Source organism: Amblyomma maculatum, chromosome 2, assembly GCF_055883805.1.
Source record: "Amblyomma maculatum isolate TAMU_Amacu chromosome 2, ASM5588380v1, whole genome shotgun sequence".
Taxonomy (NCBI): domain Eukaryota; kingdom Metazoa; phylum Arthropoda; class Arachnida; order Ixodida; family Ixodidae; genus Amblyomma; species Amblyomma maculatum.
This window is the reverse complement of record NC_139345.1, coordinates 212,028,338-212,316,695: the sequence shown is the minus strand read 5'-3', so window position 1 is coordinate 212,316,695 and position 288,358 is coordinate 212,028,338. Positions and strand designations below refer to the sequence as shown.

The 288,358-nt window shown below is 48.9% G+C and overlaps 2 protein-coding genes and 3 pseudogenes across 4 annotated transcripts; 3 read left to right on the top strand and 2 right to left on the bottom strand.

Annotated features, from left to right (window-relative positions):
• The first annotated feature begins 54,607 nt into the window (after window positions 1-54,607).
• Window positions 54,608-279,502, top strand: LOC146201233 (uncharacterized protein C15orf61). Of its 3 annotated transcripts, none has more exons than XM_084595701.1 (5): window positions 54,608-54,803; window positions 177,817-178,027; window positions 188,259-188,370; window positions 193,020-193,164; window positions 260,437-260,564. In XM_084595701.1, exons 2-4 carry the CDS (start codon window positions 177,821-177,823, stop codon window positions 193,145-193,147), a joined length of 447 nt encoding a protein of 148 aa, XP_084451827.1. In that variant the 5' UTR covers window positions 54,608-54,803; window positions 177,817-177,820; the 3' UTR covers window positions 193,148-193,164; window positions 260,437-260,564. The 3 variants fall into 3 exon arrangements, with proteins under 3 accessions (XP_084451827.1, XP_084451826.1, XP_084451825.1); XM_084595700.1 differs by lacking the exons at window positions 54,608-54,803; window positions 260,437-260,564 and adding exons at window positions 70,120-70,256; window positions 279,235-279,502; XM_084595699.1 differs by lacking the exon at window positions 54,608-54,803 and adding an exon at window positions 70,120-70,256.
• Window positions 54,803-70,113, top strand: Tasp1 (Taspase 1). The gene is made up of 2 exons (XM_084595698.1): window positions 54,803-56,141; window positions 69,981-70,113. Exon 1 carries the CDS (start codon window positions 54,830-54,832, stop codon window positions 55,898-55,900), a length of 1,071 nt encoding a protein of 356 aa, XP_084451824.1. The 5' UTR covers window positions 54,803-54,829; the 3' UTR covers window positions 55,901-56,141; window positions 69,981-70,113.
• Window positions 76,925-80,879, bottom strand: LOC146201236 (uncharacterized; annotated as a pseudogene).
• LOC146201235 (uncharacterized) lies at window positions 220,836-225,006 on the bottom strand (annotated as a pseudogene).
• Window positions 274,403-275,134, top strand: LOC146201234 (uncharacterized; annotated as a pseudogene).
• Window positions 279,503-288,358: the final 8,856 nt, after the last annotated feature.

Genomic DNA, 288,358 nt, shown 5'->3' with positions numbered 1-288,358 from the left:
AGAAGAAGCCACAGTTCTTGAAAGCTGCACATGTACCCCGTCGGCACTGAAATAAATGTCTTTGGGTTCTTTTATATTGCGTCTTCTATACTGCTGCACCTGAGAAGCAGCACTGTGAAGTGTGTTTCTTGCTGGTGCATTTTTTTGCACATTTGGGGAGGCCACAGCTTGTTCCGCTGGATGCTGCTGAGCACAGCAGCAGCTGGGACCTGGAACCAACACCAGCTGGTCCCAGTTGCAGTTGGTCCCAACAGCAGCAGGTCCCAACACCAGCTGATCCCAACTACAGTTGGGAATTTTCCAAAACACCAGTTGAGTTGGGACCAGCTGATTCCTGTTGTGGGCGCCACTGATGACAGCGCCCCAAGCGGCAAGCTAACCAGGCGGACCGCTGGGAGATCCCGGCATGGGCGACCGCGCCAAGGAGAGCGAAAACGGGCGCCATTTCCTGATATATAAATAAAAAGTTTTGCTTGTTATACTGGCTACGTCTACCAAATGGTGGCAGCGGTGGGATAACCAACGCAGCATGACACCCAGAAGGACAGTGAGCCCAACGTAAGCGGCTGCAGCGTCATGCCAGACATTCGCGTGCCGCCACCGGATCCTAGCTTAAATATAAAGAGGCCATAGCCTGGCGGCGATTACAAGCCAGAAATTTCCTGAGCCCTGTCTGGTTGTTTCACACCCAGATAGATGAGAGAAAAAATGATAAATCTAAAGCCTGCGAAGCGAGGGGGACCCTCGACCATATAATTTGGGAATGCCCTAAGTTTCCGGGCGCTAGGGACAACATTAAAAGTAGAGAAGCCTGGGTAACCCTGCTGCGAAGCGACGTCCCCGCTGACCAGCAGAAAGCCGTCCGCCTGGCGGCCGAGGCCGCGAATAACCAATGTATATTCACCAGTCCTTAGTCGCGGAGGTTCCAGACCCCGTTCCTCAGGCCTGCGTGCCAGGAGCGGGGAGTAGGGGGCCTCCTAAATCGGTGGAAATTAAAGTTTTAATCAATCAATCAATCAGCTGCACTGGCGACAGCAGTGACATTCGTGGTCTAGGCAAAAGCTCCGGTCGTCTGCATTGGATGCGCGTCGCTTGCTGGGTTTTCGGTCATGATTCCTGATATTGCTGCAAGCTGTGATGCGGTTGGTTGCGCCATGAGACACAAAAAAGAAAATGGCACCTAGCTGTTTTCACATGTTTCTTGCGGTAGGATAAGTAAGAGAACGATGGGGAGGGACGTTGAGCGCGACAAGTAGACCCTTCCGCGACGGATTGCCTTCGCGGCTAACGTGCGTTGCACTTTCTGCACTGAAACTTGAATAGCTTGTTTGCAACTCTTAATTTTGTGGTTGCTGTTCGGCCGCACGACGAATAGCGCAATAAAAAACGCCTGCAGCAGACGAACTGATTCGGGACAGGCTCGTGGTCGGCTTGCGAGACGTAAAACTCAGCGAGAGCCTGCAGCTTGACGCAGAACTCACTCTCTGCAAAGCAATCACACCTGCCCGCAATTCAGAGACCGTTAAACTTCAACAAAAGGAAATTTGCTCCATCGAACAGCCAGCTCTCGACATGGGAGAAGTTCGCGGCCAGACAAACGTCTAAACTCGCCGGAGCGAAGCGAAGGTGCCTTTCAAGTCGCGCCCTCAACGTACACACAAGACGGGAGACGAACGCTGCAAGTGGTGTGGTGGTGTGCGTGACCACACGAAGACAGTGTCCCGCGATAGACAAGACGTGCAATCAGTGTGGGAAAAAAGGCCACTACGCCCGCGTCTGTATGTCTAAGCCGAAGGACGAGACCTCGAGTATCCGACAACGACCAAAAGATCTCGGAGAGCTATATCTAGGCAAAATCAAAGTGGGAGTGAACACGCCGTGGAGGATTACTGCTACCGTGAACAACTTGCATTTTACCTTCAAGGTAGACACCGTCGCGGATGTGACTGCAATCGCACACGACCAGTACGACAGAACCGTCATGGGACCCATCAAGTCAACGCAACAGCTGTTGATAGGCCCAGGCCAGACAGCGATAGCCACCGTTGGCTACATCGATGCAGCAGTCACCTGGCGCAACACTGAAGTCCAAGAAGCAGTCTTCCTCATCAAAGTATTAAAAGAACCGCTGCTCAGTCGACCAGCTATAGAATCACTTGGAATTCTACAGCGCCCTCTTGAGCTAGACGAAACCCTCGCACAATCAACTAATGTCCCCAACTTCTTGGCGTCATACCCAAAGCTAACGTCTGGGCTTGGAGTCATGAAGACTGAGTACCGCATCAAAGTCAAAAAGGATGCATAGCCATACGCAGTCAGTTATCCTAGGCGTGTGCTTCTTCCACTGCTTCTACTTGTGAAGAAAGAACTAGAAAGGATGGAAGACTTGGGAGTCATCCAGAAGATCGAGCGATCAACCGAGTGGTGTTTTTCAATGGTTGTCGAACGAAAAAAGAACAATGAGCTGCGCATCTGCATGGACTATGGTAAACTCAACCAACAAAAAATACGCGAACGTGTGCTCATGCCTACGGTGGGCGAGCGTCTTACAAAATGAGCAGGTGCAACAGTTTTCAGCCGCCTAGATGCACGAGCAGGGTACTGGCAGGTGCCACTGCCCAAGGACTCTCGCGAATACACAACCTTCGTCACACCAGTTGGCAGGTTCCAGTTCCTGAGGCTTCCCTTCGGAATCTCCACAGCGCCAGAGTTCTACCAACGAGAAATGATCCGTGTGCTCGAAGGACTAGATGGTGTGAGTTATCTTCAAGATGACATCATTGTCTCAGGGAAGACAACTGAGGAACACGACACCAACCTATTGCTGGTGCTGAGGAAACTGGAAGATGCAGGTGTTACCCTCAACATCGGCAAGTGCTCCTTTCGACAAACTGAAGTAACATTCTTAGGACACGTCGTAAACTCAACATGAGTCAGCGCCGACCCGGAAAAGGTCAGGGCCGTAGACCAGATCGACCCACCATGTGATGTGTCAGAAGTCAGGTCTTTGCTGGGCTCTGCAAACAACCTAGCGAAATTTCTTCCAGAGCTAGCAGACTTTACGAAGTCTATCAGAGACTTGCTCCCCCAAGACGCCGACTGGCACTGGGGCCCAGCTCAGCAGCACAGTTTTGACAAACTCAAGCAAGCTTTAAGCAGGACACCGATTCTCACTCACTACGATGCTCAGTCGCCTCATACTGCGTCTGTGGATGCTTCCTCATACGGTCTTGGGGCTGTACTCCTACAGCAGTCGCACGAAAAGCTCCTACCTGTGGCATATGCATCACGCTCCCTTACGGATACAGAACAAAGATATGCCCAAATCGAAAAGGAGGCACTGGCAATCACATGGGCTTGCGAACATTTCCGCAAATACCTGCTGGGATCAACCCTTCACGTGGAAACGGACCACAAGCCGATAATACCACTGCTGACGTCTAAACGACTAGACGAGCTGAGTCCTCGCCTTCAACGTTTCAGGGTGCGCCTTTTGGAGTACGACTACACCATGTCCCACACTCGCGGCAAAAAGCTGTACACAGCTGACTTTCTGTCCCGGAAGCCATCTGGGAAACCAGCAGGCAAAGAAAGAACTCTCGAGAGTGCAGTGCGCTAGTTTGAAGAATTAGCACTCGAACAGCTCCGTGCTTCAAACCAAATGCTGGACAGAATCAGGGCAAGCATCCAGTCAGACGAAACTTTTTCCGGGGTGGCTACCTTCTGTACTACATCATGACCAACTGTGCATGGGCTGTCATCTGACCTGAAAAGGTACGTCGAGTTGGCTAGTGAGATTTCGCTCGTTGATGGTCTGCTATTCAAAGGCGACAGAATAATCATCTCGCCAGACTTCAGAGTAGAGGTTCTGGAAAAACTCCATGCAGGCCACTTGGGCACAACGATGTGCCGAGCGAGGGCAAGGGAATGCATATCGTGGCCAGGCAAGGCAAGCACATTGAAGACTACGTGGAAAAGTGACCAACTTGCAGAGAGCACAGAAAGCCAGAAACAGAACCCCTACTTCTAAACCCATTGCCAGCACACCCTTGGGACACAGTCGGCATGGATCTCTTCACGCTGGGGGGGGGGGGGGGGGGGGATAGTATGTTGTAGTAGTAGACTACTACTCCCGATTTTTTGAGCTTGAACAGCTGCCGAGGACAGCTACAAAAAGCATAGCCCTAGTTTTGGAGCCAATGTTTGCACGGTAAGGTGTTCCACGGACAATACGCACAGACAACGGACCACAGTTCACTTCCACAGAGTTCAAAGAACTAGTGCATCACTGGGGAGCCTCACACACAACCTCAAGCCCTTACTACCCGCAGAGCAACGGTATGGCTGAGAGAGCTGTGCAGACAGCAGAGCAGCTTTTGAGAAAGTCTTCCAACATGCACGAAGCGCTGCTTGCCTACAGGGCTACACCAAGCGTGGAAGGGTTTTCACCAGGAGAACTTTTAATGGGTCGTCGTCTGAACACCACAGTACCAACCACTTCGAAGCTGCTAGCCCCGAAGTGGGACGACAGCAAATTCAGACAAAGTAATGAAGCCTACAGAGCTCGTGCAAAACGATCATACGACTCCCGGCACAAGGTACGCAGCCGAGAGCGCTTACCACCAGGCACAGCGGTGCGCATCCTCGCTGGAGCTGCATCACACGGCATGGTAACACAGCCAACATCAGAACCGAGGTCCTACGTTGTACAAACCGACAGAGGACAAGCAAGACGTACAGCAAGACACCTGCAACCGTTGCAGGACACGAGCACCACAAGAAGTGGACGTGTTTGTAAGCGACCAGAACGCCTTTACCTGTGAGAGCAAACCTTTCAAGAAAGGGGGGAGTTGTGGGCGCCACTGGCGACAGCGCCCCAAACGGCAAGCTAACCAGGCGGACCGCCGGGAGACCCTGGCATGGGCGACTGCGCCAAGGAGAGCGAAAACGGGCACCATTACCTGATGTATAAATAAACAGTTTTGCTTGTTATACCGGCTACGCCTACCACAATTTCCAACTGGAAATTTTCATCTAGGACGTCTCAAGCAGCCACGATGACCTCCTTCAGCAGCCCCTACCACCGCGGGGACATCGCCTCAACCAATTGTCCTCACGAACATTCGCCACCTCCCATCGTTAATGGCGACGACAACCCAGACGTTGACGATTGGCTAGATGAGTATGAGCGCTCTGCAGCCGGAACAACCACTGGGACGCCACCATCATGCTCGCTAACATCATCTTTTATTTGGCGGGAACAGCTCGAACAAGGTTTTAAAACCACGAACAAGAGCTCGTTACCTGGGGTACCTGCAAGCGAAAGCTTAAGGACCTGTTCGGGAAGCCAATTGGGTACGCGCTCTGGCTGCAAAAACAGAACTTTCTTCTCGTGTACAATCCTTCGCGGAGTCCTATCTCGCCTACATTCAGGTCGTGCCGCAAGATCAACACCTCCATCCCGGAAAATCACAAGGTAGGGCATATATCCTCAAGGGTATCGCGGATGATGCGTTCCACGTCCTATTCTGCATGGATTGCTCTACCGTCGACTCGGTGCATGCTTCAGGGCTGCCGAAAATTCTAGCAGGCTGAACAAAGACGTCTCGTACATCGCTTTGAGCGTCTTCCGAACACGGCGGCTACCTCATCTGCGATGACCTGGCCCCTTTGCACCAACCCAGGCTCCCATATCCCACGACCGTGACTCGGATCGTCCGCAGAGAACTCGAGGCCCTAACTCCTGCACTACTCTCGTCTCCGCTGCCCGACACCGTGGCCATGATACAGGCCGTTGTCCTCCAGGAACTTGCAAACGTACGTCGGCCTCTCCTCTCGCCCCCGCCACCATCGCACCCTGTTCCTTTAGTGGCTGCTAAGACCACCAGCACAGCCTCCCCACGGCGCTACCTTGGTCACAATCCTGCAGAGTGGCGCACCTCAGACGACAGGCCAATCTGCTTCATATTGCTGTCGAGCCGGCCACACTTCGCGGTATTGACTAGCCGTACCTTCCCCGCCCCTCGCTCCTATTACAACGCTGACCGTCGGTATTATTATGGACCTCGACGCTTTGCTGCCCCACCAGAGGAGCCCCGCCCCACCCATGATCGACCTGCACACTGATCCTCCTCAACCAAATGAACCTCGCACCGTAACCGTCCCAACTGCTCGTCGCTGCAGCCGATCTCCATCTCCCCGGGCTCGTCGATCCCGTTCACCGGTACCTTGTCGCAGCTCCTCCCCATCATATACGCCGGCACCTACTCGGGAAACGAGCGAATGCAGCGCCCTGGAGTGATGCTGCATTACCGACCCGGACTACCAATTCGGTTCTGAACCCGGCACCTAGACGTAATCTCATTGATATTCTTGTGGATGGAGTCCCAATTTCTGCACTTATTGACACTAGCGCCCACATTTCTGTCCTCAATTCCTCGCTCCGCCGACGCCTCAAGAAAGTCCTCACACCCGCCACCTCATCTACCGTTGGTGTTGCGGATGGCAGCACAGCTACTGTGATTGGTATGTGTACTGCACACATTAGCATTGCCGGCCGCAACATCCCTTTGTTATTTACAGTCCTCACCAGTTGCCCTCAAGACGTTACATTAGGCCTCGACTTTTTAACTGCACACTCCGCTCTCATTGACTGTTCTTCTGGGCTTCTTCACATAGACCTACCGTTTTGTCCCGATGAACAAGCTCATGCAACTCAACGCTCCGTCTTCGCTTTGCTGAATTTACTCGCCTGCCACCTGAAGCCGCTGTGTATGTGCTGATGACGCTTTTTCCCTCCATTCCTGATGGCGACTACGTTGTTTTCCCCTTAACCGATGTGATTCTGTAGCGTAGCATAGCCCTTCCTCACAATATTGTGCATGTAGTGAATAACCACACTTATCTTCCAGTCCTGAACTTCAGCTTCTGTGTACAAGTTCTTCCTGAAGCCATTTTTCTCGCCGAACTGACCCCGTTCTCTGACTTTATTGTGTGTGCACTTTTACCTGACCCTACAGCTGGAGTATCGACACAGCATGCGCCATTCCCGCCTACGGAGGCCCGCATATCAGGAATGGTAGCTCCAGACTTGTGTCCTGATCGTGCTCAAGCACTTACCAGCCTTCTGACTCGTACATGCAGTGACATTTTCGATTTTGGTAACCGACCCTTGGGACAAACGTCCCTCGTTACTCACCGTATCGGTATACCTGAGACGCCAGCCCAATTCACAGAAGACCTTACCGAGTCGCCATTTCTGAACGCCGCGTCATAGAAGACGGTGGACAAGATGATGGCAAGAAACATTATAGAGCCCTCGAGCAGCCTCTGGGCGTCACCAGTCGTGCTTGTTAAAAAGGACAATACTTGGAGGTTCTGCGTTGATTACCGACACCTCAACAAAGTTATAAAGAAAGACGTTTACCCACATCCCAGGATAGATGATGCCCTCGACTGCTTGCAAGGTGCCAGTTATTTCTCTTCGATTGATCGTCGTTCCGGTTATTGGCAGATCGCGGTTGACGAACGGGACCGAGAGAAAACCACCTTCATTACTCCTGATGGCCTGTACCAATTCAAGGTGATGCCTTTTGGCCTGTGTAATGAGCCCGCTACATTCGAACGTATGATGGACTCTCTTCTACGTGGTTTTAAATGGACGACGTGCTTATGTTATCTCGATGACGTCATAATTGTCTTTTCTTGGACCTTTGAGAGCCATCTTCACCGCCTTGATGCCATTCTTGGAGTCTTCCGAAGAGCTGGCCTTCAGCTGAATTCAAAGAAGTGTAACTTCGGCCGACGTCAACTTAAGGTACTCACACTTGGTCGATGCCCGCGGCGTTACACCCGACCCCAACAAAATTCGGGCTGTAAGTGAATTTCCTACACCCCGCTGTACCAGTGACGTTTACAGTTTTCTTGTTATTTGCTCGTATTTTCGGCGGTTTGTCCCCAACTTTGCGGAGATGGCTTGTCCACTCACCCTTCTTCTTAAGAACGACATTCTATTTTGCTGGGGCCCAGAACCATCTCAAGCCTTTTCTGCGCTAATTGTAGCCCTCACCAACCCGCCCGCACACTTGAATCCCTCAGCACCAACGCAGGTACGCACCGACGCCAGTGGTCACGGTATGGTGCCATTCTCGCCCAGCAGCAGACGGGTCGCACTCGCGTCATTGCTTATGCCAGATCGCCTCCTTTCAGCGGCTGAGCAAAATTATTCGATCACAGAGCGTGAGTGTTTAGCCCTTTTTGGGCCATTACAAAGTTTCGCCCTGACTTGTTTGGCCGCCCGTTCTCCGTCATCACCGACCACCACGCCTTATGTTGGCTTTCTTCGCTGAAAGACCCTACTGGTCGTCTCGGGCGTTGGGCGCTGCGTCTTCAGGAATACACTTTTATTGCGAAAGCAATACTACTTTCACTTTTTAGCCCTTCGCGTAGCGAGGGTGGTAGCTACCATTGACCTTTAGCGTGACCTTTGGCGCGTCGCCAAGCACAGCTGCGCAGAAAAAGGGGCCCCAACTCGCGCCGTCAACTTGCGAGGCGGTAGCTACCAACCGCGCTCTAACTCCCGTTTCCTCCGTGAGGGAGCGCTACAGCCGGAGTGTAGTCATGCCATCTGCCTCAAAAACAGGGCCCCCAACTCGCGCCGTCAACTCGCGAGGCGGTATACTACCAACCGGGGCCTAACTCCCGCTCCTACCGCAGCTACCGCCGGTGGTGCAACTATAGGAGGTGGCCTAGCGGCAGGTGGAACCAATGCAGTCTCCAGGGGTGCTTATATTTCTGCTGGCGTAAAGAATACCGTTGCAGCCGGTGTCGGAGCGGCAGTTGTACAATTCTGCCTTAACCTCACCCACAACCAAGTATATCGTTGCAGCCACGACACTCCTTGCCTCGCTACTAGTTATACATATTGTAACGTACACGGTGACTAAGGATACCAATGATAGCAGGGGGTAGCCCAGACACAACACAGCAGCACAGACGCAAACGCGCAAGCGACACTTTGTCGTCCTTTTCAACTTCGTCTTCCTTTCACACCTCAGTTATGCGCCACCTGGCAACGCTAAGTGCCATTACCACCCCCTTCCGAAATAAAAAAAATGAGGACGGCCGGTAAAAACGGTCTGAAAAGCAAGAGAGTGGTCACAGCGGGTGGCCATACGCTATCGGTGGTAGTACGGCTTCAGTCGCACAATGTGCACAATGCCCGAGCTGTGCTTTCGACGTTTTGGCTGCGTGGCACCGTCTGGGATAACTTCATAACTGAGGTCACTCACACGGCGCAACACTTTGTACGGCCCGAAGTAGCGGGAAAGGAGTTTCTCTGACAAGCCTGGACGGCGAACTGGTGTCCATGCCCAGACTTGGTCTCCAGGGTTGTAGTCAACCTGGCGGTGCCGGAGGTTGTAACGGTGCGCGTCAGTGGTCTGCTGCCGCCCAATGTGCACACGGGCGAGCTGGCGGGCTTCCTCAGCGCGGATGGCATATTGCTGGGCATCTGAGGATAGCTGGTCATCATATGGGCTCGGGAGCATGGAATCGAGCATGCTCTGAACTTCGCGTCCGTAAACAAGTCCAAATGGTGTGAAGCGCGTTGTCTCTTGTAAGGCTGTATTATACGCAAATGTGACGTAGGGCAGCACCTCGTCCCAGGTCTTGTGCTGCACATCGACGTACATTGACAACATATCCGCAATCGTCTTATTCAATCTTTCTGTAAGACCATTGCTTTGTGGATGGTACGCTGTGGTCTTGCGATGGGTCGTGCAACTCGATCAGCTCAAATATGCTGTCGATCAGCTGTGAAGTGAAAGCTGTCCCTCTGTCAGTAATGACGTAGGAAGGGGCGCCATGCCGCAAGCCTATGTTGTGCATGAAAAACTCTGCTACTTCGGAAGCTTTGGCATGAGGGATTGCCTTTGTCTCAGCGTATCGAGTCAGGTAGTCAGTAGCGACTACTATCCATTTGTTTCCCGCCTGCGACAAAGGGAAAGGGCCTAGGAGATCCATTCCAATTTGGTCGAACGGAATGCGGGGTGCTTTAACGGGCTTGAGAAATCCGGCAGGCTTCTCGGGCGGTGTTTTACGGCGCTGGCAGTCGCGACAGCTTCGTACATAGCGTTTCACAGCTGCGAAGAGTCCTGGCCAGTAATACATGTTGCGCACTCGAGCACAAGTCCGTGAGCAACCCAAATGACCAGACGTCGGTTCATCGTGGCAAGCAAATAGAATATCCTCACGGAGCTCGCATGGCACTACCAGAAGGTAAGTTCTGTCTTGGCCCTGGGAGTTTCTTTTATACAAGACGCCTTGCTGTAGAACCAAGGTGCCGAGATAGGTGTCGAGGCAAGGTCGTATCACGCCCTTCCAGATAATCGATGAGTGGAAGGATGTCTGGATCAGCTCTTTGTCGATCCCTGAGCTCAGATGCACTGAGGGCTCCTAGAAAACCGCTATCGTCATCGGCTGTAGTATCGCCAGTGTCAACGAGTGCTCGTGACAGCGTGTCGGCGTCTTCGTGTTTGCGGACGGACTTGTAAACAATAGTTATGTCAAACTCCTGAAGCCGTAAACTCCAGCGTGCAAGTCGTCCAGATGGGTCTCGCATATTTGCCAGCCAGCACAAACAATGATGGTCCGTGACGACTTTAAATGGTCGGCCGTAAAGATAGGGGCGAAACTTCATAGTAGCCCACACGACCGCCAGGCATTCCTTTTCTGAGGTGGAGTAGTTCATTTCGGCACGAGAGGGAGTGCGGCTAGCATAGGCTATTACTCGCTCAAACCCGTCTTGATGCTGAACAAAGACAGCGCCAAGACCAATACTACTGGCGTCAGTGTGCACCTCAGTGTCAGCCGCTTCATCGAAGTGCGCCAGAACAGGGAATGTTTGGAGGCGCTCACGAAGCAAAGAGAAGGCCATCGGCTGCTCAGAGTTCCACACAAAGGAGGTGTCCTTCCTTGCAAGGCGCGTCAGAGGTTCTGCGATCTGAGAAAAGTCCGCAATGAAACGCCGATAATATGCGGACAGGCCGAGGAAGCGCTGAACAGCCCTCTTAATAGCTGGAACGGGAAATCGTGCGACGGCAGCAGTCTTATCGGGATCCGGGCGCACCCCATCAGCGCTTACAACATGGCCGAGGAGCTTGAGTTCTGTATACTTGAAGTGGCATTTCTGGGGCTTCAGCGTGAGATCAGCAGAACGGAGGGCTTCCAGGACAGCTCGAAGGCGGTCGAAGTGTTGGTCAAATGTTTCGGAAAAAACAACTACGTCGTCCAAGTACACAAGACAGATCTGCCACTTGAGGCCAGTGAGGACGGTGTCCATCATCCTTTGGAATGTAGCTGGGGCAGAGCACAATCCAAATGGGAGTACTTTGAATTCATATAGCCCATCTGGAGTGACAAATGCGGTTTTTTCTCGGTCTCTTTCGTCTACTTCGATTTGCCAATAGCCGCTTTTTAAATCAATATATGAAAAATACTTAGCACGTCGCAATCTGTCCAGTGAGTCATCGATGCACGGGAACGGGTATACATCTTTCTTTGTCACATTATCCAATTTTCGATAGCCGACTCAAAATCGGAGAGTGCCGTCTTTCTTCTTGACCAGGACTACTGGCGAAGACCATGGACTTTGCGAAGGCTGCACAACACCATCATCCAGCATCTCCTGAACTTGCGTCTGGATCATTTCCCGTTCTTTGGCAGACACACGATAAGGCTGCTGTCGTATAGGGCGAGCGTCGTCATAAGTAATGATGCGATGTTGTGTGATGGGCGTTTGACGAACATTCGAGGAAGAAGCAAAACAGTGCTTGAAGTCCAGCAGCAGTTGCTCTAAGGCCCGCCGTTTCTCCTTTGACAAGTGGCAGTTAATGTCGATGTTGTCAAGAGATGGCTCGTAGTTTCTACTGCCGTGGATACAAAACAGACCGGATCGTGCGTAACAAGGTCAGCGAAAGCGATAGCAGTCCCCGGAAACAAGTGCCGGTTCTCATTAGAAAAATTTGTGACAAGGAGTGCAGCCCGGCCACTGTGAAGCGACAATAAACTTCGAGCAGCGCAAATGCCTTGAGCAACCAGGAGTGAATGGTTCGCCTCCGCTACAGCATCACCGGTACGGAAATCGTCACAGGTAACGTCCACAAGAGCACTGCTTCGCGGCCGCAGCGAGAGGCTCTCGGCGGAAACACGAAGTGCGGCATTACAAAAACTGCTACTATCTTGTTCGGTAGATTGTCCCATCGAAAACGTGACGAGTCTATTTCGCAGGTCGATAACTGCTCCGTAATCCCGCAGAAAGTCAATGCCGAGGATAAGGTCACTGGAGCAGTCACTGAAAACAACGACGACGAACGTACGTCCGTTAATCTGGAATCCGTTTACAGTCGACGGTGGGTTTCGCACAAGGCCTGCGAACAGCTGCTCTTTTAAACCCTGCATCAAGTGCCTGACCTTTTTGTCCTCGGACATGGCGGGATCGGCTCGCCTGAAGAGGCGCGCGTCATGTCCTCGATGTACGCTTGGACACTCTCATTCGGCATTTGGATGCGAGAGTGAATGGCACGTTCTGCATGCTCGCGACGATCCGCGCTAGTGTAAGCCTCGAGCAGTTGACGACGGAATTCCCACCACGAAGTTAACGCTTGCTCTCGGTTCTCGAACCAGATACGGGCGCCGTCCTCAATGCTGAAGTAGACGTTCCTTAGTTTGGCAGCATCGTCCCACTGGTTGAAAGCAGCGACACGTTCAAACTGAAGGAACCAGTCCTCCACATCCTCAAAGAGGTCCCCATGGAAAGACTTCGGTACCCGAGGGGCCTGCAAGGTGTAGTTACAGGCCGGTGAGACGCCCGTTACGTGCTGAGCAGAAGCACTGGATGTCATGGCGGCTGCTAATGGCTGAAGCTCCGGAGATCTCCGGAGCTTCAGCCATTAGCAGCCGCCATGACATCCAGTGCTTCTGCTCAGCACCAAGCTAAGCAGTCCCTGAAGCCGTCGACTGTCGCGATGCACTGGGGTGTCCAATGGCACAGGGCTTGCGCGACGTCTTGCAGATGGAGACTCTTGCATAGGCGATCGTTTTACCCAGCAGCTCGACCAGAATGTCACGTACACGGTGACTAAGGATACCAATGATAGCAGGGGGTAGCCCAGACACAACAACACAGCAGCACAGACGCAAACGCGCAAGCGACAGTTTGTCGTCCTTTTCAACTTCGTCTTCCTTTCACACCTCAGTCATGCACCACCTGGCAACGCTAGGTGGCAATATAATAACCAGGTAGCACCCCGCAATAAACAATAATTGAACCATATGCTGTGGCCAGAGTGAATCACTGCATAGCCATAAGCATAACCACAAGCACCACAACCAGCTACACCACCAGCTGAACCTAGGCGTAGCCAGAAGCTATTGCTTTCGCAATTACCAGGCTTAACCAAGCTAAGCAACTGCCAATATTTTTTCTGTCGTCCACAGGTCCGGCCGGCTACACACTGATGCCGATTTCCTGTCCCACAACCCGGTAGATCCGCCGTCTGAAAGCGAGTGTGACGATGACCCCCGTGTGTTGTCGATTTCTGCCCTTTCAAACATTCGTCATGAGCAGCTCTTTGACCCCAAGCTTTCCGGCATTATCAACCGCCTCAGCACTGATCACCCTGACGCTACCCTTGCTTTGTATGTGTTCCACAACGGCACTTTATATAGGCTTCCAAAGCACCGTCGAGCGGCGCTGCTGCTCCTGACAGGGAGCGCCATCTCTGACAGAAAAGTAGAAACTGGGGATAAACGCGGCGGAACCACCTAGGCATCCCGTACAAGTTTTCTCCTTTCGCTCGCTCGCTTCCGCGCACGAGCAGACGTCTCGCGCTGCTTTTGTCGCGCGGACAGAAAAGCACGCACTGGACGCCGCCGGCTCAGCTCGCTGCCTTCACGGCGTGCGCCGTGCGCTTTCTCTCGCACGAGCACGCGCCTTGACGGGCCCCTGCAGGCGCACCGCGACATGCCACCTGCATTCCGGTTTTATTGGGCAACCTGACGCGTACTTTCATGAAGGATACTTAATTATAGGCGGGAAACTTTTTATTCACATCTGCACTGTAGAGCAGACAACAGACGGGGATGAGTAAATATTGATTGTGAATGCGTTTCCCACGTTAGCATAAACGTAGGAAGTGCATCTCGAGGTAAGTCCGCTATGTAATTATATTGTCGTGTATATTACGTTTAAAAACTGCTAAAGTACCATCAGTACTGTGAAATAAAGTGGCCCGTTCATTGACCATCGTTTTGGCCTGTAGCATGCGATCTATATACGGATTTCTTTTTTTATTATTACGACGTTACCAAAGGAAATCTTGCAGTAGAAGAATAAGTATGTAGTTCGAAGAAGGTGTTTCTTCAAAGACAAGCAATCTCATAAGCGCATGCGTGCTCCGTGCGCTGCACGCGACATAACCGGCTCGCTGGCTCGGAAGGCAGGTGAAATCCAAGCTTGTACTACATAGTGTTTTATTTCGGTTCTTATTAAATGGTTGTGCTTCATTTATAATATTTGGTTTGCACTCACGAACCCTGTGACGCGAATGGGGTGCTCCGTGCAAGTAGTGTCAGTCGAGCCATAGCTAGGATCACTTTTGTACTGCACTTCCGACATATCTTCGTTATTATTATAATTAATAATAATAATAATAATAATATTGGTTCACTTATTGGCCAATTTGCGAAAATCTGTAAAAGCGTCTCAGCAGGGCATGTTTTCCAACGCCATCCCCACACCCGAAAAAAAAAAAGGCCTCGTTCCTAGATATTTTCTTGGTCAATCTAAAAATGAAAAGGCAGCTGTGGACACTTAGAGCACATTCACACATCAATCTCGATCGCGGACGTCGCCTCAGTTGATTTGGTTGCTTTCAGAGCACCCACAAAGCAGGGAGAGAGCACAGAAAATCGCCGAAACTAGACACGCGGGGAGCGAAGAGCAGGATAATCTCCCACCCTCTTCACTTTTTATGCATGGTGTTAAACCACTGTACTTTTTTGATACCTCTACAAGCCGTCTTTGTCAACTGTCAACATTTCCGGGTTTACAAAGAAAGGGGAAATTGGCTCTTTTCGTTTCCACAAAGAACGCGAGACTTCCAGAACGCTGTCATGCGTCGGAAAACAGGTCTCGCGGACACGCGTCCAAAGGAATCTGCAAAGTTTCACACGTGAGCCTCGTCTTTTGGTGCTTCGCCTACTATTGGGGCTTCCCATGACATAATCACGACCTACTGTATAATGGGCGACCTGCGCGTGCGCCGCCTCCCCAGCGCCGGAGGTTTGCTTTTGCTTGTGCGGTTTTTTTTTTAGTTCTCTAAAGCGTCACTGTCGAGAGTGGCGCTGTAACTCACCCCCACGACGAGACGCGTCGACCGGCTACGGAGCGCGAAGATTGAACACGTGTGGGCCGTCAATATACGGGCTGGAGCGGCCGCAAAGCTCGGTGCCTGCGAGTTCATTTTAAGTAGGCACTAAATAGCCTAACCGGAGGCAGTTTTGACGTGCCCTGTGCCTGTGGGTGGCGGCGGATGCCTACGCGTTTGCGGCATCATTACGCGCACTATGGTCTACTGTTGCGTGCCGCTCTGCAAGTCGAGCGGGCGAACATCGACAGGGACCTAACAGAGGTACGAAATCAGTGGCTCAAGAACATCTCGCGGCAAGCCAAACTTAAGCTATGAAGCTGCACCAGCTTTTAAACATGCTTATAAGATCGCCTTACTCGAGCATTCCGGGCGACGGCGTCCGTTGTGATAGCGAGATCATTTTAGAAGGAAAGAGTTGCGATCATCAGCTGATGAGTTTCCGTTGCCTTCAGTGATGTCCGGAAAATACATTTCTGTTATGGCACTACTTGCCTTTCAGTGTCAGGGAAACAGCCCCGGATTCCAAGCGACAGGAGCACAGTGTGTAGCCTGCATTTTAAGCAGGAGGACCAACAATTTTGCGAACGGAAAAATGGCATATTTATACGTGCAGCTCATTAAGCATGACACTTATCGCCAAATAACCGCTGCGAACCCAACACGAGGAAGCCAGGCGGCAAAATCAGGATACCAGACAAGATATTTTAACCCAAGCAGATAAACTAATAGTACCAGACAAGATATTTTAACCCAAGCAGATAAACTAATAGAAACGGGAAAAGAAATCGAAACGGAAGGCAGGCCAACTCTTAGCAAAAGCAGTGTGGACCATTCGATCGTAGCAACAGCAGAGCAAGACATGAGAAGCAAACCAGTCCAGACCATAAAAAACGAAAAAAAAACAAACAAACGAGAAAGCAACTGTAGCAAAAGCAGTCAGAAATCTAAAACAACCTAAACCAACAACAAAAGACGAACGTAGCAAAAGCAGAGTCAAGCAAAAGAAGCAAAAGCAGTCAGAAACCTAAAACAACCTAAACCAACAACAAAAGATCGAACGTAGCAAAAGCAGTCAGGAACCTAAACCAATAACAAAAGATGATCTTAGCAAAAGCAGAGTCAAAAAGACGCAAAATCGGTCAAACCTAAAACAACAACAGCAAAAGACGCTCGTAGCAAAGGCAGAGTGAAACGACGCCTAACCAAACAACAGAAGGCCGCTAAAAAATTCAGGGCTTAAAAGTCGTACAGTACACAATTAACGTGACGTTATGTGGTTAGGTGTGCTGTTAATTCATTTCTTCGTTCGTTTGACTCTGCCTTTGCTACGATCATTTTTGTTGTTGTCTTTAGGTTTCTGACTGCTTTTGCTTCCCTTTTTGACGATGTATATATATTGCTCTTGCAACGATTTTTTTTTAAAGTTAATTCTGACTGCTTTGCTTCATTTGTTTGACTGCTTGAGCTACGAGTGTTCTTGTTGGTTTAGGTTTCTGACTGAAATTTTTGCTTCTTTTGTTTGACTTGCTACGATCGATCGTCCTTTTTTGGGGGTTTTTCGTTATTTAAGTTTTTGTCTGCATTCTTTTGCTTCTTTTTTGTTTGACTCTGCTTTTGCTACGATCGTCTTTAGTTGGTGGTGGTTTAGGTTTCTGACTGCTTTTGCTATGTTCGTCTTTTGTTGTCGGTTTAGGGTTTTTTAGGCTTCTGACTGCTTTTGTTTCAACTTTTTGACTCAGCTTTTGCTACGATTGTTCTCTAGTTTTTTTTTTCGTTTTTTAGGGTCCGGACTGCTTTAATTGCTTCTCATGTCTTACTCTGCTGTTGCTACGAGTGGTCCACACTGCTTTTGCTAAAAGTTGGCCTGCCTTCCGTTTCGAATTTTTTTCCGTTTCTGTTAGTTTATCTGCGGGGGTACAGATATCTGTTTGGTATCCTGACGTTGCCACCTGGCTTTCACGTGTGTTGGGTTCGCAGCGATTATTAGGCGATGAGTCTCATGCTTGAGCTGTACGTATATGCCACTTTTCCGTTCAATAAATTGTTGGTAGTGTGCGGATGTGGTGTCCCTTTCTTGTCTGTGTGTTGCGCCGCCGTTCATTTTCACTACAGTTTGTGTTCACAAGCTTATTATGCGCATGACGAGAAACGGAAGGGGGAAACGCCGAGCACGCATATTCGGCAAATATTTAATTGCGCTGGACGCAGCCTGCCTGCGCAGATATCAAATACGGAGGAACGAACGTGCACGGGAGGGAGACTGGCAGTCTGCTCCAACTACGCACACCAACTGAAGAAACGCAACCGCGTCCGTCGAAAGGACGCTGCTTCGAAGATGTTTCCGGGGCTCTTACTCCCAATATTGCCACTCTCATTTCACTGGCCCATGTCTTTATCTTGCCGCAGCTATCGCTCATGAGAAATAATGGTTCCACAAATCCTCCCGCGGAACTCTCCGCCGCTCGCTTGCAGGCACAGCCGGAGCGCGTGAAACGCTGCTCTGGGGGTGAGCTTTGGCGGCATCTACCGGCTGTTTCGGTCCCTACTCAGCGGTCACGTGGTATTTCTTCGGCCGCGCGCTCCCGTAGAGAGTGGCGCGATGCGCAGGTCGCCCATTATACAGTAGGTCGTGGACATAATGCTACTTAGTACATCCGTTTCACATCAGCGGAAGTGTTTTTGTATCGCCAAATAACCACCAGGCGCAACGCGATCGCCGCACGTGCAAAGGAAGCTAGCGGAGCGTCTGCTCCGGCGAAGCCCCATCGTTTCACATTTCGCCACCACGCCAGGAATGCGGCGCTGCCGTCGCGCGGCGAAACTTGAGCTTGGGCTCCCTATAGGGGGTATTCACATGACGTCACAGCTGACGTCAGTATGCAGCCGACGCCATCTTTGCGTCCTGTTTTGACTAGTACTAGTACGGGGCGGTGGTTAGGTTAGCTCTTCGTGCGTGTCCGTTTGCTCTGTCACTCTGCCTCATGCCAGCACCGTTGTTATGAAAACTCAATCGGTATCATGAGTGACAGTTCGATTTATCAGCGAAGTGGGCGCGATGCGGACAGAGACCTGTACGAAACAAAAATTTGGTACCAACCCGTGTGCAGTCGATATGCGCAACTGCACGGTAAGTGTCGGCCTGTGCCCACGCATAAATATGTGCGACATTCATGAATACTTGTCCTATAGACGAGCTTCATCACAAGGAACCAATCGCAAGCCTACTAACCACTCGAAGAACGGAACTACGTTACAAGCGACTGGGTTAAGAGCCGCGGTTGAAGCAGACGAACTCTCTCTTTGTGCGTGCCGTCCATCGTTTTTACCAACTAAACCGCTGAGTTTTTGTAGCTGATATTCTGCATAGAAATGGCGTTTAGTAGTCAGCATCTTTTATACAAAACTTGTTTGGTGTACTTGCCTCAATCGATCAGAAGTCGGATGTTTGCATCGTCTGTGGCGGTAAGCAAGCAAAAGAAACCGCTGCCACACGCCACAGCGATGACACCGGTAGCGCCACCTCGTTGCCTTGCGGGCTCGAAATAACTTTTTGCAGCAAAACTCTTGAAATACAGCGCAGTTTTGGCCAAGCTAAACTTTATTTGTTATTAGAGATAAATTTGTTTCTAAAGTTAACCTTCTGCAAAACAACTCTGCCCGCATACGTTCCTTCGCCGAATCTGCATGCGGTCTGCTTTGATTAGCAGCCGACATAGACGATGCGAACATCCGACTTCTTCTGATCGAATGAGGCAAGTACGGCAACACAAAGTTTAGCGAGTTCTCTTCGAAGGATTTTATTGCAACAAAACACGACGAGGAGGTGTTGGCGGCGCGCTGAATGCATGCGCATGACTGCAAGCGACACATTGCCGCGCTGCTCTTTTACTGGGAATGTGTCTTAGTGCGTGAAGAACAGTCGTGCACAGAAAGTGACAAGAGCTGGCTGCTAGGGCACATCCGGAAGATTCCAGTCCAGCCCATTTTGACATACATATCTCATATTCCATGAAAATTATGCGGTTGTGCCGTGCCAGCCATACGTGGCGTCGCATCTCGGTGAAGTGTCTCGTTCGGGTGGAGTTGTTCGTGTGTATACTTCCGGAACCTTAAAATGCCGAGGTCTTTCACGCAGCTCTTCAGCTTCCGTTGTTTGTTTACACTGTGCACGCGTCTATTACAGTCTACGATAGCTCAATAAACAACATATAGCTGCGGGTGCCACGGAATTGTGGAACCGCACGACAGCACTTGATACGTACGTTCGCCCTGTTCGTTCCGTGGACACAAAAATGGTTGACTGCGCCTCACTTACCCACAATGCACCACGCACAGCGCGTCAGTGAATACCCCCTATAGGCGCAATATGCGACCAGATGGCGCTGAGCTTCTGCTCGCTTCTGAGCTTCTGATGTCATGTTTGTGCATCTAGCGTAAAGCTACGCCCGCATCACCACCTACGCGGCAACTGCGCCGAAGCCTGTGATGACAACAAGCGGACAACGGTGACCACAAGCGCGGGGTACGTACTGCATCTTCTCGCCTCGATAGTGCCCGCAGGCGTAGGCCTAAGCTATAGTGCCTAGAATATACTGGCTAGTGTGACGAGCGCTCGCGCTTCCCTATAGACCTCCTTCACTCCGGCTACGTCACGAAAATGCGGTGGCGCTGTCGTCGTTAGTGACTTTCACGTGGTAGGCAAAAACACGCTTCAGTCGCTTTGCCTACCGTGATTGTGCGATGGCTTGCTGCTGCCGGGGAATGCAGAGCACCATGCCGACTAATCGCGTCGCTATGACATGTGTTGAAAGACACACAAGAGGAAGTTTAGTAAGCTTGCATAGGTTTCTTGCCGACAATGGTCGCCGTAAACAGTGGTGGGCCGCCGCGGTGAAGCGCCAAGGCTGGATACCGACGCCTGCTCATCGAATATGTGGCAAATACTTCGTCATGGCTAAGCTGAAACTTATTCACCTTTACGCCAGAGCGGTCTACCGGATCAAAGGTCGCGAATATCTCGAGTTTGGCTTTTTTACGACGCGTGATGGGATCTTGGTACTGTTTTAGTGCTGGTGCGGGCGCGGGTGCGCAGGTAACATATGTACCTGCGCGTTTCTTTGTTGCAGCATGCGTAGATGTTTTACCTTTGTAAACTGTTCCTCAAGCCCGTTTTTTTGCTGTGTATGTAAGCGCAGTGAGCTGCTACGCAAGTGATCTGTGTAGCACTCCTCGATCCGTGATGTACCATATTGCATGGCTAAACTTCGCCGCGTTCACTCCAAATTATTTTAATCTACTTCCTGATGAAGATTGCCACTTCACGTTGACAGCTACTGATTTGGATTGGAGCTGCATTTTGTATTTATGCCGAGCGCTTTTATTTGTATTCACAGCGGCTGATTGTGAATGCGAGTTGTGGGGTTTATCCTACATTGAAAGGCGGTCACAGTGGCCGAGACCGAACTGGGCCGCCCTAACTACGGAATCACGGGTGAAGGTAAAAACGGCCCCAGAAAAGAGTTCCTCAGAAGATACAGTCCCGAAAAAAAGGTCCCTGAAATATATAGCCCCGGAATAATCGTCCAGAAAGGTCCTATCAGGAAGCGGCCCCTAGGAAAAAATGTCACCGAAGAAATTGGCTGAAAATCTGCCCGGAACTCACTCCGCGAAAAATTGAACATCTTATTGGACGCCCTTTTTTATTTTTAGAATAGATGCAACTATTGTTTGGGCAGTATGCCCTCTGGGTGTTTTACAGGTTTACAGAAACTGGAGAAGGCTTGGCGAGAAAGCATTGCAAAAAGAAAAAAAAAACGAAAGAAAAAAAAAAACCCACCACTATAACATCCAGCGAGTATTATACAGTGCATAGTTCCCAGTTTCCAAACTGGGAAATATCGCTCTTTAATATAGGTCTAATCACCCGGCTAATATTACACATTCGAGAGACGTGTTTGCCCTCGACAGCACAAATTTCGGCGCCATAACGTTTTTTTTTTTCTTTGCGAACACACGGCATCAGTGCCATGTTTTGCAAATTTCAAGCGGACGGGTAGAAAAAAGCACTGTAGCATACATTATGACGGCTAGGCACAAGGAAACTCAGTCTACGTTTTTAGTAAACAGAACTACAGAACGTAAAAAAAAAAAAAATAAATAAAACGGCGAGGTTCAAAATATACATATATGTTCGCTAAAACAATAAACACAATGTAAGATAAAAACAGTGAAAGTTGATTACAATGAGCGTAATTCACCGCTGACAAGCCAAGCACCAGGCAAGGGGAAAGCTCGGCTTTGCAGTACGTTTCATTGCATCTGTTTGGAGAGGTTTTATCCGGGGCCATTTGTTCCTGGGACGTTTTTACCGGAACCCACGGAACCACAGTGGCCGCTGCAGCTCGTAATTGTAATGCAAGCTAACAGCGCGACTACCCGTAGTAAAATTGCTACCTTTAACGACGACAGCCGCCCACGAACAAAGCAAATATAACAGATGCGCAGCGTTGTGATCTCAACCAATAACGCAATGATGCGCAAACCGTGCGGTGTCAAGGCTACCGTTGCCACGCTGACCTAAATCATCTTAACCATACAGCCGCACGACGCTAGCGAGGTGCTTCGTGCTTACCAAGAACGCTCATTTGCCGCTCGGTGTGAAGAATCCTCCGATTATGCTATGATGCTTCGAGCGGACTATTCGTACGCGGTTTGCGAGCGCTATTTATGAGCGAGAAAAATCGCCGTCAGCTTACTCGACTCAAAGTAGTTGTAAGCATCCGAAGCTTTGTAATTCTCGATGCGTTCCATGCATAATTTTCTGGGAGAAAACAGAAAATAGATGCCAACGTCGCTCATTTTCCTCGGCTGGCAGCAACGCTTCTCTTGTGCGCCTTGAACCCAATCCCCATCGGTACGGCGTGCGGGTCCGTACGCTGCACGCCGTGTACGTAGAGTTTTTCAGTGTATCGCTTCTCTTCTCATCGCTGAGGCTCACGAAATACTAGCACATGGTCACTTCGTCTGCCTAGAAGGCGCCTGCAAATCACAATAACACTGCCTTGCGGCCACAGTGCCCCGGCTAGCCACTGTACACCGGCCGCGGTCGTGCGTTTTGCCTACCGTGGGATCGCTGACGAGAGCAGCGCCACCTCGATCGCCTTGTTTGTTTACAAACATGAAGGAGGTCTATGGGCGAGGATGGCGCTATTTGCAATGAAAGCCAATCGTTAGCGGCAGAGGGCGCTGCTTGTCGGGAGGGTGCCACCTGAGCAGACGACGCAGTTTTCTCTCTTCAGAATACGGCAATCTGTTGGTGTTGTGCGTGCGTGTTAAACCTGCTTCTGCGCGTCTTTTGCTTTCACGAAGGTGCAGTAGTTTATTTACGGTGTAGGTGTTTGCTCATGCGAGTCGTTCCGCACTTCTACCTGCTCGGCGACGATTGCATCGGCTTTTTTTTTTTTTCTCGTTTTGTGCGCGCGTTCTGTGCTCGCCTGTATCCCTTCTTTTTTTACTGTGTCGCCAGTGGTGAAGCGCGGTTCACGATTGTTGTTTCCCCAGTGCCTCTCACTAGACTGCAGAGAAAAATGCCAAAGAGAAAGCGGTGGTGCACAGAGAAGACTTGCTTTTTTGGCAAACGGGGCTACCGCTAGAACAAGGAGCGTACGTATTACTGCGCTATCTGATGCTACGTAAGCACGCATTCTGTACAATGGGAACGAAGCATCGATAGAAATGACGGAAGGTAAACGGCAACTGCGTTTGTTGGCGAGAAACAGTTTTAGAGCATGCAGTTATATTCACAAGGATGCAAACCTGGGCGAGTCGGTAACGGTGCTGTGTGTAGCACAAAGAGTGTACACAGGCGCTACAGACAGCACCTGTGTTGTGTACCTTTTCTGTGTCCCTCGACTGTTCCTTTGCGCTACACATATGCCATATGGATGCAGTTATATATAAGGCGCATGTTTCACCGTAAGCGTGGCATTACCAACGAGCTTCATCGCGATTAACCGCCCGTGTCTCGTGCATATTGTGTATCTGAGAAAAAAAAAAAAAAAAAACTTCGTCAGCTTCTTCATTCAAAAGATGGTGACTTCGGCAAAACCTTGTGCAATCGCAGGCCGCGATGTACAATTAGCCGCTGTAAGTAAAGGTTCCTCGTTTGTGTTCTGCTGTTTTTTTTATTTATTTTTTTATTCAAATACCTCACGGGCTCCGATTGGAGTATTATGTGAGGGGGGTTACATAACTGGGGTGCGAAACAGAAGTATGTAGAAGATGGTTATTTTAACATCGTTATTTTCAAAACGTTAACATTATACCCTCCACACCTTGTGCCCAAGACGGCACCAAAAAGGAAGGAAAGAAACATATGCGAGCAGCAACCAGCTCGTAAACGCCATAAGCGGGACGCAGGGACTGGACCCGGCGATTCGGGCTCGGAAATCAGCGAGGGCTCCTGTTTTCTCGAAGCTGGCTTTCAAGACTGCAACGACTCCTCCGGCTCCAGTGAAGCGGGCATTGCGGGTGAACAGAGAGGCAGCCAGGCTACACTGCAGACACCTAACCACCACGGAGGCCATCATCCGTTTGAGGACATTCTCATTCCGGTTACATGGATGCGGATACCTTCCGTGGATGACAGCCTAGCTTATGCTTAAGACCCAATAACTTTGAAAAGATGAAGGTTGACCTTGCATTCCAACTTTTTGGAGATGAGGTTATTAAAGGACTTTTTTTTGCACCGGCGGCATGTGGAGATACACTCGGGTGCAACCAACAGAAGACTTCGTCAAGCTAATCAATCGCCTGATACAAGTAATGACCTCCAGGATAACCAAGCGTGCACTTAAGCCGGGTAGCCCAGACATGCGTTTCTTGGAAGACTTTTTAGGATATCTGGACAAGTGGGAAGAACATGCCAGCATTGCCTTCCACTCGCATTGTCACCTTTGATTAAACATGCTGCCTTCGTTCTATTAAACCGAATCTGCGTTTCGTGACTTGTATTCTTTGAGTTTGAATTCCTCCAAACGCGAAAGCTCTCATGTGCGTTTACCGGGTTAGCGTGTGGCTCACGTACCGATTGAGCTTTCAAATTCGAGCAATCTGCACAAAGCAATTCGATATTAACATTAGCATGTTAAAACGTTATATCAATCCTAAGCTCCTGAAAGAGCTCTAAAACAAAGTGTTAAACGTGAGCCAAAGCAACGCGCAGCTCCCTTTCCAACTCTCAGCATGTGCGCGAGAAACCGGCTCGCACCCTCTCGCACCACAGCGCCGCTATGCGGCCGCCGGCGGCTTTCATTGCTATTCGAGCCATCCGAGCCGGCGCGCTCGACACACTAGTCAGTATATTCTAGCCACTATAGCCTAAGCTCACTAAGCAGATGAAGGGTGTAATTGCCGTTCACGATCACAGAGGGCGCCAGCCGACCGAATGACCGCGCCGTAAGCCGCGCACTTCGCATCTCCCATCTCGTCTCTCCCGGGCTTTTTTCGCTGCCGGTCCCGTCCCATGCGCGACATGGCGAAGGGAGCGAAGCGACGTCATCTTACAGATGAAGAGCAGGTGCAATGTGACGGTTGCGGCAGGTGGGCTTACCTTGAGGAGACGGGGTTCGACGATCTGAAGGCGGCGGTGGCGGGTCTCTTCGAGTGTAGGCTCTGTAGCGCGCTGGAGGAGACGAAAAGAAAGTCGCAGGCTACGGACGCAGAGGTTGAGGCACTGCGGGGAGTGATTGACGAGCTACGGGATCAACTCCAGGCTCTTCGGAGCAGATATGCTCAGGGAGACTTCTCCGACACAGAGGCGGCCTCTGAGAACCAAGCGGCTACCCTCATGCGCGGCGCAGGGCCGCCTAACAGCCCAGAGATAGAAGAACAGGCACGGCCCCCGGCCGCGATTGAGAGCCAAGGGGAAGAAAACTCGCGATCTCGGCAATCGAACGCAGACCAGTCACTGCCCCCAGTAGACGAGCTCGACAAAGCCATGTCCGCCACCAATGGGAACGACAGTGCAGGGAGGGTCGTAAGGATGGCCAACGCTCAGCCCGTCGGTGCCAGCCAGTCGGGCCAGCTGCAAGGGGCCCACCTGGAGGCAGACAGCCAGAATGAGGGAAGAAAGGGAGGTCCATCACCGGGCACTGATGAAGCTAAAATGCGATCGCCGCCTGATAGCAAACCATCCGGCAAGAGGCAGTCTGGAGAAGCTCGTCAAGGGACGCGCCCGTCTTGCGCAATGCTGATAATCGGAGATGACAATGCGCAGCGAGTTGCTGGAGGACTCCGGCGTCAGCTGGGTAGGAGGGCAGAGGTGAAGTTCATCCTGGAGCGGCGCATGTCAGTGGCCAATGTGCACAGGGTATTGAACAAACATCAAGGCGCTTCAGGAAATACCAGTCATCTGCTAGTATTGCACATGGGGATAGCCGACATATTAAAGGGCGTCCAGCCGGAAGTGATTGTGCAGGAGATCCGGGAGTTCATGGCCTCGTATAAGCAGCGCCTGGTAGTTTGCTCTGTCCCGGAGGTAGCGACACGCGGAAAGGAGATACAGGCAAGAGCAATGCTCCTTAACGCTCAGCTAAAAAAGCTGTGCATGGAGCAGGCCGCGTTTGTTGATGGATCACGGTTACTCGAGGGTGACAAACGACTGGCGAGGGACGGGTTGCACTACTTGGCTGCCACAGCAAGGCAAGTAGCGAAAGAGGTGGCATCCGTGGCTCGGCCTTTTTTAGGACTACAGCAGCTACCGCGGAGAGAGTCTCGCAGTCCCACACTGACGAAAGTGCAGGCTCTAAAGGGTGCTGGAGGTACCCGAGGAAAGTATGGCTCACCTCAAAACAAAAAGAGCCCGGCCGACAGGAAGGGTGGTACGCAAGAAAGACTTGTGTCCGAGGAACTGGAGCAGATAGGAATACTGGGCAGTCATGTGGGAGTGGGCAAAGCGGGCTTCCCAGTAACACAGTCTTGCTCAAGCACAGCCCAACTCAACTCAGTCACAACGGTAGGACCTGCCACCCCCCGTAACGCAGACCATGGCACAGATACCTATTGCGTGGCCCCCGGGACCGGAGCGGTTACCTGTGACGCCGCCACACAGGGCCCCTACCTCCCTCCGGACGGCCCAACCACTCCCAAGTCGGCAGCAGCTTCAACAGTTCACGGGGCCCTTGTGGGAAACTCAGAGCAGCTCGGAACTCTACAGAATGGTAGCCGAGTTGGTCGGCCACCACTTATCTCAACAGTGGCCCCTGTTGACCCAGTAGTGGGAGCACACCCTACGCAGCAAGCGCAAGATAACTCTGCACCACGTTTAGTACAGGAAGGTGGAATAGAGGCAGCAGATGAGAGATGGGGGCAACAGCCTCACTTGGAAACCCATAAGCGTCACTGTAACCTTCGAAAACCAAAGCATCGGCGTGCTCGCCGCCGCGGCCAAGGCGGACGGAGTAGTTTCAGAATTGGGTTTTTGAATATGCACGTGGCTCGTCGCGCCCAAAAGTGGGCAGAACTATATCGTGTGCTGGAACTTGAACACATCGAGTTGTATGGCGTTGCTGAAACCCACCTCCGGGATATGGAGGAGCCTCCAATTCACCCTGAATGGTGCTGGATAGGGCGGAACAGAGTATGCCGGGAGCGTGGTGGTGGGGGTATTGGATTCCTTTGGCGGCGGGGCCTTGAATGGTGTCGCCTGGAGGGAGAATGTATGGACCACCTGTGGATTGAAGGCACCATCTTGGGAGTGCCGACAGCAGTGTGCGTGGTGTACCTTGGCGTGCATCACACACAGCAATCCGAAAATGCACAGCTGCTGGAGTGTGTGCGGGCCGACGCCCACAAGTGGGCTACTGGCAGGCAGATAATCATCCTCGGCGATTTCAACGCCCACATAAGTGCCTTGGATGGATACACCGACGTCAATGGCCGATTGCTTCTAGGGCTGGTGGAACAACTTGATCTGTCGGTGATGAATCTGGACCCACAGTGCAAAGGACAATTTACGTGGTGCGCCCGCGGTAGTGCCACATGCATTGATTATGTGTTGGTTTCTGCCCATCTCCATGCCCTTTCCCCAAAGCTTCACATTGATGAAGATGGGGCGGCCAGTATTGGGAGTGACCACAACCGCCTTCTACTACAGCTTTCGCGCCCAGGAACACATAATTCTCGCACACATCATCAACGAGCGAAGTGCCTATACCTGCCGAATCGGGCGCTGGAGGCGGTTTCCGAAGGGTTTGAACTCAGCTCGCAGCGTATGCAGGCCACAACCTATGAAGAGTATGTGGCTGTTTTGCGGGGTGTTATGGAGAGTCACATGGTGAAAGCAAGACAGCCGGCGCGGGGTACACGGAATGCGTGGTGGGACGCGGAAGTAGAGGCAGCATGGCGAGCACGCCGTCAGGCTAACAGAGTACACCGCCAAGCCGTCAAGTCACAAGACCCCAAGGCCTCTGAGGCGTGGACGCAATACATTGTACTCAAACAAAGAGTACAAGCTCTGGTGCAGGTGAAAGTGGCCGACCATAACTTGCGCCTGACGAAATCTTTGCGCCAAGACGGCAGGTCAGCGACGCAGAAGTTTTGGAGGTACATCAGCTCCTTGGACAGAAGCACCCAGCCCTCAGCTCAGCTCACGGACTCTGCAACGGGATTGCCAGTGACGAACATGACGGAATGCCTCACCGCCCATTTTGCCAATCTGTACGGACGTACAACTACTCTGGAAGACAAAGCCTTGAGTGGGCCGTCACCGTCGTGTATTGGCCCTATCGCAGACCTACCGGAAACAAGGGAGCCGGAGTGGACCATCTCAGGGCGTACGCTAGATCGGGCCTTGACGCGTCTGAGTGCCAGCACTGCTACGGGGCCAGACGGACTGCCAGCACGGGTGGTCAAGATCCTCGGTCCTGAGGCTAAGGAACAACTAGCCGAGCTGCTGACGAGTGTCATTGCAGGGGCGCAAATTCCTGATGACTGGCGGGCAGGGAATGTCATCCTTATCCCAAAACGAGGTGGGGAAGCGGATCAATTGAAATCGTACAGGCCCCTTACAGTCACCAGCGTTATGTACAGAGTGTTTGCGCGCATCCTGAAGGATTGGCTGAGTGGCTGGGTAGAATCGGCTGGCCTCCTGACCGAGCTCCAAAACGGTTTTCGCCCCGGTCGCCGCTTGGATGACAATCTGTTCATAATAACGGAGTGCGCGGAGATAGCGAGGAAGGAGGGGCGATCGCTGTGGTGTTGCTTTCTGGATGTTGAGCAGGCTTACGACAACGTGCCTCATGAGGAGCTGTTCAGCCGCTTAGGGGGACTGAAGCTTCCGGAGCGGCTGGTGCAGACCATCCTACGCCTCTACGAGGACAATAGGGTCGTCGTTCAGTTCAGTCCTGCTGTATCGGAGCCCATCACCGTGATGAGGGGCTTGAGGCAGGGGTGTCCCCTATCACCCCTCCTGTACATCCTGTACGCAGCAATCATCGAGCAAGAACTGCTCAGGTCAGGCATCGGTTTCCGGCTGAGGTACTCTCCCCTTGGCATGGACGACACTCGCCGACTACCGGGCTTGGCCTTCGCGGACGACCTTGTCTTGATGGCGGAGACACCCCAGGATCTGCAGAGTCTTCTGGATATCTGCCAAAATGAGATCGGTCGCCTGGGCTTGCGGTTCAACGCTAGAAAGACCACGGTTGTCCAGCTGGCAGGACTTGACGGTGCGGAGACTGAGCTGACGCTTGGAGGAGAGCTCCTTATCCGAAGCTCGGGCACCAAATACTTGGGAGTGGAGCTCTGCGACTCTGCAGCCATGTATTCCCGGCACGAGGCCAAGTTGCGACAGACTGCACTGCGAGCCCAATGCGTCCTGCGTCGTCGGTGCCTCTGGGGCTGCAACCGGTTCGTGATGGTACGCGACCTGTGGAAGATGGTCCATCTCCCAGGTCTAACGTTTGCGAACGCAGTTGTGTGCCTGGCAGCGGATACCCGTGAATGGCTGGAGCGACAACAGCGAGAGGTTGGCCGCACGGCGCTTGGATGTCATGGCCAGGTGGCAAACGAGGCAGTACAGGGAGACGTAGGTTGGTCCACCTTCGAGGCTCGAGAGGCGTACAGCAAGCTGGCGTTCTACGGGCGTCTTCGCTGCATGCCTCGTGCGCGTTGGGCTCGTCAGGTGTTTGACTACCTGGCTGCCACCTGTCTCCGCACGCAGTGGACTAAGCGCCTGTACCAGCTGGAAAAGAAGTACGGCTCTTTCCAGAACCATATTGACACCGATTCCGCAACAAAATGGGCAGCGGAGGTCCGTCGGCGTGTCGGGGCAGCTGAGAGCGAAATGTGGCGGGACGCAATGAGCAAGAAGACCACGCTCGCGTTGTACAGCCGCCATAAATTAGCTCCCAAGCCCGCAACACTGTATGACAACAGTGTCGGGAGCAGCCTCCTATTCGAGGCAAGAGCGGGGGCTTTGCGGACCCTGGTGTACAAAAGCCGGTTCGACACAACTATACACGACACGGCGTGCAGAGTGTGTGGTGCGGCGGACGAAAGCGCAGAGCACTTGGTTATGCACTGCCAGGGCCTCCAGCCGCCACAACAAGAGGGAGCCACGTTCCTGAAAGCGCTTGGCTTCTCGACCCCATCTACCAAGCAGCCGCAGGAAGAGGACGCGGGCGGCAGCGTCAGAGGGGGAGCTGTGGAGACCACCAAGAAGCGCCTAGCCGAGTGGTGGAAGACTGTGCGCCGCCGATAGGAGGTGTTTGGTGGCAGCTACTGCTTGTGTGTGTGCTTGTGTGAGTGACCGATGTGCGCGTGTGTGTGTAACTCCGCAACTCAGTGTGTAACTTTTTCTTTTTTCTCTCTTTTTTTTTCACTCTGGCCGGATACTGTGTGAGTGTCCACCCGCTTCAAAGGGGATGGCCACCAGTTCATCATCATCATCATCATAGTCCCCGACCACCTGCGTGCCACCGTTCTTCAGCAGCTGCACAACGCGCCCACTGCGGGTCATCTTGGCATATCTCGTACGTACGACGGCGTTCGGCGGCGCTTTTTTTGGCCAGGCCTCTACCGCTCTGTTCGTCGTACGTGGCTTCTTTTGACAGGTGTCAGCGACAGAAGCCCTCGGTTGTGTCTGTTGGATCCCTACAGCCTATCGACATCCCAATAGACCCATTTTCCCGAGTTGGCCTTGATCTCCTCGGGCCTTTTCCTATGTCTGCTTCGGGGAATAAATGAATTGCGGTGGCTACGGACTATACTACGTGCTACGCCGTTACACGAGCGATACCCACCAGCTGTGCAACTGACGTGGCGGCGTTTCTCCTCTAGGACGTTATCCTCTCCTCGGTGCACCACGCCAGCTGCTCCCTGACCGTGGTCGCTGCTTTCTTGCTCGAGTAGTCGAAGAAATTCTCCGATACTGCTCCATTAAGCACTCCTTCACCACCGCTTACCATCCACAAACGAACGGCCTCATCGAACGCCTCAGTCGCACTCTCGCGGACATGCTGTCAATGTATGTATCGGCATGATCACCGTGACTGGGATATTACCTTACCGTTTGTGACTTTTGCGTATAATTCATTCCGTCACGATACAATGGGCTGCTGGCCCTTCTATCTTCTGTTCGGCCGTGACCCTTCTCTTCCATTTGACCGCTAGCGTACTGCCTCCCACCGCTAATGCAAGTTCCTATGTTCGTGACGCCATATCCCGAGCTGACGACGCCCGTGTTATTGCTCTCCGCCGACTGGCTTCCTCCCCAAACTCTAAAAAACGCCGCACTACTCTCCGGACTCTCTTGTATTTGTGGTAGAAGTAGCCGGCATAACAAGCAAACCTGTTTATTTATACATCAGGTAATGGTGCCCGTTTTCACTCTGCTTGGCGCAGTCGCCAATGCCGGGGTCTCCCGGCGGTCTGCCTGGTTAGCTTGCCGCTTGGGGCGCTGTCGTCAGTGGCGCCAAAAACACCCCCCTTTCTTGAAAGGTTTGCTCTCACAGGTCCAGGCGTTCTGGTCGCCTACAAACACGTCCACTTCTTGTGGTGCTCGTGTCCTGCAACGGTTGCAGGTGTCTTGCTGTACGTCTTGCTTGTCCTCTGTCGGTTTGTACAACGTAGGACCTCGGTTCTGATGTTGGCTGTGTTACCACGCCGTGTGATGCAGCTCCAGCGACGATGCGCACCGTTGTGCCTGGTGGTAAGCGCTCTCGGCTGCGTACCTTGTGCCGGGTGTCGTGTGATCGTTTTGCACGAGCTCTATAGGCTTCATTATTTTGTCTGAATTCGCTGTCGTCCCACTTCGGGGCTAGCAGCTTCGAAGTGGTTGGTACTGTGGTGTTCAGACGACGACCCATTAACAGTTCTAGTGAAAACCCTTCCAAGATGGGTGTGGCCCTGTAGGCAAGCAGCGCTTCGTGTATGTTGGAAGACTTCCTCAAAAGCTGCTTTGCTGTCTGCACAGCCCTATCAGCCAAACCGTTGCTCTGCGAGTAGTAAGGGCGTGAGGTTGTGTGTTAGGCTCCCCAGTGATGCACTATAGTTCTTTGAACTCTTAGAAGTGAACTCCGGCCCGTTATCTGTGCGTATTGTCCGTGGAACATCGTACCGTGCAAACATTGGCTCCAAGACTAGGGCTATGTTTTTTGTAGCTGTCCTCGGCAGCTGTTATAGCTCGAAAATTCGGAAGTAGTGGTCTACTACTACAACATACTCTTTCCCCTCCAGCGTGAAGGGATCCATGCCGCCTGTGTGCCAAGGGAGTGCTGGCAATGGGGTTTGAAGCAGGGGTTCTGTTTCTGGCTTTGTGTGCTCTCTGCAAGTTGGACACTTTTCCACTTAGTCTTCAATGTGCTTGCCTATGCCTGGCCACCATATGCATTCTCTTGCCCTCGCTCGGCACCTCGTTGTGCCCAAGTGGCCTGCATGGAGTTTTTCCAGAACCTCTACTCTGATGTCTGGCGGGATGATTATTCTGTCGCCTTTGAATAGCAGACCATCAACGAGCGAAATCTCACTAGCTACCTCGACGTACCTTTTCAGGTCAGGTGACAGCCCATGCACAGAATTGGCCATGATGTAGTGCAGAAGGTAGCCACCCTGGAAAAAAGTTTCGTCTGACTGGATGCTTGCGCTGATTCTGTCCAGCATTTGGTTTGAAGCAGGGAGCTGTTCAAGTGCTAATTCTTCAAACTCGCGCACTGCACTCTCGAGAGTTCTTTCTTTGTCTACTGGTTTCCCAGATGGTTTTCGGGACAGAAGGTCAGCTGTGTACAGCTTTTTGCCGCGAGCGTGGGACATGGCGTTATCGTACCCGAAAGGCGCATCCTGAAACGTTGAAGTCGAGGACTCAGCTCGTCAAGTCGTTTAGTCGTCAGCAGCAGTATTAACGGCTTCTGGTCCGTTTCCACATGAAAGGTTGATCCCAGCAGGTATTTGCGGAAATGTTCGCAAGCCCATGTGATTGCCAGTGCCTCCTTTTCGATTTGGGCATATATTTGTTCTGTATCCGTAAGGGAGCGTGATGCATGTGCCAGAGGTAGGAGCTTTTCGTGCGACTGCTGTAGAAGTACAGCCCCAAGACCGTATGAGGAAGCATCCACAGACACTGTGTGAGGCGACTGAGCATCGTAGTGAGTGAGAATCGGCGTCCTGCTTAAAGTTTGCTTGAGTTTGTTAAAACTGTGCCGCTAAGCTGGGCCCCAGTGCCAGTCGGCGTCTTGGGGGAGCAAGTCTCTGAGAGGCTTCGTACAAAGTCTGCTAGCTCTGGAAGAAATTTCGCTAGGTGGTTTGCCGAGCCCACCAAAGACCTGACCTCTGACACATCACAAGGTGGGTCGAGCTGGACTATGGCCCTGACCTTTTCTGGGTCGGCGCTGACTCCTGTTGAGTTTACGACATGTCCTAAGAATGTTACATCTGTTTGTCGAAAGGGGCACTTGTAACATCTGCATCTTCCAGCTTCCTCGGCACCAGCAGTAGGTTGGTGTCGTGTTCCTCAGTTGTCTTCCCTGAGACAATGATGTCATCTTGTAGACAACTCACACCATCTAGTCCTTCGAGCACACGGATCATTTCTATGTTGGTAGAACTCTGGCGCTGTGGAGTTTCCTAAGGGAAGCCTCAGGAACTGGAACCTGCCAACTGGTGTGATGAAGGTTGTGTATTCGCGAGAGTCCTTCGACAGTGGCACCTGCCAGTACCCTGCTCGTGCATCTAGGCGGCTGAAAACTGTTACACCTGCTAATTTTGCAAGACACTCGTCCACCGTAGGCATGAGCACACGTTCGCGTATTATTAGTTGGTTGAGTGGACCATAGTCCACGCAGATGCGCAGCTCAATGTTCTTTTTTCGTCTGACAACCATTGGAAAACACCACTCGGTTGCTCGCTCGATGTTCTGGATGACTCCCAAGGCTTCCATCCTTTCTAGTTCTTTCTTCACAAGTGGAAGCAGTGGAAGAGGCACGCGCCTAGGATAACTGACTGTGTATGGCTCGGCATCCTTTTTGACTTTAATGCGGTACTCAGTCTTCATGACTCCAAGCCCAGACATTAGTTTTAGGTATGACGCCAAGAAGTTGGGGACATCAGTTGATTGTGCGTGGGTTTCGTCTAGCTCAAGAGGGCGCTGTAGAATTCCGAGTGATTATGTAGCTGGTCGGCTGAGTAGCGGTTCTTTTAATCCTTCGATGATGAAGACTGCTTCTTGGACTTCAGTGTTGAGCCAGGTGACTGTTGCATCAATGTAGCCAACAGTGGCTATCGCTGTCTGGCCTGGGCCTTTTAACAGTTCTTGCGTTGACGTGATGGGTCCTATGACGGTTCTGTCGTACTGGTCGTGTGCGATTGCAGTCACATCCGCGCCGGTGTCGACCTTGAAGGTAAAAGGCAAGTGGTTCACGGTAGCAGTAATCCTCCATGGCGTGTTCACTCTCACTTTGAATTCGCCTAGATATAGCTCTCCGAGATCTTTTGGTCGTTGTCGGATACTCGAGGTCTCGTCCTTCGGCTTAGACATGCAGACGCGGGCGTAGTGGCCTTTTTTCCCCCACTAGTTGCACGTCTTGTCTATCGCGGAACACTGTCTTCGTGTGGTCACGCACACCACCACACCACTTGCAGCGTTCGTCTCCCGTCTTGTGTGTACGTTGAGGGCGCGACTTGAAAGGCACTTTCGCTTTGTTTCGGCGAGTTTTGACTTTTTTCTGGCCGCGAACTTTTCCCAATGGGTTGAAGTTTCACACACTCTGAATTGCGGGCAGCTGTGATTGCTTTTTCGAGAGTGAGTTCTGCGTCAAGCTGCAGGCTCTCGCTGAGTTTTACGTCTCGTAAGCCGACCACGAGCCTGTCCCAAATCAGTTCATCTTTGAGAGTTCCGTTATCGCATCTTTCGGCCATCTTGAACAGTTCAGTCGCAAATGTGTCGACGTTTTCATGCTGCTCTTGTTTCCGAGAGTTAAATCGTGCTCTCTCATAGATGACATTCTTTCGAGGTAGGAAATGTTTTTCAAAAGCACTCACCACGGCAGAGTATGATGCCATCTGTTCGTCTGTCAGTTTTAAAGCAGCGAGCTTGTCCTCCGCTTCTTCGCCCATGGTGTAGAGTAATGTGTTGGTTTGCGTCGGCTCGTCCTGTACTGTCAGACCGGAGATGAGTCGGTAGCGTTCCCACCTGCGGTGCCATCGTGTCCAATCTTCGGGCTTGCGGAAATCGAGCTTTGTCGGCAGTTCCACGGCGAGCGGGTTGAACGTCATTCTCTGAGTGCCGCTCGAGCGCTCTTCGTTCGCGCCGCGAGTGTCGGATGAATGGATGGAATATAGGAGCGTCTCCTTTGAAACGGGGTGGTAGCAGTAGCTATCATGCTCATTTTTCTCCATATATCTTAATTATTGATTTAGAATGGTTCACTAAACCATCATTCTATTTATTAAATTTTGCTCCTACATTACTAACACATTATGTCACTTCTCTGCTTGTAACGTGGCGCACGCCACCTGGGAGTCGTGGAGAGAAATAAAGAAACGCGCTTGCTGCTCATCCCGACAGAGGGGGCAAGGACAGTCGAAAGGGAAGCAAAAGTATAGAAAGGACGAAAGGTTACGCAAGGAAGCAGCGTCCCTCGCTTTGCAGGGAGTACCCCTCCCCAAGCCCTCGGCACTGAAGGGGGTATAAAGAGAACCAGAAAACCAGGCCAGAGCAACCTCGTCCGGGAGCGTTCGAGAGCGACAGTCTTGGTTTGACCCTGACCTCCTCCCGAAGGACGGCGCTATACCATCGCTGGGCTTCTCCCGCGAACGCAAATATGATATTATCCGCCTTCTGTGCCTCCGACCAACCGAGCGCCTTCGCGTACCGTTCGTACAGGCGGATCCAATCCTCCACGTCCTCGTCTGCTTTACCCTGGAAGCAGGGGGGTGGGCCGTAGGGTCGCGCCCCGCTTTCTGGTGTGCTATGAGAGTTCATTGTCAGAACTGTTCGGCTCCTTAATATCCTCTCCGTGCTCATTGATTCACTGGTGAAAAGTTTTTGGACGCAATCCGCCTTTTGCGCGAGTTTTCTGCGCATGCGCGAAGCCGTAGCGGCGACCGATGGAAACACATTAGACGGCCGTATGTTTCTCTATGAGACGCGTCGTCGACGGCGTTTCTCGGCGCCGTCAGTGCACGGGGGCTGGCGGCGCCGGGCGGCACGGTGACCGTCACAGGCTTGCAAAACGATGCCAACCACATCTGCCGCGTACGGTTGCGTGCCGAGATTCAAGACGCGGTTTTTCAAGTTTCCTTCGGCGAGCCGCGACCAACAACGACGTGAAGCTTGAATTGGGGCCACCAAGCGTCAAGATGTGAATGGCCGAGCTTAGCAACCGACTGCGTACTCTCGACTATGCGAAAAACATTTCTTTACAGGTACGTATGCATCTAAAGGACATGTGCATGATGAAAAGTATCTACCGGAGTTTGCACCAAGCCTGTAACCCACCAGTGATAGCCGCAATGAGCATTTGTTCGGCGCGTCTGACGGCGATGTATTTTGTCGTTTGTTTTCTTTATGTGCGAAGGGGCCGGGTAGCGCAGATATCACAGGTGGCTGTGTGTGCTACACCGTAATATTTAGCATGTTTTATCGCGACTGCCGACTGAAAAGAAAAAAAAATTGGGCGTTTGTTGTGATGCACCGCCGTTCGCGAGCCGATTGGTTGAGGTGGCATGAGGCTCGCGAACGGCAGTGCATTAAAACGCCGTATTTTTTTTCCTTGTTAGTCAGGTGGCAGTCACGATAAAACATGCTAAATATTACGGCCTAGCGCACACAGCCGCCTGTTATAAGCTACCTAGCCCTTTCGCACATAAAGAAACGACAAAATACATCGCCTTCAGGCCCCGGCACAACTAAAGCAATCACGCACCGAAGAAATCCGCATTGCAGCTATCACTGGTGCGTTACAGGCTGGGTGCAAACTCCAGTAGGTACTTTTCATCATGCATATTTCCTTTAGATGCATACATATACCTATAGTATCTGTGTTTTTGCCGCTCGGAGCATATGATGCACTTGACACTCTTGCACGACGCACAGTATTTTTTTTTTTTAACCTAAAGGCTCGCCTTCGTGCACGCCGAAGCATTCAGATTTTGCTCCTTGTGTGTACGCAATCAGATGCACTTCGTTAGGAAGCTATCGTCGACTTCGTCCAACCGTTTGCAATGGCAGGAAACCGCCCGGCACAAAGTCTCCTGGAGGGTTCATGCTCGTTCACTTGCAGAGTCGATCGCTCTGGACGTAGAATTAACAGGGTTGGTTCCTGACTGAGATGCGCATCCGATAAGTAGGAGATGCACATGTGTCACCAAGTCGTTGATTCCGCACAAATCGCGGCGGAGGCAGAAAGGTTGTGGTTCCTTTCACAACAGAATGACCATTCTCTGTGCACTGAGAACCTTTTCACCACTGCGACCACATCCATTCTGACTCCTGAGGGCAGAAACCGGCTACAGCGCTGAATCATCCGTTGCCAGAAAAATGCCGCGCGTTTCCTGCAGGTGTGCATTCCGGCCGGGACAATGCCCTTTTCAGGGGGTGTGTATAAGTGCCTCTCTGCCGAGCTTCGTAGATGAAATCCTATAGCTTCACGATTGTAGATGACGCAAGGAGGAAGCGACGCCCATTGCTCCATGCCAGCGCCGCGGTGACCGCTGTCGTGACGCTGGGGCTACGTCGACCCGGCCTTCACTTGGTAGCGTGCAGAGACTCGGGGTTGAAGTAGGATTGAATCTTCGAAGTTGGTGGAATATGTACAAGCAGGTTTAATGGCACTTTGAGAAACTTATTTACAAGATTATTTACACGAAAAAGAAGGGTACATCAGCAAAATGGCAAGCGTTAAGAGTTCATAGCGAGAAGCGACTGGATGAGCCGTTTACCCAGGGCCCAGAGCGACATTTCGTGCTCTGCAGCGTCCTTAAAAACCCCCTATGTCCAGCCCCTCTCTGAAGATGCTGACCAACCAAATCCAGGGCACGCCCCTCAGGTATCGGCATCCAATCGAACACATCACTGCACTGATGGTCTGAAGCACTGACTGGTCCGGCATTCATTCGTTGGGCGTGATCACTTGTTGGCGGGAAAAGCTTGGGAACGGCGAGGAGAGGAGGTACATTTCTATTCTTCAGCAAAGAAACCACAGGCTGGTTCTGACAAGGGGTTTTACTTCTCAGAAACCCGAGTGCACGTGGCGCCGCATAGGGCTCCCAACATGGTCCCTTTTCGACAATTGCAAATCTTTCCTGCATTCCCGGGAAATCACTTAATGGCCGTATGAGTCATGCTCCTTTCTTGTCCTGCACGTCAGCGGACATGTCACTCTGTCGTCTCCTTTGGATAGGAGGCATTCATCACTGGAGGATAGCACTTCTCGACTGGAAGGGTGAACAAAAGAAAGAAAGCACTTCCTGCTATTTCCCTCAGGGGGACGTTTCTTTGTGTTTTTCCAGACGTTCTCTTGACAGGGTCAATTTGGCATTTGCAGGTTGTCCACAAAGCAAAACATGCTTACAAAACAGGATTCCTGGAAACAGGCTCACTTAGAGCCATTGGACCATCACCACATATTCACAAAACTTATCCATGCCCACAGGCGAACAATAGAGCGCGCAATTGCGGATGCTTGGTCGTAACAGCCTCCTCCCCCGCCAGAAGAGACTCGGAGGGCAGCAGCCCCAGCTGCTGCATGAAGAGACGACTTAATGGCCTGCACGTGAACGCTTGAAGCTCGCTGTTGCTTGTCGCGTTGTCTTGATTGTTGTAGGCCAAATTGCTCGAGCTGTCTGAAACTCAACCACATGTCGAAGCAAGCACTCGGCTCCCGTCTGAAGAGACCAGGTCAAAAGAAAACTGCCATTGTTGTTCGAGAAAAGCCCACTCTCAAGACGTTCAGGACCCACGTATTCCTAGAAAACCAAACGTGCTGCTTTACATAGTCACACATATACAAGCGCACGAAAAAAAAAAAAAAAAAACCTGATTATCAATTTCGATACATGGTGAGGAACATCTCGGACCGCTTAGAAAGAGCGGCTAAGCGCGTCCGCATTCCCATTTAACTTCCCCTTTTTGTATCTTATTTCAAAATTGTACTGCTGTAAAATCAAGCTCCACCTAAGAAGGCGACTGTTCTTCGATGTCGCAGTTTGCAGCCAAGCCAGGGGACAATGGTCCGTCTCTACGGTGAATTTGGTCCCTCCAAGATAGCACTGCAATTTTTGAATGGCCCATACAATGCAAGCGCACTCTTTCTCTGACGCGCAATAAGCCCTCTCTCTAGAACTCAGTTTTCTGCTCAGGTAGAGCACGGGGTGCTCATTACCGTCGTCATCTCTCTGGCAGAGAACAGCACCTAACCCTCGATCACTGGCATCACACTGGACCGTGAATTCTCGGGCATAGTCTGGAGCTCGCAATACCGGTCGGCTAATCAGCACAGCCTTCAGGTTTACGAAGGAGGCTTCCTTTTGTTCGTCCCAGACTACATTTGTCGGTTCTGTCTTGCGGAGAGCGTCGGTCAGAGGGCTAGCCAAAGCTGAATAGTTAGGGATGTAGTGATTGTAGTACCCAGTCAGACCCAGGAATGCTCGAATTTCCGTCTTCGTGCTCGGCCGCGGGTAGTCTGCTACCGCAGAAATCTTAATCTCGCTGGGTTTCCTGAAACCTTGACCTACATTGTGACCCAAGTAGTCCACGGTCGCCCTTGCCAGGCAACATTTCTCGGCCTTTACGGTTAGTCCAGCTTGACGCAAAAGGCTAAGTACAGCTCTTAGATGTACCATATGGTCCGCCCATGAGTCGGAAAAAACCGCAATGTCATCTAAATAAGGCACCGCGAATGTTTCACACCCATTTAAAACCCTATCCATGAGTCGGGAAAAACAAAATGGAGCATTTTTGAGCCCGAAACTCATCATTGTTGGCTGGTAGCTGCCCGTCGGAGTGACGAAAGCCGCGTATCTGCTGGCGCGTTCAGTGAGCGGTACTTGCCAATATCCTCGAGTAAGGTCCAGCGTAGTCACATATGCCGCTCTACTGACCTGTTCTACTCTCTCCTCAATATTCGGAATAGGATACACTTGATCCCTGGTGAGAGAATTTAGCTTTCGGTAGTCTACCACAGGCCTAGGGTCTTTACCTGGAGCTTCTACTAAGATCATAGGCGAAGCATAATCGCTTTCCGAGGGTTTTATTACTCCCAATTCCAGCATGCGAGTTACTTCCCTATCCAGAATTTCTCTTTGCCTTGGAGAAAATCGGTAGCACCTTGATCGCACTGGCACGTCTGAAGTCAGCTCAATATCGTGCTCAGTCAAATCAGTTCTGCCTGGCCTGTCCACGAAGCAGGCCTCAAACTCTGTTATTATCTCGCCCAGATCGGACAGCTGGGATTTCTTTAGTTCTCCTCTCTGCTCCGTCTTTTTGAGAAGCTCCTGAGCGTTGCTTCCCTTTCCGCTGAGGCAAATCAAGTTGTCCCCCATCTCCTCGGGAAGGTTTAACGTTAGATTTACCACGGCTTCCCTCTGCACATAAGGCTTCATAAGATTGCAATGATAAATGCGCACTTCTTTACGCCTACCGGGAATTTTCACTGCGTAGTTAGTGTTAGAAAGCTTTGCAACGACTTCAGCAGGTCCTTCCCACTGTACTTCGAGCTTATTCTTGGGATCATTGGCTTGCTCCATAGTTAAGTCCTCTCGGGTTCCACTTAAAAGTCTCGTGAGATTACTAGACACTGGCGGCAAGAGGCTATTCTCAAGAACGTCCTCATTCCGCGTCTCATCAAATTCACTTTCAAGTTGACTTATTTGAGATGCCTCGCTCTCAAAGTTTTCTGACCCGCTATCTTCCACATAGACCACTGTTTTAACTGTCGTTTCCTCCGCTGTGGATTTTTCTGGTATGAGCAGTGTAGCTAGTTCTCGCGCCTTTGAACGTGTTAATGCTTGCACAACACTGTCTCCGAAAAGGATGCCCCTCTTTCGCAGTAGCATGTCCGATTTGTTGGAAAACAAATACGGATAGCACTTAGGCAGCTTTTCTGAAACGGCAGCCTCGGTTGTTAACTCGCCGAAAGGGCCCTCGATGACCACGTTCGCGATTGGCAAGCACACACTCTGTTCCTCCACTACCTGGCGGATCCACGCACACTGTCCTGTATAGTCGGAAGGCGACACATACGCCGGATGGACAACATCCATCGTTGCGGCCGAATCGCGCAGTACCTTGCAAGGCTTCCCGTTGACTACTAGGTCATGCAGGTAGGGTTCTAAAAGCTGCATATTTTCATCGCAGTCACTGACATACGAGAAAGCAATCTTTTCTTTCCGGCAGTTGACGGCAATGTGACCCTGCTCATTACACCTAAAGCATGTGAGCGGCTTCCTAGCCTCAAGCTTATTCTTTGTGTTCTGCACGTTGGTCACTTCCCCACTTTTCTCACTGCCGTCCTTTCTAGGGAATTTGCCTGAAGAAACCTTCATTTCTTCGTTTCCAACTCTAGCAAAGTGCCTTTCCTGACGGTTTTTCACACTGAACTTGGGATTGCGGGGCCTATCCACTGCTGGGTTGCTTAATTGTCGGCGCGAAGCATACTCCTCAATAAGTTCGGCAGCTTCAGTTGCCGACTTGATTTCGCCTCGGTCCTGTAACCAATTTCTTTCTTTTTCTGGGAGGCAGTTATAAAACTGCTCCAAAAGAATTCGCTCGACTACAGCGTCCCTATCACTGTAGGAATCTGTGCTCTTTAGCCACTCGCCCAAATTTACTCTTAAATTGTACAGGAATTCAGGGTAACTCTCGTCCCTGGACTTAGTAGCGTTCCGAAAACGTTGTCTGAACGCCTCGGCGCTAAGCCTATACTTTCTCAGAAGGCAAGCTTTGACCTTCTCGTAGTTGTCCGCGTCCTCCTTGCTTAGCCGCGCGACAACCTCCGCTGCCTCGCAGGGCAGAACCGTCAATAATCTCTGAGACCAAGTGTCTCGCTGGAAGGACAGTTTTTCGCAGGTTCGCTCAAAGTTAGCCAGATACAGACCGATATCCCCTGATATCACATATGGCTGCATGTACTTTGACATCTTGAAATCTGCCTCCTTGTTGAGACGAGGTACCGCTAGCTGGGGACAATCGCCCGACCTCTTGCTCAACTCTAGTTCTAATTTCCGGAGCTCAATGTCTAGCTTCTTTTCCTCTCTTTCCCTCTCACGTTCGCGCTCCTTTTCCTCTTTTTCCCGCTCCTTTTCCTCTTTTTCCCGCTCTTTCTGCTGTCTGAGCTGCTCCTTTTTTTGACCGATGAGGTTCCATGCTTCACTGAGCTCCTCATCATCGGTTCCCAGATCAGTGATTGCCTTTATAATCAAGGGTTTTCGTGCCAAACCACTTGTATCAATTCCCAATTCCTCACACAATTGCAACAGTTCCGGTTTCTGCAGCTTTTGTAGGTCCATGATCGCTCCGAGTGTCGGCTACTTCCAAAACAACAGTGCAAACTACCAAACCTAAAGGCGTTTCAACACTTTTTACCAGTTCTAAAATCTAACCCTGTTCTAGAACCTGGTCCACATCAGAAGAAAAGCCAAGCACTCACCCACACATGCGATCGATGTTCCGAGCTGCTCTCTTGTTGGCCGATTGTTGCGCCTGCTTGTTGCTTGAGATGCCACCTCCGATCACCAGATGTTGTGGCTTGTAGCTTCAGATCCACCTCCAATCACCAGATGTTGTGGCTTGTAGATTCAGATCCCAACGCTGGTCACCAGTTGTCGTGACGCTGGGGCTACGTCGACCCGGCCTTCACTTGGTAGCGTGCAGAGACTCGGGGTTGAAGTAGGATTGAATCTTCGAAGTTGGTGGAATATGTACAAGCAGGTTTAATGGCACTTTGAGAAACTTATTTACAAGATTATTTACACGAAAAAGAAGGGTACATCAGCAAAATGGCAAGCGTTAAGAGTTCATAGCGAGAAGCGACTGGATGAGCCGTTTACCCAGGGCCCAGAGCGACATTTCGTGCTCTGCAGCGTCCTTAAAAACCCCCTATGTCCAGCCCCTCTCTGAAGATGCTGACCAACTAAATCCAGGGCACGCCCCTCAGGTATCGGCATCCAATCGAACACATCACTGCACTGATGGTCTGAAGCACTGACTGGTCCGGCATTCATTCGTTGGGCGTGATCACTTGTTGGCGGGAAAAGCTTGGGAACGGCGAGGAGAGGAGGTACATTTCTATTCTTCAGCAAAGAAACCACAGGCTGGTTCTGACAAGGGGTTTTACTTCTCAGAAACCCGAGTGCACGTGGCGCCGCATAGGGCTCCCAACATGGTCCCTTTTCGACAATTGCAAATCTTTCCTGCATTCCCGGGAAATCACTTAATGGCCGTATGAGTCATGCTCCTTTCTTGTCCTGCACGTCAGCGGACATGTCACTCTGTCGTCTCCTTTGGATAGGAGGCATTCATCACTGGAGGATAGCACTTCTCGACTGGAAGGGTGAACAAAAGAAAGAAAGCACTTCCTGCTATTTCCCTCAGGGGGACGTTTCTTTGTGTTTTTCCAGACGTTCTCTTGACAGGGTCAATTTGGCATTTGCAGGTTGTCCACAAAGCAAAACATGCTTACAAAACAGGATTCCTGGAAACAGGCTCACTTAGAGCCATTGGACCATCACCACATATTCACAAAACTTATCCATGCCCACAGGCGAACAATAGAGCGCGCAATTGCGGATGCTTGGTCGTAACACCGCATTGTGCTCGGTAACTCAAGACACCCCGCATATGCGTCACTCGAAGTCACAGGAGACGATTCCACCTAGCTCTGCAGCATAAACAAACCCTTGGCTGCTTTGCCCTTTGAGATCCCTCTCTCTGTCTCTCTGCCTCCGCGCTCTCCTGTCTGCCGAAAACCTGCACGCTGAGAGCGTCTCATTTTGTCACGTCGAACACGGCCCGCGCTGAAAACAGTGTACATTCCCCCATACTGCGTGAACATAATATACTTCAATCACTGTCGCTACTTTCTGCCCCGAAGCCAAAAAATGAGGGAAGCTTTCGCTTTCTACCTGCGTTGGCGTGGCCTTTTCGTATGGTGCGCTTTCGCGTCGTCTGCTACCCTGCCGTCCAATGTGTTTCTCGCCTGCTCCCGCATGATGGCGCCACATCCTCCCGCAAAAGGCGGATTCTGAAAATGTCAGCAAAGCGGTCATTAATGCTCCGGGGCGTTTCTTCAGAATCTCTGTCGCACCATTTCTCTGCCGGGTCGATTCGTTCATCGTGAGTTCTAGCGCGTGCGCGTCGGGCGCGACGTTTCTGTCCGGAAGATAGCCGGTCCATGTGTGTATTGTAGGTGCATGATTCTCTACCCAGCACCTCCACCACTTGTCGCGAGTACGGGTACCCGCGGAGATGTCAGAGGAAAGTTTACGACTCAGTAGACTGCGTTTTGTAGCGCAAGCTGCTCCCGATCCCGACAAAGCTACTGGTCGATGTCGTGGCTAGGGCTACGAGACTTAGGACAGCGAGGAGCTGTCACTGGCTTCTGCAGCAGCGACTCCGACGACGAGACTTGACAGCGGGGAGCTGTCGCTGGCGTCTTCGCCGACGGCTCGTTCGGGCGCTTCGGGAGGAGGTCAGGGTCAAACCAAGACTCTAGCTCTCGAACGCTCCCGGACGAGGTTGCTCTGGCCTCGTTTTCTGGTTCTCTTTATACCCCCTTCAGTGCCGAGGGCGTGGGGAGGGGTACTCCCTGCAAAGCGAGGGACGCTGCCTACTTGCGTAACCTTTCGTCCTTTCCTTGCCCCCTCTGTCGGGATGAGCAGCAAGCGCGTTTCTTTATTTCTCTCCACGACTCCCAGGTGGCGTGCGCCACGTTACAGTCTGGCATGACGCTGCGGCCGCTTACGCTGGGCTCGCTGTCCTTCTGGGTGTCACGCTGCGTTGGGTATCCCGCCGCTGCCGCCATGTGGTAGACGTAGCCGGCATAACAAGCAAAACTGTTTATTTACACATGAGGTGATGGCGCCTGTTTTCACTCTGCTTGGCGCGATCGCCTATGCCGGTGTCTCCCGGCGGTCCGCCTGGTTAGCGTGCCGCTTGGGGCGCTGTCGTCAGTGGCGCCCACAGCATCAGTGGCGCCCACAACTAGGGACCCTACTCGTACAGAAATCGTTCATGTCGCTCGCATGAAGCCGTACCACTCCAGCTGTAGCTCCTCGACGTAGTACGCACCGGGACTGTGCTTTTCGTGCCGGGGTAATGTTACGTATATGCCACTAAAGAGGACGACGATGGACAATTAACACAGTGATAAACGACGAAGCTGAAGAAACGATCAATTGGTGCTTGCCTGAACACCTACATGGGTAGCAAAGAATTTTTTTTTAATATACTTGCATAAAAAGAAATATATATATATATATATATATATATATATATATATATATATATATATATATATATATATATAATAATAATTTGAGGGGTAGAGGAAACGAAACAAAATGGGAAATAAGTGAAATATAATATGAAAAGTGGTAACACTCACGGGAGATTGACACTCTATTTGTAGGACAAGTGATGTTTAAATATTTAGCAAGGAAAACGATTTGAGTGCAGTAAAAAATTTTGCATGGCGGTAAAAATAGACCTGTGACTGTGCCCAAGGATGGTGGCGCCAAATGATAACAATGTCGGGCTGCTTAAACTAAGGCCAAGCTGTTGCAACGGCCTTTCCATCAACTGTTTTCTCAGCGTAGTAAAGCGGCGGCAAAACAATAAAAAGTGATCTAATGTTTCTTGTTCACCGCAAAATGCGCAGACGGGAGACATTGCCAAACCAGACCTGTGAAGATAGAAATTTAAAGGTGGGATGCGGCATCGCAGCCTTGTTAGTGAAATCTCAAGTTGCCGTGAATGACATAATTTTCTATTCCAAGAATAATTTAGATGCAGGTAGTCCTCAGATCTTAAAAGATGTCCGTTTTTCATATTTAATAGAACGTTTCTTCGAAACCTCGCTGCGGTGATGTACGCGGTCGCCGGAAGGATAGATAATACGGGGTCATTAAGGGACTCTTTTGCTAAATTGTCAGCATATTCATTTAAATCCACATTGCTGTGGCCTGGTACCCATACCATATGTACAATTTTCAAATGTTTTGGGATCAGGGAGACAAAGGTTTTTACTATTGCAGAATCCACCGACGAAGAGAGAGATGAACACAAGGATAGAGAGTCGGAAATTACTGCCACTTTAGAAAAAGAAGAGTCTAATTTACGTAGAGCGAGTACCACCGCCAGAAACTCCGATCCCCCTCTGTGGGTATATGTGCCATAAGTTATTTGGACAACAACAACAACAACAACACCTACATCTCTCATCCCCTGTTGTGGTACTTGCCTTCTGCCACGTATCATTGGGTGTAGGCAAATCGTACACAGCTTACCTACACTGCGCCAAGCGACGCTGCCTTCGAAACCAGTTCGCGCGTGCGAATATTCTAAAGCGTAAGCGATACTTGTGCATGGAAATGGTTTTGTTTATGCCTGGAGAGTAGTTCAGCACTTTATCAGCCGATTAGTTCAGGAAATACTTGGCGAAGAGCGCTGCATTGGCTTCCTTCTCCGTGGCCTTAGCAGCGAGACTGATTAAGTTAAATGAAAAGTAAAAAGTACAATGTACATGAAAAACTAACAGCCAACATTGTTCAACTCCCTTCCGTATTGCTAGCTTATGCAAGGACGACGAATGAATGAGTGGAAGTGTGTTTTCCATATGACGAGCTCCTTTGATCTTTCGAAGTGTCTAAAGGTACGTCCGACGAACCTATTCGATTCTGGTAAAGATACGGCGAACGTCGATATACAGGCAATACAGGCTCATGGCTATATGCTTATCCGTTAATGACTGCGACATTGCAACTAGCGCGAAAAAAAAACAAAGGACAGCGACATAAGGTACCGACTGGACAGCACACTAGGCTTCAACTGACGTTTAATCTACACGTAACAAAACTTATACACTCTATACACTCGCCCGACCTTTTGGCCCGACGTGACCGACCACCTGCCGCACGTGGGCCGGCCATTTGCCAGCGTTACTGAATGGTCGGCCGCTCGTCTGCCCTAGCTATTTGCTGACGAAAGACCGTACGTCGGCCGGTTGCTTCCCGACGCCGGTTAGTGGCCGGCATCGCCCCTCGTGTAGGTATTCATGCCATGCATTTAATATATCGTGGCCCATGCATATATAACGGGGTAGCACATACAAATGCATCAAGAGATGCCATGAAGAAACAAAAGCTGCAGTATTTGGTGAAAAATTTATTTGTCAACAGCATTCAGAAAAAGCTCGCGATTTGCTTTTTAATAAGCATGGATATATGACTGACCATAGAACACGCGTGTTCCACATATGGAAGATGGGCTTGAGGCTTGGTCTTCTTTTGGCAGCCTGTCGATCACTAGATGTCTGCGACTGGTCGGATCTGCGGCAGGTTCCATCTTGGTCAGCTGTACGAAGACAAGTATTTTAATAAATATTTCATTTTCGCCTAGACTTTTACATTGCATGACCAAGTCATCTGCGAAGGCCAGCCCCGGTAGACGGCGATTTTCGTCGATTCCACAGGTGGTTAACCGCTCCATCCTGGACACATATAGGGTGTTGCACAATTAGAGGCGCGATGTAGAATGCTTCTTCCAGCTAAACCGCGGAATCCTCGCCGTTCAAATTTTTGCCCAGAAAGGGCATTTTGTGGCTAGTATTTTTTAATACCAAATTTGTTCGGGGAACTTGCCTGATTCGATCAAAAGAAGTCAGATGTTTCCATCTTACGCGGCGGCGACGACGCCAGACGAGCCACTGCCCCAGCGATGGTACTTGATGGCGCCACCTCATGCTGCTTACAACAACTCAAACCTTCTGCCAAAACATTCGCCTGCTCTTTTCTGCCACAGAGTTGTAAGCAGCATGAGGTGGCGCCACCAGTACCATCGCTGGGGCAGTGGCTCGTCTGGCGTCGTCACCGCCGCATAAGATGGAAACATCTCACTTCTTTTGATCGAATCAGGCAAGTTCCCTGAACAAATTTGGTATTAAAAAATACTAGCCACAAAATGCCCTTTCTGTGCAAAATTTGAACGGCGAGGATTCCACGGTTTAGCTGGGAGAAGCATTCTACATCGCGCCTCTAATTGTGCAACGCACTGCAGAGCAGGTATAGCAGTGATGACATAGGGCAGCCTTGGCGGAGACCCTTGGTGACGGAAAGCGGCGCAGACACTGCATCTCCGAAGTGGACGGTCACTATATTGTTCGCATATACCCGAGCGATCGTGGATAGGAGCTCTCCTGGCACATCGAGACTGTCAAACAGCTGAGCAGGGACGCGTGGATGGATGGATGGATGGATGGAATATAGGAGCGTCCCCTTTGAAACGGGGTGGTAGCAGTAGCTATCATGCTCATTTTTCTCCATATATCTTAATTATTGATTTAGAATGGTTAACTAAACCATCATTCTATTTATTAATTTTGCTCCTACATTACTAACATTATGTCACTTCTCTGCTTTTAAGCCACCAATCTTCCAGCCGTTTTTTGCTAGTTTCCACCGCCGGTTTATTCACCCGGCCACTGTTATCTCTAAACCCCAGAGCTTCAGGAACAGTGATTGCGCCTGCATCAACTTCCGGATGGATACCATATTGCATTCGAGTATAATATGGTCAATTGTTTCACTGGAGTTTCCACATACAGCACATGCGTCATCTCCATTGTTAAACTTCTTTTTGTAGCTGCGTGTTCTAAGGCACCCTGATCTAGCTTCAAAAAGTAGGGCACTGCCTCTTGAGTTATCAAAGTAATCTTCCTTCCTGATCTGCATTTTCCACTTTCGGTATAATTCCACACTCTGTTTTTTTTTCCATCGAATTTATCCAATTTTTACCTTCTGTGTTTTTCACCTGTTGCTTAATGCTCTTTATTTCTCCGTCCTTGTTACTAGCATAGGAAGCAGCACAACAGCGACCTCCCCTCTCTCTGCGCTATTGTCGTCCAGTCGGCGCCCGGGGCGGAAGCCGTTCTGAAGATCGGTGAGAACGCCTCTCGTCTCCGCCCATCCACTCAGCCAGTCCCTAACTACACGAGCGAAAAGGCGGTATATCACGCTGGTCACCGTGATGGGGCGGTAATCCTTGATGTTGCTTGGGTCCCCGCCCCGCTTCGGGAGAAGCGTAACCCCTACCATGCGTCCAGTCCAGCCTGTAGGGTGCCTCGATGCGCGCGCCCCCGCTTAGGGTGAGGTCACCCTTTGAACCACTCGACGCCGCCTCAAACTGTTTTCGCGCGCTCCCTCCGCCATTGTGTTGCCCGCGCCGACCTCGCCGCTCTGCTGTCGTGCGGGCGTCACTGCTAAGTGCCTGCGTTCGCGCGGCTTTCATCGCCGTGCAATGCCTGGATGTTGTGTTCCTCAATGCTCCAACCATGCGAGAAATGGTTGGAGGATGTTTCATTTTCCCAGGGACCCGAAAAGAAGGCTTCTGTGGCTGGTCCGGATCAAGCGTGACAAGTGGCAACCGACGAGCTCCTCATGTGTCTGTAGTGTAAGTGCCGCATGTTGGTTCAGTGCTGTTTTTGTTGCGATTTACCGCTTTTGCGTTTAGCCAGCTAAGTGTAGTACAAGATTTGTATTGGTCAGATGTCATTTTCGCACTATTCGTCTTGCTCGGCGTAAATAAAAAGGCACGCTTCCGCGCCGAACCGGTCATTGTCTGCTGCTTGCCTGTTTGCATCCGAAATTGCATGACACAATGTTTAAGCTCGTGAATGCGTACCAAACGTGCTTTCGCCGCTTCTGTTCATTAAAAAATAATTGCCTTTACGAGGCGCTTGTCAGAGAACCGCGGCCGGCACGAATCAAGGCACAGAGCACGACCACAAGCGAGGGCACATAAGCTGTGGCAATTACTCTGCATCTGGGTCGTCTAGGAGCCAACATGAATTCATTTACTTACGATTTTTTGAGTTTTTGACACGTATGCTGCGTTGGGTAGCTTGCGCTGCCTGTTAGCCCTATGCTTAGCCCAACGACACCGCACTAATTCAGTGAATGAGATAAACAGTATATGTTGTTATGTGCAGATTAAGGAGCTCATTCGATTGATTCGACTGATATATTTGGACTACGCTGTTGTCTTGCGTGCTGTTGTTTTCATTCTCGAGCAGGCAATGTGGGGCTAATTCCAATAACACATTCATCTGCAGGCTCATTTCGAAGACAAGAGCTTCGAACAAAACCGCGCGGACGGTTGGAAAAAACTCAAGCCCAATGCTGTCCCAACGGTGTTCCCATTCAAAGGTCAGATACCTCCTAACCTTGGTGTTTGCTACCATGTTGCTTATCGCCTCGTCGTCTACATTTGAAAATTTTACGTGATGAAGTGGTTGATTTGCATACGTGTTAAATTTTCTGCCGCGTCTTCTATGGACCCTTTTCAAAACTTTGGAGGTCAGCTTCTTGGCACAGCAAAATTCCTTCACCTTGGCCGCCAAACCAGCTTTGGAGTCAGAAAAATGTAGAATGCTGCAAACATATATAGTCCGAACAATGCGGCGTTCCTTTCCTTCACACGATACGCTGTCGGGATAAAGGGATTAGAACCAGTTTTGCCTAGCCACTCCTTTTTTTGAAGGAGGGTGAAAAACAGCTGCACCTGACGTTTAGGATGGGCCGCCATGGTGAAGATTCCTTTGCAATGCAGAAAAGCTTACTTCGGAGTTTTGCAAAAGGACCACTATTTTAAATATGTAATGTGCTATTTTTCCTTATTTATATGCTTCCAGAACTTCCTAAAGAGCGAAGACCACCGAGGGACCGAAGTGTGCACATGCCTGCATTATTTAGTGATGACGCTGCCGCACAAGGTTCTTCACCAGAAGTGACAAACGTCCTTCCCTTAAATACGCAAGAAGATCCTCCAGCAGATTCATCGTCAGACGGAGTGATAAATGGGACATTGGTGGCTACAGAAAAAAGCAATGCTAGTGAGCAATTTACTTCGACCACCACGGATGTACGGCCTCAAGAAACTGCAGTGGCTCGTGCGACCCAACCCTTTGATTCTGGGGCAGCAGAGCTTTGGAAGAAGATAGCAGATCTCACAGCAGCCAATAATAAGCTGAAACAACACCACAGAGAATCTAAGAACACTGTAAAAAAACTACAGAAGCAGAATCGTAAGCTGCAGAAAGAGGCAGCTAATTTCTCACGAAATACGAAGTTTTTAAATGAAGACCAAATTCGTGCCCTTTCTCGGAACAACAATCGTGGCAATTCATGGTCAGCGCAAACAGTAAAGCAAGGCCTAAAAATTAAATTTGCGTGTGGAACCACTGGGTATGAAACGCTCAGAAAGATTGGCTACCCTCTCCCATCAAGCAGAACGTTAGCAAGAATTGAGATCCTGAAGTTTCTGCCAGGTATCCTGCATGAAGTGATCGACGTAATGAGGTCCAAAGCAGAGGGAATGGAGGATGTGGAAAAAGACTGCGTTCTCTTTCTAGATGAAATGGAGATAGCACCCGGATTTGAACTCGACCGTGGAGAAGACGTGCTTTTGGGAGGAACGACCTTGCCCTCGAAGCCTGAAGAGGCAGCCAACCATGCTTTGGTCTTTATGCTAGGTGGGGTAAACCAAAGATGGAAGCAAGTGATAGCCTATGAATTTACTGGTAGGCACGTGGACGGCTCTGTACTCAAGACATATGTCCTGGAAATAGTTCAGATATGCAGCCAGATTTCTCTAAGAGTACGGGTAGTCACCTGTGACATAGGTGCAGCAAACCGCGCTATGTGGAGAGAATTTGGCTTTTCGAGTCACCGCCATTCAACAACTTCGTGCTCAATACCCCACCCAACCCTAGATGGGAAGGAACTTTTTTTCATCTCTGACCCAGCACATGTCCTTAAGAACCTGAAAGGACAGCTTCTAAGCTCTAAAGTTTTCACACTGAGTGATGATACAGTAAGCGAGAACGGATTGCCTTCCTCGAAGGTGAAACTAGAGCATGTACAGGCCGTCTTGGATTATGATGCTGCCAATGAACTTAAGGTAGCACCAAATTTATCAGAAAACCACATTAGTGGTGGACACTTCACCAAGATGAAAGTTGGAGTCGCTGTCCAGCTCTTCCGCGAAGCCCCGTCAGCTATTCGGTTCCTAATAAAAGAAGGAGTGATTGAGCCAGAGGCCGAAACAACAGCGTGGTTTATGGACCTCGTTTCTAGGTGGTACGCCCTTATGTCAGCGCGTCATCCCACCATGGCGCTAAGCCGCAGAAACATGACTAAATATCATGCCGCCTTAGACACACTGCGTATGGCAATAGACACGATCAGAGAACTCAAAATGGGCACTGGATCTCAGTGGAAGCCATCGCAAGAAGGGGTCCTAATTGCAACAACGGCTGTCCTTCGCCTTCAAGATGTGCTTCTTGGCAGTGAAGGGTATGAATTCCTTCTCACGAGCAGGCTGTTGCAAGACTGCCTAGAAAACCTTTTTTCTGTGGTGCGGCTCATGAAGCCAGTGCCCACTGCGTACGACTTGAAGTGCGCACTTCGACTCATCAGCGTCAGCCACTTTCTTCACACTCCTAGGTCGACAAGTTACGAGCTTGACGACCGGGAATACCTTGTCGATCTGCTTGCACACGCCAAGAAGGAAGGTACAGAAAACGAAATCGATGAAATCAATGATTCGGAAATCCTGTTCATTGAAGAGCTCACGTCAACCGAGTGCCGTATCTTGTTTTACCTTGGCGGTTTTATTTTGAAAGGAATTCTAAAATGCATAACTTGTGCGCAGTGCAAGGCTGCTCTCCTTGGCAACCCTGACGATGAGTATGCTTCCCTCACTGCACTCAAGGAGTACGTCAGGGATGGACAAAACCTCGTATATCCTAGCAGGGATGTAATGAAAACATTGAAAAACTATGAAGAGCATTTTACCGCCGTCAATTCATGGTGTACCGGCACATTTTTCACCATGAAGTCGCCACTTCGTTCTTTGATCGCATATCTTGAACAGATAGACAAGCCCCTTGTGAAGACTTGCATGGCTCACAAAGAGCGAATAAGAAAAATGTTGACTGCTGCGTATGCCAGAGTGAGGCTCCGAATTCATCTTCGCCAAATTCCGAGCCCTCATTCTAGTGGCCACGGAAGCAAAACTTGTGCTGGAGTCAGCCTTGCGTAACCAAGCCGGAATATGAAGTTCCGCGAAAGTTTTGCTTCGAAACCTGAATTCTGCATCTATGTATATATGCAATCACAACTGTTTCGTCAATTACAGTCATCTATTTAACATAGATGTCTACTTTGAAAAAGTGCAATAATGGTCGCGTTCCCATAAGCAGAAATATTGGTAACTTTATTGTGTGTTTTCATAACCACTGAATAAACGATTTCATGTTTGCTTGGGTAACAGTTTTTGTTTTCATCCAGGTATACCAAGACGAACAGGCGAGTGCTTATATTTTATTACCGTTGCTGATAATCGTATTTTTTTTTTCAGAACGTGCGAAACCAAGACGCTGTGTCATTGACCGCGTCTGCTCAGTTTTCTTACCCATCCATTGCAGTCACCTGTATTGGGACATTCATAGCTACAAATTTAATAAAGAACGCCAAAGAAGCTTGGGCAGAAATCACCCGATGTGTTCCAGCAGTTCTAATAAACTTAGTAGTTTGAACTTAACTACAAAACAAGTGAACCGAATTAAATGCTTTCAATTGAGGGAGATGTGATCTAAAATAAATGTTCAACCCCCCCCCCCCCCCCCCTCCTCCACGCAGTGGATTGTGACATTTTTCAAGCGTTTTGTTCTCGACATTAAACATGCGCAGGAATGATAACACCAACAGGGCTGCCAATGCCCGTGGTGGTATGCAGAATACGCCTTGTCATAACCGTCATCGAGATTTAACTGAAAAGCGACTCAAAACTTTTTATTTCATGATCCTCTGCTTAGTAACGGTTCCTTTCATCGGAATCTATCGCAAACCTCGGTAAATAAACGTTTTCAGGATTTTTTTTCCTTTGCTTCTCTAGGAGTATGGTCGCTTCACTCGAGTAAGCGACCTGACGACGCAAATTTATGTTGGGACGGGTTGCTGTTTCCACGCACCAAAGGGTTCAGTGCATAAGAGATAGGTTTTGAACTCTAGCGATAGATTCTAGGAGAGCTTCACTGACATATTTGGCGCATATCTTGCATACCCGCTTTCATTGTTACTGTCGACGCCTTGATGTTGGCTGCTTGTCCTGTTTTTAAAAGCACAAGGCAGGCTCTCCAACAAAATTAAGTATTATATTCTCATGTAATTCAAAAGCGCACCAGAATATTCCTTATTTTTCTTACTTTAAGCGCCCGCGGCAAGCCAGAAGCGAGCAGACCTCCCCCCACGAGAACGAAACCTGTATGCCGCGGGCGCGAGAATGGCGGCCGCCGTAGCAGACGACGCAATACGACGCAGCTGTCCTCACCCTGAGCGGAGGCGCGGGCATCGAGGCACCCTACCAGCCTGGCGATAGAAGCGCCACCGCATCGTGATTACGTCACAGATCGGTGTTAGTCTCTAGGCGGCAAAGTTGGTTTCATTTTCCTTGTCATTTCTACGTAGAGGTAGAGGTGGTAGAGTCGGTAGATTGGTAAAGTAGTAAAGTAGCAGAGCGCCGCTGTGCTGCTGTTGTGACCGAAGTCTGTGCGCGCGGTACGTGGGTGCATCGACGCACATCAGGCCATCAGACGACGAAACGAGGTTAGCACCTGTCTTTTACTCTCTCGATGGAGGCTGTGGTAGCCGTGCACGTGGGCGCTGGCTTTCACGCGCCCGAGAAGCTGCCCGACTATCGGCGGCTATGTGCGGCTGCGTGCCGCCGTGCCGTGGGGCTGCTCGAACGTTCGGACGGCAGCGCTCTGGAGGCTGCTGCTGGAGCCGTGGCCGTGCTCGAGGACGACCCGCTGACGAACGCGGGGTTCGGCTCCAACCTGACATCGTGCGGCCGTGTCGAATGCGACGCTTCGGTGATGGACGGGCGTACGCTGGGCTTTGGCGCCGTGGGCGCCGTGCCTTGTGTCGCCAACCCCGTGTTAGTGGCCGAAGCGCTCTGCCGCGCGCAACAGGCTGGACCGCTGCCTCTGGGCCTTACGCCGCCCTGCTTCCTGGTAGGCGAAGGGGCGCTGCGTTGGGCGCGCAAACACGTGCGCGCAGACGTAGAGCGCGAGCCCCGGGCGCTGGTATCGCCGCGGGCGCGCAGGCGCTACGCCAAACTGCGGCGACGGCTGGAGCGCTGCGCCCAGGACCCCCTAGACACAGTGGGCGCAGTGTGCATAGACCGTGGAGGCAACGTGGCGGCCGCAGTGTCAAGCGGCGGCATTTGGCTTAAGCACACAGGCCGCGTCGGCCAAGCGGCCGTTCATGGCTGTGGCTGCTGGGCAGAGAACGCGGCCGGCGGCTGCGCGGTAGCAGTGACCAGCTCGGGCTCCGGCGAGCAGCTCATCCAAAGCGGCCTGGTGCGCCAGTGCGCGCAGGCGCTCAAGCGCTCCGAGGACGACAAGCCCGTTGTGACGCTAGACGACTGCTTCCAGCAGGGATTCCTGCGATCGCCTTTCTTGAACGGTGTGGCCGATAGGCAGGCGGGAGTTCTAGCGCTCCGTTGGGACCCGCAGTGCACTACTGGTGACCTTCTCTGGGCACACACAACACATTCCATGTGCTATGGATTTATGCTCACAGGTGGGAGCGGACCTAAGTTTGGCTGTTCACAGATGCCGGACAGTGCGTCTGCTGGCTCCAAGGTTGTGCTCGGTGGTGTTCCGCTTGGAATACGCCGGGCGGATGACGAAGAGCTGTGATCGTGTTCTGTTATACTTCTTGTCCCTAATGCACAGGACTGTGCATGGCTGCTCAAGATGATGGATGCTTTTTGCACTGTTTGGAGCAGTGATATCAGGTTAGAGTTACAAAGTTCACATTTTTGTTCTAATGAAACTCTTGTGAGCATGTGCTGAACTGAAGGATCTAAGGAAGGAGAGACACAAGGGCCCTGGCAGCATGTGTGTGCTTCCGATACATCTGAAATCTACTTTTTAATCTGTGAGTTCCTTTGAACTCTTTTAATACAACCCTTCCTGAATCCTTGCATGCTGCTTTGTCAGTTGAGAACTGGTGCATAAATCATTGCTTATACCTCTGGTGCATGAACGTTTTCGATCCTCATTGAACTCTATCTGCATTCAACTCGATGCAGATCAAGGTTGTCACACAGCAACTTTCAAATGCAATCGATCCCGAGCCTGCTTGGCTCGAATCCACTTCTGCAAGCGCTCTCGAGTTTTCAAGCACATTCCAGAGTGGGCGTTGCCACTCTGAATGCCATCTACTACCCTGTCACACGGACAGTTTCGATCCTCATTGAACTCTATCTGCATTCAACTCAATGCAGATCGAGATCGTCACACGGCAACTTTCTAGTGCAATCGAGCTCGATACTGCTTGACTTCAAGCTGCTTCTTCAAGCGCTCTTGAGATTTCAAGCACACTCGAAAGTGGTTGTCGACACCTTCGTCATCAGTGAGCTGTAAAGTGCACACGAGAAAAATTTCTCAATGCTCATTGAAGCCCGTGTAGCACGGGATGCTTCAATCTTTCTTGAAAACCTCAATGCAGATTGAGTTCAACGAGGATCGAAAGTGGCCGTGTGACAGAGGTATAACACACATAAAGGAAACTTCTCAATGGTCATTCAAAACAGCCGTGTAGCACCAGTTACTTCAATCCTTGAAAAACCTCAATGCAGATCGAGCTTAATGAGGGTCGTAAGTGTTCATGTGCCAATGGTATTAGGTTGAGTGCACAAACATATTGAGCAGCATTTGGCAGAGCTGCACAGCAGTGCCACCATTCAGTTGATGTGCATTGGCAAAGAATAACGCAAGCACTGTACTGACCAATACCCCAGATGGCATATTGCTGCACTTCAGCATGTGCTGACAGGAATTTCATAGTGACGATGATAACCCGTGCTGTTTATGGGCATATTTGTGCATAATTATGTGAGCTAGCTGGTCATCTTGCTTGTATTACAGACCCTGTGATACATTTTATTGCTGCTTCTATTCCGATAGGCCTGTGTACTAGCAGAGAGCAGGCTGTACCGGCAAGCTTGAAATCTCCTATTCTCGTTGGTTGCTACTGAATAAAACTGTCATTGTTTTATTTTAGAGAGTTGTTTTGGATTGTTGTTCTCTTTTGTTAAATAGATCAAAAGTTTTAAGGCGTAAGCCTTAAACCTATATGTTTAAAGGTCGCATTTATAGGTGTCCACCACAAAGTGCAATAGTTTCAAGATTTGACAGTTTGTAAACTGTAAATTGGTTTATAGGAAATGAAATGCTCAGTATCTGTCACAATTCTTGCTGGACCGCACTGTAAGGGAAGGGAGGAAGGTGGGACTAAAATAAGAAAAGAAGTGTGAGTATCTCTAACTCATAGCACACAGCATGCTGACATCTTTTGTGTCCGCCAAAGTGCATCCACTTCGGCCAGGCTCAAACCCAGGAACTCCGGCTCAGTAGCCACACTGCGTCAGGCTTCTGCAAGACTTTGTGTAGGTTTGCCTTTGTATTGCCTGCGAGTTTGGGATGTACACCATACACTTGTATACATTGCAGCGTAAGCTCAGAGCTTCACTCCACATTGCTATGGGTAACGACGCACCAAGGTCTGGTCGCTGACAGGAAGACCCAGATAGTGGGCCATGGCAGAAGAGACTAAAGCAGCTCGAGATACCGCTTGTTGTAACCGCCGTCTCGGGAAGTGGCTGGGTATGAACGAAATTTGAATCAAAAGTGATTATAAGACAAGCAGAACATTCAACACCACATGAGCAGAAAGTTTTACAGAAAGTTTGAAACTATATCAGCAGGCCGTTCAGTTTATAGGTCAACTTAGCGTATCAGCTGAGCTTTCGTGACGAAATTCAAAAACTGATCACCAGAAGGTGAACAACTTTAGCAGTAGATCAGCTGAGCATCCAACTAGGCTTTCGGCTTCATATCCTTAGAAAGTGCTAAGCATTCCTCATCAATTTTTAGTTTCCTTTCTGACTTGAAGCATTCATTAGTTCAATGGCTAAAAAAATAATTATGCAGCCCTGCTCACAACTAGCACAGAACTGTCACACCTTTCAAAAATAATTTGCACAATGGAGATAAGATTTTATTCATTCAGAAATCAGAATGAGCTACCATTTAAAGTTGCTAGCCGATTTGCAGATAAAATGTATCTGAAACTCCTGGATGCTCTCTGCCCACAGCAGAGCAAATACAAAATTTTAATATGCAAATAAAAAAAGCAATACGAGGTCACCGTAAGCACATGAATGCTGCCATTCATCATGCTAATGGTAATGGCCATTTCTTGGTTTATGAAAGATCGTAGGAGCAGAGGTTAGACGGTGACGTTTCTCTACCTTCAGCAGTGGTGTCATTTTCTCCGATTACAGCAATGGTGTTTCCAGTCATCCTTAGCCACATCATGTCAAGAGTTTGTCTTTTATCTCTACAAGAGCTTCCCTATGTTAGTGATGTGCAATCTCAATGCCCACAAAGCACACTCTGGACCACACTGGGGAACTCGTTTGGCACTCCACGAGAAGGAATTTGAGCAACTCATGGATTTTTATTTCCAAAAGCCCTGAGCCTGGCTTGTGCCTTTGATATGTGCAGGTCGGTACATGAAAAAACCTACCACTTGTAGCTGTGGGCTTGCTTTTTTTTTTTACCTCAGAAAGAGAGTGTAGCAGTGGCATAGAGTTCGAACATTCGTCTCACTTGCAAGAAGGCTGTGGTTCGAATCCCGGTGCTGTACAATTCCCCAACAGATTAAAAAAATATATATTCGCGTGTCGATGGATTTGTGTAAGCAGGCTTGGGGTGCGAACTGTTGCTGTTTAACACCTTTGGAAATGCACTCCCTCACCAGAACAAGATTTGGCCACACTGGTGTAGTAATTGGCCGCCACCTCCTATAAATATCCCGACAAACCCATGGCCCTCACTCCCCAGCGGCTGCGGAGCGATTGACCACGGCGGCTGTTTTGATGAGGTTAGGAGGCCAAATGAGGCATATACTGTACTGAAGGACGGGCATGTACTGTGTTATCGAGGTTTACCAAAGAGTCTATAACTAGGAGTAGGTTTCCTTGTCAATAAGGTCATAGCTGTTATTATAGATGAATTTTGTAGCATTAATGAGACGATGAGGCATTATATTTAAGCTTAATAAGCGGTATAAACTGAAGGTTCTACAAGCATATGTGCCTACATGTCATGATGACCAGGCAGTGGAAAGCTTCTACGAAGATGTAGAATTGGCAATGGCAAATGTAGAGACTCAATAACTACTAATAGGCGACTTCAATGCCAAGGTTGAGAAAAAAGACGCTGGCGACCAAGCAGTGGGTGACTATGGAATTGGTTCTAGAAATAGTGTGACGTGCGCGCACAACAAGCTGGCCTATTGTGCTCGCCCCCTGCAAGACGATGACCCATCGTCGCTACCCGGAAGTAGCGCTACAAAGAGCCGGACCTTGGTTAGTCGCCACGCTGATACCCGACTGCCTAGTTCTGAGAATTTAGACAACGCAAGTGGCAACAAGCAGAAGTTCTGGAGAAAAAACTCATTTCCCAGGATTGCCAACGACGTGAAGGTGCCAAAAATCATAATCGAGGACGGGCAAGTTCGGAAAGGCTGGTTGGCTGCACGCTATTGGGCCAGCGACCTTGAGGCAGGAGCCCCCACGTGAACCACAGGCCTGACCCAATGGTACAGCTGGGTGAGGACGTTTGCGGCGAAGGGATTGGCTGCAGTATCGTACATCATCAGACCTCTGAAGAAAAACTGGGGGACAGAAAGCAGCAGAGCTGCCTGAACCAGAGAAGTTCCAAGTCTCGAATTAGTGGAAGGATAATGAAGTGGTTCTTTCGAGCCGTTTAGGATGTTTTTCCGACCACCGACGTTTAGGACGTTTTTCCTGCCTGCGGTGGTAGAGGAGCCATGGACCTGCTTCAGCCTGGATGGAGAGAACCCGATTCTGCTTACACGGTGAAGATGATGTCGCCTTTCCAGCCTGCAGCCTCCCTGACGTCCAGGACCTGAGCCATCGCCCATGATCACGACAGAGCGCCGACGCTACCAGGATGGTAAGAGAACCGTCTACCTCCTCCAGGCAACCGCTTCAGTAGAATAAATGCTTTTAACTAAATGGCCAGTTGTAGATGTTGATCCATTCCTTCCTCACCTCAGCACAAACCCGAGTTCGGCAATTTAACCGGTTGCAATTTGTGACCGCAGATTAGGGACTTCACAATAGCAGGAGGGAGTTACTAGTTGACTTTGCAGAGCACAGTAACTTAAGAATTATGAATACCTTTTTCAGCAAATGGAAGAACTGGAAGTGGACATGGAAAAGCCTTAACAAGGAGACCAAAAATTAAATTGGCTTCATACTGTGCTCTAACCCTAGCATTATGCAGGATGCAGAGGTAATCAAAACGGTGAGATGCAGTGACCACAGTATGGTAAGGTCTCGCATGTTTGAAGAGGGAACGAAACAGATTAAGAAGGAAGAAGTCCAACGAATTAGCGGTGAGTTGGAAGGCAGAATTTAGAATCTCCTTGCAGAATAGATGTTCAGCTTTCGCCGAAGATGACAACCTTAGTATAGAAACGATGAGCAATACCTTCAGAGATATCGTTACTGAGTGCACAGTAGAAGTAGGCGGTAGGATAGTTAGAAAGGATACTGGCAAACTATCTAAGCAGACAAAAGATTTGCTTAAGGAATGCCAAAGCATGAAAGCCTCCAATGCAACAGAGAGAACTGGCAGAGCTATCAAGGGTTATCAATAGGTGCAAAATGTCTGACATAAGGAAGTATATCGTGAAGAAAATTGAGCATGCTCTAAACAACGGGGGCAGCCTTAAAGCGATGAAAATGAAATTAGGCATAGGCAAAATTCATATCTATGCTCTAAAGGACAAGGCAGGCAATGTTATCACGAATATGGACATGATAGTCAAAGTAGCTGAGGAGTTTTATACTCTCCTATTCTGTAGTAGTCAGGACAATAATGAGATTGGTGGTGGTGAAGAGCAGTCAGGTGTTCCGCCTGTGACAGAGGACAAGGTTAAGAAAGCTTTAGAAACTATGAAAAGAAGGAAAGCAGCTGGCCAGGATCAGGTGAACTACTCATTTGTTGAAGGATGGGGGGATATTGTGCAAGGAAAACTGGCCATCCTGTATATGCAGTGCCTGGTGTCATCAACGGTACCGGAATCATGGAATAAAGCTGAAATTATCCTAATTCATATGAAAAGGAACGCTAAGGACTTCATTAATTACAGACCAATCAGTTTACTATCCGTTATATACAAGGTAATCGCTAGACAACCTTAGACTTCAGTCAAGCAAAGAATCAAGCAGGTTTTGGGAAAGGGTACTCTAGTATCGATCATATTCATACTATCAACCAGATGATGGAAAAATGCTCGGAATATAACCAGCCCTTATACATTGCATTCATTAATTATGAAAAAGTATTTGACTTAGTGAAAAAGGCTGACCGCCGAAGAATTGACGCGTTTGAATTGTGGTGCTGGCGAAGACTCTTGAGAGTTCCTTGGACTGCCAGAAGATCAAATCAGTCGATATTGTCGACCATAAACCCTGATTGCTCATTGGAGGGTCAAATTTTAAAGTTAAAGCTCAGCTACTTTGGTCATCTGATGAGAAGAGAGGAGTCGCTGGAGAAGGAATTGATGTTGGGAAGGGTTGAGGGTCGCCGGAGAAGGGGTAGGCAGCGAACGCGATGGTTAGATGGCATCCTCGAGGCACTGCAGATGAAGTTATGTGATGTTAGGAAGATAGTGAGAGACCGGAAAGCGTGGCGTGACATGGTCCATAGGGTCACGAAGAGTCGGACACGACTGAACGACTGAACTGAACTGAATTTGACTTAGCAGAAACGTCAGCAGTCATGCAGGCATTGCAAAATAAGGGTGTACATGAGCTGCATGTGAAAATACTGGAAAATATATATTCTTGCTACACAGTAACCATAGTTTGGCATGAAGAATAAAAATTCCCATAAAGAAAGGGGTTAGGCACGGAGATACAATATCCCCAGTACTATTCACAGCTTGTTTAGAGGAAATATTCAGATACCTGGAATGGGAGTAAATAGGGATAAGGGTGGGTGGAGGATACCTCAGTAATCTGCAATTCGCTGATGACATTGCCTTGCTAAGTAACTCAGGGAATGAACTGCAAATAATGATTGATGATCTATACTGCAAAGGCAGAAAGGTAGGCCTACAAATTAATATGCAGAAGACTAAGATAATGTTCAACAGCCTCGGGAAGAAACAGCAGCTTGCAATAGGTAGCGAAGCACTGGAAGTGGTAGGCGAATATGTCTTCTTAGGGCAGGTAGTAACCGCATATCCGGATCATGAAAGGGAAATAACTAGGAGAATAAGATTGGGATGGAGCGCATTTGGCAAGTAAGATTTAATGTCTGTGATGCTTGAGTATTCGCGATTCCAGCAATCCATGCGGCACCTGGCGGACAAACCATGCAAGCGCACCAAAGAGGTCTAGTAGCAGACGCCCCTTGCTCGCGCTATGGAAACCCGCTAGCAAAGCGCTCGTAGCACGTGAAAAAGGACAAAACCAATGGCAAACCGATTCTGCAGCCGTTCCGCAGCACAGTGGCACATTGTTTCATGTATTTACTTCGTGATCCAGCGATCAGCGCAGAGAATCGATGCATTTTCAGACTCCGCGAGACGCATTGAAAGTGCCGTCTACATATAGTCTCGTCAGTTTTTGTCGCACGATTTCTTTCCTGGTATCAACTGCCTTCTACTAACCTTCCCAAGGGACGGAACACCTACGGATAAGTACGAGTGCACGAACAACAATACATACTACTCAGCTCGACTTCTCGCGTCACATACAAGATTCGATCGGCGCACATATAAACAACTCCTATGAGACAGCTTGATCATAGCGCTTTTTAAGCTAGTTCTGCTAAGAATGTCATCATCAAATGCGCGTAAGGGAGCACTCTGCGACGATCAGCTTAATTCTTCGCCGCGTCAGGCAGTCGTCTCGAGATCTGCAGGCAACGCAGCGCGTGACTGCCCTCGATCTTGTACCGCACGTGTTATGGAAACTGGGTTCGTTGTGTAATCGCGCTCGCCTATGCGGCCGTTCACTTTTAGCGTTGCAGCTCGTCACCCTTGAATAATATCACAGAATCGGTATAGTTTTGTCGGCGACAGGTCTCTGACAACTGCGCGGTGAACTGATCAAGCTGGCACCTTTCTTTTTTTTTTTTTTTTCAATATATTCTCAATTAAAGCTGTAATTCCCTGGCGGCAAAGCTCACTTGCAGGGTGCTCATTTGATGAAAGGCGTGAATGTGTATCACACCTCGCTAATTATCAGAGCAGCATGCATTGATCAACAGTCCTGAAGCCTTATGATCATCGTCTCAGCCGCAAAATGAACCCGTCACGCCATCAAGGTCTAAAGGCATTTAAAATGCTTCGAAATGATTTATTGCCACAGTCAGAAACGGTCTGATAGCATTTCATGGCAATTCATTCTTTAATGACACCGTACGGCTTCATTTTGCGGCTGAGACAAAAATCATTTGGCTTCAGGACTTCTGACCATGACTGTACATAACACGTCAAAACCAAAATTAGCTTAATTACTAATATATTAATCAAAGAATGAAGGGGTCGTTCAATTAACTCAAGAATATACTGAAATCAAAGCTTATCTATGCCAGTGCTCACAATGAAACTTAGATGAGCTCGCACGGTCTTTTGAAAAGTTCTTGATGGCCCTACGTATACACACGCGCCTTTCACCCATCTTGTCCCAGTCAAGTTTAGTTCTAGAATACTTAAAACATGTGATATATGCTGAAGTAAAAGTGGAGTAAACATTTCACAGTAAGAAAAGGATATCAGTAAAACAAATGAATGGTTTTACAGATATATCCAAACATCACCTTGTCAACTGCAGCATAAATGACCCCCGTGAATAAGTGAGTGAATGCAGATTGGCCGTACAGAACTGATGCACACAAGTTTCCTTGCACATGCGTAAAGTGTGCTTTCTTGGACACCTGGCGATTAATTGCAAGAAATTATTTGCGGCTGCTCTAAAGGTCAAGACTCATAAGACAGCTGTCAACTGGAGCTTGATAGGATGAGGCCCATCAGCTGTACGAGAAAGCCAACATAATAATAAGTTTTTCGTGTTCGACGACACACTACTAAAGGTAATGGCTTTCTGCATAGCAGCTAATATTTATTTAATTCCACAGCTTCTTGAGAATTTTTTCTACATATGCAAGGCACGGGAGCATTGTGAATGTGCATAAGCACTCACTACATAGCCGGTTTAGAATAAGGGGAACATTTACACCCAGAATCAAAGAAAACCAGGGAAGGGTTGCAATGAGCATTCAATTCAATCTTTATTCAGCATTTTTACAGAAAAATGCAGGGAGCGGGGACAAAAAGATGCTCTGCGGCAAGATTGACTGAGTTTGCAGTTAACTCGGCCTCAGTTTGCAAGCAAACATTTCAACAAGAAGATATGTCTTCACCTGGGCTGAAATGTTTGCTTCCGATCTAGGCTGCCCCTCAACCCTTGTTTGTTTTTCTTTGATACTAGATGACCAAGACTTCCATTTGTCACTTTTCCAACGCTCTATTTTCACACTGCTGGATGCAAGGTTAAAGGCACATCATCTGGCACAAGCATTAACTGCCGTGTGCCTCCTGCACTTGATATCAGATTTCTTGTTCTCTTTGCAGCAGAGCATTTCTAACGTTTACACCCAGCCGCACATGCTCTTGCATCCTCCTAAACGTTAATTAAGCCACTCAGTCTAGGCAACAAGTTAACTCAGGCAAGTGTCACAAACATTTTTCAGTAAACTGCACGCTTGTGTTAACAAAGCACTAATGCATCAATGTCTAAATACTAGCGACATACTGTGCCTGAATATGTGCTTGCGCTCAACATATAGAGTTCTCTTGAAAAGTATTGTTTTCTGCACCTTTCTCACTTTTCCAGTTTACACCTTCTGAAGCCAAGTAGGCAACAGTAACAAGTGTGGCATTGTTCGAGTTAAGTGGAACTATAAATGGGTATCAGGCAAAGAAAGAACATAAGATATGGCAGCCATGTAACATAAAGCATAAGTATGCATTATCAGCTGCTCTGCAGTGCAGCTTACATGAAAGGCAAAACTACTTACAACATACAGACAAGGTAATCAGCACAGCCTTTGCCTGGAACATAGTGTTTCCGCAGTCACTGAGGCCACACCTTATGCTTTCACTTGGGGTTGACACATTAGTATCGTCTATTAATGTTTAATTTTTAGAGCAGTGTTTTCCTGCTACAACTTCAGCATTGATGGGATCAGCTTGCCGTGAGCAGGAACTGTGTTGTTTTCTGATGAGAACGCACAGTCAGACATTATACATGAATTATTTTTATTAAAAACTAGTGAATTATACACTAGTTTTCTCCCTAACAGCTTTGCACTGTACTTCTGTGTCCTAATCTTTTAACAGCTGTAACAAACACATAAAGTGGCCATGTCCTCATTTATAGAAGAATACAGGAAGAGGAAGGAATGGAGGAAGAAGTCAGAGAGGAAGTTGCTTAGGCAGGTGCTGGAGGCATCCATCTGTTTGTGAGTGCCAGACCTGCAGAATCCCTACTGCACAACAATAATATACATATTAACTGACAAAATATTACTGCACTTACCGAAGTATTGTTTTACAAATGAACACCAATCTCCATCAACAGTAGCCATGCAACACTCGTGAAAATCCAAGCACAAAGAAATCTCAAGAGAATGAAATACAGTGTAAGAATTTCGATCAAGCGAACCAAAAGCAAAAAGATTGAAGAAATTTAGCTAATTATCTGAACGATATATGAAATGTGGAAGAGGTTGGCAATAAACTGATGGGCTTGTATAAAGACGCATGAAGCCTGCTCGTCACCATAAATCATTTTTAAGTTAAGAAGCCAAGCTTAAAACTATCAGCTACAACGTGTGGGGTACATGAGGTACTAGAAAGTGTTTAACTGAAAAATTGTCACTGTATGTCCTACAGATTTAAACCTTATGTGGAGTGGGGCTTTAATGTACAAAATTATGAAGTATTTACAATCACAGATAAGCAGAATACTGAGCATTAGAGAGGCTAGTTTGGCAGTCTAACAGTTGGCGAACTACTTTACCGAAGATCCGATGCCCGAATAAATATTTTTACCTCCTCCCAGTGTCGACTAAGAATGCCTGACAGCTTTTGTAAATTAACTGTGATGATTTGTGCTTAGTACACTTTTACAAACGCGTCTTTAGGTGTCTAGAATGCAGCACCGTCATAGAATATATTCACACAAGATACAATAATCATCACTACAAAAGACAAAGCTGACTCTTTTAGATGGCGTTCAGGTGAGTTATGTCACCTACCTACCATTCAAGTGCTCCATAATTTAATTTAATTTACCAGTTCATGGGTACAGCACGCAGAGATAGGAAACTGGAGTAACCTGATGCCTATCTTGTGTATCTCAATTCAGTGTTCTTATCTGTAGCTATTTTTGCATGAGAATAATACAAAAGTTTCTTTTGGTGTTCAAGCAATCCTGGCTAGATTACAGATAGGTTTACTTTTAATTTTCGAGTAAGCAATGGATGTCTGATGAGAATTTTGCATGAATTGTGTTTGCACAGACTGTAGATGCATAGTTTGTAAAATAGATAAAGCATCAAAGTTTATTTCTTAGTCATGCAATACAGCACCATGCTGCCTCCAAGCTCTAAACTTCTACAAGGTAAAGAGCATCCTTTTCCTCAAATTATAAGATGTTCTAGTCTTTAGGGGTATTATTTGGATACACTAGGAGGCTGAGAAGCAAGCCTTGTTGTCTGGTAAAGATGGTATGCACAATAATTGCAGTGAAGCAATTCTTTTGATATCTGAGCACTCAAGAGAATGTTCAGTGTCATAGACTCGACTTTTTCCTGTAGCCCTCCGTGCCGCATGTTCCACACACACATGCATCCGCCGGTCCTCTCGCCGCTTTCTGCAGAAGCTCTTTAGCCTTGGAGGCTTCAGCGAAGTAAGTTGATGTGGACGGTAGGCCTTTTCAGCTGCATTGCCAAAAAACACAATCAGAAGAATGAAAAATACTAGCAGTAAATAAAAGAGCACTGTGGTTCATAGAAATTGTATAAAGATAAAATTATGGTGAAGAAAGCCTCTGCAAATAGCGTACAAATAGAATAATTCACAAGGAAGTTAGCAACTGAAATTTAAGAAACAAAATGATGCAATTCTTTCTCCAAAGTTATGTAACATCTTAAGAAACGTGTTTAAAACAACACAATAAAAATAACAATCATATGCTGTTCCACAGTCTAGTAAAAAAGGTCTACGACCATTAAGAAAGGGCAAGTGGCTCTTCTTGTACCATGCTCGAGTTATTAGCCCCGAAAATATGCAGAAGCATATTCTTCCTCAAACAAAATTTCTTTATCTCCTGAAATATCTTCCTAGTGGTACTTTGCAGTCTATAGAGAGCAGTATATATATCATGTAACCAGAAAAGTTTCAAACTCAGAAGCTGGTGCCAAAAAAATGAAAAATAAAAATAAAGAACTCTCTTGCCACCCATCCTACAACAGCGGTGCCATGCTCCCTTGAAACCTGGCCAGTTAAAAACTAATGGGTGAGATACCATTTACTTTTCTGTCTGGCTTTTTATCAATTTTCTTTGCGCCTTTTCTTTTTTTTTTTTTTCAACCCTGTAACTGGGTTGGAAGTACTTCGTCGAAAGGTAGACAGAAGCCAGACGGGTGAGCAGCGTGTGAATACGACACAATATGTTATTTATACTAACAAGTTTCTCGGTCACAGACTGCCTGCTGGAGCGAAAATTCCTGAGGACCTCGCTAGAGAACGAGTTTATGGTATCCGATAGCGTAGACATAGATACACACGTGAAAGAGGCGACGCAGAGCGCAGGCTTTTCGAATGCATCACTAATCACGCTCGCACTCTCGAGGAAAACAAATGCATACTTGCACGACACAGACAGTCGGCGTAGCGACATAACACGTAAACGCAAGACATCTGCGTACTGAAATTGACACCGAGCAATGCAAGCGGCACCATCAATCATGAAAGAATTGGTTTACTAGTTCTGTGAAATGCGCTGTTAATTTAAACGCACTATCGCACACACGGCAAATATAATCAAAAAGCATATTTAAAAAAAAATAATCGTGATGACCCTTCTCGCCACGAATAGCTTCATATTATCCTCGGAAACGGGAAAAAAAAATAACTGTAAACGAAAAAAAAAAAAGGAAGGGTTTTACAGCTGAGCGCTTCAAACAGCGGCAACAAGCGCGACCACCGGAGGCTCGCACGATGAGTGCGGCGCCTTTCCATTCACGCTGAATAATGGTGAAATCGTTGAAGTCCTTACCGGTAGCAATGAGTACACACACTGCAGTGCCAATGTGCTTTCGTCTCTCAGAAGCATCGGTGACAAACATCGCTTTTCTCCACGGTAGATTTCATAAACACGTTCATCAGCTGATCACAATTTTTTCAGGATCTTCAGCAACGCCGGTGCCTGAACTTCGGTCTGATAGTCCCTGGTACACTTGGATCATGTCAGAATGAAGGGTGAACCGTGACAAACGTGACCACATTTCACAAAACACTACAAATTTTGTCACAAACAAGGAACAGCAATACATTTTCAAGGGACGAGTTACCCCACATATTTCCGCCATCTTGCCCTGTGTGGCCAGACTTCGCAGCGCCCCCAGTCGTTCATTAGAGTTGCAAATCGAGCGTATTACCTTGTGGTATACCTAGCTGCCTTATTTTGGAGTGGTTCCAGTTTCTCTGCAAGATAGGCTTGATGTAGGTTCCAGATGAAACCGGCATATTCTAGTAGCGATCTTGCTAAAGTTGTGTATGCTAACAAATTGGTTGCCTGATTTGCAAAGTACAAGTGACCTAACGAAACAGAGGGTTCTGGATGCTCTAGTGGTTATGTAATCAATATGTTTGTGCCATGTCAAATCTAAAGAAATGTGAACACTTAGATATTTGACTGTAGGAACTTGTTCAATGGCTATGTTATCGTAACATAGAATAAGAGTTTGGCTTAGTGGTTCTAGTTGTCATAAATGTTGCAGCTTTCATTTTTGAGGTGTTTATTTCCATATGCTATTGTTTGCACCACTTAGCGATTTCGTCAAGATGCGATTGCAAAGCATTAGTATCATAAAAAATAAGTAATCGTTCTGTAAAATAACACAGTCATTGACAAAAAATCTAATTTGAGAAGTTATGTCGTTAATGCAAATGGGAAAGAGGATAGGCCCAAGCACCGAACCTTGACGAACAGCAGACTTTACTTAGATTAGTGTGGAGCAAAATTAATTGGTAGACACAAACTGCTGTTGGTTAGTTAAAAAGTTAACAATCCAATTTAACCTAGCTGTTTATGCAAGATTTGCAAGCTTAAATATAAGGCGATTGTGAACAACTTTGTCGAACGCTTTTGCAAAGTCAATGAATATGGTATCGATTCTCATTGTACCGCGTTGGGCTGGTCGGCTATAAGTTTGAATAACTGTGAGCCACAGGAACGGTCACGCTAGAATCCGTGTTGGTTTTGGAAAAAAAAAGTGTTGATTGAGGTACTTCTTCATTGTTGTTGATATGATGTTGGCAGCAGGGGCAGCTCATGTGACGCACCTCGCCTAATGCTCTTCTGTGATTTTCCAGTTCGTGTTGCTGCCGTTTTCCTGGCCTCTGCATCTGTGTTCCCCTTGGACGTGCGCTGTCCTGGAGGCTGCTACTTCGGGACTGCTGTTTTGAAGTTGGCGCCTTTCTTCACGCAACAAGAAGCTTCTCTACCATTCGTGGCATTCCTGGCGACAGCGGTGACACATCTGTGCCTTATCGACTTCGTCTACTGTGGGCGTTTTTTGCTCGCATTTGGCAGCAGCGGCGGCAGCTCGTGTGACGCACCTCGCCTAACACTCTTCTGTGATTTTCCAGGTTGGTCACTTTCCTTATACCCTCAGTCCAAACCTGCCGCTGCTGCCAAAAAAAAAAAAAAAATTCTTGTTGATGCATTTCTGCGTTTATCGGTCTAGCTCTTGATGTGTCCCGTTGCTGCGCGTGTAGAGGAGTGCTGTCTGAAGAGCACTCACAACTGACATGCTGCGTGTGCGACTTTTCCTTCCACTCGGGCGCTTGCTTGGGTGTGACTGATGAAACCTTCAAGGGGAAGCGAGAATCGTTTAGAAAAACATGGAAATGCTGGTCTTGCAGACCGAATACAAGTAATGGCGCTATCACAGGGAAAGCCGACCAGGCAGAAGTTAATATCCCTACAATTCTGTTAGACATAAACAGAAAGCTTAGCTCTCTCTCCTTTGCCTCCCTGAAAAAGTGGACAGAATCGAAAAGGGAATTGACTTGCTTTCGGATGAGTTCAACAAGTTCAAAGAACGACTCGGTGCCCAAGAGAAGGAAACAAAAGAGCTCAAAGTTCGAGTTGCAGTGCTAGAAAGCAACTCTGCTGGGTCTGATTTGACCGAGATCAAGTCTAGTGTCAATGACCTGGAATGGCGTAGTCGGCGTTTAAACCTAGAATTTCATGGTGCTATTCAGAGTGAACAGGAAGACCTACTGGAAGATTAATGAAGTGGGTGCCGAGGTTTCTCTTGAACCACTACTGCAACAGGATGTCATGACCATGCATAGACTGCCCGCGAAAAAGGACAGAACTCCCATCATTCTTGTCCGATTTTCTCGTCAGCAGCTGAGGGACAAATGGTTTGCCAAAAGGAGCGCCTTCCATGATGTAGACAGCTCTGTCTTTGTCAGAGAGAACATGAGCAAGTATTCACGAGACCTCCTTGGAATCGTGAAAGAACAGGCGAAACGATTCGGCTTCAAATTTGCTTGCATGTCAATGGCAAAATATTGGTTAGAAGGAAAGAAGGGGACTCTGCCTTTGCCATTCGATCAGAGAGTGACCTTGGTCTGCTAGCTCAATAACTCGCCGTAAAATGAAAACTAAAAATGGAGTATCACGAATTACTACTTCCCCATAAAGTAAACGGTTGCTTGTACCTAAATAATTTCTCGGCCTTACATATTAATGTCCGGTCTCTGCGTAACAAGTTTGATGACTTCTCATATTTTGTTGGCACTCTGCAGCACAATTTTGATGCAATTCTGCTGTGAAATGCTCGCGCTGAAGACTGCGGACAAAATGGTTTCTTTCGTTTACAGGCCGCCGTCTGGTGACCCAGAAAAGTTCTTAACGCATCTCGACAAATTTCTCAATTTTGCCGCTGAAGTCCAATACTCTACTATTATTGATGGTGACCTCAACAATAATACACTTGAACCTTCTAGTATAAATCGCCATTTGAATCACACAATTGCTTTCAATGGTTTTACAAATCTTATCACTACACCCACAAGGATAACACCGACGTCAATCAGTACAATTGACCTTTTTATAATAGACATTGTCTCCCCCGTCATTTCTGCTGGTACTATTGCTTGTGACCTTGGTGACCACTGTGCCATTTTCGTATCTGCGCCACATGGCTGCTCACAAAGTTACGCACAACCAAATAGTTTTGCTTATCAATGTATAACTGATGTGACACTTGCCCGATTTCGCGAATCTGTACGCGTTGCAGATTGGAACTGTGTTTTTGCGTGTTCTTCCATTGATGAATCTTATGAGCTCTTTTTAAGTACTTTGAAAGACATTTACAATAAGTGTTTTTCCTGGAAAAGAAAGAAATCAAACACGAAACTCCATAAATCTTGGGTGACTCCAACACACGTCAAAATGATGAATCATAAGTCTAGGCTCTTCAAACGCTTTATGTCCACTCAGAACCCTGAGCACCTTACAGCTTTCAAATAATACCGCAACAAGTTACCTATCAATCGCGCATCCTCACTAGCAGGGAAGGTCCAAAAGCATTTTGGAAACTTTTAAATGAATCGTTTCTAAACAAGAATAAAAATACGCACTTAGGTCAGCTTGTGATCGATGGCTTGCCCTATTCCCGCTCTTTGCTGGCAGAAAAATTCAATGACTTCTTCACAAGCTTTAGACCGAGCGGTTCCGCGATCGAAGCACTTTGCTTTCTCCAAAATACAGGTTTAGAGACTTTTGCTTTTCATTTAACGACCAGCGAGGAAGTTTTTAGCATTATAATGAACCTAAAAGCTACAAGTTGCACCGATTTCGATGGCTTCCAAATTAAACCAGTTAAATTTGTTGCGGATCTCTTAGCACCATAGCTACATCTTTAACTTGTTGCTCACATCAGGAATATTTCCTGCCCGAATGAAATATGCAAACTTAACTGTTATTTTCAAAGGAGGCGATAGAAACAAGATGACAAACTATAGGCCAATTTCTATTCTCCCTTTTTTTTTTCGAAGGCTCTTGAAAAAATAATGCTCAAGAGAATCGATGGGTTCTTTTTAAGCATGCCTTAATACATTCCAGTCATTTTGGATTTCAGAAAGGCAAGTCCACGGAATCTGCGTTACTCTTGCAAAAGGAAATTATTTTAAATAATATCGAAGCTAAAAGTTTGACCCTTGGTATTTTCATCGACCTTACAAAAGCTTTCGACATTCTTAATCATGAAATACTACTCTGTAAACTTGAAAGCTATGGTGTCCGTGGTCTTTCCCTCTAACTCTTTCGTTCTTATTTAAACATGCGCCAGCAGGTCGTTTCGGTCGATAATCACAAGTCTAGCTCCCTTTTCATTGAATGTGATGTCCCGCAAGGTAGCCTTCTTGGCCCGTTCCTCTTTAATGTCTATGCTAACGACCTTGCGAGCATAGCCTATCATACAAGTTGTATTCAGTACGCTGACGGCACAAGCTTTTTCTTAAGGGATCATCTCCCGATGAACTAATCAATAGTGCAAATCTGGTTCTTTGTGCTCTCCACAAATGGTCCACAGCTAATGGTTTGGTAGTTAACTCCAACAAGACCAAAGCATTCTTTTTTTCGTCTCCTTAGCCTGGACATTATAGTAAACAATACTCTGCATCTAGAAAATAACATTATTGAAATTGTAGACAAGTTCAAATCACTCGGTGTTGTATTCGACTCTTGCATGAGGTGGTCTGACCATATAATGTATATTGAAAGAAAGCTTACTAGATCTGTTGGTTTCCTCTCGAGACTGCGTAATGAATTTTCCCAAAAGCATAAGCTCCGTATTTATCACACTATAATTCAGTCGCACAAACTACTGTCACCTCGTTTGGGGTACAACATCCAAAACAAATCTAAACATCATACTCGGTCACCAAAAGAAGGCAATTAGACTGATCGCTGGTGCATGCTACACTGCCCACACAGAAACATTATTTCCGAAGTATAGGATTCATCGTGTGCATACCATGTTTGAGTATCGTCTACTTCACTGCCTTAAATTGTCACCTCAATGCTTAACTGAACTCTTGAAGAATATATCTGGACTTAAGCCTTATAAAAAACCCTTACACACCAGAAGTAAACAAATATGGGACGTTCTTCGAACGAGGACGTTACACCGTAACCAGAGCCTTCGTTTTACTTTAAGCATACACAACCCAAACATCTTTACCGCCTCAATTAAGGACTTTAAGCTATATTTTATCAATTCTACACTGTCTCTCTGTACTTTCCGTTCTTTGCCTTAAACATTATTACAAGAATAGTCACTTCATTTTCATTATGTTTTGCCATGTTTCGTGCATACTGTTACATTATTGTGGGCCGTTAATTTTCTGTGCTGGTTTTTAACTTGCTGTTTCATTTGTGTATATGTGCTCTTTTTGTGCTTCATAATTTTCATGTTATATATGTATATCTTCGCCTTAATGTCACACGTCCTGTTGCTCTGCCATTACTGGGCCTCGGGCATCTCTCAAGCTATCATTGTAGCTTTTCGCCCGAGGCCCATTTCCTGTATATTACTGGAAATAAATTTTTTTTTTCAATTTTTTCAATGTGTTCCAAAATTTTGCACAGTGCACTCGTTAATGAGATGGGGCTGTAATTTGAGAGGGCAGAAGGATCTCCAGATCTAAATATAGGTATAATGCGCGGGATTTTCCAAGCATTAGGCACAATTCCTGTATCAATAGATTGCTGAAAGATTGAAGTGAACATGCGAGCTGTCGTTAGTTTAGCTTGAGCAGTTTGGGCATATGTCATCGAGTCCGAGGGATAGATTACTTGGCAAACGATCAATAGCTTGCTCAATTCCTTCTTGTGTAATTAAGATGTCATTTATGTCCACATTTTTAATTGAAGCATTAAGACCTATTGCAATTGATATTTCATTATAAACACAGAGCTAAAAAATAGTTTCATTTCGGTACTAGCCTAACATGACTGGATAAGATCACCGTCTTTTACTAATGTTATCAGTCTAGATGCAGGAGGCTTAGGATTGACTACTTTTCAAAACTTTTGAGTATTGGTTTTAAGAAAGTGGATATGTTATGATTAAAAGGTTTATTTTTGGCTCTCTCAACCTCTGCTTGACATATCCTTGAGTGTGTTCGGTAGTTATTCCAATCGACCTCAGATGCCTAACATTTTGCATTAGTATAAAGGCACTTTTCCTCCGGATGCATCACTTAACGTTGGAAGTGAACCACATACTCGGTTCTGACATCGTGACTGTGAATTTTGGAATGTGTCTTTCTTTTAGTTCTTTCAGCTTAGTGCTTAGTAGTTCCCAGTTATCATTTGAACAGCAGCTTGGTAATGATTCCAGGAACTGCTCATTGAACAATGACAGTTCAATAACCAATTGTTCAACGTTTGTTCATGCATAGTTGCAAATAGTTTTCCTAAAAATTTGCGGTTTCTTTATGTCTGCTGTATATTCGCAGTGAGGAGCATTATGATCACTGACACATTCCATGATACATACTGTCATTTTTCCAGATCGCATTGTCAGTACAAGGTTTAGGATCGACTCGCCACGTGTCGGGACAGAACAATTGGCGACAAACTGAACTGAGAAATCAGAGAAAGGAATTCTTTACATTCATTTTTCCTAGCAGTGCCTTCGTCCGTGTATGTCCATCAATTTATACCTGGGTGTTTGAAGTCTCGAGCTAGGATTGTTTCTGAGGTTGGGTACTTGTCATGTATAATGTTCAGTGATTCATTCAGATCCCTAATGAATTCAGCAGGCGAATTCAGTGGACGGTAAGAAACATTGATGATGCAAGTAACAAAATCATGCAGTCGCAATGGAAGCCTCAAAATTTCAATATGTGAGGGCTGTCTAGCAAGGTGGCTCGGAAATTGGATTTCACAGTAATTAAAATCCTCTCACCACGTGACATGCACCTCTTTTTCTTAAAGACAGAGAAGTTTCAAAACAAAGTTCACGATTGTCGATATCAGGGTGCAACCAAGTTTCTATTCCCAGGTATATACCACCTCACAGCATTCATCGAGTGTGCTGAGGGTGTCTTGCTTGCTATGGAAACTCTGAAAGTTGTATACAATGAATGAAAGTTTTTATCTGCACCATGATTTTTCGCCAATCCAAACTAGTGGCTGCCTTGTGTACTGCAAGAAAAACAATTTACTGACTTGCAGCATCGAATGCATACATTTTTTTTACTGAAAAAAAGTTTGCATTTTTCGTCATTGGACTGTCACTCACTGAGGTTTTTTTTTCTAATCATTTGAATTCGAGGCGAGCAGTCTTCCTCAATCCAGACATGAAGCGAATCCAGATATCCAGATTTTTTAATTTAAAACCATTTTTCAAAATGTTGTTATCCTTAAAGTTTAGAAACTTCACAACAAAAGGGCACACATAGTCCGTTTTTTTTCTGGCCCACTCAGTGAGCGCGTTCGATTTCACCTGTTTGGACACCAAGGTTCTTTTCCACAAACTCACCAATTTCTCTCTGCCTTTTCATTTCTTTGTGCCTTGCTCAGGGATGGCCTTGGAAATTATATTATTCGCCGCATTCGGTTATTCAAATAATCAATGTCTATACTTGCATGCTCGGCCTGTTTCTTTTCAATAGTTTTAAGTTGAGCATGCGATTTCTGTGGTGACATTGTCATGCAAGTTGTCCATGACTTCTTCTGTTTTGGACAGCTGTCTTTTGATCTCCTATCTGAATATCTTTAATCTAACTAGACATGTCTTTTTAGAATGTTTGATTTGCCAGTGACAGTTCCTTAACGAGAGTAATGATTTGGTCAGATTTGTCCAGGCCAAGGTTTTTCTCGACATCACCAGCAGAGCAGATGTACGACACAGAGAAGCACCAGAAGTAGTTGCCCTGCCCAATGCCAGCGTCCAGCAAATGTCGTTGGTTGCATCCGCCAAATTTGGTTTACTATGTGCAACAAGATGACTGATTCTGGCACGGTATGTGCACAAATCAGTGCCCATATTAGAACTTAAATACTACTTGAATAAAAACTCTACTTAGGATTTGCAGCCAAAGACAGTATCAGCGATAAAACCAAATGTCTACTCTCGTTTTATATACACTCATCTACAAAACACAACACGTTCCATGACCACCAAGTACTTGGCTGCAATTCCCACAAGATTATGACTGCAGTGACTATTTGTAGGCATTTCAGAGGGCGCTGCAGTAGATGATGTGCCGCTGTTCATTAATTGCGCCAGTCACTGGAAAGGTGGCGGATCAAGGCATGAGGTCTCTAAATCCGCTGGCTGGTGACTTGCAATCATGCTTGTCTTTGCCAGGCTGATCAGTGCGGCCGGAGATGCCTTGACGTTGGTGTCTCGAGATTGCATACAAAACACAACAAGCTTCGTGATCAAGTACTGGGCTGCAAATCCCAAATCTAGAAATGGAAATCAAGAAGAAATGGGCATAGAGGACAACCGGGGTTCACTCAGGGTAACAAATTGGATTGATTCCAAGGGAAGGAAACCATAGCAGGGGGTGACATAAAGTTAGGGGTGGGGGGGATGCAGCTAGCACAGGGCCGGGTTAATTGGAGGAATATGGGAGAGGCCTTCACTCTGCATTGGGTATAGCCGGGCTGATGACCTCAGAGGCAGAGTGAGCCACTGTCATCTTTGGGGGGCATTTGACAATTTCACATATGCAACATGTGTATCGTACACATGCTGCATGTATACTAAGAGAAAGGGTTACATGTGTTCCTTCATTAACAGTGCTGAGAAAAAGCCAGGCCTTACTGACGCTTCTTTAAGGTCATGGCACCAGGTTGAAATTGAAAGTTATTAATAGCAAAAACAAATTGCAGTGAAATATATAGGGAGAGGTCCCATGGTTTAAGTGGCAGACAGGACTTCCCATGCTACTGCAGTCAAATTTGGTAGGCAGGTAATTAGTGGGTGTAATGCAGGGAACTAAGAGAGTGCAATATATAGAACCCATGAAAAAATAGTAGGATACAAGAATAGGTCCCCTCCTAAACTGGTATACTGCACTTCCTATATCTTCTATAAGTATCAAGTTTGCTCTATTAAACATATAACTCACTAAACATCACTTTCTAAACCTGCATATCAAAATATGCTGTTTTTCTTTTATGAAAAGTAGAAAAGTGAGTGCATGGTAGGTTTTTGAAAAAAGAACACTTAAATAAAAAAATTGGTTCATAGGAAAGGAAAGGCACAGTATCTCACACTTGTCCTGTGGACACCTGAACCGCGCCGTAAGGCAAGGGAGGAAGGTGAGAGTGAAAGTGGAAAGACAGTAGTAGTAGTAAAAACATTTATTTTAACAGAGGAGTTCGGGGCGCTCAGGCCCCTGGGCCCCCGCACGGCCCCACTACATTCAAACGTTCATGTTCCTACGGTTCATGACTTCGGCAGCTCGGTCTGTGGCGGTCTTTTGCCGGACCGGGTCCTTAGAGCGTAGCAGGGTCTCCCATTCCTCCCAGGTGGTGAAGTGCTCCAGACCCCGCGGGGGAGGATCCGCCGGGCATTGGAATAGAATGTGGGCGAGGGTGGCAGTGAGGTGGTTGAAAAGGGTGCAGGAGGGGTCGGTAAGAGTGGGGTGGTAACGGGACCTAATGTAAGGGGATGGGAGGGTTCGCGTCTGGAGGCGGCGCCATAGTGTTTGGTGGTGATTGCTGAGGGAGGAGTGAGGTGGGGGGTAGATCTGTCTCTCGACCCGGTAGGCCTGAGTCATCTCTTTAAACGTGTGCATGCGCTCCCGGGAGAACTCCGACGTGGGGACCGCCCGTGCCCGGCGTATTAGACCTCGGGCTAAGCTGTTGGCGGCCTCGTTGCCAGGGTTCCCCGAGTGCGCAGGCACCCAGATAAGCTCCACGTGGCGGGGCGGGTTGGCAGTGGGCGAGGTCAGTATGCAAAAAGCAGAAACATGAACTCGCCCACGTGCGTGGCGGGGCGGGTTGGCAGTGGGCGAGGTCAGTATGCAAAAAGCAGAAACATGAACTCGCCCACGTGCGAAATTTAGTAGTGCAGCTTTTGAGTCTGTGAGTATATATTTAGCTTCCGTGTGGGCAATTGCAAGGGCGATCGCTGCCTCCTCGGCCACTTCTGAGGAGGTAACAGAGGGGAGGGGGAGAGTTGCAATGAACTGAAGGGTATTGTTCACCGCGGCTGCCGCCGCCTCATCGCCCGAGCATGCGTCGTCCACCCATACGGCATCCGTCTCGGAGCCGTAATATTTGTGGAGCGCCTTTGCCCGGGCTCGCCGGCGGGGCTCGTGGTGTTGTGGATCGGAGTTTCGGGGAAGGGGTTTGACAAGAAGGTTAGAGTAGATAGGGCGTGCGATGGAGAGGAGTGTGGGGTCGTTAGCTGGGATGTGAACATCGAGAGTTCTGAGGATGTGACGTCCGGTGCCAGTCTGTGTCAGTCGGATATACTGGGTCTGTCTGTGGGCCTCCACAAGCTCCCCAACAGTATTGTCGAGACCCAGCTGAAGTAATTTCTCTGTTGAAGTGTTGAGGGGTAGGTGGAGGGCAGTTTTGAACGCGGTACGAAGCATCGCGTCCAAGGTGGAGATCTCTTCACCTCTAAGTCTGAGGTAAGGGAGCGTGTATAAGAATCGGCTGAGGATAAAGGCATGAATGAGACGACATAGATCGTGCTCCCTCATGCCCCTATGTTGGCCCGAAACTCTGCGGATGAGGTGCGATATCGCACCTGTCACCCGCTTGAGTTCCTTTATTGTGAGGCTGTTTCTACCGTTGCTTTGGATATGAAGCCCCAGAACGCGGAGAGTGTCCACCTCCGTAATGTGCCGATCATCCAAAGCAACGGTTATGGGGGCGCTGGGAGGGTTACGGGTGGCGGGGCGAAGGATGAGGAGCTCGGACTTCTCTGGGGAGCATGAGGGTCCGATGCTTCGTGCGTGTTCTTTTGTTAATGTTGCAGCACTTTGTAGTGTGCCTTCTATGTCGCCATCACTGCCGTGGGTGGTCCACAACGTTATGTCGTCGGCATAGAGGGTGTGCTGGATGTGTGGTATCGTGGTAAGTTTGCGGGCGAGTGAGATCATTGTCGCGTTGAACAGGAAAGGGGAGAGGACAGAGCCCTGGGGAGTACCGACCCCTTTAAGGGAGTAAGGAGGTGATGTGTGTGGGCCAAAGTGGACCTCAGCCGTGCGGTTGTTAAGGAAAGCTCCGATATAGGTGTGCGTACGCACACCCACATCAAGACAGGAGAGGGCTGTCATGATCGCGGTGTGATCAACTCGATCAAATGCTTTAGATAAATCCAAAGCCAGGACGGCCTTTGTGTGGCCCGGGATAGCCGGGTCAAAAATGTCGGTGGTGAGCTGCAGCATGGCATTCTGCGCGGACAAACGGGGGCGGAAGCCGACCATGCTGTGGGGGTAGAGGTCATTGTCCGTCATGTGCTGAGTGAGTCTCGCCAGCACAACACGTTCGAAAAGTTTTTCCAGGCACGAAGTGAGGGAGATGGGTCGGAGGTTTGCTAGTGTGAGTGGTTTATTTGTTTTAGGAATAAATATAACTTTGGCATGACGCCAAGACTGGGGGAGGGTACCTTCCGCCCAGCATTTGTTAAAGTAGTCCGCAATCTGGGTGATCGATTGATCATCCAGGTTGCGAAGCATGGAGTTGGAGATTTTGTCAATACCAGGAGCGGAAGAGGTGCGGAGAGTTAGGAGGGCCGCTCAGACCTCAGCTTCCGTAATCTCAACATCGAGAGTAGAATTTGGTTGGCCTGTATAGGGAGGAAGGGGATCGGATGTGCCGGGTGATGTATGTGTTTGTTTTAGGTTGTCCAAAAGGACGTTCGGGGTTAAGTCCGTGTTGTGTATGAGCCGAGTGGCGTGATGTTGCACAGCTGTTTTGGACTGTGTAGAGTTGATGAGATGTCGAAGGAGTTGCCAGGATCGCTTGGTGGACAGATTGCCGGCCATGCTGTCACAAACCTGTCCCCAGTTGGACCGGCAGAGCTCCTCTGCATGTTGGGTGATCTGTGACTGCAGTGCGGCCAGCCTCTTTTTCAGCTTGCGGTTAAGTTTGTTCTTTTTCCAGCTCTCTAGGAGGCTGTGATAAGCCTCCAAGAGGTGGGCGAGTCTAGAGTCTAATGTAGGAGTGTCCTGTGTTGTTTCGATGTGTTGGGTGTGTGTGGAGACATCGGTCATGAGTGAGTTCACCCATTGGTCGATGGAAAGACAGAAAGAGAAGCCATAGTGAAGGGCTGTGGAGTAATTTCGACTTAATGTGCGCTGACATTGCATAGCACACGAACACTTCTTCTTTTCGCCTCCATGAAAACACGGCCGGCGGCGGTCAGTATCGAACCTGGGTACTCCGGAGCCGGGTTGGCCGGGTTCGATACAGTCACCAGTCCAGGGCCAAGTTTCGAGACCGGTCCAGCCGCAGAGGCACATCGAGCAGCGGCGACCGACTGACCCAACAGACCCAGTCCAGCAGCAGCAACTCAGAACCACACGGCTCACGGTCATCAAGCAAAGGACCTGGCACTACTGACAAGGCGCCGCACCTCACCGGCAGTCGTCCAGCTGAGAAGACAACAGGACCCCATTACGAGGAGCAGCGCAACGACGGCAGGGTGAGCTGGGAAGATGTAGCTGCCTCCTTCCCTGAAGCGTTGGCTTATAAACAACTTAAAGCAGAGATCGAGCAACTAAAGTCAGAAAATAAGAAACTAAACAAGCAATTAGGCATCGCAGCCAATCCGAACAACACATTACTCCAATTGACGCAACAGGCACGTCAGATGGAGGAGGATAAGGTAGAGGTACACCCTCCGTACCCACAGCAGCTAAATACTAGCACCGTCGACAGGCAAACTGCACTCGAGATGCCACAGCAGGCACCAATGCCACAGGCAGCAGCACCGCAGGCACCCATGTCGCAATATACCGAGAACACCCAAACGAAAGACCGCATTACCCGCTTGGAAAACACAGTCCAAGATCTCATGGAGAATAAATTGCAAATTATGATCGAGACAACAATCAAAAGCATGTTAGAATCAGTCATATCAAGCCCATGATGGAAACACATGAACCAGTTATAATCAGGATGCAAGTGCAGGAGATTATAACTGACCGACAAATTCAGGAAGTTTCGGATGTTTCTCACAACAAGGGCACGAAACTACAGAGTGACATGGGAAATTGGGAACTCTTCGCCTAGTCATCCCTGAACTTGATAAAGAACCTGAAGATGCACCACAGGATCAGACACACCTTTCTAATCCTCCACATGGCACCACAATAAACCAAGACCTAAACTCACCATTCTACAATGGAACTGCAGAGGACTAAAGCGTAAGAGGGAAACATTACAACAATACATAGACTCTTATTCTCATGCGCCGCAAATAATAGCCCTTCAAGAAGTGAATATGGAGGCTAAGATCAGAGGATGCTCAACACATCAAACAAACCCCTCGACATGCATTTTGTTCCACAAATCATGCACAGCAACTACTGTAGACCTTGATCTACACAGCGACATTGAATATACCTTCATAAAGTTGCTACCACAACACCGAAACAGCAAGGGCACCTATGTACTCAATATATATATAGTCGTCCCAAACAGCGCCGCATAGCCTTTGACGCTATCTTTCTCAAAACGCCAAGAGAAGCTCAAACAGCTCCCCTAGTTATAGTCGGCGACTTTAACGCTTCTAGCCCCTTATGGGGATATCCAAAGGAAGACACTAAAGGCAGGAAACTAGCTTCCGTCATCGCTGACATGGCACTTACCTTACTGACCTGTAGAACCCGACTCGAGTCGGTACCAGCATAACTCGGGATACCTCCACCGACATCACGCTCGTCTGCAAAGCCTGAGTGGCTTAATACAGGAGAGACCTTAGGCAGTGATCACTACGTGCTGCAGACCATCTTTGAAAGCAACAATCATAGCGAACCACATGGGCAAGCCAGAGTGACAGACCAGAGAAATTCAGAAAGGACACTAAACTAGTTACTTCGGAACAAATATCTAGTTGGGCGGCATTTGTACTCGACCTTAAAGAAAACCTCACAAAAACCCTTGCCACCACAGAGGACCACCTAGCTGTTGACAACCATCTCCTACACCTTTGGGAAGCTAGACGTAGTCTCATAAAACGGTAGAAGAAACAAAGGCACAATCGAAAACTCAAAATTCGAATAGCGAAGCTAACTACTCAAGTAGACCAATGCGCATGGGACCTCGCTCGCACCAATTGGCTAAAAAGGTACGAATCCCTCAAGGGTCGCCTAGACAGCAAGACTACGTGGAACCTTCTCCGATGCCTAATTGATCCACCGAAATCAAAGAATGAACATCGTAGAAATTTGTGTCGAGCCATACACAACATTTAAGGCACGGATGGCGAACTCGTGGATGAACTCACGCGTCGCTATATCTTATCTGCACTTCGAGAGACGCAGAACCCTCGAATCCAGAATACAGCGGGAAACCGAACGAAGACCTAGATAAAGACTCCACTTTAGAAGAAATCATAGCAGCACTAGCAGATATGCGCCGAGGTGCAGCCCTGTGACAAGACAAAATTACGGTTGGGCTTTTAACCAACTTGGCACGGAGGCACTGCAGCTACTTACGGATTATGTTAACGAATGTTGGTGCATCGCCACCATTCCACAGGCATAGAAAACAGCCAAAGTACACTTTCTCCCCAAAACCGGTAAGAAAATCAGCATTGAAAACCTACGCCCCATATCCCTCACATTGTGCGCAGGCAAACTCATGGAAAAGGCAGTCCACGCGCGTCTCTCCAACTATCTAGAGAACGAACTACTGCCACACACGATGTTTGGATTCAGAGCACATCTGTCCACCCATGATGTGCTTCTGCAACTCAAACGCGAAGTCATTGATCCAACACGCAGAAACAGTGACCGAGTACTTCTATCCCTCGACCTCAAAGGAGCGTTTGACAATGTCAAACACTCACACAATCCTCCAGAACCTCCAGACCACAAACTATGGCCAGCGAGGCTACTCATACATCTATGATTTTCTTAAAGACGGAACGGTCAACATCAGCACTGGCACGAAACAAACAACGCAAGTGCAGGTGTGCATGAGAGGCACTCCGCAAGGGGCAGTATTATCCCCACTTCTGTTCAACATTGCACTCCGGAATCTTCCACCCCTTCTAAATGAAATACAGGTATACGAAATGCCCTGTATGCTGACAATATAACCATCTGGACAACCACGGGTAGTATGGGAATGATTAAAGAAAAACTACAAACAGCGGCAACGACAGTACAGAATTATGCACGAGCATGTGGACTCGTGTGGATCGACATCCATGTTGACAACTCACCCATCAAGGAAGTTCAGGCCATCAAGATGCTGGGTCTTTATATGAATAAGAAGGGCAACAACCACCTCGCCATCCAGAAACTTCGCCTCTTGAGCGAGCAAGTCGCCAGGATGATTGCCAGAATAACGACGCGGAAATCAGGGATACGCGAAGAAGATACTCTCAAACTGGTGCAGGCTTTCGTCATGAGCCGCATCCTCTATGCAGCACCCTACCTCCGTCTCAACAAGTTTGACATCAAGAACCTTTATCTGTAGGTCATGGCAGCTGAGCATGCGCCGCCTCCCAGGCCTCCCTAGAAGGGCGGGTAATGAAGGATTGGGAACGGTGGGGATTGGATGGACAGGCCCAGACGGCCTCCCTAGAAGGGCAGGTAATGAAGGATTGGGGACGGTGGGGATTGGATGGACAGGCCCAGACCATGTGGAAAACGTCCGAGAAGGTCGCTCCACACAGGCTGCAGCCCCCATCAAAGTCTGCATTAAAGTGCTTCAAGACTGCCGGGCACAGCATTGTGTTTGTAAAAATTTTGAGAAGGAGCCTTTCGTCCGCTCTTCGGAGACCTTTACAAGGTTCCGGAAAGCGGCGATGGCTGTCCTTATAGTATGTGGTAATTTCTTTGAATGTGATAAGAGGTTGAGTGGGCTTGGAGTAGACTTCCCGAGCGAGTTTGAGTGCCCGGGGAGAGAGCGCGGGCCGCCTGATTGGCTAACTCATTGCCCAGGAGTCCCTGATGGCCGGGAGCCCAGATGAGATTGCAATCTTGAGGGTCGCTGGACCGACAACAATTTTGTAGGATGCGCTTGGCTAGAGGAGGTATCCAACCCAGCCCATAATTCCAGGCCCCCTTGGAGTCGGTAATGATGTGTTTTACTTGTGGGAGGGAGAGGGCGAGCGCAATCGCGATTTCCTCCGCGTATGTTGTGTTGTGGGCCTGGAACGTGAGTCCTGTCACTGTGTTGGTGTTGTGGACCACTGCTGCGATGAACCACCTCTCACGGTAGGGACCTGCAATGTCCACGTAGTATACATGTCTACCATAATACCGCTCCAGTGCTTCCGCACGCGCCTGGCGACGGCCATTGTGATCAGAGTGACATGTTGCGGGACCGCTGGCGGCTGCGTTTCAATGGAGGCAAAACTGAGAGGCGACCGTGTGTTGTGCTATGCGATGTTAGTGTACGTATAAAGATCCCAGGTGGTCAAAATTACTCTATAGCCTTCCACTAGGGTTTCTCTTTCTCTCTATTTTCACTCCTATCTCCCTCCTTTCCCTTACTGTGCGGTTCAGGCGTCCACAGAATCAAGTATAACAAATACTGCCCCGCCGGGGTGGTGCAGTGGTAAGACGCCCGACTACTGTGCCGGAGTTCCCGGGTTCGAACCCGACCGCGGCGGCTGCGCTTCGATGGAGGCGAAACGAAGAGGCGTCGTGTGCTGTGCGATGTCAGCGCACGTTAAAGATCCCCAGGTGGTCGAAATTACTCCGTAGCCCTCCACTACGGCTCCTCTTTCTCTCTTTCCACTTTCATTCCCACCCTCCTCCCTTCCCTTACGGCGCGGTTCGGGTGTCCACAGAGCAAGTGTGACAGTTACTGCGCCTTTCCCTTCCTGTGAACCAATTTAACTTAACTTTAACTTTAGCTCCTTTCGCCTTTCCCTTCCTGTGAACCAATTATGGTGCGGGACAGATAGCGCGCCTTTCCTTTTCTATAAACCATTTAAGTTTTCATTTCATAAAACTAAGAAGACTCTTCCCTTCAGTAAGGACAGCGAGTCATGGTTATAACCCGTTTTTGCATCCGTATGCCTGTCTGCCTCGATGCTCTCTTGCACCATCTTACATTTGTCTCCACACCGAGCGCTCACACATCTGCCTCGCCGAAGAAGTCCGTAGGCTCGCCTCGCTACGCACCCTGGCATCGCAGTACTGTTCGAAGTATCGCTACGACCGATGATGTATGTATATCTGCTATGTGCCCAGCAGCTTTGGCTGCGCGCACCTGCCTGCAGTGTGATTTTTATCTCGAGAGCTGAGGTGCCAATATGGTGGCCCATTCTTTGTTCTTACCAACTACGGAGATCTGTTACGTAACATCTTGTCATACTACAGAAGGTGACCGCTCTAGAAAACACCCGTAATGCGTGCCTCGTAGCTGAAGCCCTTCCATGCTCGGGACCTCTCTGGACTAGCCCAGAAGTCCTCGTCTGTAATGGGGTGAACTGCTAGAAGAAACACATGATGGCGCACGCATGGCGCTCACAACGAGGTTCTTACGCTGTCGCACTGTCAAAGTTAAGGTGTACATCCTCGCAAGTTTTCGAACTTCGATCCACGGACATATTAGCCGAGTTGTGGTAAAAAACTTTTATTCGTATGAAGGTGAAAAGTAAACAAAATGACATAGCATCACTGCGGGTGGCCTTCGGGATGCCGGTTGTGGCGTCCAGGCCGTGCGTAGTCTCAACTCCCTCTGCTCAGGTCGCCAGCCGATGTTGGAGATCCGGCTCGGTTCTGGACAAAGCAGACATCGGCTGCGGCAGACTGGTAAGGTACCAAGAGGCAGGGATCAAGTGTGCCGGGCAGGAATACGGGATATGAGCGTAGACAGCGCGGCAGCAGTCACATAAGCGGCTGCCCGGCGACTACGTCCCGGAGTGAAGGTGGAGGACAAAACATCTTTATTAGCGGGGTGGGTGGACCCTCAGTCCAAGGTCCCTTGGCCGTGGCTGCAAGGAAGGCAAGACATGCTGGAGGAAGATAGGTGTGAGCCTGAAGGTGGCGCCATAAGTGGTACTGATGGGAGATATTTGTGCGGAGGGTTAAAAGACGACAAAGGCTGTAGTGCAAGGTGATTTTTTTGGTGCGTGGGGTGGTGAAGAAAAGCCTTTATTGAAGGCCAAAATTAAAGAAAAATTCATAGTGGCTTAGCTGTAGATAAACCTAAAAGATTGCGAAAGCAAGAGAGGCGAAGTTATTGTGCTCTAGGGCACTATAGCGAAGTGTCTCCGATGGAAGACGACACCACCTGTTGGGGGCCTCGATGTGCGCGCCCTCGCGTCTTCGAAAGGTGGAGACAATTTCGCCATATTTTGACCCACCCTTCTCATAGTGCTTCAGGAGCGTTCCTGTTATCTGATCCCAATCTTGAACGCCCGCCAAGGAACGCCACGCCACAGGAGCGATGGCATACCATCCAAATGCACACTTCTCGGAGAAAGTGTGAGATACTGCGCATTTCCTCCTTGTCTAGCGTTCCTGCCATCTGCAATCCAAAACTTGAACGCGCGCCAAGGAACGCCACGCGACAGGGCTCAAATATGGAGGCGTTGTGGGTGTAGGAAGAAGGAAAAGAAAACATTGCCCATGATTACGTTACTGTGCGATGTCAATGCACGTTAAAGAGCCCCAGGTGGTCGAAATTTCCGGAGTCCTCCACTACGGCGTCTCTCATACCGAGTCGCTTTGGGACGTTAAACACCACAAACCAAACTTCCTAATGCGAAATTTGAGCGCAGCTCATCAGCTGTTTCACCTTTTCGATAGATTGATGCAAAGATTTCGAGCAAGACACGTATGTACAATTACAGACAACTTTTTTAATTTTTCACACGTATTCCTTCAAGAAACACTCCACTAACAGTTCTTGGCTGTCATGAAAGAAGCTTCGTGGTCGGATAATTGAAGAGAGCAGTTGAGTTATCGGAAGGTTGCGGGAGGCAGCGCGTGGGCCCATAGGAACGTTACGCGACGAACAGATAGCAGCAACTAACTGATCCCGCTAGCGAGTGAAGCGACAGAACTGCATGCACGCAACGTGATCCGCTGATAGCGAGCCGGCGTTTCGGCAACCGGAGGGCACCTTCGCCGCCACGCAGGAAGAGTTGGGACCCCCTCCTCTTTCTGCATGGCGGCGACGGTGTTCTACGCAGTCACTGTCTTGACTCGTTAGCGGTGTCAGCGCCATCAGTCCGTCGCTGCTATCTCTCCGCCGCGCAGGCAGCGACCCCGGCCCCCCTCCTTTCCTCGTGTTCTCCGGTTGCTGTGCGCGCTCCTGCCCCCATCATTCGCCGCTGAGTGTGCCCCTCCCCCCCGCCCCCTCTTTCTGCGAGGCTTCGGTTGCCAAAGCGCCGGTTCGAACTGGGGGGCTGAAAGGGGGCGGAGCTGGTTACGAGGTCGACGCCGACGACGCGCAACCCAGGAACGGGCGCCAAAGAGCTGGGCTCTAAAATGCACGGGCCTGGTACTGGCTTTGTAGCTGAGCCACCTCCGCTGCCTCGTGCGTGCAGAAGAGGATGCAGAGAAGAAAAAAAGAGGGAGAGAAAGACGCGCGCCGCAACAGCCGTCGTCCACCGCCTAAGCGGTGGCAGGTGCAATGATGGCCTGCAACAGATAAAAATTTGATGGCTGGTTAGCCCCCGCCGCAAGCTGCGTTGACCTACCGTCCCAGCCCCGTAGGGCCAGGAACAACCATCCTTCTTCACCTCCTCTCTCATGGAGGCATAGAGGCGGCACTGACCCCTTCTAAGAATATCCCCACCCTTCAGAGTGGCGGAGTGGGCGGGCGCATCGAGGCACTCTACCACCTGTTAGAGTCACAAGTGGTAGGGTGCCTCCCACCTGTTAGACCACACCGCACCTAGTGGGAGAAGTGCGAAACGCCCGGCGTGGCTACGATCGACACACGCTACGCTGAAGAGCCAACTTGGTAGCCCAGCTGTTGTTGTTGTTATGAACTTTATTTTTCCACCGATGTAGGAGGCCCCCTACTCCCCGCCCCCGGCACGCAGGCCTATGGGACGGAGGCCGGGGCCTCCGCGACTAAAAACAGGCGAAGTGACAGTGTTTCTTCGCGGCTTCAGCCGCCAGGCGGACAGCTTGCTGGTGGTTGGCGGGGGACTCGCTCCGCAGTAGCAGTTCCCAGGCTTCTCTACTGTTTATGTTTTTCTTGGCGCCATGGGAATCAAGGCATTGCCAGATTATGTGATCCAGAGTACCCCTTACTCCGCAGGTTTCGCACTTATCGTCCGCCTTTTCCTCCACTAGCGTGTGGAAAAGCCAGACGGGACTTGGGAAATTCCCAGCTTGCAGGCGCCGCCAAGCGACGGCCTCCTTGTTAGTTAGCGTTCGGTCCGGTGGTGGCAGGGACCTTCTGCTAAGTCTGTAGTGTTCTAAAATTTCCTTATAAGTTTGCAGCCTCTCGTCCATCCCATCGCAATCAGGCGGCTCTACGGCTGCCCGGAAGTAGAGAGCTCGTGCGCCGCCTCGTTGCCGGGGACGGACTCGTGCGCGGGGGTCCAAATAATTCGAATCTTTCTTTCAAGTTTTCCTTTCTCTAAAATTTTGGCTGCCTCCGTCGAGACCCTCCCTTTTCCAAAGTTCCAGACACCTGTTTTGCTGTCACTAATAACTAGGCTGGCTTCCGTTCCAACGCAAGCGAGCGCTATTGCAACTTCTTCAGCCGTGTCTACATTTCGGCTTCTAACGGACGCGGCGGCGGCGGGCACGCCGCGGCCGTTGACGACCACAGCCACCGCCGCCCCCGACTTCCCGCTAGCCGCGTCCACGTAGGCGACCTCCCCCGGCTTCATTTTCCCCGCTTTCTTTGCGAGCGTCTCGGCCCTCTTTTGTCTCCTCTCCTTGTTGTACGTAGGGTGCATGTTTTTAGGTAGGGGGGGGGGGGGGGCACTATTATATATTCGCGACACTCTCGTGGAATGTCTACTTCGTGGCTTGTTCCTCTATCTGACTGCAGTCCCACCCAGCAGAGGATGGTTCTGCCCGTGGTGGTTCTGCTTAATCTTTCTAGTTGCGCCATGCGCACAGCCTCCGCTAGTTCCATCCAATTGTTGTGCACCCCCATTTCGAGGAGGCGTTCAGTCGAGGTCGAGATGGGTAGTCCCAGAGCCCTCTTCGCGCATCGTCTGATGAGTGCGTCTATTCTCTGCTTTTCGTCTGATCTAATGTTTAGGAATGGTGTGGCGTAACATATGCGGCTAGTGATTTAAGCCTGCATTAGTTTCAGGAGCCTTCGTTCCTTAAGGCCCCGACCCTTTAGTGCGATTCTCCTGAACAGACCCGTGACTTGCGTGGCGTACGCGTTCAGCTTCTTCACCGTTGTATCGTTGTACCCATCTGCTTGTAGAAACAGCCCCAAGATCCTAATTTGTTCGACTTTTGGCACTATTTGGCCGTCTACTGTTACGCTGATGTTTATCTGGCGTTTACACCTGAGCGCCTTCGGGTTGTAGATAAACAGTTCCGATTTTTGTGGAGAGCACGAGAGGCCCCTTTCGGCCGCGTAGGACGCCACGCGCTGGTATGACGTCAGTAGTCACGTGGTGTAAAGCGTAACTACCGGACCATGCTACGCTGAAGGCTCGAAACCTGGCTTTAGTGTTGCTTTCGCAATAAAACTACATAGCAGCGTTGCGGGTGGCCTTCCTGAGAAGCGCATCGCGCATATCTATTCCTGGCAGTGGCAGGCTTGCTCGGTCAGTGACTGTGCCGGAGTACCCGGGTTCGATCCCGACCGCCGGCGGCTGCGTTTCGATGGAGGCGAAACGAAGTGGCGTCCGTGTGCTGGGGGTTGCTGCGTTTGCCTTCGAGCCATGCGGACGCGCTTCACATGGGCTCCGTCAACGTTTGCTCGTCGCGGCGAAATATCAACCTGAACTGACCTGGGCTCCATCGGACACAGTCAGTGAAGGTGTTGTGCACCTCTACGAACCATTTTTCGGACATTTCCATCCACTGGAAGCGAGTTTAAAAGCTTTGCCTGTGCGCCAGATGCGGCACCGCCGCCGCCGCCGGTTAGGCTTAACGTCGCCGGCTGTTCATCCACTCATTCGTCTTCGAGTCTACATCATCCATGATGGAGTACCTCGTCGATGGCGAAGACGTTTCCCACAAGAATTCGAAAATGATCCACGGTGGTCCCGTGCCGTCCGGGCCCGCAACCAACTATATATCCCACCACGAAGCATTCGTCGTCAAAACACGCATCAGAAGAGTCCAGCTCCCGGGCAGGTTCAGGTAAGCCAGCCCAATCGCTGCAAGGCGTATCTACTCCACCCAAAATCAAGAAGCACGCTCCACTTCCCCGTTTACCAACTTTAGATTTCAAGATCGTATTTCGCCCGGGTGGTCGCCTCGACCTGCGTCTCATGAACGGCGGTGCTCTGCTCCTTCTCTGCACTGGCACAGAAATTGACTACCATGGAGGTTCCAAAACAGCTCGTTTTTTTACGGCAACCTGTACGCATGTTACCCTTTCAAGGCGAAAGTTGAAGCATGCACCAACTGCCCCAAGCCAGGCCACCGTGCTGATGTGTGTCTCAAAGAATGCACCGGCATTTGCCCGCGTTGCGGTGCGTCTCATCCCATCAAATTGCACTCTCAAGTGTATCCTCTGCAGCGGAACGCACTTCACAGGAGCGCGCAAGTGCAAAGTGCGTTTCGAACGCTCCGGCAACAAAACGCCGGTCTCCAATACTGGAACAACGCCTCCGGCAGGTCTACTGCCATCTCCGCCATCCAAAACTTAGAGTCGCGAAGCCGCCGACGCTCCTCCTCCCGCTCAAGGACTGGTCGCAGTAGGAGCCATAGTGTCCTTCCCGCCACTTCCAGGCCAAAAAGCCCAGGATCCCTCGAAAAACCAGGTGAGCTGGCGGCTGCAGCCTTCCTCGCTCGAGAAGGAAAACGCGGAGATCAGAGCCCAATTATCCTCCCAGGGTCGCGAAATTGCCGCTCTTAAAGAGCAGCTCCAAATCCTTCTAAGGCGTGAACGCTCCCCAGTTCCATTGCCCCTAGTGGTGACCCTCGACAAATCCAAACATGCCCCGTTCCTCCCCTGTCTCTATCCCCTCCACCTCCTCCTCACGCGCCACGTCAGCAGCACGCGGGCTCCCCATAAACGGAAGCCCGCTGATGACGCCAGTTCTTCCTCCCAGCCAGTCACTGACAACCTTGTGCACCAGGTCACGTCATTCATGCAAGATTTTGAGAAACGCATGATGGCGACGCTTAATACGTTCCGCTCTGAAACTCAAATATGGATGAAGAGCATTTCTGATCGCATGGCGACGTTCGAAACTCACCAGACCAATCAAGAGGCACCTGTTGCGCAAATCTCGAGCCTTCCCCTCCCCCCCCCCCCCAGAGGTCATATGCCACCGGCTACATCTTCCGCACTCTCCGTCATTGTCCAAAATGTCGGTGACACCCCAAACTATTAAGGTGTGGCAGTGGAACTGCAGGGGGTTTCGTTCAAAACGAGACAACCTGCACCTTCACTTACAGAACCTTTCCAACTGCGACACCACCAGTGTCATTACGCTTCAGGAAACTCTGACGTCAGTCAAGCTCCGTAATTACACTACACATGAACTATCTACACCACAGACCAGGGTCGCCACACTCGTCCATCGCAATCTCACTGCGATAGAGCACCCGTTAGAGGTAGACGACGTGGACGGTCTCTTGCTGCAGCCTCTCCCCCGCACACGCAAATCACAGTCTTTTCATCCTAAATCTTTATAGCCCTCCCAAAAGTCCTCCTGCCCTCCTTCTTGCTGCTGTCCACAAGACGCTGTCGATAAGTTCGAACAATTCATTGCTGATCGTGGGTGACCAACGCCAACCACATCAGCTGGGGGTACCGTAAGAATTGTCCTCATTCATTCTGTGGTCATTCATTCAGGACAAGGGCCTCTCCCTCCTTAATGACACAGCGTTCCCCATGTTGTGAAACTGACACATGTAACGGCTAGGCCTCCGTCTTTCCAGCCAGTAGCGACCTTCTCAGAAGAAGCGAAGCCGACAGGGAGCCTCGAACACGAAAAGGGCGTTCCCGGTCATAGGGAGCAACGGGAGCGTTTTCCACGAAGGCTACTCACCAACGCCGCTCTGTAAACAGCCGCGCTCATAAATTGTGAGACCGCGGCGCCGGCGCAGGGCTGCCGGAGCTGAAGAGGCGAGCGCCGGCAGTAACAGGGAAAGGAGGAAGACGGCGGCGAAGCGTTTCAAGTCGGCGACAAGCCAGAAGCTTTTTGTACCCCGTCCTTTTCGGACGTGCCATGTATTCGTGCGTAATATAGTCCTCTGTTTTGTTTTCGTCAAAAAACGTAGTTGTCTCTTCACTTTTATCTAATGTCGAATCCAAGCTCAAAAGTTATCTCACATATCGGTGCCGAAACCCGGGAATAAGATCAAAGTTTCTTGTGAGCCTTTCATCATTGTGTGTGAGCGGGCGACATCGTACCGGCTGCCCCTAGGAAAAGCCTCAACGAAGACAACGGTGAAGTGACCGAGAACCATGGAGAAACGAGAGCGCGGCGTGGACAGAGTACAGTCCTGATCAAGGAGGTCGCAACAGCAGTCTAGAGCCGGGATGCCAGCGTCGAGACCCTGACAACTCTGTCGTACCGATTGGAATGCAATAATAACGAACTGCGAAGAATCAACGGAGTTAGAGGCTTCTATCCCAGAAGAGACGTTCGAACCGTAATGCATCGAGACCATCCAATACGACGACGGAGCGATTCACGCAATCGGACAGCTGAAAGGAAGAATAGCTGCAGTGGAGACGACTACAGCTTCATCGCGCGACGTGGCCACGACACAAGCAATACCATCAGCGCCACCACAAACCGGGATCAAGCTTCCAAAGCAGCAACTACAGACATTTAACGGTGAGCTGTCCAATTGGCAACCATTTTGGGAATGCTACAGGAGCGCTGTGCATGAAAATGAGGGCCTCTCCAAAGCTGAGAAAATGCACTCAGTGGAGACGACTACAGCTTCATCGCGCGACGTGGCCACGACACAAGCAATACCATCAGCGCCACCACAAACCGGGATCAAGCTTCCAAAGCAGCAACTACATACATTTAACGGTGAGCTGTCCAATTGGCCACTATTTTGGGAATGCTACAGGAGCGCTGTGCATGAAAATGAGGGCCTCTCCAAAGCTGAGAAAATGCACTATTTGAGAACGTTGCTCTCCGGACCCGCCTTGGCAGCCATCAAGGGTCTGCAGGCCACAGGAGCATGCTACAGCGATGCTGTAGAAATACTCGCAAGAAGGTTCGGCGACAAGAGCAGGATTGAGCAGGAGCACCTCTCAAGATTAAGAGCATTGCCAGCGGTTTTGTCGTCAAGCGATGTACGGGGGCTCCGCCGTCTGCATGATCACGTGCAAGCTCACGTTAGCGGACTCAAAGGACTAGGAGTCAGCCCGTCATCATATGCGGCAATGTTGACTGAAATCATTCTGCCGAGAGAACTAGTGGTCGAATTTCATCGGCAGGCTAGCCGAGCGACAAGGAAAAATGTCGAGCTCGAATTGGCCACCGATTCCTCAGCTACGACAAGCGAAAAAAAGCGAGGAAAGACTTAAAGAAGTGTTAGAGTTTCTCCTATTTGGGAAACAGAAAGTAGAGAGAGAAGCATGGGAAATGCCAATGTTGGGCATAAAAGTCACAAACCCAAGCGCAGTGCCCAAGACGACCGCCAAGCCCGCGTACGGAAATTCTCCCCGACTGCAAGTGCGCGGTGCTGCATGCTAATTCTACCAAGGCCGAAAACTGTTTCTTTTGTGCATCTCAAGAGCACAATACAGAAAGCTGTCCATCAGCCCTCTCCATCGGTGAAAAAAGGAACAAACTAGCCAAGGCAAGACGATGCTTTCGCTGCACAAAGTGGGGCCACCAAGCGAAAGACTGCCGACGACAGATTAGTTGCATGCACTGCAAAAAGTGGCACGCGTCATCAGTTTGCAATCACAATTGGATATCGGGGAGCAGCATAACGAAAGCAGGAGAGAAATATGGCACCTGCGCATACCACAGCCAACGTACACGCTGCAATTGGCAAAAAAGAAAATAAAGAAGTGGCTCTGCAGACGTTCCGCGCATGGGCTGTTGGCGACAGTATGCAGGGCTACATACGCGGAGTGTTGGATGGAGGAAGTCAGCGAGAAGATGTCTCACGAACGCTGAATTTGAGAGTCTTGGGAGAGGACTTCCAACTAAGCACATTCGGCGGTGCTAACGCAGATGTCCGAAAATGCAGAGTTGTCGAGCTTCGCCTACGGGGACAATATGACCAAAAAGAAACGAAGGTGGACGCTGTCGAAGTACCATTTATATTGCAGCTAAACCTTCAAAACTGTATTTTTTGTTTTTTAATAGCCGCCGGCATACAGGCTATCACTCTGATTCTGGACCGCGTATCAGTTCCGTAATCTTTGTTTGTTAATGCTCGATGTCGCGAGTCACACCTTTATCAGTTTTGTTGCAGCGCAAGATGCACCGAGATCTGTCTAGAAGGTTCCGGCCGCTCGGGTGTCTTTCCACAATGTTCCAGCCCGTGCTGGTAGCTGTTTGCGACGTTATCTAGATTGTTCTGTGCAGCCTTCAAATTGAGCGTTGCCGAGTGTGACGGGCATTCTTTGTTCGACGACCGGCGAGCGCGTTTGTTGCTATCGCCGCCGCCGAGTTGCTTAGTTCTTTTGCGGGCGCAAGTCAGCCCCAATAAAGAGTTATTTCAGTACCATCACGCCTGTGTCTTCTTTTGGCGTGTACGGCCTTGTCACCACCACGTGACAATATGCAGCGATGTTATGCAGGTCCCAGTGGAGCAGAACTTTGTACGAGAGATGGAGAAGAATGGGGCATTGATGGCCGACAAATGTCTATGCACCGGCATGCCAGCAATGCCTGGCATTGGCATACTAATCAAGTCAGATCACCTGTGGAGATTCGTAACAGGAGAACTTCGCCGTTCCAAAGAGGATGAAGGATTAACTGCCGTGAACACCACTTTAGGGTGGACTTTCCAAGTTCCTTTCAACGTCACCAGCGCATTCACTTTGGTAACCAACGTGTGTGTGCTGAAAATTGGTATCGAATCCGCAGACCAAATCACACTACAGAAATTTTGGGAGTTGGATGCAATCGGCATTAATGACAAGCCCGAGAAGCAAACATGTGAACCTTCAGTTCTAGATATTGCACAGACAGGCGACCGCTACGAGGTTGCGCTGCCATGGAAAGAAGAATGGGCCGAGCTGGCGGATAACAAAGCTATGGCGGTGCATCGGCTAAGCAGTTTGACAAAACGCCTTAGTCGCAGCAAGGAAATAATGGAAAAGTACGACTCAGCAATTAGAAATTACATGGAAGCCGGACACGCGGAAAGGGTACCTCAGGGAACGAAGACCGGCCATGTGTATTATATGCCACACCAACCAGTTTTCAGAAATGAGTCGACCACTGCCAAACTGCGCGTAGTGTTCGATGCCTCATCGCACGTTCCCGGCAAAGAGTCACTGAACGACCATTTATAAAAAGGGCCGAAACTGATAGTGACTTGACGCGCATGTTAGTGCGATTCCGCCTGCATGAGCACTTGTTGCCGATATAGAGAAGGCATTTCTGCAAATCAGTGTCCGACCTGAAGGCCGGGATGCATTGAGATTCCTTTGGTACAGCAGCCTACCTATTGCCAGAGAACCATTGCCCAACGTAGAAGAATAGAGAATGTGTAGAGTGCCGTTTGGCACTACAGCAAGCCCCTACCTGCTCACAGCCACACTTCTCCATCACTTCGAGAAGGAAACGGGCGCTCTGAAAGAAACAGCAAGCATACTGAAGGAATCATTCTATGTAGACGACTTGGTAACGGGAACGAAATCAGACGGCGAGGCACTAACGATAGCAACGGAAGCAGCAGACATAATGAAGAATGCCGGAATGCGCCTGCGCAAGTGGACCTCAAACTCAGTCGCTGTACGAAGTGCCCTGAGCAGTGAGGACTGCGCTGCCTCTGACGAGACACAAAAGGTACTTGGCCTTCACTGGGTGCCCGCGAAGGACAGCATGACAATATCGCTCACAAGCGGGCTAACTAACGTGAGCACAGGCAAAAAACTAATCGTGCGGTATTGCAGGCTTCATCAAGAGTGTTTGACCCATTGGGTCTTGTGTCTCCATTTGTCGTCCGGGCAAATACATTATTTCAGAGAATGTGGGAAAAGGGGTTAAGTTGGGACGAGCCTTTGCCCCTTGATTTGGAAGCGGAGTGGACACATTTGTGTTCAGACCTCGTGAAGCTCAAGCAACTACATTTCCCACGCTGTATCGTGCCCAACAATGGAATTTCTTGGCAGTTGCACATTTTCTGCGATGCAAGCCCACAGGCTTACGGCTCCTGCGCCTACTTGAGGATTCAGGACGACAACGGGAAGGTGAGCGTCAGCCTTCCTTTTGCAAAGTCAAGAGTAGCACCTCTGAAAGCTCTGTCTTTACCTTGACTCGAATTAATGGCAGCCCTGATTGGAACAAGAATGGCAACATATTTGCAAGATATAGTCCCTCAGAAATTGGAAACGTATTTTTGGTCTGATTCAACAATGTGTCTACATTGAATCAAGAGCTCAATCAAAAACTGGAAGCCTTTCGTGCGGAATCGAGTTGAAGAAATACAAAGTGCCAGCCACCCAGAACAATGGATCCACTGCCCGGGTGCGGACAATCCAGCCGACTGCCTCGCTCGAGGAATGAAAGCAGAGACACTATTGACAAGCAGATATTGGTGGAACGGTCCTGATTGGTTCGCTAAATCCGCAGGTAACTGGCCATCGAAATGTCTGCTCGAGTGCGACAACGTACTCGTAGATGACGAAAGAAAGAAGCAGTCGAGCCAGCTCCTGATTGCGGCATCGCATCTGCCACCTTTGTTACAGGCAGACACTTTCAGCAATTACACTCGCTTGCTGAGAGTCACTGCATGGGTCATGAGATTTGTGAAAAACTGCCGCACTGAAAACAAAACCACTCATGCATACCTCACAACAGCGGAGATACGTGACGCTGAAAAATACTGGATAAGGCTGGCTCAGTTGGAGTGTTTCCAGTTAGAGATGAATGCTCTGTCTCTTGGGGAGAACCTACCGACATCATCGCGGATAATACAATTCAAGCCCTTCCTTGACGCAGACGGTTTGATACGTGTAACTGGCAGACTTCAGTTTTCACCATTTCCTGAAGATATCAAACGCCCAGTGCTCCTTCCAAGAGACCGCGCGATCACAAGTTTGCAGCTCACCTGCGGACCCTCCACGGTGGGCTACAGACAACCATGACAGAACTTCGCGAGCAGTTTTGGATCCAAAGCTGCCGACAAGTAGCGAAGAAGATAATAGCCAGGTGTCCCGTTTGCCTCCGAGACCGAATAAAGCCGGCTACTGCTCCAATGGCGCCTCTCCCAAGTGATAGAGTGAGTGGTGGCCAAGCTTTCTATGTCACTGGCATTGACTATGCAGGACCGTTATACACAACGACCAAGAAAGATAGCTCCAAAAGCTACATTGCCTTTTTACCTGCGCTACAACGAGGGCCATTCATTTGGAGCTTGTCTCCAATTTAATTACAGAGTGTTTTCTGCTGGCCTTGAGACGGTTTGTTGCTCTGAGAGGAATGCCATCGGTCATTTATAGCGACAACGCATTGACATTTAAGAAGGCATCAAAGGACGTCAAGACACTGTGGAACATTGCTCGCAGTAGAGAAACGCAGGACTACTGCAGTTCGCGTCAAATCAGCTGGAAGTTCATAATTGAAAAAGCAGCATGGGGGGGAGGCTGGTGGGAACGGATGGTTAAATCCGTAAAAATCGCCCTACTCAAAATCCTCGGTCGTCAGAGCCTCTCCTTTGAAGAGCTTGCTACCGTATTGACCGATGTAGAAGCCACCATAAACTCCCGACCGCTAACTTGCACGACAAATGATCCGGGTGAGCCATCTATTCTGACGCCGTCTTATTTGTTGACTGGCAGGAGGCTGACTTCCCTCCCTGAAACATGCTTAGCCCGTGTTCCGTCGGCCACTGCTTCGGACATTACTCGTCGCTTCAAGTACCGACAATCTATCGTAAACTCTTTTTGGAAGCGATGGCGAAGAGAGTACCTCTTGCAACTACGGTCGGCTCACACAGCGGCAGCAAGTCCGGCCAACACCCTGCAAGTAGATGACATCGTCATTGTCCACGACGATAATGCACCAAAGCACATGTGGCACACCGCTCGCGTCGTGGAACTTTTCAAAGGTCGAGATGGCCACGCGCGTTCTTGCGCCATAAATATGCCATCGGGAACACAGCTACGGCGACCTGTGCAACTCCTTTACCCTCTAGAGACGAATGTAAAATGAGTATACTCATTGGGGGGGGGGGGGGTGTGTTGTGAAACACACATGTAACGGCTGCAGGCCTCCGTCTTTCCAGCCAGTAGCGACCTTCTCAGAAGAAGCGAAGCCGACAGGGAGCCTCGAACACGAAGAGGGCGTTCCCGGTCGTAGGGAGCAAGGGGAGCGCTTTCCACGAAGACTACTCACCAACGCCGCTCTGTAAACAGCCGCGCTCATAAATTGTGAGGCCGCGGCGCCGGCGCAGGGCTGTCGGAGCTGAAGAGGCGAGCGCCGGCAGTAACAAGGAAAGGAGGAAGACGGCGGCCAAGCGTTTCAAGTCGGCGACAAGCCAGAAGCTTTTTGTACCCCGTCCTTTTCGGACGTACCATGTATTCGTGCGTAATATAGTCTTCTGTTTTGTTTTCCTCAAAAAACGTAGTTGTCTCTTCACTTTTATCTAATGTCGAACCCAAGCTCAAAAATTATCTCACACCCCACGCGGATCGGATCCAGTGTTCAACACAACACCAGCCCAGACTTCACACTTAGCAAACACATCCGCGACAGCCGATGGATCAATACAAACCTCTCACTTGGTAGTAATGGTCATGACCATTACATAATTTCCACAGAGCTCAATATCTCTTCCATTACCCCACTGAAAGGACGAGGAGTTTAGGTGGTGAACTGGGACAAATTCCGCCAGATTCGGAGCCTAGCCTCGGACACCATCACAGACCTCTCTGAATGGACTAACACTCTCAACCGCAATGTCGCCCGTGCTACTTTCATCATTCCAGAGCCTGCGGACACGTCGAGGGCTGATAGCCGCCTTCTCCATATGTGGGAAGCACACGCCAGCCTGCAACGGCGCTGGCTATGTCAAAAGCACACTAGGCCCCTCAAACGACGTATCGCTGACATTGTACGCGAGATTGAAGCGCATGCACGCGATTTAGCCCATCAACAATGAGGACAAGCCTGCGACCACATGAGTGGAAATTTAGGCCTCAAAAACACTTGGTCCCTCCTTAAGCATCTCCTGGATCCGGGTCACACAAAGCTACTCAACGCAAGAATGTCACACGCATCTTGCACCAACTCCCGCTCTCAGACGACGCACTTCTCCAAGCCCTTAAAGATCAATATCTAACCAGAACACCACCCACACCTCTTCCTCCGTATACGGGGAACCCTAACCCAGATCTCGACGCGGATATCTCCCCAGCGAAGGTTTGCGCGGCCATGCACGAACTCCGAACGTCCAAACCACCTCAGCCCCCGGAGCTGACAGTCACTGATAGGATGCTCCGCAATCTGGACGGCTCGACTGTAGAGGCTGTTGCGGATCTGTTCAATCAGTGCTGGCGAATGGGAACCTTCCCCTCGCAGTGGACTCATGCCTGCATAACTTTCATCCCTAAGCCAAGCAAGTCTCTGGATATAACGGGAAGCTCTTTGAGCACATTATCCTTGCTCGTCTCCTGAAACATATGGACGATAACCTCCTCTTTCCCCTCACAATGGTAGGATTGCGACCCCACCTCTCCACTCAAGATATGCTGCAGCTCTCAGAAGACATCCTTGACCCCTGTAACACGAAGCGGGCGCGCGCGGTGCTCGCCCTCGACCTGGAAAAGGCATTCGACAATGTACTCCATTCGGCCATTTTGGACGCTCTGTCGTCCCTACACGTCGGCCATCGTATCCATCAGTACATCTCAGCCTTTCTTTGTCAGCGCACATCTGAAATCACATTTGTCTCCCTCTGTTCTCCTGTTTTCACCCTTGGAAACCGAGGTACCCCTCAGGGATCTGTGTTCTCTCCGCTTCTGTGTAATATTACTCTCATCCCCATGACAAAGGTTCTATCAGCCATTCCCGCCCTCTCGTGCTCTTTATATGCGGACGACATCACCCTATGGACCTCCACAGGCAATGTGAGAACCATTGAAGAGACACTGCAAGCTGGCGTAGACGTGGTGTCCTCTCACGCTTATAGGGTCGGCCTTGCATGCTCACCTACCAAATCTGAACTTTTGGTCCTTCACCCGCATTGCGGAAGGATAGACAAAGCTCCCCCGCCTAGCGTCGAGGTCACCATTGGTGCCGTCCGCATCCCGGAGGTGGAGAGAGTTCGCATCCTGGGGATGACTCTCCAGAACAATGGCCAAGAACACTGACACGATCGCCAAGCTCACTGTTACCGTTCAGCAAACAGTTCGTCTAATTAGACGAATCGCTAATAAACACCATGGCATGCAAGAACACGATCTCCGTCGCCTGATCCAGGCTTTCGTCCTGAGTCGAGTAGTCTATTATTCATTACCCTATCTCTTCCTCTCTCGAGTAGAGTAGAACAAGGTCAACTGCCTTATCCGTCAGGCGTACAACACGGCCCTCAATCTTCCCCGCCAGACGTCGAATGAGCGCCTTCTTAAGATGGGTGTACACAATGTCCTCGCCGAACTCACCGAGGCTCATCGATCTGCCCAACTTGATCGGCTTTCCTCCACCCTAGCTGGCCGTCACATTCTTGATGCTATTGGCCTACATCCCCCTGGATATTACTCCCATGCCGCACATGAGACCTTCTCACCATTCAACCCCTCCCCAAGAACATGCACCTCGAACATCACGCGGCTCGTCGTGCTGCTAGGGCTGCAGCCCTACACAAATATTATGGCACACAGCCGGAGACCGTCTACGTCGATGCTGCCTGTTACACCTCTTCTTCCGCCTTTGCCTTGGCGGTAGTTTCAAACTTCACCACCCCCCTTACAGCAGGTACTGCCATCGCTTCCATTTCCGCGGAAGCGGAGGAGGCAGCAGTAGCCCTAGCAGTCGCTACTACATCGACGACACTCATTTTCACCGATTCGAAGACAGCGGTACGAAACTTTGCGAAAGGCCGTATCTCCGAACCAGCGTTCCGGCTTCTTAGCCGGTCTCCCGTCCCTATCCGACCTATTCAGCTTCTTTGGGTTCCGGCCCACGCCGGCCACCCAGGTAACGAGGCGGCTCAATCTTTAGCTCGAGGTTTCGTCAGCCGAGCAGGAGCCGCCGACACCTGGGGAGACGCTCGCGATCGTATGGTCGCTTACCACGAGATCACTATGCACTACAGTGAACGTCTTTCCTATCCCCCTCCACACAAGTCTCACTAAATTGCAGCAGGTGACGTGGTGCCAGCTACAATCCCGCACCTTCCTCTTTCTTGCCTACTTAGCCCTTGTTCACCCGGGACTGTTCACGCCGGAGTGCATCCTCTGCGGTGCTCCCAAAGCGGATTTTGCTCACATTCTTTATTCTTGCTCTGAGCATCTTCCACCAGCCGAATGTCAACTCACAGACCTCGAGCGATGGGAGGCTGCGGTGTCTAGTTCTGACTCGGCTGCCTAACGGCAGCTGGTGGACTGGGCTTTGGAAGTCGCCGGGAAGCATCACCTGCCGACCACGACACGCACCCAAGAGCCATCCCATCACTAGGATGTTACAACTAAGGCTCGCCTTAATAAAGTTTGTCACCACCACCACCTTGCTCGGTCAGTCGAATTGCGAGCGATGTAATTGGCCACTTCGTTGCCAGGATAGGCCGCGTGAGTAGGCATCGAGATGATTTATCTGGCGGGAGGGGATGATGCCGAGACGATTGTCGTGGGTACCACCCGTCCAACTGCGCAGTTGTAAATCGCAGGCTTCGAGTCACTGGCAGTCTATTCCGCCTAGGTTTGCTTAACAAGTGCAATAGCTGCCACCTCTACCTCGACAGAAGTCGAAGTATACACTAATGCAGTCAGAGTGGGTCGGAGAGAATTGTCAGTGACTGCAAGGGCGTGGGCTGGGTAGTAATGGTACGGGGCGCAGGTTGCGGTCTGTACTAACGTCAGCGTGGATGCTCGTGGTTCTCTGCGGGAGGGGTGGCGTTCGGGTTGCATATTCTTAGTAGGGGATTAACGGTTAGGAGGGAGGAGACGGGGAAGGATGTACAGTGAGATGGGAAGAGGGCTGAAGGTGTGAGCTTATAAAGGGCCCATGAAAAGCTATGTGCTAAAATTATAAAACGCGCAAGAGCAATACGTATCTCATCAATCGTCACCGCAACGCAAAATTCTTTAAGCTAGTTTTATTAGCACTGAAGATAGATCTTTAAATGTTTTATTACTTTTTCCCTCTCTACCTTCACGGAGCGTAGAGCTACACTTCTTCCTATTTTTCTTCCTCCATTGCATGCGTACAGTCATTTCATTGGTTACGCTTTGCATATTTCAGTGTACAAGTATTAGTGCACCGGTGCATCGGCCTTTGTTTTTTTTCTTCCCTCGTGTTTTCCTTTTGTAGAAATCTACTGTGCATATGGATTGTCGCTGCCGGGCTACACCCTACAAGCCAATTTGTGGCTTTGATGTGCCCGTACCAGTTTGCAAATAATACAGGAATAAATGTTATTTTTTATCATTAATAACATTTATTCCTGTATTATTTGCAAACTGGTACGGGCACAACAAAGCCACAAATTGGCTTGTAGGGTGTAGCCCGGCAGCAGCGACAATCCATATGCACAGTAGATTTGTTACAAAAGGAAAACACGAGGGAAATGTTATTATCAATAATATATATGGACGATTGAAAATGATGCTCCTTTTCTAGCTCCTACTCAAATCAGCCCACGCCAGTGCGCAAGAAAAAAAGTAAACAAGTCGCATTTGCAGCGGTGGCGTAGCGGTGGAACATCCGCCTCGCATGCAAGAGGACCGGGGTTCAAATCCCGGTGCCGCGCAATTCTCCACCGGATTAAAAAAAAAATCTGCGTGTCGATGGAATTGCATAAACAGGTTTGGGGTGTGACCTGATGCCGGTGACACCTCCGGCAACGCACTCCCTCACCAGAACAGGAGTTGGCCACCCTGGTGCAGTAATTGGCCGCAAGCTCTCATGATTAGTTCCATAAAACCCCGGCCCTCAGTCACCAGCGGCTGCGGAACAACTGGCCACGGCGGCGATCAGACCTGTGACGCAGCAGGGGGTGCTAAGGACTTCTGGCTCCGCTGGACAGGCCGCCATTGGAAACTGACCCTGGCAACGTTTAACGTTAGAACCCTAGCTAGTGAAGCTAGTTTAGCAGTGCTGTTACAGGAACTAGAGGGTATGAAATGGGATGTCATAGGGCTTAGTGAGGTTAGGAGGCCGAATGAGGCATATACTGTACTGAAGGATGGGCATGTACTGTGTTATCGAGGCTTACCAGAGAGGCAACAACTAGTAGTAGGTTTCCTTGTCAATAAGTATATAGTGGGTAATATAGATGAATTCTATAGTATTAACGATAGGGTGGCAGGCATCGTAATTAGGCTTAATAAGCGGTATAAACTGAAGGTTGTACAGGCCTATGCACCTACATGTAGTTATGATGACCAGGCAGTTGAAAGCTTCTACGAAGATGTAGAATCGGCAATGCGAAAAGTAAAGACGCAGTATACTGTACTAATGGGCGATTTCAATGCCAAGGTAGGGAAAAAGCAGGCAGGAGACCAGGTAGTAGGTGACTATGGCATTGGTTCTAGGAATAGCAGGGGGGAGTTACTAGTTGAGTTTGCAGAGCGCAATAACTTAAGACTCATGAATACCTTCTTCAGCAAACAGAAGAACCGGAAATGGACATGGAAAATTCCTAACGGGGAGACTAAAAATGAAATTGATTTCATAATGTGTTCAACCCCCGCCATTATGCAAGATATAGAGGTAATCTAGAAAGTGCGATGCAGTGACCACAGGATGGTGAGGTCCAGAATTAGCCGAAATCTGAAGGAACGCAACAGATTAGTAAGAAAGAAACCTATCAACGAATTAGCGGTGAGGGAGAGGGCAGAATAATTCAAGATCTCGCTACGGAATAGATATTCAACTCTAACCGAGGATGGCGACATTACCCTAGAAGCAATGAACAATAATTTCAGAGATATCATTACTGAGTGTGCGGTAGAAGTAGGCGGTAGGATAGTTAGGGAGGATACCGGTAAGCTGTCTAAGGAGACGAAAGATTTGATTAAGAAACGCCAGAGTATGAAAGCTTTCAATCCAGCAGACCAGATCGAATTGGCCGAGATATCAAAGCTAATCAATAAGCGCAAGGTGACCGATATTTTATAACATGGAGAAAATTTAGCATGCTGTAAAGAACGGGGGAAGCCTTAAAGCGGTAAAGAAGAAATTGAGCATAGGCAAAAACCAGATGTATGCGATAAAGGACAAGGCGGGCAACGTCATTACGAATATGGACAAGATAGTCAAAGTAGCCGAGGAGTTCTATACAGATCTCTACAGTAGCCAAAGTAGTCAGGACCGTAACGAGATTAGCGGCAGGGAAAAACAGTCAGACGTTCCACTATTGACGAAGGACGAGGTCAAGAAAGCATTAGAAACTATGAAAAGGGGAAATCGGCTGGAGAGGATCAGATAACTACAGATTTGCTAAAGGACGGGGGGGGGGGGGGGGGGATATCGTGCTAGAAAAACTGGCCACCCTTTATACGCAGTGCCTGGTGTCATCGACGGTACCGGAACCATGGAAGAATGCAAACATTATCCTCATTCATAAGAAAGGGGACTTTAAGGACCTTAAAAATTAGAGACCAATCAGCCTACTGTCTGTTACACTAAGGTAATCGCTAATAGAATTAAGACAACCTTAGACTGCAATCAAGCAAAGGATCAAGCAGGTTTTCGGAAACGGTACTCTACTATCGATCATATCCATACCATCGATCAGGTGATAGAAAAATGCTCGAAATATAACCAGCCCTTATACATAGCATTCATTGATTACGAAAAAGCATTTGACTCAGTAGAAACATCGGCGGTGATGCAGGCATTGCGAAATCAGGGGGTAGACGAGCCGTACGTGAAAGTGCTGGAAGAGATATATAGTGGCTGCACAGCAACCATAGTTCTGCATAAAGAAAGCAACAAAATTCCCGTAAATAAAGGTGTTAGGCAAGGAGACAATCTCATCTCCCCAGTACTATTCACAGCTTGTTTAGAGGAAGTATTCAGAGACTTGGAGTGGGAGCAGTTAGGGATGAGGGTAGATGGAGAATACCTCAGTAATTGCGATTTGCTGATGACATTGCCTTGCTAAGCAACTCGGGGGATGAACTGCAAATAATGATTGATGACCTAGACAGGAAAAGTAGAAAGGTAGGCTTGAAAATCAATATGCAGAAGACTAAGGGAATGTTCAACAGCCTCGGGAAGGAACAGCAGTTTACATTAGGTAGCGAAGTACTGGAAGTAGTAGGCGAATATGTCTACTTAGGACAGGTAGTAACCGCAGATCCGGACCACGAAAAGGAAATAAGAAGAATAAGATTGGAATGGAGCGCATTTGGCAAGCACTCGCAGATTATGACTAGCAGCTTACCGGTATCGCTCAAGAGGAAAGTATACAACAGTTGCATCTTACCTGTACTCACCTATGGGGCTGAAACGTGGAGGCTAACCAAGAGAGTTCTACTTAAGTTTTGGACAACCCAGAGGACTATGGAACGAAAAAGAATAGGGGTAATATTAAGAGATAGAAAGCGTGCAGAGTGGATCAGAGAAATAACTCAAGTTACCGACATTCTAGTGGAAATTAAGAAGAAGAAATGGGCATGGGCAGGACATGTAGGGCGAAGAGAGGATAACCGATGATCGCTTAGGGTAACAAACTGGATTCCAAGGGAAGGAAAGCGTAGCAGAGGGCGACAGAAAGTTACGTGGGCGGATGAGGTTAAGAAGTTCACAGGGGTCAAGTGGATGGAGCTAGCACAGAACCGGGTTAAGTGGAGAAATATGGGAGATGCCTTCGCCCTGCAGTGGGTATAGTCAGGCTGATGATGATGATGATGAAACAAGTCGCTAAGGTGCCCCATCACGCCCGCGTATTTTGGGGGCGTCCAATGAGCGAGCGCGTCTTGCAAGCCCTTTTGATGTCATATGGGAGGTTTGCGCGCGGGGATGCGCCGCCCCAGCCGTTAGCGTCTCCATCGCATTCACACCCGCATAAAGACTCTCCTCCATGTTGCTAAGATTGCCGATGGTCGCCCAGAGGCATGCGTGAGGGATCAGATAATAAATGGAGCATGTGCCAGTGGGAAGAGGTGATGTTGAAGAGAGGGAACTAGGCGGAACCTTGAGGGGCACCCTTGCTGCCAAGCGAGAATGAAGGGGATGTGGGCCGGAAGATATTTCGTCTGTGTGGTGAGGGAAGCGGTGATATAAGCATGGACACGGGATCGGACATGAAGAGATGAGAGTGAGTAAGTAAACTTTATTAAATGCTTGAGGATCTTTTATATTCGCCTCTTCAGTCGAGGCTGACGAGCGGTTGGCGCCCCCAGTCCAGGACACCACTGGCTTTTGCCAGCTTGCGAGCTCTTGTGACCAGGTAGAGCTGAGCCTCCGAGTCAGAGCTGGCCTGCAAAGCCTCCCACTGTCTTTTATTTAGATTTGGAACTGTTTGTATTTGATGTGCACTGCATTCCCACGTTTGGTACAGGGTAGGGGTCCTCCCGCGCCATGGGCGTTCGTCTCTGAATGCAGTAGGATATCCAGAATGGCGGTGTAGCGTACATTACCGAATGCGTTAGTAAGGCCCAGCCCAAAAATAGTCGAGTGCGCTTGTGCTGAGAGTGGTGTAGGGTACATCCTCGGAAAGCTGGGGCATGACATCCCGGATTAACAATTGGGGGCGGAAGCCGAACATGTAGTCCGGGGACACAGGCCATGATTATTCAGGTAGGTTTGGAGGCGGGATAGGATGACATGCTCGCTCAGCTTGCTGAGAGAGGATGTGAGAGAGATGGGGCAGGTGTGTTCTAGGCAGTAGGCTTGCCGGGTTTGGGGATGAACTAGACACGCGTGTGTCCGGAGAAGGGAAGAGTCAGCTTCCCAATGTGTATTGAGAAGGACAGAGACTTCGAGACATCTAGGTTCCGGAGTGCCATGTTAGTGATGCGGTCCGCCCCTGGGGTCGAGGTGGTGCGAAGGATCAATAACTCGCCCAGGGAGATGTCCGCATCGAGATCGGGATTGAGGAATCCGAAGTAAGCGGGAAGAGGATTAAGGGGGTAAGTGCAGAGGTAGAGGTCCCGGAGGGCCTCCAGGAGTTCAATATCAGTGAGTGTGATGGCCGAATGAAGGAAATGGAAATTATCCTATCGCTGCGAAGCTTTGGTGTGCGTAGGGTCTAACAACGCCCTGAGAAGCGAGCACGTTCGAGAACGCCCAGGTTCCCCGCCATGCGGCCCACTGTTGCCAAACAGCAGTGTTCCTTGATATCCGAAGCGAGGTTGGCCAAACGGAGACGCAGGCGGCGATTGTGTTTCTAGGCCTGCCAGCGGCAGTGGAGTGTCGTAGGCCTCCCAAAGGTGCAGCAGACGACTGTCTGCAGCAGGGGAGTGTGGTTTGGTTTGGTTTTGTGGGGTTTAACGTCCCAAAGCGACTCAGGCTATGAGAGACGCCGTAGTGGAGGACTCCCGAAAAATTTCGACCACCTGGGGTTCTTTAAGGTGCACTGACATCGCACAGCACATGGGCGCGTTGCTTTTCGCCTCCATCGAAAAGCGGCCGCCGAGGCCGGGATTCGATCCCGCATTCTTGGGAACAGTAGTCGAGCGCCGTAACCACTGCGCCACCCCGGGGGGGGGGGGGGTATCACCAGAAAAGCCTCAGTCCAAAGAGATCGGTGATAGGAGCAGAGGAAGAAGTATTGAAACGAGTGAAGCGAAAGTGATCCCAGTCAACTACCTGGGTCAGATGAGTGGAGTGTGAAAGTGGTACATATGATGTAGTGATCGCTACCAAGGGAAATTCTTGTATTGGTATTGGTCGTATTGGAAACGTTTTTGGCTAGGTAAAGGTCTGGGTTGGTATCTCGTTGGACACTGGATCCAATTCTGGTGGGGTGAGCGAAATATTATAAGCCGAAAGATAATCCTCTTATGTGAAAGTCAAGAGTGAGTTGCCCTTTCGGGTGCTTTGGGGGCAATGGCAGCTGTTATGGGACCGTCATTAAAATCGCCGAGAATGACTAAAGGTCTATTCTCACTTGCGAGTCGCGAAGGGCCCAGAGAGCCGCGCAGCGCGACCGATGTTCACGCTTGCGAATGCGACCTGCGGGTCGCTTTCCACATCTTGTCTACCTTGACTGTTCACCACATAGAGTAAGGCTAAGTTCACGTCAGCTGAGCAGCGGATTGGTTTAACTGTTTGCGACCAGCAGTCCCAAAGCTGGAAAATCGAGCTGTGGTCGAACGGCCTGTGATTGTCGTTTTTCGTCCAATGCGACCATTTGTAACAGTCGCTTTTCGACCAAAACGGTCGCGCGACATCGGCGAGTCGCAAGCGCGAACGGGCCTTAAGGCGTTGCGGCCAGCGCAAGAGAACGCTTTACGAAGGACGAGTAGGAAAGGGGCTCTTTGAGGGCTGTACACAATGAGAACAAATAAGCTTACCTCAGTGCGACGACGGGGAAGGATTTCGAGGAGGAGGTGGGGAGCCCGAAACGGTGCAGCACGGCATCAAGGTGCACCAGGGTGGCAACGTTTGGGTGGGCGTCAGAAGAAGGATGAAAGGAGGCGTAGTCGTGCAGCTTCACGGGAGTTAGAGGTTCCTGGAGGGCTAGGACGGAGCGGAGAGGGTCGAAAGGGACGTTCTGGAGATGGAGCTGCAGGGTGCTTTCTTTGGCATGGAACCCCCGACAGTTCCACTGCCAGAGTTAAGGTGTGGGGGTTGTCTGGCCATGCCGGATCGGGAAGTCCTCGGAGGGGGTTAAGAGAGGTTACGGAATGGATGGGACAGGAAGCGTGAGGTGAGCAAGAGCGGCCGCAGTCGCGCTCTGGCGGGCTTCTAGGGCCACGACCGTGGTATCTAGGGCGGTGCGGTCGAATTCGATGGCGGTCACGCGGGTGTCGATACTGACGACGCGCTCCTCAAGCTGCGCGAAGCGCGCCATGACTCGCTGCTCAAACGAAGCAGGATGTTTGGCGAACAACGTCACGCTCTGGCGCGACAGCGTCGGTCGAATTATGGTCCCTAGAAAGACTTGCTAGTCTTCCGTCTCCGCACTCCTCCCTATGGAGAGGGGTGTCCGCTCTCGTAATGCATGCGGCGGTGGCGCTGCACGCAGTCGGGATGTAGGGAGCCTACATGTTGCGCCGCGGCACGCGGCGAAACATGTTGGCTGCCTATCAGGATGTGGTCTCCTCCCCGGCAATGCTGCGGGCGGTCGTACATCATTGCCGGTTTCGTGCTTGCTTTACTTTGCTTGTCGCGACGGAAGCGCTTGAAGATATGCTTCCAGTGCGTATATTTCTCAAGCTTATTACCGTCGACAACAACGCGAATATTGAACATAGTCCTTTCCGCAGCCAGCCCAGCAGAGAGAAAAGAATTATTTGGCCAACTGCAGCGCGTCGGCCGCTGTAAACAGATGTCCTGGAAACTTAAAACCATACCTGACGACATGAACGGTGAGCGAATCCATTTTAGAGAAAGAAAAACTGTCCACGTGTATATGTGGCGACGAAAGCAGGGAGGTTGAAGAACTGGGAGGGGAGTGGGGAAGAAAACTGTCACCAGGTAGAAAGGAAACAAATTGAGATGTCAGGAATGCACATATATGTGGGCCTTTCAGAAAAACTGCAGCAAAGGTGAACAAAAGGTACACAGATAAGAATGGGAAAAAAGGAGAGAGGTAAGCAAAAAAGTAGGAAGGCCAAAGAAGCGTAATTCAGAAAAGAGGAAATTAAGGAACTAACGCAGAGCTACAAGCACATATACCCTATAGAAAAAAAAAACGCTGCAGTCAGCTAGGGGCGGTTCCCAATTCTAGATATTGGGGCTTTGGTGGCGGTGGGGGTCAATTTGCAAATAGCACACCAACATAAGAACTTCCTTTCGGACGATAATATGTTTGGCCAAGCGATCCTTGTAATTCTGAATGGGCCAACTAAGGCGCAATGCTTCCGCAGTGCTGCAAACAGCTTGTGAGATGAAGCATGTGGTTGATTATTAGGGATAGGGGTGAGGAAGGGGAAATTGAAAAGAGGGGGTCAGTACATCTCACACCTGCGCACTATAATAGATAATTGTCTTCCTACTGTCACCCCCGCCAATTTGGGGACGGAAGAGGGGTAAAAGCACAATCGTCTTGTAGTGCGCGTTGTCCTGATTGGAATGGGGTGCCTCTGCCTTTTGCAGTGCTGTAAACATCTTGTGAGAGGGAATATAGTCTTAGGTGCGCGCGGACAAAAGCTATACTTCCCTTCTTGCTCCGCCGAGTCCGCTTGATGGCATCGGATTAATGAGCAGTTTTCATTGACGAGTGACGGGTTTTGGCGAATAGCGAAGAGAAATGTGTTCGGAAATGTATACGCTGTAATCACGCGTGCACTGCATCTACACCACGAAGATGATGTGAAAAGAAAAACTGCTCGTGCGCATGTCTTTCAGATTCTCGTGCATTGTACGAAAGCAAAAAAAAAAAAACAAAAAACGAAGTGAATGCTGCATTCACATTTAGAACGTTAAGGTGGTAAATTCGTAATTAACAGCAATGTCCAAATTTAACCTTGTCAGGTAATCTAAAACGCTATTCATGTGCGAAAATTAAGAAAAACAGAGGCCGACGAAAGCGCACAGTTGAAAGCGACCGTGAGACGTGCCAGCTGAGCTGTGCGCGGCCGGCAGCTCGACCGCGCTCACGCGCCGACCGACCGCATCCCGATTGCGTACAACGCCACCTCTGCATGTATGAGGCGACCGCTCCGCGGATTCGAGACGGAAGAGTAGCGAGTCTTTATAGGGACCACAGGGACCGGGTGCCCGTTGTATGGCGCCACCGTCGCCTCTAGAGAACCTGCATTGTAGGCAGTCCCCTCAGTAGACTTGTATACATGAGCCCATGGAGGAGTTTTTTCCTTTCTCCATGCATGAGCCCGACGCAAGCGGGTCGGGCAGGGGGAAGCCGGTTGTCGAGCTGAGCCAGCCCGACCCGTCCGGGTTTACATGAGCTCGTTTCTGTCGGGCAAGATCGCTGCTACACCGTGCGCCAAGCAAGTGAACCAGGCGCTGGCGGGAGAGGAGGCAGAAGAGGAATGCTGAGACGAACAGCTCACAGTCCCATCCCCGGCCACGGCCGGTCTCGAGGGAGAGCGCGCTTCTCGTCTCTCCCTCGAGACCGGCGTGCCCCGACCAGCAAGGAGGCGGTGGTGGTGGTGGTGACTATGGTTTATTTTTTTTTTTGGAGTGGGGATACTGGTCACGTTTTATGTTAGCCATCTTTGTGGCATCACTCTTGGTGACCAGGGGGAAGGGGAAGTTGGAATTAGGGAGAGGTAGGAGAGGGGGAAGGTTGCTGACGCCGCAGGTGACGCTGCCATTTCCGCACGAAGCACTATAGGCCCACGCAGGCCTACAGAATAGAGCTGAGGCCGTGTCTCCTCCAGATAAATCAGGAAGAGCCGGTGAGCAGAAAGTTGGTTCCGAGCCGGGAAGAGCAATTGCCCTTCCGTATCAGCAGGGAGACCAAGATTCCGGTAGCCAGTCAGAAGCTTCTGGCGATGGCCAGCGGAGGCTGGACAGACAAGGAGCAAGTGCCCCAGTGTGCCAGTATTGCCGCAAGAGGGACACGCTGGGCTGGGAGCTCGGCCGCAGGCATACATGCGGACGGAGTCCACGTGCAGCCTATTCGAAGTCGTAGGAGGAGGGATTTGTCCTTCCGTGAAAGTTTGTCAGAGAGCCATTGGAGATGTTCACCAGCGGCAATACGACGGTCAGGATGGAACGACCTTATTGACCTTCTCAAGAGGGGTCTTGAAAAGTCGAAAGGTGTGACATCCTCAGTGACTGGGGCGCCATTGTCGTGCGCCGCTTTGGCCAGGGCATCCGCCTCCTCATTTCCCCGGACTCCAGTGTGTACTGGAACCCAATGAAGGGCCAGTGTATACCACGAGTCCTGAAGGGCTAGGAGTTGGGCTCGGAGAATGTTCACCGAGAGGTTGATGCCGTGGTGGATAGTCAGCAGCTGCAGAGCGGATCTGGAGTCACACAGGACATTCACAGGTCCAGGAGGGACACTGGAAGCGATGAACTGTGCGGCTAGGTGAAGACCGGCAAGCTCAGCAGCTGTTGAACTGGCAGGGAATGAGAGGCGGCAGGACCTAGACTGGTCTAGCTGCGATGCTGTCATGGCAGCGGCTGCTTGGAAGGTAGCGGGATGAACCGAGCCATCCGTAAAGAGGAGAGCTGCAGTTGTCTGCTGAAAGGCAGCTGCAGGGGTGTGACGCTTGTTGTGGCCGTCCGTACCCAAAAAGACAGGAACTGGGGGTCGATTGGGTGGAGGGGGTAGGACTGAGAAACCTGAGAATGATTTCCCTGTACACTGTAGACTGTAGTGTCGAGACGGTTGACTCGAGTCGACCGAAGTGAGACGAAGGGAAGGGCGTACAGGATGACCGATGTCGCCGCCGCCTCAAAGAGCTTGATTGCCCAAGTGGATGAGCAACCATTGCCTTTTGCGAGGAGGCGCCTGCCCGACGCGTCAGCGTATACATGCCCCTCGCCCATCGGGTAGGGTCGAGCCAACCCAACCCCTGCAGAAGAACGGCTGATTGGGCGAGTTGGGGAACCATGATGGACAGTAATATACGTGCGCAAAAAGACGAGACAAAGAGGAGAAGTGGACCTGCGCCGTCGTTGTCCACCTCTCCTCTTTGTCTCGTCTTTTTGCGCACGTATATTACTGTCCAACCCCTGCAGTCGGGCTGGCGGGACCCGACCCGACGGCTCGTTAGCTCGACCCCCTAGCGTATACATGAGCCCGATAGCCGGTTTTCAGCCCGACAGGCCTCCCCGACCCGACTTTGTCGGTCTCATGTAAACCCCCTGAGTGCCTCAGTGATGATGATGATAATGATGTAGCCTTCCCTTCGTAACGGGCGGGCGCCTACCAAGGGCACCCTGGCTGGTTACATGCAAATACATATACTACATACATATACATTAACACTATCAAGCGCGAAGCTAATATACACACAATATCGACAAACAGTACCCCTAAAAAGTTCTAGTGTCGCACCAGCATCCACCACTCAGTCAATCGGCGCTTCGTCGCTGAAACAGCCGCCCGGTTTGCTGCATCCGTTGTGCAGCCTCGCACGAAGAGCAGAAACCCAGCGCCTGTTGGGGTGCCTCGATGTATCGAGGCACCCTAGCAAGCTCGGCTAGGGTGCATTAAGACAAGGCTGTCCTCTATCAGCGGTGCTTTCATGCTTTATACGATAAACCTGGAACGGAGGATACAAGACAGTAACCTAGGTTTTAACCTGTCATATAGATTAGGTAGAAAGGCGGTAGAGCAGCGCCTCCCCGGTTTGATGTATGCAGACGATATTGTGCTGCTAGCTGAGAGTCTGGAAGAATTGCAAACTCTATTTAAGTATTGCGGAGACGAAGGGGACGCTCTAGGCTTCAGTTTCAGCGCAGTTAAGTCGGGTCTGATGATTTTTAACGGCTCAACTGATCAGGGTCTTAAAATACAAGGCCATGAAATACCTAGAGTAGCAGAATATAAGTATCTGGGGATATGGGTAAACGAAGGATTGGCATACATTGGAAAGCATGAGCAATCACTTAAGGCCAAAGGGCGAAGGAATGCCGGGATAATGAAGCATAAGGCATTGTGGGGATACAATAGTATGAGGTTTTGAGCAGTATTTGGAAAGGAATTATGGTGGCCGGACTTACTTTCGGAAATGCGGTTTTGTGCCTAAAATTAGAGGTACAGTCGACATTAGAAATAAATCAGAGATCCGTTGGACGATTAGCACTAGGTGCCCACGGCAAAACTACAAATGAGGCCGTACAGGGAGATATGGGCTGGGCATCTTTCGAAGTACGGGAACCTCAAAGTAAAATATTATATGAGGAACGCCTGATGAAATTGGACAGTAACAGATGGGCAGCTAAAGTATTTAAATACCTGTACTTAAAAAGCGTTGACTCACAATGGAGGAAAAGAACTAGGAAACTAACTAGTAAGTATGCTAGTCACAAGGACGGAGAAATAAACAGCATTTAGCAACAGGTGAAAAACACAGAAGGTAAAAATTCGATAAATTCGATGGAAAAGAAACAGAGTGTGGAATTATAACGAAAGTGGAAAATGCAGATCAGGAAGGAAGATTTCTTTGATAACTCAAGAGGCAGTGCCCTACGTTTTGAAGCTAGATCAGGGTGCCTTAGAACACGCAGCTACAAAAAGAAATTTAACAATGGAGATGACGCATGTGCTGTATGTGGTAACTCCAGTGAAACAATTGACCATATTATACTCGAATGTACATCCGGAAGTTGATGCAGGCGCAATCACTTTTCCTGAAGCTCTGTGGTTTAGAGATAACAGTGACCGGGTGAATAAACCGGCGGTGGAAACTAGCAAAAAACGACTGGAAGATTAGTGGCTTAAAAGCAGAGAAGTGACATAATGTTATTAATGTAGGAACAAAAACTTAAAATAGAATGATGGTTTAGTTAACCATTCTAAATCAATAATTAAGATATAGGGAGAAAAATGAGCATGATAGCTACTGCTACCACCCTGTTTCAAAGGGGACGCTCCTATATTCCATCCATCCACCCATCCATCCTAGCTCCTGAGGAAACGTAGCGCCCTCCTGTGGTGGCGTTGGCAGCTTCTCGCAGAACAGGATGATGTGCTCCGTTGTCTCTTCATGCACTCTGCAGGCTCTACACAGGGTGTATTCGACAGTAGTGTCAAAGTGCTTCCGATAAGTAAGCGTTGGCATAGCACCCGCGCGTGCCTCAAACAACACGCGGCTGTCCACACTGTTGTCGCAGTATCTCTCGACGCAGATGTCCTGCTTGGCTGCCCGGTACATTTTAAGCGTCGACTTCTTTTCCATGGCAGCCATCCACGCCTCTCGCTCTTGCGCGCGCACTTTAGCGTCAACTGCTGTGACCCATTTGTTCGCGCTGTCGGCTTGTACTTCGTTGCTGAAAAAGCCGAGCTTGCAACGAATGTGATGGAGTCGCTTGACCCATGTAGTCCGCAGGCAGTTTTGGCTGACATAGTCGAAGACTCGCGCGCCCACCTATCTTTGTGATATCAGTCGCAGCCTGCCATCGTAGGCTATTTTGCTCTTTGCTTCTCGAGCCTCGAAGGTAGACCAACCGAGGTCACCCTGCCCCGTTAGTCACTCGCCCATGGCACCCCGGCGCCAGACGCCCCACCGCTCGCTGGCCACGCTCAAGCCACTCCCTTGTGGGCGATTGTCACACAAATGACCGCGTTAGCAAATGACAGTGCGGGTACATGAACTGCTTTCCACAGCTCGCGGACCATAACAAAGCGATTGCAGCCCCATAGGCATCGCCTTCTCGGTATGTGCCCCGCTCGCTGTGAAGCCTGTTTCAGGTGTTCCGCGTGCCTTGCTGTATATTCGGGCTGCGTGCTGAACCTAACGCCGAGATATCCGTTGCCATCTCGAGGACGTCCCCAGTAGGTAAGTGGACCAGTCGCCTCGGGGGAACAGCGCCGCCAGCGGCGGACTGCCGAGGCGGCGGAGTGCCCAAGCAGCGGAGTGCTGAGGCAGTTGAGCGGCGCAGTCGTTTCCGTTCTGCGAGGAGTACTCGAGCATGTCGCTACCCGTCATTTTGCAGTCCGGCTTTGAGCTACTTTGAGTAATCGCAAGGAGTATTTTTCTACCGGGAAATTTTGAAAAAGTGTCGTGTTTGCGCGTCGTCGATGTAGAAAAGACGTACGCGCTACTTTTAAACTGTTAACTTCGTTTATTCACTAGATAAGAGGGTGCGACCAGCGTCGGCCGAGGCGTAGGCCGAACTGGCGTGGTAAAGAACGGGGGGAGGCCGGAGATGGGGATGGGGCTTGTTTCCCAGAACTAGAGGAGAGTGAGGGAGCCCGCCGTGGGGGGCGTCCCACTGAGCGCAGGCAGGCGGCGAGTCCTCCCGGCGAAGCGCGAAGAGGGGTGCGGACCTGTTCATTAGCGCGCACTGCTCCAGTCACAACAGAGCGGACGAGCACAGCACTTGGAACACAACGAAAAGGAAAGGGCCGTCCTCGGCAGGGCGTGCGTGTTTTTTGTTTGTGTGTGTGTGTGAAAGCGCTCGGCGCATGTTATTCCTGTTATAACTCGAAAACGCCGCGCGAGCGATCTCACCGTGTGCTAGGAACGCCTTCGTTCGGTGAAGTCGACTTCGGAGACTGAATCTGCGCGTTCATCTTATTTGCGTTCTTGTCGAAACTCGCCTGAAGATCAAACACCGCCGAGCCGTGTAGCCATGGGGCCGCAACAGTGGTAGTTGTAATGGTCAGCGTTCAGGTAAAATGAAAAAGATGTTGCACCTGTCTTTTTTGGTAATTCAGGATAATAGCAGATGACATTCCGCTTTCAACCTTCTAATAAGAGCTGGAAAGGGAGAAAAATTAACAAGCAAGGCAAAAGTAGGATTATCTTTATGGTAGGAAAAGCAAACAAACATACTTCCAGGACTTTCTGCAAAATTACGCTACAATAGCTCACTGAACCCGGCCTTGAGACTATCAAACTTAATCATAATATAAGCGAAATGAGTAATACCACCTCAGCACCATTTTTACATATACGACAATGCTGTGGTTGAACACGTCGGAGCTGCTGCAGATAATTGACTTAGAAAATGTTATGCTATAAATACGTTTCTATCGACATGCTGCGGAGGTTGCGAAAAGAAAAAAAAATAATAATTTCCCTGCTATGAGCGGCCCTATTTTTTTCGCACACCTGCTGGCAGAGAGGGATCTTGGGAGTATATGGCTTTTGCTTATTTAGGCGTTCTCCCAGCGCAGGAAGTTAAATGCGATTGACCGCAGCTGACTTGAGCATTTGAAGGCAATAAATAGTCCAATTCTACCAAACTGTAAATACAATCTAAAAAAAAAAAAAATCACACAGTTTGATGTGTTGTAAGATAAGCCACTGACAACTGAGAGGGCGTTTTATTGTTAAAGAGATCTCTCTGATGGCTCGTTCGCTAAGGTGTTCTCCTTTCTCAGCGTACTACAAACTTTCGGGGCCGATACTTTTCCGTGATACCTGATGAGTGTGAGGGGATACGACCATATAGGTAGTTTTCTATTTGCACGTCAAGGATTCCGGATAACTGAAAGCCATTCCTTTTACACACCTTGCCGGACGGCCGCTATACCTGTTCACAGCTTTGGCCACACAAGAAATTTATGAGAGGTAAAACAGTCTTGTCTTATTGCACCATAATTAGGAAATCTCGCGTTCACTAAAACGCTAATGAAAAACGCTGTATTTAGGCGGGGCAGGAAATGGGCGCTGCGGAGAAAATACGTAAACCCGTGTGTACAACGTGAATGCGAAAAAAAAAATATTTGCTACTTGAGAAGAAATATGCGCGAAATAATAACACTCTAAACGGCAATCTGCGTGCCTTCGAAATTAAAAAAACAAAAAATGCTACGTTCATGTTCGTTTCCAACAATTAAAATGTATTTTTTTTTCTTGTTCGCCTTTTATATGAAGCCATATAGCAGATTTTGTGACCATGTGGTATTGAATGAGCTCTGAAATAAGTGATTTTATTAAGCGAGATGGACATGCCACAAACAAATGTTAACAAATTTTAAGAGTATCAAAGCAGAGCTCTCAGCGCATTTTCATTGGTTGACAAACGAAGAGAGGAAAAAGGACAAGGTCATGGTAATAGGAATTTGTTTTTGAATTGAAAAAAAAAATTATTAATAGTAATATACAGGAAATGGGCCTCGGACGAAAAGCTACAACGATAGCTTGAGAGATGCCCGAGACCCAGTAATGGCAGAGCAACAAGACGTGTGACATTAGGGCGAATATATACATTTATAACATGAAAATTATGATGCACAGAAAGAGCACATATATACAAATGAAACAGCAAGTTAAAAACCAGCACAGTAAATTAACGGTCCACAATAATGTAACAGTATGCACGAAACATGGCAAAACGTAATGAAAATGAAGTGACTATTCTTGTAATAATGTTAAGGGCAAAGAAGGGAAAGTGCAGAGAGACAGTGCGGAATTGATAAAATATATTTTAAAGTCCTTAATTGAGGCGGTAAAAATGTTTGGGTTGTGTATGCTATAATGATTTAATATGCATGGTAAAGTAAAACGAAGGCTCTGGTTACCGTATAACGTTCTCGTTCGAGAAACGTCCCATATTTGTTTACTTCTGGTGTGAAAGGGTTTTTCGTAAGGCTTAATACCAGATATATTCTTCAAGAAGTCAGTTAAGCGTTGAGGTGACAATTTAAGGCAGTGAAGTAGACGATACTCAAACATGGTATGCACACGATGAATCCTATACTTCGGAAATAATGTTTCTGTGTGGGCAGTGTAGCATACACCAGCGATCAGTCTAATTGCCTTCTTTTGGTGACCGAGTATGATGTTTAGATTTGTTTTGTATGTTGTACCCCAAACGAGGTGACAGTAGTTTATGTGTGATTGAATTATAGCGTGATAAATAAGGAGCTTATGCTTTGGGGAAAATTCGTTACTCAGTCTCGACAGGAAATCAACAGATCTAGTAAGCTTGCTTTCAATATACATTATATGGTCAGACCACTTCATGCGAGAGTCGAATACAACACCGAGTGATTTGAACTTGTCTACAATTTCAGCAGTGTTATTTTCTAGATGCAGAGTATTGTTTACTATAATGTCCAGACTACGGAGACGAAAAAAGATTGCTTTGGTCTTGTTGGAGTTAACTACCAAACCATTAGCTGTGAACCATTTGTGGAGAGCACAAAGAACCAGATTTGCACTATTGATTAGTTCATCGGGAGATGATCCCAGGCTTCGCGCACCATTCGCAAAGGTGAGCGCAGTGACCTTCAGTACACCAACTCGGCTGGGCTAAATCCAGTGGATTCGTGCGGCACTGACCGCAAAGCGAAAAGTGCTGCAGGCAGGCAGGTATCCCATTCGCGCTTGTTTTCATAGCACAGTCCCCTCAGGACGCGTTTGAGAACAGAATGCCATCTTTCTACGCTGTTGCTCTGTGAATGGTGGATCGAGCTGTGCACTACCATAATGCCGCATCGCTCGAGAAATGAAGTGATGAGGACACTTGTGAAAACGCCACCGTGATCACTTTGGACCTCTGAAGAGAATCCAACTCGTGCAAACACTGACAGCAGCGAATCCAGTACACTCTCGGACGTCACCTCGCGCAGCGGAAGAGCCTCTGGAAACATTGTGGCTGGGCATAACATAGTGAGGATATAACGGTACCCTGACTCTGTCACAGGAAGTGGCCCAACTACATCTATTACTAACCGGTGAAACGGCTCGGTAATGATTGGTACTAACACCATCGGAGCTTTCCACTTATCTTGCGCCTTTCCAACCCGCTGGCAGGTGTCGCATGACCGTAAAAAATTTTCCGTGTCCTTAAAACATCCAGGCTAATAGTATTTTGCAACAGCCTCTGCTTTGTTTTCCTTATTCCAAGGTGACATGGCCACGAGCTGCCATGGGAAAGTCGCAGTAAGTCTTCGCGGTACTTTTGGGGAACGACTAATTGTTCCCGCTCTACTCCGCGCTTATCCTTGAATAAGCAATACAGCACTCCCTTTCTCATCTCGAACGAAATATTATTTGCTGTCTTAGTGGCGCGTGGCGCTCCCTTATCTCCTGTATCTTGGGATCATTGGCTTGCTCCATAGCCAAGTCCTCTCGGGTTCCACTTTGCAGTCTCGTGAGATTACTAGACACTGGCGGCAAGATGTTACTCTCAATAACGTCCTCATTCCGCTTCTCATCAAGCTCACTTTCAAGTTGACTTATCTGAAATGCCTCTCTCTCAAAGTTTTCTGACCCGCTATCTTCCGCATCGACCACTGTTTTAACTGCCGTTTCCTCCGCTGTGGAATTTTCTGGAATGAGCAGTGTAGCTAGTTCTCGCGCCTTTGAACGTGTTAAGGCTTGCACAACTCTGTCTCCGAAAAGGATGCCCCTCTTTCGCAGCAGCATGTCCGATTTGTTGGAAAACAAATACGGATAGCACTTGGGAAGCTTTTCTGAAACGGTAGCCTCGGTTGTTAACTCGTCGAAAGGGCCCTCGATGACCACGTTCGCGATTGGCAAGCACACACTCTGTTCCTCCACTACCTGGCGGATCCATGCTCACTGTCCTGTATAGTCGGAAGGCGACACATACGCCGGATGGACAACATCCATCGTTGCGGCCGAATCGCGCAGTACCTTGCAAGGCTTCCCGTTGACTACTAGGTCATGCATGTAGGGTTCCAAAAGCTTCATGTTTTCATCGCAGTCACTGACATACGAGAAAGCAATCTTTTCTTTCCGGCAGTTGACGGCAATGTGACCCTGCTCATTACACCTAAAGCATGTGAGCGGCTTCCTAGCCTCAAGCTTGTTCTTTGTGTTCTGCGCGTTGGTCACTTCCCCACTTTTCTCACTGCCGTCCTTTCTAGGGAGTTTGCCTGAAGAAGCCTTCCTTTCTTCGTTTGCAACTCTAGCAAAGTGGCTTTCCTGACGGTTATTCACACTCAACTTGGGATAGCGGGGCCTATCCACTGCTGGGTTGCTGAATTGTCGGCGCGAAGCGTACTCCTCAATGAGTTCGGCAGCTTCAGTTGCCGACTTAATGTCGCCTCGGTCCTGTAACCAATTTCTTTCTTTTTCTGGGAGGCAGTTATAAAACTGCTCCAAAAGAATTCGCTCGACTACAGCGTCCCTATCACTGTAGGAATCAGTGCTCTTTAGCCACTCGCCCAAATTGACTCTTAAATTGTACAGGAATTCAGGGTAACTCTCGTCTCTGGACTTAGTAGCGTTCCGAAAACGTTGTCTGAACGCCTCGGCGCTAAGCTTATACTTTGTCAGAAGGCAAGCCTTAACCTTCTCGTAGTTGTCCGCGTCCTCCTTGCTTAGCCGCGCGACAACCTCCGCTTCCTCGCAGGGCAGAACCGTCAATAATCTCTGAGACCAAGTGTCTCGCTGGAAGGACAGTTTTTCGCAGGTTTGCTCAAAGTTAGCCAGACACAGACCAATATCCCCTGATATCACATATGGCTGCATGTACTTTGACATCTTGAAATCTGCCTCCTTGTTGAGAGGAGGTACCGCTAGCTGGGGAAAATTGCCCGACCTCTTGCTCAACTCTACTTCTAATTTCCGGAGCTCAATTTCTTGCTCCAGCCTTTTTGTTTCTCTCTCAATTTCACGCTCACGCCTCCTTTCCCCTTTTTTCCCGCTCTTTCTGCTGTCTGAGCTGCTCCTCTTTTTTTGTCCGATGAGGCTCCATGCTTTACTGAGCTCCTCATCATCGGTTCCCAAATCAGTGGTAGCCTTTAAAATCAAGGGTTTTCGTGCCAAACCACTTGTATCAATTCCCAATTCCTCACACAATAGCAACGGTTCCGGTTTCTGCAGCTTTTGTAGGTCCATGATCGCTCCGAGTGTCGGCTACTTCCAAAACAACTGTGCAAACTACCAAACCTAAAGGCGTTTCAACACTCTACCAGTTCTAAAATGTAACCCTGTTCTAGATCCTGGTCCACATCAGAAGAAAAGCCAAGCACTCACCCACACATGCGATCGATGTTCCGAGCTGCGCTCTTGTTGGCCGATTGTTGCTCCTGCTTGTTGCTTGAGATGCCACCTCCGATCACCAGATGTTGTGGCTAGTAGCTTCAGATGCCACCTCCGATCACCAGATGTTGTGGCTTGTAGATTCTGATCCACCTCCAATCACCAGATGTTGTGGCTTTTAGATTCAGATCCCAACGCTGGTCACCAGTTGTCGTGACGCTGGGACTAAGTCGACCCGGCCTTCACTTGGTGTGTGCAGAGACTCCGGGTTGATGAAGGATTGAATCATCGAAGTTGGTAAAATATATACAAGCAGGTTTAATGGCACTTTGAGAAAACTTATTTACATGAAAAAGGGTATATCAGCAAAATGGCAAGTTAAGAGTTCACAGCGAGAAGCGACTGGATGAGCCGTTTACCCAGGGCTCAAAGCGTCATTTCGTGCTCTGCAACGTCCTTAAATCTCTTATGTCCAGCCCCTCTCTGAAGATACTGACCAATCAGTTCCAGGGCACACCCCTCAGATATCGGCAACCAATCGAACACATCACTGCACTGATGGTCTGATGCACTGACTGGTCCAGTATGTCTCGTCGGGCGTGTTTCGTCGGACGTGGTCACTTGTCGGGTAGAGCTTGTGATCGGCGAGGAGGTAAATGCCGATTCTTCTGCAAAGATCCGCTATGTTGGTTCCGGCAAGTGGATTTCCTTCTTAGAAACCCAAGTGTACGTGCGCGCCACGAATACTGCTCCCAGCATTGTCCCTTTCCGGCAATTGTAACTCTTTCCTGCATTCACGGGAAATCCTCTAATGGCCGTAATCCTCATGCTCCTTTTTTCTCCTGTACGCCAGCGGAGGTGTCACTACGATCGTCTCCTTTTGACAATAGGCATTCCTCACTTGACAATAGCGCCTCTCGACGGGAAGGGGGAAACAGTTGAACAAAAGCACTTCCGGCTATTTCTCACAGGGCGACATTTCTTTGTATTTTTCTTGACGTTCCCTTGACAGGGCCAACTTGGCAGGTGTAGGGTCACGACAAAGCAAAGCATGCTCACACAAAAAGATTCATGTGAACACGCTCACTTAGAGCCCTTGCACAAACAGCACATATCAATACCATGCCCGCAGGCGCACTGCGCGCAAGCGCGGACCATGCTTGGTCACAACAAGAGAAAGGAGCCGTAGTGGAGGGCTACGGAGTAATTTCGACCACCTGGGGATCTTTAACATGCGCTGACATCGCACAATACACGGACGTTTCGCCTCCATCGAAACACAGCCGCCGAGGTCGGGTTCGAACCCGGGTACTCCGGCACAGTAGCCGGGCGTCTTACTACAGCTGCACCACCCCGGCGGGGCCGGTTGAGCCACGATTGAGCCACCTCCGGGGGGTTGAGCCACCTCCGCTGCCTCGTGCGGACAGAAGAGGGAAAGTGGAGAAGAAAAAGAAGAGGGAGAGAGATACGCGCACCGCAACAGCCATCGTCCACCACCGAAGCGTTGGCGAGTGCAATGACGGCCTCCATGGAAACGCAGCTGCCAGGCTGTCGGGATCGAACCCGGGTACTGTTGTTGTGGCTGTAGGAAGAAAGAAAAGAAAATGCACTGGCCTGCTACTGGCTCTGTAGCTGAGCCTCCTCCTCTGCCTCGTGCAGACAGAACAGAAAATAGAGAAGAAAGAAAACGAAAAGGGAAAGAATGACGCGCGCCGCAACAACAGCCTTCTTCCACCACCGAAGCGGTGGCTGGTGCAATGACGGCCCGCAACAGATAAAAATTCGATGGCAGGTTAGGCCCCACCGCAAGCGGCGGTGGCCTACCTGTCCCAGCCCCAGCAGTGTAGTCAAGTCTTTTTTTAAAAAAAATATCAGGTTTCTTTCGATTCCTATGGCGATCCCGACCGCCGGTAGAGGCGGAGGAGATTGCATTAGCCATTGTCATTGCACGACCAGGCGTGAAACTCGTCATCAGCGACAGCAAAGCGGCGGTTAGGAATTTTAGCAAGGGTAGAGCCAGCAATCATGCTGCAAACATTCTGAACGAATCGTCTCTCGCCGAAAGCGTGACCATAATCTGGCCCCCAGCACACTCCGGTCTCGCTGGCAACGAGGCTGCCCACATGCTCGCCCGCTCCTCGCTACCTTGGGGTGCTGCGGACGCCTCCACAACAACATCTAAAAGCAAAGAATGTATTGGTACGCTTAGGGATGTAACCGACAACCTGAAGAAAGACCGGAGGATATATCCGCCACCGGTTAGATCCCTGAGTAAAAAGGAATCATACGACTGGAGAAGACTCCAAGCTCGAAATTTCTTTTCGCCCCTGTGGAGGAGTTGGACGAGTGCCAGAGGGCGGAAGAGGGACGGTGCCGAAACCTAAATTTGTAAATTTTGCGGCCACGCGGCAACATTAGATCACATAATATGGAGATGCGTTCGTGCCCCAGGGCGCAACGCGATTAAAACTAGCGATGAATGGGAGACCACGCTAAGAAGCTCCGATGATAAAACTCAGCGATTCGCCGTCCGCCTGGCGGCCGAGGCTGAAGACCTCTTCTCCTAGACCACGGCCGGTCTCGAGGGAGAGCGCGTTTCTCTCTTCTCTTACGGCCTCTCCAATGGGGTCTGTTTCCACCGCCCGTCGCGCCTCGGTGGGGTCGCCACCGCCCCACTGCTGCTCCTCCGCTACAGCCGTTCACGCGCAAGGGAAACGCGCGCTCGCTCTTCGTGGTACGCAAGAGTGCACCATCGGCGCGTCGAAGAGTCGGCGGTGAGCAGTCCACACCGCCACACAACACGTAATCAGAGCAAGCTTGGAACGGGTCGAAATCCACACCAAAATTCGCGGCACAAAGCACAACGCTGGCTGCAGCGGCATAGTGCGATGAGAGCACGCGGCGTGTGCACCAAGTCCAAGGGAACAAAACGCGAGTCTCGAGAAAAAGCCGGCAAAGCACGGGCTGCCGATCGCTTTGCGCTCATGCGAATGGAAGGAAATGGAAGTTAGGTTGGCGCGCTTTAGCGCAAGCGTTCATGACTTTAAAGCAGCGTCCCAGATGGTTCCTGTGAGTGCTTTCTTGATGGCACCCGAGTTCATCTGTGTGCACGGGCAAGAAGCGGGGGAATAAAAAGAAAAGACCCAATCTGTCTACCACGTGTGCTGTACGCTTTCTGGACGCCGCTGCTCGTGCCCTCCTCAGGTGCCCCAGGGCACGGGTGGCCGCCACAACCCTGTAACAATCGTGTAGCGGCCTACCCGGCGCCACTCAAGTGGGTCTGTTTAAAAAAAAAAAAAGGCAGACATCAATGTTCAAGAAGACCGTGTACATATAGGTCAGACCGGAAATTTATCTACACCAGCTAAAGTTCCTCGATCGTTAACATAAACCGCGTTGATATGGACAACTCGAATTTTGGGCAGTTTTTCTGGGGACCAAGCTATTCAATCGCATGAACAGCCGTGGTAAGAGTAAGTCATCTAGACATCAGATATGCCATCAAGCGTATAAATATCCAGGCGAGTGAAGCGGAACTATGTTATTTCAGGCATAATTACAACGAGGACAATGAGATTGGAGCGGCAAAAATATTGTCTAATTCCAACTTCAATGAACCCCACTACGCGCAGAAGCAGATCCTATCATGGCATAATATTTGAAAAATTTTTATTCGCGATTCGTTATTACGGACAACTTATTTTAAGGACAAATTTGCTCGGGAACAAAACTGTCCATATTAATGAGGCACGACTGTAATTAATCTTTTTTTTGTTCTCCTCCATTTCGGCCCAGCTATCACTCAAAATATTACAGTAGTGTTCAATTTCAGTATTGGTCAAATGTTATTTCGGTGTTCCTAACGTTCTTTTTTTTAACGCCTAATAGAGCTATAAATAAACGTTAGCATAACCTTTCTATAAACATTTTAACAACATATATCTAATATATATGCAGCATTATACTAGCGTTCTTGAAAATGATAAAACAACCCTGCACGAGCATGTACCCTACCATTGGTGACGGTACACAACTACGCAATACAGCGCGACATATAACACCTATAGTCACCTCTGAATAAATAGCACAGAGAAGAGTTTTTATATCCATTATTGAGGAGTGTCCCTTGAGTAACAGTGGAGAATGTGTATTAAGCAAAGCATTCTACCAAAATAATGGGGCAACGATTGCTCTCTAAGGCAGACATTACTGCACAGATAGTTACAAGGAACTATTAGTTCAAAAACATACTAGAAAAAGAAAGAAAATATTGCTAGGAATTAGTGCTTGAAATAGATTTTCTGTTTATTTTTCATGAGATAATCATGATATCATGTAAACATTTCATTAAACCAACGTTTATTTGCAAAATTAAAATAATGTTCATAATACAACATAAAACATTTGCTGGTCTATAAATTACAGCAAAATTGATAACAAAACTTAAAAGCGTTTACTCTGACTTTATACTAATACTTTATGTCATGTAAGCATTACGCAACTTACATTACATTTTTATAAAATTATTTTCTTCGGTGTTACCTCGATGGTTTCTCATCTAGCGCTGAAAGACGGTTTTGCTATTGTTGCTGTTATGTTTGCCTTGAAGAAGCTTCGATGTGATCACTGCTCATTCATTTTTTTCTTATCTTCTTGTACAGGCTTGGGAAAAAATTCAGATTAAAATGAACAAAAGTAGATATCATGCCGCAATACATGTCATATGCTTGTCGAACGTTTGCTGAGCGACAGTGTTTTTTAAATATAAAGACTCCATTCACGTGTGTAGCACGTTGACAGGATGCTGCTGCAGCATCTACCTTCTGTAATCTTTCATTTAGGGGCTGCACTCACCACGAAACCCGCGGGCGACAGCGCGAAACCAGGCAAAAGCCACCCGCCGCCACTGAAGCAGATGCGGAGCGAACAGTGAGCAGGTCGCGCCCCTTGCGGCGGCGGAGAGCGTGACTCAAGGAGAAAAATTCCCATTGTTCACGCGGCGATTGAGAAGGCCGTAAGAAAGAGCGCGCGCTCTCTCCCTCGAGACCGGCCGTGCCTAGACACGGCCGGTCTCGAGGGAGAGAGCGTTTCTCTTCTCTTATGGCCTCTCCAATGGGGTCTGTTTCCACCGCCCGCCGCGCCTCGGTGGGGTCGCCACCGCCCCACTGCTGCTCCTCGGCTACAGCCGTTCAGCGCAAGGGAAACGCGCGCTCGCGTTTAGCTTCGCCCGCGTCAGTTGCAACCGGCAGGTCCTGACATTTCGCCCCTTATGGTTTATACAAAGTCCGTAATCAACATGGAACATTTATCGTGTGTGAGGAATAAAATACAGTCAATAATCCGCTCACGCGCGCGCTCCTTCGTCAGTGCGGCCGTGCACGGTCGAATTAAGCTTCGGGTACACTTCAACATTTTTTACCCCTAAGTTTTGTACAAAAATAAATTTACCAGGCTATGCAATCTGCCTTTGAATGCTTTAAGCAGGTGTAGCGCGACCTGACGTGAGTGCATGGTGAACTGTTGGATGGAGATTCTGTCAACCGCTACCGTTTTCGTTTAGATCAGAAGAGGCACCGGCAAAAATTCATGGCGCGTCTCAGATTCAGAGTAAATAACAAAACTTTTCTCATATAGTAAACATTTCACTTGTCTAGTGGAGTGGGCTGTTCTAGCTTCGTTCAAAACATGTTAGTCGGTTGAAAGACCGAAGATGTATATCTAGTCTCGCGACTACTTTTAATCAAGGAAATGGGCATAAACAGTTAAGCAGAATCGAAAAGAGCGGCAAACAATAAAAATATTGTCCTTCAAATTACACATTGCACTATATATTCATCAATTCATCAAAATGCGACCTGCGTCTAGAAAATTCAGGCTCAAAATCTTCCTGCACGGCTTGTGCACATAAGGAGTTGGCCTCTCGGTCTTCTCTGTCACTTTCCTGGTATAATTAATTGAGAAGAAGAATTCTGTGAAATTTTTCAAATATCAAAGAAGCGAACCTAATAACATAGCTGTTGTCAGTTCCTTTCGGGCAACTCAGTGTTGAGTTCTGAAATGCTGACTGAATCAGGATCTTAAGTACTTCGAGAACATTTGTGTGTAGTAGGTGCATGGCAGCTTTTTCGAAAAAAAAAAAAAGTTTGTCTAATAGGGCAACAAGCTCTGGTTTCGGATAATGCAGTCCACTAGAACATTGTCCTCGTAGAAGAGCGTACTACATGGGGCTGCTTCTTTCGCTAGTTTCAAGAAGAATAGCGCAAGCGTCACACCCGAAGTTGGTTAACTAAACGATATATCCAGCGACGTAAGGTGAACCGGAATATGTGACAGTGGGAAATGGGATGGTAGGAGATGCCATCACTTCCTTCAGTGCCTTGATTTTGCTCTCAGATGAAACGTCCGTCTTGGCAATGTAGTCATGTGCTGCTAGCTGTTACGGCCCTCGCATCTAGCATATATGTCATTCCCTTCCGCACATTAACCTTACTTTCCCGAAGAGAGCCTCAATGGGTCGCTATATAAGGCTTGAAAGGAGTCTTCAGTGAGTGTCCTTCTTTAACGCTTTAGAAGTTTCTTGCATACTTTAGATATAGCAGGTGAGCTCATTTGTAAGTCACTGCATCGAGTACCACCTTCATCATTTATTGGCCTTTTTTACCACTTCGAGCACAAGTGGTGTCATGAATATCAAACCATTTTTTGTTTTCATAATAAGCATAATATCATGTAAAAATTTCAATAAAACAATGTTTATTTGCAAAATTAAAGTAATGTTTATAATACCACACATTGCATAGTATATGAATTGTAATAACATTTAAAACTCAACCCTACAACGTTTACTTTGACTGTTATACTAATACTTCATATCATGCAAGCATTTTGCAATTTACGTTGCATTTTTATGAAATTATTTTCATCTTCGGTGCTACATGAATGGTTTCGCATCTAGCGCTGAAAGACGGTTTTGCTGTTGCAGACGAGTTGCTGTCATGTTAGCCTTGAAGAAGCTTCAATGTGATCACTGCTCATTCAATTTTCTTTTTGTTCCTATTCTTGTACAGGCTTGGGGAAAATTCTGATTAAAATGGACAAAAGTAGCTACCGTGCCGCAATGTATGCCATGCTTGTCGAACGTTTGCTGAACGACAGGGTTTTTTTTATTCATTCACGTGTGGTACGTTGACGACATGCCGCTGCAGCATCTATCTTCTGTGCTCTTTAATTTCGGGGCTGCACTCACCACGAAACTCGCGAGCGACAGCGCGAAACGAGGCAAAAGCCACCCGCCGCCGCTGAAGCAGACGCGGAGCGAACAGTGAGCAGGTCGCGCCCCTTGCGGTGGCGGAGAGCGTAACTCAAGGAGAAAGGTTCCCATTGTTCCCACGGCGATTGAGAAGGCCGTAAGAAAGAGCGCGCGCTCTCTCCCTCGAGACCGGCCGTGTCCTAGACGGGGCCGGGTGTCCTCCGGCCGCGTGCGATAGTCTGCCTCTCCGGACGCCTGCGTGCGGACCCGAAAGTGGCTGCCGCGCCATATTCGGCGGAAATGTTTTTCCTCCTCCTCCTATCATCAGGTGGTCAAAGTTAATCGGGTCTCACCCACTACTGCTCCTTCTCTCTTTCTACTTTAAATCCTATAATCCTCCCTTTCTTTACGGCGTGGTCGGGTGTCCACAGAACAGCCTGTATCAGGTACTGCTTCTCTTCTTTCCTATGAACCAATTATTATTACTGCTCTACTCGGTAAGCACTCCTCGGCGGCGCGCGCATGCGCAATGTGGGAACTACCCTCCTCTCCGCGACGGCACGCGCATCTGCTGGGATGCCGCTGCCCTCCTCCTCTCTGTAGCGAACCAACAAGCGAGCGCGGTGTGGGAACACCTTTGGAACTGCTCAGCTGGTTGCCATGGTAACGGCGCATGCGCAGCATGGCCTCTGCCTGCATGGCTCCGTGAAATGCGCTTCTACTTCCCCTTTTTCATTCGGTGCAGCTATAACGCAACAACTGCGGCTAAAAGGTAACGAATTACGCGCGCTGAAGCAGAATGACCGAACGTCTACCAGACCCACCAGGCGTGAAAAAAAAATTAAAGATGGCTTATCTCTGCTATGCGGTTTGTGGTGGTTTCGGGGGTTTGACGTCCCAAAGCGACTCAGGCTATGAGAGACGCCGTAGTGGAGGACTCCGGAAATTTCGACCACCTGGGGTTCTTTAACGTGCACTGACATCGCACAGCACACGGGCGCCTTGCTTTTCGCCTCCATCGAAAAGCGGCCGCCGAGGCCGTGATTCGATCCCGCGTCGTGGGAAACAGTAGTCGAGCGCCGTAACCACTGCGCCATCCCGGCGGTGTCTGCTGCTATGCCTGGACATACGCAGCGAAAAGCAGTGACTACCTCGGGATCAGAAGTTAATTTCTCCAGTCTTCTGCGCCGTTCGCCAGCAGCTAAACTGTCCTTGGCTTCTATGTCGAGCGCGTCTAAGTTCACGGCGTTCTATAATCCGTTTACAGGAAAGGAAAGGCGCAGCATCTGTCACTCGCGGAAGGCAAGAAGCTCCGCCCAACGGCGTTGGAGCGCACTCGTTCCCGCTTGGTCCTCATAGCTGACGGCATATGGGTGATGTCACATTCTTGACGTCCCCTTAATTGAGTGGCTTAACTATTTTGGTACTTTCAGATTGCGCGCCAATCGCAGTATCTGTCGCTCGCGGAGTCCCGCTATCATCCTTACGGTAGACAAGCGGAATGAGCGTTTCACGACCCGGGACGTGGAATTGGTGAAAATGGAGCGCTTTTGATCCCCCACGTCGGATGAGGCCCAGCTATGTCTCTAGTCACGGTCTCCAACCTTCACCCTAGAACCTTCATAGAAATTATGTACTCCACGTTTGTGAGCGCTATTGGCCGGTACGAGCACAGGACGACCCATATGACGGAGGAAGAGCCTTTTCTTTGAAGGCTTCGTTAAAGATTACGGTTAGGACAGGGGCTATTTCGTGTTTAAGTACTTTATAGAAAGTCGCACTGAACCCGTCGGGTCCAAGGGATTTACCGGGGTTTAATTTATCAATTGCGTGCTCCACCTTCGTTTATGTTATGTCCAGTTCTAATCTGGCTTTTGTTTCGTCGTCGAGACGCGGTAGCTCAGCTAGAAACTCATCCTTAAATGTAATGACATCTACCGGGTGTGATGCGAAGAGCGCCTGGTAATGTTCGAAAAACGCTGTTTTGATATGATTCATGTCTGTTGATAATGCTCTTCCCCATTCTATTTCATAGATGTGATTCCTTCCAGCACGGGCTTTTTCTAAACCTAGCGCTCTTTTCGTTGGCGCTTCGCCTACAGCTGTGTCTTCGGCCCTTGTCCTAACCAGTGCTCCCCTGTAACGCTGTTCCTCAATTGGTTCCAATATCCATAAAGCGCGCAGCGTATTAGAATACTGTGATGACAGTAATGGTCGGGTGGCCTTTCTTCAGATTGACTTAGCAAAATCATTTGACTGTGTCGCTCACGAACTGTTGTTTGCCGTTTTAGACCATGTGAATGTTGTCCGTGAGGGCGTGGTTTTGGCGTACCGGAGCTGCACGACGAGATTGATTGTTAACAAATGTTTAGGGGACCCCATCAGTGTACAGCGTTCCGTACGCCAGGGAGGTCCCCTCTTTTGAGACCCTTTGTTTGAAAATACTCAAGAATAATAGCATTCAGGGATTCAAGGTACAAGCAGTCGAAGTAACGCTGTTAGCGTATGCAGACAACATCGCTGTTTTTATCGATGATGAGGGGGGCATATGCCAAGCTCGTGCCCAAAATAGCCAAACTTTACCATGTTTAAAAGGCTGCCGATCAAATACTAATTAAATGAAAACTAATTATGCGTTATTCAACCCAAGATAAATACCCATTCTATGTGTAGGCCAAAGGAAACTGTTCTAAGTGCAGCAGTTTCTTCAGCAAATTAATCCGAAGTAGGGTATATCAACGACGCTAGCGAATTTGTCATCTGCAATACCACCTCTCATGCAGTTGATAAGGTTGCACACTAAAGCAGCGCACATCATTTGACACAGCGTATATTAAGCTTTCGAATGATGCCTACATTGTGATGTCTGACGGATTAAGTAGGTGGACGCTCAAGCTTGTCTGAAGAGTAGACGCGATAATTCATTTAACACCGCCTTTTCACTCCGCAACTTTATATCTCTAAGTTGGTTTTCGGAGAAATGAGGTGCAATATCTCACTTTTGGATTGACACGTACAATTAATTAGGTCAAGGTCACATGGGGTCGACCCGCCGCGGTGGCATAGAACCGGAATATCCAGGTACGAACCCTACCACGGCGGCCGCGTCTCGGTGGAGGCGAAACTCAAATGCGTCCGTGTGATGAGCGATGCACGTTTGTATCGCGATGTGTGTCGCACATGGTGGCAAGAAGAACAAGCAGGGTTTATTAGCACGCCCTTTTATAGGCGATGGAGGGGGGCGGGGAAGTGCCAAGCGTACAGTTTGCGGTAGCACTGATAAGACAATGCGCTGACACGATAAGGCAGACAGCGCATGCCCGATACATCCTCCGAGGGGTAATGAAAACGACAAATGTTCAAGCTATTTGATTAAAAGCAGCGTCGTACTGAAGACGTTGCGGTGGCTTCACTGTACGGGCCGACCTGCTTGGAACCGGTGTCGGCAAAGTCAGTGGCATATGGTTTCCAGAGCCTCCGAGCGCCGAGCTGTCGGTGGCGGACTGTTGCCGAGGAGAGTCAGTAGATGTTCGTGCTGTGGCACTAGGCGAGATATTTCGAGCAGATTGTCCGGAGTTATCTGGTTCACGCTCGAGCGAACCGCTGTCGTCGTCACTAGTGTCTGCTGCACACTTCTCACGGGTTTGCAGAAGATGCCGCCTGTTGCGCCTAAACACCCGATGATCCTCTGCACTTTGTAGGACCTGGGAGCCGCAGTGCCAACGACAGTACCTTTTTTTGACCATGTTTTGTCCCGGATCCTCACGACAGAACCTTCAGCTAAAGGTGGCAGAGGCTTTCTTCTGATGGTGCTTCTTGACCACAGTTGTCTGCACAAAATCTGGAAGATTAGCTCTCGAGCACCTGCCTTGAAGTTCCCCAGGCCGTCCTCCAGTGGCGTACAGCGGTAGGCCAGCAGACCTAGCCGGAAGTCTTCCCGTGAATGTTCTTTCATGATCCGCTTTACCACCAGGACGCCAGTCCGTTGGATTGCGGGTAGCGGGGGCTGGATGTGACGTGAGCGAAGTCGTATGTTCTTGCAAAGGCTGCGAACTCGTGACTGGCAAATTGTGGCCCGTTATCGGTGCACACTTCAAGCGGTACGCCGTACCTCGCGAACATGGCACTGAGTGCAGCGATTGCCGTCCTCGCAGTAGTGTCCACAAGTTTCTAGACTTCTGGGAAGTTAGAAAACGCGTCAAACGCCCAGGATGTACGAGCTTCCCCCAAACGAAAACATAACACCAACGTGATACCACGCACATCGAGGGACTGGGCGCATCAGCAGTGGTTATCGCGCTTGCTTGTAAGCAAATTCGCGACCATTCGGGCAACCCTTGTGGGGTTCTCTACGGGGCTGCGGCTCCGCTAGCTCAGACCACAGTGGTGGCCCCCAAGAACAACACGAACACCGAGGACCAAAGGGTAAACCGGTTTAATGGTTTTCCTCGGGCGCGCACGCGCGATCAACCAATTCAGTTCACCTGATGCCAGTCCCTCCTTTTCCGGACGCGTCCGCACTGCTGGCCCGTCCGGTCCGCTCTCAGAGGTAGCACACCACCACACACACCACACACGCACTCCCTCTCCCCGAAAGCCACACCCAGCCAACACATCGCGCTCTTCCCCTGCCACAGCAGTCAAAGGAGAGAGGAGGAAGGAGGCTGTCACGTGATGTAGAGAGGAGAGGCCACACCTCACCCTCGCCGCCGCGTCGTAGCCAGGAGGGTAAGGAGGGGAAGTAGCGGCGACATGTTCCTTCCCACACCCTTGATCAATACACTGATGTCACTGCTGAGACCGGGCCGAAAAACAAGATGACGGGTTCTTTCTTTGCATTTCTGTAGTCCCAAATGCCCGGCATGAATTCTTGCTAAAATGGCCCGCCGCATGCATTTTGGTATCACAACTTTCTTGGCTTTTAGAAATATACCATTTACGACGGAAAGCTCAGACGAAAATGGTTTAAGTTCCCCGTCGACATTCTTGCCAGTTGCCAGGCAAGAAATGACTGCCTGGAGGTAGTCATCGCGGGCAGTTTCATTTACCAGCTGTTCACATGTTGCATCCGTAACCATGTAGCCTAAGGCGGCAACTGCATGTACCTCCAGGTCGTCAGTGGCGCCAGTGGTGTCGTCTTGAGCAGCCGGAGATGATCGTGGTAGCACGTCTGCCAAGATGAGGTGCTTTCCTGGGACATACTGCAATACAAAGTCGTATTTCAGAAGTTTAAAAAAGAACCTTTGGAGGCGAGGGGGCATGTCACGAATTCCTATTGCAGCTATAGATAGTAGAGGTTTATGATTTGTCTCAGTGAATATCTTCTGTCCGTAAATGAACTGGTAAAACTTGTCGCAGCCAAAAGAAATGCTAAGCGCCTCTTTTTCAATCTGAGCACAGCGCTGCTCAGCTTGCGTGAGCACACGAGATGCATAAGCCACTGGCCGCCATTGGCCGTTGTGGCACTGCAAAAGGGCTGAGCCAACGCAGTCTTTCGATGCGTCGCAAGTTATCTTAGATTCTTTTCGGGGGTCAAAGATGGCTAACACGGGAGTCGTGCTTAAAATCTGTACGACACTTCTCCACTCCCTCATGTGGTTTTCAGTCCACTCGAACTCTGAGTGCGACTTGATAAGTGCTCGCAGCAGCGCGGTTCGCTCAGACAGGCGCGGAACGTATTTGCCAAAATAGTTCAACACACAGAGCATGCGCTGAACATCGGATTTGTTCTTGGGCACTGGCGTTTGCAGCAAACGTTGCACAAGCTTTGGGTTTGGCGATATGCCTTTGCGTGTGATGATATCGCCTAGGAACTGCACTTCGGTGACGCAAAACTTGCATTTTTTTGCGTTGAACGTTAGGCCGGCTTTTTCAGCTGCTTTCATTACTGCAACTAGTCTCTGGTCATGCTTTTGTTTGGTTTCGCCCCACAGCAAAATATCATCGATGTAAACGTGTACACCGGGAAGGCCATCGAAGACTTCACTCATCCGCCTTTGAAAAACTTCGGGAGCAGATGAGATACCGAAAGGCAGCCGGAGATAACGGTATCTTCCAAAGGGTGTAGAAAACGTGCATATTTTGGGCGTCTTTTCGTCAAGTGGTATCTGGTGAAAACTAGAATTTGCGTCCGAACAGCTGAAATAGGCTGCGCCGACCAATTCCCCTTCCACGTCCTCACGCTTTGGGAGCTGTTAGTGCTGCCTTTTTACGTGCTCGTTTATTTTCCTTGGGTCCATGCAAACCCTAAGTTTGCCATCCTTTTTCTTAACCAAAACCAATGGGCTTACCCAGTCTGTCGGGCCATCCTGTTTGACGATGACGCCTGCACGCTCCATTCTACGCAGCTCTTCCCGAAGTGGTTGTCGCAGGGACAGGGGAACCCGTCGGGCTGATTGAACTGGAATCGCAGATGGTTTCATGACCATGCTGTACGGTTGCTTCAGGCAGCCTAGCCCCTGAAAGACATTTTTGAAATCCTTGAGCGCTTGGTACTCCGAAGCATTTGTAAATGCTTCGGAGTACACAGTGGCTACTGTAGTAGCCACTGTGTGATAGACAAGTCCTAGAGCTTCGCTTGCATCTAGTCCCAGAATGGCTTGACGGCCATTCTTTACAACTAAGAACTTCACGGTGGCGGAAGCGTTACCGATAGTTACTTCCTGTGTCGTTGTTCCGAAGTAAGTTATGACACCTCCGGTGTAAGCTCTCAGCACAGCACTTGGCGTTAACTGCTGTGACTCCCGAGTCTTGCGGTACATAGAGAATGGTAACAGACTGGCCTGGGACCCGATGTCTACTTTGAAGCAAATATTTCTTCCGGCAACTTGTGCTTCCACTACCCAGTCTTTGCTGCTTCCTTTTTCAGTTCCTACTTCTAGAATGTCAAAGTCGTCATCGCTGCTGTCTTTACTAACTTGTTCAACTTTAGACATTCCTTCACAGCAAACCGCGAAGTGGTGAAGTTTTCGACATTCATGGCACTTCTTCCCGTAGGCTGGGCACTGTCTGGGTCTGTGCCGTCGGTTGCACTTTTGCAACGGTACTGCGTCCTGGAGTCATCATCACTTTTGCTTCGCGATGGTGGCGCGTGCCTTGAAACAGCATCGACCAGGTCGTCCGCGGCTTTCCAGACCTCGTTTCGTTGTGCGAGAGACTCTGCTACCTTGCAGAATTCTTTAGCTTTCAGAAACGTTAAAGACTTCTCTCGAAGCATTTTCCCGCGCAGCTTTGAGTTATTCGTGCCAAACACGATCTGATCCCTGATCAGCGAATCACACTGATCTCCGAAATTGCATTGCGCGGCTTGCTTTTTGAGGTATCGGACAAACTTCCCAAAAGGTTCTCCATCTGCCTGCTTCCTGGAGCGAAACACATAACGTTCGTGAACTTCGTTGCTCACCTCGGCACAGTAGGTCTCAAATTTTCCAACCATCGTTGCGTAATCGTCCTTGCTTTCGGCTGCCTCGAACTTAAACGTGTTGAACACGTCGAGCCCTTCATCGCCGGCTATGCTCAGCAGGAGTGCGGCTTTTGCAGGATCGCTGCGAGGTTGCTCCTTCGTTGCGGTCGCCTGCAGGAACAGGTCGAATTTTTTGCTTGAAGCGTTTCCAATTTTCAGAGAGGTTGCCGGTCAGTTGCATCGGTGGCGGGGCCTTTAGAAGTTCCATAGCTGTTGCAGGATCCCACTTCTGACACCATGTATCGCGATGTGTGTCGCACTAAGGATAGAGGCAACTACATGGTGGCAGGAACAAGAACAAGAAGGGTTTATTAGCACGCCCTTTTGTAGGCGATGGAGGGGGGCGGGGCAGTAGCAGTGCCAAGCGTACAGTTTGCGGTAGCATTGATAAGACAATGCGCTAACACGATAAGGCAGACAGCGCATGCCCGATACAACGTTAAATAACTCCAGGTGATCGAAATTATTCCGGAGCCCTCTGTCCACTACAGCACCTCTTTCGACCGAAAAGCCATCGTCGTCGTTGTAGTAGCAGTCGACACCGCGTGCCAGAAATAAGCCGGGGCTGCGTAAAAATTAACTGTGGTTTAGCTTCGGTTAAACATAGGGAACCCGCATGTTGTGCCGCGGCGCTCGGCTTAGAGTGGTGACATCTCATACTAGGGTTGCCTATTGTGACCAAAAACTGCCTTCAAGCTTGGTGAGCCGCCATGTTTGTCCCCAGCCTACGAGTGGCACGCTTTGTATTATAGAACCAGGCATGATATAAAAGAAGAAGTTGGCCGTAATAGCTGATTAGGAACCTTAAGTGCTTTTTTGATGAGGATCACAACTTTGCAATTAAATCAAAATGACGTTTCTTAGCAGGCAATATCGTTTGCCGACGCATTGTTTTCATGCCTAGCATCACTTGGCTGATGAGCATCGTGTACACGATATGTACGGAGGGTGTCCACAGCAGTTTTGTAGCTTTATTTTATTTTAGGTACAATACCACATTTGTTATATCAATGGAAACTTAGGTCTAGTATAATTGCACTAATGCTATTGTAGGTACTAACTATTCAGTAGTTAATTATTTGATTGTGAATAAGAATGAACTTTACGCTGCAACATCAAGTCATATATTATTGAATAGCTTGCCTCGAGTACAATTCGCTTGACTATTTTCATATCTTAATTAAGTGGCGTTATTTAATTACCAGTGAATAAAAATTGAACATGCTATAGCAAGTCATATAACATTGGATAGCTTATACCAAATACGACTGCACTGCACTAATTGCCGGTTTTAGTTAATACCGTTACTTAGTTAATTGTGATTAAAAATTGAACTTCAAGCTGCAATGTCAAGTCATATATAAAAGGATAGCTTATATCGAATACGATTGTAATACGCCAATTACCAGTGACTGTAAATAGTCGTTAATTACCTAATTGCAATTGACGCTTGAACTTTAGACTACAATGCCAAGTCATATATCACGAGATAGTTTATATTGATTACGATTCCGGTATACCATAATTACCGGCTTTAATTATAGCTGTTAGTTATATATAAGCATTTCATTCTAGGCTACAAAGTAAAGTCGTATGTCACAGTATAGCCTATATCGTGTACGATTCCAGCACCCTAATTAACAGTCATTTAATAGCCGTTAATTAGTTAACTGTGATGAATAATTGAACTTTATCACTGGAATGGCAAGTCATATCACGGGATGGCTTATGTTGAGTACGATTTCAACACATAAATTGCAGGTCCTACTTATTAGCCATTAATTAGTTAACTGTGATCAGCATTTGAACTTTGGACTCCATCAAGTCATATCATGGAATAGCTTATATCGAGAGCGATTGCAGCACACTCATTTTCGACCTTTGTCTATAACCATCATTCAGCTAATCGTCGTTAGCAAAATGCGAGTCATGAGTTCTGCTTATGACTGCATTGTGATTACACAATATTTTAGTCTCCACTCATTAGAGCATGCAACTTTTTATGTGCTGAGTCATATGCTATGTTGCATGTGACTGAGTCATCAACTATGATTATGACTACCAGTCACGATTACGATATAAGAAAAAATACGATCTTAATTATTGTTTTAGATCGGCTAACTATACCATCATCCTATTTATTGAATTTTTGTTTCTACATTACTAACACTGTTATTTTTCTACTTTTAAGCCACCAATCTTTGAATCGTTTTTTTTTGCTAGCGTTTTATAATAATTTAATTTTAATAATTATTTTATTCATGCAGCTGACATGAGTGTAAACAGTAATGCCGATCGCTGTGTTCAGGTCAGGTGCCACGACAGTATTTTCTCATATCCTACGATTTATTTTCGGAGTTGCGTAATACCACGTCGCGTGGCATTGATGGCATATAGATTACACCTGTAAAGCACGTCTTAGACATTATATCACCTGTTTTAACACACGTTTAGAACCTGTGCCTGATATCTGAAATGCAGATAGCTAATGTACACTTGTACTGTTTAAAAAGGGTAGTAAAACTGTGTTAAAGACCCATTTCTATGCTTCCAGTATTTCCAAAAGGACTTGAGAAAAATTGTCCTGCCGGACTGCCAATATGCTTTCCGAAAAGGACGGTCAACCCAGCTCGCGTTACTGCAGTTTGGCAGCAGTGCGCACGTCGCATGCATCATACCGAACTTTTCCTGCTTTTGCAGGTAAGCGAGTTATTCGTTTATAGTGTTTTTTCACGCTACTTTTTGCGCACTGCTGCCAAACTTGAACCTCGTTTGAGCCTTGTACAGTGAAGTGAAATCTCTAAGAAGTTCATGAAAGCACTTGAGGATTTTAAACAAGAAATGAGGCACGAACTGCGCGGTGTCAAGTTCTGTAGCGATACGTGTGACGAGACTAAAGTAATTAGCACAGAGGTTAAAGCACCTAGAAAAGAAATCGCTGAGCTTTTTAAATGCAATGAAGACCTCAGAAAGGAAAACAAGCGCCTGTCGGAAAGAGTACGTGAGCTTGAACAACATAGCCGCCTGAACAACTTGGAGATAAAAGATGTGGACTCAGGTGAAAGCCCAGTGGGCATTGCGATGAAAATTGGGTAACTAATTGACGAGCCTGTCTCTGAAGCGGACATCGACACGTGTCAGACGGTTCCGACACAAAATTCCGAGACCAATATTCTGGTTCGATTTGTGAAAAGGGACAAGCGACATGCCTTTCTTTACAAAGCTAGGGAACAAAGGATTTTAGGCGATAGATTTGGTTTTTCTGGGAAAGTGTTTGTTAATGAGCACCTCAGACAAGCCAAAAACGGAGCTGCTATTGCACGCAAGTGGGATGGAAATTTGTTTGGATGTAAGGTATTTGCGCGAGACAGGTGGTGTGCTGAGGATCCGTGATCTGTCTGATTTGGAGAAGATGACTGAATAATGTGTGCATCTGTAGAGATATATTGTTGGCGATATTTTTTCACGGACTTTGAACCCTCATGTCAGTATTATAATAATGAAGCCTTCAACCTAATGTTTGGCACAGACAAAACTAGATTTTCTGCAATTCATATCAATGCTAGTAGCACGAAGAATAAGGTCGATTGCCTCAATTTGTTTTTGGAATCTTTGAAAGTAAACTTTGATGCACTTTTGTTTACTGTGACCTGGCTGACTTGTAATGACGATCAGGTTTCTTTTCCTGGTTATAATTACAATGGTTTACATGGGTCAAGTGGCAGAGGCGATGGTGTTGCAATTTATGTAAAGACCTGTTATGCTCACAGTGTAATAGAAGATTTTTCAATCATGATGCCAAATGTCGAATGTTTGGTAATAGCATTGCCCCATGTTATGGTTGCTACAATATACAGACCACCTGCGGCAGCAGATTCCATTTTTTCCGGTTCTTGGAAGATTAATTGGAATTTCTGAGTTCCACCAAGCTTCCTTTTGCTCTTATGGGTGATGTTAACATAAATATAAATTCTCATTATAACATTTCACGGGAACTAAATAGTATCATTCATACATATGCGTGTTCTAACAACATAACCTTATCGACAAGAATAACTCCAACTACTTCTACCATGCTAGATATCTGCGTTACAAATGTGTTAGCTTCTGAAGCCATGTCTGGTGTGTTGACTAATGACATCAGCGACACCTGTTTTTTGTTTTGTTCCTCTTATAATGAATAAGCAAAGCATTTCCGCGTTTCCTTATAAGGTAAGAGATATTAAGGAAAAATCCCTCGATAAATTAAAATCACTCATCGAGAGTGCGTCTGGGGATAGTATATATGAGATGAGCGATGTAAATGAGGCATACGAAGGCTTCATTTACAAATGTCTTGCATATCATGACGAAGCATTTCCGTTGAAAGAAAAAAAAGGCGAAAAGGAAGAAGTTTAAAGCGCTGTACGAGAAAAATAAGATAAAAAGTAAGATACACCATATGTTTATTGAGATTAAAAATGCTGATATTTTACTGAATACAATAAATACAGAAACAAATTAAATAAGGAGCTAAAAAGTGCCAAATCCAATTACTGTGTTGACCGCTTTTCACAGCTGCGTAATGATGCAAGGAAATTGTGGCATCAAGTAAATAATCTACTCAATAGAAAAACGCGCTCCGATTATTTAGAAGTAACTGCCACTAATGGAATAATGCCACTAATGGAATAATGACTGGCACCGACTTAGCCACAGCTATAGGAATGAGTTCTTTGTTAACGTTGGCAACGCAGCTTTCAATTCCAGTCTCATGTACACATTCTGAAACTTGATAATGTGAGCCATCTTACATAGAGGCCATACTTGCACTTTGCCAGCGTATTAGTCCCACCATGCCGGAACCTGAACGCGTACACCGCATCTTGAAAGGAATTAATTCTGTGGCTTATAACACCCTGATTGCCCAGAATCCTTCTACTGTTGACGCCATTATTGCGACCAGCCAACGCATCGACCAGCTGCAGTCCTCCCGATTGCAGCCCGGCATTGCTACTGGCCCGACCTCTGCTGACCTGGATCTGCGGGCACTGATGCGAGCCATCATCCGGGAGGAGCTCCAAGCTCTCAAGCCTATCTGTCGACACGGGTGCGATCATTCTCCCGTACCTTCTAATGACGCCGGTCTCCGCAACATCATTAACGATGTGCTGGCAACAATCACCCGACCTATGGCGTCCGACCCTGCTGCACCCCGCCCAGCATCAACTTAAGGCGGAGTCACACTGCGGAAACAGTTCAACTCTGTCCGTCAACAGCGTGTTGGCGCAGTGTTGGCGGCCCTGTCACATCGCGCCAACACGAACTATTGGGAAACATGTCGTTGTCGCCCTCCAACAGCTGCCGCGAACTTGTTCTCCGACAGTTGGGCGACACCGTGTCACACCGCGGAAACTTGCTGCTCGTTGAGGCGCTGATGTCAGGAGCCGCCCATTTTGCTACTATTTCGCCCAAATTCATGCGCTATACACGTGCCTGTGAAAAATTCAATAGACAAAGAGGCTGTCCCAATTACTCTGAGCTTGCTTTAATGATGAACGAGGGCACTGTTATTGTGGGACCCTCGGTTCGGCTCTCACTCTGGTCGATCTCCTCAGGTCCCGTCCTGAGAAATGATGAGCAGTTTGGAGGAATAGGCAGAGGCTTACGGCATCTCTGCCGTGATTTATCTACATACTTACAGGAGTACAGGGAAGTCACATGAGAGGCATTTGTGAAGCCTCGACCGTGAGAACGCGAATCCGACAGACCACCACCTTGGCTTGCAACACAACACGAGTGGAATTCCTCGTCCGGACGTCGAGTCGGCGTTCTGACCGCACAACCATACAGCTCGCCCACGCGAGCTTCGCTGATCCGATCACATCATACGCCTTATCAATAATTAACCACTCGATTACAAATACACTTCTTCGTTTCACACACGCACGTTCGCACACAGTTTTCAAACATCCGCTCTCCGTGCTGACGCACCACTCATTCCTTCGCCCATTTCTTCACATGCCCGCTCTCATTGTCGACGCACCACGCACTGCTGCTCGGTGTCCCGTGATCGCACTCTCTCGCATCAAAGCATGGACGCTGTATTTGCTGAGCACTAAGGCCATTTTAAAAAGAAAACACCACTACCAAAACAAGGTAAACACGGATGGCACGGCGCCAGCCACCGCGGCGCCGAATCGTCGGAGGGACGCTGCAGATGGGGGTTGTCAGTTTACATGTTCCCAGGCACACACACGGGACGCCCACGTTTGGTTCAAGGTTCACACAGCCGCCGCCAAGGCGGGAATTCCCGGCGCAATAAGTCAGCCGGCGACGTTACGGCTGGCAGGCAGCAGCGCATATCATCGCCACCCGCGGGAGGCGCCGTTGCCGAAGCTCCGCGCCCTTGCCAACGGGTGAATGCGCTGCCTGCAAGACGCCACAACGGGGGAAATGGTTTGCATGGAAACTCTGCAAAAAAAGAAAACCGTATCTGCAAGTAGGAAATTCGCAGGAATGAGTAATCAGCTCAAATATGAGTACTTTTGGTTGGTCTGTTGTCGTCCGGAAATTCGCCCGGCCAGCGAACAGGCCGAACACCGTTGACGGACACTGTTTCCTGCTTGTTTTGGTTGCCAAACACTGTCACACCGAGGTAACACTGCAGCAACCTGTTTGGCTTCCCGACTGTTCGTGCGGTGTGACATATGCTGTTGGGGAACAAGTTGGTTCGGAAACTTGTTGACGGCTTGTTTGGCAAACTTGTTTGGTTGAACACTGTCACACCGAGGCAACACTGCAGCAACCTGTTCGGCTTCCCTGCTGTTTCTGCGGTGTGACATGCTGTTGGGCAACAAGTTGGTTCGGAAACTTGTTGGCGGCTTGTTTGGAGAACTTGTTCGGTTGGTGTCGCTGTTGTGTTTCCGCAGTGTGACTCCGCCTCAACAGCTGCCGCGAACTTGTTCTCCTACAGTTGGGCGACACCGTGTCACACCGCGGAAACTTGCTGCTCGTTGAGGCGCTGATGTCAGGAGCCGCCCATTTTGCTACTATTTCGCCCAAATTCATGCGCTATACACGTGCCTGTGAAAAATTCAATAGACAAAGAGGCTGTCCCAATTACTCTGAGCTTGCTTTAATGATGAACGAGGGCACTGTTATTGTAGGACCCTCGGTTCGGCTCTCACTGTAGTCGATCTCCTCAGGTCCCGTCCTGAGGAATGGTGAGCAGTTTGGAGGAATGGGCAGGTGCTTACGGCAGAGAAGACATTACATGAGATCTATCTCCATACTTACAGGAGTACAGGAAAGTCACATGAGAGGCATTTGTGAGGCTTCGACCGTGAGAACGCGAATCCGACAGACCACCACCTTGGCTTGCAACACAACACGAGTGCAATTCCTCGTCCGGACGTCGAGTCGGCGTTCTGACCGCACAACCATACAGCTCGCCCACGCGAGCTTCGCTGATCCGATCACGTCATACGCCTTAATAATAATTAACCACTCGATTACAAATACACTTCTTCGTTTCACACGCGCACGTTCGCACACAGTTTTCAAACATCCGCTCTCCGTGCTGACGCACCACTCACTCCTTCGCCCATTTCTTCACGTGCCCGCTCTCACTGTAGACGCACCACGCACTGCTGCTCGGTGTCCCGTGATCGCACTCTCTCGCATCAAAGCATGGACGCTGTATTTGCTGCGCACTAGGCCCATTCCAAAAAGAAAACACCACTACCAAAACAAGGTAGACACGGATGGCATGGCGCCAGCCACCGCGGCGCCGAATCTTCGGAGGGACGCTGCAGATGGGGGTTGTCAGTTTACATGTTCCCAGGCACACACATGGGACGCTCACGTTTGGTTCAAGGTTCACACAGCCGCCGCCAAGGCGGGAATTCCCGGCGCAATAGGTCAGCCGACGACGTTACGGCTGGCAGGCAGCAGCGCATATCATCGCCACCCGCGGGAGGCGCCGTTGCCGAAGCTCCGTGCCCTTGCCAACGGGTGAATGCGCTGCCTGCAAGACGCCACAGCGTGGGAAATGATTTGCATGGAAACTCTGCAAAAAAAGGAAACCGTCTCTGCAAGTAGGAAATTCGCAGGAATGAGTCAATCAGCTCAAATATGAGTACTTTGGTTGGTCTGTTGTCTTCCGGAAATTCGCCCGGCCAGCGAACAGGCCGAACAGCGTTGACGGACACTGTTTCCTGCTTGTTTTGGTTGCCAAACACTGTCACACCGAGGTAACACTGCAGCAACCTGTCTGGCTTCCCGACTGTTCGTGCGGTGTGACATGCTGTTGAGCAACAAGTTGGTTCGGAAACTTGTTGACGGCTTGTTTGGCAAACTTGTTTGGTTGAACACTGTCACACCGAGGCAACACTGCAGCAACCTGTTCGGCTTCCCTGCTGTTCGTGCGGTGTGACATGCTGTTGGGCAACAAGTTGGTTCGGAAACTTGTTGGCGGCTTGTTTGGCAAACTTGTTTGGTTGAACACTGTCACACCGAGGCAACACTGCAGCAACCTGTTCGGCTTCCCTGCTGTTTGTGCGGTGTGACATGCTGTTGAGCAACAAGTTGGTTCGGAAACTTGTTGACGGCTTGTTTGGCAAACTTGTTTGGTTGAACACTGTCTCACCGAGGCAACACTGCAGCAACCTGTTCGGCTTCCCTGCTGTTCGTGCGGTGTGACATGCTGTTGAGCAACAAGTTGGTTCGGAAACTTGTTGGCGGCTTGTTTGGCAAACTTGTTTGGTTGAACACTGTCACACCGAGGCAACACTGCAGCAATCTGTTCGGCTTCCCTGCTGTTCGTGCGGTGTGACATGCTGTTGAGCAACAAGTTGGTTCGGAAACTTGTTGGCGGCTTGTTTGGCAAACTTGTTTGGTTGAACACTGTCACACCGAGGCAACACTGCAGCAACCTGTTCGGCTTCCCTGCTGTTTGTGCGGTGTGACATGCTGTTGAGCAACAAGTTGGTTCGGAAACTTGTTGACGGCTTGTTTGGCAAACTTGTTTGGTTGAACACTGTCACACCGAGGCAACACTGCAGCAACCTGTTCGGCTTCCCTGCTGTTTGTGCGGTGTGACATGCTGTTGAGCAACAAGTTGGTTCGGAAACTTGTTGGCGGCTTGTTTGGCGAACTTGTTCAGTTGATGTTGCTGTTGTGTTTCCGCAGTGTGACTCCGCCTTTACGCGCACGTCGCAGCATCACCCGCTCCTTTTGTTCCGCCGCCCCAACTGGCATCGCCTTAAGGCGGAGTCACACTGCGGAAACAGTTGGTCAACTCTGTCCATCAACAGCGTGTTCGCGTAGTGTTGGCGGCCCTGTCACATCGCGCCAACACGAACTGTTCGGAAACATGTCGTTGTCGCCCGCCAACAGCTGCCGCGAACTTGTTCTCAGACAGTTGGGCGGCACCATGTCACACTGCGGAAACTTGCTGCTCGTTGAGGCGCCGATGTCAGAAGCCGCCCATTTCGCTCCTATTTTGCCCAAATTCATGCGCTATACGCGGGGCTGGGGAAAGTTGAATAGCGAAAGAGGCTGTACAATACGGGCACATACCCTGAAAACGTCTCGTATCTCGAGGAGTGCGCATAACAGGATACTCACCGTTGGAGCGACAGTCCCGGGCGGTTATCCGTGTAGCTCTAGCATTCCGGCACGGAGCGCATTTCATATGGCAGCTTTTGTTGTTGGGCTAATTGGTTTGATTCCAGGCTTGCGAGACTCAGCGCACAAAGGCGAACCACAAGAACACGAAGGACGACTGGACGAAGCGGATCAGCGCTTCGTCCTTTTTGCTCGTGACTTCGTGCGCCGAGCCCCGCAAGCATTTCGTATGGCGCAGTGAGGGGACCCAACCACACGTCGCGAAACACACGTGTGTACCGTGGCAGCGGCAGCTCCTAGGCCATCGGCCCGTCTAAAGGTCCAAAGTTCCATCCATCGTCTGCGTGCAGCGCGCGCCTCAGATTTCTAGAGCAGGCGTCGCGTAGCGAAGGCATTCCTCCAGAGCGGGGCGTGCGCAACCGCAACAGACACCAGATACCGTCTACCGCTTGCAGTGTCAGTTGACGGCGAAATTCCCATGATGTTTTCTATTATATTTTTTATGACTAGGCTTCATTCACCACCAGCCCGCGGCGCTCAGTCCTAATTTTTTTCTTCCTCCATGACGTCCGCCAAAACAGACTAGGCCCAGCGACGAGTACGGCAGGCAAGCAGCAGCGCTTATCATCGCCTGGCGCACCCCTGGGAGGCGCTGTTGCCGAAAGCTGCTCCACGCTTTGTGCAGGTATGCATGCTGCTGTTGCACAAGTATAGCAGGCAGTCCTTCTGATAGCAGCTTTTTTTCTGATACGACCGTGCACTGCATCAAACCCAGCAGCGCTACATATGCTGCACCGCTCCGCGGTCTCGGCAGCGGCGACGGACAACGCGGACCATCGGCGCACCGTCTGCGACAGCCTCTACAAGTTTCAGTGAATGAAAACGGCAATTAGTAGAGTTTTGGTTATAGTTAGGTGTACTCAACAATTGTTTACATCACAGCATGGACGAACATAGAACGCCGGTGTACAACCGCAGCAATCTCGCTCGACAACGGGAGGAGTGACCGTCGCCGCGTGAACGCACGCCTGCATGCGCTGCCTGCAAGACGCCACAACAGCCACAAATGGAAAATCATTTGCAAGGAAACTTCCTGCAAAAAAAAAAAAAAAAAGTATCTGCAAGTAGGAAATGCGCAGGAATGAGTCAATCAGCTCAGATATGATTGCTTTGGTTGGGGTGTTGTCGCCCAGAAATTCGCCCGGCCGGCGAACAGGCCAAACAGCGTTGACGGACACTGTTTCCTGCTTGTTTCGGTTGCCGAACACTGTCACACCGAGGTAACACTGCAACAACCTGTTCAGCTTCCCTGCTGTTCGTGCGGTGTGACATACTGTTGGGGAACAATGTGGTTCGGAAACTTGTTGGCTGCTTGTTCGGCAAACTTGTTCGGTTGAACATTGTCACACCGAGGCAACAGTGCAGCAACCTGTTCGGCTTCTCGGCTGTTTGTGCGGTGTGACATGCTGCTGGGCAACAAGTTGGTTCGGAAACTTGTTGGCGGCTTGTTTGGCGAACTTGTTCGGTTGATGTCGCTGTTGTGTTTCCGCAGTGTGACTTCGGCTTTACAACCACATCAACAACCGTGACGACGGCTCAGCCTACGCCACCCTATTACGCACCTTGGCGCCCCTCTCGCCCAGTGTGCTACTACTGTGGAATCCGAGGACATATATCCCGCTTCTGTCGTCGACGCATTCAGAACGAGCGGCGTGGTTACGACGCCTTCGAAAGTGACGTACCCTCATTTTAACAGCGACGACCTATTCCCAGCCCACCTCGTCGATCGTGTCCACCGCCGGTATCCTCGTCTGAACCAAGTGGCGCCCATGTATCCCGACGCCGGTCCATTTCCCCATACCGCCGCTCTGTGTCTCCGCTTCGACCAGCAACAACTGTTCCTGTCCGTCATCCGAAAAACTAAGCGATGCAGTTTCCGGAGGTGAAACGTGCACTCTGCGAACTTACCAAAAGTCCTCCTCGTCGCCCGTACAATATGATTTCCGTTTTAGCTGAAGGATTACCGGTCAAAGCTTTGATTGACACAGGGGCTGCAATTTCTGTTATTCGCGCTGATTTGTGCCACCGTTTGCGGAAAGTAGCGACACCATATGATGGACCTGAACTTCGTGGAGCAAATGACGTCCCTCTACATCCTTCAGCAAAGTGTACAGTTCGAATTGTTATATACGGCGTCCGCCACCATATGCAGTTTGCTGTGCTTTCACCGTGTGCGCATCAGATGATTTTTGGATGGGATATTTCGTCGACCGCTTCAGCGTTAATTTCTTGTGGCAACCGTGTCATTCATATGACAGACAGTGCTTTTTTATCTGACATTTCTGAAGGACGTCATTCCCTCATTGCCGCAGTTGATACTGTATTGCCTCCACAGTGCGAAAAGCTTGTTACCGTTGTTTCGGAACACATCACTGACGGGGATGTACTCATCGTACCATCTCATCGTCATCTTGCACGTGGAATCGCCTTCCCATCAAGTTGTACGATTCCGCAGCGGCTTAGCGATAGTAGCTGCCACGAACACATCCCGTGAATCCCTCGTGCTGAGTAAAGGAACTTCCCTGCCATGCATAGTGGATGCTCACCCTATGTCCATGATGGTGCTCACCGCCCCGCTACCTCAGCAACGTGATTCATCGCACGTCTCGCTTCCCATGCTGTCGAAGACAATCAGTCCGGACCTCATGCCGCACCAACGCAAAGAATTGCTGGAATTGCTTCAAGCCCATCAAGCCATTTTCGATGCCACTTCCCCACTACTGGGACGGACTGGCGTTGCACACCACCACATCATTACTGAAGGTAACTCGATCGTATGCCGACGACCTTATCGGGTTTCTCTCTCGGAACGAAAAGTAATCGAAGAAAATGTGAATGACATGCTCCGTCGCGATATTATTCGCCCATCAACAAGCCCATGGTCCTCCCCAGTAGTATTAGTTTAAAAAAAAAAGGACGGATCGGTACGATTTTGTGTTGATTATCGCGCACTCAACAAAATTACCCGTAAAGATGTCTACCCGATGCCGCGAATAGATGATGCCCTTGACTCTCTCCAAGGCGCCGAATATTTCTCGACCTTGGATCTCCGCTCAGGTTATTGGCAAATACCTATGCATGAGAACGACAAAGAAAAAAACCGCTTTCGCAACTTCCGATGGACTTTACTAGTTTAATGTTATGCCCTTCGGTCTGTGTAACGCACCAGCGACATTTGAAAGAATGATTGATACGGTGCTTCATGGCCTAAAATGGAGAACCTGTTTATGTCACTTGGACGACATTGTTATCTTTTCGGCAACTTTTAACGACCATCTCACGCGCCTGAATGAAGTCCTGACGTGTCTTTCTTCAGCGGGCCTTCAGCTCAACACCAAGAAGTGCCACTTTGCACAGAACGAAATTAAAATATTGGGACATCTGGTTAGCCATGACGGCATTCGTCCAGATCCTGATAAAATCAGCGCGGTCTTGAACTTTCCTCGCCCGCAATGGACTGCAGATTTGCGCAGTTTCCTCGGCCTGGCGTCATATTTCCGGCGTTTCATAAGGCATTTTGCAACTATTGCGGCGCCACTTCATGAACTACTTAAAGCGCGCAGCTCTTTCATATGGACTGAACAGTGCAACACTGCTTTTACCGACCTAAAGCACGCCCTCACATCAGATCCCGTTCTTGGTCACTTCAGCGACAGCGCTCCTACCATCCTGCACACTGATGTCAGTGGTCACGGTCTTGGCGCTGTCCTTCTGCAGCGCAATGCAACTTCGCGTGAGAAAGTCATTGCCTTCGCCAGTCGGACCTTGACTCCAGCTGAGAAAAACTACACCATTACCGAGCAGGAATGTCTTGCCGTCGTTCGGGCTGTTCAAAAGTTTTGCCCCTACCTCTATGGTCGGCACTTCACAGTTGTGACCGATCACCATGCTCTTTTCTGGTTGTCTTCACTGAAAACTTTGACAGGCCGACTTGGCCGCTGGATTCTACGCCTGCAAGAATACAATTTCGACGTCGTTTATAAATCGGGTCGCCAACACCAAGACGCCGACGCTCTTTCTCGCTGCCCACATACGGAATCAGCCTGCTGTTTTTCTTCGCTACGCATTTCCACCTCTGACTACAGCCGACCACCTCTTCCCCCGACGGATATCACAACAGTTTCTTTTGACGATTCTGAGCATAAAAACGCACTCCGCTCGCAGAAATTAGCTGATGCCTACTGCCGGCCCATCATCGACCGCCTTATCGGCGCTTCGAACCCGCCCAATGCTAGGCTTCGCCGACAGCTTCGCAATTTCAAGATCGAAGATGGCATACTACGCCGCTACGTGTATTGCCCTGATGGAACTCGCTGGCTACCAGTCGTGCCGCGAGCGCTTCGCCCACGTATACTGGCGGCTTTCCACGATGACGCTACTGCAGGTCACCTTGGTTTTGACAAAACATATGACCGCGTGAAAAGACGATTCTTTTGGCCTGGCCTATCTTCTACCGTAGCTAAATACGTCGCTTCCTGCCATCTGTGCCAACGTCGCAAGCGGCCGACTTCTTCGCCCGCTGGCCTCCTACAGCCTCTTCCATGTCCCGCCACGCCATTCGACGTAGTCGGCATTGACTTATATGGTCCCCTACCTCTCTCCGATGGGGGTAACCATTGGATTATAACAGCAGTCGACCACCTTACACGCTATGCTGAGACGGCCCCTGTACCGACTGGTTCCGCTGAAGAAGTAGCTAATTTCTTTTTGCGGTCAATTGCATTGCGTCATGGCGCTGCTCGGGTGCTTCTAAGTGACCGCGGGACGGCCTTCTTATCGGCAGTCGTATCCGAAGTTCTTCGTGCGTCATCCACCCTCCATAAGACAACCTCAAGCTACCATCCCCAGACTAACGGTCTGACTGAGCGATTTCATCGCACCCTATCGGATATGATATCCATGTACATCACACCGGGTCATCGAAATTGGGATACTGTTCCACCATTCGTCACATTCGCCTATAATACTGCAGTACTGCGGACTACCGGTTACTCCCCATTTTTCCTCGTTTTCGGCCGTCCTCCCACTACAATCCTCGACACTTCCTTCTTCTCTACGCCCGATTACTCTTCATCATTACCAGCCCAGTTCTTATCCCGTGTGGCCCGATCCCGTCATCTTGCCCGCCTCAACACAAAAGCGTGCCAGCAAGACCGCAAGAGTCGCTACGATTCGAAGCATCGCGTGGTCTCTTTTCGTCCTGGTGACGAAGTACTGCTCTATACACCATTGCGCACCCCTGGCCTTAGTGATAAATTTCAGCGCTGTTATCTTGGTCCCTACAAGGTCATCAACCAAACGTCCCCAGTAAACTACCAAGTCACACCTGTTGATCCCCCAGCCGACCGACGCCACCGTGGAACTGAAATTGTTCATGTATCTCGCTTGAAGCCGTTAGTGCGCCGCGGTACATCGGTTGGTTAGGAGCGGCCAGGCTGGTCGCTTCCGACCCCCTGGACAGATTGTGTGAGCCCTCCACAGATCTTCTTTCATTTGTACATACCATGATCTTCTTCTTCCTCTTGTACATACCATCATCATCGTCCCGCGGCGCCGGCTGCGGCACGCGCTTGGGTTTTGTCCAACGGAATAAACTCCAGACACGGCATCCCTTGCTTGCCGTCTCGACCTGGCCTTCTTCCACAATAAATACATTATCCAGCTCTGTTAACTTTTATTCCGCAACTACGAAAGAAGTCACTGGTTTAATTAAAAACTTTAAAGATGACGCATCAGCAGGGCATGATGATACCAAAGCATCGCCACTAAAACACGTATCGATGTTTATACGTGATGTCTTGACGTATATCATTAACCTAATGCTTCAAACTGGAACGTTCCCTAATCAGTTAAAGATAGCTAGAGTATGCCCGGTACATAAAGGTGGAAATAAGAATGAAATTTCTAATTATCGTCCAATTTCCATATTGCCTGTATTATTTAAAGTGTTGGAGGGAGTAATCAATACTAGGTTCGAAAATTTCTTTCACAAATACAGCATTATAACCAGCTCTCAGTATGGGCTTGTGAAGCGAAGGTGTACTGAACAAGCATTGTTAACCGTAAAAGAAAAAAACAATTGGTAATATTGAATGTTAGAAATGTAATAATAATCATCATCATCAGCCTGACTATACCCACTGCAGGGCGACGGCCTCTCCCACATATCTCCACTTAACCCGGTTCTGTGCTAGCTGCATCCACTTGACCCCTGCGAACTTCTTAACTTCATCCGCCCACCTAACTTTCTGAAGTCCCCTGCTACACTTTTCTTCCCTTGGAATCCAGTTTGTTACCCTAAGCGGTGTGGAAATATAGCCTTGGTTTATCCCCGGATTTTCGGAAAGCCTTTGATTGTGTACAACATGATGTTTTATTAAGTAAATTGGCTGAATATGGAGTCCGTGGTGTGCCTCTAGATTCATTAAGAAGTTATCTATGGAACAGGCTACAGTTTGTACAAGTTAATAACTGCTGCTCTATTAACATGGTTATACGGCAAGGTGTTCCCCAAGGATCAATTTTGGGACCACTGTTATTTATAGTGTATATAATGATATCACAAATATTCCTAACTGACCTGATTTGATCATGTACGCGGATGATACCAATATTTTTTTTTGCGGACTGTTCCTTGTATAAACTAGAAATTACGGTCAATGATTATTTCAACAATTTTGAGATTTGATTGATGGCAAATAAACTCAGTTTGAATCTTAACAAAACTACTTACATAATATTTAGGCCAATCAACACCACTCTTCAATGTAATATAGTAATTAAATATAACAGCAGCGTTATAAATCAAGTTGCGAATTACAAGTTTCTAGGCATTTGGTTCAATGAAAACCTTTCATGGAATACGAACATTTTAAATTTTTCAATATACTTGAGCAGAATTTTAGGATGTCTTTACAGAATTTCTAATTTGGTACCTGTTTGGCTAAAGATTTCTATTATGCTCTTTTTTATTCCGAACTAACACACTGTATTCTCATATGGGGAGCCACTACTTGTACAAATATTGTAAGGTAACGCGAAGGTCGGACTTGGGGGATCAGGCTTTATTGCAGACCTGAAGCCTTGGTCGCACACTGCAGCCAAACACACTCCGCGATGACGATGGGTATCTACAAGAGGGAGCAGGATGAAGAATGGCACACGCTGATATGGCAGATGCTCAAAATGTTTCACAAATTCATCTTCAGGAATAATAGATACCGCTGAGCCTGTATCTATTTCCATAGCAATGGTTTTCCCGTTTACCTTAAAGTCAACTTTGTACGGATGAGTTCTTTCTCCTGCGCGTACAATTCCAAACTAGACACCTCCTCTCCAGGTAAATTGTTTTGCCTTGTAGCACACATGCTAGCTAAATGTCCGCTCCGAGAGCAATTGTAGCACCTTGCCTTGATGTTCCGACAGTCCTGCTGGTGATGGTGACCCCCGCTACGAAAGTACGGTGGTATGTAACGGTGTCCTGTCCTTGTCAGCGGACACTTTCCTTGCGCCCGCCGTCCCACGTCACCGATTTTGGCTGGTCGACCGCGTAGTCCCTGCGCTGTCGTCACGTTGTCACCTGACGTCCTCCTTCGGTTCTCGTGTCACGCTGGGTCCTGGTAACATCTCTCTCGCGTGACTCTCAGCGGCTTCCATAGACGTGGCGATAACGCACGCTTTATCCCACGTAGGCCCTTGTCTTCAGCGGCCAGAAGCTTGCACCGAATAGCCTCGCTGCGCACACCTTCCACAAGCTGGTCCATGAGTGCCTCAGACAAAAACGTTCAACACGAGCAGTTTGTCGCCAATCGCTTCAGTTCTACGATGAAGTCATCAACTGTCTCCCTGTGTGCGTGCTTTATGACTACCGGCCGCTTCGGCGCGTAATGGTTCAGAAACGCCTGATTTATCTCTTCTTTTCGAGAGCCTCCGGGATAATCAAATTCCGCAAAGTGGTATATGCGCCGTCACCCAGCATAGTGCACGTCCGTCTTGCTTTGATCGTCCAGCTTATTCACTCTCGCGAAGGCCTCGAACCGCTGAAGGTAGATAGGAATGTTACCTGTTGTGGCATAGAGAAAGGTAAGAGCGGACACTCCATAGGGCCCAGCGGCCCATTTGAATAGCGCACCAAGAGGCGCGCGATTTGAATGCTAGCATGCGCTGCGCCCTTCCCTGCCCTTTTGGCGCATTATTTTGGTTTTACATGGTCTGCTAGTGTTTCTATTTATTTTCAGCATGCATAACAACAGGAAAAATAGATTCCCAGTTCTCTAAGCTGGCCATCAACGCAGCTGCGCCACAGCCTCTGCAAAACAGTATTGCAGAAAAGACGCCAAGTGCTTTGTGAAATGAACATTTATTTTGCTGCATATAAAACACACAAGAGATGCAACAGATGTAGACGGATGCATTGACAAAACTTGGCACACATTAGGCGATGTGCACAGTAAAGAAAAATAAAAATACACAAGGCGAGAAACAGCACTTAGGTAGAGACAAAAAATAGCATAACGTTGATTTTCGAATTATGGCAAATGATATGTGGCAAAACAGGTATTATACATAAACTACACAGTCCCAGTCGCGGCTACCTTAGCAAGGGTAACTTGTATTGTTCAGGGCAGAGAGGAGTACTTACGCCTGGGGGAAGGCCACACCGTTCACTCGTCGCATCTGCCGTGCTTCGGCTGCAGTCCGTCGGTTCATGCAGTGCTGTTGGAAAAGGAATGAACACGATGCAGAAGGCTGCAATAAAATGTAAGGCCACTGCACCGCGCACACATCTGTGCATGTGGGTGCGTACTGAAGACTTGGTGAGCAGCAGTTATGGTCCAGAACAGAAAAGCTGTCATTCGTAAAATTGATACAAAAGCTACTCTTGCAACGTAAAGGTCAGGAAATTCAGGCTAACCGAACGTATCTGAAAATGCGTGAAATACAGTGAGTGAAATAACAGCCACTAAACTAACAATATTCCTCAAAAGCACTGAACAGCTGAAGCAATGAAGCTTGCAGCATAATAAAACAATTCTCGCTTTAACGTTGCCCCGTTAAATGCAACGCGACACCACGCAAAACTAGCCGTTCGCAAAACCGCGGCCTGGCCTCACCCCGGCATGCGAGCACGTCATGTTGGCTTGCCCTTCATACGAGACTTTGTGAAGCGCAGACCGCCGTGCTGAGCTAAACTGCCCGAAATGCCTCGCAGTTTGACAAGAATGAAACATTTATCACCTTGCGGTTGCCCTGTTAAACGCGACACAACCCAAAACTAGCCGTTCGCAAAACCGCCTCATGCCATGTCATGTCACCGCGGCGGCCAGCTAGCACGCCTTGTCATGCCTGTTAGCTTGCTCTTCTCGCGCGACTTTGTGAAGCGCAGTCGCTACCGTACTGAGCTAAACTGTCTGAAATACTCCGCAGTTTGACAAGAAAGTCAAGAATGCAACATTTCTCACCTTACCGTCGTCCTGATAAACGCGACACTTAGGAAAACTAGCTGTTCGGAAAACCGCGTCAGGCCTAGCCGCACCGGCCGGCTAATACGCCATGTTGGCGCAATGGCGTGCCTTGGTGCCTTCACATGCCACTTTGTCCAGCGTGCTGAGATAAACTGTTCGAAATGCAGCTCAGTTTCGCAGGAACACAACATATTAAACCTCATCTTAAAGCAGCGCGTAACACAGGACGAAGAACAGGAGACGAAACAAGCGCTACAAAGCGCTTGTGTCGTCTCCTGTTCTTCGTCCTGTGTTTCGCGCTGCTTTAGGATGAATCCAATCCAACTCGCCCAGTTTTCTATGCTCGTATTGTAAACCTCGCCGCGGTTGGAAACTGCCGGAGCGCCACGAATTGTGCCTGTTCACGAGCTGCGAAACTTCATTGGCACCGGCCGGCGTGGTCATGGTAAACTGCTTCAAATGCAGCGTAGTTCAGCAAAAAACGTTGCTCACCTTGACGTCGTTCCAAACTGCAGTCGTTCCGCGTAGCAGCCCACGAGAGATAAAATATGCGGTCTGTGCCACACAAGCGTGGCGAGGCACGAGCAGACAACTGCTCGCTCCCTTCGACAGCTTTTTTTGTCTGCTCCGGTGGGCTACTGCTGCAGCGAGTGCCTTCGCGCACGCGTCCGCGCATGTCCGCGCTGGTGCCGCCATCCATCAATAGGCGGCAGCGCAACAAGTCGCGCGTCATTTCCTGGGACCAGTTTTCACCGAGTGTCCGCTATTTACCAATCTCTTTCTCTATGGTTGTGGTGCAGAATTCCGACATGCGCCCGATGAACGGTGCTGATTCTTGGGCGTCGTTCATGGTGGCTGCTGCGTTTTGCTGCTTGAGCCAGGTCCGGCAGGTTCGTGCTATTCTGGTAGCCATTGTAGAGTCGAGACAGCCGCGATGGGAACGGGTTGTCGGTACACACACGGAACATAAAAGAACACGCCTCCCTACCTGGGTAGGCTATTTATATCATTGTGGTGGCGCTGAGGTAGAGATGGCCGTGGCCCCCTGCTGGGTTATAATATGCAAGAATTTCTTTTTCAGCCTACATGATCACCAGCTCCAGGCTGAAAAATACGTAGTGAAGGAACATTTTTTATATATTTTTTAATTCACTCGACCTACTTTCTCCTCACCAATCTCCCTACACCACTCCTTGACCTACTTTCTTCTCACCCGCTATCCTCATCCCCAGCTTTTCTTCTTGGGAAGCAAAAGCATATTTAAACCCCCTCCAGTGATGATCGCTCTGCCCAGACGAAGTCCACTTGTCGAAACCTTGGCTCTACTTGCGAACTGAGGCTTTCAACCCCTCTACCCTTGATCAGTGCTTTTGATAGCCATATATGTCATGGACTGATCCCATAGGCTTCTTGGAGAAAAACTTGGGCAAGTCGCTGGTGTATACTGTTCAATTTAAGACCGCGGCCGCGTAAAATTAAACTCGTTTTATACAATATCTTCTTGAGTCGCGTATACTACTGCTGTCTCATGCGGAGTAAGACATCTGCTACAAGGTAATACATAGTATTTGTAAAGTTCCAGTAGACACTCATACCGCACCTCTCTTCAAACAGTTCAAATTACACTGCACTCTTTGTTAGATTTCAGGCTCTTGCTAGCCTATCGTATAGACGTACAACAAAACCAGCCATTCATGACGTCCTTAACGTACAATAATCAGAAACAGAACAGAATACAGTATACGGTCACCAGGAACCCTGGGATATGGGCCCCATCCTCGCACTAACTCTCTGTTAAACGCCTGTTAAACACCCGCACACGTAAAAACATTGATGTCACTTCTCGTCCTCGTTCGCGTTTATATGGGTATTGTAAGGTCGGGCTTGGCGGATCAGATTTTATTGCAGACTTGAAGCCCTGGTCGCACACTGTAGCGACGGTGGGTATCTACAAGAGAGAGCATGGATGAAGATGAAGCAGCACGTTCACCCGTGCGAAAGATAAAGCGGCATACAGTGCTCAGTGCTCACAGTATTTCTTTTTGATATCAGCCTTTGTCAATGGCTGAAGTGTATCTTTCTTTCCTCGCAATGCCTACTTGCAATGGTTAGTGGTTAGATGATTACTTTTGTTGCTCAAAGCGTTTGACTGCGTAGATCACAGCAGATTGTGGCAAGCTCTCCAAGAGATGGGAGTTCCAATTCACCTCATCTGTCTCCTCAGGAAACTATATGTAGGGCAAGAGGCCACAGTCAGAACTGGGCATGGTCTTACTGATTGGTTTCCGATTGAGAAAGGAGTGAGGCAAGGCTGCATAGTGTCGCCCTGCCTATTTAACCTATATGCAGAGTGCATCATGACGAAGGCCGGTCTGGGCGAGTCTTCAGCTGGAGTGAAGATTGCTGGAAAACGTATCAACAACCTTAGATATGCGGATGATACCACTTTAATGGTAGAAAGTGAAGTGGAACTCAAGAGACCTCTGATGCGCGTACAAGAAGAGAGTGAGAAGTTTGGGCTTAAACTGAACATTAAAAAGACAAATATCATGGCGTCTTGCCCTATCAAGTCCTGGAGCATGAAGGGACAAGAAGTGGAAGCTGTGACAGATTTTCTTTTCTTGGGCTCCAAGATTACCCCGGAAGGTGACTGCAGCCATGAAATTAGGAGACGCCTGCTTCTGGGAAAGAGAGCCATGGCTAGCCTTGACCGCCTAGTAAAGAGCAGAGACATAAGACTGCCAACCAAGATCCGTATAACGCGTGCTATGGTCTTTCCAGTTGTGATGTATGGATGTGAGAGTTGGACTGACCGCCGAAGAATTGACGCGTTTGAATTGTGGTGCTGGCGGAGACTCATGAGAGTTCCTTGGACTGCCAGAAGATCAAATCAGTCGATATTGTCGACCATAAACCCTGACTGCTCATTGGAGGGTCAAATTCTAAAGTTCAAGCTCTGCTACTTTGGTCATCTGATGAGAAGAGAGGAGTCGCTGGAGAAAGATTTGATGTTGGGAAAGGTTGAGGGTCACCGGAGAAGGGGTAGGCAGCGAACGCGGTGGTTTGATGGCATCATCGAGGCGCTGCAGATGAAGTTATGTGATGTTAGAAAGATAGTGAGAGACCGGAAAGCGTGGCGTGATATGGTCCATAGGGTCACGAAGAGTCAGACACGACTGAACTGAACTGAACTGAGTCAACATCTTTCTGCAGGGCATTCAACTGCTGAACATAGTGCATTGAAAGGTTCTTAGCAAAAACAAAGTCCCGCAAAGAGTCAATCATTCTCAAAGCCTCCTGGTGAGAAGCAACCTGCACAGGTTCCGATTCATTTTCGAAATCACTATTGTCATCGGTCCTCCGTGCCAGTGACTGCACCGACGATAACCTCGTCTGTCAGCTCCTATCGTCGGCATCGTGTGTGGCAGTAGCTCGTTCTCTAGATAGTTGGAGAGACGCGCGTGGACTGCCTTTTCCATGAGTTTGCCTGCGCACAATGTGAGGGATATGGGGCGTAGGTTTTCAATGCTGATTTTCTTACCGGTTTTGGGGAGAAAGTGTACTTTGGCTGTTTTCTATGCCTGTGGAATGGTGCCGATGCGCCAGCGTTCGTTAACGTAATCCATAAGTTGCTGCAGTGCCTCCGTGCCGAAGTTGGGTAGAATCATCATCATCACCATCATCAGCCTGATTATACCCACTGCAAGGCGAAGGCCTCTCCCATATTTCTCCACTTAACCCGGTTCTGTGCTAGCTGCATCCACCCACCTAACTTTCTGCCGCCCCCTGCTACGCTTTCCTTCCCTTGGGTAGAAGTCCGACCGTAAATTTTGTCTTGTCCCGGGGCTGTACCTCGGCGCATAACTGCTAGTGCTGCTATGATTTGTTCTAAAGTGAAGTCTTTATCTAGGTCTTCGTTCGGTTCCCCCCGGCATTCTGGATTTGAGTGTTCTGCGTCTCTCGAAGTGCAGATATAGCGACGCGTGAGTTCATCCACGAGTTCGTCATCCGTGCCTTGAAAATTGTGTAAGGCTCGATGGAAATTTCTACGTTGTTCACTCTTCGATTTCGGTGGATCAATTAGACATCGGAGAAGGTTCCACGTAGTCTTGCTGTCTAGGCGACCTTTGAGGGATTCGCACCTGTTCAGCCAATTGGTGCGAGCGAGGTCCTATGCGTATTGGTCTACTTGGGTAGTTAGCTTCGCTATTCGAATTCTGAGTTTTCGATTGTGCCTTTGTTTCTTCTACCGTTTTATGAGACTACGTCTAGCTTCCCAAAGGTGTAGGAGATGGTTCTCAACAGCTGGGTGGTCCTCCGTGGTGGCAAGGGTTTTTGTGAGGTTTTGTTTAAGGTCGAGAACAAATGCCGCCCAGTCCTCGTAACTAGTTATTTGTTCCGATGCAACTAGTTTAGTATCCTTCCTGAATTTCTACCAGTCTGTCACTCTGGCTTGCCCACGTGGTTTGCTATGCTTCTTGCTTTCAAAGATGGTCTGCAGCACGTAGTGATCGCTGCCTAAGGTCTCTCCTGTATTAAGCCACTCATATTTACGGGCGTTGCGGACGAGCGTGAGGTCGGGGGAGGTATCCCGCGTTAGGCTGGTACCGATTCGAGTCGGCTGCTGCGGGTCAGTAAGTAAGGTAAGTGCCATGTCAGCGATGCAGAAGCTAGTTTCCCGCCTTTAGTGTCTTTCTTTGGATATCCCCATAATGGGCTGGAAGCGTTGAAGTCGCTGGATATAGCTAGGGGAGCTGTTTGAGCTTCTCTTGGCGTTTTGAGAAAGATAGCGTCAAAGGCTACGCGGCGCTGTTTGGGGCGACTATATATATTGAATATGTAGGTGCCCTTGCTGTTTCTGTGTTGTGGTAGCAACTTTATGAAGGTATATTCAATGTCGCTGTGTAGATCAAGGTCTACAGTGGTTGCTGTGCATTATTTGTGGACCAAAATGCATGTCGAGGGGTTTGTTTGATGTGTTGAGCATCCTCTGATCTTAGCCTCCATATTCACTTCTTGAAGGGCTATTATCTGCGGCGCATGAGAATAAGAGTCTATGTATTGTTGTAATGTTTCCCTCTTACGCTTTAGTCCTCTGCAGTTCCATTGTAGAATGGTGAGTTTAGGTCTTGGTTTATTGTGGTGCCATGTGGAGGATTAGAAAGGTGTGTCTGATCCTGTGGTGCATCTTCAGGTTCTTTATCAAGTTCAGGAAAGACTAGGCGAAGAGTTCCCAATTTCCCATGTCACTCTGTAGTTTCGTGCCCTTGTTGTGAGAAACATCCGAAACTTCCTGAATTTGTCGGTCAGTTATAATCTCCTGCACTTGCATCCTGATTATAACTGCTTCATGTGTTTCCATCATGGGCTTGATATGACTGATTCTAACATGCTTTTGGTTGTTGTCTCGATCATAATTTGTAATTTATTCTCCATGAGATCTTGGACTGTGTTTTCCAAGCGGGTAAATGCGGTCCTTCGTTTGGGTGTTCTCGGTATATTGCGACATGGGTGCCTGCGGTGCTGCTGCCTGTGGCATTGGTGCCTGCTGTGGCATCTCGAGTGCAGTTTGCCTGTCGACGGTGCTAGTATTTAGCTGCTGTGGGTACGGAGGGTGTACCTCTACCTTATCCTCCTCCATCTGACATGCCTGTTGCGTCAATTGGAGTAATGTGTTGTTCGGATTGGCTGCGATGCCTAATTGCTCGTTTAGTTTCTTATTTTCTGACTTTAGTTTCTCGATCTCTGCTTTAAGTTGTTTATAAGCTAACGCTTCAGGGAAGGAGGCAGCTACATCTTCCCAGCTCACCTTGCCGTCGTTGCGCTGCTTCTTGTTATGGGGTCCTGTTGTCTTCTCAGCTGGACGACTGCCGGTGAGATGCGGCGCCTTGTCAGTAGTGCCAGGTCCTTTGCTTGATGACCGTGAGCCGTTCTGAGTTGCTGCTGTTGGACTGGGTCTGTTGGGTCAGTAGGTCGCCGCTGCTCGATGTGCCTCTGCGGCTGGACCGGTCTCGAAACTTGGCCCTGGACTGGTGACTGTCTTGACCTGTCTTGGATTTGGCTGGTTGTGATGTCCGGTACTTGTATTTGCATTGATTCGACCCCATAGGATGTGGTCCTTCGCACACCGTGCACTTGAGTTGGCAGTCATGGGCTTCTTGAATATCGTCCTGACCACACTGCGGACATCGTGACTGCGCAGGGCAAGGGCAGACATCCGCCCGGTGTCCAAGTTTCCCGCACAGTAAACAGGCTGGTGTTGTTTTCTTGTACAGGCGCACGGGAAGTGTCTCACCGTAGTAAAAGACGAGAAAAGGGACCTTTCTTCCTTCGAAAGCGACGGCCCCTATGTTGGAGGAACCTAGTTTTCTCACGATCACCACTGGTGCGTCCGGGGATCGAAGCGCTTCCGTGATGTCTTCGTTGGAAACTCTAGGGTCCACCTGTATTACTCCTTTACATGTGTCGTCAGAGGGCCGGAGGTAGGAGTACACTGCGTATGCTGTGTCCCCTAGTTTGAGTTCTTGAATTGCGAGGATCTTTCTGATTATTTCGGCGTCTCGCACGCCGACGACGATGATGTTTTGTTCCCAAATGGGCCAAACGCTGAGCGCTGCTGATGTGTTGTGAATATCTGCTGCCGTGTGCAAGGAACTTCAGAGAGAGTTGCTTCCCCTGAATTTGCTGAGATCCAGCGTTCCTCTAGGCTTGATTAGGATGACTGCTTGTCGAGACGCGGCTGCGGAGGAGGCTTCCAACGCTTGACTTGCGTGCGTGGCGTCTGCTGCAGCGGCGTATCAGCTGCGGCGGTGACATCTGGCGTTCGTCCTTTCTGCCCTGACGAGCGGTTGTTACTGGCGCGTTCCCACTCGTCTATCTTGCGTTGGATATTGGCTTCCGTAACCTTGTCGAGAACTGGCGTTTTCGCCTGCGGATTGGACACGATACGCATTCCACCCGGGTCGTACCCTGTCAAGGTTATCAGGAGCCGCAGTTGAGTCGAGGCCTATCTGTTCGGCTTAGCTACTCGCTCGATCCGCTTGAACTTGAAATCCTCGTTGAAATTGAGAAAATAGTCCCACCTGAGAAACGGTGGTCTCCTCGTTGTTCTGAAGTGACTGGGAACTAGTCCTGATGCTTTTGAAGCGCTTTGGAAATTCGTATTCATGAAAGAAGCATAAATTCGATGGAGCCGATGTAACACACGGCCGTCCTTTCCTACTGCTCGCAGCGCCCCTCCATAAGTTGCCGATGTACTGATTGTTTAACGTCCACTTCCTGTAGTCACAGTCAAGGTCCCATCGCAGGCCTACTTTTCGTAGGTAGCACAGTCTCACGGATGCCGTAGCTGGGCAGGTCCACAATAGATGCCTCAAATCGCACAGTTCCGGTGAAGCACCACAATGCGGGCATTTTTTGGTCACTTGAAAGCGTTCGTCACGCCACCGATGACGCATAGAAGGGGTCAGAGCCGCTCCTACCCGAATCCAGCGCACAGATACCTCCTCCTCCCGAGTGAGATTACGGGGGAGAAGGTAGGAACACGGAGGAATTAGAGCGCGTGTTCGCTGACGCAGATTCTTTCTCGGAAACATGGCACAGGAACGGATCTGGGTGAAGAGGGGGAGGTGGCGAGATGTCTGATGTGTCAGGTGTGTCATTTTATCCAGCTGGATATTATGTAGATCGTGAGTATGGCCACGAATCCAGTGTATACGAACAGGACAGGGGCTGCTTAAGGGCGGCTAGGGAGTCAGTGTAAATATAAACAGTATTAAATGTGGGTTCAAGTGGGAGGGAACTAATTGCGTTGTGTATCGGCTGAAGCTACAATGCAAGGGGGGTGCAAGCATCCACGCTATACGTTGCGCGAGAGTTAAGATGAAGGTGGGAGGGACTGTACGCAGTGGTAAATCCCCGCAGAACTGTGAGTGATGCATATCGGTGTACATCGTCACGTAGTGGTGACAAGGCAGTAGGCACCAAAGAATACACAGGCTAGATAGTACTGAAATTAACTCTTTATTGAGCTGACTTGCGCCCGCAAAAGAACTAAGCAACTCGGCGGCGGCGATAGCAACAAACGTGCTCGTCGATCGTCGAACAAAGAATGCCCGTCGCACACATCAACGCTCAATTTAAAGGCTGCTCAGAACCATCTAGATAACGCCGCAAACTGTGTCTAGCACAACCTGGAACTTTGTAGAAACATACGCCAGTGGTCGGAATCTTCGAGACAGATCTCGGCGCATCTTGCGAGACAAAAAAAAATGATTAAGGTGCGTCTCGCGACATCGAGCATTAACAAAGAATACCGAATTGATACGCGTCCCAGAATCACAGTGATAAGGCCGCATGCCGGCGGCTGCTAAAAAAAACAACAAATACAGTTTTGAAGGCTTCGCGGCATCCCTCCCCCCATAAAAAAACATCGCCTTGATGTTCCGAAATAAACAAAGCAACTTAAACATTACCATGTTTACCATTACCATTACGTCGTAAGTTGTATCGTCGGGTGTCGGTGCGCTGTTGGTCTTTAATACGCAGCCGCGCAAGTCATTGGGATTCCTCTGCATGCTGCAGGTAGATGGCGACGTCAAAGTGGTCCTCGTTGGTTACGTGCGGCAGCATTGCGTCGAGAGTCGTCGTGGGCTCCCTTACGTACACAAGCTTGAACGGGGTCGCTCTGGTCGTCTCCTGGACTGCCATGTTATACGCAAAGATCACGTACGGCAAGATGGCGTGCCAGGTCTTGTGTTCGGCGTCGACGTACATGGCGATCATGCCCACAATCGTTTTGTTCAGGCGCTCCGTATGTCCATTGGTCTGGGGATGGTACGGAGTTGTTCGTCGATGGCTTGTCTGACTTTATTCCCAGATGGCTTGTGTCAACTCTGCCGTAAACGCCGTTCCCCTGTCCGTGATGAGCACTTCTGGGGCGCCGTGACATGGTAGAAGAACAAATGGTAGCGTAACTCCCATAGAAGCCTGCGTGTCGACTCTGAGCGAGGCTTCAGTTTCCCAGCGCCCCCTGCGAACTGTGAGGCACAAAAAACACGTGACGTTGCTTGTCACGTCACAGGGACGTACTTTTGGCGGGGAATTTGATCGTCTTTTTACTTATGAACGAAAAACAAGGCCAACAACGACGGAGGCAGTACGATGCTCGGATAAGGCAGAAAAATGGACACCGTAACTGTTCAGCCAACTTTACTTGACATGGATTTCTACAGTCAAGTTTTACGTTAACTGAAATGTTACGGCATCTTTAACCACCTTATCATAGCATCGTTCTGCCTCCGTCGTCGTTAGCCTAGTCTTTCGTCGCGCGTCATGTAAACGCATTCTGGGGCTTATTTCTTCGGGCACGTTTGTGAACAAGGGCCTTCAAGTGAATTCGGCAAGCACATGGATAGAATCACATGGCTTGAGGCATTTCACTAAGGTTCATAAATGAGTGAAGCTGTGCTGCATAGAAAGCCAGGCTTTATTAATTCACTATTACTTACATAGACGCTTCACGACAATGAAATCTTTAAGTGTAGGAAACCGACCACCGCTCATTCGTCACGGTCTTCATGAAATCCTCGTGATAAAGTGACCTGAGCGTAGGTCTTCTAACGAGACGCGGTGAGATTATAAAAGGGTAAAAAATCTTGCTAACAAACAAAGTACACATCAGTGTCAAAGAACAACAAAAACAAACGAACGGAATAACTAACGCTAGCGCTAGAACGCCAACCTGTAAGATCTTAGGCAAGCAATTCAAATTGGGATTACTAGTATTTAGAAGTTAATGCGTCTGAGAAGTCAAAATATCTACGATATAGCTTTGCTCCAATAAATCTCGCCCTGTTCACGATTCCATTATTTTACTCGCGCTTCGTGTGCCACTGAGAGGAGTCAATGTGAGGTTACAAATTTACAACTTAAGCATTTAACATTTTCATGAGAAAGATCCCATTGACAAATAGGAACATCACTGTAATAACAGCTAAAGCAGGTTCAGCGAACGTTGGTGCGGTAATACAACGCAGTAAGCAAAACACGCAGCAAAGGGAGCGGAACGGAAGGCTTTGAGCAATGCGACACGCGTCTTGGGGGCAATAAAATCTCACCTTCACCGCTCAATTAAAACATGCAGCGATACGCCGCTCATGCAGACGTGTATCCGTAAAACAAGCCACCATTTTTACGACGTGCCTGGGAGGCCGAGCCGAGCCACCGAGCTGTGACGCAGCATTGTCCCATCGTCCGGAAATGCGCACATGCAGCGGCAATCAGTTTCTCATCGAGCACAGACAGTCTTCGCCTTGCTGTAAAGCTCTACCACAACCAGCAGAATGAAATACTGACTGTTTGTTACAGATAACCCACTCTCTACGCAGCACGCAACAATGAACGTTGAACCGGGGCCGATGACGCAACCATTCCACGGATGAAAAAAGCTTTGGTCTGAGCCATATCTGAGCTTTGGGCAACTACGCAGCGGATAATAAGTGGCCGAGAGAGGCCGTTAGAAACAAGTTAAAATATTATTAAAAATGTGACACGTTTTTTCTTACGCAAGAAACAAAAACTGCATTCATTCCTGAGAACGAATATTATGTTTACTTTCTAGTTCTTTGGAGTTCTGGCAGATCTTATTTTCTGTGCGCTAGTAATTTGCCTCACAGTTCGCAGGAGCCCTCATCATCGAGTTGATGCCGCTGGCAGTAGGCAGCTGCACGCGTTTTCTTCCAAGTTGCGCGACCAGTTGTACATTGACCTTGGCCAAGACGCAAGAGAATGTATTCGACAAAAAAATTTGGCGACTTCTGCCGCGGTACATTGGGTAGTGCTTTTGCTTTGGCGTAACGGGTAAGGTAGTCAGTGACCACGATGATCCACTTGTTACCCATAGATGAAGGTGAAAAGGGGCCAAAGAGATCCATCCCAATTTTTTGAAAAGGCAGGATTGAGGGTGGAATCGGGTTTAATAGTCCCGCTGGTCTGATCGGCGGCGTCTTGCGTCGTTGGCACTCACGACACGTCTTCACGTAGTGGGCAACTTCAGCAGGCAGTCGCGGCCAGTAGCACTTTTCCTTGATTCGACGCAACGTGCGCGCAAACCCGAGATGGCCTGCTGTGGGCTCATCGTGCAACGCCTCCAGAATTTCCTGCCGGAGGCTTTTAGGCACAACAAGAAGCTGCGCGGTCCTGTTGGGTGCGAAATTTTTTTCACGAGGAGGCCATTGCTTAACGCGACCGATGATAAATGACCCCTGAACATAGCAGGAGGGCCGGGAAGCGGTCCTCCTTTTAGGTAATCGACTAGCGCTTTCAACTCAGGGTCTGATGGCTGTTGTTCTGCGAAACTGCTGGCGCTTACCGGTGATGATGATGATGATGATGACCTCAGACAAAATGGCACTTACCGGTCCCAAAAAGACGTCTTCGTCGTCTTCTTTCGCCGGCGCATCAACGAGGGCTCGTGACAAGCAGTCTGCATCGAAGTGCTTGCGGCCTGACTTGTGGACGACTGTGATGTCGAATTCTTGAAGACGTAGGCTCCATCGAGCAAGGCGGCGGGAGGGATTCTTCAAATTTGCCAGCCAGCAGAGCGCGTGGTGATCGCTTACCACCTCGAATGGTCGGTCGTATATGTTCGGGCGGAACTTTGAAGTGGCGAAGATGATCGCGAGGCACACCTTCTCGGTCGTCGAGTAATTGGCTTCGGCTTTCGAGAGGGACCTGCTAGCATAGGCGATTACTTTCTCTTGTCCAGCATTATTCTGAATGAGAACGGCACCTAGCCCCAGACTGCTCGCGTCGGTATGTATCTCGGTCTCGGCGTTTTCATCAAAGTGGCCTAGCACAGGAGGGGTCTGTAGACGGCGCTTAAGTTCCTCGAAGGCTTCCGCTTGCGGTGCTTCCCATTGAAATGGCACGTTTGCCTTTACGCCACGTACGCCAGGACAGGCTCGTTAGGGAATTGAAGTCTTGATTGAAGGAGGGCCTGTGCTCTTTTCTTTCGGACGACGCTTGAAAAGGCAGCCAAAAACTCTTTCTTGAATATCTCCCATCCTTCAAAGCTGCCTCATGATTTTCGAACTATATTCGGGCAGATCCTTTAAGAGAAAGGTAGACTTGCCTAAGCTTCGTTTCGTCGTTCTTGGCGTTGAAAGTTGCCATGTGTTCGAACAGGTCGCGCGAGTCTTCCGCATCCTCGTCCGGTCGTCCATAGAAGCAGGGCGGCTCACGGGGTTGGACGAAAACAACCGATGCTGTAGGCTGGGCCATTGTCAGCATTGATGCCTTCCGAGATCGAATGGGGTCCGGCAGCAGACCGTGTTCTGGCTGCAGCCCTTGAAGACGGCAACTGATTCGCTGGCCTGTTCGCTGATTCCCCAGGATGACAGGAACGGGGTTGGTGTCTTGGCGTGAAGGGGTAAACCGGGACTCGAAGGGCAGCACCTCCACCAGATGTCACGTAGTGGTGACAGGGCCGTAGACACCAAAAGAAGACACAGGCTTAATAGTACTGAAATTAACTCTCTATTGGGCTGATCTGCGCCCGCAAAAGAACTAGGCAACTCAGCAACTCGGCGGTGGCGATAGCAACAAACGTGCTCGTCGATCGTCGAACAAAGAATGCCTGTCGCATGCACACATCAACGCTCAATTTAAAGGCTGCTCAGAACCATCTAGATAACGTCGCAAACTGTTACTAGCACAACCTGGAACATTGTAGAAACATACGCGAGTGGTCGGAATCTTCGAGACAGATCTCGGCGCATCTTGCGCGACAAAGAAAATGATAAAGGTGCGTCTCGCGACATCGAGCATTAACAAACAAAGAATACCGAATTGATACGCGTGCCAGAATCACAGTGATAAGGCCGCATGCCGGCGGCTGCTAAAAAAACAACAAATACAGTTTTGAAAGTTTCGCGGCAATGTTATGCACCCTGGAGGCAAATGCGCGGCTGATATTGGCGGCGAAGCAGGGGAGCGATTGTCTGTGAGTTGACAGTACGAACAAGGACGAATAGTGTGTAAGCTATGGAGCTGAATCAACATTATCCGTGCTCTGCTTGTCTCACGCTGGTCGATGCGTTCAGCTAATGTATTAAGTTGAGCGTACTATTGCGGAACGGGCAGAACGGGTATGGGTGTAAGACGAGGGAGATAGGTAATGGCGCGCATCGCCTCGCGATTGATAGCTTCAAGAGAGTCCCATTGACGTCGGGTGAGGCGCTGAAGTTGTGCCTAGTACACTATTCGCGGCTGAAGGATGGAGCGCACGAGCTGACGAGCAGTATCAGAACGCGCTCTGCCTGAGCGCATAGCTATGCGACGAATCAGACCAAGCGTATCGTGAGCCGATTTACGGGTAGCGTTTAGCCAAGGTGTTCCAGTCCCAGATGTATGAAAAGAAGACCTAGCACATGAACACTTTCCACTTGATGAATTTGAGAATTATCTACCGTAAAAGTGAAAGGGGCTGCTTTCCGTTAGCCAGATTTGTTTCCGATGCGAATGGAACATGATTTATTACACGATAGGGACTGACCCGGGGAGTTGAGGTGTTAAAACATCCAGCGCGTGCTTAAGCGCCGACTGTTGTACGGACGCAACTGTATGACAGGACCACAAGGTCACGTCGTCGGCATACGCAATAATGCGTACAAAAGGCATGTTTTCTAGGGCTAGGACAAGAGGAATAAAAGCCACGTTAAATATTGTGAGGGCGAGGAAGGAACCCTGGGGCACCCCACGGTTGGAGGTAAAGTGACCAAGAGGCTTCTCATGCACACGAATACTGCACACGAAGCTTCTGTTTGTTAAAAAGGAGTAAATTGAGAGAAAAAAGCATTCGGGAGACCGCTATCCTGAAGGGTGCTAAGAATTGCAGAGTGAAGGATGTTGCCATATGCCTTTGCGTTGTTTGTAGCGGTCACAGTACGAACCAAATGCCTCTGGGGCAGCGGAAACTGCAAGGCCGTCTTCCATTCCAGTTTGGGGACGGAACCCGATTTGAGATTCCGGATAACAAGCATTTAGTTTCAACCACCATGACAAGCGAGCTGCTAGAATGTGTTCGTAAAGCTTGCAGATAGTAGGTGTAAGGGAAATAGGGCGGATGGCTGAGAAACTGGCGATTGACCTGACTTTGGCTATTGACGAAGTTTCCGACTTTGGTATTAAAACAACAATAGAATGTTTCCACTCTCCCAGAATTACTCCAGAATGCCACATTTCATTGAATTTATCAAGCAGAGATTGTAAAGCCGACCCTTCCAAATTGCGAAACAAGAAATTAGGTATGCCATCGTGTCCGGGGACAGTGTTTGTCTTGACGGTCTACGGTGGCCAGCAATTCTGCCATAGCGAAGTCTGTAGGAATGTCATCAGGGGGCTCCGCCATTAGTAACACCGGAGGAAGAGTAGGAATGCAATCATGGTTTGGGAAAAACTAATGGGCTGCTTGTCGTGCAAATGAAGCTTCATCCACATTCAGCGCCAGGCGAATGCTTTTGGTGTAATCGATTACTTGAGACGGGTGTTCCATGGAGTGAAATACCCGCCAAAGATACCAACTGCCCTGTGTACGCTGACACCATGCAGCCCAGCGTTTCATGCTAAATCGCTTTGAGTAGCGCCGCGCGCGTGCAATAGCCCGATGAATAGCGGGAGTAGCTGAAGGGTCATCAGGGTTAGAAGCGTAACGACCTGCCTGGCGACGAAGAGTCCAGCGATTTAAAAGGTGCATGCCCGGGTTCTCATTTACAGTAGTGGAGAATCTGTGAGCTGTCAAAACAGCCGAAAGTGCAGAGAGAGCGGTAGAGGGATTCAATATAGACAACCAATTATCCGAGCGAACAGCGTCCCAATATGTGAAACGAACGCTGCAGCGTATTTTCCGCAGACGCGAAGGTGTAATGGAGATTAAGATAGGGCTGTGGTCGCTCCCCCATGTACCTGGGTCAACATTCCAACGAGGGTTGCCGGGACCTAACCACCATCACAAGTCAGGTGAATATGGGCCGCCTCGTGGGCGTGTTGCAGTTTGCGGTTTATTTAGAAGATGGAATGAATAATCTAGAAAGGTGTCATGAATGTGAGCACCCCGGGAGGAATCCAAAGAGTAACCCCACGAGTGTGAGCGCCATTGAAGTCTCCGCCAATTTATTTGAAGGTACCCGAGTAGGAAACCTTAAATGATTACCTTCTTCAGCAAACGGAAGAACCGGAAATGGGCATGGAAAAGTCCTAACGGGGAGACTAAAGATGAAATTGACTTCATACTGGTGTTCAACTCCCGCCATTATGCAAGATGTAGAGGTAATCGGGAAAATACGATGCAGTGAACACAGGACAGTGAGGTCTTGAATTAGTCTAAATCTGAAGAAGAAACGCTACAGATTATTAGGAAAGAAGTCTATCAATGATTTAGCGGTGAGGGGGAGGGCAGAAGAGGTCAGTATCTCGCTACAAAATAGATATTCAGATCTAACTGAGGATGGCGACATTACCCTAGAAGCAATGAACAACAATTTCAGAGATTACTGAGTGCGCTGTATAAGTAGGCGCGATAGTTAGAGATGATAGCGGTAAGCTGTCGTAAGGAGACGAAAGATTTGATTAAGAAACGCCAGAGTATGAAAGCTTCCAATCGAACAGATCAGACATAATTGGCCGAGATATCAAAGCTAATCAATAAGCGCAAGGTGGCCGATATAAGGAAGTATAACGTGGAGAAAATAGAGCATGCTGTAAAGAATGGGGGAAGCCTTAAAGCGGTAAAGAAAAAATTGGGCATTGGCAGAAACCAGATGTATGCACTAAGGGACAAGGCGGGCAACGTCATCACGAATATGGGCAAGATAGTCAAAGTAGCCGAGGAGTTCTATATAGATATCTACAGTAGCCATAGTAGTCAGGACCGTAACGAAATTGGCGGTATAGGGAAAAAGTCAGACGTTCCACCAGTGACGGACGGGGGGGGGGGGGGGGGTATATCATGCTAGAAAACTGGTCACCCTGTATACGTAGTGTCTGGTGTCATCGACGGTACCGGAACTATGGAAGAATGCAAACATTATCCTCATTCATAAGAAAGGGGACGCTAAGGACGTTAAAAATTACAGACCAATCAGCTTACTGTCTCTTACGTATAAGGTATTTACTAAGGTAATTGCTAATAGAATCAGGACAACCTTAGACTGCAATCAAGCAAATGATTAAGCATGTTTTCGGAAACGGTACTCTACTATCGATCATATCCATATCATCAACCACGTGATAGAAACATGCTCGGAATATAACCACCCCTATACATAGCATTCAGACGAGCTGTACGTGAAAGTGCTGGAAGATATATATATATATATATATATATAGTGGCTGCACAGCAACCATAGTTCTGCATAAAGAAAGTAACAAAATTCACACAAAGAAAGGTGTTAGGCAAGGAGACACGATCTCCCCAGTACTATTCACAGCTTGCTTAGAGGAAGTATTCAGAATTGGAATGGGAGCACTTAGGGATAAGGGTAGATTGAGAATACCTCAGTAATCTGCGATTTGCTGATGATATTGCCTTGCTAAGTAACTCGGGGGATGAACTGCAAATAATGATTGATGACCTAGACAGGAAAAATAGAAAGGTTGGCTTGAAAATCAATATGCAGAGGACTAAGGTAATGTTCAACAGCCTCGGGAGGGAACAGCAGTTTACGTTAGGTAGCGAAGCACTGAAGTAGTAGGCGAATATGTCTACTTAGGACAGGTAGTAACTGCAGATCCGGACCATGAAAAGGAAATAACAAGAATAAGATTGGGATGGAGCGCATTTGGCAAGCACTCGCAGATTATGACTAGCAGCTTACCGGCATCGCTGAAGAGGAAAGTATACAACAGTTGCATCTTACCTGTACTCACCTATGGGGCTGAAACGGGGAGGCTAACCAAGAGGGTTTTACTTAGGTTGAGGACAACTTAGAGGGCTATGGAACGAAAAGTGGTAGGGGTAACTTTAAGAGATAGGAAGCGTGCAGAGTGAGTCAGAGAAATAACTCAAGTTACTGACATTCTAGTGGAAATCAAAAAGATGAAATGGGCATGGGCAGGACATGTAGTGCGAAGAGAGGATAGCCAATGGTCTCTTAGGGTAACAAACTGGATTCCAAGGGAAGGAAAGCGTAGCAGTGGGCGGCAGAAAGTTAGGTGGGCGGATGAGATTAAGAAGTTCGCAGGGGTCAAGTGGATGCAGCTAACACAGAACCGGGTTAACTGGAGAAATATGGGAGAGGGCGGCCTTCGCCCTACAGTGGGTATAGTCAGGCTGATGATGATGATGATGATCCGAGTAGTTATTGCGGAGGAAACGAATCCAACCAAGTTTGGGAGATGCTGTTTCTGGATGACCATAAAATATACTAGAATCATTGGTGTATTTGCAGGCTTAACGAGAATGCCAATGACCTCTTGTCGAGTATTGGACTACCGTGAAAGATCGATCGGTGTATGGGGGACACAATGATGAACATAAATTGCAGCTTTACCTTGATAAAAAGAGGAAGCGGTGCACCGGCGGTCATTGATGGAAGGAGAATGGGATGCGCAGAAACCAGGAAGACGAGGAAGCGAATTGTGTTCTTGAAGAAGGAAGACCCATGCCTTGAGCTTGCCGTCGCGCAGGCGGATGTTCACTTCTAGTGCCCTATTATCAAAACCTCGGCAGTTCCGTTGCACCACCAGAGATGATGTACTATCCATGACGAGGCCGATGCGCTTCAATTATCAGGGTGGTCAGCTGCTTCATGAATGCCAATATTTTATCCATTGTTGGGGTATGCACATTGATTAGGGCATTGGTGCAAACATGTGGCTCATTGGTTCGGGTTGGCTGTGAGCGGCGCTTAGTGAGTTCTTCTAAATGGCGACAAGCCTCTGCGATGGCATTATCAAGAGCGTCATCTGTGTGGTCTGTGGCTTTACTTGTCGTTGTGGCCTTTCTTGGTCGGCAGTCAGCAGCTTTTGCTTTTGCATTTTCTTGAAAAGACACGTTGTGAGTTGTGGAGTCAAGGGTAGGAAGTTCAGGAAAATCATTTTCATCACAAGCGACAGCAACGAAGCGATTGCTTGTAGTGACATCAGTGTTCCCAGACGCCTTGTTCAGTTTCCTTGCCCTCTTCTTTGGACAAGCGGGAGAACGAATATCGTGACCTGGCGATTTGCAAAGGGCACGAAGGCCTGCTGACTCATTCATATCGACCATTGCTCTGGAGTGGGGCAGGTGGTTTGCATATGCGCTTCTTTATGGCAATGATAACAGAAAATACGGTGTGGGCGGAAGGGCTGCGGCCTGAGGATCGCACCATAATAGGTGGGGCGTTCTAGTAGATTTGGAGGACCCTGAAGGGTAAGGATGCCGCTATTTGGGACCCCTACACACAAACTAACATAATCAAACTAGAAAAAGTACAACGTAAATCAGTAAGATTCATTTATAACGCATATAAATGGCGCACATCTCCAACCAAACTCTTACTAGATGCCAACTTCGAAAGCCTGGCCTCAATACGTTACCGGAAAAGAATGAAGCTTTTTTACTTACGTTATCATAACCAATTAGGAATTGATAAAACACTTTACACTGAAACTTCTAACCCAAGCACAAAATGTTCCTATAACCCTAAAAAGGTTAAAGAATGCTCCTGTGAAACCAACATTTTTAAAGATTCCTTCTTTCCTAGAACGACTAGCCAGTGGAATACCCTATCTGCTGATGCACAAGTGTATCTTCATTCTGTCACGCGCTGTCCTGAATATTTGAACACATTTACTGCATTGTACTCAGATCGTGGTGTCGGGTTGGATAGTCTTCGAGCTTTTTTGTTGCAACATGTCTTGATTTACATTCCTTTTTCTATTTTTCAATCTAATCTACAGCTTGCTGGTCTAACGTTGACTTGTATTTATGATGATTAGTTACGGATCCATGTATTCAATTTTTTTTTCTCTTTGATACTATGTATGCCTTGCTCCTGCCTAAAGCCTGGCACTCCGGCTGGATAAATAAAAAATAAAACATCTGCCGCCTTTATGACGATTATTGTGTGCACAAAAGAGCGTATTGTAGCATACAACTTAAATAAATGGCAGTTGCCAACTGTGAGCCATGGCGTGCGGCGTGTGTATTGCTCCGCTCAGCAGCACAGGAAACCATTTTCCGGATATTGGCCCGGACCAAACAAGCCAAAGACATCGAAATCCCGTGCTTATAAATTGGTTTGATGGTAAAAAGAAAATCTTTAACAGCAAGCTACTGTCTATCGCGGACGAACTGTATACGGCCGTTGCTGCAGACTAAAGTTGTGTCTATGGGAGAGCTGCGTACCGAGCGCCGCCCACGCGTTGAACGCGCCACAGTTCTTTCTGTAATGCACGTAAAGTTACCATAATTACCACTTTCGCAAAATGGTAATTGTCGGTGATGACACTGCTTAGTTGACACAGCTAAAACCTACACGAGGAATTCTGACGTCGTCTAAGTACTCAACTGCTAACTTAGCAGGCCATACAAGACAGAGAGAAACGAGAATTTTGACGTCGTTAAGATGGCATCTTGAGGATTTGTACCGCGGATGAACGGACGGAGTTGGAGGACAAAAAATTGTTGAAATATAGCCGTTAAATGCTTTCCTGCATTTTATTTGTAAAACGCTGCAAACTACAAAGCCTCAGCAGGAGTTGAACACAAAAACAGTGATAAATATATACGCCAGAACGCAAGCAGACCACCTCACATGAAGAGTGAATTTTAAACTTGGTCATCAAGACACTGCGTGCTGCTGTCTGGTAAACTATTCCATCAGGGATTATATGTGGAAAGAGTGATTGGTCCTAGAAAGGTACGAAACTAGAGAAAAGGAGCGAGTGTCGCATTTGTGGCGTTCTCGCTAATAGTCTGCACGATTCAGAATTTAGTGCTATTCTGTGGATAAATAATAAATACAGAAGTTTGAGTCCCAGAATGGATGGATAACAACTTTTATTGTCCACCTTAAATAGAGGCTCCTTACTCCCGGCACGTAGGCCTAGGGGTTGAGTCTCAGGAATTTCCTCCTTGGCTGTAAGATTAAGTTCCATTCGTATACTTGGACTATACTTTAAAAATATAAAGCTTTTATTTGGATTTTCTCATCTGTGTTTGGGATAGTCCGGACAATACATGGGCGTATTCTCTCTATGTCTTTTACCCGTGGGCAGTGTATATCGCGCAGAAGCAAGGTTTTCGTACAAAGCACCGGAACACGTTTGTAAATGTGCCTATTAAGTTCCTCGTTAATGACTCATCGATATATTTTTATTTATTCATTGTATTTAATGAATCAAAAACCAGTATTGAAACGGATTTTTTCTTGTAACGCGTCTGTCCCACGTATTGCTTCATGTAAGAGCACTTTTAAGGGCCGTATACTGACTGACCATCAGCTGACCGGATCTCATTGAAAAATCATCCCATGAAAATGCGCAGATTGTCATTAATAACCGTGTCGGCAATGTCGTTGCAATATACTGGAAGAAGCAGCGGCCCAAGTACACTGCCTTGATGGACAGCAGATGTGACAGGTAGAGTTTTTACTGTAATAGTTAATTCCTCAGTGTGAAATAATTTATCGCAGGAACAAAATAAGGCACTCGTGACATGAAGTTTCGTGATTATCAAGTGTAGAATTCTTGTTTGCACCGTTCGTGTCTACTTGACGGCGTGAACGATAAATACAGGCAAGGTAAAACGCCAGCTGGCTGAAAAAGCGACCGGCCGGCCCTATCCAAAGCGGCCAGTTAAGATGCGATGACTGAATGGTTAAATGTTGGAAATATTTTTCTCAAGTGTATGTTATTATCCGGAAGAAATTTTGAAAACAAGTTAGCCACGGTCCATGAACTTACAGGAAGAACGGTATTGGGCTGTAGTTGGAAACAGAATATTCCAGTCGTCAGGAATGGAGGGTCAGTGATGGATGTACACGCAGGGTCATGCGGTGGGGCCCCGTGACGCGGCTGAGCCTCGCGCTGGGCCGGGAGCTGGAGGGCCGGCCCTTGGCCTCCGAGGTGCTCAGCTGCCACCTGCGCCAGCGCCACCTGCCGCCCTGGACCTCGTTTCTTGTGCGCTACGCGGTTGTTCGCAACGACCAGTTCGGCTGGTCGCACTTCAACTGGCCCTTGGACGGCACCAACTACCAGGTATTGGCCTCTATAGAAGGGCCCGCAGAACGCCCGGGTCTCGGCGGCAGCCTTGGGAGACACTTAAGTTTTGGCTTTAAATAAGGCCATGGCGCTGCAGCGGTGATGGTTCCCGTTTGCCAATTCTCGCGGATTCTTCTTAGCGCATACATGTACTTACTTTTCTACTCGTCCGATTAATAATCCTTTAATTTTTGGTTTAATACCTCACACTTGATTTTGATAAATACAGTGGTATCAGTTGCGCCCAAAGCAGGGCCGTATACTGGCTGACCATCAGCTGACCGGATTTCATTGAAAAGTCATCCCATGCGAATGCGCAGATTGTCATTAATAACCGTGTCGGCAATGTCGTTCCAATATACTGGAAGAAGCAGCGGCCAAGTACACTGCCTTGAGGGACAGCAGATGTGACGGAAGCCAAACGAACGTGCCAGCATGACGTGTAGGGGTGCACTACGTGTCTGGCTTATCTTCCATCTGAAAGGAGAGGTCATCGCACGTGGTCGCGTGACGTCAGCAAACCTTACGACCAACCAGTGGTTGGCCATGCCAGCCACCAACGACCCCCTGTCAGAGGCACTCCCGTGATTTTTCGCTCAGAACGCCGGCCTCAGATTTTGTGGAGAACGAGGCTTCTATAATATATATATATATATATATTGTTACGGTGGGGGTGTTTATTTACAGTACTGATGTAGCGGGACAAGATGAAGCCTACTAGCGCCCAGAAACCAACGCTTCTTCCTCCTCTTCTGTTACACCATCACAATCCTTTATCGTCGTCAGTAGCGTGACATTTCCCCCCTACTCAGACGAAGCCCTCTGGGCGTGTTCGTGAGTCGTGCGAGGCTGACACGGCTTCAAGCGGGCAACATGACATAGTTCGGTTTTGGCAGACCGGCGACCGGATGCTGTCAGGCGGGCTATTGCATACGTTAAATCACCGATGCGTTTGACAATCACATATGGGCCGTCATAGTGGGCCAAGAGTTTTTGATGTAGGCCACGGCGCCGAATTGGATGCCACACCCAGACTAAATCACCTACAGAGTATGCGACTCGCCGGTGACTGGCATCGTATCGCACTTTAGAACGTTCTTGTGAAGCACCAGACCATAATCTGGCGATTCTCCGAGCTTCTTCGGCGAGACAGAGGGTCTCAGCCAGGCAAGGGTCTTCATGGCTTGTGAAGGGCAGGATAGTATCCAGGGAGTAGCATGGCGGTCTGGCATAGAGCAGGAAAAATTGACTGTACCCAGTCGTCTCATGCGTGGCGGTATTAAACGCACACGTGATGAAGGGTAGTATGGTGTCCCAGTTCTTATGCCCTGCGTCCACATACATGGCTAGCATGTTGATAAGCGTTCTGTTGACGCGCTCAGTCAAGACATTTGTCTGGGGATGGTATGGCGTCGAGTGTCGAAAAGTTACGGCGCATAAACGCAAGAGCTCTTCAACAACATCAGCGGTGAATTGTCGGCCCCAATCAGAGATGACAATTCGTGGCGGCCCGTGTCGTAAGATGACTGAGTGCAGTAGGAAAGGCGACACTTGATGCGCCGTAGCAGACGGAATAGCGGCGGTTTCACAGTAACATGTGAGGTAGTCCACGCAGATTACAATCCAGCGATTTCCATCCAAGGACTTCGGAAACGGACCAACGAGGTCAATGCCTACTTGATCAAACGGAGCTGTCGGGGTCTTCACAGGATGCAGCAAGCCAGGTGGAGGTGCAGTGGGACGTTTGTGGCGTTGACAGTGCGTGCAACTGGCAACGTATTCTTCAATAGTCGAGCGCATTCTGGGCCAGTAAAATATTTCTTGAGCACGGTGGAGTGTTCGAACTGATCCCAAATGCCCAGAAATTGAATCATCATGCATGACACGCAATACGTCCGTCCAAAGCGTCTCGGGAACTACGAGTAGGTATCGCTGGCCGACAGGCGAATTACTCTTTTTTTCCATAGGAGGCCATCACGCACACAAAAACGGCTTGTAGGTACGCTGGCTTGGGAGGCGGCAAAGAAAGGCTGCAGACTGCTATCCCTTTGCTGTTCTATTTTGAAAACATTCGTGTCGGGAAACGCTGCCTCGAGGGTCGATATGTAATTGTCGAAATCGTCGCTGTCAGATCCGGTCGTGGCCATTGACATCCTAGAAAGACAATCTGCGTCTGCATGACGCCTCCCGCTTTTGTGCACCATGGCAAAATCATATTCCTGTAATCGGAGCGCCCAGCGTGCGAGGCGACCACATGGGTCTCGAAGGTTCCGCAGCCAACAGAGTGAATGATGGTCAGTTACGATAGTAAAGGACCGTCCGTATAGATATGAACAGAAACGCTACACAGCGAAAACGACAGCCGGGCATTGCTGTCCGTTGACTGTGTAGTTTCGCTCCGGTTTGCTCAGGGTACGACTTGCGTACGCGATAACATGCTCTCGTTCATTGTGCCGTTGGACAAGGACTGCACCGAAACCGATTACACTAGCGTCCGTGTGTGCTTCTGTCATTGCAGTAGGATCGAAGTGACGTAGGATGGGTTTCGATATTAAAAGAAACTTCAGCTGACGAAATGACGCGTCGCAGTCTGGTGTCCAGTCAAAAGTAGTTTTTGTCGAGAAGGCACGTCAATTGGTAAGCAATGCCAGCAAAGCGATGTATAAAGCGTCTAAAATACGAACGCAACCCTAGAAAACTGCGCAACTCCTTGACTGTCTGCGGGGGTTTAAAAGACTCAACAGCGGCAGTTTTTTGGGGATCCGGCTTTACACCATCACCATTGACAAGGTGTCCTAGCACCAGCGCTTGGCGCTCTCCAAAGCGGCACATTTTCGAGTTTAGCATTAGGGCGGCGTTGTGCAGACAATTCAAGACACGTACTAGGCGGTCATTGTGTTCTTGGAAGGACTTCCCGAATATGACGACATCGTCCAGATAGCAAAGACAAATGTCCCATTTTAAGCCACGCAAAACTGTGTCCATAAATCGTTCAAATGTGGCAGGCGCATTGCACAGCCCGAATGACATAACATTAAACTCATAAAGGCTGTCTGGCGTTACGAAGGCTGTTTCTTATCCGCAGGATTCATTGGAATTTGCCAGTAGCCAGATCTGAGATCAAGACAAGAAAAATAAGACGCACCAGAGAGGAAGTCGAGGGCGTCGTCTATGCGAGGAAGAGGATAGACATCCTTTTTCGTAACAGAATTTAGACGCCGGTAATCGACGCAGAATCGCCACGAACCGTCTTTCTTGCGTACGAGAATAACAAGGGCTGCCCAAGGGCTAGATGACTCCTGTATCACCTTCTTCCGTAGCATGTCCTCTACTTGCTCATGAATGACTTTGCGCTCAGAAGGGGACACGCGAAATGGCTTTTGACGGATGGGACGAGCCGAACCAGTGTCGATGGTATGATGTGTCCGAGGTGCAGGGAAAGAGGTTGATCCATCTGTTTGAGAAAAGTCAAACATAGGCGAAAAAAGGGTAGAAGAATATCCACAAGAGTACGGCGTTGAGGTGAGCTGAGATCGGCGCCGATCATGCGGAAGATCGAAGTTTCATCAGCAGCCGGAGGTAGGGTGGCACTCGTAGCATCCGTGACCAAAGCAACAACGTGGGGCGCATCGGATCCACAGGAGGCAACCTTCAATCCAGTGGGTAAAACTGCTGGCTCGGACGATAGATTGATTGTCCATAACGAGGCATTACCGTGATGCACGGAGATCATACAATGGAGGAATAATAACATTTTTCTTCAGGCAGGCTCAGTGAATGTGGTGCACCACGGCCTGGAATGAAACCTGCTCAAGAAGTGGAACGGACACGGTGACGAACATGGCAGACAAGGGTGGAACTACTGTGTCTTCGGTAATACTGAAAACTGTTTCTTCATTACGGCCGCTTTCAAAAAGTGTCGGCAGATGCGAGCCGTCAAAATGAACCTCTTGACTTCGGCAGTCCACGGTAGCGCCACAAGACTTCAAAAAGTCCATTCCTAAAATGATGTCATGCGTAGAGTGGGGTAAGACGACGAGTTCGGCTTGAAAAGTTGCACCACCCACAGACGCTTCCGCACTACACACACCCAGAGGCCGCAACACCTCTCCACTGACACCACAAAATGTTGAAGCACGGTCATATTCAAGCATCACTTTGCGTCCCAACAAGCGCCTAAACTGATTACTCATCACAGACACAGTCGCACCCGTATCCACCAAAGCTAATGTACACACACCATCAATGAACACACGAATTTTGTTTTTGAGCATTGCAGTTGGAGGGATGTTGGCACACAGCACATTTCCAGCGGCCTCACCCCCATTGGTCGCGCTGGTTAGTTTTCCTGATGGGGCGACATGGAGCGCCGCCGCGGTGATGGAGAACGACGTGGAGGAGTAACACTTAGATCAGATGCTGGGGAATGGTCGCGGAGATTCTCGTTCTGGATGTTGCGGTAGTACCCGCGGGGAGTATTGGATTGCTGGAAAACGGGGCTGTATTGTCGATTGTTGGGTACTGCAGGAGGCGCCGGGCGGTTATAGCGTGGCGGGAACCTACTGCGGCAGTACCTGGCGATGTGACCTTCGACGCCGCAGCGGTAGCATATCGGTGAGGAAGGTAGAAAATGCTGTTGTGGATAAGAGCTAGGCACAGCAGGGCGCGTCGTAGGTCTGGCTGAATGCTCATACTGCACAGGAATCTTGGTAGATCGAATAGAAGATCTAGGTGCACTTGAGGTGACGTCGTACCTTGGGGCTTCAAGCATCGACGCAGTCGAGTTGGCAAAATGCATTGGCGAATAGTCAATAGAAGCGGCAATTTCAGGAGCTTGGGAGAAAGGCTGCACTTGAATCGCTTGTGGTGGTGAAGCCGGCCGTCTAGAGACCCTCTGGACAGAAACCTCAGCAGATTCATGCAGGGGAAGCGTGGTGATCCGTAGAAGTTGTTCGCGCACGATTTGCCGGATAGTTGACGGAAGATCTAGTTGGGCATGGTCATCAAGACAGGCCACGGTAGGCACGTTGGCCAGCCGCCCAAATTTCGGCGCAATACGACGTGTTTTAAAAGCTTGAAACGCGCGGATGTGTCTAATGACATTGGAGACAGTGTCAAGGTTGTCTTTGGCAATTAAGAAGTTGTACACGTCCGCCGCGATACCCTTCAAAATGTGACCGACTCTGTCTTCCTCGGGCATGTTGGAATTGACACGTTTGCATAACTTGAGGATCTCTTCTGTGTAAGTTGTACAAGTTTCATCGGGCAATTGAGCTCTTTGAGTAAGGGTCTGCTCAGCCCGTTTTTGTTCGGAATAGAGTCGCCAAAACGCTGCTTTAACTCAGTGGCGAACCGTTCCCAAGTCGTCAAGTTGTCCTCGTTATTCTCAAACCAGCTCATAACCGTGTGAGTGAGAAAGAAAACGACGTTTGTTAGCATAATAAGAGGGTCCCACCGGTTGTACCGACTAACTCGTTGATAATCAAGCAGCCACTTCTCAACGTCCTCACGTTCTTCTCCGGCAAAAGGTCGTGGTTCCCTGTAAGGCTGGGACGGAATAGGGCTGGAGTGGGCAGGCATGCCGTCAGCCTGGCTTGCAGCGTCGCGGCTTGCACGGTTTGAGTCGGTGGGGTCCATGATGGTCGTGAGCGGTGGCAGTTCAGCGATGCGGCGACTACGTCGAAGCTTCAGTTAATCTTGCAGCGCTGTAGGTAGGGATCGTACGGAGCACCTTCCACCAAGTTGTTACGGTGTAATAAGAAGGGGTGTTTATTTGCAGTACGAATGTAGCGGGACAAGATGAAGCCTACTAGCGCCCAGGAACCAACGCTTCTTCCTCCTCTTCTGCCACACCATCACAATCCTTCATCGTCGTCAGTAGCGTGACAATATATATTAACAAAACTCTCTCCGGCCAGCAAGATCGCTCTGGCCTTAACAGTCCTCCTATTGTCTTTTTAACACGATAGCACTAAAAAGTGTAGAAAAGCCGGCGTCGCCGTTGTAAGCGACGAAATCACGGACGTGGCTCTGACAGGTGGCATTTGATCTGAAGGGTGATGCACGGCAGGTTTGGCAGGGCCGTCTCAGTGCTGATGTGTGGATGAGGTGAATTGAACCATATTCCGAGTGATGCTACCAGCGTAGGCAAGTTCACACGGCTAGCTTAATGGGACTCTGTGTGAGGGGGTCTTCCACGTAATGCTTGGATTGTATGCTAGTGAGTATAGGTTGAGTCACAAATTATGGGATTTATTGAGTTGGAAAGGGCATGTACGCGAATGAGCATCCGCAGGGGAGCCGCGGATGGGATTCGTTAACGTTGTCGCCTCATACCTGTAATGGCAGAGCTAATTAGTGTCGCCCTAATTTTTTTGCCATGGGCTCATACCGCACGTTAAAACGGCTATTCTCCGTGCAGTAAAGCTCCTTTCTCGGCGAAACCATTGATCCAGACCTGGGACTCACTTAGGATTCCCCCTTCCTTTAATGTCGCTGGTCGAACCAGCAACGAACCAACTGCCTTTCCACTCCTCAGCTTTGGGTCTTACAGGGCAACGTACACGTCAGGTTGGTCTTGCTGATCGTCGGCTTTGTTTACGCCGCGCCCGAGACGTTTTGTGTGAGCTTCCGGAACCGATCATCGGCACCTTTAACTTCATCAGATGAGCCGGCTATGCTTCGGTGTTCGCCGCTGCTAGCCAGGGGAGCGTGTAACCTAAGGCATGCCGCGTGGCGCCAGACTCTAAACGTCTGTCAACGCGCCGCCATTCATCTCAGGGGCGCAGGCAAGCCTGTCCAAATCTTCTGGTTATGTTGAGACACCTTGCAAGCAAGCGCATTGCATGCTTGGGAAAACAGTGTACGAGCTGACGAAGCAAGCATGTCTTTTGCTTTTCTTGTCATCGAGATATTGTCGTTACGATCTTCATCTAACAAGGTTGTCCGCTTTTAAGCGGTGTTTGTGCACCGAGCTATCTAAACAGAACCAGCCTGCGTTAGAAAAACGCGCTAAGTTTATTATTCGCCACAATAGCAAGTCATGTCTAGTGTGTATTAAAACTGCACGAGAAAAGAAATAATGCACAAAAAAGGATGATGCTAGACTGCATTGAATTTTTTTTCCAAAAGCTCGCCTAACCCTGCACTTGACCTCATTTCTTTTTCTCATCTGCCTGCATCGCCACGCAGAAGTTTTACTTTTTCGATACTGCTCCAGGTGGTGTGCTGACGCACCAGAAATTGAATCAGTCTGGATTTTCAGACATTCCCAAAACACAACACACGTGTTCTAGAACCGGTCGAGCAAAGGGAACATAAGCAAATTTTTGGAGAGGTTAAGCCGTGCATATTTCAGATTCCGCTGAATGTAAATGTTGCGTTCGACTGCATGTTCGCACACCATGTGGAGGAGTGTCGGTGGTGCTGTACAAAAGCTGCATGTTTGGAGGGGTGGAGGAGGAAACTTTTGTGGCGTACTATCCATTCTAGAGGGGAACCTTCAGAATCTTCAGGTCCACTAGAGTAGCTGCAGCTGGTCTTGCAGGTAGGTAATTGTATATAAGGGCTGTAGCCCCGCTGGCCATCTTCTCGGCCCGCTGGATCAGTCGGCGCTGGTCGGTGGGCTCCGTGCTGGCATCTTCCCAAAAGGAGGAAGTGGAGACAGTTATGGAGTGCGCCGCCGGGTTTGGCTGTGCGAGCTCGAACTGTAGCTCGGTGTTATTGACAGCTGGGACATTCTTCTGTGTAGGGAAGAACAACTGTTCGTAGTACAGGTTAGGGGGAGTTTTAATCTTACACCATGTTAAGCTTAGGCCTTGGTGAATGTTGAGCGAGGTGGGGCAGTGCTCTTTGTGTATAGTAATACTGCGTGATGTGGGTAGGTGTAAGAGCACAGAGCCGCGCACGCCCCCCAGTGTGCCTGCCTCCTCCTCCGCTTCACAAAAGAGTACGGCGCGAAGGACGGTGAGAAAATATATACACAAACTGTCTCTTATCGCAAAGGTTTTTATTTTCCTCCTTTTAATGTTAACGTTTTCTTTTCATCTCTGTCAATTCCACCGTTGTTTTTCCATACACCTACACATTGATTTATAGCCTTACCAAATACTTTTTTCGTCTCTCGTCTGTATTGGCGCTCATTTTTACTGAGTCTGATTGTAGGTTTTTCATGTGATGCCTTTTTTGGGAGATGACGTTTGAGTGATCGACCTTTTATCTGACCTTCTGCAATGATATGTCTACTCATAATGCAAAAGAAAGCGACGATAGTTTTTACCATCTTACCTTTTATCACGTCTTGTGTGAAAGGTAGCAGTGGTTGCGCGCCTCAGTTTCCTCGCGTATAGCGCCTATATAGCATGTGCTTTCGTTCACCAATAAAGAAGTCTACACCCATGTTGTCGTTTTTGTTCATTCGTCTAGTGCCCGTTTCATTCGCGCAGTTTACCTTTTACCTGCTGGTCCTGTACCTTGTGCCTTTCGAGCCTCTTTTGTGAGGCATGAACGATCGAGCCCGAACAATAATTCTTTAATATATTCCTCCGCTTCCTTCGACAGCGTCTGGAAAGTTGCTGCTCAGGTGAGCGCATCGGCGAGTTGACGACCCTGCCGGTTTATATAGGAGAGAGGAAAAGGTGTCTGTGCACAACTGCCGATAAATGACTGCTCCCTCTCTCGACAGTGCACGCGGGAGGAACATGCAGTGGTAATCATGGTATCAGCGTAAATACTCTGTGTATGAGAACTGCACGCGCCCCTGTATACGGTCCGAACAGGTAGTCAGAATATTCTAGGTGTCCCCCAGACTGTTGCTCCCAGGGATAGCCGAATCCCCCGGACTATGGCACTGGGGCACTCGAACGTGCTGCGATGTGGACGAAGCAAGCGAAGAGGGCCATAGGCCATTCAAGGGACCCACTAATGCTGTTGCGTCGCACACTTGAGGCGGAGCTCGTGTCCGTGAATTTTTCGCCCTATCTGCTCGAATAATATGGACGTTGGTTTATCCCATTCTTAACACCGCCTGTTAATGGACTTGCACTACGCTGTCGAAAAGACGTTAGAAATTTTTTTTTCTCGGCTGTAGGATTTTTTGAGGACGGCATTGATTGCCAGTACCATGAGAACCATTATTCGGCCTCTTCCTGGCGCGGATCAGGAAGCTTTACTGTGGGGTGTCAGTGCACGTTAAATGATCCTATAGGTGGTGTAAAGTGTATCGCTAGTCACTTCCACTAACCTTGCAGAAGACCTCCTTTATAACTAAAGGCATCTCTAACAAAGGCGAAAGTTTCCAGGAACCCAAGCTACGCTACAAGTCCGAGCTCACATATATCGAGAAAATTGTTTTGCGTAAAAGTAATGCTCTCGCGTGTTTTTCTTCTCACTCGCTGTATTGCTGTGCGAAGCATACTTTTGAAATATAATTTCCGGGACCGTATAGCTTTCTCTTAGATCTGCAGGCGGCAGATCTCCTTGTCACTGCTGCGGAGAAAGCAGCTTTTACTCCAGCCACCCCTTTTCGCTCATTCGTATCAAGTGGCGAAAATAAATATTCTTATTATTATCGATAAAGGCATTCACTGTGATATGTGAGGTATACCCGACGACTGTGGTTCGTGACGGGGGGTAGCCGACATGTGTTTCGGGGCAGTACGACAGTTAATGCAGTTGGAGAGAGGTTGTCGCAATCCTCAGTGCTTATACCCGCTGGAGGAGGAGTACTTGGTGGGCAACAAATGAACGCAGGGTTCCGAAAACGGAGCAAGTAGAGACGGAAAGGAATGCGATTGAGAAAATATTTACTCTCGAGAAAAAGGGCTGCCCCCGCCGAAGCTCTCGTATCGAAGCTGCAGTTCGCGGGGAAATATGTTCCTGCAAAGCGCTTACTCTTCCAGGCTGTGTTTCACTGTCTGTTTAGTGCTGCGTGCAAGGAAGGAAGGCGGGTAAGCGCAGTGGAATCGCCTCTTCTGTGAATGGGCGTTGAACGAATTTTGGGCGTTCAAAAGGGCCCGTGTTTCCCTTGATCGTAGAGAAAAGTTAACTTGAAGCATCATCAGCTGAAGCTTGTGAATGCGTGTGTGCACAGTAATATAGGCACTGATATAAATTTAACGAAACGTCCGGTTCTTTCTTCCTTGCCCTCTCATGTTCCTCGGGTGCTGTGCAGAGGCTTGCAGGTGTTGCTTCACTTGTGCACCCGTGTCGCATAAATTTCTGTGCGCAGGTGTTGCGCACGGGGTGCTACCCGTTCATCAAGTACCACTGCTCCCAGAGGGCGCCGCAGGACCTGAGCACGGAGGATGCCTTCTTTCGGCTGCTCAAAGTGCTCAACTTGGGTGAGTTGAAGCAGGTGACATCCGAGTGATCTGTTTAGAGCGGGTAGCTCTACTTCTCTCGCGCACAGGTTCAAGGTCATCTCCCTACAGAAAAATCCGGTATCAATTTCATATCGGATTCGGTATACTGGTTTATTGTACAGGCTGAACCGACATGAAACCGAACGTAACTGATTCCGGAATTTTTTTTACGGTCGGTGGCCCTCTTTTCTGGAGCAAAAAGCGGCTTGGGGCTGGAATATAAAAAAAAGCGCGACTGTAAATAAAAATAACAAAAATGGAAATAAAACAAAAAAAAAACAAAAGAAAACAAGCTCAGGCCAGGATTCGAACTGCGCTTCTCGCGCACTACAGCCAGTTACTCGAACACACACACGATTTTTTTATTTATTACCAGGCTTTGACAGACATCAAATACATAGCAGAAAAAAAAAAAACATTACGACAGCAACCTATTAGGCTAGTTATATCTCTCCTTATCAAGCGAACTCTTTGCCGTTTTTTTTTAATTTATTACCAGGCTTTGACAGACATCAAATACATAGCAGAAAAAAAAAACATTACGACAGCAACGATTAGGCTAGTTATATTTCTCCTTATCAAGCGAACTCTTTGTTGTTGTTTTTTAATTTATTACCGGCTTTGACAGACATCAAATACATAGCAGAAGAAAAACATTACGACAGCAACGGTTAGGCTATATTTATAATTCTTCTTATCAAGCGAACTCTTTCTCAGTTTTGTATTTATTTACCAGGCTTTGAGAGACATCAAATACATAAAAAAAAAAATCTTACGACAGGAACGGTTAGGTTACTTATATTTCTCCTTATCAAGCGAACTCTTCTTCGGTTTTCTTTATTTATTGCCAGGCTTTGACGGACATCAAATACATAGAAAAAAAACATTACAACAGCAACGATTAGGCTAGTTATATTTCTCCTTATCAAGCGAACTCTTTGTTGTTGTTTTTTAATTTATTACCGGCTTTGACAGACATCAAATACATAGCAGAAGAAAAACATTACGACAGCAACGGTTAGGCTATACTTATAATTCTTCTTATCAAGCGAACTCTTTCTCAGTTTTGTATTTATTTACCAGGCTTTGAGAGACATCAAATACATAACAAAAAAAAATATTACGACAGGAACGGTTAGGTTACTTATATTTCTCCTTATCAAGCGAACTCTTTCTCGTTTTTTTTATTTATTGTCAGGCCTTGACAGACATCAAATGCATAGCAGAAAAGAAATAAATTGCGGTAATACGGAAAGTTGAGCTAGTTGGTACATGATTGCAAAGTACGAAAGAAAGCATTATGACAGCAATGATTAGGCTTGTTATATTGCTCTTTTTCTCGGGTATCGAAGTCATAATTCACCGATCGCCTTTCCAGCGCACTGAATCTTCTTCCTGGCTATCACGAGGCGTAAATAATACATCGCCTTTTTGCAGGCAGATCTCAGAATACGCTGTTTGGATAGAGCTAAGTGTTCTGTAATCATTTTCGAATGCACGTAATCTTTGCTACATACAGAGATATCCGGCGTAATAATACTGTCATACTGCCATTTTTAGCTTCACATGTTGCTAGCGGAGCAGATACACCAATTAATACACTTCAAACTAAGCGTTTCGTAAACACTCTAGGAAGCGTCGCCCGATCTGCATATTTTGCAGGCAGATCTCAGAATACGCTGTTTGGATAGAGCTAAGTGTTCTGTAATCATTTTCGAATGCACGTAATCTTTGCTACATACAGAGATATCCGGCGTAATAATACTGTCATACTGCCATTTTTAGCTTCACATGTTGCTAGCGGAGCAGATACACCAATTAATACACTTCAAACTAAGCGTTTCGTAAACACTCTAGGAAGCGTCGCCCGATCTGGGCATATTTGGATGGCGATGTGTTTTAGTTACGCTCGAGCATATATTTGTCGTTTCTAGCGAAACGCTACATTCTTCCTTGCACTTTCGCACTGATGGCTCTTCAGTCACAAATATGAAAATACACCACAAGGTTTAGTGGGGTATGGGGTTTAACATCCCAAAGCAACTCGGGCTACGAGAGACGCCGCAGTGGAGGACTCCAGAAATTTAGACCATCTGGGGATCTTTAACGTGCACGGACATCGCACAGCACACGGATGCCTCCGCTTCCCCTTCATCGAAACGCAGCCGCCGGCAGTCGGGTTCGAACATGGGTACTTCAGCACAGCGGTCGGGCATCTTAACCGCTGTGCCACCGCGGCGTGGCACGACGAGCTGCAGCAACTGTTGCATGTGCAAACGCGATGCCATGCGCATGTGTACTTGCTAGCGTACTCTTCGATTGCGTTATATCTTCGAGGTTTTTGGGAAACAATGCTTACCCCACGTACAGAAGGGTTGTGACGTATATTGTGTATGTTTTCGTGCTAATTTAACGCGCCGGCATGCTCCGGAATGATCATTAGTTGGGCTACATTGATCAGTCCGGCTTGAGTTGAGAAGCGGAAACATTCTGTCCGGTATCAATTCCATAAGGGACGGGTTCGTCCGATTTTAGTTAAACCGGACATGGTCTGTTCGCTATATGAGCTTCATTCCTGACCGGTCCGTCCGGATTCAGATTCATACCCGGACCGGAATGTCTAGTTCGAGACGCATACCGGGAATGCTGCATACCAAACCGGTCTGTCCCGATTGAAATCCATACCGGACATGGCCTGTCTGGTATAAGTTTCACACCGGACTGTCTGTCTGGTTCGATTGTTGTACCGCCCGGTATAAACCTGTTTAAACTTTCAGCGTTGAAGTTCAGCGTTTGTCCCTTGTCTTTCTCCTTTAGTCCTGTCTTTACTTTTATGCTGACAAAATATGCACTCTACTGTTTAAACTTCATGCAGGACTTGTGCCACCGGTACTAGATTTACACCGGATAATACAGGACCGGTAAAACCGGTTTGGCGCAATACGGGATTTTTCACTGTCCTTGACCATTTGACCTTGGACTTTGGCGCTGTGCAGTAAACGCCTTTATCAAGTTCCATCTGCAACGTACTCTCGCGTTGTGCCGTGAACTTCATCGTCTTCATGAAGTTCATTATCTGCGTCGTAAAATCATTGTCGCAACTGGGTCTCGAACTCGCGTCAGAACGAACATATAAAATTGGACCATCACTGTTCCCGTTTTGAGTTCTTGATCAATGCACTCTCATCCTGCCATCTTATCTGCTGACATGTCCAGGTTAGCTCAGCTGCCACATTGGCTACCCGGACACGCGGGGGTGTCGTGCTTGAAACCCGGAGCAGGACAAACTTTCGTTTACGAAGTTTCCGAGAAAGCGATACAGCTTTACTTCGTATGGTAACGATTGGGGGATACTAAAGAGTAATTACTTCGCTAGCATTAATATATTCTGGGCATATGTTTCAAAGAGCTTCAGTTGGAAGTGACGCTGTAAGTTTGTGAAGTTTTTAAGCGACAGCCTCACCAACCCCATTAATAGAAAAAAATCCGTTGGCGATGTTGCCATTTTTACGTTACCAAGAGCTGTTTATCGCCAGTATTGCGAGCCAGCAGGTGCGTGTGGAAAGGAAGAGATGCGGCCATCAAAGCATGCTTGCGAGAGAAGCGGTAAAAAGTGTGAGGTCTGGTGCAATGGAACCCTCTACGCGTGTGCGTTCCTCCTCACATTCAGGCATGTTAAACAAGCAAGCATCCCCGCATGTACCGTGACGAAGCTTGGTGTGGCAAAAAAAGGTTTTCGTTGCACCGTCCACACACGATGCTCGTTGTGCCCGATGACATGTCAACGAATAACTTCGACTACGAGAGGCTGAAGCGATGCGAAAAAAGCGCCAGCAAAACAATACAGAGATGCGGCCAATGAGGAGCAGCAGTAATGCTTTCTTATTATCACACTTAAGCATGTCTTTTTTTGTCTTGAATGGCTTGGTCTTCTGAAGCCTGGTTAAGAAGCAATAGGCTTTTAAGCTATCTTATGAAGAGCGGCATTGAAAAGGGCACATGCGCTATTTTGTTTCCAGTACTGTTAAAAAAAAAAAACTTCTATTAAATGTTGCCGTGGGTGTAAATATTCCGAGTACCCATTTAACGCCTCTAGGGTGAAATGAAATTTAGGCAGTGTGGGATAGGTAGGCTTGCTTTGCTAGGACATGGAAATCCGTCCATCCACCTACCAATCGATATATTCATTCCACGCCTCATGCTGCAGGTGAAAATGGATGTGCAACATTCAAATGCCTTATATTACTGTAGATCTGGTAATGTTGATAGATTCTGTACAAGCGAGTTGTGGTTACGCTTGACTTGCTAGAAAGGGGAGGGGAAGCACGGCTTGGAAAGAAGCGATGATTTCCGATTGGAGCGCCTTCCGCATTTAGAAAGCTATAAACTCTGGCATGTACTACGAAGAGAGGATAACTGATGTTCGCTTAGGGTAACACTGGATTCCAAGGGAAGAAAAGCGCAGCAGGGGCCGGCAGAAAGTTGGGTGGGCGGATGAGGTTAAAAAGTTCGCAGGGGTCAAGTGGATGCAGCTAGCACAGGACCTGGTTAATTGGAGGAATATGGGAAAGGCCTTCACCCTGCAGTGGATATGTAGTCCGGATGATGATGAGACCTTGACCTCGCAGGCTTGCCGACGCTGGCGTACGGCCTGGCCTCCCTTCTCATGGTGCGGCACCGGGAGGAGGTTCGAACCTCGCGTGGAACCGTCACCGTATACTTCCTTTATCGCGAGGAGCCAGGGGCCAGATACTAGCGCCGCTGCCCCATGCGGTAAGCAGAGTTTTCATTGTGGGCTTCTTACCTGGAGGGTTGTGTACGTACAACCTCACTTGAAGCGGACGTCAAAGTTTTTCCGCGGGTGAGGTAAACTGGATACCCAGACGTCCTTAGAGTGTCCTCGATTTAACGTGGCATGCTTGGCCAAAACACCAGGGTCCGTCACTACCTTTTCACGAAACCTCCACGTAATCCTGTGTGAGAGCTTGTCGAGGGTGACCGCGCCGCGGCTCTAGCAGTGGCGTTGGGGCCTTCTTTTACCATACCTAATATTGCTATTTGAGCGTGTATGACGTTTATGTAGGAATGTAGCCAACGTCTTACTCAGAATTTCTGCAGTAAAAAAAAAATTGCCAGCAAACGTTTACCCGTCAGTCAAACGTATTCAGAGACGCACTGACAAAATAGCCAGAGTCAATCCGCCGGCAGCAAATCTTGTGTTAAAATTGAAAAAAATCGTATTGGAACAACTCCTAAAAAAAATTAACTTATTGCTCAGAAAGTTAAACTTCATTCAACCCGATTTTGGTGTACCAAAGTCATCCCTGATGTGCGAATTGTTTAACTTTACACTAAGCACAAACGTTTCTCAAAGCTGTATTTGGGAAAGCGGCATAGTTCGAGCAAGCACTTCGTGAATATATTTATATGCTTATCTGAATAAAAACAGCAATGACGCAGCTACTTTTGAACAAAGGCCGCGGTGAAAAAAATAAAGACAACAAACGTTTTGTGCCAAATCTAATGATGCATGGATACAGTGATAATTAACAGGGCAAAATGAGTGCGAAAAACGCAAACAATGTTTGTGTGCGTTCGACAATGTGCATCGCTTTGTATATGAATGTTCTACGAGCACAATTGGCTAAAATTGGGATGCGTAGGGATGCGTTTCCTTTACCTGCACGCAATAAACGGCATGGCGTAAGGATACTCTGAGTGGTCTTAATGTCAATCAAGGTGTAAAGTGCCGTGCAGACGGCATTCAAGATGGCGCTTGGCTCCTTCTGGTAAACACGCGCATGCGCAATGGACTTCGTGAAATCGATCTTTCCCCTTATTCGAAGGACGCACCCCACACAGAAACTTCACTGCAGAGGAGGCTGCAGCATGGCGACAGATCTACCAAGCCCCCGTAGTGCGGCAACAGACTACATTTCCATGGGTATAGAGCGGAGAAAGCGCACGATCAGCACAACCTCATATGACGGCAAGCAAGAGCCACTGGCGTCATAATGCCCCGAGATATTTCCTGGTTGCGCAATAAATATTTTACGCCAACTTTATGGTTGAGCCAAGAAGCCGCCGTACTCGAGTTTGAAAGGGAGCTTTCAAAGTCGAATTAAAAAGCGCTGCTCAGTTCAGTTCAGTTCAGTCGTTCAGTCGTGTCCGACTCTTCGTGACCCTATGGACCATGTCACGCCACGCTTTCCGGTCTCTCACCATCTTCCTAACATCACATAACTTCATCTGCTACACATGCGCAAATTTTAATGGATCACGCAGTCCAAGGTTGCGTGGTTTTTTTTTAACCCATGCTGTGTATTAGTCGCGTGTGTGTAAAAGGAACTATTCAAGTTTGGCAAAAAGAAAAAAAAAGCCCATCTAATTTTAAGGCGAAAGCCCATGGAACGAAATCCCGTGTGCGAAAGTTGTGTACGATACGTGCGCGGGATCTGTGCGCTGATGGGTCACTTGTCAGTCAACCTGACGACGTCACCAGAAAAATAAAAATCCAGCCTCCATCGGGAATCGAATCTCCATCCCTCAGATCCCTGCAGCTCATTGCTTTAACCAACTGCGCCACGTCCAGAATTGTGAAACGTACATCACATATCTTATTGTCTACCGTGAGGATGATAGTAGCGGTGACAATGACGGTGCAATTACTGATAATCACAATGATGACATTAGCAGTGATAATGACAGTGAATTTAGTTGATAATGAGGGTAAACGTGATGCACCGTGTGCACCAGCAATACTCCGGCTTTCACATTTCTGCGGTGTATATTGCCGCGAAACCTTCAAAACTGTATTTGTTGTTTTTTAACAGCCGCCGCCACACGGCCTTATCACTCTGATTCTGGATCGCGTATCAATTCTGTATTCTTTGTTTGTTAATGCTCGATGTCGCGAGTCACACCTTTATCAGTTTCGTTGTAGCGCAAGATGCACCGAGATCTGTCCCGAAGATTCCGGCCACTCGTGTGTCTTTCTACAATGTTCCAGCTTATGCTGGTAGCTGTTTGCGACGTTAACGAGATTGTTCTGAGCAGCCTTTAAATTGAGCGTTGATGTGTGCGACGGGCATTCTTTGTTCGACGACCGACGAGCACGTTTGTTGCTATCGCCGCCGCCGAGTTGATTAGTTCTTTTGCGGGCGCAAGTCAGCCCCAATAAAGAGTTATTTCAGTACCATCACGCCTGTGTTTTCTTTTGGCGTGTACGGCCTTGTCACCACTACGTGACATCTGGTGGAGGTGCTGCCTTTAATCCTTCAAGCGAAGACCCAAGCCGTGTTCCTGTCGCCCTGGAAGACCAGCCTACAGGTCACCGAGCCAGCCGCCGACTTCAAGGCCTACAACCCGAACACGGTCTGCTGCCTGACCCCTTTCGATTTCGGAAGGCATCGACGCTGACAATGGCCCAGCCTACAGCACCGGTTGTTTTCGTCCATCCCCGTGAGCCCTCCTGCTTCCATGGACGACCGGAAGAAGATGCTGGAGACTGGATGGACCTTTTCGACCATGTGGCAGAATTAAACAGCTGGAACGACGCTGCGCAACTCAGGCATGTCTACTTTGTTCTTCAAGGACATGCCCGAGTTTGGTTCGAAAATTACGAGGCAGCTATGAAGGATTGGGAGATTTTCAAGGAAGCGTTTTTGACTGCCTTTTCAAGCGTCGTCCGAAAAGAAAGAACCCAGGCCCTCCTTCAGTCAAGACTTCAACTTCCTAACGAGCCTGTCCTGGCGTACGTTGAGGAGATGAAGCGCCTCTTTCGCCGCGCCGACCGTAACATGACTGAAGGTGAGAGAGTCAAATTTTTAATGCGAGGCGTTAAACAATCGCTTTTTGCAAATCTTGTCCGAAATCCGCCAAGACCCGTGGCGGAATTTGAAACGGAAGCGTCTGCCATCGACATGTTGGACACCCGGATGCGCCACTACGAGCGGCCACTTCAGCCAGACTACTCAAGCCACTACCCCAGCGCATCTGCAAGCGGAGAGAACATTCGGGACCTCATCCGGGAGATCGTGCGAGAGAAGCAACGCCGATTGATGCCATCATCGCAACAACCCTAGGTGGCGACGCTCGCGGACGTCGTCCGTGAAGAAGTCCAGCAGGCGCTGGGCGTTCCTAAAGCGATGGCTGAGACAGTTCCAGCACAAGAGGCAACAGCGATGAACTACGCTGCTGCATTACGTCGCCCTTCGCCCCAACGTGATGACTTTCCAAGCCCTCGTCGCTACCGTCCTGTTCCTGAAAGCCGCCCCTTGGGCCCCGCCTGCCAAGCTTACCAGCGACCCCCAAGCCCCAGGAAGTGCGACGCCTGGATGACAGCGAACTACCGGCCATTATGCTTCCCCTGCGGTGAGGCCGGTCACATTCTGCGGCACGGACCGTACCGACGAATCGGTCTCCGCGGATTTGCAGTCGACGCTCCACGACCACGCCCAGGTGAACGACCGCAAAAAATCGACAACTATCTTCGTAGCGGTGAGATTGCGCCACCAAGCCGTCGGTTCAGATCTCCATCGCCGTACAGGGCCCGCTTTGCGTCGCCAGGCCGTAACTATGATGAGAGTATGCGCGGAAGGTCTCCAAGCCCGCGCAAAGGAAACTAAAGGCAGCAACCTTTGGAGGTGAGGTTTCTCAATGGCGAAAAGACGAAGATCCTCCGCCGCCGATAACCACTAACGACGACGCAGCTATTTCATTGCCGCTCCACATGACGACATCGACGACAACACGACCAGAGTGCAAGCTGACACCGTCGCCCAGCGTAGTAACAACGGTATGTCCCGGCCATGACCTGAAGAAACGATGGAGCCGAGATCGGACACCAAGGCCCACGTGCAATGCGAGGACGCGAACAAGTGACCTTGAAGTTGATGTCGACGGCCGCAGAGTCACTGCCCTAGTAGACACCGGAGCTGACTATTCAGTCATCAGTGGACCGTTAGCCTCTCAGCTCAGGAAAGTTACCACCGCTTGGGATGGCCCGCTGATTCGCATCACAGGGCAACCTGGTTACTCCATCGGGACGATGCATTGCAAGAATAACCGTAAATGGGCGTACTTAGCCCACCAGCTTTGTGGTCTTGCAGCAGTGCTCCCGCGACGTGATTTTAGGCAGGGATTTCCTAAATGAACATAGGGCTATCATCGATCTGAGATCCAAGCTCATCAAGCTCTCTGCAGGCAAAGCCATTCCTGCTACGACGACTTCGACGCAACACATCGCTCTAAACGTCCTCGATGGAGAATTGACCGTGCCGCCCTGATCAAGCGTCGCAGTCTTCGTAGGTAGCGCAAATATCGAAACCGCTGAAGGCATCGTCGAAGGAAATATCCAATTGCTCTTAGAACGAGGTGTCGGCATCGCAAGGGGCATCTAGAAATTCTGGAGAGGTCAAGCTCAGGTGCTGATAACCAACTTCACCGACGAATACCGGCATCTCAACAAGGGCACGACGATCGCTTTTCTCGACGAATTAGCGGACCTCAAAGGTGTATTCACCCTCCACGACCAAACGCTGGAAGACGCACCGGACTAATTCCGTCAGCCCACATTTGACATCAACCCGGCATTGACCCACAGCAGGAAAGATCAGATTCTCAGTCTTCTTCGAAGCTACGGGGAGTGCTTCTCGTCATCATCGAAGGTACGACAAACACCACTGGCCAAGCACCGCATTATAACGGACGAACACGCCCGACCTCTGCGTCAAAGCCCCTATCGTGTATCGCCGCGAGAACGCTAGGCCATACGCGATCAAGTTGAGGAAATGCTGCGTGATGACGTAATCCAGCCATCGAAGAGCCCCTGGGCGGCACCAGTCGTTTTGGTGAAGAAAGACGGCACACTTCGCTTCTGCGTTGGTTACCGCTGCTTGAATAGCATTACTAAGAAGGATGTCTACCCGCTTCCCCGCATTGACGACACTCTCGACCGGCTCTGCAATGCAAGGTACTTCTCATCGATGGACCTGAAGAGCGGATATTGACAAATTGAGGTCGACGAAAGAGATCGCGAGAAGACCGCATTCATCAAACCGGACGGTCTTTTTGAGTTCAAGGTGATGCCATTCGGCCTCTGCTCCGCACCAGCCACATTTCAACGAGTAATGGACACAGTCCTGGCTGGAAGTGGTAGATTTGTTTGGTATATTTGGACGACGTTGTTGTCTTCTCGTCAAACTTTGAAGATCACCTAAAACGACTGCAGACAGTGCTGGAAGCCATCAAGTCATCGGGACTAGCGCTAAAAGCAGAGAAGTGTCACTTCGCCTACGAAGAGCTGCGTTTCCTTGGTCACATCGTTAGTAAGGATGGTGTTCGCCCAGATCCGGAGAAAACAGCTGCAATCGCACAATTCCCACCGCCTGTCGACAAGAAAGCTGTGCGCCGATTCCTTGGGTTGTGCGCTTATTATCGACGATTTGTCAAACTTTTCGCGCATCGCCGAACCGTTGACGCAGCTTACAAAGGCTTGCGTACCTTTTAAATGGGAAGCGCCGCAAGGAGAGGCCTTCGACGAACTTAAGCGCCGCCTGCAATGCCCTCTTGTACTTGGCCACTTTGATGAAAACGCCGAGACCGAAATTCACACCGACGCGAGCAGTGTGGGCCTAGGAGCCGTTCTTGTCCAGAAGAGTGCCGGACAGGACAAAGTAATCGCCTACGCTAGCAGGTCCCTCACAAAAGCCGAAGTCAATTACTCGACGACCGAGAAGGAGTGCCTTGCAATCATCTGGGCCACTTCTAAGTTTCGTCCATAGCTATACGGCCGACCATTCAAGGTGGTAAGCGACCATCACGCGCTCTGCTGGCTGGCTAATTTGAAAGATTCTTCCGGCCGCCTTGCCAGATGGAGCCTACGACTTCAAGAATTTGACATGACTGTAGTCTATAAGTCGGGTCGGAAGTATTCCGACGCAGACTGCTTATCCCGCGCTCCCGTCGATGCTCCCCCGAAGGACGATGACGACGACGACCCTGAGCTGAAAGCGCTAGCCGATTACTCGGAAGGAAAGACCACTTCCCCTCCTGGTGTGTTCAGGCGACATTTATTATCCTTCACGTTAAGCAATGGCCTCCTCGTGAAGAAGAACTTCGCACCCAACAAGACCGCGCAGCTTCTCGTAGTGCCTAAAACCCTTCGGCAAGAAATTCTGCAGGCGTTGCACGATGAGCCCACAGCAGGCCACCTCGGATTTGCGCACATGCTGCGTCGAATCCAGGAGAAGTATTACTGGCCGCGACTGCCTGCTGAAGTTGCCCACTACGTGAAGACGTGTCGTGAGTGCCAACGACGCAAGACGCCGCCGATCAGACCAGCAGGACTACTAAACCCGATTCCGCCCCCAGACCTGCCCTTTCAACAAATTGGGATGGATCTCCTCGGCCCCTTTCCAGCTTCGTCTATGGGTAACAAGTGGATCATCGTTGCCACTGACTACCTTACCCGTTACGCCGAAGCAAAAGCACAGGTGAGCAACTGGGCGGGGATCGCCTCCTCTTCTCCCCAGCCCCCCTCTTCCCCACTCACCGTCTCCGCGTTCGATGCGGAATACAAAAACAGATTGACGTGCTCCGGGCACAGAATGAAATTTTACTGCACAAAATTTAAAATTTAGAATCAAAATTGGCGTCCGCCGCTCCGAGCCCGCAGAACTCGGACGCGATGGAGAGCGATGCGGAGCTGTCGCCAGCCCTCGTGACAGCGATCTCCGCGATGGAGGAGCGCTTATCCTCAAAAATGCAATCTATGATCGAGGCCGCTATGGACCAGATCTTCACCAAGGTCATAACTGCCATACCCGCGGTCGTCTCAAAACACATCTCGGACAACCCCTGCCTCCTCCGTCGGTCGGGGCCCATTTGGGACGTATTCCGTCCTGCAAAATTCAACCATCGGATCATTGATTCGGACAATGAGGACAGCTGCCCCGCTCCTGCCGCAACCCCCTTGGTGCCGCAGGTGGCTGGCTCTGGGGCAGCCACTCCCTCCTCCTCCCCTCCAAAAATGTTCAATCATGGCGAGACACCTTAGTCAAAGGCGCTCTTCTACCTCCAATTCGGCCATCTCAACATTAATAACACAATGGAACTGTAGAGGCTTTAAGGACCGCACTAAGCGGGCCAATTTCCGCCTCTACTTTGAAACATTCGAGTCTGTACCAGCCGTGGTTTCCCTTCAGGAGCCAGGCCTGGGCGCCACACTTTCAAATTATACGACGTTCCAACAGGATCCCGCGTCTTGTCTTCTCGTACACAAAGCATGCACTGCCAACTTAGTGGATCTCGATCTCCAACTAGATTATTCCTATGTAATGGTGACAACCCTACCACTCCGCCGCAGGGACCCGCCATTGCGTGTACTCAACGTGTACTGCCCTCCCAAACTCAAGCGAGTGACATTCGCGGACCTCTTCAGCCGCGCGCTAAGAGTAGCGGGTCGCGATCCCCTCCTGATCGTGGGCGACTTTAACGCTCCCAGTCAGCTGTGGGGGTATCGCAAGGAGGAGTCGCGCGGACGTAAGTTGGCGGAACTTGCGTCCACGTTGGGCCTCACCCTCCACACTGACCCGGTCTGCCCAACACGGTTAGGAAACTCCGTGACACGCGATACGTGTCCGGACTTAACCTTCACTCGCAACATAAGACACACAGACTGGCTCAACACCGAGGAAACCCTCGGTAGTGACCACTGCATCCTTAACATTACAATACACACACGCCCGCTCAAACGTCCCACAACACAAGTCCGTATCCCAGATAGGACGAAATTCAGGTAAAATTTTGACTCACTTGATAACACACCTATTTCCGAGCAGGGCTACTCAGCATGGTCCCAACAGCTGCTGACACACCTTCGCTCGCATGAAACACAGATCCAGCTCTCAGAGGCGGTTACGGACGTGGATAACCACCTCCTACACCTCTGGGAAGCCCGTCGCAGCCTCGTCCGCCGTTGGCGACGCCAGAAACACAACAGAAAGCTTAAAGCTCGAATTGCCGAGATCACCCAGAAAGCGGCTGAGTACGCAGCCCATCTCGCCGACTCCAACTGGATGGATAGATGCAACACGGCCGCGCGCCAAATGTCTAGCCGCAACACATGGCGCCTCTTTCGAGCCCTCATCGACCCAACCCAAACACGAACCGAAACACAGAAACATTTGCAGAGAGCCATGCATGCTTTCTCTGGCAACACGACTCAACTGGCACAGAAACTCCGGGACCAGTATCTGTGTACAGCCCAAGACCCCCGTGGATCATCATACTCTTATGCAGGCAGAGAGAACACTGAGCTGGATCAACGTTTCCAGCTCCATGATCTGCGGGCGGCTCTTGCCAAAATGAAACGGGGCACTGCCCCGGGAAGGGACAAGGTCACCGTCAAGCTTTTGACGAACCTTCCCGACTCGGCATACCAGTCCCTCCTCGACTACATCAATGCGATTTGGCGCGGGGACACCCCCCTGCCAAGCGACTGGAAAACGGCTCTGGTAACCTTTATTCCTAAATCAGGGAAACCAATTGACACAGATAACCTCCGTCCCATCTATCTCACCTCCTGTGTGGGCAAACTAATGGAGACGATGGTGCGGGACCGGCTATCTGAATATCTTGAACAAAAACATGTATTCGCAGGCACCATGTTCGGATTCCGCCCACACAGATCCGCTCAAGATGACCTCCTGCAACTCAATCGGGAAGTCCGTGACCCACTCGAATGCCCCCATAATGACCGGGTAGTACTCGCCTTAGATCTCAAAGGGGCATTTGATAATGTAACACACGAGATTATACTCACCCACCTAAGCCAGACCGACTGTGGTCTCAACACATTCCAATACATCAAGCAATTTCTCACGGATCGTCAATCCTACATTCGCATCCAAGATAATGAGCATGGTCCTTACCTACTCGGCACGCGCGGAACCCCCCAAGGCGCAGTACTTTCCCCGCTGTTCTTCAGTTTGGCTATGATGCACCTGCCTGCCCAGCTCGATGGTGTCACTAGTGTGCAGCACGCCCTGTATGCCGATGACATCACCCTGTGGGCCACGCATGGCAGTATCGGGGACATTGAAACCAGCCTGCAAACAGCGGCGACGATAGTAGACCGCTACGCCCGCCGCTGTGGTCTCCAGTGTTCCCACAAAAATCAGAATTTGTGCACCTCCGCCCCTCGCGAAAGTGCACAACTCAAATCACTCTTTCTTTAGACAGTGGTCCCATACACGAAGCTGACGAGATACGGGTACTCGAACTCTACATACACAAACACAGACGGTCAGACACTACATTGGCCAAACTCCGTAAGGTGGGGGACCAGGTGGGCCGCATGGTCCGCCGGGTTTCAAACAAACGCGGGGGGTTGCGAAGTAAGGATGCCTTGCGGCTGGCAAACGCCTTCGTGACCAGTCGGATTCTATATTCGACACCTTATCTCCACCTACGGAAACAAGAGGAGGATGCCCTTGAGGTTATCCTTCGCAAAATTGTCAAGCGTGCCCTGGACCTCCCCATCACTACTTCGAACAGCCGTCTTATGGCCCTTGGGGTGGTGAATACTTTCCGGGAGCTCCGGGAGGCGCACCTTACAAATCAGTACACGCGTCTGTCGCAAACGGAGTTGGGTCGCCGCCTTCTTGCTCGACTCCATATCCAACACACCACACTCATGGAAGACAGGTTTCGCATCCCAGAATTGTGGAGACGCGCCCTATGCGTGCACCTCTGCCAGCGAATATGTCAGACGAAGATCATAATGGTCGGCGCCTGGCACAAGCGGAAGCCCTAGCCCGACATTATGGCAACAAAACAGGTGTATACTAAGTGGACGCCTCCGGCCCTCACCACGGGGGATGGTACACGGCCGCTGTAGTTCACAACAGCAAAATGGTTAACGGTCTCACCTTCAGAGCCCACAGTACAAAACACGCAGAAGAGGTGGCGATTGCTCTCGCGACCTCTCATTCCGACTCAAAATACATAATTACCGACTCGCGAGGAGCCTGTCGGAACGTCAGACAAGGCTGGACTCCCTTACTAGCCTATAAAATTTACTTAAATTGCATACGGGATACGGACCCCGCACACCGCTACCTTATATGGGCCCCTGCTCATCAGGGTTTGGCAGGAAACGAGGCAGCAGACGCAGCCGCCCGCGCGCTCTCTCACCGGGCTGTTTTCTCCTCCCTACCCGATCAGGAACCCGATTTTAATCCGGCCTACACCTTCAAATATATCACGACGTACTATCAAAATTGTCATCGCCTGTACCCCAGCTTGTTTAAAGGTCTCAAAAAGGCGGATGAGCGGCTCCTTCTCCGCCTTTTCACCAATACATTGCTGTGCCCGGCAGCCCTAAAACATTTTGACCCCTCCTTTAGTGGAAGCTACCCACACTGTGGAGCGGTGTCTTCCGACATCTATCACATGGTATGGGCCTGCCCCTCCAACCCGGCTATTCCCCCCATCCCCAACCCAACCCGGGAGAGCTGGGAGGCGGTCCTGCTCGGCTGCCACGACTTACAGGCCCAACAAGCCTTAGTCGGACGCGCCCGAGCGGCGGCAACCGCCACTGGGGTCCCCAACTAGAGATCTCCACCTAGTGCTTGTAAGGACCGGCCCCTTATGGGCCGGCAGATCCAAACATACCTCCTGGCCCTTGTGTAAATAAATGTTCTTACCACCACCTACCAAATGGCACCGCGACAGAAGTCGCCAAATTTTTTGTCGGACAAATTCTTTTGCGACACGGCGCCCCAGAAGTGCTCATCACGGACCAGGGAACGGCGTTTGCGGCAGAGTTGACGCAAGCCATCCTGAAATACAGTCATACAAGCCATCGACGAACAACTGCGCGCCATCCCCAGACCAATGGCCTTACGGAGCGCCTGAACAAAGCGATAGCGTACATGATCGCCATGTACGTCGACGCTGAACACAAGACCTGGGACGCCATCTTGCCGTACGTGATCTTCGCGTATAACACGGCAGTCCAGGAGATGACCAGAGCGACCCCGTTCAAGCTTGTGTACGGCAGGGAGCCCACAACGACGCTCGACGCAATGCTGCCGCACGTAACCAACGAGGACAACCTTGACGTCGCCGCCTACCTGCAGCGTGCAGAGGAAGCCCGACGACTCGCACGTCTGCGTATTAAAAACCAACAGCGCACCGACAGCCGACGATACAACTTACGACGACGCCACGCAGAGTACAACCCAGGAGACCAAGTGCGGATTTGGACACCAATTCGCCGTCGCGGACTAAGTGAAAAGTTGTTGCGTCGATACTTTGGGCCATATAAAATCATTCGCCGCGTCGGACCACTGGACTATGAAGTCATTCCCGACGGAACGTCAGCAACACAACGGCGACGCGCACGCCCAGAAATTGTACATGTTGTACGAATGAAGCCATATTACGCGCGTTAAAAAATCGGTGGTGTTTAAACTTTGCAGTGTTTATGTTTAAGTTGCTTTGTTTTGGAACATCGAGGCGATGTTTTTTTTTTAGGGGGGAGTAATGCCGCGAAACCTTCAAAACTGTATTTGTTGTTTTTTAACAGCCACCGCCACACGACCCTATCACTCTGATTCTGGATCGCGTATCAGTTCTGTATTCTTTGTTTGTTAATGCTAGATGTCGCGAGTCACACCTTTATCAGTTTCGTTGTAGCGCAAGATGCACCGAGATCTGTCCCGAAGATTCCGGCCACTCGTGTGTCTTTCTACAATGTTCCAGCTTATGCTGGTAGCTGTTTGCGACGTTATCGAGATTGTTCTGAGCAGCCTTTAAATTGAGCGTTGATGTGTACGACGGGCATTCTTTGTTCGACGACCGACGAGCACGTTTGTTGCTATCGCCGCCGCCGAGTTGCTTAGTTCTTTTGCGGGTGCAAGTCAGCCCCGATAAAGAGTTATTTACCATCACGCCTGTGTTTTCTATTGGCGTGTACGGCCTTGTCACCACTACGTGACAATATTCTACAGTGCTCTCGGAATTTTTTTATCTTGTATGTTTCCCGGCTTTGCTGTCTCACGTGATCGGAGTTTGGTGTGCTGCGTGTTTATAGTAGCAGTCACGGCAACACAAGGAAACCTTATTTATATTCACTCTCTTCAAAGCGTTCAATATGTGCGATTGAAAACATTCCGAAAATAGTAAATTTTTTGCCGTATTTATTTATTCTGTTTGTTTATTTATTTATTTACATACCTAGAGCGCCCTTGCAGGCATTAGTGTAGGGGGAAATAAAAAGAAACAATGAGTGCACAGATGACATAATATAAATTCAGCTGTAAATTGAAAGGCATGAAACGAGCAGTGAAAAATAAAACGGTACGTATACAAGTAGGTGTCTAGATATATGCATCACTTAATCACACTAGAGGACACCGGAAATACAGACATGTGAAGTTGAAAGCAATGCTATTACCAATTAAAAAGAATATTCTTCAAGTCCTGGATAAAAGACGAAGGGGTTCCGGAAGCAATTTCTTCAGGTAAGCCATTCCACTCATGTATTGTCTTAGGGAAGAAGCTGTTCTTAAATACGTTTATCCGGCAAGCATATTCGCGCATTTTTCGGGAATGGTCCCTTCGTGCAGATACATATGTTGGTTCCTTTAGATACATATATTTATTGATGCCTGTTCGAGAGTAAATGATATTATAAAAAAGCGACAAACGCAGGTATTTTCTTCTCGTTTCAAGCAGCGGCCACCCCAGGTTTTTGGAAATATCGCGAGATCTTTTCGAAAAGTCATAATTACCTGACACAAAGCGAGCAGCACGTGCCTGTACGCGTTCAAGATCTGCAATGTGGCACTGTGTGGACGGATCCCAAGTACTGCAAGCGTACTCAAGAATGGGACGTATTTTGACAGAGATAATGTTTCTTTTAGCGTAGATGGTGCCTGATTAAAGTTTCGTCTAAGGAAATTTAACATTCGGCTAGCCTTGACAGTTATGTTATGTATATGAGCATTCCATGACAAATTGGCAGAGAATCCCCAAATATTTGTATTCTCTTGCGACCGACAGGCAGGTTCCATCCGTGACATAACTGGTAAGCATAGGCTGTTTTTTATTTGTAAACCTAACGACTTTGCATTTGGATAAATTAAGAGACATCTTCCAAGTTTGGCACCACAATAAAATAGAGTCCAGGTCGTTCTGTAATTGTTGACAGTCCGCCGCACTAGTGATTTCGCGATAGATACAGCAATCATCCGCGTACAATCGAACACGGCTGATGGTACGGTCAGTAAGGTCGTTGATATAAATCAAGAAAAGTAGAGGGCCCAGAACTGACCCCTGTGTGACACCAGACAACACAGACACACTCGATGAGCACTCACCGTCCAGAACCGCGCATTGTTTTCTCCCAGAGAGGTATGCTTGAATCCATGCTAAGAGAGTGGCCGGTATATTAAGAAGGGATATTTTGTGTAACAGAAGTGCATGACAAACAGAATCAAATGCCTTTCGAAAATCTAAAAATATACAGTCTACCTGCTTACCTAAGTTAATTGAGGCTGCAATATCGCGAGTAAATTCAATTAATTGCATATCACAAGAAAAACCAGCCCTAAAACCATGCTGCATTGGTGAAGAGAAGTTATTACTCTGCAGATGATTACTTAAGCAAAAATTATTACTCTGCAGATTACATGCCCTACGCTTGTGAATGAAATAGGTCTGCAGTTGCATGTTACGTTCTTGCCACCGCTCTTATGGATCGGAATTATGTTTGCATTTTTCCAATCAGGGAGTAAAGCTTCTTGCTCAAGAGAGGCTTCAAAGAGTAGAACTAAAAACGGAGCAATAGCTAACGCGCAGTTCTTTAGGACAAAATTTGATATGCCATCTGGACCAGAGGCAGAGTGTGTATTAATCTTCTGCAGTAAAGACGCGACGCCACACTCGGAAAATGATACCTCTTTCTTTTTAGTTAGGCTGGAAACGCTTTGCGACATGATGACTGCGGTTGCAGGTTGTGTGAAAGCAGATTGAAAAAATGAATTAAAACTTTCAGCCTTTGCTTTTTTATCGGCACTGTAGTTTGTACCATCAATAACGTCTGGAATAGCCTGCCTGGTATTTTTCTTGTTTTTGACGTATTTCCACAATTCCTTTGGGTTGGATTTAAGTTTGTCGCCTATACTGGAAAGGTACGTATTATGTGCTCTGCGCATCTCTTTTGCAATGACCCTGCTCAGCTCTTTCATTTGTGAGCGCAACTTTACGCCAGGAAACACAATATCTACGAAACAATCTATTTTTTTCTGTTTATCAACGTTCGAACTTCTCTTGTTAGCCATGGCTTATCGCTACGGCGCTTGGCGGAAATGACACGCGAAGGGATGAAGGTTTGTTTTTGATGCAAAAATAAACTTCCAACTTCAACTTAATTCAACGATAGTAGTTTTGTTTTGAATAGATTCCATAAGCCAATAATATCAAGGAGTGAGATATGTGATCGGAAGTGGGGCAAAAAAGCGTGAAGTTTGGCCGACAGTGAGGCGTAGTCGCCTTTTTCGTAAAAGAACACCTGGCGTGGTCCTGAACGGCGGCAGGTTTGGGCTGAACAAGATAACTTAGTGACAACAACATCATGATCACTGATCCCGGACAATGTGACAATATTTGATATAAGATCACGGTCATTACGGAAAAACAAGTCCAGTACATTTGCGGTAGTACCGCTCGTCCGAGTCGGCATGTTAACAAACTGTAGGAGAGAATGCGCAGTAACCATTTCCTGAAAAACAGTGTACAGTAGGGATGCATTGTTAAGTACAGGCTTTAACGAGGACCAATCAATGTTCGGCAGGTTAAAATCGCCAGCAAGTATTATATATGTTGTTTGTAAGCTTAACAGTATAGCTCAAACAGAGGTTGGGGATTGCTAGAAGCGGGTGATCTGTAAAACGAACCAACTGCAAGAGAGGTGCCGTTTTTAGAAGGATTTTGCACCACACTGTTTCACAGGATTCGGTTTCAATGTTTATCGGCATGCTAAGTATACTGTCATGGATAAGAACAAATACACCACCGCCGTGCACGTTGCGGTCTCATCTATAAACGACATAATTGCGCGGAAAGATTTCGTTGTCTGATTGTGTCGTCCAGCCAAGATTCCGTTCCAAAAACAACATGCGGCTTCGATGATTCGAGGAGTGAAGCGAATTCTATCTTTTTATTTTTTAGACTGCGACAGTTTACTGTAATAGACACTAGGTCATGAGCATTACTTATTCTTATTTTGCGGGAGGAAAGGGTGCATTCTGTAATGGCTACGAAGCAAATAGATCCACAGTGTCTGTTTCACTGTTGTAAATAAAAGTTTGGTTACGGATTTTCAATTTGTTGAAGTTAATCTTGAATTCGCCTCCACGCGTCTGAACAAACTGAAATAGTTTTTGCCTATCAAGTCGTACTTTTCTTGAGTAGTCTTCACTTAGTGCAAAATCTGTTCCTTTCAGCTTTGAGGCCACAGATAGCACCCGTTATTTATCTTTAAGCGATGAGAATTTTACAATCAGTGGTCTCTGTTTCATTTCCCAGTTCTTGTCAACCATATGTGGCCAGAAATACGATCAGACCTATGTTCATTATGTAAGGAAAGGGGATCTCTGGATCACATAATATGGGAATGTGCAAAGTCACCAGGCAGGGCTAAAAATATAACTAAAGACACCTGGAAGACCCTTCTGCGAAGCTCAGACCGAAGAGCCCAAAGAGATATTGTTCGACCCCACTTTCCGGGTCTAACCCCCGAAGAGGGGGATAGTCACTCTGTTGGATGAATAAAAGTTCTCTCTCTCTCTCTCTCTCTTACCGATTCTGTGCGCCCTTTCAACGACTTCAGGGACAATTGTGACGTTCAGTTGTGGCGAGCAGAAAGAAATCGCTTTCTTCTCGGAGTCAGCCCATGATTCTTTCAGGCTATCCTGAATTCTATAGAAGGTTAAATTGTTCCTTCTAAATCTGTTTTCAAAATCATTTTGGCAGTCCTGCAGTTTTATACACGAGACATCAAGATCTGAAGAAAGTTTCTTTGCGTCGTCCCTTATAGAAAAGACGTTGCCTTCCACATAATCAGTTTTTCCTGCCAATTGCAGCAACTTTTGCTCCATATCCCGCTATTTCGTACGAAAGGCTTGAATTTGTTCAAGGATTTCTGATTGTGTTTGTTGCATTAGCGGTATTGTCATGATCACATCGAACATTTGTTTTCCTTGTTGAGCTGACAGGGATCCGGGATTTTGTTCAATATCCTCTGAAAGCAATAACAGCCTGCGAATAGCACGCGCGTACGACAGACACTGCATAATCGTCAAGAAGATAGTGGATGATGAGTTGGGATCTGGCACCAGTTTTCTAAATGGTCTACCGCTAACAGGACGATAAACGTAACCTGAAGAAAGACCAAGCATGACCGGGGTTGCGCAGTGGTTACGGCGCTCGACTACTGCGCCCAAGGACGCGGGATCGAATCCCGGCCTCGGCGGCCGCTTTTCGATGGAGGCGAAAAGCAAGGCGCCCGTGTGCTGTGCGTTCTCAGTGCACGTTAAAGAACCCCAGGTGGTCGAAATTTCCGGCGTCCTCCACTACGACGTCTCTCATAGCCCGAGTCGCTTTGGGACGTTAAACCCCATAAACCAAACCAAACCAAACCAAACCATGAATTTCTGGCTGCCATGTCGGTGCAAGATCCCAAACTGGGCGCTTGTTGCAGCTGCTTATGTAGACATGCGGTGTAGTGTAGTGTCCCAGGTTGCCAGCAAAGCAGATGATAGCTGAAGGGTGACGGCAGCACGGCCACATCGAGCGGTAACCGGTAGTCCCAGTATGACGGAAAAGCCGGGCAGAATTCATCCGAAATGCAAACGTCACCGGAATACGAAGTCGATCCAAAACCAGAAAGGGCCACCGTCATCTGCACAAGCTGAAGAAAGACCAAGCATGAATCTCTGGCTGCCATGTCGGTGCCGATGTTATACTGAATATAATTAAGCTATTCAAATTTAAATCATGCGTCAGTATATGTTAGAGCGGTCAAAGTTTGAGGTTCATTACAAAACGAATCACAGATAAGATACGTCCTGATCTCGCACCGATCAGAGATTATAAATAACAAATTTATTGAACCAATATCTTTGACTTGTTATCAACGTACCAATCAGTCTAAAATAAAGAGAACACTAAGTCATATTTACCTAATAGGAAGATGTGGATGGTATTTAGACGCCGCTTTGCATGCAAAACTATCGGGAAACGACTTGTAATCAATTTTATTCTGTCTCGCGTAAAAGCATGCTTACGTTCTACTTGTTCGGATGGATAGGGATAGTTGCTCGACGGTGACATGAGGCAAAAATGCCTTAAGTGCTCTCAACCCCCCCCCCCCCCCCCCCACTCCCCAAAGACACACACGCACACATTATGATGCATGAGTAAGCGTGACACATGATCATGACTAAACATGAATAATTATTTCGTGCTGATTAATGGGTGTGTATAGAAGCCACGGGGTAGTGAAGAGCGATGTGTGTGTGTGGCTGATGACTCGCAGCCAATAAAGCGATATATAAGAGAGCGGTACAGTCTTGTGGCCGCGGTGGCTGAGATGGAGAAACATCAATTGCTCAATAACACGGTTTGCAAGAGATGTCCGCTTCAAGATGCGATGGGGGCCTTGATAGTTAGCCAGTTTTCTAGAAAGGCCTGTTTTACTATGAGGCATCCACAGCCAGAAAAGAATGAAAGACGAAGAATGAAATGGACTTTATACTCTTTTATAACCCTGGAACTGTGCAGGATGTAGAATTAAACGAAAATGTTCGATGCAGTGACCACAGCATGGCAATATCTCGAATTAATCTGGATTTGCAGAGGGAATAGAACAGACTAGACAGGAGGAAGTCCATCAAAGAATTAGCGGTACGGGGAAATGTGAAAGGCTCTCGCTGCAGAGCAGATATTCAGTGCTAACCGTGGAAGCCGACCTTAGCATAGAGGCGATGAACAGAGATATTGTCACGTGGTGATGACTGTGATCACACAAGTGAACACGCACAGGTATAGAAGCACTGAAATGGACTCTTTATTAGGCTGACTTGCGCCCGCAAAAGAACTAAGCGATTCGGCGGCGGCGATAGCAGCAATCGTGCTTGGCGGTCGTCGAACAAAGAATGCCCGTTAAACTTATTCATTATTAATTTAAACAGCGCGAACACGAAGACAAAGGACAAGATAAAAGAAAGCCACACTACAAGCGCTGACTCACAACTATGCCTAAGCCCTTTACTCCAAGGCCCAGAAAAAACAAACATGAAGAAAACGAAACAATCACGTGAAACAACCCCTGGGTTCACCTGCTGCACAAAAAATTACATAAAAAAGACACCTCTTTGCTTGAAAGACCAAGAAAAGTCTTGCTGACACACTTATTGTCCGTTGAAATAAAATATGATTCCACTATCTCTCTCGTCATCTTCTCTTTGTGGCGATACAAAATCCTAACCTTGTCAAACGTAGGAGTGCACTTCTTCTTTTCCTTCTTCGTTATTTCATATGAATGACAATGTGATACTAAAAACTTTCCAAGTTGTTCCGGTGTTCGTGTAATCTCTTATTAATACATCGTCCTGTTTGTCCTATATAACAGGCTCTACAACAGAGTGGAAGCCTGTACACAACACCTGTCTTGCATCCAACAAATGGGTTTCTATGTTTCACCCCACATTCTTGCTTCTTCGCTTCTTTTTCCCTTTGAATAGCCGGGCAAATTCTCTTCACCTTGAGCGGGGCGGTCAATGCGATGTCACCACCATACCTCTTGCCTACATTTTATAGGTCATGTGAAATTCTGTGCACATACGGTACCACCGCAACCTTCCTCTTCCTCTCACCCATGCTTGGCAGGGATTTAAGCCTTTGCATTCTTTTAAGGCTCTTCAGTACCCGGCAACTGGCCTCCATTAATAACCGACTCCCAATAACCGGCCTTTGCAATTCTTGTCACTTGTCTTTCAAAACTCTTGCCCATGCCGTGGTAACAAAATTCCTTCAACGCATTTAATAAGCATGTGTTGATCATCCCATTCTTCACTAATTTGGAATGCCCCGAATTGGAGCTTAGCTAGGGCTTCATCGATCTCGGGTTGTATTCCCAACAAACATGATCATCACCGAATTGAATCAATAAATCTAAATACTGTAACCGATCGTCCACTGGTTCTTCAACAGTAAATTCCAGCCCGGATCCACACTCAGTAAAAACATACATAATGTCCCTCATTCGTTGATTGAGTCCGTCCCGGTCTGTGAATACTAAAAAGTCGTCCACATACTTGAAGGTGGAATGATGTAGGCCCTCCTTCAGGTGTCTGTCCACGTACATTAAGATGTTACCACGGCATGGGCAAGAGTTTTGAAAGACAAGTGACAAGAATTGCAAAGGCCGGTTATCGGGAGTCGGTTATTAATGAGGCCGCTGCCGGGTACTGAAGAGCCTTAAAAGAACGCACAGGCTGAAATCCCTGCCCAGCATGGGTGAGAGAAAGAGGAAGGTTGCGGTGGTACCGTATGTGCATGGAATTTCATATGGCCTCAAAAATGTAGGCAAGAGGTATGGTGTTGACGTTGCATTGACCGCCCCGCTCAAGATGAAGAGGATTTGCCCGGATATTCGAAGGGAAAGAGAATCGAAGAAGCAAGAATGTGGGGTGAAACATAGAGACACATTTGTTGGATGCAAGACAGGTGTTGTGTACAGGCTTCCACTCTCTTGTGAAGCCTGTTATATAGGACAAACAGGACGATGTATTAATAAGAGACTACAGGAACACCGGAACAACTTGGAAAGTGGGACAAAACGTTTCTGGTATCCCATTGCCATTCATATGAAATAATGAAGAAGGAAAAGAAGAAGTGCGCTCCTAAGTTTGACAAGGTTAGGATTTTGTATCGCCACAAAGAGAAGATGACGAGAGTGATAGTGGAATCATATTTTATTTCAACGGACAATAAGCGTGTCAGCAAGACTTCGCTTGCTCTTTCAAGCAAAGAGGTGTCTTTTTAAGTAATTTTTTTGTGCAGCAGGTGAACCCAGGGGTTGTTTCACGTGATTGTTTCGTTTTCTTCATGTTTGTTTTTTTTGGGCCTTGGAATAAAGGGCTTAGGCATAGTTGTGAGTCAGCGCTTGTACTGTGGCTTTCTTTTATCTTGTCTAAAAGCACTTGCTGCTGGGCTAGTTGGTTTTGGTTCATAATTAAAATAGTTTAAGGCGCAAAAAACAGACAAACACAAAGGTAAGTGACGGGACGAAGCGCCAACTCCCAACTGATTTTATTGCATGCAAGAAAACGTACTTAAATAGTTTTGTAGTCACATGCGTAGGTGTCACCTAAAGCTCAGGAACGACCTGATAAGGCGCGCTCCAGGAATATCTTTTCACAGTTATATAATACAATTGATGTGTCGCTTACGCACATGTCGCCTTTCTTTTTGATATAAAACGCTTCTATCAACTCCCTGGCATTCTTATCTTTGCTTTTGCCCAGAATGCGCACATCAGTGAAGCATGGCTCACAATTGCGGGACGGGCATTCATTAATGTGCTTAGTTATATGGGTGCCTTCCTTGTTCTGTTGTACGTTTCTCTCGTGTTCCCTCGTCCGCTCATTCAGGCACCTGCCTGTCTGACCTATGTAGGAGTGGCCGCAAGACGGGGGGATTTCATAGACAACCCCTTCAGCACATTTCATGAACGGTCTGCTGTGCTTCGTTCCGCAGCCTCGTTCCTTGGTGTTTTCTTTATCGGTACGGGAGCAAAGACCACCTAGCTTTCTCGGTGCAGAAAAGGCGAGCCGCACACCATGGCGGCTGGCAACTTTTTTCAAATTATGGGCCACACGATGCACGTATGGCACTACCACTGGTCTTACCTCTTCTCGAGGGACCTCCGGCCTAGCTCTACCAGTACCCTTCTTTGTCCTGTTTAGGAGACATTCAACCACCGCGGTCACGAGCGAACGGGGGAACCCGGCTGCAAAAAGCCTAGCCAATTGGTGATTAAAACTGTCGCGCATTTTGTGAAGGCATGACTTTTGAGCGCCGCATGCCAGCGGCTGTCGAACGAGAACGAATAAAAATTTTAACAATTCGCGGCATTACTTCCCTATTAGGTTTGGGTCGCGCGCATGTGGTATCGTACCGCTGCCACCAGTTATTACGTTTGTGGCTCGCGTGCTCATCCCACCGTTGCCACCAGTTGTTACAGTTGGGTCGCGTGCGCCCGAGTATCGTACCGCTGCCAGCAGTTATTACATGCGGCTCGCGACCCCTCGGTAGCGTTAGCCTGGCGGCTCCGTGGCTCGGCGGACGGCATCAACGGTCCCAGCAAAGACGAGGCGTCTTCTAACGGAACAACCTTTACTACAACATCATGAAGGAACGGGCAGAGAAGCTGACCCGGAGAGAATACAGACACTCTCACACAGCTGGTGTCTAGCGTCGTGTCAACGGCGCGTCAAAGTAGTCTCTGTCGCAGCGGAGTCTGCCGCTGCTATTTATAGGCTTGCCAGTTCACAGGGAAATGGAAAGCCCTCACAGGAAATGGAGAGCCCGACAAGTCTGGGCAAGACGGGATGACTCAATCGCAGGTGGTCCGATCGCATCTCCTCCACCTCCTGCAGACTTCGCCCTCGTCCTCGAGCTCCGGGCTTGGCCGGCGTTTGCACACACACACGCACGCAGATTTGGCGCGTGGCAGTATCACGTCGAGACTTGCCCGCGGGAGGAAGCGTTGGGCGGCCGATGAACGGCGCCGAAATGGCCGATCCGCTCGCGGTTCTGCCTGTTGCTATGCGGTGGCCGCGTCAGCTGTCACACTTGTCGGTGGAGAAACGTAATAGACTGCCCCGCCGGGGAAGGGAGATCCCGAAGGGCAGGGGATTGCATCCGCTGTCCAGAGGGATCGGGATGTTGCTGCTAGCCGGGGTCGTCCGACTCTGCTTCTCTTGAGCCCAAACAGCCTGAAGAAGTCCTTGGCAAGTCCGGGTTTCCAAGGCACTCTGCAACTTGTCTTCAGGCGAGTTTTCTGATAACCACAACGTCACAACCACGCTAAAGACTCAACCGTTCAGCCAGCAAGCACGGCACAATCTTCACTAAGTTATGCCAGACTATTTCCCTCTTATGCCCCTATCTACATTAAAGGACAGCTCAGCAGCACTTGGAATGCTTCCACAAATTTGAAAATTGCGCTTTCAAAAACACCACATCAAACAAAGGTAATACAATGCAATATGTTCAAAATCCTATGTCAGGAAGAAAAGCACCAAGAAGTGAAAACTGAGGCTTCTTCTCACGTCATGGGCTCCGACTTAAGCCATCGGCGTTACCGTTGAGATCACCCTTTTCACTAAAGCTTCGGCTGTCCGTTTCACGGAACAACCGCACCTTCCTGTTTCTGTGCAAAGTAACACATGAGCACGAGTCACTCACTTTTCTAAATAACCTATCCCTCTGCTTACGCTTTGCGCACCAGTCACGCATTTTCTCGGCACGGGCGCATTTGTGCCTTTGGGATAGTCGCTTTCTCTTTCGCGATAGCTTACACTTGCTCCATTCTTTCTCGCGCCTGCCTTTCCTCTTTTTTTCTACGGCAGCACTGGAACACAGGCTTTCTTCTTTCTTTTCTCAGCCGTTTCAGTTTGCTCTCCTTACGATGGCAGCAATCTTTCTCGCTCCTGCCTTTCCGCGTTTTTCGGTGGCAGCACTTGAATACTCTAGTCCTACTTTCTTTAGGCGCGAGCTTTGGCAAGCTAGCGGTCAACGTTTTAGCGGTAACCGGAGCTAGTAGGTCACCGGTGTCGTCAAAGTGATGAAAGTGCGGCGCAGCGTCTGCATCGCGGCCAGCAGCGCATGACTCACTTTAAGTCAAGCCCGAACGACAACCGCTCCTGTCAGTCCTCTTGCTAGGAATTTGATCTGGCGGCTCGCCACTCAGTGTGTCGTCTCGCTCAGCGCAAACCGGCGCAGGATCAGGCTCCTTCGACAGCTGGGGCGCTTCGGATTGCGTGAGGGCCATATGTGCCACGTCCGCGCTCGCACTGGGGTTGCTTTTCTCGTGAAGACATCCTAGCGTGGTATCGGGGCACGAACGATTCTGACTGTTCTGGTCGTTCGCTGTCGCCTTCGCAAGTCTCGCTCTCTACAGCGTACGCGCACTCCTCGGTCTGCCCTGGCTGATCACAACTCGCGGGCTGCGCAGTTTCCCTGATCGGCACTTCGTTTTTCTGCGTGCCCTGCTCTACGACACAGCTGATTTCGGAAACTGAAAGTTTCTCCACTCCTAGCTCATTTCCATCTCCGTCGCGCTCTACACAAGCTTCTGCTTCTGACTCGAGAGGCAGTTCAGTTACTACCAGTTCCTTACACTCATTTCATGGAACTGTATTTCCTACAGCTACTTGGGTCGGCGTGCAGTTCACCTCGCTGGACAGCGTCCCTGCGGATTTCTCGCCGATTAAGCCTGTGCTAACCTTCTCAGCTGGTGGCTCGACCAAGGTAACAGGATACTCTTCTGTTCGAGGCTCGGTCGGCTCGCTACTGCGGTCACGTTGCTCGGCCGCTTCCCCAAGCTGTGTCTCACACTCCGATGCAAGTTCGATTTGCTCCGGAACTTCCGCACTGTCTAGCCATTCGCTTACAGCGGCTTTCAACTGATACGCCAAATCAAAGTAGGTCGTGTTACAATGTTTCTCGCTCTCATATCTTTTCCGAAGATCCTGAGGCGTTATCCGATATCGTATCAGCAATGACACTTTTAGTGCATCGTAATTTTTCAAGCGGTCGCCAACCAATCGCTTGATTTCTTCCGACGCTTCAGCGGAGAGAAGAGCTACCAACTTCTGCGCCCAATTATCTCGCTCGAAACGTTTACTTCTGCAGACATTCTCAAAGTCTGCCAGATACTCGGCCACATCCTCGGCGATGAGGAACGGTGGCGGACCTTCTCGCGGTATTGAACCGTTACACTGAATGGCATTAAAAGCTTTAATCTTTTCCACGCTCATTCTATGCGCTGATATCTCCAGCTGCATCAGTTTCCTTACGCGGGTGTTCTCTTTCTCGCGACGTTCTCTACGTTCACGCTCTTCTTGACGTTCGTCAATGATCTCAAGGCATTCCGAAAGCTCATCTTCAGCTTCCAACGCAAGAATAGCCTTTAACACTTCTGGTTTTCTGAGTCTGTCTGACAAATTCAGACCCAACTCCTCCGCAAGCTCCAGCAATTTCGGTTTGTGCAACGACTTCAACTCCAAATTCGTGGCTGTTCCGAGTGCTGCCTTCTCTACTGTCCACTACTGCCTTGCTGCAATTAACCCAGCAACAACGACAACGCAATCACCAGCTCTGTTCTCTACTTAACAAAAGCCTGGCAAAACTCAGTAGAAGAAAGTCCCGCACTCACCATACCTCGCAGCCAAGAATCCAACGCAGTCGTTCCACTGCAGGCAACCAGTCATCACACAGGGCTCGTTGCACTGCTCCCGGCTTTCCGCTGAGCTGCTTGTTTCACGGGTCACGCCTGGGACATCTCCGCTCTTCCCACCAGATGTTGCACCTCGGTCAGGCCTGGCTCGTTTCACCGACCACGGTCACGGCTTGGTCGTCCTCGTCCCGCCGCTGTTCACCAGTTGTTGGACGACGGTATCGCCTGGCTCGTCCCTCCGACCACGGTTACGGCTTGGTCGTCGTCGTCCCACCGCTGCCTACCAGTTATTAGGTTTGGGTCACGCGCCTGTGGTATCGTACCGCTGCCACCTGTTATTACGTTTGTGGCTCGCGTGCTCATCCCACCGCTGCCACCAGTTGTTACATTTGGGTCGCGTGCGCCCGAGTATCGTACCGCTACCAGCAGTTATTACATGCGGCTCGCGACCCCTCGGTAGCGTTAACCTGGCGGCTTCGTGGCTCGGCGGACGGCATCAACGGTCCCATAAAAGACGAGACGTCTTCTAACGAAACAACATTTACATCATGAAGGAACGGGCAGAGAAGCTGACCCGGAGAGAATACAGACACTCTCACACAGCTGGTGTCTAGCGTCGTGTCAACGGCGCGTCAAAGTAGTCTCTGTCGCAGCGGAGTCTACCGCTGCTCTTTATAGGCTTGCCAGTTCACAGGGAAAGGGAAAGCCCTCACACGAAATGGAGAGCCTGACAAGTCTGGGCAAGACGGGATGACTCAATCGCAGGTGGTCCGAGCGCATCTCCTCCGCCTCCTGCAGACGGGCGAGGGCGACGCACTCTCCCTCGAGCTCCGGGCTTGGCCGGCGTTTGCACACACACGCACGCACACACATTGGGCGCGTGGCAGGATCACATCGAGACTTGCCCGCGGGAGGAAGCGTTGGGCGGCCGATGAACGGCGCCGAAATGGCCGATCCGCTCGCGGTTGTGCCTGTTGCTATGCGGTGGCCGCGTCAGCTGTCACACTTGTCGGTGGAGAAACGTAACATCCCCCATAAAAAAAAAACATCGCCTCGATTTTTCAAAATAAACAGACATGAATTACATAAACATTGCGAAGCAAACGTTAACAGCCTTTAGCGCGCATAATATGGCTTAAGGCTTACAACATGCACACTTTCTGGTGCACTCGGCGCCGCTGCGATGCTGCCGCGCCGTCGGGCGTCCAAACCCAGACTTGATCTCCCGGCACTCAGCATCGCGTCGCCGTAAGTTGTAACGTCGGGCGTCGGTTCGTTGCTGATGTTTAACGCGCATTCGGGCGTTAATGGTAGGCGGCGACGTCCAGGTTTTCCTCGTCGGTTACGTGCGGCAGCATTGCGTCGAGTGTCGTCGAGGGCTCCCTGCTGGACGGCGGTATTATAAGCGAAGATGACGTAGCACACACACACACACACACACACACACACACACACACACACACACACACACACACACACACACACACACACACACACACACACACACACACACACACACACACACACACACACACACACACACACACACACACACACACACACACACACACACACACACACACACACACACACACACACACACACACACACACACACACACACACACACACACACACACACACACACACACACACACACACACATATATATATATATTGGTCTGAATGAAAACATTGGCAAGCTAACTTGTCTCTCGTCGTAGTATTTTAACTAAATTGTAGCACCATTGGCAGCTTCTTAAAAGATATTATGTTTAATCGACATTGGCTCCATTTTGCACTGTTTGCCTTTTCGCTTGCGCTGTTACGGTCACAGCCCAAAGCCCCTCAGAGGATGTCATGCTTTACTGATCTTTTTCATTTTGCCAGTTTCTCACGATCATATTGCTTCCCGCCGTAACATGCACTGATCATTACAACTTATCCAATAACCTTGCACACGATTCCTTGTGTAATCAACACTGTTACGAACAATTAACTTCATTAACTGCTTGTCTTTGTCCCCATAGCATTGAGCACAAAATCGAGTTTTGTCACCATGCCGTGATTGGAGTGACTGTTTGCTTTTTTTTTTGTATGTGTACCGCGCTAAATCACAGTTATATTTCACTGTTAAATTCTACTGACGTGTTATCTGCTACTGTCGCCTACCAATGAGAATGATATTTCAGTAGATGTACCCCCCCCCCCTCCTGAATATTGAAGGATTAAGTGTGACATGTACTCCACCCATTCTAACCACGTGATATTTTGTTTTGTGCGCTGATAGTGACAACAATCTTTTAAGCAATATATCTTCCTTTCTTTGTGCAACATATTAAGATGGATGCATGACCTAAGCGCAACACGTGTCATTCTGTCTGTATACCTTGCACCGCCATTACATCACGCGTGTGAAATCTTGTTTTTGATATTTTGATGTTTATTTGTTGATAGTGGCTGGTCACGTGTTCTTCGATTGTGCATGTATATAAGAAATGGGAACCGACAGCTTCTTTCTACATTCCTTGACAAAGGCCGAACCCCGGCCGAAACGTCGGATTAAAGTGTTGTTTTTTCCACCGTGTGTCACCTACTTTAAGTTTATGCCCTACCGGACCATTCGAGCTTTACCCCCTCCCTATATATATATATATATATATATATATATATATATATATATATATATATATATATATATATATATATATATATAACGAACAACAGAAACGCCCCTTGGTGGCTGAAGAATACAAACCGAAAACGAAGCTGAATACAACATACCCCCCCCCCCTCCTCCTATTTTTAGTGATTAGTTGTTATTAAGTATTAGTAAGGAAACCCCAAGGTATATGCACAGTGTAATTGTTTACGCATATTTACAGACTTGTACGCGTGAGTTCCAACTAATTGGTCTGATAATCTTGGAGCCAGGCCGGTGGTCGGCTCTCTCCCGTCGGGCGCTTTGAACGCCGCACTGTCAACGCTGGCGACAGGCTCGTAGGCTGCTGCTGCAGTATGCCAGGAGACCGAGCCTGCGTCCTGGGGGAAGGCGGCTGCAGCTCAGTAGGCTGCAGTATACCAGGAGACCGGGGCTTCGGTATGGCAGGCTGCAGCACGCCAGGAGACCGAGGCTGCGGCGTGGCAGGAGGCAGCACGCCAGGAGACCGAGGCTCTGGAACCCTGGAAAGCTTGGAGGCATTCCACATACGGCCGTCTCCAAGTCTGAAAGAAGGTGGCCTCCTCCTCTCGATCACTTTTGTTGGTGAAGAAAAGGCGCAGTCTCCCTTGAACCGAAATGGTGGTTTCCCGACATGGACAAAGTCGCCTACGGCTATCTTAGTCTTCTTGGAAGCTCTACTTTTGTCCGTGTAGTGTTTGCGGTTCTGCTGTTGACGCCGGACCCTTTTACGGAGTCGCGCCACTCCTTGGCTGGGTCTTACGCAAAAGCTGGTACTGAAAATCCTACGACATCCAGCCTGGTTCGGGGCATTCTACCATGCAACAGAACTGCTGGGGCGACCCCTGTGGTAGCGTGCGGAGTACATCGATAAATGGCAAGGTACTCTGACTGCTTGCCGGAGTGGTCGTCTTTCGAGGAGTGACACTTGAGTGAAGTTTTTTATTGGGCGATTGAACCGCTCTATTTGGCCATTCACTTGGGGACAGTACACCGACGAATGTGAAAGACGGATGCCTCTGCTTTGCAGGAAGGTGATGAATTCGTACGATGTGAACTGAGGTCCATTGTCACAGACGATCTCTCCTAGATAGCTTCACGGGGAAAACACTTGTTAAAAGACTTTCACGGTGCTTGTGGACACTTCGCTGCAAAAGTGTACCTCTGGCCATTTAGAATGGTAGTCAACAAGCGTTACAGCAAATCTGCCGTTGTAAGCTGCATGCGCCAAAAGACCAACAATGTCTAGGCCAAGCTTATGCCATGGTCGCGTAGGCCATTCAACAGGTTGCAATGGTGCCGTTGATGCTTTGGCGGACTTATCTGCAATTTCCACTTGCTGATCCATTCGTGGCCACCAGAACCGCTCACGCAGTCGCGTCTTCGTGCGCGTGATACCCGGATGCGTCTCGTGCGTGGTGCCGATGATCTGAGCAGCGAGGGAGGACGGAACAACGAGGCGCTCTGTACGCAGTAGCAGTTTATCAACCACAGACAGTTCTTCCCGAATAGGGTAAATGGTTTCACCTCTTTTTGTACGGACTTCCTTGATGACCAAGAACTCAGCACGAATGACTTGGCGGTTTCCAGGCAACCGTCGTCGAGGGCGGCCTGCCTGAACTTCTCCTTTGTCACACAGGTTGGCTCAATGAACGAGACAATTTCTTCCTCCTTAGCAATCTCTGCCTCTGAGGTAAGTGCTGGCAGCCGAGCAAGTGCATCTGCTACAGTGTTTGTGGACCCCTTGCGGTATTCAACAGTGAAATTGTAGCAAAGCAGTCGTGCACTCCAGCGTGCGATTCGTAGTGGGCGTCTTTCATGTCCTTGTGACGACAGAAAGGACATGAGTGCCTGATGGTCTGTCGGAATTGTGATATGGAGACCCCAAAGGTGCGTGTGCCATCGCTCACACGCCCAAATACATGCTAGTGCTTCCCGTTCACCGACTGAATATTTCCTCTCCGCAGGCGACAGTGTACGAGATTCGAAAGCGACTGCGCGGAGCTCGTGGCCACTTTGTTGCTGCAGAACTGCTCCCAGACCACAGTCGAATGCGTCTGTCAACACAATGACTGAAAGTGACGGATCGAACATCTGAATGACTGTACTCGACGATAGCATTTCCTTATCCCTCCTGAAACTGCTGTATGCTTCAGCTGACCAGATTAACGGCTCATTTTTGCGAAGCAAGATTCTCATAGGCTCGACCACTTGCGCCAAGTGGGAACAAACTTGGAATAGTATTCTACGAGGCCCAGGGACGAATGGAGGGCGGCAACATCAGTTGGCCTTGGTATGTTAACTATGGAATCTATTTTCTCTGGAAGTGGCGAGATACCACGTGCAGTGACCTTATGCCCCAGAAACTCAGTTCTGGAACGTCGAAGAGGCATATGTTGTTCAGTTTCAGGCCTGCGTTCTTGATCTTTTGCAGCACTGTCTTCAAATTTGAAAGGTGCTCTTCTGCGGTCTTGCTAAAACTGATCACATCATCAATGTAGAGCAACGCTCCAGGGCAACGGTCGAGGATTTTCGCCATCATCTTCTGAAATGCCGCTGGGGCAGAAGCCAACCCCAAGCAAATTCTTTTGAAACTGAAAAGCCCGTCATGAGTGATGAAAGCTGTCAGATCCCTGCTGTCATTGTGCAAGATAACCTGATCGTAAGCGGAAGCCATGTCAAGGTTTGTGAAATGTGCAGCGCCTACCAAAGCGTGAAGCAGCTCCTCTGTATGGGCAATTGGAAACTGTCTGGAACAATAGCTTTGTTTGGCTCTTGAAGGTCTACACATATCCTGATGCTACCATCTTCATTTTCAACAACAATGGGGGACATTCATTCAGAAGGATCTATGCGCTCGATGATGTCAAGGCTCAGCAACCTCTGAAGCTCATTTGATACTGCTGACCGGAGAGAATATGGCAGACGGCGAAGCTTGGAAGCTACAGACTGCACGCCTTGCCGCGTCTTAATGCGATGGATGAACCCCTTAGCAAGAACCCATTCGGGACTGAAAAGCGAACTGAACTCATCTGCTAAGACTGGCGGAAGATCTTCGTTGCAAGGCTGCTCGCTTGACGGTGTGGAAATGGAACGCGATAGCGAGTCACGGACGTGTGCAAGCATTTAAGAGCAGAACCCTCAATGCGAAGATTCAAAGCTTGAATGCCATCAAGACCGATGAGAGAAGTTCCTCGGTCAACAACATAAAAACGTAGTGACGCTGTGCGGCCTTTAAACCTAACGTCTGCCTGGAAACAACCCAGCACGGAAATCGGCAATTGAGAAAAGTCAAACAGGATGACATGCGGAGCAAGCACGAGCGGAACGCTTTGAAAATATCCGCTGAATTCTTGCTCCGACAAAATTGAAACGGACGACCCTGATCGACAAGAAATGTCAAAGTTACATTCGCGACTTGCACTTGAATATGAATTCCGCTGCGCGCAGAACGTTGCAAAGTCAACACTTGCTCAGCACTGCTAGATGACAAAACATCTTCATGAAATTCAACTTCACGGACTCGGTCTTGCAATTGATTTCGTTTGCGGTTGCATACTTTTTGAAAGTGGCCCTTGAGACCGCTAAATGAACAAACCTTCTCATGCGCTGGGCAGTGCGGCGCTGATGCGAAGTGGTCCTGCGAGCAGCGTCGGAAACAATGTGTTGAACCGGAGCAGCTACTCCGTTGTCGGTTCCGCTCAGGGGGATGGTTCTGCCCCCCCCCCCCCTAACGTGAGCCGCCCGCGCCCCTCGTTAACTTCTGCTGAAAGGGGGCTGCCCGCTGTGCATTTCTTTTTTGCGAAGGATGCGAAGATAGTTTACGACGTTGCCCCAATTAAATTGCCTAGGCCGAAGCAGAAAGCTCCTTTACCTCTTCCGCCGCTTGCTCAAATTGAAGTGCAATTCGAACTGAATCGTCGAATGACAGTGTGGAACCCTCGAGCAGTAACCGCTCACATACGCGGTTGGTCGCTACGCCAGCAACGAATTGATCCCGCAGAGCATCATCTTGCGAAGCAAACGAACAATGTGCCGCTAGCTCCCGTAGAGCGACAACAGTCATGAACGGACTCGCCTATGTTTGGGCTGCTGAGTTAAAAACGATGGCGCTCGACGATAACATTGCATGGCGTCGAAAACTGCTGCCGTAATGCGGCGAGTGCGGAGTCGTATTCGTCAGGAGCGACAGACGTAATCGGTGAGGGCTGCGGACGCTGGCCCTCCCTCCCCAAACAATGCAAAAGAATAGCCTTGCGTTGCTCGGGCTTGAATGTGGCGGATCCGGATGCCACCAAGTACACGTTAAACATCTGCTCCCACTGCTCCCTTGGCAGTGACGGACGGCCGGGCGTCGGTAGGAAAAACGGTGGCTGAGCAAGCCCGGTGAAGTTCATGGTGGTGGTCCCGGATGGTGCTGCGGGGTTGGGGGTAGGTTCACAGCATCCTCGTCGCCAGTGTGGTGTTTTCGAAGGTGGAAGCAGACTCCAGCCGTCCCGAACGAACACAAACCGTTTATTCACACACAGAAGTGCTCATCACGGGCCAGGGAACGGCATTTACGGCAGAGCTGACGCAAGCCATCCTGGAATACAGTCATACAAGCCATCGACGAACTACTGCGTACCATCCTCAAACAAATGGACTTACTGTGTGTGTGTGTGTGTGTGTGTGTGTGTGTGTGTGTGTGTGTGTGTGTGTGTGTGTGTGTGTGTGTGTGTGTGTGTGTGTGTGTGTGTGTGTGTGTGTGTGTGTGTGTGTGTGTGTGTGTGTGTGTGTGTGTGTGTGTGTGTGTGTGTGTGTGTGTGTGTGTGTGTGTGTGTGTGTGTGTGTGTGTGTGTGTGTGTGTGTGTGTGTGTGTGTGTGTGTGTGTGTGTGTGTGTGTGTGTGTGTGTGTGTGTGTGTGTGTGTGTGTGTGTGTGTGTGTGTGTGTGTGTGTGTGTGTGTGTGTGTGTGTGTGTGTGTGTGTGTGTGTGTGTGTGTGTGTGTGTGTGTGTGTGTGTGTGTGTGTGTGTGTGTGTGTGTGTGTGTGTGTGTGTGTGTGTGTGTGTGTGTGTGTGTGTGTGTGTGTGTGTGTGTGTGTGTGTGTGTGTGTGTGTGTGTGTGTGTGTGTGTGTGTGTGTGTGTGTGTGTGTGTGTGTGTGTGTGTGTGTGTGTGTGTGTGTGTGTGTGTGTGTGTGTGTGTGTGTGTGTGTGTGTGTGTGTGTGTGTGTGTGTGTGTGTGTGTGTGTGTGTGTGTGTGTGTGTGTACATATATAACGAACAACAGAAACGCCAGGCCCCTGAAGAATAAAGAATACAAAGCGAAAACGAAACTGAATACAACAGTAGGTTAGAATGGCGTCCCATGTTTTGTGTTCGGCGTCGACGTACATTGCAATCATGTCCACAATAGATTTGTTGAGACGCTCCGTAAGTCCATTTGTTTGAGGATGGTACGCAGTAGTTCGTCGATGGCTTGTATGACTGTATTCCAGGATGGCTTGCGTCAGCTCTGCCGTAAATGCCGTTCCCTGGCCCGTGATGAGCACTTCTGGGGCGCCGTGTCGCAAGAGAATTTGTTCGACAAAAAACATAGCGATTTCTGCCGCAGTACCATTGGGCAGTGTTTTTGCTTCGGCGTAGCGGGTGAGGTAGTTGGTGGCCACGATGATCCACGTTTTACCCGCACATGAAGATGAAATGGGGCCGACGAGATCCATCCCAATTTTTTGAAAGGGCATGGTTGGGGGCGGTATCGGGTTCAGTAGCCCAGCTGATCTCATCGGTGGCGTCTTGCGTCGCTGGCACTCACGGCACGTTTTCGCGTAATGGGCAACGTCGGCAGACAGTCGCGGCCAGTAGTACTTCTCCTGGATTTGATGCAACGTGCGCGCAAACCCGAGGTGCCCTGCTGTTGGCTCGTCGTGTAACGCATGAAGAATTTCCTGCCTGAGGCTTTTAGGCACGACAGGAAGCTGCGCGGTCCTGTTGAGAGCGAAGTTCTTCTTTATGAGGACGTCATTGCGTAAGGCAAACGACAACTGACGCCTAAACACAACAGGAGCTGAAGCGGTCTTGCCTTCCAAGTAATCGGTTAGGTCTTTCATCTGAGGATCTGATCGCTGCTGTTGTGCAAATCTGCTGGCGCTTACTGGTCCCAGAGAGGCGTCGTCTTCATCGTCCTTCGGGGCAGCGCCGACAGGAGCCCGGTATAAGCAGTCTGCGTCGGAATGCTTGCGGTCCGACTTATAGACTACTGTCGCGTCAAACTCTTGAAGTCGTAGGCTCCATCGGGCAAGGCGGCCGGAGGGGTCTTTCAAATTAGCCAGCCAGCAGATCCCTTGATGGTCGCTTAATACCTTGAATGGCCTACCGTATAGACGGATGGAAGGATGGATGGATAGAATATAAAAGCGTCCCCTTTGAAACGGGGTGGTAGCAGTAGCTATCATGCTCATTTTTCTACCTGTATCTTAATTATTGATTTAGATTGGCTACCTGAACCATCATTCTATTTATTAAATTTTTGTTTCTACATTACTAACATTATGTCACTTCTCTGCTTTTAAGCCACCAATCTTCCAGTCGTTTTTTGCTAGTTTCCACCGCCGGTTTATTCACCCGGCCACTGGTATCTCTAAACCCCAAAGCTTCAGGAACAGTGACTGCGCCTGCATCAACTTCCGGTTGGACACTATTACACTCGAGTATAATATGGTCAATTGTTTCACTGGAGTTACCACATGCAGCACATGCGTCATCTCAATTGTTAAATTTCTTTTTGTAACTGCGTGTTCTAAGGCACCCTGATCTACCTTCAAAAAGTAGGGCACTGCCTCTTGAGTTATCAAAGAAATCTTCCTTCCTGATCTGCATTTTCCACTTTCGGTATAATTCCACACTCTGTTTCTTTTCCATCGAATTTATCCAGTTTTTACCTTCTGTGTTTTTCACCTGTTGCCTAATGCTCTTTATCTCTCCGTCCTTGTGACTAGCATACTCACTAGTTAGTTTCCTAGTTTTCCTCCATTGTGAGTCAACGCTTTTTAAGTACAGGTATTGAAATACTTTAGCTGCCCATCTGTTACTGTCCAATTTCCTCAGGCGTACCTCATAAAATATTTTACTCTGAGCTTCCCGTACTTCGAAAGATGCCCAACCCATATCTCCCTGTACCGCCTCATTTTTGGTTTTGCCAGGGGGCACCTAGTGATCGTCCAACGACTCTCTGATTTATTTCTAACGCCGACTGCACCTGTGATTTTAGGCACAAAATGGCATTTCCGAAAGTAATTCCGGGCACCTAAATTCCTTTCCAAATACCCCTCAAAACCTCATACCTGTTGTATCCCCACAATGCCCTATGCTTCAATATCCCGGCATTCCTTCGCCCTTCGGCCTTAAGTGATTGCTCATGCTTTCCAATGTATGCCAATCCTTCGTTTACCCATACCCCCCGATATTTATATTCTGCTACTCTGGGTATTTCATGGCCTTGTATTTTAAGATCCTGATAAGTTGAGCCGTTGAAAATCATCAGACCCGACTTAACTGCGCTAAAACTGAAGCCTAGAGCGTCCCCTTCGTCTCCGCAATACTTAACTAGAGTTTGCAATCCTTCCAGACTCTCAGCTAGCAGCACAATATCGTCTGCATACATCAAACCGGGGAGGCGCTGCTCTACCGCCTTTCCACCTAATCTATATGACAGGTTAAAACCTAGGTTACTGTCTTGTATCCTCCGTTGCAGGTTTATCATATAAAGCATGAACAGCAGCGGTGATAGAGGACAGCCCTGTCTTAATCCTTTGCATACTTTGTCATCTTTCGTACTTCTTATCCCTTCCCACGTAATTTCTACTTTGTTATCCCGGTATATTTTTTGTAGGAACTCTATTATCTCATAACCGATACCTTCTTCTTTTAATATGTTCCACAGGAGTTCCCTGCTTACGTTGTCGTACGCCCCGTTTATGTCCAGGAAGGCCAAATACAAAGGTCTATTTTCCACTCTAGATATTGCGATGCATTGGGTAAGCACGAACAGGCTATCGTCTAAGCGCCTACCGTTTCTAAAGCCGTTCTGAAGTTCTCCGAGTATCTTGTTACTTTCTACCCATGCTTGCACCTTTAATTTCACCGCCTGCATGGCTAACCTGTACATAACAGATGTTATGGTAATCGGCCTGTAGGATTTTATCTGCATCCTTTCTCCTTTCCCTTTATAAATCAAATTCATTTTACTCTAACGCCAGCTGCCCGGAATTTGCTTATTCGTTATGACTGTTTCCAGAGCTTTTAACAACGTTTCCTTATGTTTTGGACCAAGTTCATTAATCAGCTTGATCGGAATTCCATCTATTCCTGTAGATGTGTTTTTAGGAATATTTTTTCTGTCTTTTTCCAGTTTAGATTGGTCAGTTCTAAGCTGCTTTGTATTCTGCTATCTTGTGTTGCTTCCTGATCTGCGGAGATTACCCTATCGTCGCTCTTAAACGACTCGGCTATAACTTATGTAATGTAGTTCACTGCGTTGTCTCCCTTTAAACAGTTTCCCTCGTTATCTTGAATCCGATCCTGCTTTCTTTGATTCTTCTTCCCTAGCCAGCCTATATGGTTCCAGAATTTTCTTGCTCCGCCTGTAGAGGCATCGTGTATGTCAGCCATCCAGCGATCGGTGGACTGCCTTATTTTACTTTGGACGAGGGCCTGCACTCCAAGTTTCTTTTGTCGATATGATTCCCATTTTTGGTCGATTTCCTCCTGAGATACCTGTGCTTTCTTTGCCACTCGGTGTTCCCTTGAAGAAGCCCGTCGTTGTTCAATAGCTTCCCTGATTTCCTTATTCCACCAGCTCCGTGGCTTCCTCTTTCCATTCCAGCGGTTTGCTACTTTAACCTCCTGAATTTTCCTCCTTATGAGTAGTTCTACCTGTTCATAATCCCAGTCTTCCATGGGGTTTTTCTCTATTGCTTCGTCTGCTGCTATCTGCGCTATTTGATCGTCGTTTAATTTTGCGTTTACGTTTTGTCTCAGTTCCATTTCTCTTTTCATCAAGGGCCCCATCTGCAGACTAATACGTTTATGATAACTTCCCAGACTACACTCCCCTTCTTCGTCTATTTTCATTTTTGTGACCTTGCTATAAATTTCCTGTGACGTTAGACAATAGTCAATGGTCGTCTGCCTATTGCGGAATTCCCACGTGATTTGGCCTTCACATTTTGTTTCTCTATTTACTATAACTAGATCGTGTCGCTCACAGAAATCTAGCATTAGCTTCCCGTTGCAATCCGTGTATCCATCCAGATCGTCGATGTGGCCGTTCATGTCCCCCAGCAGAATAATATTGGCCCCGTTCCCAAACTGGCTTATATCGTCACTGAGACATTCAACAAGATCCTTGTTTTCTTGTCTGCATTTATGTCCTGTTCCTAAATGAACTACCCCTAGCCATGTCCTTAATTATGCCGGCAATTGTTCCTGGAACCCAGATATGTTCTTTACAAGGGGATTTATTTCTTTGCCAATTTGTTCCCTGGTGTATCAACACACCTACCCCTCCACCCTTTTTTCCGTTCTCGTTCTGTTGCACCCTTCCCAGACGTAGCCTTCTATAAACGGCGGATCTTCTAGATCCCTGAGATGTGTCTCGCAAAGAGCGTACACACCTATTTTGTCATCCTTCAACTGCTGTTCTATCTCTAGCCATTTCGCTCTTTTTCTACCTCCTTGCATGTTTATGTAGCTGAGCCTAGTGCGAATTTTTTTTGTACTTTTCGTTCTCGACCTCCTCCTTGCCATTTTTTGGGGCTCAGCCTCCGTTATTACACTTTCTTCTGCTTGACTTCTAACTACCTCGGTTCACGGAGTCCTCGCGGAACCCCTAAAAATGCTACAGCCCTGCCTGCCAGGCGCCAGCCGATCTCTGCTCCCACCCTTCTGTTAAAATGAATGCCATCTCGCTGAAAAGCCCTACCAAAACCTGCTTTATGTACCTCCCTGTTTACCTCAACCACTTCGAAACGCTTCTCCAGGCTTAACTTTCTTATGTCCTGATTAACTGTCACCACGTCCTTTTACAGCTTTCCGTTCAATCCTAGCACCTGCGGTACAGTGCATACAACTATCTGCGCTTGCTGTGTTATCTCCCTGATATCGTCAACTCCCTTAGCTAAACTTCCCCTCCTGCAGCTTCACCATTTAGGACATCGTTTAGCCCCGCGGCTACTATCACCACACTGCGCTCTGCGGAATTTTTCAACAGCCTATTTTTACTGTCTTTCAGCACTGCCCTGACTGTTCTCCCTGGGAAAGCTCCAACTAACACTCGCTTATCACCCTTTACACGTTGCAATATATCTCGCTTGCACCTTTTCATGTTAGAATCTCCGGCGATAAGCACCTGGGCCTTCTCTCTCCCTCTCCCAACTGTTGGCTCCTGCTTTCGGTTATCTGTGTCCTTCTCTCTGGGATTTTCAGTCTTCCTTACTTCTTCCTTTTTTTTCCGGCTTCTTAGTAGCTGCTTCTAAATACCTCTGTCGGTTCGGATCCGCCTGACCTACTTTGCTTATGCCTTCCATGCCAGTGCTGGTCCCAGCCACGTGGCCCGCACTGGAATGTTCGTCCTCGTTCTTTCCAAGGATAAAGTCGGCCACTTTTTTTTTTTTTCAATTTGAGGAAGCTGTCCAAGCAGTTTCTGATTTTCCGCCCTTAACAAACGTGCTTAATTTTCTAAATCATCCACACGAGACACTAAACTGCCCCTTTCTTGTTCAAATCTATCTAGACGCGCACTCAGTACGCAACACGGACACAAAAAGTCGCTGCCTTCCGCTTCACCTACAGAGTCAAAACGCGTTTCGTTGAGATTAACCTGCGCCTCACACTGAGTACACTTTACCTTCTTTTGATTGCACATCTTAAGCGCTCATCGACTGAACTATATCTATTACGAATTCAGAATATACAAATTGCCAAAAGAATACACAAGAAACGACTAGCAAACACGCGTTAAAAGCCAATTCTGCGAATACCAATAGCCTAGAAAAAAAGTATTTATCTAAACAAGATAGTTAAAGAATGAACGCCAAGAAAACCTAGCTGCCGGCACGAAAAACCAGGCCGCTAGGACCAAGAGATAAAATCTATTCTTTAGGCTGCACCTAACCTAACTAGTTGAAAACCTTATGCAAAGACCTTATGCAAAATTGCTGCATCTATCGGCCGCCGCGCGCGTTTCCGCCATGTTCAAGGGTAGCTGCATTGAGGAGCGGCAAGCGGCATAGGGGGTTGCGCAGCCGGCTGCGTTAATGCTCGTTGTTGCCGATAATATCGACATTCTGTTGTGCCCCTTCTTGTACGCAAAATTCAATTGAAATAAGGGTGTAGAAGAAAAGAAGCAGCAAGTTAAATCCCTTGAGCTTTTTTTTTCTTTTTTCTTGAGGCGTGTGCTAATCTGCTCACGCGTGGTTGTCGCGCTAGGCGCACTTTCGATCAATGGCGCGCCTGAATTGTGAAATATCTTTTTTAGCGTGCATTGGAAGCTTGCAAATCAGTACCCAGTGCTAAGGCAGACAAAATATATCGCTCACGGTGTGTTAAATTTGCCTGTACACGGACTGCGCGTCGCCTTTTCGCATAAAAGATGTACAAGAGTGTTGTTCCTGATTTCCTTGTTGCGCCAATTTATCTCAGCTTTTGAGGTTTCCTGCATACAAACTGTCAACAGATTTCGCCCGTATGTATACGTCCAGGTATCCAGATAGAACAGGTTTCGGCACTTCAAAAGCGCCAGACTGCTCTCTTAAATTCCAGCGCGGCGCGATATTATAACGTCTTTACGCATTCGATTCATCGATGAATTGAATATAGTCGACTACGTCCAGGCTTCAGTTGCTGAGATGCGTCTACAGAACACGACTTGCAAAAGAAATGGCTACCCCTACCGTTTAACTGCTCTCGTCTACCGCGAGTTCGCATGATTGTTGTTGCTATAGGGATGGTGATCACAGCGCTGTTTGCTTTTTTTTATTAGTGCGAGATTTTTTTTCTGCGAGTTGTGTGAGGCGCATCGAAAAGGAGCTATGCCTTAATTTGGACCACGCCAGTTTTCTTTTCTCCCATCCATATCACTGAATAATGCCGTTTCTTCGTTTAACCTTCATGGCGCACCATGAAAACAGTGTATTGAGGTAGGGATTGAAACTGTCGACCATTTGACACTATCCACAGAGCAATATCGTTTGCAGCGAGCCTTACCGCGCTTAGCAGTCAGTTCGCTACTGCGGCTATCGCAGTAGAAGCAAGAATGAGCGCACACATGCCTTCCAACTTTATTTTGTCTGAAAGTACCCAGCCCTATACATGTATGCATCACATTTTCTATATGCCCATTGCTTGGTACATTCTACTACTTCCCTGAATTGCTGCTGGCAAATAATGTTTGTTGTTTTGCATAATGACTAGAAAAAAATCCCATGCATCACAGCTCCACAATGAAAACATTTGTGATCTTTCAGGTATCAACTGACTGGACGCTCCATAAATTCGGGTTTTGCAAAATATGTTTGGCAGCTATAGAAAGACAACTGCCATTTAACATTAGACAGCCCGTATGCGTTCGCTACTTTTTGGCAAAACGGTTTCGTGAAGAATGTCGCTAGTGTCGAATATTGCATGACAACGCAGTGCGATTAGTTTTTCATTCAATATCTTCACAAGCAAAGAAAGCCGGCCATTAAACCCCCCCCCCCCCCACCCCACCCCCCTATCTCACTGCTGAGCTCATCCCTGACGTGGACAACAAAAATCAATTGAAATATTTGAATTCCGTCAAGAATTACGGAAAGAAAAAGAAAAAATGTGGTATTGGAGAGTAGGAAGACTGCTGAAAAACCTGCGCACTGCACAAAGCCCTGCTCGAATACGCATCCACGAAGGAGCTTGACATTGCGTTTGGGTATAAGGCAGACCTCTGCTTTGTGACTTCGCAGAAGTATCTGCTATATATCGATTTTCATGAAATAGAACCACGATGTGACGGCAACAGGAGCTACGTATCTGAGGAGGATCAGCGCGCGCGGAATCACGTCGTTGACTTGTCGCGTTTCGCCGGCAAATTCACGTGGTTGGGGGTTTTAGCCAGTAACATATAGAATATGGGATCTGCTATATGGTTGATTACACGCTAACAAGATACATCAGCTGCTAAACGTTCAGACAGAGGATGGGAGCAGAAACAACATTAAGCTACTTCGTGTACGCGTAATGACATCGCAGACATGTTTTACACCCGGAAGCAATATCAATATGTTTTGCACTTTCATGGAAACGTATTTGAGTAGCGTATCAAGGAATGCCCCGGAGCAACAACGAAGGTTTTGCTATTTGTCGCTACGCTGATACCACCGTTCGAAAGAAGTTTTGGAAGCGCAGAATCACTTCACGAAGTAAAATTGGAATGTAGGCAGCGTGAACAAGTTATTCGTCTATTATTCCGTTATTTTTTTTTTTGCTTTGAATGCGAACAAATACACGGAAATCACAGCACAAAGCAGACGCAGCTAACGCGACGGCAGCAGCCGTAAGCGCAGCCGACGTACTCACCCCTTGAACATGGCGTCGCGTAGCGCGGTTTGCTGAAGGTCCGATAGATGACAGCAATTTTGCATAAGGAATTATACCGTAAGTGGAAAATGCAGATCAGGAAGGAAGATTTCTTTCATAACTCAAGAGGCAGTGCCCTACTTTTTGAAGCTAGATCAGGGTGCCTTAGAACACGCAGCTACAAAAAGTAATTTAACGATGGAGATGACGCATGTGCTATATGTGGAAACTCCAGTGAAACAATTGACCATATTATACTCGAATGTAATGGTATCCATCCGGAAGTTGATGCAGACGCAATCACTGTTCCTGAAGCTCTGGGGTTTAGAGATACCAGTGGCCGGGTGAATAAACCGGCGGTGGAAACTAGCAAAAGACGACTGGAAGATTGGTGGCTTAAAAGCAGAGAAGTGACATAATGTTAGTAATGTAGGAACAAAAATTTAATAAACAGAATGATGGTTTAGTTAACCATTCTAAATCAATAATTAAGATATATGGAGAAAAATGAGCATGATAGCTATTGCTACCACCCCGTTTCAAAGGGGACGCTCCTATATTCCATCCATCCATCCATCCGTCTATAGGGACCGGACAGATGAACAGGTGGCGCCGCCTCTCGGCGCATCGCTCAATCGCCGGAATGCGCCGGCCCCGGCCGGCGCATTGCCAGCGCATTGGAGCGTACTGTTTGTCGTTGGTTTGTGTGGAAATTGGAAATCCTAAGGTTTAGATGACGTTGTGCGTGAATATATCCTCAAGAGAACAGAAAGTTAGGTTAGTTGTGTGAATATGTCCAGTGAAATGAAGTCTGGCCAAACAAGGCTGGCGAAACGTGGTGCGTCATTGGCTCCACTGGCAGCTACGCAAACTCGTCGGACGTTTTTAAGTCGATTCATTTCAACGGGTTTCCACAGAAGCATGAGTAGCGGGTGACCTAAGCATGGTTCTTTGAAAGGCAAAGGCGCGAATCTACGTATTTGGTTACTGCGTGGTCATGGAAAGTGCCGATTTTTTAAAATTCCGCTTGCTACCGGATGGTCTGTGCCTTCTGTTCCCCAGGAGTGACGGCACGAGAGTCTCGGAGTCGAAGCCGCACTCCTTGATCTGTAGTCACTTATTGACAATTGGAAATCGAAGTAATCCAAAAGCGTAAGTTACAACGCTAGCATTTTCCCGCCTGTGTACAAGAAAACCCCAGCACGGAAAAAGAAAAGGCAGCTCCACCATCGTCGTTCGGGCTGCGTTACGATCTTCAGTGATGGGCAGAGACAATGTTTGTGCAGATACTTTCGCTGACATAGTCAAAGATAATTTACTTTTTTCTCTTAACAGAAAGATCAGATAGGAGACATGAAAAATTCCTATTACCATGATCTTGTCATTTTTCCTCTTTTCGTTTGTCAACCAATGAAAATGCGCGGAGAGCTCTGCGTTGATACTCTTAGAATTTGTTAACATTTGTTTGTGGCATGTCCATTTCGCCTAATAAAATCATTCATTTCACAGCTCAGTCAATACCGCATGGTCACAAAATCTGCTATTGGCTTCATATAAAAGTCGAACAAGAAAAAAAATGCAATTTAATTTGTGGAAACGAGCATAAACATAGAATTTTTTTTTTAATTTCGAAGGCCGTGTAGCAGTTTTTTTTTTCGCATTCACGTTGCACCTGACATGGCTTTACGTATTTTCTCAGCAGTGTCCATTTCCTGGCCCGCCTAAATACATGTGTTTCTCATCGGCGTTTTAGTGAACGTGAGATTTCCTGATTGTGGCGTAGTATGACAAGACCGTTTTACCTCTCTCAGAAATTGCTTCTAGGTATGGCCAATGTAAACAAATTTAGCAGCAGTCCGGCAAGCTGCAGTGACAAAGTTGTAAAAGGAATGGCTTTCAGTTATCCGGATTCCTTTACGTGCAAATAGAAAACTACATACATGGTCGTGTCCCCTCACACTCATCAGGTATCGAGGTATCGGCCCCGCAAGTTCGTGGTACGCTGAGAAAGTAGACCACCTTAGCGAACGAGCCATCAGAGGGATTCATTTAACAATAGAACGCTCTCTTAGTGGTCTGTGGCTTATCTTACAACACATCACACTGTGTTTTTTTTTCCGGTTGACAGTATTGAACTATTGCCTTCAGATGTTCAAGGCAGGTGCGGTCAATCGCATTGAACTTCCTGCGCTGAGAGAACGCTAGCAGGAAATTTAATTTTTTTTTCTTTTCACAACCTCCGCAGCATGTCGGGGAAAGGCATGTATAGTATAATATTTTCTAATTCAATTATATGTAGCAGCTTCGACGTGTTCAACAAGAGCATTGTCGTATATGTAAAAATGATACTGAGGTGGTATTACTCATTTGGCTTATATTACGATTAAGTTTGATAGTCTCAAGGCCGGGTTCAGTGAGCTATTGTAGCGTAATTGTGCAGGAAGTCCTGGAAGTATATGTGTCTTTGCTATTCCAACCATGAATAGGATCCTACTTTTGTCTTCCTTGTTTATTTTTCTCCTTTTACAGCTCTCTTTGCAAGGCTGAAACTGGAATGTCATTTGATATTATTCTACTCTGAATCGTTTGAGCCTAGCTATTACCAAAAAAGACAGGTGCAGCATCTTTTTCATTTTACATGAACGCTGACCATTACAACTACCACTACTACGGCGCCACGGCTACACGGCTCGGCGGTATTTGATATTCAGGCAGGTTTCGACTAGACCTAATATAACCTGGACGCGCAGTGCAGGTGCAATTCCCGTCTTCGGAGTTGCCTTAACAAGTGCTTAACGAAGGTGCTCCTAGCGCATGGTGAAATCGCGCGCGCGGCATTTTCGAGTATATAACAGAAATACCATGCGCCGGGCGGTTTCAAAAAAAAAAAAAAGAAACACGCACGCCCTGCCGAGAACGACCGTTTTCTTTTTCAAGATTTCCCCGTCAAAAAATACTCCTTGCGATTACTCAAAGCAGCTCAAAGCTCTCAAAGCCACACCGCAAGACGACGGGTAGGGACAGGCTCAAAAACGCCTCGCAGAACGGAAACGACTGCGCCGCTCAGCTGCCTCGGCATTCCGCTGTTTCGGCACTCCCCCGCGGTTGGCGCTGTTCCACCGAGGCGACGGCGGGGATACAATAGGTATGAGGTTTTGGGGGGTATTTGGAAAGGAATTATGGTGCCCGGACTTACTTTCGGAAATGCGTTTTTGTGCCTAAAATCAGAGGTACAGTCGACATTAGAAATAAATCAGAGATCCGTTGGACGATTAGCGCTAGGTGCCCACGGCAAAACTACAAATGAGGCGGTACAGGGAGATATGGGCTGGGCATCTTTCGAAGTACGGGAAGCTCAGAGTAAAATATTATATTGTCACGCAGTGGTGACGAGGTCGACGACACAATTGAAGGGTCGATGATTGCACTAAAGGAACTCTTTATTTGGGCTGACTTGCGCCCGCAAAAGAACTACGCAACTCGGCGGCGGCGATAGGAACAAACGTGCTCGTCGATCGTCGAACAAAGAATGCCCGTCACACTCGTCAACGCTCAATTTAAAGGCTCCACAGAACAATCTAGATAACGTCGCAAACAGCTACCAGCTCGGGCTGGAACATTGTGGAAAGACACCCGAGTGGCCGGAACCTTCGAGACAAATCTCGGTGCATCTTGCGCTACAACAAAACTGATAAAGGTGTGACTCGCGACATCGAGCATTAACAAACAAAGGTTACGGAACTGATACGTGGTCCAGAATCAGAGTGATAAGCCTGTATGCCGGCGGCTGTTAAAAACAACAAATACTGTTTTGAAGGCTTCGCGGCATTACTCCCCCCTTAAAAAACATCGCCTCGATGTTTCAAAACAAAGAAACTTAAACATAAACACTGCAAAGTTTAAACACCACAGATTCTTTAACGCGCGTAATATGGCTTCAGTCGTACAACATGTACAATTTCTGGGCGTGCGCGTCGACGTTGTGATGCTGACGTTCCGTCGGGAATGACTTCATAGTCCAGTGGTCCGACGCGGCGAAGGATTTTGTATGGCCCAAAGTATCGACGCAACAACTTTTCACTTAATCCACGACGGCGAATTGGTGTCCAAACCCACACTTGGTCTCCTGGATTGTACTCTGCGTGGCGTCGTCGTAAATTGTATCGTCGGCTGTCGGTGCGCTGTTGGTCTTTAATACGCAGCCGTGCGAGTCGTCGGGCTTCCTCTGCACGCTGCAGGTAGGCGGCGACGTCAAGGTTGTCTTCGCTGGTTCGCTGGTTACGTGCGGCAGCATTGCGTCGAGCGTCATCGTGGGCTCCCTGCCGTACACAAGCTTAAACGGGGTCGCTCTGGTCGTCTCCTGGACTGCCGTGTTATACGCGAAGATCACGTACGGCAATATGGCGTCCCAGGTCTTGTGTTCAGCGTCGACGTACATAGCGATCATGTCCGTGATCGTTTTGTTCAGGCGCTCCGTAAGGCCATTGGTCTGGGGATGGTACGCAGTTGTTCGTCGATGGCTTGTGTGACTATATTCCAGGATGGCTTGCGTCAACTCTGCCGTAAACGCCGTTCCCCTGTCCGTGATGAGCACTTCTGGGGCGCCGTGTCGCAAGAGAATTTGTTCGACAAAAAATTTGGCGACTTCTGCCGCGGTACCATTTGGTAGTGCTCTTGCTTCGGCGTAACGGGTAAGGTAGTCAGTGGCCACGATGATCCATTTGTTACCCATAGACGAACATGGAAAGGGGCCGAGGAGATCCATCCCAATTTGTTGAAAGGGCAGGAATGGGGGCGGAATCGGGTTTAGTAGTCCTGCTGGTCTGATCGGCGGCGTCTTGCGTCGTTGGCACTCACGACACGTCTTCACGTAGTGGGCAACTTCAGCAGGCAGTCGCGGCCAGTAATACTTCTCCTGGATTCGACGCAGCATGTGCGCAAATCCGAGGTGGCCTGCTGTGGGCTCATCGTGCAACGCCTGCAGAATTTCTTGCCGAAGGGTTTTAGGCACTACGAGAAGCTGCGCGGTCTTGTTGGGTGCGAAGTTCTTCTTCACGAGGAGGCCATTGCTTAACGTGAAGGATAATAAATGTCGCCTGAACACACCAGGAGGGGAAGTGGTCTTTCCTTCCGAGTAATCGGCTAGCGCTTTCAGCTCAGGGTCGTCGTCGTCATCGTCCTTCGGGGGAGCATCGACGGGAGCGCGGGATAAGCAGTCTGCGTCGGAATACTTCCGACCCGACTTATAGACTACAGTCATGTCAAATTCTTGAAGTCGTAGGCTCCATCTGGCAAGGCGGCCGGAAGAATCTTTCAAATTAGCCAGCCAGCAGAGCGCGTGATGGTCGCTTACCACCTTGAATGGTCGGCCGTATAGCTATGGACGAAACTTAGAAGTGGCCCAGATGATTGCAAGGCACTCCTTCTCGGTCGTCGAGTAATTGACTTCGGCTTTTGTGAGGGACCTGCTAGCGTAGGCGATTACTTTGTCCTGTCCGGCACTCTTCTGGACAAGAACGGCTCCTAGGCCCACACTGCTCGCGTCGGTGTGAATTTCGGTCTCGGCGTTTTCATCAAAGTGGCCAAGTACAGGAGGGCATTGCAGGCGGCGCTTAAGTTCGTCGAAGGCTTCTCCTTGCGGCGCTTCCCATTTAAAAGGTACGTCAGCCTTTGTAAGCTGCGTCAACGGTTCGGCAATCCGCGAAAAGTTTCTAACAAATCATCGATAATAAGCGCACAGCCCAAGGAATCGGCGCACAGCTTTCTTGTCGGCAGGCGGTGGGAATTGTGCGATTGCAGCTGTTTTCTCCGGGTCTGGGCGAATACCGTCCTTGCTAAGGATTTGACCTAGGAATCGGAGTTCTTCGTAGGCGAAGTGACACTTCTCTGCTTTTAGCGCTAGTCCCGATGACTTGATGGCTTCCAGCACAGTCTGTAGTCGTTTTAGGTGGTCTTCAAAGTTTGACGAGAAGACAACAACGTCGTCCAAATATACCAAACAAATTTGCTACTTCAAGCCTTCCAGGACTGTGTCCATTACTCGTTGAAACGTGGCTGGTGCGGAGCGGAGGCCAAATGGCATCACCTTGAACTCATAAAGGCCGTCCGGTGTAATGAATGCGGTCTTCTCGCGATCTCTTTCGTCGACCTCAATTTGCCAATATCCGCTCTTCAGGTCCATCGATGAGAAGTACCTTGCATTGCAGAGCCGGTCGAGAGTGTCATCGATGCGGGGAAGCGGGTAGACATCCTTCTTCGTTATGCTATTCAAGCGGCGGTAATCAACGCAGAAGCGAAGTGTGCTGTCTTTCTTCTTGACCAAAACGACTGGTGCCGCCCAGGGGCTGTTCGATGGCTGGATTACGTCATCACGCAGCATTTCCTCAACTTGATCGCGAATGGCCTGGCGTTCTCGCGGCGATACACGATGAGGGCTTTGGCGCAGAGGTCGGGCGTGTTCGTCCGTTATTGTGCGGTGCTGGGCCAGTGGTGTTTGTCGTACCTTCGATGACGATGAGAAGCACTCCCCGTAGCTTCGAAGAAGACTGAGAATCTGGTCTTTCCTGTTGTGGGTCAATGCCGGGTTGATGTCAAATTTGGGCTGACGGAATTGGTCCGGTGCGTCTTCCAGCGTTTGGTCGTGGAGGGCGAATACATCATATAGGTCAGCTAATTCGTCGAGAAAAGCGATCGTCGTGCCCTTGTTGAGATGCCGGTATTCTTCGGTGAAGTTTGTTACCAGCACCTGAGCTTGACCTCTCCGGAATTTCGCGATGTCTCTTGCGATGCCGACACCTCGTTCTAAGAGCAATTGGATATTTCCTTCGACGATGCCTTCAGCGGTTTCGATGTTTGCGCTACCTACGCAGACTGCGATGCTTGATCGGGGCGGGACGGTCAATTCTTCATCCAGGACGTTTAGAGGGATGTGTTGCATCGACGTCGGCGTAGCAGGAATGGCTTTGTCTGCAGAGAGCTTGATGAGCTTGGATCGCAGGTCGATGATAGCCCTATGTTCATTTAGGAAGTCCATGCCTAAAATCACGTCGCTGGGCACTGCTGCAAGACCACAAAGCTGGTGGGGTAAGTACGCCCATTTACAGTTATTCTTGCAGTGCATCGTCCCGATGGAGTAATCAGGTTGCCACCTGCGGTGCGAATCAGCGGGCCATCCCAAGCGGTGGTAACTTTTCTGAGCTGAGAGGCTAACGGTCCACTAATGACTGAATAGTCAGCTCCGTTGTCTACTAGGGCAGTGACTCTGCGACCGTCGATATCAACTTCAAGGTCACTTGTTCGCGTCCTCGCATTGCACGTGGGCCTTAGTGTCCGATCTCGGCTCCGTCGTTTCTTCAGATCATGGCCGGGGCATACCGTTGCTACTTCGCTGGGCGGCGGCGTCTGCTTGCAGTCTGGTCGTGTTGTCGTCGATGACGTCGTATGGAGCGGCGGTGAAATGGCTGCGTCGTCGTTAGTGGTCGTCTGCGGCGGAGGATGTTCGTCTTTTCGCCGTTGAGCAACCTCACCTCCAAAGGTTGCTCTGTTTAGTTTCTCCTGCGCGGGCCTGGGGACCTTCCGCGCATACTCTCATCATAGGTACGGCCTGGCGACGCAAAGCGGCCCCTGTACGGCGATGGAGATCTGAACCGACGGCTTGGTGGCGCAATCTCACCGCTACGCAGATAGTTGTCAATTTCTTGTGGTCGTTCACCTGGGCGTGGTCGTGGAGCGTCGACTGCAAATCCGCGGAGACCAATTCGTCGGTACGGGCAGTGGCGCAGAATGTGGCCGGCCTCACCGCAGTGGAAGCATAATGGCCGGTTGTTTGCAGTCCTCCAGGCGTCGCTCTTCCTGGGGTTTGGGGGTCGTTGGTAGGCTTGGCGTGCGGGGGCCAAGGGGCGGTTTTCAGGAACAGGACGGTAGCGGCGAGGGCTCGGAAAGTCATCAAGTCGGGGCGGAGGGCGGCGTAATGCACCAGCGTAGTTCATCGCTGCTGCCTCTTGTGCTGGAACAGTCGCAGCCGTCGCTTGAGGAACGCCCAGCGCCTGCTGGACTTCTTCCCGGACGACGTCCGCGAGCGTCGCCACCTGTGGTTGTTGCGATGATGGCATCAGTCGGCGGAGCTCCTCTCGCACGATCTCCCGGATGAGGTCCCGAAGGTTCTCTCCGCTTGTAGATGCGCTGGGGTAGTGGATTGAGCAGTCCGGCTGAAGTGGTCGCTCGTAGTGGCGCATCCGGGTGACCAACGTCTTCTCAATAGTAGACCCCTCTGTTTCAAATTCCGCCACAATTCTTGGCGGATTTCGCACAAGACCCGCAAAGAGCGACTCTTTAACGCCTCGCAATAAAAGTTTGACTTGCTCACCTTCGGTCATATTAGGGTCGGCGCGGTGAAAGAGGCGCTTCATCTCCTCAACATACGCCAGGACAGGCTCGTTAGGGAGTTGAAGTCTTGACTGAAGAAGGGCCTGGGCTCTTTCCTTTCGGACGGCGCTTGAAAAGGCAGTCAGAAACGCTTCCTTGAAAGTCTACCAATCCTTCATAGTTGCCTCATGATTTTCGAACCAAACTCGGGCATGTCCTTGAAGAATAAAGTAGACTTGCCTAAGTTTCGCGGCGTCATTCCAGCCGTTGAATTCTGCCACACGGTCGAAAAGGTCCATCCAGTCTCCAGCATCTTCATCCGGTCGTCCATGGAAGCAGGGGGGCTCACGGGGTTGGACGAAAACAACCGGTGCTGTAGGCTGGGCCATTGTCAGCGTCGATGCCTTCCGAGATCGAATGGGGTCAGGCAGCAGACCGTGTTCGGGTTGTAGGCCTTGAAGTCGGCGGCTGGCTCAGTGACCTGTAGGCTGGTCTTCCAGGGCGACAGGAACACGGCTTGGGTCTTCGCTTGAAGGATCAAAGGCAGCACCTCCACCAGATGTCACGTAGTGGTGACGAGGTCGACGACACAAATGAAGGGTCGATGATTGCACTAAAGAAACTCTTTATTTGGGCTGACTTGCGCCCGCAAAAGAACTACGCAACTCGGCGGCGGCGATAGGAACAAACGTGCTCGTCGATCGTCGAACAAAGAATGCCCGTCACACTCGTCAACGCTCAATTTAAAGGCTGCACAGAACAATCTAGATAACGTCGCAAACAGCTACCAGCTCGGGCTGGAACATTGTGGAAAGACACCCGAGTGGCCGGAACCTCCGAGACAGATCTCGGTGCATCTTGCGCTACAACAAAACTGATAAAGGTGTGACTCGCGACATCGAGCATTAACAAACAAAGGTTACGGAACTGATACGCGGTCCAGAATCGGAGGATGAGTGGGATAGTGTTGTTGTTGTTGTTGTAGTGGTTATTTATTGTATGTACAAAAGGAAAGAAAAGATGTTTGCCAGCCCCGGTATCTGCTATCTTATATCTGAAGCACCTGAACTGGGGCGGCGGAAATAAAGGGATAGCGAGGAGAAGGTAGAGGAAATCAAAGAGGTGAGTGATAGGGAGAAAGAAAAGAGTAGGTAAAAATAAAAGAAATATATACACTATGCTACAGTATACAGTAGTTTGCATGAGGCCCACCCGCAAATGTCTTAGGTCACTGAGTACTCGGCACGTCGGGCGGGCCTCCGCAATAGCTCCACAAGGAAGGAAGTTAAAGGGCAAGAGGATCCGGTGAGCCTTGAGCGCCGGGATAAGCGTGAGGCATGGAGACGGGATCACTGAAGGTCGGCAGACGCAACTTAAATGCGGGCTCTTGTCAGAAGAAATAGCGGTAGCCCAAATGGGGCTGCCGAATCAGTGCCGCTGTGGGTCCTATACTGGCCGTAGCGGGGCTGAACAGACCGGCGTTTCCGCACACTATTGTTCAAGCATTCCTTCCATCATTTATTTGCATTAGACGGTCCTCTAAATTACTATTCTATATGATTTCTAAACAGTTGTTAGCATTTTAGTCGATTAGAAATATTATATGGCCTTAATTCTCGCGCTCATGCAAATTGCGCTAGAAATACTGAAATATACTGATTGTTAACTGTTGCTCCTTATGTGGTTGCCGTGGATAGCCTGAAACTCCCAGCCGTTCTCCCCTCTTTTTCCCCTGATGGGGCTTGTGCAGGTAGGTCACCGCTGCTTCCGGCGGGGGCTGGCCTGCCATCGAATTTTTATCTATTTTAGGCCGTCATTGCACCCGCCACCGCTTCGGTGGTGCACGACGGCTGATGTTGCGAAGCGCGTCTTTCTTTCCCTCTTCCTTTTCTTTCTTCTCTATTTTCTCTTCTGTCTGCACGAGGCAGTGGAGGTGGCTCACCTACAGAGCCAGTAGCAGGCCCGTGCATTTTCTTTTCCTTCTTCCTACAGCCACAACAACAACAATATTACTGTTCAGAACACACATCTCCACAGCCTCAACAAGATGAACATGAAGTCATTGAGGCTAGATCAATGTTATACAGCCTCAACAAGATGAGCATGAAGTCATTTAGGCTAGATCAATGTTATGAATTACTGCGAAATGTGATATTGTGGCTGTTTAGAAAGGGCAGGCATGTATAAAATAATTGTTTAATTATGTCCGTAAATATTAATTGGGAGAACTTGGTCTAGGGCTTCCCTTATTACCTGCGTCGGACCCCTGTGAGAGTAATGTGGGCAAGCCCAAGTGTGGCTTGCCGTATAGAACCCCCATCGGTCCTATGTCATTATCTGAGTGGCTGACCGACTAGGGCTTCCCATCAATTACCTGCGTCGGACCGCTATGAGAATGTGGGAAAGCACAAGTGCGGCTTGCGTTATAGAACTCTCATCGGTCGTATATCATTATCTGAGGGGCTGACCGAAAAAAAAACAGACACTAGAGGACATTTTGGCGACTAAAGTGATGAAATCATACTTAACCAGCCAAAAGACGAGACACAGCAAAGAGGAGGACAGGACAAGGCTGGACTATCAACTGAATGTTTATTGATCAGAACCCATGCCAACGTGCCCAGTCGTCAACCTTGTTGAACGTGATGAAAGGCGAAAGCCTTATTGCTGCATTCTGTTACGCGACTGTTGCGCATAAAGCGATGAATGCTGCTACGAGTAAAGCGAGCGACTACTCTTTCACATTCTGCGAGTGCATTTATTCAGTAAATTCTGCTTGGCAGCGACGAGATCGCGCTCCTTGTATCTTCGCAGTTGTTTTACGTTTACTGTTGTGTGCTTGATTTTACTGGGTGCGTGACATTAATTAGTAAGTATTATTTGTTAGTCAAAAATTAGTAATCAGTAACTGGTAATTAAGTAATTATTCATTAATATGTAATCAGTAATTACTTAGTAATCAGTAATTTCTTAGTTTATTAGTAATTTGTAATTGGTCATTGATTGGCGCATACTCTGGTGGTGCTCTGTGTTTGGTCGAGACCTCCATGACGTCATCCCGTCTCAACCATTCAGAGCCGCCGCAAAAGCGTGACACTTTTACCTGCAACAACGATGAGGCAATAAAGGCTTTCGCCTTAATAAATGTTCATCCAAAGCGGCCGCTGCCTTAATCTGTCCAAAGTAGGACCATCGGGAGGAGTTGGCGGGATGTGCACGTTTGGCAATGCGGGCAAATTGTAGGCAAGCTCCGCAAGGGCTGCCTGCATCGGTCCCAAATGGGGCCCATGGGGGCTTTGTCGACAGCCCCCTTCAGGCCTACGTCGGCCCCCCTTGCAGCACCCACATCGAGCCCACCGAGGCTGTCCTGCATTGCCTACATCGAACCCACCGGGCCCCCCACCCCCTTTATAGCCCACTTTGTGCTACCTGGCAGAGATATCAAAGCTAATCAATAAGAGCAAAGTGGCTGACATAAGGAGATGTAACATGGGGAAAATTGGGCATGCTCTAAAGAAAGGTCGTAGCCTGAAAGCGGTGAGAGGAACAAGCAAAGAATACAGAATTGATCCGTGCGTTCGAATCAGAGTGATAAGGTCACATGTCTGCGGCTGCCGAAAAAGAACAAACAGACGTTTGAATGATTCGCGGCATTACAACCCCCTTAAAAACAAATGTCGCCTCGATATCCGAAAATAAAGAAAGGTAAACATAAACGTTAGAAAGCTTAAACATCGCGGATTCTGTAACGCGCGTAATACGGTTTCAGACGCATAGCATATGTACGACCTCTGGGCGCGCGCGTCGCCGTTGTGATGCTGCCGTTCCGTCGAGAATGACTTCATAGTCCAATTGTCCGATGCGGTGAAGGATTTTGTACAGCCCAAAGTATCGACGTAGCAACTTTTCACTTAGTCCCTGAGAGCGAATCGGCGTCCAAACCCAGACCCTGCTTGTACTCAGCATCGCGTCGTCGTAAGTTGTATCTTCGGGTGTCGGTGCGTTGTTGCTCTTTGATGCGCATTTGGACGAGTCGTCGGGCTTCCTCTGCAGGTAGGCGGTGACATCGAGGTTGTCTTCAGTCACGTGCGGCAGCATCGCGTCGAGCGTTGTCGTGGGCTCTTTGCCGTACACAAGGTTGAACGGGGTTGCTCTGGTTGTCTCCTGGACGGCTGTGTTGTACGCGAAGATCACGTACGGCAAGATGGTGTCCCAGATGTTGTGTTCGGCGTGGACGTACATGGCGAGCATGTCCGTGATATTTTTTAATGCAGTATGATGGAGGCAGGGCATTTTCCTTGGAGGCTTCATTAAAGATTACACTGAAGATAGGAGCTATTTCGCGCTTAAGTTTTTTTTTTTTTTATATATAAAAAGCCGCATTGAACCTGCCCGTCCAGGGGGTTTTACCAGGGTTTAATTTATCAACTGCGTGGTCCACCTCCGATTCAGTTATGTCCAGTTCTAATCTATCTTTTGTTTCGTCCTCCTCACCATTGTATTTCTTTAATGTGATTCCTTTTGACACGGGCTTTTTCTAAATCGAGCGCTCTTTTTGTTGGCGCTTCCGCTGCAACTGTATCTTCAGCCATTGCCCTCACCAGCGCTCTCCGGTAACGTTGTTCCTCGAGGGGTTGTAGCTTTTCTTGGGTTTTCCTTATGTCATCTATCCATTCACCCGGTGCTCGGCATTCGTGTTTTAGCATTTTTTGAAGCAGTGTTCTTAACCATGCTTCATTTTGGTTTTCGTCGTAACAGATAATAGAAGTTCGTTAGTTGCTTTTAATTTTAAGGCTTCTTTACAGAGTTCCTACTGCTGCCAAACCTTCATGTTTTTTCTTGAGTCTAGTTTTGCTATTCTATTACTGCTCGGCTGTACAATTAATCCTCAAGTAGCTTATTAGCTGCCACATTTCCTACGAAAACCCATCCCCACGATTAACAATCCTCATTCAGCATTTAACCAAACAATGGCCTGAAAACGACACCGGCACTACTTTGTACCTGTTGCATTGTGGAACGACTTTGACGGAAGCGTAGTGCGATCTAACCGTGCATGGCTTGATCCCTGGAATCGCCTGCACTTTACTGGGCGTTCTCCTTCCAGACACTCTGCCACGTCCTCCAGGTTACAGATGCCAATAATTCTTAACAACACTTCATTGCTCCTGTCACGGAAAGTGCGGGCGCTTGTTTGTCACGAGCGTTTAGTACACGGTTGGAGTCCCGCATAACTATAAGCCGTCTCTCCGTACGGAGGCGCTCTTCAACATTTTCAAAACGACACGGTCAATAACCACGTTGAATGCATACACGCAAAACAATTCGCCACTCAATGTCGTTCGGCGAAAAATCGAGGTAACCACGTCGTCCCGTCATGCACGAATAATGTGCTTTGCGCCTCTAGCCCGGGCAGCTTCATGACAAAAAGAACACAGCCAGCCGATGTGCCAACAGCACGACTAACGACAGCAAAAAAACTAGACGCGAAACGTCGCATCATAATCTCGGTCTCTTCTTCACCAACAACTTTCGTTTCTTGATCCCCAGGTGGTAGAAATTACTCCGTAGCCCTCCACTACGGCTCCTCTTTCTCTCTTTCCACTTTCACTCCCACCTTCCTCCCTTTCCTTACGGCGCGGTTGCGGTGTCCGCAGAAAACAAGTGAGACAGTTACCGCGCCTTTCCCTTCCAATAATAATAAATTGGTTCACAGGAAGGGAAAGGCGCAGTAACTGTCACACTTGCTCTGTGGACACCCGAACCGCGCCGTAAGGGAAGGGAGGAAGGTGGGAATGAAAGCGGAAAGAGAGAAAGAGGAGCCGTAGTGGAGGGCTACGGAGTAATTTAGACCACCTGGGGATCTTTAACGTGCGCTGACATCGCACAGCACACGACGCCTCTTCGTTTCGCCTCCATCGAAACGCAGCCGCCGTGGTCGGGTTCGAACCCGGGAACTCCGGCACAGTAGTCGGGCGTCTTACCACTGCACCACCCCGGCGGGGCTCCCTTCCAATAAATAAATCAAATAAATCAGTTTTCGTTTCTTGCGCAGCCAATATATCTATATCACACTCCATTAAAAGCCTCTAAAGTTGGCTTTGTTTTCTTTTACCTACCAAGCCTCTGACATTTAGGGTGGCCACTTTGGAGATGTTTGATTGATTGATTTATAGGAAGGAAAAGGCGCAGTAACTGTCTCACTTGTTTTCTGTGGACACCTCAACCACGCCGTAAGGGAAGGGAGGAAGATGGGAGTGAAAGTGGAAAGAGAGATAGAGGAGCCGTAGTGGAGGGCTGCGGAGTAATTTCGACCACCTGGGGATCTTTAACGTGCGCTGACATCGCTCAGGCCTCTCTACAATCTTGTGTGCTAATCTTTGAACGGAGATGCAGAATCCATTTTCGTATAAGGAGAAGAAACTAAAAGCACGATGAATGAATGAATGAATGAATGAATGAATGAATGAATGAAAACTTTATTGGTTCTTTAAGAAGTAGTAGCGGTAGAGGACGGAGTCTTCGTCTTGAAGTCTGTGTCCTCCTTAGCCGTGGGTGGGCCCCTAGTCCAGGGCTCCACTGAGTCGGGCCACCTCGCTTGCGTGTGCTATGAGTGCCCTTTGGGCCTCGTAGCTGGTGAGCCGGCTCTCCCATTGCTCCGCACTTGTTTTGTGTTTTTGAAATGCTTGATTCCTTCCGCACTCCCATGTGACATGATATATACTGTTGGTTTTGTTCCGCACCACGGACAGTTGGCGCTATACTGTGTTGGGAACATCTTATTTAATATGTATAAATTTTGGAAGGAGCCTGTTTGCAGTCTTCGCCATCCTGTGGCCTCTTCCTTAGATAAATGTGTATGTGGTGGAGGGTACTGGAATCTAATTCCGAATAGCTGTCCCCACAGTTAATCTGGGGTTCCTCCAGGGTTAGTGACGTTCCTGCTCGGCTAGTCATTCCTCGAGCTAGGTTGTCTGCCCCTTCGTTGCCCCCGATCCCTGCGTGACTCGGTATCCAGATTATGTTGTTTATTGGTCGTTCCTCAGGGAGCGGACCTCCATTGAGGATCTTGAGTGCCGTACTGTTAATTCTGCCTCTAATATAGTTCCGGCACGCCTCTTGTGAATCCGTTAGGATGTTAAAGGATCTGCCTGTCCTGTATCCTCTTTCGCTGCAAGAGCGACAGCAATCTCCTCTGCCTCCGTTATGTTAGATACTTCGGCTGTGAGGCTTGTGATGTGTTCTCCGTGGTGGTTTACGACTACTGCTACTGCGCTATTTTTGTGTGTTTGGGGGTATATGGAGGCATCAGTGTAGACTGTATTGTCCCGATGTCACATGGTCCTCTCATAATGTTCTGCCCTAGCCTGTCTCCTGTGAGCATGGAGGTTTGGATCCATGTTTCGGGGGATGGGTTGTATGCATATTGTCTTTCTTAGCGGGTCTGGTATTGCGACCCTGCTGTTTTGTGGCTTTTGTATTTCCCGATCTAGCCTTGCCAGAAGCGCCCTTCCAGTCGTTGTGTTGCTAAGTCTTCGTATTTGCGCCTTGAGCTGGCATTCTCCTAGTTCTTCGAAAGTGTTGCTGATTCCGAGTTGCATGAGCTTGTCTTTGGATGTATTTCTTGGGGGATTAAGTGCTGTTTTGTATGCCTTCCGGAGTATTGCCTCCGCTTGCTCCCTTTCTTCTTTGGTAGTCACATGGTACGGCAATGAATATGTTAGAATATGCTACCCGGCTGACCACTAGGCTGTTGACTAACCTGAGTGTGTCCTCCTCCTTCATGCCATACCTCTTGTGCGCTACTCTGCTGATCATCCGGCCTACGTGCCCTGCCACTTTGCTTAGCAGGCTGAGCGTGTGACTGCTTTTCCGGCTTCCTTGTAGCCACATGCCGAGGATTCTGATAATCTTTTGTTCCGGGATGTTCTGGCCCTCTACTAGTTTTACTTCGAGTGGTGCGTCCGTAGGGTGCCTACCCACTCTGAGGAGCTCAGATTTTTTGGTGGAGCATCTGAGTCCTCTTTGTTGTGTGTATCTTTCAATGCAGGTGGCAGCCTCTTGCAGCGCCTCCTGCTTCTCCCCTAGTGAGCCTTCAGTGGTCTAAATGGTGATGTCCGCGTACATTGCATGACGAATCCCCTGAACGTGGCTGAGTTTCTTGGCGAGGTTGATCATCGCTATGTTAAAGAGTATTGGCGAGATTACTGAGCCCTGCGGAGTGCCCTTGCATGGCGCCTGAAAGGTGTCACTCCGCAGGTCTCCTAGGCCCACTGTCGCTGTTCTGTCCGTGAGGAAGCTTCTAACGTAGCCGTGGATCTTCTTTCCGCAGTTGGTGGTGCTGAGTCCCTCCATGATGGTGGCGTGGGATACGTTGTCAAAAGCCCTTTAATGTCGATGGCCATGACCACGTTCTCCCCGTTCCTTGGCATTGTTTCGAGTACCTAGTCTTTTAGTTGTAGCAATATGTCTTGAGTTGATAAGTTTGCCCTGAATCCGAACATGGTGTTGGGGTACCACTCTTCGTCTTCTAGATGCGTTTGAATTCGTCGGGTAACTATCCTCTCGTACAGTTTGTCTAGGCATGATGTTAGAGAGATCGGTCTGAGGTTTTCAATTTGGAGTTTCTTGCCGGGCTTGGTGATCATAACGACTACGGCATGTTTCCACTCCGCTGAGGCCGTTCCTTCTTCCCATTGTTTGTTTAGGTATAGGGTGAGGTGGTTGATTGCTCCGTCGCTTAGGTTTCGGATTAACGAATTTTGGATCTTGTCCACCCCTGCTGTCGTATTTTTCGTTGTTGCTCTTATGGCCTCGACGACCTCTTTTTTTGTGATGGGTCTGTCCGTGGTTGGGTTTTCTTCGCCCTGGTAGTGTCCTTGGTAGCCCTCTGCCTGGTCTTTCCCATAGCATTTCTCTCGTACTGCCTGAAGTAGCTGTTCTTCTGTACCTTCGTACTGATGAATTAGCCTCTGGAGGAATTTGTTGCTTTCCACCTTGCTTTTGCTCGGATCCATGAGTTTTCTGAGTAGCTTCCACGTTCTAGCCATGCCGAGGGTGCCATTCAGCGAGGTACTAAACTGCTGCCATTCCTATCTTGCCAGCTGCGTTGCATATTCCTCTGCTTGCCTGGTGATTTCGGCAATCTTCTTTAGCTTTCTGTTTAGCTTTTGGCGCTTCCATCGCTTGGTCAGGCCTCGTCTTGCCTCCCAGAGCCTGAGGAGTCGCTTGTCCACTTCTGGTGCTTGCTCTGTTCGAGTCACTTCCTTAGTGTAGAGGTTCTTGATTTGTCTAAGCTGTTGGCTCCAGTCTTCTACTGAAGTTATGTCGTCCTTTAGTTGTTTGCAGTGGGTGCGGAAGGCATCCCAGTCAGTTATGTTTGTCTTGCCGATCTTCCTTTCGATGCTTTCTGCCTCTATGGTGACCCTGATGAATAGTGGTCGCTGCCGAGATTTGCTTGTAGGTTCTCCCACTCGACTTGCCTAACGCCCCTGACAAAGCCAGGTCGGGACATGTGTCCGCGCTTACACTATTACCCTGTCTTGTGGGCTGGCTTTCATCTGTGAGTAGCTCGCACCCTATGTTCTCCGCTGCTGTGCAGATGCCGCGCCCCTTTTTATCTTCTATCTTGCTGCCCCATTGTGGGCTTTTCGCATTGAAATCCCCTGCTATTATTAGGGTGTTCTGCCCTGCAAGCTTCTTTGCTTTCGCAAAAAGCTTAATGAAATCTCCTTTGTTTTTGGGCGGGCTGTACAGATTTACTATGAAAGTACTTTTAGCTTTTCTTTTCCTCTTGGGAATAACTTCGGTTACTATGTGTTCTAGCTGTGTGTCTTCAAACTCCTTGTGAGCTATGGTTGTGATCTTGTTGCTAATGAGAGTTGCTGTTCTCCCGTTCTCCTGATATGAGTATCTTCTTAGGGTTGGGGTACAATTTATCTCTTGTAGAAGTATTAGATCTGTTGGATTTCCTCTAGTGTTATTGAATTGCTGTAAGAGCCCTTGCTTACGCCTGTAGCCCCTACAGTTCCACTGCCATATCACTAGTTGTTGTTGTCCTGCCATGTTGTATTGGTACTGTTTGTTCCCTGGGATTCTGATCCAAACCTGCGCTCATTGTAGAGGCGGCTTTTGACTCTTTACTTAGTTGCGGAAGCTCTGATCTTGCAGGGCTATCTTTTGATTTAGTTGCTGCATCTGCTGCTGCATCTGCTGCATTTGCTGCTGCATGAAAGTCTAATTCGTCTATTGTTGAGCTTCCTCCTTCATTATTCTGTGAGCTTTCTACATTCTGTTGTGGGGGTGAGGGTGCCCTTACAGATGATTACCTCCAGTCCAGCATGCCACTAGACGTTGCCTTTGCCGCCACTGTCATCTCACGCCTGCCCCTGGTTATGAGGCGGCTTGTGGCTGGAACGCTTGTCTATCAGAATATTGGTGCGCGAGCGTAGACTAGAACGCCGTGCTTGAGACGCCTTCGCCGGTGATTCCTCGGCACTGTTCTCTGCCACCTTGTCGCCGTCGGTCTTGGTCTCGGCATGCAGACGCTTCGCAGCGGTGTTAATAGTCGCACGGGCGTCTCTCTTCTCATGGTCGTCGCTGGGCACCTTTGTGTCGACTTCCAAGGGCTCCGCTAAGCTCGCCCAACCTTCTGGCGTCGCCTGATCCGTCGAAGATGGGTCACTAATTAGTTTCCTTCTACTTGGTGCGATAGCAGTGGCGATGTTACTGCTCGAACACGCTGCCTCAACCGCCACCCTGCCGGTTTGCCCATATCTTCAGCTCCACTCGCTGCTTCCTCCGCCTCGACGGCGTCCATGGAGTCGCTCGCCGATACACGCCTGATAGCCGACGCGTAGGTACGGACGTAGTCCACCTCGGCGTGTCCATAGCATCGGCACTTGGAGCACCAGGGCACCTTACAATCACGGCGAATGTAGCCCGCTCCACCGCAACGCAGGCACTACATCGGCCGCCTGGGCACCGCCACGAGGGCCAACTCGCCAGCCACTCGAGCCTGATATGTAGGTCGTCCACCTTTATACTTGGCTTCAGTTTGAGCAGCACGGTCCTCGTAGTGGATCCCTTCTCCTTCATGCCAGCGAGCGCCAACGCTCTCGGGTAATTAAATCATTCAATTAGGTAACGTCCAGGATGTAACGTCACGCAAGCGGAAGTAGACCCAAAAAAGGTATAGGAAGAGCTTGGCGCGCAATTTGAAAGTACCGATGACTAAAATGGTTTGCGCGTACCGAAGACAAAAATGGTATGGTTCAAGAGGCGTCCGTGTGCTGTGTGATGTCAACGCACGTTAAAGATCCCCAGGCGGTCGAAATTACTCCGTAGCCCTCCACTACGGCTCCTATTTCTTTCCACTTTCACCTTCCTACCTTCCCTTACGGCGCGGTTGAGGTGTCCACAGAAAACAAGTGAGACAGTTATCGCGCCTTTCACTTCCTATAGATCAATCAATCAAAATGGTTTGGTTTGGTTTGTGGGGTTTAACGTCCCAAAGCGACTCAGGCTATGAGAGACGCCGTAGTGGAGGACTCCGGAAATTCCGACCACCTGGGGTTCTTTAACGTGCACTGAATCGCACAGCACACGGGCGCCTTGCTTTTCGCCTCCACCGAAAAGCGGCCGCCGAGGTCGGGATAAGACTAAAATCGGTAAACAAGAAGATTGATTGATTGATTGATTGATTAAACCTTTAATTTCCACCGATTTAGGAGGCCCCCTACTCCCCGCTCCTGGCACGCAGGCCTGAGGAACGGGGGCTGGAACCTCCGCGACTAAGGACTGGCGAATATACATTGGTTATTCGCGGCCTCAGCCGTCAGGCGGACGGCTTTTTGCTGGTCAGCGGGGACGTCGCTTCGCAGCAGGGTTACCCAGGCTTCTCTACTTTTAATGTTGTCCCTAGCGCCCGGAGACAGGGCATTCCCAAAGTATATGGTCGAGGGTCCCCCTCGCTTCGCAGGCTTTACATTTATCATTTTTTCTCTCGTCTATCTGGGTGTGAAACAACAATAATAATAAATGATAATAATTGGCTCACAGGAAGGGAAAGGCGCAGTATCTGTCACACTTGCTCTGTGGACACCTGAACCGCGCCGTAAGGGAAGGGAAGAAGGTGGGATTGAAGGTGGAAAGAAAGGGGAGCCGTAGTGGAGGGCTACGGAGAAATTTCGACCACATGGGGATCTTTAACGTGCGCTGACATTGCACAGCACACGGACGCCACTTCGTTTCGCCTCCATCGAAACGCAGCCGCCGTGGTCGGGTTCGAACCCGGGAACTCCAGCACAGTAGTCGGGCGTCTTACCACTGCACCACCCCGGCTTTTTTTTATGCGAAACATATTGCTAGAGGTAAACCACAGCCCTTCGTGACGGTTACACGCCGTGCAAAGAATGTGGAATGCTACGTCACACCACGTGATACGCTGACGTCATGACAGAGGAGAGACGGGGGTCCAGCTCGCGCCGTCGGCTGCAGTTGCACGCCGTGCGGACCACGTGGTATGGTGACGTCACACCACGTGATACGCTGACGTCACGACGAAGGAGAGACGGGAGACCGGCTCGCGCCGTCGGCTGCGGTTGCACGCCGTGCGGACCACGTGGTATGGTTTATGCGATGGAAAAACATTGTGCATTCCAAGTTTAAACCGTGTAAAAGCACGTGTAACCAAGGAACGAAAAGTTTAGCCAAGTGTAACCATGGAAAGCCGAGTTTAGCAATCAATATGCTTCGCATTTGACCAGGCTTAACCAAGGTAAGCCGGAGCCATTTTTCTTATTGCATGAATTGGTACAAATACATCAGTAAAAGATCGTCGTTGCCATGCCCCTTGGCTGACAACCGTGTCTAATGGACTTTCATTACCACAAATTCACCCATCAGACTCAAGACCTCCTCCGCAGCGTCTTGCTGCTTCAAAATTTCTTTTAGTTTATACACTTGTTCAACAAAATAATCACATACAGATCGTGCATCGACATCACAGTGTCTATAAGCGGGGCTGGGTGTGAAACAACCAGACAGGGTTTGGGATATTTCCGGCTTGTAATCGCCGCCATGCTGTGGCCTCTTTATTATTTAAGCTAGGATCCGGTGGCGGCATCAGACGTTTTCCTAATCTATAATTTTCGATTATTTCTTTATAGGTTTTCAAACGTTCGTCCATCGCCTGGCAGTCGGGCGGCTCCGCGTTTGCCCGGAAGTAGAGGTCTCGGGCTAACTCATGGGCCGCCTCGTTGCCGGGGACGGACGTGTGTGCTTGGACCCAAATGATTTTGCGATCGATTTTAGCTACAGTTGTTAGAATTCGGGCGGCTTCTTGCGAGACCCTGCCTTTTCCAATATTCCAGAGAGCAGTTTTACTGTCGCTAAAGATCAATCTAGCCTTCGTTCCGACACAAGCGAGCGCTATTGCGACCTCTTCAGCCGTGTCTATGTTTCTGCTTCGGATGGTGGCGGAGACGACTGGTGCGCCGCTACCATCGACTACCGCGGCGACTGCCGCCTCTGATCGGCCGCTTGCAGCGTCTGCGTCGGCAACTTCTTTTACTCATTCTTTTGCCCCTTTTAACCAGTGCTTCTGCTCTCTTCTCCCGTCTCTCCTTGTGGTATTCTGGGTGCATGTTGCGGAGGATAGGACGGAAGAGGACGGACAATGATGTTCTCGCGAGATTGTGGCGGTAGGGCAACCTTATCGGCTATGCCCCTATCTATTTTTCGACCCACCCATTCTAAGATGGTTCGACCCGTGCTCGACCTACTTAATCTCTCATGTTGGGCGATTCTCGCCGCTTCAGCAAGTTTCGTCTATGCACTCCCATTTCTATCAGGCGTTCCGTAGAAGAAGAGATGGGTAGACCCAGCGCCCTCTTGACGCAACGCCTGATGAGTGCGTCTATCTTATCTTTTTCATTGGTCCTGATGTTGAGGAACGGTGTGGCATAGCATATTCGGCTTATGTACGCCTGCATCAGTCTCAAGAGGCTTCTTTCTTGAGGCCTCTGCCTAACTCCTAAATATCCCTGTTACCTGCGTCGCGTAGGTCGTGAGTTTTTTTTTTTTTTTTTTTCGTTATACCCGTCCTCTTGAATAAAAAGTCCGAGGATTCTGATTTGCTGGACTTTTGGTACTGTTCTGCCGTCGACCTTAATTTCTACGTTAAAGTCGCCCTTGCACCTCATTGATTTTGGGTTATATATGAAAAGTTCGGATTTTTGCGGAGAGCACGACAGACCCCTTTCGGCCGCGTAGGACACAATGGTGTCCGCCGCCGCCTGTAGGCGTTCCTCTATGCTGCCGTCGCTGCCATTGTTCATCCAGAGATTAACGTCGTCCGCGTAAATGCTGAACTTTAGATCTTTTATGACTTTAAGAGCGGCGGGAAGGCCTCTCATCACCACGTTAAAGAGGAAGGGAAAGAGCACCGAGCCTTGCGGCGTTCCTTTACTTCCCAGGTGAACAGTGGGGTATTCTAGGTCCTGAAACTTAACTTTCAACGTACTGTTTGTCAGGAAATCCATTACGTAATTATATGTCCTCTCGCGGACTCCTAATTCCTGCAGTCCCGCGAGAATTGCTTGGTGTTTTACGTGATCAAATGCTTTTGTTAGATCCAGTGCTAGAATTACCTTCGCGTCTCTGAATTTCGAGTCAGTTATGTCATGTTGTAATCGGAGCATTACGTCCTGTGTGCACAGGCCCAGTCGGAACCCGACCATCTCGTGCGGCCACAGGTCGTTTTTCTCTATGAAATTAGTTAGCCTTGTTTGGATTACGCAAGACGGATGTTTTGTTGGGCTAGTTGGTGCAGCATTTTTCAAAAATGGACGAAGCGCTAACGACACATTCACAAGAAAGAAGAGCGCTTGTCCGTGTCCTCTTTCTTGTGAATGTGTCATTAGCGCCTCATCCATTTTTGAAAAATTTGGATTACGCGTTCCATAAGCTTTCCAATGCATGAGGTTAGAGAAATAGGTCTGAGGTTTTCCAATTTCGGTGGCTTGCCAGGTTTTGGAATTAGCACAACGTTTGCAGTTTTCCACTGCTGGGGAAGACGACCGCTACTCCATACTTCTTGCATGTAGTTGGTGAGTGCCGTTATGGAAGCGTCGTCTAGGTTTCGTAGCATTTTATTTGTTATTCCATCGGGGCCGGGAGCTGATCGCGTCTTTAAGCTCAGGATTTCGGCTCTAACTTGCGCTTTCGGCTCTAACTTGCCCGGCCACTAGCAAACGCTTGATATCCTGATAATTTATTCACTCCTTTGCCAGTTTCCTGTAGGGCTACGGCTAGAGGTTTTTCAACTATTTGCTCGAGATGTTGCACTAACGCTCGCTTGCGCGGGAATCCTCGGCAGTTGCACTGCCATACTGTCGAATTAATCTTTGGTTGCGTTTTGCCCATGTTGAAGTTGATCAAGTATCCCTTCTCTCACTGTTTACCTTTCTGCCATTGCAGCAAGAGCCGCGTTTGTTTGTTTAGATTGTTCCTGAATTCGGTTCAGGGCGCCTATGATGTTGGTCATGCCTGTCTCGAGCCGCTCGAGTCTCGCCCCGTATTTGGCGTCTAGTCTACGCTCTATTGCTGCCAGCGGATCCGTTTCTCCGCCTCTGCGTTTCTGCGGGGGAGGTGGTCTGCACTGTTCAGTGATCATTGCGTCCTCCTACGTGTCTGATGCCGCGGGTGGTGTTAGCACCTTTAGCGTCGCAAGTGGAGGTGTCGGTTTGGCTACTTGTTTTGCGGGGGGAGCCTGTGGAGGCGGGGGAGACCAGGAATTTGGCCGTGATTTGGATTGGTTGAGGTCCTGGGTGAGTTTCTTATCTCCCTCAGTTCCTGGACTTCCTTTCTTAACTTTTCTATTTCTTTATCTTTTTCATTGTTTTCCTCATCTTTAATTTGAGGTACCCCACTGCTGAAACTCACGGTTTTACTGTCCCCGCTCGGGCTTCGGCCACCCAAAAGGTAAACAAGAAGTGAATTAATGTGACGTCAAGGGCGTAACGTCATGCAACCGAAAGTAGAGCCGAAAAAGGGCATGGAAAGGGATTGGCGCGCAATTTGAAAGTACCAAAGATTAAAATGGGTAAACAAGAAATGAATTAATGTAACGTAGAGGATGTGACGTCACGCAACCGGGAGTAGAACCGAAAAAGGTCATGGGAAGGAATTGGCGCGCAATTTGAAAGTACCAAAGACTAAAATGGGTAAACAAGAAGTGAATTAAGCAAGCAGAATCAACCAACAGCGGCATCCGTGCTTGCGCATTACTCTAATGCAGATTCTGCAGTGCTCTTAAATATTTTTTTTTGTATTTCTGATGACGTGATTTCCAGTTTCGAGTGATGACGTCATTTGACTGACAGCTATAATGTGAACGAACGAACGAAAGCCGACAGTATGAGCCATTAAAGGCTTTCGCCCTCAAGAAATTGCCGACGATTCTTCCTAATGCAGAATTTCAGCGCAGCTCATCAGCTGTTTCACCTTTTCGATAGATTGAGGCAAAGTTGAAGGTGAAAACCAGCGAAAGGAGGACGCAACAAGAAATGAGGGCACAAGGACGATCCTGGAACACAGGGGTGTTCCAGCGTCGTCCTTGTGCCCTCCTTTCTTGTTAACGCGTCATATCTTTTCGCTGGATGCACCAACTAGCCCAACAAGCTACGCTTCTTGAATCGTCGGGGCAGATTTCGAGCAAGACGTGTGTGTACAATCACAGACAACTTTTTTTAACACATATTCTTCACCCTGGCTTGCCCCCTCACTGCGACACCTGTGGCGAGCCCAAATCCTCACTTTTCCACTACCTGTGGGAATGTCCTTCCCCCCAGGCAGTGCCCCCCATCCCCCATCCCACCTTTTCTTCCTGGGAGGCTGCTTTGCGGACAGCTCAACCCGCCGGTCAGAAATGGCTGGTAGATCGGGTTCTATGTGAAGCAAAAGCCCGTGGACTCCTGGACTAGTAGGGGACCACCCTGGAATACTTTTTTTTTTATTAAATAAAGTTGTTTCCATCCATCCATCCTTCAAGAAACACTCCGTTAACAGTTCTTGACTGTCATGAAGGAAGCTTTGTGGTCGGAGAAATTAAGTTATCGGGATGTCGCGGGAGGCAGCGCGTGGGCCCGTAGGAACGTTGCGCAGCGAAGAGATAGAAACGACTGACTGATTGCCGCTGACGCCGCTAGCGATTCGTCAAAGTGGCTCTGCCTTTCGGCTCGGAATGCACGCACCTTAATCCGCTGATGCCGAACCGGCGCTTCGGCAACCGGAGAGCACTGTCGCCGCCACACAGGAAGGAAGGGGGGGGGGGGGGGGGGGGCGTGCATACGCAGCGACGAACCGTGGCGTCAGGAGCGCGCGCTGCCCCTGCTACGGAGCTGGTTACGAGGGACAACGGCGACGACGATGCGAAATGCAGGAACGGGCGCCAAAGAGCTGTGCTCTAAAACTACCACTTTATCCAAGCATCTTTTCCGGACGCGAGACACTTCATACGTACACAGCGCAAAAATGTTCCGACCCATGCCGGACTTTTGTCTGCGGTTTCCATGACAGTCTAGTCACGGCCGACGTATAGACGCTAGCAAAGCTAGCCAAACCCAACACAAGCGATACAATGTTTTGATCGGATTAGTGTCTTCGCAGGCCTGTGGGACAAACTGCGCTTCGAAACAGAAAGCAGGCCACCTGCTTTTTGTTCCTACTTTCCGTATTCATAGTAACACTGAGAAAGACAGAACCAAATATGTGCATACTGTATGGAAAAGATGTTACGATGGTATATTTTCTAGATATTGGAGCGAGTATGACCGAAAATTGAAGCTGTTTCTCTTTTCTTTTTCTCCCAGTTCAACTGAAAACCAGCATGGGTACCACCGTTCGGGGAGTCAAGGCAGCAAGTAGTGGAAATGACGTGGAGAAGTGATGGAAGCTTGTATCTTATTTAATGGTGACTGAATAAAGCAGTTTGTTGCTCGTAGTGGAACATCTCTGATGAACAAGGCACGGTCAGCTGCCATGTGTCCCGGCATCTCGCGTTCATCATCACCTGCGAGCTCACTTGCTTTATATTGATACGGGGCAGAAGGCTAGCACAGGAAACCACAGCAGGTGATGAGCAAGCGTTCACGGCACAGCACAGCAGAACACAGCAAGTGTTCAGGCAAGCCCCAACAGTTGTTTCAGCTTCGTCGTCCTCTTCGGTGGCATATACGCAACATTACCCCGCCACGAAAAGCACCGTCCCGGTGCGCACTACGTCGGGGAACTACAGCTGGAGTGGTAGGGCTTCATGCGAGCGACATGAACTATTTCGGAACGTGGCATATCGAACTGTCGGCGTGGGTGCACAGGGCTGGCTTCGTATGTCACAGAAGTGACTGGCCGTAAAACACGGTAGGGGCCTGTCTACCGCGGCAAGAGCTTCTCACAGAGCCCAACTCTACGAGCGGGAGTCCAGAGCAAGACGAGAGAGTCCGGGGAGTAGTGGACATCGCGATGTCGAGAATCATGGGGCTGTTTTGGGGAGTTCTGGGAAGAAGCCAGTCGGCGGCGAGCAACAACACAGGCGGCGTCAGCTCGGGATATGGCGTCACGAACATAGGAGCTTGCATCAGCGGTGTGAGGCAGTACGCTGTCAAACGGAAGAGAGGGGTTACGGCCGAACAGAAGATAGAAGGGCGAGTAGCCCATTGTATCGTGACGGGATGAATTATACGCAAACGTAACAAATGGTAAAGTAATATCCCAGTCACAGTGATCAGCCGATACATACATTCACAGCATGTCCGTGAGTATGCGATTGAGGCGTTCGGTGAGGCCGTTCGTTTGTGGATGGTAAGCAGTGGTGAAATAGTGCTTAATAGAGCAGTATCGGAGAATTTCTTCAACTACTCGAGCAAGAAAGCAACGGCCACGGTCAGTGAGCAGCTGGCGTGGAGCACCGTGAAGCAAGATAACGTCGTGGAGGAGAAACGTAGCCACGTCAGTTGCACAGCTGGTGGGTATCGCTCGTGTAACGGCATAGCGCGTAGTGTAGTCCGTAGCCACCGCAATCCATTTATTTCCCGAAGCAGACAGAGGGAAAGGCCCAAGGAGATCAAGGCCAACTCGGTAAAATGGGTCTATTCAGATGTCGATCGGCTGTAGGGATCCAACAGGCACAACCGAGGGCTTCTTCCGCGGCTGACACCTGTCACAAGAAGCTACGTAACGACTAACAGAGCGGTAGAGGCCTGGCCAAAAGAAGCACCGGCGGCCGCTGTCGTACGTACGAGATACGCCAAGATGACCTGCAGTGGGCGCGTCATGCAGCTGCTGAAGAACGGTGGCACGCAGGTGGTCGGGTACTACGAGCAGAAGCTCAGCGCCATCTGGTCGCATATTCCGCCGATATAAAGTGCCGTTGTGGAGCACAAACAAAGCAAGAGTGGCGTCAGGGTGATCAGTGCTGAGGCGGTTGTTAATGCCGCAAAGCTTGGGATCTAAGCGCTGCTCATGACGAATGTTTAAAAGGTCAGAGATGGACAGCACACAGGTGTCATCGTCACACTCGCTTTCAGGCGGCGGATCTACCGAGTTGCGGGACAGGCAATCGGCATCAGTGTGTAGCCGGCCGCACTTGTGAACGACAGAAAAAGTGTATTCCTGAAGACGCAGCGCCCAGCGCCCAAGACGACCAGTAGGGTCCTTCAGTGCAGAAAGCCAACATAACGCGTGGTGGTCTGTGATGACGGAGAACGGGCGGCGAAACAAGTAAGGGCTGAACTTAGTAATGGCCCACACGAGGGCTAAATACTCACGTTCTGTGATTGAATAATTCCGCTCAGCCGCTGAAAGGAGGCGACTGGCATAAGCAATGACTCGAGTGCGGCCCGTCTGCTGTTGGGCGAGAATTGCGCCAATACCGTGGCCACTGGCGTCGGTGCGTACCTCCGTTCATGCTGAGGGGTTGAAATGTGCCAGGACGGGCGGGTTGGTGAGGGCTGCGATGAGCGCAGAGAAGGCTTGAGATTGTTCTTGGCCCCAGCAAAATGGAACGTCGTTCTTCAGAAGTGTGAGTGGACGAGCCGTGTCCGCAAAGTTGGGGACAAACCGCCGAAAATACGAGCAGAGGCCAAGAAAACTACGAACGTCACTGGTACAGTGGGGTGTAGAAAATGCACTTACAGCACGATTTTTGTCGGGGTCGGGTTGAACGCCGCGGGCGTCGACCAGGTGTCCGAGCACTTTGAGTTCACGTCGGCCGAAGCTACACTTCTTTGAATTCATCTGAAGGCCAGCTCTTCGGAAGACTCTAAGAATGACATCAAGGCGGTGAAGATGGCTCTCTGAGGTCGAAGAAAAGACAATGACGTCATCGAGATAACATAAGCACTTCGTCCACTTGAAACACGTAAAAGAGAGTCCATCATACGCTCGAATGTAGCGGGCTCATTACACAGGCCAAAAGGCATCACCTTGAATTGGCACAGGCCATCGGGTGCGACAAAGGCGGTCTTCTCTCGATCCCGTTCGTCGACCGCGATCTGCCAATAACCGGAACGAAGATCAATCGAAGAGAAATAACTGGCACCGTGCAAGCAGTCGAGGGCATCATCTATCCTGGGAAGTGGGTAAACGTCCTTCTTTGTAACTTTTTTGAGATGTCGGTAATCAACGCAGAACCGCCAGGTATTGTCTTTCTTTTTAACAAGCACGACTGGTGATGCCCAGGGGCTGCTCGAAGGCTCTATAATATTTCTTACCAACATCTTGTCTACTTCTTGTATAACGCGATGTTCAGAAATGGCGACTCGGTAAGGTCTTCTGTGAATTGGTCTGGCGTCTGCAGTATCGATGCTATGAGTAATGAGGGACGTTTGTCCCAAGGGTCGGTTACCGAAATCAAAAATGTCACTGTACGAAGTCAGAAGGCGCGTAAGTGCTTGAGAACGATCAGGATACAATAATTCAGGAGCTACCATTCCTGATATGCGGGCCTCCGTAGGCGGGGACTCTGCAGGGTGTGTCGATACTTCAGCAGTAGTGTCTGGTAAAAGTGCAGACACATTAAAGTCAGACAGTGGGGTCAGTTCGGCGAGAGAAACACCCTCAGGAAGAACTTGTACAGAACAGCTGATGTTCAGGACGGGAAAATGAGTGTGATTATTGGCTACGTGCACGATATTGTGAGGGAGAACTATGCTACGCTGCAGAGTAACGTTGGTTACTGGGGAAACCTCGTAGTCGCCATCAGGAATGGAGGGAAAAGGCGACGTGAGCACATACACAGCGGCTTCAGATGGCAGACGAGTAAATGCAGCGGAGCGAAGACGGAGCGTTGAAGTTTCATGAGCTTGTTCGTCAGGACAGAACGGCAGGCCTATATGAAGCAGTCCAGAAGAACAGTCAATAAGAGCGGAGTAGGCAGTTAAAAAGTCGAGGCCTAATTTAACATCTTGAGGGCAACTGGTGAGGACTGTAAATAACACAGGGATGTTGCGGCCGGCAGTGCTAATTCGTGCAGTACACATACCAATAACAGTAGCTGTGTTGCCATCTGCAACACGGATGGTAGATGAGGTGGCGGGAGTGAGGACTTTCTTGAGGCGTCGGCGGAGCGAGGAACTGAGGACAGAAATGTGGGCGCCAGTGTCAATAAGTGCAGAAATTGGGACTCCATCTACTAGAATATCAATTATGCTACGTCTAGGTGCGGTGGTCAGTACACTGTTGGCAGCCCGGGTCGGTAATGCAGCGTCACTCCCGGGCGCTGCATTCGCTAGTTTCCCTACCACAGCTAGTGGTGGTAGGGGCTGCTTCAGAGGTCGTCGTGGCTGTTTGTGACGTTGTTGGGATTCCAGGTAGGTGGCGGCCGCTGCGCAAATCCTGCTTTTGGCAGCGTAAATGGGTTAATCGGTGCGTAGGGGAATCTTGATTCACCTCCACCAAGATGATACGGGGCAGAAGGCTAGCACAGGAAACCACAGCAGGTGATGAGCAAGCGTTCACAGCACAGCACAGCAGAACACAGCAAGTTGTTGTTGTTGTCCAAATAACTTATGTGTTCAGGCCAGCCCCAACAGTTGCTTCAGCTTCGTCGTCTCTCACTCTATTTTTCATCGTCGTCCTCTTTGGTGGCATATACGCAACGATATATTTTATTTATTTATTTCGAGACAACGCCGGCATCAGTCTTAGACTTTTGCCAGGAGTAGGCAGAACAATAAAAATGTGAACAAAGTGAACAGCTGTTAAAGCATTACATGATTTTTTTTAAAGAGAGGATACAACGACCACGAGGAATGATTTCGCTCAGAACAGGTGCGCAACAAGGTGGCAGTCTAACAAAAGCAAGTCCAGCAGTATGCGACAAAAACCCAAGAAATTGAGAGAGGGAAAAAATGAAGCAGTAAAATTGCGGACGAAAATCAAACGCGACATATATAACATGGCTTAGAAACGGCATCAATGTCGTAACGATAGGAATAAATGCACCACGCATACACGATCGCTTGAGCAGGAAATGAAATATATGAAAAATAACAACGAGCAAGTAAACGAAGCACTCATGGCCTTGGGTATATTACCACAATGATAATTAACGGTACCCCGTCTAAATGCTGTCGAGACTGCTGCAGAGTTAGTGGACGGCTGGGTATGCCACTGTAGTGGCGGCATTCCGCTCACTTACTGTCCGTGGAAGAAACGAGCATTTAAATACGTTGGTTCTGCAAGAAAACTCTTTTAATTGTTTTGGTTGATTAGGTCATGTTGGGCGCCTAGAAATTAAATTAATATACACGGCCTTACTATCCCCAGGGTATTATGGTAAAGTAAATACACGTATATCAGCCTATCCCTATACCGTCTCAATTTAAGCGCTTCCAAGTTAACTTTGTTTATAAAAACTGTCAGAGATACTTGCCAGCTATGACATTTAAATGCAAATATAACCGATCTTCTTTCTGCGTTTTCTAATTGTGTGATATGTTTATGTGTGCATGGGTTTCATACTATTCAGGCTTGCACGCTAAAAGATGGATTTTGTGCCGACTTTCATAGCGATCTCCTAAGTAACCAAGCTTTCGCATTGCCTTTCTTGAAATATGGTGTTCGTTCCATCTGAGCTTGGATGTAATTATAAATCCCATATATTTTGCGGAAAACCAGTTGCCTCCCCCTTCGTCCTTGCCTCCCCCTTCCTAAGAGGAGGTAAATACATCCCCTTAGGGGAAGGAGAACCAGCGATGGGTGCGCCACCAAGACGTCTACGCACACGTCACCCGCTCGTTGCTCCTCCTCTGCTTGCTTCTGCTGGTGGCTCCGCGGCAAAATGCGTCAAGGGCGAGGAAGGCAGCAGCGGCTTCGGCGCTGCTGCCTTCCTGCTCGACTGCTTTCAAGTCTGGATGCTCGGCTTCCGCAAAGACGACGTATGTCTTCGCTGCATAACTTGGTTGCTTATGCGGCACCTTCGCGCAACTCTGGCAAAGCCTTGTAGTAACTCCAGCTCGGAGTAGGGAGCTTACATATTTCGACGCGGAGCCCGGCTTGCTCGGAGCGACCACGACAGTCACCGAAGCGAACGACCCACGGAAGAAGGAAAAAAACTGTTTCCTTCCTCCAAGGAACGACCGGTTGGCGCACTTGGAGATGGCGTGGTCACCTCCGCAGCGCGCACAAGCGGCCTCACAACTCTCATGCCCGTACTGCGTGCAGTGCTCGCACTTGGGAGTCTGACTGACTGGCTGAAAAACTATTGAGCAGAGATAAGAAAGGTGGATGTGTAGGTGGGGTCCCTAGTCCAGAACTCTAGCGGCTGCCGCTGCTATCCGCGCGCGTGTCACGACGGCCCGTTGGGCCTTTAGTACAGAGCTGGATAAGGCAGCCTCCCACCCCTCAATTGTTGGCACTGCATTTGGGTCATCAGGTGGATTGTGTGGGCAGGTCCACACCCTGTGGTGCAGGTTTGCTTTATCCCCGTATTATTTACATTTTGGGTCGCAGAACCCGGGGTGTATTGTGTTTAAACAGGCTGGTGTGTTATATGTACATCTGTAGGCGTCGCCATCTAACTTACTCCGCTTTGGAAAGCCTCTTGGCTGGGGGTGGATATTTTTTGCGAGAGAGTCTGCAGTGCTGTAACCTCTCCGCGTACGTCGCCAGAGGGCCGGGATAGGGGGTGTGGGGGGTCGAGTCACGGGGCAGGAGAGCTCGGGCAGCGGAATGGGCACACTCGTTCCCTTCCACGCCTTGAGGTCCCGGTGTCCAGACGAGGCATTTGTCTTGTTCGAGGTGTCTATGATTTTTTAATATTCTGGCAGCCTGGGAACATATTCTTCCTTTGATTTAGTTGTGGTGGGCAGCCATAGAATCTGTGATTATATAGGCGCAGGTGGTATGCGTGGTGGCTAAAGCAATGGCCACCTCCTCCGCCATTTTTATATTGTCATCGCAGATGGTCAGGGCGTCAACCAGTTGTTGGCGAATCACAACCGCTACCGTCTACCCCGCTTCTGACTTTGTTGCGTCTACGTAGTAGGATTCAGTATCTGTCCCGTACTTCTCCTGGATGTGTTTGGCCCGCGCCTTCCGGCGCTTTTGGTGGAACAGAGGATGCATATTGCGGGGTGGGGGATGGGCTATGAACGAGCTCGGCCACCCGGCCGGTACAGCCTGTTTTTCTACGAGACCTTGGGGGCTAGTCAGGTTAAGGTCCATAAGAACGGTCTGGCTCGTGCGGGTTGCTGCTAGTCGATTAATCTCTGTGGCGCATTGGGCAGCAAGGAGTTCTTCGGCTGTATTGTGCACCCCTAATTGCAAAAGGCGCTTTGTGGAAGTGCTTTGGGGCAGGTCCAGCGCCTTTTTAACAGCATTTCGTATCATTTGTCAATTTTCTTATAGTCTCGCGTGTTGTTGCTGGTGGCCCTGGCTATCATTCGCGCAACCTGTAGACATGGTGTTTTTGAGCCGAGTGAGGGCGTACCCATTTCTGCCCCTGTCGTTGATGTAAAGCTCTAGAACTCTGATGGTGTCCTTCTGTGGTATTGGGCCTCCATTGAGGTTGACTTCGACAGTACCAGCAACTCCGACTTTTCGGGGGAGCAAGTGAGGCCGCAGTTAGCGGCGTAGGCTTGCACGATGGTTACGGCCTCTTGAAGGCGGTCCTCGATTTCCGCGGTGGAATAGGCCGTGGTCCAAATAGTGATGTCATCCCGCGTAGAAGGCCGCAGATGCAATACCTGATTTTACTGGGCTGGGAGTTTGGTTAAAGCAATGTTGAAAAGTAAGGATGACAGAACAACACCCTGTGGCGAGCCGCGTGTGCCTAGATGTATTTGGCTGGGTTGTGCCAGACCGAGGTCGGCATAGACGGTACGACCGTGAAGGAAATGTTTTACATATGCATAGGTTCTTGCACTGCAATTGATGTGGCTTATATTTTCCAAAATAGAGTGGTGCTTTACATTATAAAACGCCCCCTTCAAGTCGAGAGCGAAAATTGTCCTGAAGAAAGGGTTATTAGGGGGAGGGGGGTTATGACTTCTTTAATTATTCAGCTGGAGGAGTATATCTTGGGTGAATAGGCCGCGACGGAATCCGAACAAGTTTGGGTACAAGTCATTTTCTACAAGATATCGGTTGAGCCTGATGTGTATACCGCCTTCTCCATGACTTTCCCTACGCAGGAGGTGAGAGAGATGGGCCGTAGATGGTTAATATTTATGGGATGACTCGGTTTGGGAACGAAGTGCACCTGCACAGTCTTCCACTCGTCTGGCAGCCGGCCCGTTCGCCAACAGCTGTTAATGTAATTCGTGAGCTGCGTGAGGGCTGTTTCGTGGAGATTGGCGAGGAGTCCCACCGTGATCTTGTCTTTCCCAGGAGCTGTGCCTCTGCGCATGGCTAGGATGGAGGCCTTAATTTCTTTAACAGTGAAGTCCGCATCTAGTTCCTCGTTTGGCTGCTCATATAAAGGGAGGGAGGGGGGCCGTGTCGACTATGGTGCAGAAGTACTTCTGTTTGATGGTTTGTATGAGATCTTTATTGGAGCCGCAGTAACCGTGTAGAGCCCTAGCGAGGTTCTTGCGTTGTTCGCTTTTGGAGTTGTTGAGGTCAATGAGGCATCTGAGTAAGATCCAAGTTTGTTTCGAGCTAAGGGACCACTCAGGGACTCGCATCTTGTCAGCCAATTAGATTGAGCAAGGTTCCATGCATATTCCTTGCATTAGGGTTGCGATGCGGCGTTTGAGCGTTCTGTTGTGGCGCTGGTGGCGCCAACGTTTGACCATGGCACACAACAAGCTCAGATTGTTTTTTGTTTTTGTTTTTTTTTTTGGAAGGAAACATCTTATATGCCTTCAAGCGTCATATCTAATGCCATGCGCAGTTCAGAAACCTGCCTTCTTTTTCATAAAGGTTGATTGAACGGTCACTTACACAATCATCCCCTCGCTTACCAATGAAAAACGCCTCGGCAAGCTCACGTGCGACCTGATCTCTGCTTCTCGTTAAAATTTTTGTTTTTTTCAGCAAAGGTAGGCATGGCTTGTCACGTGTAGCTCCCGGACAAACGCCGCAGTGCAAGGCTAAATTCGACCCTGTCATAGTCCTCATAGAAAGCTGGTGTTCCCTTATACGGTCATTTAAACATCTGCCCGTCTGACCGATGTATGTGTGTGCGCAGTATACCTTGATGATATGTCTGACGGACTCGCCCAACAACGCACTCTTTTACACTCTTTCACCAGGCCTCTGCGGGCGTCCCACAGGTGCAGAAGATGGGAGGTCGAAAGATGTTTTCAGGGTTCGGATGTACTTAGCGGACAGGTGCCTAAGGTCCAGTGTCCAGCAAGCATAAAGTGATCAAGGCTGACTTGCCCTTTTCTAAGTGCGGTCCAATCAGTGATTTTGGCAGTAGCGCGCACGTGTCCGTGCGTTTTGCTTGATCAGAATAAAATGGTCACTGCCTTAAGTTTCCAGTGTGTTTTCCCATAGGCAAGCTGTACCGCCATGAGTTAGTGGGAGATCGGCGCTGGTGTCACGCGTGACGCTGTTGCCGAGTCGAGTAGGTTGGGACGGGTCGATCAGCATAGTAAGCATGAGGTTTGATATGGTGTCTGCTAGGATGCGGCCTTTCTTGTTTGCTTTCGGGTAGCCCTAGGATGGGTGGTGCACATCGAAATCGTCCATAATAAGGAGCGGAGCTCCGACGGTGAGTGCCTTTGTGAACACCCTTGCGCAAGGGAAGGTAATTTGGGAGGGTTTACTGTAAACGTTGAGAATGTAGGTGCCCGTACCGTTACGGTGTCTAGGTAGGATTTGTAAAAAGTCGTACACTACATCATCTTCCTTTTCTAGATCTAAAACAAGTGCAGTATGTTCCTTGTTAACAATAATGCAGGTTGATTGAGTGCGATGGTGTGTGGAGTAATTAATGAGTTTTGCGGAGTTGTTAACCTCCTGTAAAGCGATGACATCTGGTTTGTTCGGGGGAGAATCAATGTATTGTTGGAGCAAAGCTCTCTTACGGTGGAAGCTGCGGCAGTTCCACTGTAGGACGCTTAAATTGTGGGTGATTGCTGTCCGGGCGGTAGGCATGGTACAGGAGTTGAGCACGCCGCAGCGATATGCCCCCACGCGGCCGCACAAATGGCGAAGACGCATCACTCCGTCGTACTCGCACTGCACGACCCGCTCACCGACATTCAGTAGGTTAGAAACTGCTCTAGCCATATATATCTTGATCATGTGATTACCGCTGGGCACGTCCGGAAAACTCGGAACATGCTCCATGTGCCTCGCTTGAACCTTACCCAATACCTCAAGCTCAGAAACAAGCGAAGTGGCTGGCTAATCCGACGGGTAACCAAACACCCTAACGAACCGCGCACAGCACCGATGCACCTATTTCCGACTTATTGAATTATTGAACCTCTTTGGGATGTTATCGAAGGCGGAAGCAGACTCCAGCCGTCCCGATGCACAACAACCCGTTTATGCACACACACACACACACACACACACACACACACACACACACACACACACACACACACACACACACACACACACACACACACACACACACACACACACACACACACACACACACACACACACACACACACACACACACACACACACATACACACTACGCACACACACAACCCTGCCGGGGTGGCGCCGTGGTTACGGCGCTCGACTACTGTTCCCAAAGACGCGGGATCGAATCCTGGCCTCGGCGGCCGCTTTTCGATGGAGGCGACAAGCAAGGCGCCCGTGTGCTGTGCGATGTCAGTGCACGTTAAAGAACCCCAGGTGGTCGAAATTTGCAGAGTCCTCCACACGGCGTCAAACCAAACACACACACACACACACATACATACATACATACATACACACACACACACACACACACACACACACACACACACACACACACACACACACATATATATATATATATAACGAAGAACAGAAGCGCTCCCTGAGGGATAAAGAATTCAAGTCGAAACGAAACTGAACACTACATACCCCCCCCCCCCTGATTTTGAGTGATTAGTTGTTAGTAAGCATTAGTAAGGAAACCCCCAAGGCACGCGTACTTATTTGCACATATTTACACTATGTACGCAACGTCAGTCCCAACTAATAGGTATGATAGCCTTGGAGCCAGGCCGGTGGCCGACGCTCTCGGGCCGGCTGCTTTGATACCCGGATGTGTCTCGTACGCGGTGAGAATTCTTGAAGTGAGGGAGGACGGAACAAAGAGGCGCTCTGCATGCAATAGCAGGATATCAACAACAGAGAATTCTTCCCGAATAGAGTAGAATGGTTTCGCCTGTTCTGGTAAGGACGTCTTTGACGGCCAGGAACTCAGCACGAATGACTTGACGGTTTCCAGGCAACCGTCGTCGAGGGCGGCCTGCCTGAACTTCTCCTTTGTCACGCAGGCTGGCTCAATGAACGAGACGATTTCTTCCTCCTTAGCAATCTCTGCCTCTGAGGTAGATGCTGGCAGCCGAGAAAGTACATCTGCTGCAGTGTTTGTGGACCCCTTGCGGTATTCAACAGTGAAATTGTAGCAAAGCAGTCGTGCACTCCAGCGTGCGATTCGGAGTGGGGTGTCTTCCATGTCCTTGTGACGACAAAAAGGACACCAGTGCCTGGTTGTCTGTCCGAATTGTGAAATGGCGACCCCAAAGGTGCGTGTGCCATCTCTCACATGCCCAGATACATGCAAGTGCTTCCCGCTGTTCGACTGAATACTTCCTCTCCGCAGGCGACAGTGTACGAGATGCGAAAGCGGCTGTGCGGAGCTCGTGGCCACTTCGTTGCTGCAGAACTGCTCCCAGACCACAGTCGGACGCGCCTGTCGACACAATGACTGGAAGTGACGGATCGAACATTAGGAGGACTGTACTCGACGATAGCATTTTCTTATCCCTCCTGAAACTGCCGTCTGCTTCAGCTAACAAGATGAACGGCTCCTTTTTTGCGAAGCAAGATTCTCATAGGCTCGACCACTTGTGCCAAGTGGGAACAAACTTGGAGTAGTATTCTACGAGGCCCAGGGACGAACGAAGGGCGGCAACATCACGGCAACATCAGTTGGCTCTGGTGTGTTATCTATGGAATCTATTTTCTCTGGAAGTGGCGAGATACCACGTGCAGTGACATTATGCCCTAGAAACTCAAGTTCTGGAACGTCGAAGAGGCATATGTTCAGTTTCAGGCCTGCGTTCTTGATCTTTTGCAGCACTGTCTTCAAATTTGAAAGGTTCTCTTCTGCGGTCTTGCCAAAAATGATCACATCAACAGTGTGGAACAACGCTCCAGGCAACGGTCGAGGATTGTGGCCATCATTTGCTGAAATGCCGCTGAAAAGCCAACCCAAAGTAAACTCTTTTAAAACGGAAAAGTCCGTCATGAGTGATCAAAGCTGTCAGTTAGGGTGCAAGAGAACTTGGTGGTAAGCGGAAGCCAAGTCAAGTTTTGTGAACTGTGCAGCGCCTACCAAAGCGTGAAGCAGCTCCTCTGTGTGGGGCAATTGGAAACTGTCTGTAACAATAGTGTTGTTCGGCTCTAGCAGGTCTACACATCTCCTGATGCTACCATCTTTCTTGAAAACAACAACAATGGGGGACACCCATCCAGAAGCATCGATGCGCTTGATGCATGTCAAGGCTCAGCAACCTCTGAAGCTCATTACTGGTGACCGGAGAGAATATGGCAGATGACAAAGCTTGGAAGCTACAGGCTGCACGCCTTGCCGCGTCTTGATGCGATGCGTGAACCCCTTAGCGAGTCCAAACTCGGGACTGATCGAAAAGCGAACTGAACTCATGTGCTAAGGCTGGCGGAAGATCTTTGTTACGGGCGCGCTTCACTGTGTGGAAATGGAGCGGGATAGCGGGTCATCGACAGTCGCTAGCGGAGCGACGGACGTGTACAAGCATTTAAGAGCAGAACCTTCAATGCGAAGATTCGAAGCTTTAATGCAGTCAAGACCGATCAGACAAAGTTCCTCGGTGAACAACATAAAAGCGTAGTGATCTGTGCGGCCTTTAAACAACGTTTGCCTGCCAGCAATTCCTAGCACGAAAATCGGCCGTTGTGAGTAGTCAAACAGAGTAACGTGCGGAGAAGGCAGGAGCAGAATGCTCTGAAAATGTCGACAGAATTCTTGCTCTGACAAGATTGAAACAGACAACCCTGAATCGACAAGAAATGTCAAAGTGACATTTGCGACTTGCACTTAAATATGAATTCCGCTACGCGCGAAACGTTGCACAGTCAAACCTTCCTGAGCATTGCTAGATGACGAAACATCTTCATGAAACTCAATTTCACGGATTCGGCCTTGCATTTGAGTTCGTTTGCGGTTGCATACTTTTTGAAAGGGGCCGTTGAGACCGCAAAACGAACATATCTCGGCATGCACTGGGCACTGCGGCCCCGATGCGAAGTGGTCCTGCGAGCCGCATCGGAAACCATTTGGTGAACCGAAGCGGTTCCGCTCAGGGGGGTGGTTCCGCTGCGGCGCACGTGAGTCGCCCGCGCTCCTGGTTAAGTTCTTCTGAAAGGGGGCTGCCGGCTGCGCATTACTTTTTTTTGCGAAGGATATGCGAGGATTGTTTACGGCGCTGCCGCAATAAAGTTGCCTCGACCGAAGCAGAAAACTCCTGTCGTTGTCATATGGGAGGGGGGATGGACACCCGGAAGTGCCGTGCCCCAGAGTCACACATACCTCATCAGCCCATCATCATCAATTCAACACCTCCAAAGGCTCCCCCCACCAGGGCCAAGTGGGAACTAGAAGAGCTTTTTTAGTTCAAGGTGACCCGGACAAGAGGCCGCCGTGCGATGCCCCCACAAGAGTGAGTAGCATCTTACGCAAAGACGACCTGCAGTGCCATCGTGGCGTTGAGCCAACGAGGCAGACCTTCAGTACTACGCAAGGAGTGTCATTAAGGACGACCATTCCCTGCATTGGAGTCATAGCGACACAGAGAGTGTTTCACCCTTAACCGAGAAAATCACAGACGGACCGCACCAAATCTTCGAGAACCTCCGCTCGCCAAGAATGCGACGTTCCCGCAGCGGGTAAACGAGACTGTAGTGTTTGTAATCGGCATCTAGCCGAATGTTACCACTCTGTTAGCCACTATGTAATAAAACATGGCGGCTTAACAGGCTCGCTTCATTAGTGTCTCGCCCAATCTAATCAATCGGACCCCATCACAGTCTCCGGGAACACTAAGATGGTGTCAGAAGTACTTTTTTATCTCATGTGAGTACCACGACATCAAGAGTCAGTTTGTCCAATCACCCATCAGCAACAAGCGGCTACCGGCAATCGTAGCCATGGCACATGTGCTCCCTGCCTTCCCAAGTTTTGACCTGCGCGCTACCGACGACAACAATATTGGTCACGAATGGACGAAGTGGATAGAAAGGTTCGAAAACTTTCTTTTAGCTTGCGATATCTCGGCAGATGCACGCAAAGAAGCGCTCCTCCTGCACTACGTCGGTGAAGAAGTCTACGACATATATCGCTCGCTCCCCGAGAGTGCTGCGCAAGGTGCGACGGCTGCAAGCACGACCCAAACCACGCAGAGTACATCGACGCCAGAATACAATGCCGCTCGAGCGAAACTGAATGCATATTTTGCGCCGCGAGTGAACTCAACATTTGCTATCTATAAACTTCGTCAAGCTTAGCAGAACGTTGGTGAGTCACTGGACGCCTTCTACGTGCGCCTCCGGCAGCTTTCTCGCCACTGTAACTTCGAAAACGTCGACTCTGAAGTCAAGAACGAAATCATTCTCGCCACAACGTCGTCTCGCCTCCGAAAGTATGCCATGCTTCATTCCCTCACGTTACCGGACTTACTTAAGCAAGGAAGAATGCTCGAGGATGTCGAACGGGATGTGTCCGAAATCGAAAAGCACGTCGATAACAATGCGGCGGTGTTCGCAATACACAAGGAAGGACAACACCATGGCCAACACCCAAGAAATGAACGACAGATGCCACGGCAGGCCTACACACCGCAGTGACCTCGTGTCTAGTCAGCAGATTGTCGCAACTGTGGCGGCAAGTGGCCTCACCAAGGCGGTCGATCCAGTTGTGCTGCATGGGGCAAGACTTGCAAGGCATGTAACAAGGTTGGTCATTTTGTACGATTCTGTCGCCCAACCAGGAGAACAGTACACGCAGTGGACTGTGACAATGACTCAAACACACAGTTAGCCTCCAGTGAGAAGAGTTCAAGTACTAGAGAGCCTGCAGCCACCTGTGACACCAGTCCAAGCAGCGACGAGTACGTTTTTGTTGCCATGACTTCCCCTTAAGCAAGTTCGTCTCCAAAGGCTATTGTCACTGTCAACAATGTGCCAGTCAATTTCGTAATCTACACGGGTGCTACAGTGTCAATGTTGGCGAAAATGACTTCAAGAGCTGTCGCCTAAATGTAAATCTCCAAGAAATATCCATCAGAGTGTTCCCATACAAATCAACGTCTCCACTTGAACTTTTGGGCAAAGTCTCTGTTACAATGAGATACAAAGATAAGTGCATTGAAGAAGACATTTTTGTCATTCCAGGAAACTGTGCACCACTCTTAAGCTTCACAGCAGCAACCAACCTGGGGCTTGTCCAGATCACGTACCAAGTTTCTGATAATCCAGGTGACAAGTCAGTCATGGAAGCATTCCCCAAATTGTTTAGTGGAGTTGGAAAACTCAAAAACCAGCACATCCACCTTTTTGTGAACGACTCAGTGCCACCTGTTGCACAATCACACAGACGTATTCCGTTTGCTTTACGTGATGCCACAGAAAAAGAACTTGAACGCCTCCTGTCAGAAGACATCATAGAGCCAGCCATCGGACCTACACCGTGGGTGTCCCCTGTGGTTATTGTGCCCAAACCACATCAGCCTGATGAAATTCGAATCTGCATTGACATGAGTGTTGTGAACAGTGCCATTCAACGTGAACGACATTTGTGTCCGACAGTGGATGACATTGTTGCCTTAAATGGAGCAACAGTATTCTCCAACCTTGACCTGAAGAATGGATATCACCAGTTGGAACTTGACACTTCTTCAAGGCAGCTCACAACTTTCTCGACACATGTTGGCTTGTTTCGCTACAAACGTCTCAACTTTGGCATCAGCAGAGCGGCTGAAATCTTTCAAAACACCATCCGCCAAGTGCTCAGTGGCATCCCCAATGTCCTGAATGTTAGTGACGACATCCTTGTTTTTGGACAAACAAAACCGGAGCATGACGCCTCATTGAAAGCAGTTCTGCAGCGACTCCAAGAAGCTGGACTGACACTCAACGGAAAAAAGTGTCACTTTCGTCAATGTGAACTGAACTTCTTCGGACTTATTTTCTCAGCTGCCGGCGTTCGTCCTGATCCCACGAAGATAGCAGCCTTCCTACCAATCAAAACACCAGAGTCACCGCAAGAAGTAAAGAGCCTGCTAGGCATGATCAACTATTCAGGCAGATTCCTGAGAAATCTAGCCGACCTCACACAGCCATTACGTGAACTGACATTGAAGAACGTTGCATGGGAGTGGACAGAACAACAGCAGAATGCTTTTGAGAGCTTAAAGCAAGCCATGTCTGATGCATCCACCCTTGCTTACTTTGACTCATCCAAGCCGACAGAACTGGTAGTAGATGCAAGTCCACATGGACTGGGTGCTATCCTCACACAACGTGTCAGTGAACATATTGCAGTGATAACCTATGCAAGTAGAGCGCTCACATCTGTTGAAAGCCGCTATTCCCAAGTAGAACGTGAAACGCTCACAGCTGTATGGGCAATGGAACGCTTTCGCCTTTATTTTTGTGGAATTCACTTTCTTTTGCTGATTGATCACAAGCCTTTAGTGAGCATACTGGGAAAGCCAAGATCATCACCATCTGCCCGTATTGAGCGCTTCACTCTACGCATTCAACAGTACAAGTTTGATGTACAGCACACCGCAGGAAGTAGCAACCCTTCCGATTACCTTTCCAGGCATCGGTTCCTGAGATGAAAATACATGCCCGCATCGACAAAGTACCCAACGAGTACGTTAACTTCATCCAGTGCCACAGCATCCCAAATGCCTTCTCAGTTCAAGAAGTTGCTGAAGAAACTAAAGCAGACCAGCAGCTACAATTACTTAGTGCTATCCAGCACCCCACACCTAGCAGCTGGGTCTCAGTTGAACTGAAGCCATTTGCCTCCATAAAGGCTAAACTAACAACAACACCTGAGGGCATCGTCCTTCGACGAACGCGCCTAGTTCTTCCCACTAGCCTGCAGAAGCAAGCAGTGCTGCTCGCCCACAAGGGTCATCAAGGGATTGTCAGAACAAAACAAATGCTGAGAGAAAAAGTTTGGTTTCCAGGCATGGACAAACTAGTACACACTTTGATTAAAAGCTGCCTACCATGTCAAGCAGCCGTTCCCCAAGCAAAGCAAGAACCAGTTGCCATCACTGAACCACCCAATGGTCCCTGGGAGGAAGTTTCGGTTGACTTTTGTGGTCCGTTCCCAGATGGAAAGTACGATATGGTGGTAATAGATGACTTCTCGCGATACCCAATAATACAAGTCACACATTCCACGAGTGCGAACAATGTGCTCCCCTTGCTGCGACCAGTGTTTTGCCAGTTCGAAATCCCTGCACAGGTAAAAACTGACAATGTACCACCATTTCAAGGCAGAGATTTTGCTGCACTCTCGAAATAGTTAGGATTTCGACACCATCGGATCACACCTTTGTGGCCTCAAGGTAATGGTGAAGCTGGACGGTTCATGAGATTATTGAAAAAGCATGTTCACACAAGTCAGCTTGAGAACACAGATTGGAAAGTAGAGCTTGACACTTTCCTGATGTCATACAGATCTTCCAAACTCCTTACAACAGAAAGATCACCATATGAACTGCTGTTTGGCAGACCAATGAGGAATCTTCTGCCGTGCTACCCTGAAGCTCCTTCGCACAATGCAGACTTAACAAGGTTGAAAATAACCGCGCTCGAGAAAAAGGCATACAACAAACATCATGCTGACGCACGAAGACATACTCAACCACATCGCTTCTCTATCGGTCAACGAGTCCTGTGCAAGCAAGAAAGACGCGACAGGTTTACTCCATACTATGATCCAGACCCTTATACATTGTAAGCATTCATGGATCACAAATCAAGGCATCGAGGGGAAAAAGAGTAATAACGCGCAACTCAAGTTTTTTCAAGGATGTCTCTGGCCTCAAACAAGCATCAGCCACAACACCACTCGACCAGTGAACCAGCCTGCACATCCTATATTGCACCCGCTTACACCACCTGCATTGCACCACAGTTCTCCAACACGGCGCTATCCACAGAGAAACAGAAAGCCTCCGCGTCATCTGTCTGACTTTAAGACCTGACTTTGTGACTGTTTGCAAATGAGAGACCTTTCTACAGTGGTCTGTGACAGTGTGTGCACATCCATTTAACTTTCCCCAAGGAGGGTAGGGCAGTGTTTGTAATCGGCATCTAGGCGAATGTTACCACTCTGTTGGCCACTATAGGCAACCTGCAGTGACCAGGCGGCGCTAGTGGAGCGCAGCGTTCAGCGCCGCGAACGGAGGCGCCGAGTAATCTGAGTAGGCCGGCGTGGTCGGGTTGCGTTCGCGTTGTACGGCTGGAAGCATCTCGGCTCTCATTTTCTGCGGTTTTAAGACAATCGAATGTCCTCAGACCTACTTCCGAAAACCAATACTGACGAAAGGACACTGCCTGTTCGAGAATGCTCATGTTTAAAACGTGAACGGTGTCGACGTCACCGCGAAGTGCGCGCCGCTCGCGACGGAACACCCGCGCACACAGCTTTGAATTTCGCGTGAGTAGACGGAATTTTTTTTATACGAAATTTATTCTCTCAGAGCATTAGTCGGATATGTGATGATGAATTAAGAAATAATTAAATGAATGAAAAATGTTGTAAACGTAGCTTTTCATTTACCTATTGCGTTCACACCTCATACCCAAACATTGAAAGTGCAGAGAGAACCTGAGAAGAGATTGATCGTCATTTCTTCTTTTTTTGTTCTTGCTGTTTGATTACACCAGCATAGTAATTTCCTCGCGGTTTTGCTTTACAGTTTAATACCATGGCGAACACTTTTGTTCGTGGTGCACCTTTCGACAGTGCTGCGGAAGTTACTGGAGGCATGGTGCGGTACCCGCTACGAATGTCGTGACGATTGCAAGCACTGTGCGGTTGTAGCGTGCGTCATCAACGAAAACTGTGCGTGCCGCGGGCGGGGAGTAGGGGGCCTCCTGCACCGTTGGAAAAATAAAGCTCTTAACAACAACAACTGGCATGTATTTTGTACCTCCGTACCTCAATCTTGGGGAAAGCCGGCGGGTAATGCTGGCACTCAACGGCAAAGCTTTCGCAAAGGAGGTCGTTAAGAGATGGAATTTTTTACTGTTGCTACTAATGATGAAATGGTCTATCGTCTGGGACAAGAGACTCTTGAGTAGCTTGAGCAGTCGGTTAAAGAAATATTTGGCGCGGAACGATAGAACGAAGTTTCATTCTCAGCGTACACAGTATCAAGGGCCTCTACACTCCGCCACTTCGACTTTTTCAGCACCTTAAGAACTAATTTACAGATAAATATGCTTATTGAAATCTGTAATTGGAAGTTTTGAAGGTATTTTGGCTTTGTGGTTCCGAATAGACACCGCATTAGAAATCCGGTTCACAGATCCACGAACATTTTTTTTTTATTTCGCCTCCGTTGAAATGCGGCTGGAATACGATGCTGCGGCTGCGCGGCTTTGTTGCTTTTCGGACGTATGCCACTCGATCTTGCACAGCATATACCAGTACACGCCAAATTTTACAGCGCGTACTGAGTAGTGTGCCCCAACCAGCGCGCGACTCCCCGAGTCAGAAGTTTATACCGTTTCCTCCGCTCACGGGCAATCGTCTTATTTTAGCTTCTTGGCGTCTGTACGCCAATGGCTCCATAACAAAACGAATTTCAGTTACATTACTCTCTCGCAGCCATTATCTCCTTCTTTCATCATTCTCCCCAGGTTCTCCCAGCAAGCGGTACGCTTAAGTTTCTTTCGTGATTGTGGCAGTCTTTCTCGCCGCCCTTGCGGTTATTTTTATTCTTGTTCACGTCCGTAGTAGTCGAAGCATCGCACGAAACCACTGAAGTCACTCAATGAGTAAATCACACTCACTGGGATAACAAAACGCGAACGCAGAAGGAACACAGCGGCCGCAACATATACGGCGTGAGCTTCTGCGCCGCCTCAGTATTAGCTCCCGTCGGCCGCCAGGTGGCGCCACATGTCTCAACAAACTCCATTGCAGGTTGCCTATGGAATAAAACATGTCGGCTTAACAGGCTCGCTTCATCAGTGTCTCGCCCAATCTAATCAATCGGACCCCATCACAGTCTCCGGGAACACTAAGGAGACCTCCTTCCGTACCTTTGCAGTTACTTCATGAAGGCCTGGAACCCTGCTGTTGTATGCGGCCGCGCAGCGTGCCAGCCATACTTGGTACGCACACTCCACGTGCAGGACGATGAACTGGTTAATGGCTACGCCTGGCAACGGATTCAGGTATCGCACAGTCTGGTACGGTATACCCGGAAGCTGGAAGAGATTAGCTACACGACGGAGAAGCGCTTCAGGAAGGAGTCACTGCGAGAATATGTGCACAGTGTCCACTCTACCACCACCAATCGGACAAGTTGGTCGCAAGCTGGCCCGTGTAAACGCTGGAGCCTTAATGGGGAGGACTCCCCTGGCAAAGCAGTACGTAAGGACGCTCTGCTTGCTCCCAAAAAGTCCGCCGTGATGTACCGCCAGCTTGGCCTAACATTGACAAGATCATACTGGTGGAGGTGAGGAAGGAGACTTGGAGTCAGAAGTCTAACCAAATTTCTTAAGCTCTTCCGCCGCCTGCTCAAACTTAAGTGCAATTCGAACTCAATCCTGGAATGACAATGTGTAACCCTCGAGTAGTAACTGCTCGCATACAGCTGCCTACAAACTTAACACGAATGACGGAAGGCGTGGCCTGGACTTTTGTTAGCGCCACGAAGCGATAGTCATCGGTGGGAGATAATGCTGTCGGTATTTTAACGGTGGCTGATGATAGCAGGCGCGCAGCTCACTTTGATTGTGAGGGGCTTCATTTGATTGTTTTTTTTTCCTTTTGCCTGATCGCCGCATGGATAGCGCGCTCGTCACAGGGGCGTTTCTGCACATTTTGCTCGTTGAAGTGGCCTTCGCGGCCCCGACAACGCTGTTTGTATTTTTATTGCGAAAGCAATACTACTTCCATTTTCAGCCCTTCGCTATTCGCCGCGAGATCGACCTAGAGATGGCGCCACCGTCGCTCCGGTAGTGTGGATTGGCAGCCGGCGGCGCTCGCAGAAACGCACGCTGCGTAGGTCTGCTTTCGAGTTTACGGCGGGTGTGTTGGCGATGAAAACGTGTCTTCTGTAGTATTTCTGCAATATTGCAGAAAAACATCCAAGGATTTCGCCAATGCAGCAGAAGAAGAGCGGATTTTAGGAAAACAAAGCACGCAACCACCACTCTTCTAGATTTACTTTGCACGCGTTTCTTGCGCTGTACCGCGCTCACGCGCCTAATACTTGGGCCTGCCTAATGACACCTTTATTTTTCTTATCGACCTTTAAACAGTTTGCGCGTGTCTCATGCGAGTGAGACCGGCAAATTTAGTGTCAAGCCCACGCAGATACAAGGTTCTTGCTCTGACCTGCAGTAATTTAGATTGAATCGAGAAAGCATGGTTCATTATATCGTACTTGACTCGAGGATTAAGCAGGTTAAATGTAGCATTGGCAGCGCACTGTATGGCGAGTTGCTTTAGACTGAGTGCACATCAACTCTGGCTCCAGACAACCACGCACAAGTATTTCCCAAAAATGAGATCACGCCGACACTATACAGGAAACATCGCCGCACAGGAAAGCTGATTGTTCACGTGTACAGCGCTGAGTGGATTGAATTTGCCGAGATGCTTTCTGCGGCCACTGTCATAGAATGTGATAGTGTATTAATGCATGCGCCACTAACTGTAAATGATTTCCTGAAACCGAGGAAAGTATAATGGATTTCTGATGTGTGTGATGTTAATATATAATGGTAAATTAGTAGTGTAATTATTTTGTTTTGCAATGCGAATAAATTTCACCGTGTGAGAGAACTTTTACACACTTGACAGAATTTACAATGATCAGCGATTAATTTTCAGTAACGTTAAAGGGCAAGCTACGAATTACTTGCTGCGAAGACATCGTTATAAACTGCGCATGGGCACTGTCATGTTCTGGGAAGCAATTTTACAGGCTGAAAATTTCTTTATCACTAATTATTTAGCAGTGACTAAATCTTATGCGAAGTAAAATATTAGGGTTGCTTCCAAAACAGATGCCAGATATAAAACTATTCCGAAAGAAATGGAGGTCATGTATGCGACTATAAAAATGCATTTATTCCCGAACTAAACACTGATATTTAAGCCCGCATGAAGCTGTTTTACTCCCCTTATCAGAAATGACGAGTTTTGTCGGAAGACAGCACTTGGACGAAAAGGGATTATAATGAATATAATAGGCTACCAGTAAAGTACATTGATCTAGGTGTGTTATGTAATATTTAGGGTAACAATTAGGTGCAGGGAATATGTTTCCCAAACATTCGAGCATTTCTCTAAAGCAAAATGTGCTCACTAAAACTTTTACGGATGCACAGAAGCCTTCAAAAAAAAAGAAATCCATATTGGCCCGGGTATAACGCATGAAAGCGGCATTTGCTATGACGGATGATTGCAGAGGCTGGTTTTGGTGTCGTTTTTTTTTTCATTATTAACACCACATTAACCACGTGGGATTGTTTATTGTGCAGTCAAATCCCACAGCAGGGGAACGCCTTTCGAAACGGTTGTGATTGAATCCCCCATTCTCGAAATCAGCAGTCGCCCTTACCATTGAGACACCGGCCGCGACAGAGGTTTAAAAGTAAAAAAAAATGAATGAATGAATGAATGAATGAATGAATGAATGAAGCCTTTATTGAAGGGAAGGGATGGCTCTCGGCCGCAGAAAAGTACTCACACAACTCTATCGTGCATACAGACGGCGTAGTAGGCATAGAGTGGTCTGTTCCAACTGCATTCTGCTATATGAAGCAGTCTGCGGTGGCATATGTTTTAGTAGCTGCGGTATTCCAAACAGAAACGGGAATATGCGATTTCTGAGCGTTTGCATTAACTTTTATTGACGGCAACGACCTGTTTTGATTTGACACCGCGGTAACGACAGTACCACTTCGTTTGAGACATTGCATGTCAAAGGATATCAAGCTCCGAAGACCGCGATGGATGATGTCCTTATCCAAGCATGACATGCTCGATACGGACAAGTATCCCAGTCGGAAAAAACTACAGAAAATGTTCTGATGTTACGACAAAATTTCTGTGCGGTTTTTGACGGAAAACCTGTTATGGCAACAGAACATTCTGTAGTAACATCACAAATTTCTGTAGTTACAACAGAAACGTGTTACAGAACTACAGACAACAGAAATATACTACAGAAAAACTACAGAACTACAGAAAAATGTGATGGTTACGACAGAACTACAGGATATTTTGTCGTATTTTTGACACAGTTCTGTAGTTTTTTTCGAGTGGGATATATATATTTTTAATGGAGCGTGGGGTAATAGACTGTTCATATTTATTTTGCAAGAGGCATATAGGTGAGCAAAAGCTCACAGGAACTGCGAAACAAACAAAAACACTTCTGTACAAGCCGCATGCGCGCGCGTAAATCACTGCGGGCTGGCATGCGACGCGAAAACGCATCCGCACTGAGTAGGTTTCGCCGCTGAGCCGCAAGGTGGCGACTCTGCTCGATCTCGAGGCCATAGGCACGCTTGACCTTTAATGACCCCAGATGGCTGTGACGTCATACCAGCTGCGAGAGATGGGCTACCAAGCCGAGTCATCGGGTGGCGGCGGTCGAATAGGCACGGCGCGCCGCGGATGAGATGATGACGTCACTGTGACGCCATACCAGCTACGAGAGGTGGGCTACCAAGTCGGGTGGCAGCGGTTGGTAGGGACGGCGCGCTGCAGCTGGAGCTGCGCTGCTACCGAGTGAAGGCGCTGCTGTCACTACAGTGGCTTAAAATCCCTTGATAATTTGAAAGTAGTGACACTATCCTCCGCGCCGCGCTTTCCTCCTCGATTCTCCTCGCGCGGCGGCGGCGAGCGCTGCGCACGACACGCTTTTTCTCCTTGGCGCCCGCCGGCCGGCCGCAGCAGTGAGTGAAGCGCGAGCTTTTGGACCGGGTCGGCGCTTCAGGAGTGCTAAAAAATTTTGAAAAATTGCGAGAAAAGCATTGAGAATGCCGAAAGCAACGTTCATGAATTGATTGGTTTCTTCTTAGAACTTTTTGAATGGGGAATACCGATAAACAAAGCTTTCAGGCGAGTTCTGTGCTATAGACACTTTTTAAGTCACATGATAAGGTGTTTCTTTGTGCACCTAATCTAGTACTGCCTCTGACTTTGTGTTTGTTTTTTTAGAGTGTGAAATCTGTCACCGCGGTAAAACTTCGGAAAACGATCCAGGCTGGTGCTTTGAACTTCAAAATCAGAGAAGGTCAAAGCAGGACTTGGTCTAATTCGCTACTGTCAAGCTATCGGTCTAAGCATAGTATCACGTGACAACGTGATCAACCATGAGATTGGATTATTGGTTAATTGTACATGTATTTTGATCAATTACTGGGCCAAATTAATTGATATTTAGTAAATTGCAATTAAAATCTACATTTTAGCTGCAACATCGAACCGTATACCGTTGAAAAGCTTGGGCTAAGTGTAATGGCACTGTGCTAGTTAGCGATCCGCAATTATCTGCGTTAATTAGTTAATTTTGTATAAAATCAAACTTTGAGGCAAGGAACAGGTTTGCCACGGCTGTCTTGATATGATGCTGATGGAGGAAGTAAATAATTTTATGAGTACGCGGCCACTCACTGATTTCACGTGTGGTTAAAAGACAGCAGAGTACACTGGGAGAAGTGGTAGGCCCTATTGCCGATACACTGACGTTCTGGGGCAAGCATGCTGTGGCCTCATGCGCTATGTAAAAGAGCGTAATTTCATTGAACGCAACAATCAAATAAAAAAAACAGGGGACACGTAAGTCTTAAACGTGCGGAAATGAGAAAGCATATAACTGCCAACTAATTAACTATCGCTATCCTATCTATCACTATATCTAAGGCCGTCAAGTGTCCTATCATAACTGTCACTATTCGCAACGAACACTATCACCTCACTTTCCGGGCCTATTACTATCATTTACTATTAATATCTGTAACAGTCACCATCATTAGCTATCACTATTCATAACCATCACTATTTAGTCTAATACCGTTTCATGACCCGTTGATATACTTCACTTTTCATTTATTTACGTTGTCAGTTATATCTCTATTACCTCATAATATCTGACGAGACAACTATACATTGACTTTTAATTCTTGTACTTTCTTCTTTTCTCATAAATGGAGGTGGGAAAAGAGCAAGCCACAGAAGTAACTGACTACTATCAGCGTGAGGTTCATGTCTCTGCCGAGGAGGCTTCCTTTGCTTCAGGACAGGTCGGTGAGAGAAAATTGATGGAACTGCATTGGGCCTCAGTATTTCTTTTCGAGTTCGTGTAATATTGGCGGCTCAAACCGGTCTTCAGTGAAATGTAGCTAGAACATAGAGTGATGAGTTAATCACTCAGGCTAGGTGAAAAAAAAATCTTGCATACAATTGAAATTAGTAATATGTTACAGTGTTAAGAATTGTTGCTCACAAAATATTCCCCTATCTTTACATCATAACTATAATCATTATTGATTGTAGAAGTTTCGTAAATACAGAAAATTGATGCAATGATTCAGGCTGATTTGACATGGGAAAACATTTCTCGCAGTAAATGAATACGCGGAATCGCGGTTTTAGACCTCCAGCTTTTAAAGCGAAGGTAACCTGCCAACGCCCAGTAGTCATGGTTAAAGTGAAGAGTGTGTGATCATGTGAACACCTCCTGCACATTGGCCGTATCCCTGATAAAACGAACGCATACTTTTTAAACCATGCCTGCGTCGAAGCATGGCAAGATACATTCAAGAATTGAAAAAACATGCCGTACGACCTAACTAGTGCAGATTACCCGCAATACCTCGGGTTTACTTGCCAAAGAGTTTTTCAGGGCCAGCATTCATTGCTCCTGAGTAACCGACGCAGACTACAAGTACAAGCTGGAAAGACTAGCTCCTCTACAAGCCACAATTTTGATATTTAGTGAAGGAGGCCAGGGATCCTAGCATAATCGCGACAAATGCAATCGAGAGTCTGTACTTTTTCAGTTATCACTGACAGCAAAAAGCAGATTATAGTGCCATATTTTTGACTACAGAAGTCGACAGCGTGTGAAATGATGGAGCTTTGGAGCCTCGCAGAATATTCAGCATGCTGCAGAGGACAACCTTATTTTTATACAATGAACATGTTGCCGCCGCAAAAATATTGAGGAGCAAGCAGGAATAGAAAACGCAGCGTCAGGTGACGCGTTATTACGGGGAGTGAGAAAGGCGCATTACGTCGCAAACAACCCTGTTCTTTCTAGGAATAAACTTCTTTCGGCTAATCTTGTAAATCCATTGACTATTGCGCAAGCCGTCACGCTTGCCTTGAGGTATCATGAATACCGCATAACCATCTTCAGGCTGCTTGCTGCAGTTGTACGCGCAACAGCACGGCATAGAGCTTGCACGCTGCAATAAAGGCACAGCGCGCAATATTCGCTCGCCGAGAATAGGAGAAAAATGGCGCGAAGGAAAAAGAAAACACAAGGAAAACGCCGGACGCGCGTTGGTTTCCAAGGGCAACGGCAGAAAGACCAATCGTCGCTCAGGAAATCGGGCGGAGAGCCGGCCTTCAGCGAAGGGGCGAGGAGAAGTCGAGGTAGCGCGGCGGCGGCAAAGTTCAATCGTTGGCGTAACTTTCAAAGTATCAAGGGGTTTTACAGTGGCTAGAATAGGTGCGCCATCTAGCGGAAACATCACCAGACGGCTTCAATGCTCCCCATAGGCGCCGCTTGGCGGTAATCACACTTTATCATTCTAGCCACTGTACTGTCACTTCTCTCGCAGTTGAGAGGAGGAAAACGAGCGAGAGAAGGGCTACCAAGTCGAGTCGTCGGGTGGCGGCGGTCGGTAGGCACCGCGCGCTGCAGCTGGAGCCGCGCTGCTACAGAGTGGAGGCGCTGCTGTCACCTCTTCTCTCGCAGTTGAGAGGAGGAGGAACAAAACGATGGGCTTATAAATGCTCGCGCTTGCTCAGCTGAGGCACTCGCTATGCATCCTGATAAACAGAAAAAAGAGTCACTCCGTCTCGATGAAGCCAGGAAACGACAGCGGGCTGCAGAGACAGATGAAGAACGGGAACAGCGTCTCGCTCGACGGCGCGCTCATAATGCAGCTAGATGAGCGCGTCGCGCTTCTCTTGAATCGTCCTCAACCACGGTGACGACTCCGAATGTAATGTAATGGACGCTTTGAACAGTGAAGACTCCTTGTCGACGTGTTCACACAGCAGTCAAGAATGCAGGAACGCAACTAGGCGGCAACGACGGAAGTCTCACAACTTCAGTGATCACCGAAGTGTCATCATAAGTAAAAACAATAAAGCTAAACAATAGTAAAGCCCAACGTGTGTCCTGTGTTAATCGTACGGTCAATATGGTACACCACAATTGGCTACACTAGGAGCGGAACTATAGCGTATAGCCATACTATTATTGCTTTCGCAACCTACCGGGCTTAAAGCTAAGCACCAACTAATTTTTATAGTGGGAACAAAAAGTTGCGCGCTAAGCTGCCGCAGCTCGTTCTCCTTGCATGCTTGATTCGAATGCTGCTGACGGAACAAAATGTTTTCGGATCTGTGGTTGTCTTCCAAGTAAAGCCCTTATGTGTGAAAACTTCATACAATAGTAAAAATGAGAAATCTTATTCACAAAACGTTTGCTACACCTTAGAATTCAGATTCGTCTTTTATTTTAAGGATAGTTTTGTTCACACCATGTTTCTGAACATAATTATCTATGACGTATTTACACGTTTACACGCACGCACCCACAACGCTCTCTATGT

Bases quoted from the DNA above. Each gene is read 5' to 3' on its own strand.
- Tasp1 (XM_084595698.1), top strand. From the start codon at position 54,830: ATGGAGGCTGTGGTAGCCGTGCACGTGGGCGCTGGCTTTCACGCGCCC.
- LOC146201233 (XM_084595700.1), top strand. From the start codon at position 177,821: ATGCGGTGGGGCCCCGTGACGCGGCTGAGCCTCGCGCTGGGCCGGGAG. The intron at 178,028-188,258 runs GTATTGGCCTCT...TTCTGTGCGCAG, and splicing joins TGGACGGCACCAACTACCAG to GTGTTGCGCACGGGGTGCTA. The intron at 188,371-193,019 runs GTGAGTTGAAGC...TTGACCTCGCAG, and splicing joins GCTCAAAGTGCTCAACTTGG to GCTTGCCGACGCTGGCGTAC.